The sequence below is a fragment of the Melospiza georgiana genome, chromosome Z, assembly GCF_028018845.1.
Source record: "Melospiza georgiana isolate bMelGeo1 chromosome Z, bMelGeo1.pri, whole genome shotgun sequence".
Taxonomy (NCBI): Eukaryota; Metazoa; Chordata; class Aves; order Passeriformes; family Passerellidae; genus Melospiza; species Melospiza georgiana.
Window position 1 is genome coordinate 46,953,667 of NC_080465.1, and position 265,652 is coordinate 47,219,318.

Here is a 265,652-nt window from a genome sequence, read left to right on the forward strand (position 1 = left end):
TTTGTACTCAGTGTCCCTATTTGCAGTCTAACACTGCACTCATTAGTTTCAGTGTGTGTAATTAAAAATTGCAGAGAATATGCCAGAATATTCCTAGCTTTCTTTTATGAGTTCTGAACACTGATCAGTTAAAGGTTCATAGAACTGGCTTTCCCTGTGTTTTGTTTTACCTCATGTAAGATTTTGTCTGAAAACCTTTTTTAGTTCAACACACACATTGGTGTTCGTAACAGCTATACTGGCATGGCGAAGATATATAAGTGGTGTTTCAGAGTCCTGTGTCTCTACCTGAGAGCTCAGTGTTGCTTCAGGATTCATTTTCTTGTGTCCAGCAAAAACAGGAGAGCTCAGAGGGGGTGTGTGAATGAGAGAGTTGAGTGTTCAGAGCTGGGGCTGAAAGTGGGTGGTGTGGAGGTGAACAGACAAAGAGACAGGCATTGCCAGTAGAGGCTTTCCAGCACACATTGACCAATTACCAGCTATTAAACTCGTGCTGGGGTATGCCACATTTGTCTCTTGGTTTGAATGACTTCTGTTACTCCTGGACAAACAGCTTTGTAACTGTCCTGACTGTGAGATGTCCCAGGTGGATGGGATGACAGGTGTGATTTAGGTTGACCTGCAGTAGCCAGCTGGTCCTGGAACAAGGTGCAAGAGCAGGTGCATGGACCACATTTACTTCTCCTCTCCTTGGAAACTCAACCATCCTGCTCCTAGGAAGGGGCCCTGCTGTAGTAGATTGCATCTGGGATCCCCATGTCCTAAGGTTTAACCGGGTGACTGCAGAAGTGGTGAAAGAAGCCTCCACCTGCCTGACTCATGAAGGGGTGCATATGGTGTCCTGATGATGAACTGGCTGAGCACCTCTGATGAAGAGCAAACAAAGAAACCAAAGGTGACGGGACACTGGGAGAAAGAAGCTTGGTGTGCATGTTCAATCAATTATCTCCCTATGCTGTTCCACTGGCAGTAAGCTGTGCGAGAGAAATCCTGTCAGGGTCCTCAGACTGACTGCCGAGGCAAAGGGTTCGCGTGTGAAAAGCTTCAGCAGCTGAGACAAAATCTCCATACTCACAGGCAGACTGCTCAGAGGACAGGAAGTTTGTCTGATCCTGACACAAAGCACACACTGCCTCATTTGGGGGTCTGCATGTGGCTGTAGGCCCAGGATATGCACACACCCACATGCATAAACACATCAAACGCAGTTAATGGAAGATAACAGCAAAGCTCAATGAGCTTTCCACATCTTCTCTTGAAAGCACCTGCATTTTAAAAAAGAAATTCCCATTTCTTGTGTCAAGCTCTAGGTTTCCATGTAAGATCAAGGTAATGATATTTGCCAGCTGTGTAGTTGCAGTATCTACAGAGGAACATTGAAGATCTATGTTAGTTTGGGACTCACAAAAAGTAATTCATTATGCATAATGGTGATGTTGGCAGTGCATGCCAAATGGTTAAATCTAATGTAGCATACAGTTCCATTAAGGCACAACAAAATTAATCTATCACTTCCCACCAGGAGGTTTAAACAAAAGCAATGGGGAAGGAGATGCATGGAAAAAACAGCAATTCATTAATGAAATGAGGACATGTAAAACGATTAGGCTTATAACAATAGATTAGAGGACTAAATTAACCCTTTTATTTTCTGTCCAATATGCAGAAGTCAGAACCCTAGCACTGGGTGTTACGTAAATGAAACTTTAATTGTCTTCCAATTTTCTTCCAGGGAGGAGATGAACAAGAAGATCAAAATGAAGCCACTAGTTCCTTTGAATAACTTGATTCTGGTTTGCAGAAACTGCCCATGGTGACTACTTGCATTCAAAGTCACACTTTGAATCTCCAGTGGCAAATTGCAAATGAATTAATTAACTCAAAGAATAAAAGAGAAACAGTTGCCACTAAACTGGTGTACAATAATTTGTGTAATTAATAATATTAAAACTAAAGGATCAACCTAAATTAATGGAGGTATAGAGCTTTGTCTTGCTTTGTAGGATATGCTAGTTAGAAGGCACCGTTTTCTTTCCTATATACGTCCTGTTCCCCCAGTAACACAGGTGTATATTTTAAACTACTCTGTGCCTTAACAGATGCTGCTTACTTTAAGGTGTAAAGAAAAGACAAATGTTTCAAAATACATTACATTCATTCAGGATAAGAAATAACCCAGATCTTTGCACAGATCTTTGAATAAATCAAGTAATGAAGATATTTCCCAGCCCTCTGTACTTTAATTTTTTTAAATTTAGCTGAAAACAACAAGGAACTTCCCCTGTATTTTCTGCTTACAGCTCTCAGCTCTGTTCTGTAGGAAAGAAACTCTAAGCACCCAGCAGAACTTAAGGGATGAGGTGAATTCAGGGCACAGGGGAGTTTTTTGAGAAGCTCTGCAATGACTGCAACTCTGAGGAGCACAGGACTCCCTCCCCTAGGGATCACTCCAATTCCACTTATATGGACCAGGAGTGTAGTCTGCCTATAGCATTGCCTGGATGTGAGCAATGAGTCAGGCATGTCACATCCTAGCGTTTCATCCCACTGTGTACCCAAAGCTGGAGCACTGGAATGTTTTGAAACTCATGTGAAAATCTAAGGGACTATCAGGTGTATAACACAACATCAGAAGCCTCAATTGATATGCTAAGAACCTGACACTTCCCCTTCCAAAATGACTCTGCCAGCACCTAGAATGGGAGACAAGGTTGGCAGACAGCAGGAATATCACAAGAGGTAGTCTTGCAGGCAACGCGCATTTAGGACCCTGATTGAAACATATCACAGCAAACTTGGCAGCAAGTCCATATTCCAAAGTGGAATTAGGATTCATAAAGCCTCAGGCAAGCAGCTGCAACAGCAGGACAGGTGACTGCACCCAGCATCCCACCACAGCAGAACCAATGCAGTAGTGCATGGCATACCTGAATTCAGGTAGACAGGGCTGGTAAGTATCTAAAATGAAGCACTGCCAATGTCTTTTTTTTAAGTATTACTGTTAGTGGTAGCTGAAGAAGGAAGGTATGGGGAGCTATTAAGGCAGCTTTGGTCCAAGCTAGCTGAAGCTCATTATTTTGTTCAGGAGACCTTCATGCTGTGTTCTGGTCGTGCCTATTTCCAATGCTCAATCTGTTGCTCCAAGGAATTTATGCACAGGGAAATGGTACAAAGATGGGGAAAAGCAATGATCTTGGTCCAGACTGGGGTAAACTGAAATCTTCTCTTTGAGTTGTTTGTTCCACTTCAGGATTTCCCTTCTATTTTCTACAACCACAAACATTTTAGGGCTCTGCTTCTCCTCAATCCAGTGTCCATGTACCTTCACTGACTTCAAAGGAAACATTTACCTTAAAGTGCCTATATTCTGATGTCTGAGGTAGAAGGCAAGGACACACTGATTTTGTTAGGGTAATGTTACCTTGGAAGGCAGTGACACACCTCCCCTGAGTGCAGTACAACAGGTATTGTCATTGTTTAGTGCATCTCTTTTGGTAAAAGTGGTACAATCTCACTCTCTGTCCTGTTCATCCTTTTATCAAGCTGCCTAAATGAGGAATATCCATACAGTTGATGAATTGGCTTTGGTGATACTGCTTCAGAGTCAGCTGACAAGAGTTAAAATGAATGGACTCCAATGTAATTCCTTAGGCACTATGTTAGGGCCATGTGTTTCATGGGGTTGGTGGTCAGAGACAGGGATGACACACACATCTCAAAGCTTCATGTGACAAACAGCCCGTTTAATTGTCCAAACCTAGAACATATAGAGAATTTGAAACACCCCAGTCTCAACTGCTGATTGGTCTGATCCCCACACAGCCCAGCTTCTGAACTGTGAGATGTCTGCAGCTTAGGATGGAACGTGATAGGTGAAGTCCCTGTGTGGATTTAAATCCAACCTATCCTTGCCCACCCAGGGACTTTAATGGTACATGTAGGTACACAATTTTTCATTGATTAAGCAGATATTTAAAGACAGATGTGAAAACTATATTTTTATTTTATATTTATTGATGGTGGGTGTCACTAAAGTGGATCTGTGCCCTCTGCATAACTAATTAATCTACTGGGCACTCCAATGCTGGTGACTGGAAAATTCAAGAATCTAGAGGTAAATATTGCTAGGTCATAAGCAGCAGCCAGAAGTCCTCTTCATTTAGAAAACTACTTGACTGGTTTTTGTTTTTAAGGTATAACTCATCTTAACCTCTTAATTTCAAAGATTTGCCAAGATGTGCATGATATATCATAGATAATAGAAAATAATAGTCTTACAGAGATGACTCATGGGCTCCTGAGGTAATAGAAGCGTAGAGATGAACGGTGGTGAGAAATCTCAGAAAGATTAAAGAGCATTCCTCTAAAAAGACTGCATAGATGACAGCTCAGCTGAAGTGCCTCTACACCAGTGGGTGCAGTTGTGGGTAATAAACAGGAGGAGCTGGAAGTCACTATGCTGCTAAAAGGGTATGAAACAGTTGCCATCTGTGAAAGATGATGGGATGAATCCCATGACAAGTGTGGCCACTGATGGCTACAGGCTGTTCAGAAGGGACGGGCAGGGATCTCTGTGTGTTGCCTTCTACGTAAGAAATGAATGCAATGTGAAGGGCTGCCTCTGAAAAACAGCTTGAGAATTTCTGAGTGGGAATCAGAAAATGAGGTAGCAGAGGGAACCTTTTGGATTGTGCCTATTGCAGGCCTTCTCATCACTTAGAGCCTATTGACTACAAAATCTTCTTGCTCCAGCTACGGGAGCCATCATGCTCACAGGACCTTGTTCTGCTGGGGAACTTCAACCCCCAATGCCTCTGGTGAGCTGTAGGCAATCCAGGGGAATGCTGGAATGCGCAGAGGATAACTTCTTCAGACAGGTAATTGACAGCCCTGACAGAGGTAACCTGATGGTCACCAGTGCAAGTGAGCTCATGGGCGACACTGAGGTAGGAGGAAACCAGAGCTGCAGGGAAAATGCAGTGAACTAGTGCAGTGTCTGCATGAGTGGACAAGTGAAGAGCTATGGATGATGTTTATCTGGATTTCTGTAATGTCTTTGACATGGTCCCACCCAACATTCTGAACTCCAGACTGGATGGATACAGATTTCATGAGTGGACTTTTTGGTGTATGAGGAATTGGATCTATGGACAGTCAGAGGGTTTTGAAAAATATGCATTCAAATGAAGATTAGTAACAAGTAGTATCCCTCAGGAATCTATACTGGGACCAGCATTGTTTAATATTTTCACCAGTGATACTGTGGGGGTGAGTGCACCCTCAGCAGATTTGCAGATGACCTCAAGCTGAGTGGTGCTGTTGGCACACCTGAAGGATGGGATGTCATCCAGAGGGACCTGGACAAGCTCAGAAAGTAGCCCATGGGATACTCAGAAGTTTTAACCAGTCCAAGAGCAGGGTCCTGCTCCTGGGTAGGAGCAACCCCAGTATCAATACAGCTGGAGGTTGATGGGATTGAGAGCAGCCCTGATACAAAGGACTTGGGGGTGCTGTTGGATGAAAAGCAGAACGTGACTCACAACATTCACTGACAGCCCAGAAACCCAACTATATCCTGGGCTGAATCCAAAGACTGAGTGGGTTGAGAGAGAGCATTCTGCCCCTCTCCTCTGCTCTGGCAAGATCCCACCAGGAGTGTTGCATCCAGCTCTGTGGTCCTCAGCACAGAAGGACATCAGCTTGCTGGAGCAAGTCTAAAGGAGGCCACAAAAATGATCAAAGGGCTGGAGCACCTCTCCTATGTAGAAGGACTGAGACAGTTGAGGCTGTTTACCCTGAAGAGAAAATGTTCCAGGGAGATCTTAATTCCCCAGTACTTAAAGAGGCCTTATAAGAAAGATGGGAACAGAATTTTAGCAGGGTCAGTTGCAACAGGAAAAGAAGTAATGGCTTTAAACCAAAAGAGGGTGGATTCAGACTAGATATAAGGAATACATTTTTTTACAGAGTGGCTGCTGAAACTCTGGAACAGGCTGACCAGAGAGGTGGTAGATGCCCCATTCCTGAGGCTTGTTCAAAGTCCTATTGGAAAGGATTCTGAACCACCTCAACTACTGAAGATATCCCATAACAGAAGATGTCATTTTGGGGAGGGACTGGACTAGACACATTTTAAAGCTCCCTTCCAAGCTAAAGTATTCTATGATTCCGTGATTTTAAGGTGTCACACAACTTAGTGTGTTCACTTCCTCCTCCACAGTCATGACCCTGTCATTTCCTGCTGCTTTTGCTGCTTCATGTCTCATATCCTGGCACTGGTGCCTGTTAATCTCAGCTCCCCATCACAGCTGTTCCATTCTCCTCTCAGTGCTGATCCTAGCATAGCAGTAGTTTGGTTATTGAGTTCATCAGGAGTAGGACTGCAAGCATTACCAGCCACAGCTCTGTCCTTCCTTGTTCATGCATCAACAAAGTCCTGGTCCCTGTGCTGGTGACTTCCAGAGTACAGCCAACTTCTCAGTAAACTCCAGTGTTTGGCCATGTCTCTAAATAAAGAAGAAAAGTGAAATATGGAAAGTAGCATTTCTGTGGAAACTTCTGAATTTCCACTTTCACAATCATTAGAAGGGAAAAGAGAAAACAACACAGACTGGCTGTCAAATTCACTTGAGTTTTCAAAGTCAGGACTTAGGGAAGACAGTTTTATTTGTATATTGAGGAAATCATATCTAAGACCCAGTGGGACAAGACAAATTTGGCAGCCAGCAATGCTGTTCTCAGAGTGCCACTTTGGAAGAAATCCTTGTGAGATAGGGTCCCCAGCCAAATCAAGGTGTTGCTCTGGCAGCTGAGTAGACACCAACAAGCTGAAAAGAGCTTGTTGACCTCCTTCCCCATGACTGGCCTTTATTGGAGCCAAAACAGTGTGATGTAATTTGCAACACATTATGGATTGTCCTGAAAGATAGTTTGTCATGCTGACCCAGAGCTGGAGTATCCACTGGGGAAATCTGGTGTGCATTTTTCATTGCAAGGCTAGGAAACAAGTGGGAAACTGGTGGAGAACATCTGATCTGACATGTCTGAGAGTCTTTGGAGGCCACTGTAGACTGTCTGCTTGCTCTGTAAAGCAAAGAAGCCAGAGGCTGAGACTGTGTTCCTAAATCAACTTAAAATTATAAATCATCATCTAGCAGATGATTACAGTGTACAGTCTTTCTTCCATCAAACTAATGGAACTTTTGAAATTAATTAATAGGACTCTGAAAAATTCCCAGACTTGTTTTATTTTTAAATTAACAAAATTAACACAATTTTCAATGAGATGGTAGATCTAGACTTAAATGCTGCCATGAGTTATGTGCACATATCCCTACTGCACACAGATTACTGCCCTGCTAAATGGTGCCCGAGTATGACATGCAAGGATCTGCATGTTTCCTCTTTGTAAAATGGAAAAAAATCTGCAAAAATGGACATTTTTAATCTCTTCATATAAAAGATTTGTGTGAGTCATTTGATTCCGCTTCAAACTGTTTTATATTTCTTGTTTTATATAGTTATTTTAGGCATTTGCATCCTCAACAGTTACTTAAAAGCTGCACTTGCCAAAACCTGTCAATTATTGCTTCAGTCACAACTTGCACAGTCACTGAGATAGCAGCAGAGAAAGAAATTTTAAACTCATTTGGATGTCAGAATTTCACAGTAGAAACCTGTCTCTGTGGATATCAGTGTCACCTTTTCAAGGAATACTCTGTGAGGTGGTTCGAAAAAGCTGCTCCTGGGTGAGCAGCTCATTGGGCAAGAGAGGGTAGTGGTAGGTGTCAGGGGACCCTGGCTGGTGGCAGGAAGAGGGTATTGCAGAAAAATAGGGCTGGCACTAAGGAAAATGAGATAGGAAAATATATCTCAAGTGAGTGTCTTGGCATGTGGGTGGCTAGGTCAGTAAACTCAAAAAGGAACCTCATGTTACTTTGCTTGCAGCCTGTGGTATAAAGATACATGTGTTGTTGGCCAACATCCAGAAAACCACACAAGTAGTGGAGTTCCTGGTCTTTGAACACTTTGAGAAGTGGTGGATGAGGGGAAGCCATTGTTGCAGACAGCAGCACACAGCCAGACTGAGGGGTGAAGCTGATCTGTGCACAAAAGGTGCATGGGGCCCTCTCTGCTCCAGCTGCAGAGCACTGGGCCGGGGGCAGGCCTTGCCATCTGCTGCTCAGCGCACGAGTGGAAGGGTAAACCCTCCTGGAAATGGTACAAATCCCACAAAGCTGACACCAGTGATGGGATGCCAGTGGGGTAAATGAGGCCATAAAGGGATCTATGGGTGATGACTCCTTTCTACACAGATATTTTTAAATTGTTTAAGTAACCTTTAGTCCCAAAATTATAGGAAATTTCTTTTACACCATTGTGATTAGTTTCTCTCTACACTCCTCTGTCATTACAACTTCATGCTCTTTTTGGACTGCAGTATCAATTCAGGTAATAAACACTAATTTAAAAAGGGGGTGGGGGGGAAGTCTGGTTGTATCCATGTTTCTTAAAACTATTAATTCTTCAAAGTAAAGCACAGGGATAGTCTGCCTCAGGTTAGATCTAGAGCTAATGGAAATTAAGAGCTGGTTTGGCACAGTAAGTCCCACAACTCTAGTCCCACAGCTCCAGTCCCACAACTCTGCTTGAGGCAGAGCATCTCTCCAGCAGGCTGCAAAATCTCCCAGTCAGTAGCAGCCCTGCTTGGGTTGCCTCTTGGACACACTTCCCCTCTTTACTGCCATCCTGAAAACACCACGCAGACCAAAACTCTCAACCCTGTCTATCTGGCTTTGTTTTCTAGCTGGAGAGTGCATCTGAAAGTTATCACTAATTGTCTTTCTTTTGGCATAGGTAAGGGACCATTCTGGGCCAGAAGAACAATTAAGTGAAAGGAATGTATGACCAGCCTAAGGAGAAAACCATATAGATATGTCTCTATGCTTACTAATATGCTTACACATTTGAAAGGGTAAACAATACTCAAAGTTTTAAAACAGCTATTTTAGGAGGAAGAAAAGCCTTTCTAGAAAGACCTCCAACTAGCAACCAGGACCCAAACCATGTACATGAAGAAACTGGGAGCCAGGCACTATTTGCGTAACAGCCAGGTAAAATGATTCTTTGTCCTGAAGGATACGGTGGATGTGAAGGTGGGTCAGGGAAGTGCTGTATCTCCCACTAAAAATAAATAAAATTCACAAACCTAACAGTTGTAAAGATATGCTTCCTTTTTCTTTATATTTTAGCACATCTTTTATTGCTCTTCCATTTTTACTGGCTGAAATTCTTCCACAGAGAGAAGAAAATGTTGGTCAGAGCAAGAAAAATAGGGTTCACATTTTTCTCCAGTGTAATATAAAGAATATGTCCATCTCCTCAACACAATTTCTTATGTGGTCAATGTCTGCTTATTTTTTCAAGTTAGAAAAGAAGCAAGAAGCAGGCACACAGTACAAATCAACATCTGGCTCTATGGCTGGTGATGTAAGGAAGGTTTTGGCTTTTATGACAATGGATTGTGCTTTAATGATTGTAGTCTGATAGAGAAGGATGGGATCATTCTGTCTGAAAAGGGCAAGAGAATCTTTGGCAGCATGTTGGTCAATTTGGTGAGACAGGCTTTAAAATGAAGGACTCAGATGATGAGGTCCAAAGTGGCAATGCTTGTGCCATTGCTTCCTCCTGGGCAGTAGGTCATTTCAACCAGTGCGGTGACATATGTTCCTTGTTGCTTTTCAAGATGAGAATCACAGGGCTAACCACATCAAGGGTGTGTATGATTATGATGAATCCTCTAAAACCCTTTTCTGGGGAAGCTGGATGCTTGAATACCTTTCTGAGGTGCCTGTACATAAAAATGCACAGAGAATGGGGAATAAACAGCAAGACCTAGAAATGTCCGTGTGCTGTAGCAGGGCCACGATCGCATTGCAATTACAGGACATGGTGGGATAGCTCATATGATTACCATGCTGTCATGGGTGGCTATGTACTTTTAGAAAGGACAGGTCAGTGAGGTGTGGTTCTGGAGTTGCTCTTGATGTGAGAGAGCAACTGGAATGTATCAAGCATAGACAAGCATAGACGGATGAGTTGAGAGCTTATGGGACAGGCTAATACAGGTGACACTATTGGGAGTGTTCAATGCAGGCCACCTGATCAGGATGAAGCTGATGGAGCTTTCTGTGAACAGCTAGAAGTAACCTCACAATCACAGGTCCTGGTTCTCTTGGGGAACTTCAACCACCCTGGTATTTTGTTGGAGAGACAATACAACTCAGCACACACAATCCAAGAAGTTTCTGCAGATCACTGAAGCTAACTTTTTAATGTAAGTGCTGGAGGAACCAACGAGGAAAGGTGTTTTGCTGGACCTTGTACCAACAAACCAGGAGGGACGGGTTGAAGATGTGAATGTTGGGAGCTGACCTGGCTGCAGAGACCATGAGACAGTGGAACTTGGGACCCTGCATGGAGGAAGCAAAGTAGTAAGCAGGACTAGAACTCCAAAATCCCAGACAACTTCAACCTCTTCAAAGACCTGTTTAAAGGAATTCCAGCATTTAGGACCCTAGAAGATAAGGTAGTCCAAGAGAGCAGGTCAATATTCAAGTGTCATTTCCTCCAAGCTCAAGACCAGTGTATTCCTATGAACCAGAAATGGTTCCTGAGCAAGAGACCTGAATGGATGAGCAGGGATTTTCTAGTAAATCTGGGATGGAAGAAAGAAATTTATGGGATATGAAAAAAGGAGCAGGTCGCATGGGAGGGCTGTGGGAACATCATTGGTATGAAGGGATACAAAAAGGAAGGACAAGGCCTGCTTGGAATTGAGTCTGGCAAGGGATATCAAGGACTAGAAGGGCTTCTAAAGGTACATCAGCAGCAAAGCTGCTGCATTTATGGAAAATGTGGTGCCACTGTTGTATCAGATGGATGTCATGGTGAGGGAAGACACAGAGAAGGCAGAATTGCTGAATGCCTTCTTTGCCTCAGTTTTTGTTGCTCTCTCCTTGAGAAACCTAGGTCCAAGAGGTAAGAGAGGGAGGCTGGAGAAGGGAAGATTTCCCCTTGGTTGTGGAGGGCTGGGTGAAATATCAGCTGAGGAGACTGAAAATCAATAAATCCATGGGCCCCGATAGGATACACCCACAGGTACCGTAGAAGCTGGCAGATGTTGTTGTTAAGCTGCTGTCCATCACCTTTGAAAAATCATGGGGAACTGGACAGGTGCCCAATGACTGGAGAAAAACTGCCATTCAGCAGGACCTTGATAGGCTGAAAAGCTGAGCAGAGAAAATCCTAATGAGGCTCAACAAGGGCAAGTGTAGGGTCCTGCAGCTGGGGAGGAATAACCCCAAGGACCAGTACAGAGAGACAAGGAGCTCCTGGAGAGGGTCCATTGAAGGGGCACAAAGATGATGAGGGGTCTGGAGCATTTCTCTTAATGAGGAGAGACTGAGAGAGCTGGGCCTGTTTAGTCTAGAGAAGAGAAGACTGACAGGGGATCTCATCAATGCATACAAATATCTGAAAGGTGGTTGCCAAGAGCATGGTGCCAGACTTTTCAGGAGTGCCCAGTGATGTGACAAGGAGAAATGGTCATAAGCAAAACCACAAGAACTTTCACCTCAAACCTCAACTTGAGGAAGACCTTTATGTTAAGGGTGGCAGAGCACTAGAACAGGCAGCCCGAAGAGTCTCCCTCTCTGGAGACACTCAAAACCCAGCTGGACTTGTTCCTGTGCCACCTGCTCTGGGTGATTCTTCCTTGGTAGTGCAGTTGGACAAGATGATCTCCAGAGGTCCTTTCCAACCCTAATGATTCTCTGATTCTGGGATTCAAGGATTCAGGATTAAGGCTCATGTTTTATGACCAGCACTCGGATAGTACAAGTGCTCAATTGGATGTGAGGCATCTTGTGGCAGAGGTCAGCATTGCAGATTTTTCAGGGAAAAAATGAGGACACCTGCATATGAAAAGACAATGTTGAAACAGTTTTCCTCTCTCATTACTTTTGACAGATTGGCAAGCAGCAAGTAGTAAATGGGCAGTAGGCAAGCCTTACCTCCCTTCAAGGAATTTAGAACCATCAAAATGATACTGTGGTTTTATTTTACAAATGAGGCAGTTCAGAAATTAACTTCATTTAAAACTCCTGTTTGGAGTTTGGCTGCTGCATAACTATAATGTAAGGTTATGGTTACTGCTGCTGCAAGGTATGTAAATAAATGCAGATTTGCTCAAAAACTTCGTTGCTAGCAGAAATGGGCAGGAGTGACCTCCCACTCCTGCACAACCATTGCTGTACAGGGACTGATCTTGTAAGAAGTAAGAAACTACCCAGGTCTTTTGACACCTCTGACATACCCCACAGTTAGCAAGAGAAGATAGACTGACACGGTTATCTTGTTAAAAGAGCTTTCCTTTGATTTAGTGGCAGATAATTCCCCATGGTTTCAGTGGATATAATTCTTTGCTAGAACTCATTGGAGAAAAGAGTGGTTTTTTAAAATGGTTTCAAAGACTGCTGTTTCATTTAGCTAGCCCACTTCAATAACTCTTACAGCTACTGTTCAAATTACTGCAATTTCCTGATAAATTCAATAAGAAGTCCTGAGACTAAGAGCTGCAAATGACAAAGGAGTGCTCCTGGGGTCATCCTGACTTGTAGCCAAACACAGAACTTCACTTGTGAACCTATCTCCTGGTGCAGGAGATAGGTTCACTCAACAGGGCTTTTTGCCCCACTCTTCCTCCTGGAACTTGCTGACTATTCGTGGTGGGAGACCTTCAGGACACCAAACAGAATGAGCTGGTAGGCATAGGATTTTTCTTATTACAGACTCAAGCATGTTGACCACAAAATTCAGGATAAGCAAAAGCAGCTACAAAAAGTAACATCAGCCATAACTCCCTTTCTTTATCAAATCTTTCCTCTGAAAGAAGGAAGCCTAGGGGAGGACAGAGAGGGTGTAGACCCATAAGCACCCTGAGCTGAGGCTCATCCCATGATGGTATGGCTCTCTTAGGCTTCCCAACAGCTGCACAGAGAGCAGAACCATGGTGCAGAGCAAAGCTAGGGTTGCTCTTGCAATACAACTGCAAGTGTATATAGACATGCTCTGTGTACTGGGGCTCTCTTCATCACAACTTTCTCGCCAATTACTGAGGAGCATGATAAAATCAAATCATCTGTGTCATTAAAAATGATCATGTTGTTGGATGGATACAGTTCCAAAGATAGTATCCAACACCAATAAAAACATTATGCTGCCACCCCATATTCTGGACTATCTTTTCTTTTCTGAAGGGCAGTGCTGCAGGCAGAGATTTACTCTGGGTACCTTAGTGTTTTCACTGCTAAAACATTTCTAAGCCCATGAGAATTCCTGCTTGTCACTAGTAGACATTGCAACAACAGTCAAGCAGTAGACAGACTGAAAAAGGACTGAGTTGGTCACAAATGATTCAAAATCTGTGCATTTTTTCCATATAACAATCACCATTGCCAACTAAGAATAAAGATAAGAGTAGGATCACCTGGGAGTTGAATCATAGCAATTTACTAGAGACTGTGCTGTAAGGAGCATGAAGGACAAAGGCATCAGAGAAATGAGTTTATCTAATGTTAATACAAAGTGGCAGCTCCCCACAGACTTTAAAATTAAGCTGAAAAGGGTTCATTTCTTTTTTCCCTTTGTTCTATCATCACCTTTTATTTTTGACTTTTTATTTTATTTGGACATCCTTTCTCCAGCCTCTACAAGGAGATCCAGAAGTGATCTCCACTGCTTTCCTTGCAGTGCATCCTAATCAGATCTGTAACCTGGCACTGCAGACCTGAGGTCATCCCTACAAGATGTTAATGTCATTCTCAGGATCACATTTTGTAAGATCTCCTTTTCAGTAAGAAGGGCACCCTGGAACTGCACCCACTGCATTCCCATGTCCTCTCTAACAAGCAGTGTGGTGCCCACAGAGCAGCATTTCTACCACCACCCTCCTGCTCTCCTGAGCTCATTTTGGTACACACGGCACACACCAAGCCAAGTCGTTCTCAAATTCACTGATGGCCTGCAGTCTTTCCAAGTGAGAGGGGAAACTCTGCAATCCTCTGTGAAAATCAGGGAGATTCTCAGCTGTGTGTGGCGTGTACGAAATCTGCTGCCCTTACCATTTTGGTTCAGCTTATAGCTTTTCCATTTTATAAATCTGCAATGTGAAATGAAGCTATGAGAACATACCACACAGACCCAATGAAGATGCAGTTAGTACAAAACTTGGCTGCACTAGAAAAATACATGTTTCTTGCTAAAAGTGTGGCATCGAAAAGGGCTTTACAGAGGACAGATCTGAATCTTTGCCTCCCAAAAGTACTGAGGTGTGAGATCCAAAGGCTTGTTTCTTTATAAGAAATAAACCCACATACAAATTAGGTGTTTAGCCTTAGATTACCTCAGTTCTGGTGGGCTGCTGATTTAGCAGGCTTTTTCACTCCTAATATACATCATCATGAACTGTCCTCTGTTTCTACCTAGTTGTTTACTGTATTATATTTATGCTCTAAGAGCAAAATTACTAGCAGGATTGCCTTGTATACATACATGGAAATATGTAGTACAAAACACATCTGAGAAGCAGAAAGGAGATGAGGAGAATCATTCATCCAAACAAAAGCTTGTTACAGTGACCAGCTAAATTTCTAGAAATCTGAACATAATACATAAAAAATGACATTAGAAAGCTGAATAAGCAGGTAACTTATTTTGGCATGTATAGAGCCAAATGCAAAAGCTGATGTTTGACAATGCATTTACAGATGTCCTCCACAAGATGTGTATCTATGGAGCTGTGAGGGCAGCTTTTAATCAGGATTTTTAAAAATCTGAAGTGTGTGTACAGTCATCGGTGCAAGCTCAGCTCTGACCTCTACAGCAGCAGGACACTTCAGCTATGCTAGAAAAGAAGCAAAGAAAATCAAATTCCATTGCAAATGCTTTGGGAACAAAACATTGCTTCACCACTGGCAAATAGCCATACCCCGTTCCTAAATTTGTGTTTGACATTTTGGCTTGATAAAGAAGAAAGACACAATTTAGAAATCTTCCTTCATCTAATTTTATTGTGTTTTAAATTATATTCTAAAGTTCCTCTGTCTTGCTTGAAGAAGAGAACAATATATTTTTTTAATTGCCATTATACAGAACACTGAGTTAATTTCTATGGAGAATATATCTTAAAATCATTCAATCACTAATAACTTTTATGAATGCAGTATTTTTCTTCCATGTTTGCAAGCAGAATATCTGAAAGCTAGAAACACCTGTTTAAATTATGTCTGTTTTTCACTGTCGAATAGTAGATGTGCTCTGTCACCATCATGCACAAGCAGTTAATCGACAACCAAAATGGTGGGAAATTAATATCTGCTGTAAGGATGCATGTCTCTGGGCTTTGACCTTAGTTGTCTAACGCCCAGAAAATTAGGTGATGCCTGCCTGGTTTCTGAGAAAGTCTCTCTCATGGAAATATGGAATATTCATTTAAAGAAGAGCCTGTTACAAGCTTTATCTAGCTCCCACTGAAATTGTTCAACACGTTCACTTCAGTTGGAGCTCTGGGGAAGTATTTCCAAATGACACAGCCTGTACTTTCAGAAGTAGCTGTATTCCTCTTGTTTTTACAAGTGTTTGCTGTAATGTCTAGCTAATCTCTTGTGAAGATTCTGAATATTTATGAGTTGCCATTGTTGGTTTGTCTGTGCTGACCAAAGGCCACAGCCTCTAGAGCTCACTTGTCTTAACATTTTTGCAGTGTGCATTTCTGAAACCCTGTTTGTAAAGAATACTATAGCATTCCAGAAACTCTGAAATAGCACCAGGAGACATTGCTCTTCCCTAACCTCAGAGAATCACGTACTCTAATTCTGCTAAAGGAAAAGTAATCATTTTCAGCATATGAGAGAAAGAGCTGTATGCAGTTGGAAATGACATGATCATTTGCATTGGAGATAAAAATGATGGGCCATTAATTTTATAGCATTAAATGAAGAGAAGTATTAGACCCGTATAATTAACTTCAATGAATACATTTCAAAGACATTTTCACAAATGTATGTAGGAAGTGCATATCTGAAAATACTGTTGAGAGAAAATAATTATATTCAATGTAATCTTACAGACTGTATCTGCAAATATAATACATACCTTGACAGATTTTTTGTTCTTTAAAATGTGTTTATTTGCTCTGCCCCACTAATGGATGTAATTTCCAAATGGCAATATTAAGATTTCATTGCTATTATTGATCTCTAGTCATCTGGGGTCCCCTGAATATAAGTTGTGATTTAAAACTGATGTGAATTTTACAGTACTGGTTATGTTGTCCAGCTCTATATCACCTTATCAGCTACTTTAAATGTACTTAACAATTTTATGTTTAACATAATAGGTTTGGTTTTAAGTTTCAGAGTTTTAGGGGGATATTATTATTTTGTATTTCTTTTATACGGGGAAAATTTTACTTTAATTGGGAATAGGCACCACCAGCAACTAGTTGGTGGAGAGATGCTCTAGAGAAACCAAGTGAGGTAAAAAAATTTAAAGAATGATATAGTCTCCACATTAAAAAAAATTAAAGGAGTGCGATGCTTTACCAGCTCTCACAAAAATCCTTGGGGTGGACGTCAGATATGCCACTGAGGTTTCTTCTAACGTGTGTTGGACACTGAAGGTAGTACCTTGCACTTTGTGTGCATCCACCTCCTGACCTTTCTCCACCATAGCAAACCTTCCTCTGCTCATCTCCTCTACAAAGACAGTGATCTTGGACCTGTCTCTGCTGACCTGCCTGCTGCAGTCATCCCTCTTTATTTTAAAACAAACATCCAGTTATTCATTGCCATTCTGTCCTGGGTGTTGGTGGAAGAAACTCCCCTCAAATATCCATTTTTCTGCTCGGAGTCTTGCCTCCCTCCTCTCCTTTGCCCTGATTTGTACTTGCTGAAGGTCACACTAAGAATGTCTGACCTGTCAGCTGTCCTTGAGAAGGTGCAGGGGAGGGCCTGGAGCTGAAACTTTCCTTGTGTTGCTGACCTTGGCTCCCTGCATGCCCAGATCCTGTGAGATGGCTTGGGCTATGGTGTCCCCTGCTCTTTCTAGTCTGGATCTGGGCTTCCTCTGCCCTCTTTAGGGGTTCCTTCCTATTTCCTTACCTGCCTGTTGTGCACTATCACTGTCTGATTTTATGTTAGCCTACTGGAGCCACAAATGCTCCTCAGTGCCCTGGCACATGGCGGCCTCATGTGAGGGAAAGGATGGACCTCCCACTATTCTTATTCTTTTATTTTGAGGAAAATAATATCCAGAAATATCTCAATCTGTAACGAAAAGACCTAAAACACTAAACAAAAATAATACAGATCAAATGTTTACTACCAAATGCATCTACCTGACAAAACATGAAATGTGATAGCACAGGATTAGGAATGTACAATATTATAGTTTTTATAAAAACTATTTATATGCCAGAACTGTATTAAAACAAAAGGGGAAAAAAAGGAGAAGACTATAAAAAAAATAGTGAGCTTAGCAATGTGAAAGGACAGATTTGGGCACAGTTAACTAGTTTAAATTTAGTCATGGTTATTTCCATATCTGGATGTAAAACAAGGGGCTCCAAAGAGCCTGACGTCATAGGAACAGGGTGCAGAAAAAGGACAGAGAAAGAATTCTTTTGACATGGTCTTAACATAACATAGTCCCACCTGATCTGAATAAAGCCCCATCCTGTAGCTCTGACTCCCTCTGACTCTGCTGTGCCTCGCTGCTTCCATGGGGGTCAATTAGTAGAGGCTTTACTTTGCTCCAGTGTGTTTCTCCTGAGCACCGAAAAAAAAGGAATAGCAGTTTTTTCTGCTTTTCCATTATACTGCAGATCTCAAAGATTTCTCAGTTCTACACAGGTCATTTTATTGTGCACTTAGAAATAAGTAAGTATATATTTTTTTTCACTTCACAAAGTTTCACATAGACTGTTGGTTAGAGGGAGGTGTGTGGAGAGTCTGGTTATAGCATGGCTTAAAGAAAGAGGCCATGACGGTATACAGCTGAGGGAGAAGTAAAAGGTACTTGTAAAGCATTTCCCAGGCTTGATTCTATAAATAATTAGTCTCTCTCAAGCACCACTTTATAAACAATAAGATTCTCAGACAGTCTTCCCATAACAGGCAAACATTCTGTCCTTGGGCTCTCTGAGAACACTGGTCCTGTTTTCAATAAACAAACCACAGGTATTGTAAAACAAAAGGAGGGGTTAGAGTTTTCTCTGTAACCTATCGTGAGCTCGAATTTTGCAATATGCATGAAGTTAATTAACACTGTTATATAAAGTGGCTGATTTAATCAATAAATCGAAGTCAATGCTGATCAACGTCAAGGTGGGTTGGCTTCCTTCGCTTTCAACAGAGGTGAAGATTTTGAGAGAGTAGTAGAGCTCTAGTAATATAGAGTTTTCAAGGTCCAGAGATTATTTGCTTTATTGGAGACATTTTTATCAGAAATACCTTATTGGTTGGGTGACATTTAAGGATTTTTTCCCACAGCAGAGGTGTCAGCTATGTGGAAATGTTGTATATCACTTGACTTTTTTTTAAAATATGCTAGATTTGTGTTAGATCATAATGACTTGTTCCATCTTAAACCAAAACACATGGCAAGGGACTTCTCCAGTGCTGACAGCAATGTAGCAGGTTGTTGTCATATGCAGTACGTACCATACTAAAGCCCAATCAACACACTCCATCAATATAAATGAAACTGACTTTCCAAATATGACAGTCAGTCAACTTCCTAACTTCTTTAAGCATTAACTCAGATGATTTTGAATCAAAATGAAGAAATCGTCCAGCATGACTTTTTATTTTATCTTTCCCCTGTTACATCTCAGAGATGCTGAAAAGCATGTATTCCATGTCAGGATTCCTAGGAAGGAATGTCTCTCAGGTCCTCACATGCCAGTGCACTGAGACTGCATGAGGTGCTGCTGTTTGCTGTCAAAGGGCTGGTGCATCCCGTTGCATTTTTAGGTTCTGCTCTAAACAAGTAACAGTGAAGAGAGGTAGATGAGGAGGCAGAAGCAGGCAGAACAAAGAGTGCTTTGGTTTGACCTGTAAGTCTGATTCACCACGAAAGCTGGGCAAGGTAGCAATGCTCAGGGGGACTGGTGGAGCAAGCAAGTGGTATGTCTTCTGGAGCAAGCGTTCACTTCAGCCTAGTGTGTTTAGGAGCTCCTTCTGTGCAAGACTCAAGTCCTGGCTGGCCTAGGATAAAATGGACTGTCAGGGTGCCAGCTCTTAGCTGCTTGCTCCTTACACCCAGAAAGCCAAAGCTCCAGCTGTGAAATTAGACCAGGACCTTAAAGGTGTGGACAGAAGGTTTGTTAAAACACTTTCAGCATCTGCGAGTGGGACGATCTGTCAGTGTATGAGCAGCCAGTTATTTATGTCTCATCCAGGGAAAGGCCTGCTACAGAATGCATTGGTGCCTGGCAGCGATATCAGTTCATGTCTGTTCAAATTCCTCCCTGGGCTTTCAGCCGCACCAGGATCATTGGAAGCAGCGTCCCCCAGGCATGGTACCATCCCCTGATGGGACCAGTGATGCACCCCTACTCCTCATGCTCTTCCAGCCCTCTGATGGGGCCCCATTTCTCTGACTGTTGAGTGTCTGGAGTATCTTTGGACAGTTGATTAATGTTTGAAAAATGTTTGCAAATATTTGAAACTAATTATCAAGTTGTTGAGATGAATGAGTTTTTCACAGGTGGACATTTGGTGAGTATTTTTGTGTGTGTTCTTGGTGTGTTCTTGGCTGGAGACTCCTTTATGTCAATTGTGCTGATGCAGCATTGGATGCAGAGTTTTCAAGCATGCGTCAAGTTTTCTCACTATGTTCCCTGTATGAGAGAATATTTTTCAAGTGAGGGGTTCATCTGCCCACAAAAACCTGTGTGCAAAATCTGGATTGGATTCCAGACATAGTATATTTTCTAGTGTTTTTCAAGAATTTTCTGTCAATGGCTTCCTATTTCTTTGGTAAACTGCTCATTCCATGCATATGGAAAAATGTATGTCTAAAAGAGCTATGATCTGAAGGTTTTGGTTTATCAATTTATTTACCCAGATTTGGACTTATTTACCCAGAATTGGAATAATAAAAACTGGAATACACTGATACATATGTTCATTGTTACGACACCCCAGACACATATATATTACTGAGGTAGAAAGACAAAAGGAACACCACCCCTGCAATCTCACCTAAAGAAACCTGCCTCCTTATAGTCATCCTCTTCCATCAAGCCTTTTCCCACCATTTCTTGGAATGCATAACATTGCCACATTGGTACATATTTTACAGCATTTAGTAGTAATTATAAATTCTACTCTAGCTCATGCATGTTTTCCTTAGATTGTGAAATTCTAATCTTTTCCCCCTCCAAAAGCAAGCCAACATGCTGCTTTTAGCTGATGTAAGCTTTTAAAAAATGGTATTATTCTATGACACACTTATTTAGTCAAGTAATTTTTATTTGTTTGTTTTTCCAATTAAATTATATTTAAGTTTCACCTTCCCAGGGTTGCACTCCTGTTTCTGAGTGTGAAGAAACAGGTAGTTATGAAAACCTAATATCTTTGATCAGTTGTGATACCAGAAGTTGTGTATGCTTTTGAACAGAGATGTGGACTTGTTATTACCAGGACCCTCTGAGTACCCTGGCTGAGAGTGGTCCTTGGTGCTGATTTTAACGTCCAGACAGATATTAGACATTAATACCCTTGTTAGAAGTTCAGATCTGACAGGAAACTCAGCTTTTATCTCTGCAGTATTTGGATATTCACTAAATGCTCAGCATCAAGAGCCTGGCCTAGCCCATCCACTGTCAATCAAAGCTCTAGCAACACAATTATTGTACAACACAATTGTATAACACAATTATTTCTGTCCCCTGTCTCAACCAGGTGCTAATGGAGCCTTCCAAGATTCAGGTCTCCCTATTTATGCCTTCCAAGGAAAGATGTAATTGATAAAATCTTACAATTATTCTGACAGTGTTTCGAATTCTTATAACCCATGTATTAACTAAAATAACTAACTTCTGCATAGCAATAGCTCTCTGCTCATGTCCAAACCCTTCTGTTTTCAGCTGCTTCCAGCAAGAATTATTGAAGCTTGTGTGACACCTTTCCTTGACAAAACACTTTATTCATACCTCTATCACTATGTGACTTCCAAGACAGCGAGAACAGCTCAGCTACTGTTGGTACTTAGTGCCCATTTTAGGAGACAGCCTCACACAATAGGAACTCATTCTTTGTATTCTGTTTTTCAGGGGTTGTTTTGGGGTGTTTTTCCAGATTTTTGTTTACTAGAATGGCAACGTGGTACAACTTTTCCTTTTTGCATGATGTTCTATAATAGAAGCTGTGAATAGTCATGATAAGCAAAAGTAAGTTTACTCTTTTGGTGACATTTTCCCCCAAACCACATGAAAGATAACCAGACTATCTTGTCTAAACAAGGCTTCCATGCTTGAAATTCTTGATGCAGCCTTTTTCAGACAGCAAAATCTCAAAATTTCTACATCTGGTAATAATAGCTGTGGTATGCATGATCACATTTTTGGTTGTATTGCCTTTTGTGTTGGAAACAATCACCTGTGACATGACCACATTCTTGGCTTTATCCAAGAGTATAAACTTCTGGACAGTGATTTGGGATGTCACACCATGAGCCTGGTGTCCCTTCATAGAATCATAGCTTGGTTTGAGTTGGAAGGGACCTCAAAAGTCATCCAGTTCCAGCCCACCTGCTATAGTCAGGGACATCTTCCACTAGACCAGGTTGCTCAGGGTCCCATCCAACCAGGCCTTGAACACTGCCAGCGACGGGTCATCCACAACTTTTCTGGGCAATCTGTTCCAGTGCCTCACCACCAACACAGTAAAGAATTCCTTCTTAACATCTAATCGAGATGTGTTCTCTCTAAATTTAATTTCTTTTTTATTTCCAGTTATGTCAATGGCAATCAGAATCCATTTTTCATTTGAGATATTTTTTGAGCCCATTGATAAATACATTAAATTTTCTCCTGGATTTCATTTTACTGCTATTGTCAAGTGCTCTAACAAGTGCTTTTGCAATAGCCAGATCTTTACCACCCTTACATTCAAGAGGCAAATCATAAACCTTAACAGAAAATGAATTCCCTTTAGTCTTGAATAACATCTATTTTGGCCATCATGATGAATGTTATATAATCACTCTGCACTGACACTGACCTCTCAGAAATAAAGTTCTGAAAGCTTTTACAGGCAAGGGCTAAGCATCTTGGCCTATGTAAAAGTACCAATTTCCAGTTTTTACTGATACTTATGGGATATACATTGAAACTCTCCAAGTTAGACCTGTCAGATGTCTGAGCACAGCACCAGTATGATTTTTGGAGGCACCTGTGAGTAAGACAGACTTTTGCTCAGAGCATGACCACAATAGTTATCTCAATATTTAAGGTTTGCCTTTGTGTGTCTTTGATATCCTTGATCAAAAATCCTATTTTAGAAACAGATTATTCTGTAAGTTTTCAGTTTTATTAGTCACCTCTTCTGCCTCTCTCCTTGCCATGCTCACATCAGTGTTTCTAGCACTGTGGGCACATATTCCCACCCTATTGTTACTGAATGGCCGCTGGGGTGGGTTGTTGGGGTGGGCAGTATAGCCCTGAGGTGAGCTACTGAGCAGTTGTGAATCCCCATATAGCCCTGAGGTGAGCTACTGAGCAGTTGTGAATCCCCAGCCTTGCAGGGCTTCCAGACTGGAATGGAAAAAGCCAGGTCAGCCTGATGTGGTGCTGGTCACAGTGCTGCTTTGAGCAGGAGGATAGACTAGCTGCCACCTCCCAACCAGCATTCCTCTATGTCCAGCATAAGTTCATTGTCCATCCACCCTGAGCTACAATTCTGATGAATTCTTTGCAAAGGATTTCCTGTGAGCTAATAGTGGTGTTGTCATCCTCTCTAAGTTGAGCACTATGCAAATCCTTGGAAGTTTTTTGTAACTCTGTTATCCTTTGGAATTAATCCTTTTTTAATACCGAGCCCTGTCTGGACTTGTATATTTTGCCAAAGTGTATTTATATCAGTACTAGTTTTTATCAATTCCAACTTTGATCCTTGTGACCCTTCTTGGCACTTGACAATTTTAGTGCTGTTTCAGATCCCCCAGTGCACACACTGTGCAGTACTCTGCTTCCCCTCAGCTTCAGGCAGAAGCAGCCAATTACCTTTGCCTGGCAAATCCTGACTGTCTTGTCATAACTTATTTCTGGGTCCTCTGTTTCCTCCCCAGATTGTCTGGCACAAGGGCCTCATGCCCAGTCAGGGGCACAGTTTGCCACTCCAGCCTGGCAGCAAGATTGATCCCTTGGGGCTCAGTCATTCAGAGGACTTCTGTTTTCTCCCTTTCTTCATCTCGTCTTGATCTAAAAACATATAAACCATATGCTGAAAAGTCTTATGAAAGCAAATACACTTATGCAGGGTTCAGGATTTCTCAAATTTATTTAATGACATCTTCATAGTTTGCCCCCTCTGTGTGAGTTCAGTGAAGCCTGCTAAGAACATCAGCTATCTGAGAACCAGTCCGTGCCAGAAATACAGCTTCTTTCTGTTAATTTACCGCTTTGTTGGTGGTAACAGCTTGCAGAGACAAGGGAAAGTCCTGCTTGAACCTCCTCCACTTGTTCTTGCCACTGTCAGCAATTTCTTGATGCAGTTTTTAACTGATCTCTTTTGACACTGTGCAATTTTCTGAATTTTGCATTGTAGGTAGTGGCAGGTATTGTTCAGCAGCTGGCCAGAATCAAGGTTTCTACAAGCTTCTGCTTCCTTTGGCCCTGTAAATGATGCAGGAGATGGTCCCACTGGTGCATTTCAGAGCCCCCAGAGGAACTGCTTCCCACTGAAAATACCCCTGCCAGTCAGATGGTAGCTGACCTTGCCCTTTTGCCAACACTGGCACGGCTGTTTGTAAATTAAGGAGTTATTAATAAGCTGGCAACTGGAAAGGCCCCCTGACAGTCAAGTTTCTGCAGCACAAAGGAAATCTCCAGGATGGAGACTCGTGCACTCATCCTCTATGCTTCAGAATGTTCCCTTATGAAACTTGGTTCCAAGTACCTTTGCCTTGCTCTTATGCTTAGATACCCACCTGAATACTGAGCATCTCCCTTACTATGGCTGTAGAAATACTGTGTAAGGTCACATTTTATGTTTGGGGTAATTTAAACCTTTTTCCTTTTTTTCTTGCAGGTATTGGTATTTTTTCCTTTTTTTTCCTTTCATTTAGATGTTGAATTATGCTATGAAATTTGGGCTGAAAATAATCTCATGACCTTGTTTTGCTTCTCTGGTAGAACAATTTCTTCATAATAAAATTTTACTTACTTTATGAATCCTTAGTTCAATAAAGTTTGTTGATTTTTTTAAAATCCTTCTGGCTCAGGAATTACTTTTCAGGTCTGATCTGGATGCATTTCAATTCCTAGATTTTTCCTTACTCAGCATCACTAGATTTTTCCTGGCCAAAGAGCTGCAAGATATTTCTTCTGATTGGTTAGTCCTCAGCTGAATGCCAGGAGTGTCCCTAAAACTGGCATAGAGTGCATGTTAATAAGACAGGGTACACTAATGGCAGCATTGGTGTATGCTGAACTGACGCCTCTGATGATAGCTGGACTATATAAAAACTGCATTATTGCTCAGTGAAATGTGGCACCAAGAAAAGGAAATGGGCTCACAAGCAGTGAGATTGCAAAGGCCATTTTTTTTGGCATAAGACAAGGATTAATTTTGCCTAGTGGTGCCTGGTAGATCCAGGCCAGCCTGCTGCATTGTTGAGCAAGCACTTTTATTATTTAGTCATCCATTTTCCTTTCAAAGACATTTTTTAAAGAATTGAAAAAATAAAGTATCAAACTGCTGAGATTCTATCAAACTATAAAACACATGGACACGATTCATTAGTAGTGTCACGTAAATTGTCCATGGAATTACATCAGAGATCATCTCAGTGCCTTTTTTCATTACGGTGATTACATACTAGTTTTACCAGAACCAAAATAAAGTTGGAAGCTAAATTACGATTTTATAAAACATAACTGATTTGCATGTTTTTATTACATGTATCTTCATAGCTTGCAGCATACTACAGAGTAGAGGTAAACAAGATCTTCCACCTAGACCTGGGTATGTGCTATGTTAACATTCTTTAACAAGATTTAGTTTGTTATTTTCCTTAATGATGATCAACATGCTTGCCACTGTACCTAATGTTCTTCATTATAACAGGAAAAGGTGCTGTATAAATCAGTGAATGAAATAACTATTTCAGGATTTCTTTTATTTTATTTTTTAAGGCATACTTTAACTAGCAAGGTGCTAACAAACACAAATGGAAAAGCATATTAGGACAGTACTTTACCCTGACTATTTTAAGGAGTACCAGGAGTGCTGGAAGAGCCCAAATGGCCTATGTGTACTATTATACATACATCACAGTGTCTTTTTATGTGTATGTAACTAAAATTATTGATTTAAAGAAATTGCAGAAATCACTTTCTTATAGCAACGGTAATTTTGCTTGATGGTGATTTAAAACTGAATAATGCCCCTAAGTAATTCAATTTTAAAAATAAAACTGCCAATAATTGAAAAAAAATCTCCCAGATAATTTTCTTTTTTAGTTTTTAAGGATCAAACAACAAAGTCTGTATTCCTTATTGCTGATTTCTACCATTAAACCAGCTACATGCAAGCAGTGCTGATTGCAATATAAAGAATTATACTCCCGGGTCCTACTTGTATTCATTCTCACTCTACACTTTAAAAACCCATTCATCAATTACTCTGCACTGGCACCAGAGCCCAGCCTGTGTGTGCTGTTTTTGGCACGCACTGAGTGCATCCTTCTGGGGCGAGGGGAGGCACTGCGAGCGCGCTGCAAAGCGTCTGCGGCTCCTGCCCCGCGTTCTCCGACCTGTGCAGACACTCACAGTGCACCCCGCGCAATTCCAGAGAAACCCTTCACAGGCGGTGGATTTAATGGCCTTCATTCCCTGCTCCCCAGAATCCCTCGTGATGTTTGGAGCCTTAAACCAAACCCATCTTGTAAGCAGCCACGTGAGTGTCAGCGCCAGGAGATTTTTGATGTGCAGCATAAGCGAAATGCTGCATAATATAAAATGACGGCGCTGTTAATCCTATAGCTCTGGTGATTCCCAGCCCCCTCTGCTGTTGATGCCAACGTCATTGTCTCTGGCTTTAAACTTCATCAGTATGCAAACGGAGTGTCACTGTGATGGGTGGTAACTTGGTTGGATGCACTTCCTACATTTCTGGCAAATGAGTATAATTATTTTCAGAGCTGCGGGCAACTCATGCATGTTTTATCCTCCATCTGGACCTGTGTGGTACACAACAGTGATAAAAGATGATTTCTCCCCTTGGATGTTCATAGGCCATCATCAACACCGTCCTGATGAAATGGTCATGTATCCCCTAGCACTTCTATATCTGCCACAGCTTGACAACAAAATTATTTCCCTATAGTACTAAAACACTTCAAATATTCAAGCCCTCTGTGCATATATTTGTGTTTTGAAGCATTCAGTGTTAACATAATGTGGTAATTTATAAACTGCCAAATTAACTATGCAGAAATCCGAGCAGCGCCTTATGAGGTCTGCAAAGGAATAGAAAAGAAAGCAAAAGTTTTTTGCTCTCAATAATAATAATAATAATAATAATAATAATAATAATAATAATAATAATAGTAGTAGTAGTAGTAGTAGTAGTAGTAGTAGTAGTAGTAGTAGTAGTAGTAATAATAATAATATTATCAAGTACCAGAGGCAGGTTTTACTCTCCCATTGTCAGTGCTTTTCAGTCCTGGACTTAGTTACTGCACACTGAGGCTGAAGCTGGGATGCTTTGAATTGAGCTATTGTCATAATTGTAGGTCACGACAAACTATACTGTTGTTGTTCAAGCAAAAAGGGGAAATATGATCTTCCATCACTGACCATTCAAAAGAGAAAAAAATGAAGGCTAAAAGGCTAGAATAGAATTTATTAAAAATAAATATTCATCTCCATGACAGAAAATAAATGAAGCCCACCCGAGCAAGAAGAATCAATATCTGCAAAGCTAGGATTGCTCACAAGAGAAGGAGGAGAAAAGAGAGATCAGCTTCCTTTGTTTCTTTGTTATAAAATCATTTTAATGATTCAAATCCATCACTATGACTGCCCTCTTTAGCAAGTGTAGGCTGTCCTTACAGGCTCACCACTGATTCTCCAAGAGCCAGACACCAGCATTCACATCACCTGTACCAAACAAAGGACACCCCTCTCACCTTTACCACAGGAGCCTGATTCCCTCCAAAATAAAGTAAGGGTGAATTTTGACACACCCTCGAAGGGGACTTGGTGTCTTCTGATTCTCCATCCACAATGCCCAATACGGGGTGCAGGCAAGGGGGATGCACAGGCACTGCACCCCTCATGGTGCGACCGTGCCAGACTGTGCCACCACCCTGTGCAGGCCCGATGGCACCAGCACTCTTCTTCGTGGCTTTGCCAGGGTCACCATGGCAACAGTGTAATAGATTTGCCCTTATTCAATCCCAGAGGCCACATTGAGGTGGGATGCAAAATTTGCTGGAGTCCGAATTCCCTTCAAGTCATGGCTCATGTGTCAGGAAACAAGTCAATGTGCAGGCAGCGGTAAACACAGGGAGAGGAAGAAGCCTTTACTCTCCCATGCCACGTGCTCCTGATTACATTCAAGACTCTTCCATTCCCTATTTCTATCTCATTTTCTCGTTATTAATTCACTTTTTGGATGGAGACAGCTGTGAGGCCAGGCAGCAGTGGTGGGCAGAGAACAGCTTGGCAACCCTGAGGTGACCATACTCCACTACTGTGAAACCAGTGTGCTCCTGAGGGAAGCAACACCATCCTGCGGCATGGAGCATATCAGGAGGGGCCAGGACTGCCTCTGAGCACTGGGAAAAGCAGCTTGTAAGTGAAATCATTCTCATGTCTCAGCTGTTAGCTAAAGTAAAACTGGTTTGCTGACAGATCGCTTGACTGTGGTTACAAGAATGAAACAACTCACAATCCTGACGTCTGCAAGCCCTGGCCAGGCAGGGGACTTCTCTAAATCATTGGTATACAGCTGTCTCCCTGACACAACAAATATATTTCTTTTATTTCAAAATCTCATGTTAATATACTTTGTCTTGGTTTAAGAAAATTAACTCTATTCCAGATGAAAGATGTAGATGCTTCTATAGCTTTGCTCATTACATTTTTTACCCCCACAGTTGCTCCAGAGTTGGGGAAGCCATGTATATGTTGGAGGAAGTCAGCCAACACTGCCTTGGAGCTGCAGAGAGAAAGAGGCATCCTGGGAAAAGCGTGGATAATTTTACATCTTAAACCCAAATACATAAGCAAGGATCTCTCCAGTCCTCATCCAACGGGCACCTTTCTTTCCATACAGAACCCCGCGGAACCCTCTGCACCCACCCCTCACTCATGAGATGCACCCCAACAGAAACCTGCCCAGGAGGAAGGCTGCAAGTAGCAGAGCATGCCATGCTGGAACATCATGCTGTGACCTCTGTAAACCAAAGGTACCCCAAACACAGACTCACAGCCCTTCTTAGCTGATTTCCATGGAGACTGGACCGCTTGAAGTACGTAAACTTCAACCCAGGCTCTCTGCACTCACATGGCAGATTCACAGAATCACAGAATAACACAAGGTTGGAAGAGACCAAGATCATTGAATCCAACCCATGCCCTAACACCTCAATTAAACCATGGCACCGAGTGCCACATCCAATCTTTTCTTAAACACATCCAGGGATGGTGACTGCACCACCTCCCTGGGCAGACCATTCCAGTACTTTATGGCAGAACTGAGCAGGGAAAACCAGCACCTTCCCTGTACTTCTTTCCTGACTAGTGGCCGTTTTTCTCATTTTGCTGAGCTCCTGGTATGCATGCCTGTTCTGGGAATACCACTACTTGCAGGGTGAAATCCTCTGGAGGAGGATGGCAGTGTCAGGCTGTGGGCTGTGGCTGTTGTGCTGGCTGCCATGCTTTTGCTGCACACCCCTCTGAAGGGCACGCTGGTGATGCCACCACAGCCCACCCTGACCTCCCCACTCCTCTGTGCCAGTCACCAGTGTCCCTCGTGCAGCAGACTGCTCCTCACTGATAGCGTCCCAGCAGGGCTTGCATGGAGCACGGAGAGACAGCATGAGCTGCAGCAATGTCATCCATTTTAAATATGATTTGGTTTCTTTGGCTGGTAGGGTGGTTCCTTCTTTGTTTTAATTGTCATTTGTCTTCCCTAGCTTGTATGCTGAAATTGGCATTTTATTTTTACTTCAATCCCAGCATAATAGTAATGCAAATGGTGATCTAAGACTAGGAAAAAATTAAATGCTTATGCTCCATGAATCCACTGGTCATAGGTTAAATTTTTTTCCTTATGTGTCACGGAAATAGTTCTTGCAAGTCTGAAGACACACATAATATTATCTAAAGCACACTATTCAGACATGCAAACTAAGTTGCCTCTGCTGTACTCTGAGCAAACAGGATTGGGCTAATGGTGTTTGTGTAAATGAGGCACATGTTAGATATACTGCATTCAGGTTCTGTTTATCTAGTTACAATTTTTCTTTCCAAGACCTTTCAGTCTCCAGTTTCCTGGTAAAGATGTCCCTTGCAGTGGGTATCTAGGGGACGGGGGAAGGTCTAAAGAAGTTCAAGATTTTATAGATGAATACTGAGGAAAATAGATGCCAAGGTCAGTCCAAGAGAAAAGAAATTGATTCCAAGGGCAGCGGCACAATTGTAGAGGCCTAGTCTCCAGCAGAATATTTTCTTTATCATTGTTCTGCTAAATCACTTGTAATAGAAGGTAACAATGGAGGGAAAAAGTCATGGGAACTGAACATAGCAAATTTTACTGGTGATTTATTATATATGTATTTTGATTGCTCCTATCTTACTGTTCAGCTTCTCTGCACTAAACTGCATTGTGGCAGATCCTGGTAATGGATTCCTTCCAGCACACCCCTGCCAGTTCAGGTCATTGATCCAGACATATATGCTGGCTCAGAAGCAAGAGGCTGCACCTACATCCTGCCATGATTATTTTCAGGAGTAAGCTATTTCACACTTTAGTGTTCTCACCATTTTGAATATGTGTATAATGCAGTACAGTACTGTACATCAAAAAAACACCTACATAATACTGCAGATGTGACCCATTCTAGCAGGGAGGAATGGGAGGCTAGCAGCGCTGAGTTAACAGGTTTTTTGTTGTGGCTTCACACTAACGATTACAATATTTTCAAGACACTATCACAGAATGCTACATGGAATGTATTTTTATTAAGATGTATTTCCTATTGCATTAAAAATAATCAGCTTCACTTAAATCACACAAATAGCTACCATATGCTAAAAAAAGTTCTGCATGTAGCCATGTAGAAGAAATCACTTTTTTTCTGTTCAAAGAAAGAGGCTATGAAATTCTTCTAATCCATAAGAAAAAACTGAAATATTGAAGCAGTGGTTTTAGACATCTATAGGCTAGAAAAGTGCCTAAATTTGCACAAGGCATGCAGAGTAACTTGCAAAATAATTGATTTCACCTAAACAAACATGGGGACATTTTCAGTTAGATAAAAAGATACTCATGTGTCAGAAGGCAGTTTTTTTGGAAAGAGATAGAGCTGTCCAGACCTTAGGTCAGATATAAATCTAAAAACAATGTCACCAAATGGGACAAGGAGTGTCCGGGGTATTTGTGGGTCTTATTTTGCCAAATCTCTTGTACACATGAATTAGTCCGTTCAGTTGCACAAAACCATCGTGGTTTTGGTGGTCATTTCAAGTCACACAAAAGTTTTTCTTGAAAAACAGAGAGAATGTGCTAACAGGGGTGGAAAAGCTCATTCCAAAAAGCCAGAGAATGAGGTTTCGGGGATGCAGACCTGAGCCAGCAGGAGTGAGAAGCCTTGCCTCCTGCCAGGCATGGGCTGGACTAGGGCATGGCCTGTTCTCCTCCCCAGAGTCACCCAGAGATGCACACCTCCACACCAATGCTGCTCAGACACTGTTCCCTCCCTCTTCTGCAGGGAAAACATCCTTGGCAAAACCCCAAGGCCTCCGGAGCCCTTCCTGACGTGATGTGAGATCTGCACTCATGAGGAGGGGCTCACCTACAGGAGCTGTGGATGGGATAAAGCCCTCCCCATGGAGTCTTTAAATCAGCTAAGCTGGTTTCAGACAGTATCTATCGATCTTTATTCTTACCCACTCAGAAAACAACGGGTTCAAATGAAAAAAAACCCCGGACTTTATTATACAATGGGCAGAGCCCTTTGGAAGATATCTTTTTGTCAATGGCACTCACTAAATTGGTTTAACAGTTATACATTTGTATAAACTAGATGTTTGTCACCATCTCCAGAATTACACAAAGTCCAAAGACTTTCAGTGCTACATAAAAAGAAATTTAAATTCTGTCTTAAGACTCCTAATTAACTCAATTTTTAACTCCGTCACAAAAAGGCTATACCTGAATGCAAGACCATTTATGATTAAAGAGCACTACTTAAAAGGATTTACCACTGAATTTTCCTTCACTCTACCTCAGCTCCTAATTTTGTTCTAAGTTCTGCTGAGCCTGCCTGAAGCCATGTACATTCTTTGCGCAGGCTCACACTTACACACGCCTGAACACCAGCGCTCACTCAGGGAACAGAGCTTAGCAGCTCTTCGACCTTTAGGTGCTCCTTACAGAGCAAAACCCAAACAAGAGTGCTGCTGGTCTTTTCCACACTTCACAGCATGAGAGCCTTTCTTGTGTTTGAAGGTGTCTCGGAGTTTTTAACCTTTCTGTCTCACCTGTGGGATGGAGAGGTGAGAGCTGAACACAGCCCTCCAGGTGAGAACAGGCTCTTATTTGTGTGATTGAACTGTGGTCTCTTGGAGTTGTTTGCGGTGCATCCTTACACCCTGGTAGGGTTGCTGACACTCACTGCTGCTGAGCTAAGGTCTGCTTGTCCACACTGGTGGAACACCTCTGCTTGTCTACACTGGTGACTCCCAGAGACTTCCACACACTTGGGAAAATTATACTCTGGGCCTGTTGTCTCAACATCTGCACATAATTACAGATATCTCCGCACACCACTATTTGTAAGCACAAGGAATGAGCTGTCTTAGGCAGAGTAAATCAGAAAATTCATGTTAGATGTGCCTGTAGACATGCCATTGGCATCTGAGGAATAATGCATGTGCAGAGCAGACTGCTCCCTCTTACAGCTCAGGCAGCAGCACTGAACATTACCTGCCAAAACTGTGCCCCGTGCTCGTCCTGCTTGTCTCAGCCTGGGAGTTTTTCCTAAATCTTTTCACAGTTTGATTAGCATTAATGTGAGACTTCCTGTTAGAAACCTAAATCAACTCCTTCCTTGATTTAAACAAGGAAGGAATGCTAGTTCCTTAAACATTAAGGAATGCTAGTTCTAGAGATACCTAAGGAATGCTAGTCCCAGATGGACTAGGTCAATCTTTTTTATTATTAAATGGAAAAAAGCAATATCCTAAATAAAATGTTAATGTTTGAAAGCTTGGGGGGTTGTTTGTTTTTTGTTTGTTTTTATTTCTTGTCCAGGAGGAAAGTTTCAATTTCATGCACAGGAAAAAGCTATGGGAATAAAAGGTTTTAGGACTATTAGGCTACTTTTCATCTGTAGTTATGATGAGTTTGCCAAAACATTCTTGCTTTAGAAGTTTTACTTTTATTGTAAATTGAAAATATAATAGAATAGCAACATTAAATGTTCATGCCATGAAATTAAATTGTAGTTATAAAGAAATGTTGCACCATATTTAAAACTGCAATGTGCAGATTACTCAATTTGACCCTTTCAGAGCAAATTTCATTGAAATTGACAAGTTCATGTGGGGCAATGTGATTTAAATAGTTTTACTTTATTGTTTCTAAAGGAGAAACCTGTTCTATTGAAAACACTTTTAACAGTTTCTGCTTTGCTATGTCAGCAGTTTACCTCCTATTCTTCCTTATTTTTCCTTAGTCAGTGTCCCTTCTAAATCTGAAGAGTTTTTCCTATGTGTATTTGGCCTCTTTGTTTCTTTTGCCTCTTTCTTCTTTCTTTGTTTCTCTTGGTGGGCTTTACCAAGTTGTCTAAAGTCCACACAATTTTTACCTCATAGGAATTTATTTGTACATTCCAGAATATTAGAGAGCCACCACTTCCTTTTGGAAAACCTGCTAATTTGACTCAATTTTTTTCTTCAGTGTTTTTTTTTTTTTTTGTTTGTTCGTTTTAATTATAATTCAAAAAATTAAAAAACTATTATGCCAGATTTTCCAGGTCATTCACATTTAGAGGTAAACGTACTATATTTCTTGAATAAACATTCAGCCAAATTTTCCAGTTTCAGTTAACTTATGAGTGCTTCAGCTCAACCTATTCTCTTTAAGCCTCCCTCTTAAAGGTGCTGATGGTTGGCTTGCACTGAACCACATGGCTCACTACCTTGAAGTTTATCACTTAGCTTCAGTATGAAGTTCTCTGGGATACTCCTACCTCAAAAAGCACATAATTCTAACTTCTTAACATGTTTTCTGAGCAGAAAAGCCATGTGGATTTTAAAATTTTTTTTTGTGGAAGACGAAATTGAGAAAATTTTGCCTACCCAAATTTCAGATGCCACCAGCTTTCATACATTCAAAGCCTGAGGTCTGCTGTCACATCCAGTACTGTTTTTTACCAGGGTAGGAACTCTTAGAGCAAATCAGCAGCCTGAGCAGTGTTGGGCTCCTATAAGCACTATGGAAAAGTGGAAGTAAGAAATACACAGGCATAGAATAATTTATATTGGAAAGATTCTTTAAGATCACCCAGAGATGGGATAATAATGATAGTGTCTGCTCAAAGTTTAAAGGCAGCTTTCTCAAAGTGTCATGGGACAACTGGCAGAAAAAAGAAAAATTTACTAGCAAATCAGATGAATAGCACAGAATTATAAATATTTAAGATGGGAAATCCCTTAGACCAGTCACTTCCAAAAAAAAAATGCAAAACTAGCATGACTTGCTTTGCACTTGTGCAAGTGCCCAGGCAATTGCACAGGGTTCACGTGGAAGATGGCAGAAACAATTGCATGTCATCCTTTATTAATCTCCTTATTCTGTAACTCTAAAAATTATGCACATTCCTACCTATTTATTAATATTTAGTTGAGAACAGAACTGAGCTTCATGGGGAAAAGTGCCTTTGAGGGGAAGCAGAATCCCACCAGTTAACTCAGAGTGGGAGCTGCCATTAGATAGAAATGCCTGAAGTGGTGACATCACCTCTCTAACCATCAGTTCCCAGGAATAAATTCAGCACAGGACAGTGAACATAAAGACATCATGTATCACTTGTATCTGTCGTGATACGACATGGGGTTGGAACAGGCTCCACCTAAGTTTGCATTTTAGGCCTGAGGCAGCAGTATCTTAGAGAGGTGAGTAACACCTACATGCTCAGCTCAAAGTAAAGCCTCTGAAACACCTTTTGTGCTGGTTTTAGGCACCACTACTTAGACCTATTGATCTTCTTTATGTTTGTTATCCAGACACAATCAAAGGTGACTTCAGTCAACTTCATTTAAAGAGTTGGTCCAGTTTTGCAATCCTACTCCCTGCACTATGGAAAACAGAAAGTTTCTCATGAAATTTAGGGCTCCCTGCACACACAGACTCCTGAATCACCAGAGTCTCTAAAATAAGGCTCCAAGTCTCAGATTTTGCAGAGATGTGTGAACCAACCACCTCCCCTGTCAGCAGCAGCTGAGTTAAAAAGAATTTGCATTAATTGAACATTTGCCTTGAAACATGGCACACAAAGCTGTGACTCCAAGGGAGGGAAAGACTTGAAATCTGAGAGCAGGTATATCAGAGAAGACTGTAGGTAAACAGGAAAAGGTGTCACTGATATGTCTAATATTCCTATTGCTACCACCCCATAAGGGCTTCAGGGATAAGATGAAACCCCAGGAAAGAGCTCAGAGCAGGCAGAAACCAATTACACAATTTTTACAATAAATAAGACAGTACATAAAACATGCACACCTATGTTTCCTGCCACCCCATCCATGTGGATACAGGGAACATTGGGATTGAGTTTTGGCAATATCCTACCAATGAAATTTGCCACTGACTGATGTGGAGTCAAAGTTTGAAGAGCAGTCCTGTCTTCTGTGAGAGTAGAAAAATGCCGTCTCCTGTCACTCTGACTTATCTCTCCTTTCCCACCTTCCAGAAAAGCCTTTTTACCCTTGTTCTGTTCTCCATCCATGTTGCTTGTTGGCAGTCACAAATACTGAAAGTATCTGAGAGATATTCCTGGGTCTGACTCATTTTTGTGATAGGTCTTTCAGTCTTTTTGTGGGGTAGGTTTTTCTAGACACTTGCTAGGTCACAGGATAATTGCTTTGGTGAAAGAATAGATGTGTATCACGGAGCCTGGCAGGGATTGTGATGTGCATGCTCTCCCCTTGAGGATTTGTTTTGTCCACCTGCCAGATCCATGGATTGAGAGGACAGTGAGAAGAGAAGAGTGATTGTAGAGTTCATCCCTTGTATGATCACAATTACTTCATAAATATGCAGACTTAACAGGCTTAGCAGGAAAGGCTGTACATGGCAACACCTGAGAATATTGAAGAAATGTGTACATATTATATGTATCTGAGGTTACACCTGCCTGTCATCCAGACTAAGTCCCCGGTAGAATCATCACCAACCTTGGCAGGGCATTTGATGGGCACCCAATGAGGCAGCTGACCATAAGACAAGCTGTTTGACCAGACCAAGCCCTTTGTACTCCACATATCACAAGAAAGGAACCAGCAGAAAACAAAGAAATTAAAAGCCAATTCTCTGACAAAATGCTCATTCGTGGCATCAAGTCTACTTCTTTTGTTGTGATAGGAAATTATTAAATTTTATTTCAGTGTAACAAGAATTACTGGAATAATTTACTATTCCATTATTCTCTTGAAAATAATAACAATTGAATAATTTGCTAATAGCAACAACTATTCATTATATATAATTAATAAAGATTATTATAGATATTATTTTATAGTATGTGATTGACATTATTAGCAATATATAATATACAAAAATAAAATATTAATATTTACTGAAATAATAAAATATGATGTAATGAGAGTTGATTATTCCATCATTCTATTATAATTATCTTATAATAAGTTGACCAACTTGAAATTATTCTGGTTTTTGATTACTGTTAGAGAAAACATAAAACGTAAACAATTAAGAGATATACATTTAATCAAAACATGGGTAGTTTTCACCTATGTACTTTTAATTAATTTGAGACATCACAAGAACAGTTTCCAGTCTTTTTTGTTTTGTTAATGGTAAGCAATCCCTTCAGACATAACTAAACAGCTGCCCAGTCACGTATATTTATATGCTTATACACATGTATTATCAGTTAATATCTACAATTTCCCCAGTGTTCTAAACCATATACATGAAAAACAAAATTTAGAATGCTCTTTTACCATCAAGTTTTGATGTTAGGATGATCTTTTTCTTCTAAATTTATTTTCTTCACATTCTTACATGGTGTTGTCAGTCCTAATTTACAGTATAGGGTAAAAGAAAAATATCTCAAGATCAGAAATTTGAGAGTAAGAAGAGAAAAAGTAGGGAGGAAGAGAAACTTTTTTCACTTTCAGCAATGCATTTGAATAATAAGCCCCAAGACAATTAGGATCTGATGTTCTGGGGTGTTTTTGTATGGCCTACTGAAGCTGCCAGAAAGAATTCTATTCCCTCAGCTCCCTCACTGCTGCTTGTCGGAATGAGGAGGCACCAGCCAGAGAAGCTGCCCTCAGCTTCTGTTCCCACATTTCCCGTACTTTGCCAGTCTATGCAGGCAGCTGGGAGGAAACTTGTTCTCTTTTATTACCCTGGGGAAACACAGAAAACTATTGGCCCTCTTTACTTTAGGATGAATATGGGCACAAGCACCTTTTCACAGTGCAGCAAGAGAAATCTCCTCCTTCTCTCTCCCTTTTGCCCCACACCACCTTTCTGTCCTCCTGAGAGTGCAGCAGACAAAAGAGTCTCCCTCTTTGTTCCTTCCTTAACCCCTTGCTACTGCAAGTGTCTAATAAACTGATTAGTGTGGTGTTCTTAAGAAGATGCGCTGCACTGCTCTGCCACAAAAGAGTGATTTTATTATATGGAGGGAGATATTAATTTTCATGGTTTGTGTGTTTAATGGTGACAAGGATTATGATCTTATATTTTCATGGTGTTTCTCTACCCAAAGGACCTCAGCTTTCTGTATAAACCAGCAGTGCAACTCTGTGCAGGGCTGGGTTTCTTTCCTGTTTAAGCGTGGTCTCTTTGCATTGAGTCCAGCAATAATGGAAAGCATTACAAAATATTCCTCTAGGACAGAAAGCATAGCCTGCCTAATTCAACTGAAAACAGTAGCTGGGGGGCAGGAGATGGGGAAGGTGGCCATGAAAAAGAGCATTTTTAGCTGCCAAAAGGAACAAGGTTCACTTTTACATGAAAGAGTACATCTCTGCAAATAAATTTGGTGTGAGTCATCTCTGGAAAGGGACAGGGCATTTGCCTCCACAGCTTAACAACTTGCTTCTGGGCCTCCCACCATGGGGCACTGGGTGTGTTGAAGGTACATCACTAGTAACAGCTGGATTCACTTTGAGCTTCAGTAGGGGAGGAAGCAACAATTATCAAATAAACTGTTCCCCTCTGAAGAACTGATCACCTCGGATTTGGAAAGAAGAAAGTGGTTTAGTGTGAATGGTTACGCAAAACTGAAGAAGTTTCACCTTAAAATTAAGGGACGTGAGTTCTTCCAGATGGAAAATGGAAGATTTCGAGATGCCTGATGGAGCTAAAACCAGGCCAGCTGTCACTGCCTTGCCTGAACATCAGCTGAGGGAACACAAGGAGATAAGACTGTGAGAAACAACTGCTCACTTTGAAAATTTAAAAAGGTTTTTTAAACCTTGACAAAATACAACAAAGGACTACATAAGGAAAAAGTTGCAGCGCTGGGAACTCGTGGAAACTCGTGGATACCACGTGGCCGGTTTATCTTCAAGATGGATGCTCAGCCTTCTATGCCCCTGGGGGTTGCATCAGCCAGCCCTGGCCCTTCCCAAAGTCTGTCAGTCAGCTCTTCTTTGCCATTAATCGGTGGAGACTGCTTTCTTGTGACTTGATTAGGGGTCAGGTGTTGCCATGCTGCACCCCCTGGGCAACCCCCTGAGCTTTTCCATTCCCAACTGCCCCATCCAAGGGACACCTGAGCAGCCTTCTTTCTACCTGGCCTAGACAGCTGTGCTGGTTTGACCAGGAAGAAGTGGGAATTCTGGGATGCTGTGGTCAAACCAATGAGTGTTTGGATTTTGATATTGGCACCTGATGTGGCCAGTGGGGTTTGGACACACCTCTGAGAACACACAGGGGTTAAAAGTAGAGCTTCGTGCCTGGGAGTTTCTCTTGGGACTTTGAGGCAAAGAGGTCGGATCTCCCTCCCCCGTCCAGCCACTGCTGCTGGGCCGGGGAGGGGCAGCCATGTGGTAGGCCTGGGGCTGGACAGAGGTGGGGGATGAGGAGGCCCTTGAGGATGGAAGGGTGGAGGAGCACCAAGAGACATCGGGCAGCCACCCCCCACCAGGGGACAGAGAGAGGGAGAGCCAGCGTCTGAATTTGATAGCGGCCGGCCCAGGAGGAGAAGGGGGGATGCAGCGAGAAGGTGCCCAGCAGGGCAGCGTGGGAGCTCCGGAGCTCTGGGACAGGCAGCGACTGAATTTTTAACCCTTTTCTTACATGATTGAGACCTTGCAAAATGCTGATCCTCCTGGAGCTGAATAAGAAAAGAGATAAGAGATGAGATAACAAGGACTAGGCCCGAGGGAAGTAGAGAAGACTGGCTGAGTGGGGGGAGAGATGGAGTGGCCTTTTGACTGGACGTTTCTTTTGTGGCCATAGACTGAACCATTTTTATTCCTGTGACACAGAGACTGCATTTAGGGGGAGGCAGTGCCTCAGAACTGGGAGGGTTCAGTGTGGGTACCCCTCGGCCCCAGAGGGTGGAAAAAATGAGGGGGACAGATGTCCCAAAGTGAAGACTGTGCCTTTTTTGGAGTGAGACAAGGCATCTTAAAAGACAGCCCTAGAAGCAGCTCTGGTCCATGCACAGTGGTGAGAGCACTGGGCATGGAAGGAAGATGTCACAAATGGCAAAAGGACTTTCTGGGTGGTGCTGAGTGACATGGAAGCACACGAGGTTTCTACATGTTTCCAAGGGAAGCCTCTGGTGCAAGAAGGACTCCTCTCCTCTTCATGAACTGAAGTTTGAGTATTCTAAAGGGTGGTGCCAGACTGAGAGTTGGTGATTTGGGGGAAATGTATTGCATTGGGAAATTTGGGGGGGGAGGAGGAAGGTGCTTTTGTAAGGTTTTCATTTTTCTTTTCCCTTATAGTTTTTTCCCCTCTTCTTTTCTTGTAGTTTAGTTAGTAAAGTTTTTTTTATTTATAAGCTGGAGCCTGCTTTGCTTATTCCTGGTCACATCTCACAGCAGACACCAGGAAGAGGGTATTCTCATGGGGGCACTCGCTCTGTGCCAGGCCTAAACCATGACAACAGCCCCGGCTGTCTGATGGTCACAATAAAGGTGGGAAAAAGGGAACTATGGGAAGAACAGAGGACATCTAAACTACAATAACACAACTATACATCACTAAAACTTTTCTTAATATTCACACAATTCCCTTAATTGCAAGAGCCAATTATCTCATTATCCATCTATAACAAGACTGATAACTGAATTTGGCAGAACCCTCAGGGGACCTTTTGGGGAGGGGTTTGTAGTCTCAGGGATATTCAATAAATATGCAAACCACTGGACCCTGGGGAGAAAGGGCTAGAAGGAAATGACCATAGTAGTAAACTTATTTTAAACATTAATTGTCTTTGGTTGTGCCGTTAGATTCTTTTAGAAGGAAGTATGTGTGTGCTGTAGTTACACCAGGTGCTGAGCCTGTCGTGTCAGTCAGGCACATCCAAACTGGCTGCTGGGAAAGTTGGGATGGGACAACATGAAGTTAATTGGCATTCTGCAATTCTGTGCAGCTGGGCTGGTGAGGATTGGTGCGGCCACACAAAGTGACAAAAAAGGGTAAATGCACAATGTCTTGCAGCATCCTGGAGGCTGTACACCACACATTTCCCATGTCCTGCACCGTATTTAACACCAGTGTCCTTCTGCACTCACAGGATGGAACCAGTAAGACCTTGCATCCCCTGTGAAGCAGCCCAGCTGCACTGCATAAGGAGCAAGATCAAAAACAGTGAAATCATTCGAGCCCCACACGCAGCTACCGAGCTGGCTGCTGGTGTGTGGCCACGTCCTCTCCCACACACAGGGTGTGCAGAGTGTGGCTGTGCAGCACCGAGTCCTGGGTCCCTGGAGTCTCTGTCACCACCCTCCCTCTGCTCCCCAGGGACCAGAAGAGGATCCCAGCTCGGGAGCAGCAGGGAGAGATGCCCCGACCACTGCAATTAAAACACAGCTGCTGTGGAAAAGCAAATACTGATCCGGTTCTGTAGTGGTGGAAATTAGGTAAACACTCCCTCTCTCTTGGAGGAAAGAATGAGGTGATCCCACAGAGAAGGGGAAACATCTCTTTTGGCATGTTGGATGTGGTCCTCTGAAGAGGCCATGCAGGTGTCTGTTGTACCAGTCTGGAATCTAGGGGTCAAAATTATTGAAAAGGCCTGCCTAGAAAAAGACAACATCTTTAAATATTGCCCTTCACCTGCTTAAAACGGAGCACAATAAGGCGTCCTCATGTCTTCAGCTACAAGAGGCTGAAAACTGGTACCTTGGCTAGGAAGTGTTAAGCCACCTCAGCTGCGCTGATGGTTCAGCTCTCAGGGTGATATTAGACTGAGGCACAGGCTCTGCTGTAAACATTTCCTGGTTCACTTTTTTTCTCAGCTAGCTCTGAAATCTGGCTGTTGTTTGGAAGATCCAGAAATGGAAGGCAAGGAAACAAGTTGCTTCATTGATAGGTTTATTCTTGGAGTTTCAGCTTTTTCTGTCAGATTAAGCAAGTTGTGTATATGACAGCAGGTCCTGTCATGCAGCAAAGAAATCTAAACTCCATGACAAAAAAAAGCACATAGTCCCGCCCCCCAATGTTATTTTTCCCCCTTCAAAGTCCTATATTGATTTTATCAAGATCTCCCAAGACAGAAAATTATGACAAGGACAGAGGTGCACTCAGATACACATGTATTTTACAGGAACATCTACACCTGGCTTTTTTCTAGTTTTATGGGTTTTTTTCCCACACCCTCTCTCCCCCCTGTGTTGTCTGACATTTAACAGGTTTCAGTGCTGCTGTTTTGCTTGGCACTGGTGTGTAGCAACTGGGGGTATGCTTGATAAGTCACTCTAAAACTGACACAGGTAACAGGAACTGTGTAACTGGGCAGGCAGGGAAAGAGATCTTACCTAATGCAAAGAGACTAGGCATTCATATTTTAAAATTAGTTAAACAGTGATATTAGGAAGAAATTTTTTATTACATGAGATTTCCACAGGTTTCTGCAAATGATTAGGAAACTTGACAACTGGCTATCTTGTATCTTATACATTTAAAATTAAAAATCCAGTGTGAAAATCCAGCCCAATATTAATGACCTCTCTATGCTCAGCAGTTTATCATTTATAATGCAATAAAAGAGGATGATATACACAGGAATAAACTCTGCCACAACTGATAATGTAAAACATCTCTTCTATCGTTTACCTTTCCTTTTAGCAGTATACAAAAGACACGGAAATGAACAATACATGCCCAAACAAAGAGGATCTTGAAAGCAGTGCATGTCAGATGTTTATTCTAGGTCCTTATTCGGGGGCTGAGTGGATTTGCTGATAAACACAAGTTACATGGTGGGTAGGGAAATGAGAGAGGGAAGATGATTTCAGGGATCAGACATCTGTTTTAAAGGCACAATGTTGCTTTTTCTGGCAGGCACAGTATGTTTCAGATAATGCTTTTTTTATGGACTATGAAATGCTCTCTCCGAAGCAGTGCTGTAGAAACAATGCTTTCTCTCTCCACTTAGTGCAAATAGCCTTTTTTCATTACACAACAAATCTGAGCTTGTTTGGGATCAAACTGATATCAGAAGAGCACCTATAGAGTTTGGATATGCAAATCTCTGATGTCCTGAAGAACACGAAGGAAGATCTACTTGAGAAAGGTCTGCTGGAGACAACTGGGAGGTGTTCCTTGGGTAGCTTTCACCTGAATCTAAGTTTGAAGCATGGAATCTTTCAGTAAGTTATGTTGTGTCATTTTAACCATTCTGATCCACTGCTGAGTTTACACCCAGTCCAACCAGAGCCAGCAGTAGAAAAAGCACCTAATCAAACAGAAAGAGCCTTGGGGATTCAGTAATGGGTACAGAACGTGCAGGCTGTAGACATTCTTTTGATTTGTGCTCAGATATGTTTTCTATTTGCCTGTCAGAGAATGCATGCTTTCTCTTTGGATTGCAAATAATCTGAATCTGGATAAAATCATTATAAAATGCCCTTTAAAACACTGAGCCTGCCTTTGAAATGAACCTGGAATGGAAAAGCAACGAGGATTAAAAACTTAAGCTAATGCAGAGGAGCCAAAGCATAGAAGACATCCTGCTGTGGATCTTTACTCCCTTTCCTGACTCCTCAGCCCTTCCTTTTCAGTTAATCACCACCACCTAGGAGAGTGAAGATGCAGCTCCTATGTAACCAAACAAAGCCAACACATCCAACATAAGCCCTCCAGAGAGAAAACCTACTTCCTGGAAGTGCCTGCAGTCTGCTCCCAAGGAGCACGCTGTCCTCCCTACACTGCAGCTCTTCACAGGTATTCCCAAGAGGTTTTTCTATTCTCCCTGTGGCTCCCGCCACTTTTTGCATGAATGCTAAGTGAGGCATGTCATGCAGCCACGTTGCTGTAAGTACACAAGCAGACTGAAGCTAGCTGATTAACATGGTTGCTCTGCAGACATTCTTGACACCTTGACAGGTATTCTCAGTTAGTGATCTTAGAGTGAATCAACCAGTCCAGTTAAAGGCACAGAATATTTAAAACAGGAACAGCACAGGTGGGTCCAACACCCCTGAGTGCTGCATGTAGGCTGCAGGTTGCATGGGCAAACCTTTAACAGCAGCTCCTGAGTAGGACTTGGAAGTGTCACGTTACTAGCACTAAACAACAAACCACTCTTTTGCTTCTCAAATAGATGCCTTATGTCTACAAACCAGCTTGACAACACTGCTTACTCTGATCACACCTGAGGGAAGCGCAGGACCGAGCATCACGCTCGGAAAGTCACCTCAGCACTAAGGTGCTGCAGGACACCCCTCCTCTTCTCAGCCTGCCAGTGCAAACAGCAGTGCCCAAGCCATGCTAGCATCAAGGGGGCCCAGTGCACAGGCTGCTCTAGTAGAGTGGCACAGTCAGTTCCTGGGCATGGAGTGATTGCCTTCATCCTGAGAGCACCCCAGCCTCTAAAGCTGGCTGCAAAGGATCATCTCAAGCATCCTCTTTGCAGCTGCTGTTGACACCAAGTCCCAGGCTGAGGAAAGCTGGAAGCGTTACTGAGCACATGGGAGGAAAGAGAAAAGTCAGTGGCACAGCCCAACTGAGAAATAAAATGAATATGCAACACATTGCACACGGGGTTTAGTTTGTAGAGCATCCTACAGCCATGGAAAAATTATGCATTTTGAGTCTGTGTCAAGCTCTGAGGTTTTTGTCTCAAAGACTCCTAAGGAACCCAAATAATATGATTTAAAGGGTCAGGAAATATCTTGTCATGGCAAAAACAATCACATGTTTAAAAAGTATGATTTATTTGCAGGCCTGTTTCTATTGGTTTTGTGATTTAGGTAGTTATTTAGTTGGGAATATCAACTTTCTTCCTGCGTTCATTCTCCAGTAAAGTCACTGTCCTGTAGCTACAATACTCAATCAACTAAACATTACAGTCATGTCCCAAATTCAGCTTTGCTCTATTACAACTGTTTGTAAACAACAGAGGATAGTGTTACATAAACCTCCAAATGTTTTCTGCCAAACCCTCTCATACTTTTTGATTTCCATGCCTGTTGATAACCTCTCCAGCCTTCTCTAGCCTAGGACTTCTTGACTCCTCTCCTTGACTCCTGCATAAGGCTGAACAGTTTCTCTATTCATCCCTTGCTGTCCCTCAAGAGCTCACCCTTCAAATATTTATTCCTAGGCTTGTAGTCTTTCCTATCTTACCAAGAGATGTGCTTGTCTTTGGATCAAATTATACCTATATCACTCAAACAACTTGGACAAAGACCTAACTGCATCAGCTGGATGCTCTATTTCCTCCTGGCCCATTCTTACTCACAGTGAGAAGGTATTACTTACCATTGTCTATCCCATGGAAATCTCATTTGCGCCTTCCAAATATCATCTTCACCTTCCTCAAAATAAATCTATCACTGCAGCAGAAATACACATAAAATAGTCTTGGTTTGGCTCAGCCACAGGTCCCTGAAGCGAGCAGGCAGAGGTCGGTGGAGGAAAGCACAGGACATGGTTCTGGCAGAGCTGTGCCACAGTGGGGACTCATGGTGTGCCAGATAAAATCTTCAGGGTCTGGTGTTTCATCCAGTTCTCATTAACATGCACTGGGAGTCCTGTGACTAGCTCGGAGAGAAACTGGGCCAAGTCTTACACCCTTTCAAAGTTATTTAAAATCTTGTTACCATCAGCATCCATTTGCCATGCTTCTAAATGTCAGGATTTAAAATTGTTTTCCTCAGATGTTAGTCACTAGCTTTCCATTGATATATTCCATTTTATACCAATTCTAATTGTGCTATTCTATAAGGATGTATGTTCTACAGGATCCATTGTCATATCCCCTTCTGATGGAATTGAGCACAAAATTCAACAAGATTTTAAAATTCTCTCTGCTAAAAATATGAATTAAATTCCTCCCACATACTCCCACTCTAATGTTTCTCTAAAATCTATTTATCTTAGTCACGACCTTACAAGCATGAACAGAATGTGGCAAATATTTCACAGTGTAAGAATGTGTCTAAACTTTGGAAAAAAGTTGATATATCTGAAAAGGTATAATTTCCACACAGCGTTCAGCTTTTATACAGTGATAAAATAATAGAGATGCCAGAGAAGGTATTACTTTGTATTTTGCACTTTACTTGAAATTATTTCTCTCTGCTAATTTTGATTGAGTACTGCAAGTTACTAAGTGTTCTCAGCCCCTCAATGGAAGATGAATATCATCAGTCCTTGCTTGTCAACATTCAATAATTTTCAGGACTAAGCCCTTTAAAAAGTAAATTATTTCCAACTAACAAAACCTTCCACTTAGGGTAATTTTCTGCCCATATTCAATTCAAGTTTTTCAGTATCTCAAAGAATAACAGGACAGGGCATTCAGGATATGGTAATGAACTGGGAACACAGAAAAGGAGAGTTCTTAACTGTGTTTTGCCATTTTGTGAAAAATCTGAATAACAATAAATAGAAAAGACAAAGAAGTATCCAAAACAAATATGTTGGTTTAACATTGCCTAACGTACTAGAATTGATTGGAGTTTTCTAAAACATTCCTTACTTTTTCTTCAGGGATGAACAGTAAACAATCGTAGATGATGATATTACTAAGTTTGCATTCACAACAAAAGTTGAATTGCCCAAGGAAAAGACTGTCAACATTGGACCATCCCTGTGTATGTTTTGGGATAGATCCAAGAACAATACATTCTGGAAAAAAAGATGATGTGGCAGAGAAATTCAGTCCTGGTCAGGCATTCCCTAAACTCTAGAAATGTGTAATCTGAGATACCAAAAATATGTCACAGGCATCTTCAGTATTTATTGATGCCATTTAGGAAGCATGAGGTCAGAGGCAATAAACTTGCTACATAATGTTTTTCCATGTTACTGCATATGGCAAAAAAGAACTGACTTTTTTCTACATTAAATGGCAGTGTTTATTACACCATATACAAGTGCTGAACCAAGTAATGATGTCTATTTTGTCTACATTTCTGGTAAACGGCAAATTCTGGTATTAGTCTAGAAGGTGATCCAAGTTACCATGCTTCAAAATAAAAAAACCTTATTTTTAGATTAATTTCTTTTTTATTTATAATTGTCTTTGAAGGGCTTTCTCTACAGGGGGCCATATAGAAAGTAACATAATTCACACTCCATTCAGGGGAGCAATATACCACCAGCACATTAGCATCATTTCGTTGACATGAGTCAGAGAAAAATGCGAGCCGCATGCCTCTCACTCGCCCAAAGTCTGTACCAGCATGATTCTGCTGAGTTCACTCCAAAACATCTGTCTTGATAAAGGTGTTTGTTTTACATGGGCTGTCAAAGAGCATCTTGAGAGAGTTTAGAAAGACTCCTTCCAGAACCCCTTCTCTCTAAACTGAAAAACTTCAACTCTGAAATTTGTTTCTGCAAGAGCATTCTTTCCTGAACAGCATCTCATATCATCCTCATATTAATAGTTTTCTCAGAAAACAACAACAACAAAAAAACCAACAAACAAACAAACAGCCCAAACAAACAAACAAAAAAAACCAAAAACAAACAATTCCACCAACATACAAACAAAAAATAAAACAGCTTGTATAATCAAATAAATTTTCGTCCCAGATATTGAGTCACAGCTCAAGAAGCACAGAATGACAGAATGGTTCATCCAATAAAAGTTTTAACTCTTTTCTAGGTATGGCTTTCAATCTAATCCAATTTTTAAAAGAAAGTTCAGTTCAGGATATTGTGTCGGACTTTTTATAGATTATGTCGATAGGTTAGACCTGCCTTAGAAAAAACTGCCAAGGCTGATATCAGTAAGGCTAGGGTAGGAAGGAATATAATTAGGCTTCAAATGGAAATTCTGTGGTTTTTTGTGTTTTTTTTAATGAAGTAGCTGCTGGCATTATTTCACTTCTTCCTTCTCTCTTACACAACTCCACAAGCCAGCAGCCCATGGGGTGTGTGCAGGAGGCACATGCATACATCCTGTTCTGGGACAACCTTCCTTATGCTCAGTCTTTCTGAGTCTCTCTTTTAATGAAGATGTTGAAGAGCACAGAGCCTGAGGTGGAGCCCCGTGGAAACCCCCCTGGTGACCGGCCACCTGATGTCACCCCATTCCCTGCAACCCCTTGTGCCTGACCCACGAACCAGCTGCTCTCCCATCCCATGATGTGTCTGCCCTGCTGTGTGCTGGACATTCTGTCCGGAAGGAGTTGATGAAGCTTTCCAAAGAATAGTACCTTGCATTTCACATTGACATTCCACTTTTTCAAAGCACCGTCCCCAGTTGTCAGGATAACACTCAATTTTATCTTTATTTTCCAAGTTAACTGTTCTAACGAGGTGCTTTCAGAAAATCAATTAAACATATTTCATTTTCCCCCTGTAGTTTGTTATTGAAAATATTGAGGAGAACTGGACCAAGGACTGACTCCTGTGGAACCTCATCACCTAAAATTTGTTTTAGTAGTACCTCCAGGCTCTTTCTTCTCACCCAGATAATATTGCCCCCATTTTAAGGGCTGCCTCACCCATGTCATTCTTACTTAGTCATGCTAGAAAAAAGTCATACAAACTGGTGTGATAATCTCCCTAATATAAAAATATTGAATTATTCCCGTTTCTCTGCCTGAAAACTCTTCATCAAGTGGTGTAAGACTAACAGACATTGCTTACTCTTGACAAATCTATGCTTCTTTCTATGTGCCAATGCTTTAAAACCTGTGTTAATTTTTTCAACAGTTTCCAAGAACTAAGAACAGCCTGGGACGTCCATAGTTCTGAACTCTTTATTTTACCCCTGGTAAATAATGTAAATAATATTTCATAGCGACAGAGATACCTTGCTCTTGCCTGCCCTCTGACTTTGCTTTTTCCTGCTCCCTCACATTTTCCAGAGCAGGCTATTAACAATACTACCAATAGGACTTCAGCCAATAACTCTTTTATCTCTCTCTGAGTGTGGGTCACCGAGCTCAGGAAGTGTGAAAACATCTAATTTGCCTGAAAAAACTCAACTTCAAACTCATTGTTCGTGAGCATTGCCTCGTGTCAGTTCTTCGTAGGGCGAAACCTGTTGGAATTATATTGGCTGAGGAAAATGTCCTGTGGCAGTCAGTATCAGCTTGCTTTGCTGATTGACGAATTGAGTTACACAGGAGCTCTCCAATACTAACACTATCTGTTGTTTGATTATAATCAATAGATATCGTGATATGCCTGTGGAAAGTGATGTTTGATTACTTTTGCATGAAGGCAGTATAAAAATATCTCTCATTTCAAAGTATCAAAATATGAGCTGAGAAGCTGGCAGATAAATTATTAGAATAGAGTCTTTGTACTGATAAACTTTTGAACTTTCATTGAACTTGTATACTAAGAATAGGCAGTTTTTCCAAGAAGAAAATTCGCTAGACAACCTACAATTTTTCTTTCATATATTTAAGAAAGATGTTCAATCTGGTAAGAAAATAATAGTAATTTATGCCTTTGATAAGGATTGTAGTTCTATAGTCAGAGAGAAGCAGCCATCACCATCAGCTGCTCTCTGAGTCACAGTCCCATTAAAGAGGTAGATACCACCTTAACTGCATGAAGCCTCAATATTTTGGCTTAGGTGACCAAGAAGCTTCCACCTCCTGTGAAAAAAAAAAAAAAATATCACTATCAGCCCTTTGGTGAATTACTCCTGCCTGAAGACCTGGCACAGAACTATCAAATCTTCCATCCCCCTCCTCTTCCTCCTCATATTCCTTAAGATGAGACAGTCATACTCCCTCATGCATGAGTAAACAGGCTCTAGGCACAGCTGTCCTAATAGCTGCAAACTCACTTTCTTCAGGCTGGGAGAATTTGAGATCCAGCATCCTGCTCTAAATAAACTGATATAAACAAAAATTTGTATATAATTAGTGATACAGATGATTTTTTTACTACTAACTCTGCTGTGAAGGAAGACTGAAACCATTAAAAAGTATAATTTTTTCAGTGCACAGGACACAAAACTGTAAAATTTCCTGATGATCTTTGTTTCATCCTACTTAAAACACAACACAAGGAAATGAGTCAAGGAGGAGGACATATGTGAAGGAATGATTTGCAGAAAAGTTATATCATCTGGACATTTGGGATATGAAGCCATGTCTTTTTTACTCACATTGGAGCGAGTCCACCCTTAAAATCCTCTAAGCCATCACATTTATAGTTGGGCAGCAATGTTCAGGGGAAGGGGTCACATGTAGAGGGTGTGAGCATGGACTACTGGTTCATCCTGTGAAAACCAGCAGATTCTGGAACAACAAGCTACCAGGAGTTCTGTTTTCCCCACTTCCTCTTAGTCCAGCTCACTTACAGAATTCAATGAGGTTAGAGGGAATTTGGGGAATATGAAAAGCACTGACTGCTAATCACAGCTCTTTGTTGGTCTCATTGGCCCTTTTAGGGAAAAGAAGTGATGGATGGTCCCAGGCTGGGTACAGCAAGACTTTCCTATCTCACCGAAGTACCACAACTGAGCTCTGTTTCTGCAGCTCCTCCACTCCGTTCCCTCTGATCCCTCATGCTTTGAACATGAGAATCTTATTCTGAATGCTCTGGTGCTCTGAAACAGACTTCAATGCATCTCTCCCTTCAGGAATATACCCTTTTCCATCCTCATCTTTCTGGTACAGTTATTCAGTAACTTCCACCTATGACCTCTAAGTGAACTTTTTCAAAATAAAAATCTCCCACTAGCTTAAACAGCCCTTGTGTCAGCTCTATGTTAACCATTTTAAGGCTGAGGTTGCCTCACTTAAGGAAGTCTTCTGCAACTTAAAGAAGTCCTCTGCAACAAGCATTGCACAGACTGCTTTCTTCTGGAATTGGAAATGAAATCTCATAATGATTTTCATTCCTCCTTTTTTTTTTTTAAGCTTTTAGAAAGAAGTGTTGCATAAATTCCTGTGAGGTCAGAGGTATGAGGTGATATCAATCTGGCAAAACAGCGTTCCATGCAGTGGATCAGCCATTCTAAGGACACTTACCACAAAAAGAGAAAGCAACACTGCCAACTTGTGAGCACATGTATCCTGAAACACATGTGTGGTAGATGAACTTAAAACTTTTGATATAAACCACGCCACTAACAAAGGTGTTCCCAGGGTGATGGTCTTCCAAAGACCCTTATCCTCTTCCCCCAAAATGATTTCTCTTTGTCCTGATCTGTCTCTTATTTGTCTTATGTGTGCATTGCAGAAAGGGTTCTGTGAGTTTCTTGAAAGGGCTCCTGTCAGGGATCAGCCCTGGCAAGGAGGCCACGGGGCTCACCACAGCCACACCTGAGCAAACACTGATGCACCAAAGGTGGGTGAACGCCTGCAACCCACCTGCAGGCAATGGTCCCTGAACGGTGCTGGGCCCCCAGTGAGAGCTCTGCTGTGCACAGGATCCCTTCTCAGCGCCTGGAAACACTCCAGGCACAGCTGGTTTCACCCTGCAGAGATGTTTTTCCTCTTTCTCAAAGCTTCATGCTCAGTTACTGACAACTGCTCCACTCTGGATCTCCCCAAAAGTGACATCTTTAATACTTTACTGTTAAATCTGATCCCTGCTGGTCAGAAAGCAAGTTGCAAGCTGTACTGAATATTACCCAAAAAACAATTTCCCAAGTGTTAGTTCCAGTACCTTTTACGTTGCTTTTCTTGCCAGCTGTGCTGCTCCAACAGTCTCGTGACAAGGTTAAAGGCTAAAAACAGTCATGCAAACTGAAATATTCCTGCTACGGTTAGAAACTGGCACAGAGAGCATCTTCCTTCTTCATTCAACAATGAGTTTAAATTTTACTGTTTAAACACCATTTGTCAAAAATGTTCCTGTAGGACAGTTTTTCACTGGAAAATAAGAAGCAGTTGGAATCTTAGCCTTCAGCAAGGCTGTGAGTGGGTGTGCCATGTGAAAGACAATACAAGGGGAAACTCAAACCCAGAGGGAAATCTCTCCCCTCTCAAAAAATTAAATAATTCCTGTCTTATCTAAGTAAAATTATATAGAATGAAGTTGAGATAAAATGTTCTTTCAATTTTTTCTTAAATTTTATCTTTGAAGACAAGTCAAACAAAAATATTAGACATGCCATCTTTTTTCCTGGTTGCAGTTCTGTTACAGAGTTCCTGCGACTTGGATAGTCGAGAATGAAAGTTTTACTACTCCTTGCATGGCAGCTGATGTGCAGAGATACTCAGAAACAGCAGTCTGAAAATATCCTGGGTACAAGTCTGAAGAATTTTTTCTTTTTTTATCTGCAAAGAGTTTGAAATGAGGCAAGCCTATTAGGCTTGATTTTGCAATAGAAAACATGTTAGTATAAAAGAGTTATTCACATATGACAACAGCCTCACAGAACATCCCTTCCGTGATGGACTTTGGCCAGGATGGACAGACTTTGGCCATCCTCTCCTATTCCACTCATTTTATTAGAAAATCCCTTTCTCCATGCTCCTTCTTCTAACAGTTTTCCCCAAGGAAATCAGGATTAAGACATTTCTTTCTGCGTCCTTCAAAGTATCCGCAAACTCCAGACCCAAAAGTCTTTTCCCTTTAACAATATTGAGTACTCTAATTGCAATATGTACTACACATGCAAATTTTAGTGATTAGATTGAAATTAGTTTCTCATTGAAGGTAAGCAGCAGTATCCCTTGAAGCAAAAACTAATTTCTTTGTAGCAGATCAATGGCACCTGGGAAAGCATTGTTAAATTGAGTACTCACCTTATTGTGTATGCTGGCAAACTTAAGTACAGAAGCTTCTAGAGGTATAAGGTGTACTGGAGAGAGTGATAATAATGTGGTAAAACCCTCATCTGAGACTGTGACAGCGACTTGTTTTAATCAGATTGTGTGGAAAATCAATTGCAATCTAAAAATATAGCATTCAAACCATTCCATTCTCACTCAAACTGTGTAATCATTAGCAGGTTTAGGTCATAGCAGAGACTATCTGTAGCTTTTAGAAGTCAGCAAAAGAGATGAGAGAGTAAAGAAGATACCGAAAGAAAAAAAAAAAAAGTCCTTTTTTTCCTCAGAACATAGTTCTATTTCACTTTGGCAAATCCATATGCTGAGGCCAAAACCACAGGAATTTCTGTGCTACCCTAAATGAGATCAGTGCAGCCTGGAGCCACAGAATGCTAACTAAGGCACCAACCGCTCACTTGGCTTCCTTACATAACGCCAGACCAAAGTGGATGAATCAGACACCAAGTCAGGAGGCTCTTTTCTATTCTCAGCTCTTTTCATAACTGTTCCCGTGGCTTTTGGCAGATTCTTCATCTGAACTGAAGGGTGACTTGGACCAATGTTTTTAAACAGGGGCCCTAACAGTTATACATTTAATTTTGAGTGGTATTACATCTGTGGCGCTGAAGAAACAGCATAGCTCTGAACATTAGTTGTTTATTTTGAAGTTTAAGTGTGGATTTATATAGCAAGCTTACACTCCCAAGTGTGGAAGTGTGTACCTCTTATCTGCAAATCAGGGGAATGTATGAAATAACCACAGCCATGTAGCACACACTGCTGGAGCAAATACCACAGCTAATCCTTCTGCAGGGGTAGAAACAAGCTCTACAATATGGAATAACTGGAATTGCTGACCTGGTAGCCTTTTCCAGATTGGCATTCTTTATCCATTCTGGACAGTCCAATGATGCTCACCAGAAAAATCACTCCTTCATCCTCTGGTTTGGACAAGTCCTCATCCTCACATGGTGCAATTAATCAAGATGGGCACACATATGGAACTCAGAAGAATGTGTCCCATTTCACATGTTCCCCTGCAGCATATGGAGGACACGGTACTACAGCCCACAAGATGTAATTCTCCAAAATCTAGGGAAAAAAAAATATCTTGAGGCTGATTCACCCTGCAGTTGAGAAACTCAGTTGCAGCAAGAATTTCTGAAAAATCTCCCTTACTTGCCATATGATTTGCTATTACAGACATATGCAGACACATATTGATTTAGCTGAACTTTTCTAGGATTATCCTGTCCAATGCCCTTCCACCATTCTGTGTTAATTGTGCAAAGAGCAGTGATTTTTCCCTCTTTCAGACAGAATGACAGTGAAAGATGTATGGTATTTTTTTCAGAAACTAGGGAAGACATGATGACCTGCTGATTTGCACAATCTCTCGCTGTTTTCCAAGTTCAAAGTCCTGCTCTGGTAAACTTTTTCTTATTTATTGGAGTGAAATAGGTCCAGCATGAGAAACTAAGAGAAGAGCATTTGTGATACAGCTTCAGAGATTTGGGAAAGCTTTACAAAAATAAAAGTTGTGAGCAGGTACATAGTACAAATGACATCAGCATGAAAAAGGAGAAAAATATCTGCCTTGGATAAGCTTAGAAACTATGAGGAAAGTTAAATATCTTCACATGTCCTGATGAAGTCCAGCTTAAGATGCTCAGGGGACAGGCTGAGTTATTATCACTATTCCTGCAGATTCCCCATTTATGGTAAGGAATCAGAAGTTTCAAAAGGACTTTTGAAGAAGAAGAAAGGGGATGGAGAGACAGGTCGGCTTGGTTTCAGCACCTGTGCAAAACACTGTGATGAAACATTTTTAAAGGAGGTGTGAGTGTGATATGAGCTGGGTTTACCTTGCATTGTAAAAGGTTTTTAATATTCCCACAAAGAACCAGAACAGACCACTACCTGGGCCCCCACCTTGTTCATCAAGGAAAGACTTTTGTAATTCTGCTATGACTTGGTCATGGCTACTGGGCTTGTTTCCATCCCCTCTGTGTTTTTCATTGAGTACATGCAGGAAAGGTGCTAAACTCCCAGGGACAAGCTGGAGGGAGATGCTCCAGGAAGCACCTGAGCCCACTGCCATCAGCATTCCTGCTGCAGACCTCAGTGCTGCATGTGGGGTCATGCACGGGCACGACAGAGCTGCGCCACACGGCACATGTGTTCAATCAAAACAACTCGTGTTTTGAGTACAAATAGCTAACACACAAGAACTAGTTGTACCCCATTAATTATTCACAGTAGTTTGGTGTTTTTAAAAGGGAATATTTGACAAACTGGGTCTTGTTATGCACAATTTGTATTTAGAAAGAGATTAATATCATCAGTATATTAATTTTAAATTATTACTTCACTTCTAACATCAGGTTGTCTGAGCTGTTTCCTCAGAACTCCTTAGTTAAAAACTCAGATCTCAGAACTGCTCCCCAGAGATCTCCCCAGCGCTGTCCTGCGCCCCCGAGGAAGCCCAGGCCCATCTCTCGTGTGAGGCTGGTGAGTCACAGAGCCACGGGGCCATTCCCCACTGCAAGGGCAGCGCTGTGGCACTGACTGCCCCCTCTGCAGGCCTGGTGTGTCCAGGGGGATGGAGTCTGGGAGCAGGGGAAGCAAGGCCCAGCAGCATGGCGCAGCTCGGGAAGGAGGGAACAGGAGAGCAGCTCCCTTTCCCAGCCAACCCCAGCTCCTCCACCCACAGAAAGCAGCCCCAGCCCCCTTACAGGCTGCAGGCTCCCCTGCTAGTGGGTGTTTGACCAGTGGTGATACACGATGGGCTGGGGAGCCTCAGCCCTGCTCCTGGCAGGCAAGAGGGGAATCAGGTCAGCAGAGCAGTGACCGGGTCTGTTTCTCCGTTCCTTCCCCTGCTTGGTTATTATCTATGATTTGTACACGCAGAACCTGCTGGTTTGGTTTTTCGAAATAACTTTTGGTTGGAAATACACCTTTTTTTTTTTCTTCATCCATTTTCAGTGGCAAAATGAAAAAGGACAGAACTGCAAAGGAAGAGAGATATTGGAAGAAATTAAATCTGACATTCAAGTTCCTCCTCCTACCTCTAGCCCAATTTATGCAAGGATAGACTTTCACCAAATACTGGAATTGCTAAAAACAAACAAACAAACTGCAAAAACACAACCCAAAAAAAGGCCTTTCAGAATATCAGTGGAAATCAATGCAGTAGTTTTCTGCAAAAATATCTGAGATCACTTTGATCAACATTTTTTCTCTGCCAAAGGAGGGCTCAAAATTATTTTTACTGTACATAGAAGAAAACCCAAAAATTCATGTGATAATGCCAGTCATAGTATCATCACCTTTCCACTCCTTTCATGTGGGAAATTATATTTATTCATCTCTGTCTTTGACAGTTTCCAAACTATGACAGAACATTGTCTTTTCCTGGCAATGATTTGGACTCCCTAACTCACTCTTGCAGTGGGTGGTAGCAAGCTTTTCTGGAAACCCAAAATATTTTATTTACTAGCCATTTATCTGACCTCATCCCTTACAAATTTGTTCTGTTGAGACTAAAGGTATCATTTTTTGTTGCATAGAGCTGAAATACGTTGACATAGCTGGTATATACACCATTAATCTTTCATGAACATGAGGGCATTGAATCAGTAGAAAACTTACTCACCCTCATGCATCTTGCTGAATTTATAGGTACAAGTTAAATGCATGTAACACATTTGAGGACTTTCTTAACAAAATAAACATACAGAAGTGTTGTCAGTTCCATAAAAAGCATATTCTGTATGGTGCTGCATACAAACCTTCAGGGATGGTAGTAGTGTTTCTCTTTACAAAAGCTGTAAGGACTACTGTTCTTGGAGATGGATATAGTAATTATAAAAGATTTTAAAATTCCAACTTCCCAGACCATAGCTGTTCTTAGTGTTTTGTATCTTAAAGTATTTTATGAATATTCCTTTCTAATCTCATTAAAGCAAGCAGAGGCTGAGAAGAGTGGCTGGGAAGGTGACACCCATCAGACCTAGAAAATTTGGTTTCTAGCAAAATCTCTCGGGAAATTTGGAAAAGGATCCAAGCCCTTTGTCTTTTATATGAACCATTGTAGGGACACTCAGCTCTGTAACATTTTCCTTCTACCAGCTGGTCTGAACATCCCAGTGCCACACCTGCTGTGTGATGAGTAGTGGTTTGCATAAACTTCATTAGTTAAGGGTCCCAAACACCTAATCTAAAACTTAAATTAGATCCAATTTAAGGTCTTTAAATTGAATGCGTTCAGTTCTGGGGTTACTGAGGCACAATACCCATAAAAGGCTGTACTTTTCCATGTACACACCTTTGTTTTGTGCATCTGTGGAAGAAACATCTTGAGGAGGTGACACCAAATAAGGATGGGAGCCAGGTCACCAGCACGGCTATGAAGAGAGTAAGCAGAGGTTCTATTGCAGGCTGTCTAGTAAGCTATCCTCCCTCATCTGCTGCGCCCCACCAAGGAAAATGCAGCAGTGGTTCAGGGTCTCTGACCTGCAGGCACAGAGGAGCAGCCAATCAACCACTCACAGGTTGCCTCCCACCTCCAGGCTGACCACAGTTTGACCACCAGATTATCTCTGCCCTTGTTGCTTACATTTCCCTTTATGAAAAAAAAAGGATGCAGATGCCTAACCTACAGTTATGCACCAACATCACAAATAAAATCATTTGTTCCTGGATCAAGCTGCAGCCACAAGTTATTATTTCATCCTCCATACGTGGAGGCATGCAGGGTGGGAGAACAGCCCTCTTGCCTCCTCTCAGGCTGTTTCCAGCTTTCCCAGATTCACCTTTTGGAGGCTTTCTGGAACTCCACATACCCAGCACATCCTCAGTCCCAATGAGGCTCTTGGAGATTCTCTGAACCATGGATTTGTTTCAAAGCAACAGGCCTTACATATAAAGATGCTCTTAGCAACAATCTAGAATAGTTAGGCAGGATATGTAATACCTGTGACTTTATGATAAGCTGGTAGCTGCCAGAAAATTAATTAAAATAGCCTAATAAATGCACCCATGTTGAGAAGTTTAAGAGCACTTCAGCTCCTAAGACGAATAGGAAAGAAAGGTACCCATTCAGAAATAATGACTCAGTAGCTGTTCCCCTTCTGAATCAATATTCCCTGTCAGAAGCTATGCAGAGGCTGCTCCACAGTTCTTTGGTGACAAATGTGCCAAGAGAATGTGGTTGATGATGAACAGTATTTATCCCTAATAAAGGATAGATAGAGAAAGGGAGGTGAGACAGAATGTGTTCAGGGGAGGGTGACTGTGAAATTTTAGGACTGAATACTAGAATATTATTTATATGGGAAAAAAAGGCAGTGATCTTAGATTTGGCAGGTATGTGGGCATTTCTTTTGATAATAATATTTTCCAGAACAACAGCAGGACATATTTAAGACTTGTCTCTGTCTTTCACAGGCCTCTGTGTTTTCTATTTCTATCACTTAGATTGTACAGACCAAAGAATATCTTTGTCTGCTCAGCCCTCTGTCATCATTAATCAAACTGTATGAGTACAGTACCAATAATACTTGGAAAGAACTTCCATCTTAATGGGATAAGACATGAAATTAAACTATTCACGACAAAATACCATCTGTCTTTGAAATAAAAAATTTGTCAAGCAAGTTTGCATATTGCATATATTTCCAGACTTCCACACTAGAAATCCTTGCCTAGCACCTGTGAGTGTTGGGGTTCTTGTGCAGGCACTCAGCTAACAGCTGCAGCATCTAACAATGTTACAAGTTCATCAGGTCATTATCATTCTTTTGCCACTTTCACAACAATATTTTTTAATGTGGCATGCTATAATGGTAACTACTTATCTTATATAACCTGCTTTGTAGCCCAGAAAAGCAGTCTATTGAGGGGTAGATTAGAGCCAGCATTTTGCATGAGCATCTTAGACAGAATTATTATAATTTGCCTAATGTTGTCTAATTATAACCACTTTTGACATCTCTTTTTGTATTAGTATTGTGTTTGTGTGACATTTAAGCAAGGAAAGAGACTGTGTAAGAGTAAGCTATGTGGGTCGTACTTTACTGAGCACCCAGTGACATCTATGATGTGGTAGATATCAGGAGCAATCATTGTGCTATTTGTTTATTTGTTTATTTATACATCATTTCCCTGGAGAGCCTACTGGATGTTCAGGTAACTCATCTTTTCATCTCTCAGGTATCTGATATTTGGCTGGACATCCATGCCTCCTTTAAGAGGCTTAGAATGAAGAAAAGTCAAGAAAAAAACAATCTCATCTTTGGGTCCTGACATACAAGTATTAGAAAATCAGGTTTAAAAAAAGAAAAGGTGGAAATCAGCTAAAATTCCTCAATGTGTGGATAGTCTGGAGAAAGGAAGTACACAAGTAAGGGGGTGAACATTGGTCAGAGAGGTTTTATTGTCTGGCACAGGACGGAATTTTTCTGAACTGTTGGATAAGGACATTGGGAACTGAGCAGTTTGTGGGAATTTGATTTGTATTGAAGAAGAAAATTCCACACTTCTGGAGTAGTACTTTTGTCAGCTATCAGGTGGGATGTTATAAATGGATTAATATCTACAAATTTTCTAGACAGATAAACTCTACAGGGGATGTATCACTTTTGAGTCATTGACTTCCCAAATGTGGATTGAGAAGTAAGTTAAATAACTAATGGCGCATCTTAGTTATTCTAGAATATGATGGATGACAAACATCTTGCCAAATAAACACCAGACCTACTAGAGATAACACTGTGTCAGATGTGGGTTTGATAGGTACTCAGGAAATTATAGTACAGTTGGTCATATAAGATTAACTTGGAGTGACTGAAAAGGAGAAGATGTAGTTTAAGGAAAATTGGAGCCTTATATAAAAATAGGTCTAGAACATTGTCAATTTCTCAAAGGAAATCTGCAAAATAAAAAACAAGTTCTTGATAAAGTATGAAATAGTGAAGAAATTACACATGTGAAATCCAGAAATATTCTTGAATTAAAGATAAAAAAGTTATTGAAAATGAGAAAAGAGATAATATTCTGAAAAGAATTCTAATGACGTTAGAAATGGCCGGATAAGCTGTCATTTTCAAAAGCTATTAGAAGTCAGCAAAGAGGAAGAAAAAGGAAGAAAAGTACTAATAGGCACATTTTAAGGATCAAAATTCAGGTTTAGCTATACTTTACAGAGAGAATAAGGAGTAAACTACAAAAAGTGTAGTAATCATAGAAGTTGGAAGGAAAAAAGAGTGGAGTAGTTTGCTTTGCAGCTACATAAAAGAGAGACCAGAGCAATTAGGCTTCAAATTTAGATAGTTTGTTCTAGTTTTAATAGAAAGAAGAGATTGAGCAGTGAGGTAGGAACAGGATGGAATGGAAATGAAGATTTGGGAACAAAGCTCACCACAGCTGGGATTAAACTAAAATTTATATCACATAGTGGATGCAAGACAAGGAGAACAGCTGTCTCTTGACAAGAAGGGCATGGTCAATCATCACCATTGCAGTAAAAGACGTGTCACATGAAATTGCAGGTCCAGAAACAAGGAATTTTTATAAATGTTTCCAGTAAAAGTAATGTTGGATGGCTGCAGAACAGCATCCATAGACACTCACACCGAGGACCAAGGGAAAGGGACTTGAACAACAGGTTCAATCTTAGACCAATTTCAGTACTAAGAAAGGCTTTAGACAGAAGACTTTGACAAGGTGAATCTTGATGGAACAATTTATTATCCTGTTTTACTGAAATAGTAGATTAAAAAAAAAAAAAACTTGATCAAATATTTAGTAAAACAATAAAATGTGAAAATGTTATTTAATAATTACATATTATTTAATAATGCACCACATAGGAAGCTATTAGAATGGTGAAAATAGGAGTGAGTCAAATATCAATATATATGCTTTGAACTAGACAGAGGGAAGATAAAACAATGGTTCTCTACAGAAAAAAACTAGAGGCACTTAGATTTGCCAGTGAGGCCTCTTATCATACATTTAAGTACAGATCTTAATTCATTCTCTTACCATGGCACAGAAAACAGGGCTGTGGAATGAATGCCAATTAGAATATCACAGAGGAAAAATTCTGAAAATAAGTGAGACTGATACTACAAAACAGGGTTAAAATTAACTCTTTCAATGCAAGATCAAGAACCTGGAAAATATGCAAATTTCTACTGAAAACAGGGAGCTTATCACCTGGAAATAGTGTAAGAGGAGAAAAATTTAGATGCCCTGATCTTTCTGATGATGACAATGTGCTGCTACTGCTGCTGTGTGGTCTGTGGAAGACAAACAGCAAATGCAAACCAAGGTCGTGTAAGGAGTGGTGACACCACTAGACAAGGCCCTGGGGGGTTGAAGCAACTATGTTCTTAGTGGAGAGCATTTTATGATTATAATAATGGGAGCATTTTATGATTTCTACCTTCTCACAGTTCCTGATCATCCTTTGTGCCTCTGTTTACACATCCATGCATGCAAACACAGGAAACTTATGATTTTCCTCACTGGAAAAATGAAACTGATTCAACTAAATTCCAATTTGGTGTGAGTGCAAACTCTAAAGCAATGGATAATTGTTTCTCAATGGTTTCCATTCTAAAGCCCAGGACATGCTGACCTGGCCCTCACCTCTGATGTATCTCCTTTCCCAGCATGACTCTCCTGTGATTGCACTGCAGCTCTGCTGGGAAGCTCTGGCATGAGCTCGTGTGCTTCTTCCAGCCCAAGATGGGCAAGGTGACAGCTCATTAAATGGGTGATGTCTCTTTCACAGCTGAAGCAGGGCTGGAGCTCGGGGTAATGCCTGCACGTGGTAATGACAAACACAACACTCTGTGTGCACTGATGAACAGCACTGAAACACAACAGTCCGTGTGCACTGATGAACAGCACTGAAACACAACAGTCCGTGTGCACTGATGAACAGCACTGAAACACAACAGTCTGTGTGCACTGATGAACAGCATTAAGCTGTCTCACTTGGGTGATACATTAGCTGAGCTGGAGGGTTAAGTGCATGTGAAGATTGAACAATCAGCCTCCAGGAGTGTCCCAGTGCAGCTGGAGCCGCACTTGCAGAGGTCACCTTGCACGTACCCCGATGCAAACAGAGGAATCTACATCTATTTATTCAGCATCTTCCCTCGATTCCCTTAAATAATTAAACACTGTTTTAGTGCACACAGCCTTGCATCAAGAACAATTCCACCACCCCCTTTCGCACAAAACTCGCATTCCTCTCTTGACAGGGAAGTAAGTCTCTCGTCATTGAATTTGATGTAGTCAAATTGACATATATTGTTAAATCTTAACTAGCAGCTGGCATTAAGTCAGAATGTACTAAGGAGAAAATGGCTAGCAATGTTACTTCCACAATTTGCACAATGACTTATTTTAAAACAGAATAAATACTAACTGGTTCTGAAAACCTGCAACTTTCAATTGCCAGAGCATTTCTGTACTTTAATTCTCCTCAGAAAAATTGTCATTTGCATAATGCTCCTGAGAAGGGAAAAAATACAGTTTCACTTTTCATATATTGTAGCATTGTAGAGAATGATCTCATTTCTTGTAATGTTGTATCCTGTCCCCAAACCAATAAATATTTTAAGCATTTAATGCGTTTATCAACTCTCCTGAAAAAAAATACAGAAGAACCTATGCAATGGTGTCAAAGATATCTCATGCATTGAGGGAGTCTGAGCAATCTCTTGGGAGATTCTTCACCTTGAAATGTAACTTTACATCTTATCCAACAGCAGGGCAAGAAGTGAATCAATTTCGTGTTCTCCCAAGAAACAATATGCTGGTTTTTCTTGTAGAAATTCAATTATTCTAGCAGATAGACGTTGTACATTTTTACACCATGTGAAATTTCACAGGTTACTCTTATCAAGAAAATATGAGAAAATTATTAAGGATGCAATATGTGATTTAATGACAAAAACACACCTTTAGTTAAATTGATCCAGGCAGGTTTATTTCTTCCCTTACAAGTAATGGCTTGCATATAGTAAATAGTAAATAGTAAATATAAAAGAAACTGTTCCACTCCTTTTCTTTACGTTTAAGATATTTAAGGCAGAGTAATGAGGTCAGATACCTTAGTATGAAAATTAATAGGACTAAACTGCTTTATTTATATACCCCACTGAAAAATGCCATCCACTCTGGATTCTTACACTGGAAATTCTTGTATTAAAAAAAAAAAAGGCTTTTCTTTTCTTTTTTTTTTCTTTCCCTATGTATACAGACAAATGGGCATTTGCACTTACAGGCATGCACATGCATGAACACACATGATACAAATCTCTAGTATTGCATTAATCAAATCCAGCAATACAAGCTGGATTTCAGCAATCATCAATAGAGATAAGGATCACAAGACCATTTTAAAAGAACCTTATGGTGTTTGGGATAACTGCAATACAATTAGCATTAAATGTATGGTTAGAATGGAGGTCATCTGCTGAGACATCAATGGCAGGAACTTTGGCGAGAACACACATTACATTGACTGGGAACAACACACCAGCACAAAAAGGATTTTTTGTTATCAGAAAAGCAGGGGTTGAATCTGAACCACCAGCAAGGTAGACACCTCTGTGAAATATGGCAGAAAGGAGTTCAGTGCCTTTAGCAGAGAAAATGAAGACTAAAGGAGATTTTTTTATGAGCAGGGAGATAGAGAAATGCTATTTAAGGTAAGGGACCATCCGGGGCAAGAACCAATGCCTGTTACATCGACAGGCATGAATATGAGATAGTAATAAGGTGGAATCTTCCCCAGGGGAGCCAGGTAGCTAAACAACCCTCTCATACGAATACTGAAGACAAGAAATGAAATATTTCTACATGAAAATATCAACTGCCCTAAAATTCAGCAAAATTATGCATCCTCGATAACTGATATTCAAGAGAGTATAAGAAAGTTATTGTACATGAGAAAAGAAGCTGTAAAATCAGTGACTAAAATAATAAGACTGATTGTTGTTTTAACCTGAGAGAGTTTACTCAGAGATTTACTCTTGAGTTTTAATTTGAAAAAGATTGCTGGAACTTTTTTGTAAGTATACCCTCTTTTGTCATGCATCGTGTGTAAAGTCTACTGGTGTCTTTTAGGGGCTGATTTATTAATAACAATTAATTATTTTACTTTTCTACCTTCCAGTTAGGTTTCTGTACAGATTCAACAGGACCTCTGTAAACTGGAAATCAGAATCTGATTTTTATTATTTATAGTTATTATTTTTAAGATCAAGTATTAAGGAGGTTTTGTATTTGCTATATATCAGATTTTTAAATCTGATGCTTAACAGAGATATCATTAAATTTAGTCCTTCATTTTTCCTAGTAGCATATCTAATGGCATTTCCATGTTAGGAACTAATTCAATGGGTCCTTATGACCTAATTGATGCAGATCTCTTTTGTAATTGTTCTTCTGTTCCTTTTTTCTTTTGAATCTAGCATGGGTTCATTGTCACTTGCAGCAATCAATCCTCTGCATCAGGCTATCTAATTCAAAAAGGTGTTCAAAATCCTTGAACTCTTCCGTATCCATGTTTTTGGCACGGAAGTTCAAGGTTTTGAAAGGTTCTTCCAGCTACCCTTGCTGTCATAGCAACCCACAAACTTCACAGGGGGACCAAGTGAGATGTGAAAGGTCTCTGCAGAGCTGCCATGAGCTGGGAGGAGAGAAGGGAAATCTCCCTCTCAGGTATGCAGGAGGTGAAGCTGAGGGGTCTGTCTGATTTGCATAGCCACTGAGGTGCCCTCTCTGTAGTTGGGGAGTTTGGCAAGCATTCATTACAGTCGAGCAATCCTATAAAGAGCTCCTGTTTTTCTGTGCTTTTTCTTTTCTGAAGAATGAGGTGCTTTTATTTATTTAACAGCAGAAATCAAGACATACTTATTTAACCTAGGTTTAAGCCAGGCTCTACACTCATTACTAAGCTTTTAATTGAAGCCACGAATGGCCTGTGGGTGCTGTGTCCTGCCAAGTTTGACTCTGCCTGCACAGCAATCTGCCATCACCCACCTTCAGTTTTCACAAAATAAAAACTCAGTAGGAGACAATAAGAAGAGGCAAGAGAAAAATAAGGAAAAGGCTCTAAATGAACTTGTGGCAAAGGTGACTTACTTCAGAGGAAATGCAATAGTAGTACAGGCTGTTGGATAGTTTATAAAGAGATGCTGTCATCTGCTTTTAATTCAAATCTGCCACATACTTTTATTTTTTATGTCCTAAAGCCTCCGAATCTGCAAAGTATTGCGTATTGCCGCAAGTATTTATCAGATGCTGGTGCAATGACCACCATAATAATTGGTGATCCAGCTTTACTGGATCATATTGCACAATAAAACACAGGTCACAGGGGACAAAAAGCCCTGGAAGGTAACCTTTTTTTTACCTAAATAGGGACTAATCTAGGTGGTAAAATTAGTGATTATTATCTGTTTAAGTGTGCAACTGCTCTTTGGATACAGTCGTTGGGGACTTGCTATAACATACTTCAGTTTATCAGGCCATAGAGGGACATTTTCCCCTGAAGTATCACTTGATTTATTTCTCAGACACCACAATGAATCCTGAGCATCTTCTCTACACACCCCCTGTGCTCAGAAGCATATCTTGCCTTTTGTGCACAACAGCTTTAGGCAAAGTCAGCATAATCCACAGGCAAACTCTGATTTCCTCTTTGTCAGATTTAGCTGGAAAACAAAACAAATAATAATCGGAAAAACAAAACACAAGACCTAAACATTATCCATGTCCTTAATTATCCTGTTGTGGTGAGTATTTTATTCCCTGTCTGGTCAGAACATTAATTATCTTCCAAAATACAGCAAAAGTTAAATCCTAAGCACCCACGACTACAGAAACAGTACAGTGATCAAGCTTAAATGAACATATAAATTTTATTAATGGAAGCTTTATACAACTCCATATAATATAAATCAAACAAAAAAAACTATTTCCATCTTTTAAGGCTGCAATAAAAAGGCTTTAACATTACTGAGGGTAATTTTATTAAGTTTAGAACTACTTTTTGGCAGTAATGAGACTGTTATGGGAATATTATCTGGTTTCTCATGAAGCACCTCAGCTTGTTAAATAAGTTAATAAATGACTATGCATTAATCAAAGTGACAAAGCTATGAAGAGCTGAGAATGTGAGACAATTCTGGTGATAATATTAATTAGTATTTAATTAGAAACTTAGGGGCCATAAATAAAAAATCATAGGAGAGACATTTATGCAAATTGCTTTGAGTTGTATTTGCTTTAGGAAAACACCCTTCCTTTCTTTCACCATTCTCTCCTTTCTCTTTTTAATTTTTTTCCACACTGTACATAGCAGAGTTGCAGTGACATCACGTGGATATAAATAAGCCCATACTGGGTTTAATTTTTCCCACTTAGGGAGGTCTACATTTGAATTGTGTTTTTCCCTCCTTTGCTTGAATAAAAGATAATGTTTTTCAGATTTCTAACTTCTAGACAAGTAGAAAGAACAAAAAACCCCTGAGAACTGCAAAGGGATAGGATTTCTATTTCTTCTATTTTATTCAAGATACATGTCACCTTTCTTGCAGAGCAAATTTTATTATTTGTTACACTTATGCAAGAACATTGTCTTCAGTAAACCTATTTTTTCTATTCACCAGTCTGTTTCTGTCATGGCTTATTTATGTGTGAACATGACTGACTGAAGCCAATGTTATCCCCAACTAACAAGTGTCAGACCCGCAGTTCAATCAGCCCCCTCTTGGAGATAATGTCAAGGGTTTGGAGTAATGGGACAAAAAAAGTGGAGAGAGAGAAAATGAGGATCAAATTGATCCAATTCTTTGCATATAAAAGGGATTCTGCCTAATAACACCAAGCTCTCCACACACAATACAAGCTTAAACAGGTCTAAACCTGGCCTTCAAGGAAATGTGTGACTGACATGAAAGTACTGAAGTTTAAGTGAGATGTTTAGAATGAAGCACTCAGCAATGACAGAAAATTCATTCTTCTTTTAATTTTATTTTATATTTGTTTAACAAATAATTTGCATCTGTTAATAAAATTAAACCTGATAAATGAATGATTATTCATTGGGAAATACAGCAAACTGGAAAAAATGACTGGAAGTGACACTTAGCGCTGTGGTCTAATCAACAGCTTGGTGATCAGTCAAAGTTTGAGCCTGATGATCTTGGAGATCTCTTCCAACATCAACGATTCTGTAATTCTGTGACTTGTTCTGTATGGTATCTTCATGGTGTTCTCAGTAGAGAGACACCATCAATCAGGACCCCTTCATAAGCAGCCTGCACTGAGGGGGTTTACATATCTGAGCACTAGAACCTCAGACTCTCTTGTCTTATGAAGAACAGTGATTGCCTAGGCAACATTTGATTGAGTCATCAGTAGGTCTTCTGAAACTGGCTGCAAGGAACAGACACTGAACAAACCTAACCCTACTTCATTTTCTGGTGAGGCCACGTCTGTCTATGTCTTTCCAACAGAACAGGGAGAAGAAGAGAAGTGCAATCAGAGAAATAACCTATATTTAATGTAGTACTCAGGTACAATTGCCTTCAAACACAGAGAACTGAATGGGATTGCACAGCAAGTACTTCCCAATCCTATGTGCCTGTGTTAGCAGGACACCTTAGAAAATTCTATATAGACAAATAAATTACACCTTTCCTGAGTTTATGTCTCCACACTGATGGCTAGTCAGAAATTTGTAATTACCTTTCACCTTCCAGAAAATATTTCAGTAAACACTGGAATTTGGCAAGTTTCCATGATTTAAAATCTTATTGGTGAGAAAACACCTAATGTACAACACATACATATGTGTATGAAAGTGCACACCTTTTCATTTTTTAGTGCCTGGGTTTTTTGTGTTTGAGTTTTGTGGGCATCAGAGAATGAAAGCAAAATCTGGAATGCTTAAGTACAGGAAATAAACAAGATAGTCCCTCAAGTTCTTCGCTTCTATTCAAGCAAATGGTGGAAGTGATGTGGATACAACACCAAGCAAAATCTGCTTTCCTGCAGCTGCTCCAAGTGTAAGGGAACCAGGGCTCATTAACCTCTCCAGGCAGAAGATTTGACACAGTGATCACAGCCTGGCTGGGACATGGTCTGTTTGCATCAGGAACTGCAGGAGCATTTCAACACAGACATCCTTCTGCATTGTGATGCTGGGGAAGTTGAAATACTGAAAATGGACCGTTTCAGTTCCTCTATGTAGTGTTTTTGCATTTTCCAGGTTTAACCAGTGAACTCTCATAGAACTTCCCAGAAACAGGCAGAAGCAGAGTTCACACACATGGCTTCATGGAGGGGGGAGATGTAGACAGGACTTTTCCCACATCTGAAGGCTCTGTGTGCCCAGTTGCATGCCTTCGTACTCCATTGCTCATCCACAAATGTGTATATAAGTCACAGTTTGGAAAAGCCAGTCTTTATCTCACTCCTGCCAATTCCAATTATATAGTCATGGGCTAAAGTGGTATCCCCACTAGTCTCCACACTGGGATGTTTTGTGAGTTTACAGATTTTGCCTGCTCCGATTTTGACTTTTACTGTGAGCACAGTGAACAGTATTCAAAGGTTGGGCAAGAGCACAGACAGAAGTAGTACAACCACAGAGTCACAGACCTCAGCTCGCTTTGATAGTTTGTTGATATTTAATATCTTCCCACTTAATATCTTAGGAGGTGTCCTGAGCCTTTTTCCACATACACTTTTCCTTGCATTTTTTTCCTTTCATTTTTTATTTTTACCTAATCCTTTTCTATACACACTTTTGAATTTGTGTCCCAGTCCCTGAGTATGAACAGAGACAGCAGGGAGAGTTTGTATGAACACACAAAGATGAATTTCAGGCTCCTGATCCTTTCCCAATCACTGCATTCTACAAGATGCAGCCTGATGGAAGGTTAGATAAGACAAAATATAAACAGAAAATGCTGAAAGTGTGAGAAGAAAATTCTGACAGGTGAGAATTCCTGCTTTGGAATAGAAAAACTTACTGGGGGAAAAAAATACAGTGGAAATTGGGCTGGGGATGCATGTGCCAGAAATTACTGCAACTGGCCTTTTTTGGAGGCAGGGGAGCTCCTCAAGAAGTCATTAGCAATCTGGATAAGAGCAGGGGTGTTCCAAGGGCTGGGGACAGTGGGCATGGTGAGCCTGGCTCCAGCGGCTGGCTGGCGGCGCAGGGAGGTGCGGGCGGGCAGCGGCGCTCTGTGCCCAGGTGCCCAGTGCCCACCCAGCTGTGCAGGGGAGGTGAAGGGGCTCTGGCACGTGGCAGGCAGCACCTCATGCCAAGGGTGAGCTGAGGGTGCTGCTTGGCTCCAGTCCTGCCCACGGCCTTTGATACTGCATGCATTTAAAATCACTGCAATGGTGTGCAGTCAAACACTGGTTTAGGGTCTGTCTGTGGTGGAGTCACCATCAAATATTTTTTTATTTCCGAAGAAAGCATTCATGAGAAAGTAAAGAGGAAGTTTTTAGCCCTTTAAAGACAAATAAAGCTTTTCTAAACTACATCAAATAGACATGGGCTTGACTAACCCTATTTGCACTTCTAAATTTTGTCTGAACTTCCAAGGTATCTTGCTCTAGGCTTCTCTATCCTAACTGGTGGTCTGAGACCCAGAAATTCCTTCATTTCAAAAAATAATTTCTTAAAGAGGACCTAAGAGTGTTTTCATTTTCTAAATATTATTCTGAATTCCATTTCTAAAGTTTCTTCACCTATAAAATGGGAGTATAATTTTCTTCACAACCTACCAGGGTTCATCATTGGGTGACCATGCACGTACATAGTTATACCGTGCAAGGCCATATTCTATTAAACTTAATCCTGACTGGTTTTTATCTGTGAAAAGTGTCGACCCTTTTTTTTTTCACCAGAGTTGCCCAAAGGTGAACAAAACAGGTGAGTAAAGGTGAGCTTGTCCTCACAGTAAGTTGAGACCTTTGTGCTAAGTTCAGCAGGGTTATGGCAGACCTCAGCTGTGTCACCTTTGAAAGGTCTAATACCTGCCCTTGTTTGGAAAAGCTGTAAGTAATGGGGCTGAGCTCTGTAGGAATGTAAAGAAATAATTCAAAACCACAGTAGCTTTCATAAGGAATAATCTTCTTTCTCTATAGTTTAAGAGACCTATGAAACCCCAGAAAAGCCTTGGAGTTCTTTCCTCAATAAGTTGAACTCTTCTAGAGCAATTGTGAAGCTTTTGAGTTTTGGCTCAACTCTGACCCTTATTTGCCAGCACTGCAGGACACTGAGCTTGCCCCAGTGATTAAAATGAGAAAGATTTCTTTTTCTTGTGTGATGGGAGCCATGGCGCCATAGCTACTACCTTTCTCCTCCAGAAGAATGACTCCAATAAGGCAAAGCTCATAATCATTTGCAGCAGCCTAAGGGCAAAGCATTTCTAAATTTTCAGGAGAAATCTTTGCGTCTTGCAGGACTGCTGGCTGTTATTTTGTTTAAATACCGGAGATGGAAATTGAGAAGGTGGCCTTGAAAGTACTACAGTAAAACATTCTTTTTCAAAATATTTTAAAATGCTTCTTGCTGGTGAGAGGAGCCCCTTAATCATTTAAGATACTGATCCACTGATTTAAGATACTGATGCATTTAAGATATTGATCCCTTTTCCACAACCATCACCAAGGTTTTGAATGCATGGGCAGAATTTTATTGAGCCAGTCAAAATAAGGTTGAAATATAAGCCTATTTCTCTCACAAGCATTCCAAGGGCTGATATTGCCATCCTAAGGGTGGGAGTCAGACTCAGAGCCTGGAAAGAGAAAATACACAAAGTGAAAACTCCTGCAGTTTGGGAAGTATTCCCTGGAGGACTGTCTCAGCTACTGAGTCTGGCTGAGTTGCACTTGGGCTTTTCATAGAGGATTCCCAAATGATTCCTCTGCATTCTGACTCACGGCTGTGTTCATGAACACGTGAGCCAAACAGAAAATGCAGCACTCTCTCCTCCCCAGGCCCCGACCTGACCCTTCGCCATCCGCACACGAATCCTCTCTCCGTGGCTTGAAGGAGTGATTCACCATGACAAAGGCTGTCACATCCAACCAGCAGCTGCCACCTCTCTGGGTGTGGCTTGGATGGAGTCTGTCACCATGCTGTTACAGGGGGTACCCAGCCAGCTGCAGCACTCTGGCAGTGCCAGGCAGAAGATGCATGCCCACAGACATGCATCTTCTGCAACAGAGCTGCACAACACTGTGAGATTTGAAGGCTTTCTAGCTGCAAATGTTGATAAATATGTACATGTTCTACTTTGATAAAATAGTTATTGACAGAGACTCTTAGCAAATATGATTGATTATTGTCAGTCTGGCATGTATTCATCATGAAATGAATACATATTCCACTGTTTGTAGAAACAGTTCTTAAGGTTCTGGCGTACACATATAAGAAGCTGACTCCATTGCAGATCTGCTCTCAGCATTACTGAAACTGAAGCCTCCAATGAACACAGCTTTCATGGAAGACAAAACTTGAAGGGACATAGACATCAGACCCTGCTGCTGCAGGCAAATGCATCAAAATTTATTGTTTCATAACCAGGTTAAGCAAAATGTAAAAACAGATTTATGTCCCCAAGAGAATGAATAGATGTTAAAATAATTCACTACAATAGCAACAAAAAATATGCTGCTAATTCCTTGCTCAATTTTTTCCCAGGCATTTTTATTAGGCCTTCATTTTGAAGTCAGGATTTTCTCTTAGCTGTGACTGTTGACACAACTAGGCTGGGGTTGCATGGTTTTTTTCCACAGGCCTGTTGTATTTATAGCTATTTTTTGCTGAGGAAAGGGTCTTAGGACTTTATTTGTCATAGCCAACAACCTTACAGCAGAAACATTTGTTCCATGTGAGTGAGATGCAACAGCAAATTGCACACCACATCAGTTGCTTCCAACCACAATTTTATCTGGTCCTTCCTCTGAGATCATACTACCCCTTTCAGTGCCAGAAATGCTTCCTACTCCTCCAGCAGCCCCCACCTGCCCACTGTAATTGCTCATTCCTAATTTGGACAAAGAATGTCTTCACAAAAATAGCAAGAGGAAGCCTAGCTTACTGACTGCATTTTTACACTCCTTTCATTCTCACTTGCAACCTTTTCACCACACACACCTCCCCTACCTCCTCCTTCACTGCATTAACATGTATTCCATTCCTCCCCACATCTCCCAGCCAAGCAGACTTCTGTCACCAAACTGCTGGGCATTACCACGACTTGGAATTTGTACTTTTATTGTATAATCAAAGTTCATAAGCAATCTCACAGAAACCATTCATCATATGCCAGATCTAGGGAAATGTCTTTCTCTTATACAACAGAAATTAAAAAAAACCCAAACAAAACTATACACAGCCCCTCTGCCGCCTCAGATTTATATTTCATATATATATATATTAAACACCAAACCAAAACAAAATCACCACACAAAACCCCTCATAGTAACAGAAAAATGTCTGCCACTGAAGATATTTAGCCCCACTCAGCTGGAAATTTAAGTTTCTGAACATTTATGAGCCCCCTAGAATGGACTAGCCCCTGGAAAGGGTGAGGTCAGGCTCTCACTTACCAGGGGTGGCTTTTCTCATCCATCCACTGTCAGTGGACAGTCCTGCTGGCTCAGAGCAGAGCAGACAGAGAGACGGATGGAGCTCTCACAAGGACAAAGAAAAGGTAATGGCAAGGAAAATTGACTTCTGCAAACTTTTACGGATGCTATAAAAATGAGTCCAGAATCAGTCTGCCTAGGGCCACCTTCTGCACACCATGGTTTTCCTGGTAGCATCCTTGTATCCTCCAAACTGCAGTCTGTGAGAGATGAAGCAGAGCCCTGCAGCAGTGGGATGGTGGGCACTGTGAGCAAGGGAGATCCCCACCTGCACCACCTTGTCCCAGCCCTACATGCAGCACTGGGCCTCTTCCCACCTGCCAGCCAACCCCAGCCCTGTTTCTTGCTCCATGGGCCCTCGGGTGGGAGCTGCATCAGGGTTTGCCATCACCTCTGGTGGTGTCTGTACCCATGGCAAGGTACCTGAGCTGCGGGCATCCACCCTGGTGCTCCCAGGAAGGGTCTCATGTCCGTGTGACACTGCAACACCTGCCACAGGGGCTTTGGACAACAGGAACGAAACCACTGCAGGGGCTGGTATTGGTCTATAACACTTCTGCAGACATGGCCTGACTGCTGTCCAGCCTGAGAGCCCCAGAGGCACAGACATTCCCTGATGCCTGTTGGGACCCATGCCTACTCTTTTAGCGACAGCTCTTCCCCTGAAAGCCAGGCTGGAAAGGGCTGTGTCTGGTGGCACCTGTATGCACTCAGAGTCACACACACACAAGTTGTATCTTGGCCTGGAGGGTCAGGGCTTCCCTGCAGGATCAGCATCTCCCTTCCAGATAATGGTGGTGGGTGTTTGCTCTCTGCCCCTTTTCTGAACAAGCCAGCAGAGCGGGCTCCACACAAGAAGCCCATCTCCCTGGGGATTCACCTGCTGCATGCACATCAGGGGTGGCTGACACCCAGGTCTGGGGCTCATGTGACAAGCTTGGTGCATTAAATATAGGTGCACGAATGTCTGTAGCAGCAGGCCTCCTGCCTTGTTGCCTGAGGTGGCAAGTGGGGCCTTCATTAGTTCACAAGGGGCTGCTGTAGCAAAACATGTCAGCATGAGCAGTGTTCCCAGCACAGCTTCATTGCTTCTTCCTTCCTTTGCTGTGGTGAGAAACGTAACATGAAAAAATAAGAGAGCAAATTGTCACACACTCTGAAAGCCGGAAGGCTTCCGGGCTGTCCAGTCTCCTCTGAATATCAGAGACTGCTACGTTTCCTCTAGACCTTGTTTCAAGTCTGGGATCTGGACATATGAGGCACTGGATGAGCCCCTCTGAGCCCCACAGCAGCACCAGCATTTCCCAAGCCGTGCATCTGTCATCCTGGAGCAAGTCTTTGTGTAAGTGGCAAATGGTCATGATGTTGTAACTTCCTCTCTGGGCCTTTGTAGTTATTGTTGTGCATGTCCTGTTTTTCATAATTATGTGATAGCTGGGTCAGTGTGAACTCCAGCAATGAAGAGCAGAGAGTAACACGACAGATCTGGCACAAAAGGAATCCTGTAATGAGATTTACCCATTCAAGGTTTACTTGTTTAGCAGTTGTTTTCTCTGCTCATACCATCTTTTCCTGTTATACAGTGGTTAGCTTCATAGCATAGAGTGGATTTTAGTCAGACAAAAATGACTTAACCTGTAATTAACCATTGAAATGTATATTATCATCCTACCTGCCTGTACACAGGAAACAATACCAGCATGAAGTGCCCTGTGCTTTCCATTCCTTATGCCATTGAAAATACTACAGGAAAAAGTATTCCTCTGGCACAGTATATAGAATGAAAGATAATGGCATAGAAATGAAAAATAAACAAAAACAACCTGCTGAAATAAACTAAAATACAAAATGTAAGGGGATAATACTGCTCAAAAGAAAATTCTGAAAGGTAAAATTGATGGAAAAATTTAGACAAAAACTTTACTTCACTGATTGTTTTTCAGTACAAAAAACTGAAAAAAACCCACACCACAAGAAAAAGGTTGCTCTGCCACAAGGCTGACTAGAGCCCCTGCTGCTATCATACTTGCAGAACAGTTGTGTACATACTAAAAAAGGACATCCCTGTATCCCATATAACTCAGTATTGAAAATATCTGCCTGAAAAAATATTTGTAATTATATAAACTATGTTTAAACAAATGCAGAAGAGATTTTTTGTTTCCCTCTGGATATTTTCTTTATTGTAAGTGGCTTATTTGAATGATGGTACACTGTGGTTTGTAGCTGAGGATTTTGTGTCTGGAATAATGAATTTTCTCCTAACATGCTCACTTTAAGCATCCATTGAGAAAAAAGTGTATCACACTGCAGTGATGTACTGTAACAGCAGAGAATTTACAATTAATCATATCATTGATGCCAAAGGTCCTCCTGGCATTGTCTGAGATGCTGCTGTAGAGCCACTAATTTCGCATTGTTAGTGTCGATAACTTTATCTGAATACAAATGTAAGTACTATAAACAAATTCCAAACAAAAATATGACAGGAAATCCTCTCTCCTCCTGAAAAAGAAAGCTTATATTTAATTTTTAGACAAGCTGTTTTCTTCTTAATATCTTTGCACACACAGCTCACAAACAGCTTATCACAAGCTAAGCTGAGATGAGAACAAACAGGATGCTGTCAGCTGCTCAGAGTAGCCACCCATGGGGATGCTCTTACTCCAGGGCAGACATACACATGAGTCTGTCTCCCTGCTCAGGGAAGGAGCTGCTCCATGTAGTCCATAGGCAAGAGCATGCTCTCAGCTTGTAATCAAGAAACAGCTGACGTGATCTATCTGCATGCCAAAAATTGCTCCAGAAGAGCTTTGTACTGGACTGTATTCCAGGCAGAGATTTACCCTGGCGCCAGGGGGGATTTAATTCTCTTTTTGTTCCCTGTCTGTTGCCCCTTCCCCCTGCACAGTATGAGTCTGTATCCAGTTCCCCAGTTTCAAACATCCATGAAGGTGAGCGCAGCACCAGTGACACAGGAGGCCCAGTGCAGCCACAGGGAGAAGGAATGGAAAGGGAAGAGGCTGATGCCTCTTGTGTGCCACCAGAGAAGGAATGGAAAGGGAAGAGGCTGATGCCCCTTTCTGGCTGAGGATGTGTGCCCCCAGCCTTTCCCCACCACGTGAGCCACCATGCAGGGGTACAGACTAGCACCGAGAGCAAGGCGTGCTTGCACCAGCCCACACACCCTCACAATGAAATATGCATTTTTTTGAAGTTTACTCTTGTCTTCCCTTCTTCCCAAAATATCATAACTATTTTGAACTAGGAGATAGAAGAGTTACAAAAGGGAGAGATTTTCTTCACAGCTTTTGCCTTTTAGAAAACATACAGAGTTATGCTAACACCAGTGGGTTCTGAGGTATCTCATGAACACCATACAGACTTTGAAAAGCAGAGATTAAGCTAAATCACTTAGAGCAGTTGCACCCTTCTACGACTATGCAGGGCTGTTCCTTACCATTTGGAGCTGAAAACCACCAAATTATGGGCTTCATGCACATTCTTGGCATATTATTCTTCTTTCACAGGCAGGAAATATTTTTCTAATCTTCATCTAAATTTGCTCAATATGCTGTTCCCACACTGCTGATAACAAACCTTTGGAAACTAGTACTCTGCAATAAGAGCTTAGCAGCGTTCCCTCTTCAAACTGCAAGCCTGGATTGTGGCGAGGGAAAGATCTTGCCTTAGGAGAGTGCCAGCACTGTGGGGACATTACTGTGGCAATCAGTGCTGAGAGCAGCTGCTCCTGCAGCCACGTGTGGGCACAGCAGTCTGACTCGGGTGCAGCCAGCAGCGTGCCACAGCAACATGAAACCCAACATGAAAGCCCTGGGTGAGCAGTGAGGTTCACAGCTAGCCTGGTTAGAGCTCTGGGGTCTTTCAACCACTCTGCTTGCTTTTTCCAGTCTTATTGAAATTAGTCAAAGTCATCACAGGTGCCATCAAAGCCAGGAATGCATTGAAGGAATGAATACCTCTAGGAAGGAGGCTAGCCCGTTCCAAATTTGGCAGTGGTAACTTCCTGGTGAGGAAAAGGATGTTACTAAGAAAAAATAGAGAAAAAAGGTGTTGATTGCTTCAGCTTAAAAACCCCACAATGAAATATTGCATTTTTTTGAAGTTTACTCTTGTCTTCCCTTCTTCCCAAAATATCATAACTATTTTGAACTAGGAGATAGAAGAGTTACAAAAGGGAGAGATTTTCTTCACAGCTTTTGCCTTTTAGAAAACAGACATTTCTGTGTTCTTTTTACACCTTGTTTTGATGTCTGTTTGATTTAAAAACATGCTTTTGAAAATGAAAGGAGGGTTGATATTAAGAATTCCATACCTAGTTTCATATTTCCATTCTTGTTAACCCTGTTAACCCTAACAGAATGACTTTCATAGTTTCAATAATGGCTGTCCTTCAACAAGATAAAATGCAGGTAAAATTCTGCTAAGCCTTGAACTCTGCCAGTCTCTCCACGTTGAAAGTACAAAGAAAGGATAGACCATGCCTTTGTAATTTCCCAAAAATTAACTGGAATAACTTTAAATTTTGTTTTTCTTCTCAACTTAAGATTATTCATCACCCCCATAGAAAGAGTTTGCAAAGGAACTATTTTGGTTAGGAAACAAACTTTAGGGGTAGGAGTATGGGATATTTCTTTGCACTTCTCTAGAAGACTCATAGGTCCTTTCTTTATTTCTGTGGCATCCTCAGAGTTTTATTTCTGTTCAGTCCCAGGCTGAATTTCTCCAAGGAAGGACAACTGCCAGAGCTGCTCAGGATACCACATTTTCTAGGAGATATCCATGCTGCCCACAATTTTAGTGACAGAGCAGCTGAGAATGTTCCCGAACTGGCCATGGAAGCTCTGGCCCAGACTTCTGGGACAACAATAGTCTTAAAGTCCTACAGTTGAAGGCAATAGCATAGGTTTTTCCAAAAACCCAAGCTCTTCACCTCAGACATCTTTCTCCCTTCGTAAAAATGCAAACTCCCTTCCTTCAGCTATAGTTTCTCAAATAAGGCATTACTGGCCAGAACAAGTTCAGTATCAAAACTTAAGCGAAGGTCACAACTACTCTATAATGCAAATCAAAATACAAAAGAAGACATGGCTTCTTCATCAAACCACTTGGCGCACAATTCTTCATTTTGACATGCCTTTTGCAGGCATGGGTGTAAAAGATCCCATGGTGACTGCATGGCACTGCAGCCTGTGACAATACACATTCAGATAACAAACATGCTTACTCACAGCAGGAAAAAGCTGGAGGCTGCAGGGAGGGGAAGAAAAATCATCCAGCTTTTCCCATCCAACACTTTGGTTCTAGTAAAAACACAACCTGATCCAGATTTCTGAAGTGTTTTGAGTCAAGCCTAACAGCTGTGCACCCACAGTGTTTTGGAGTTCTCTAACAACCAAAGTAAAATAAAGTGTGTTATATGCTACAACATCCCAAAAGTTCAAGGGCATTCATAAAAACAACCTGGAAACTCTGAAACACCTATGATTTCAGATCACCAAAGCCCTGAGGAAAAGAAAACTGCATCAACCTGCCGCTTGCATTTTTCCAGTAAAAATAAAAGCCTGTATCAATTCTGAATTCCAGCAGATTGTGCAGGCTAAATATCTGAAAGGAAAACCTTTATTATAGACTTGCAGTTCAGAGCTTTTTGGAAGCAGTAACTCAGCAGGATAATCAAAAAGATTTGTAAATCCATTTACTGCATGTTTTAGATCAATTTCCCTCCAAGTTCTTGTACAACATTTCAAACTTGCTGAACCTCATGAGACGCTCTTTTCCTGTGGTGCCTTTAAAATAAATCTCTGAATCATCAGAAAACATTGTGTTTTCCTTCAAAGCCATGACTTGTGACTGGTATTTTAAGCACCATTAAAACTAAGGAGCTGAATGTTGAAAATAAAGCAGTAAGTAGGTCTTTCGCAAGTTCCTTCCTTTCTCGCCATACCATTGCTTTTGTCTTATTTTCAAGCAAGTGACTGATTCAATTTCTTGCTATTGTTCTTTTATCCACTGCCAGATCTTAATTGCAGCCTGAAATACACTGCCTGCGTGGACAAAATTAACAATACGTCAAAAATCAATAAAAATACGTGCAGCTTTTTACTTCAATTCACTTACCTGTGTTTAGCTTTATGACAAGTTATGGCTTGGCAAACATCTTACCAGGGTCTGATTTTTCTTGTTTACATCTAAATCTGCTGCTACTACCCACTGCCCTTCAGTAACTTTCCTGAAGTTTTGCCTTGCATCCGTAGGAACATTTTGAAAGCAACGGGGAAATTTGCTACAACAGCTGTGAGCTTTAGCCCCTCTCCTCTAGATCATAATACAGCAAATGAAATTCCAAGAAGGTGTTGGTCGTGAGTTATTTTTGCCTCAATGGTTCAAGGGTTTTTATTCATATGATTACTTTGACGGGTGCCTTAAGGGACGAAAGAGTTATTGCAGTGCAGTATTTGAATGCTATGGCCCTGCGGTATTTGAATAAGGGCGCAGCTCAGAGTGAAACCACCAAACGCACATGCAAAGCTCGAACATGCCCAGAGTGACACACGCAAGCACCTACAAGTGTCTGTAGGGATGGATTTAGATCAGAGCTGAGTGCTGCTGTTGGCTGCGGGCTGGGCTGCCCGCGAGGCCCAGGCTGGAGGCAGAGTGCCCGCAGCCGCCGCCGGGTCACCGCGCGCCGCGCACACCGGCGGGTGCCGTGCCAACAGGGTGCCAGGGAGCCGGCTGGCAAATGGAAATCACTCAGAGCGTGACTCTACACGGAAGGCAGCCTGTGGGTGAAGCTGGTGTATTCTGGAAGCTGCTACCATACACTAGTGATTGCTGGGCTTGGGTTACTGCTGCTAGCACACAATAAATTCATGTTACGTAGACCCACAGGTCTCTGAACAGCTGGTGCTGGTCTCCACTGGAGCTAGGTCAGCTTTTTCTATTAAATAACACATTTAATTTTGTCCCCCATATTACATCCGCACACAGATTTCAGTGTTTTCATTATTTAGAATTATTCACTGAATAATGCCTGGGAACATCTTGCAGACTGTGTACTTACTTGTGAATGCTGTGCCACAACTACTGCTCAATAGCTGGACTGTGTGATTCGTCACCAAAGTAAAATAGAATTTCATGTCCACAGACTGGGAAGTATTTTCAAGTTGCATGTTTTAAAAATGAGAAAAATCAGTCACATGCACTTTTTACCAATACCTATAACATTTCAAATTCCTTTGTACATTCTTAAGAGAATAAATTTTATGTGTTTACATGTGCCATTAATAAAATGTGAAACAAAACTGCAACTGTAGTTAAATAAATAAAGTCACCTCTTAGCCTTGTGGCAAAAGGCTTATGTAGGAAATGGGAAATCTGTAATCAGCTTCCTTTTCAGCCTGAAGGCAATGCAGTTACATCCCTGAAGCTCCTGCAGGTCCATTCCTCCCCAGCTGAGTCTTCCAGGTAGGGATATCCTTTACACTACACTTTGAAAGTTTTCCTCTTATGAGTCAAAATTATGAGTTCCCTGAAGCTGGGGGCTGGCGACAAAAAAAACCCCACCAAAACCAAACTAAAACAAACAAACAAAAGAAAAACCAAACCCCCCCCAAAAAACCCACCAAAACCCCAAAAAAAACAACCCACAAAACAAAAACAAAACAAAAACAAACAAACTAACAAAAAACCCAAAAAACCCCAACAACCAAAACCCAACCCAAACAGCAAAAAACACGAAAACACACCAAAGAGGGGAAAAACCCTAACCAAAAAAAAAGAAACCAGCCAACAAAACGAACCCAAATCCAATAAATCAGGCAACCAACAAAAAAAAAAAAAATCAAACTACCAAAACTACTAAAAACAAAGAAAACCTGATTTTGTAACCTGTTTTGTGGGAGACTTAGACGCAAGCCCAAGGCCCTTTTCTGGAGAAACCCTCTGAGCTGCAGTAAGGAGACAGTGGCAGAGGGTAGCTCCTGTTTTCACAGGCATGGTGGAAAACACCTTCTAAGCAGCAAGACCTGCTCACCCCCGACAAAGGAGGTCACAGCTCTCTGTGGCCTGAGGGGATGTAGAACAGCCAGAGTACAGCTCTGATTCAGGCACTGGGAGGAGCAGGTTGAGAGGGGAATATCTGCCTCAATATCTCCTCCAACTGACTCCTGATTGGGCTTAGCCAGTGTAGGAAATTTGGAGGTGTGTTACCCTTCCCATTAATTGACCAAGCAGGTCCTGTTTTGACTCCTATTTTCAATTACTTCCCTCTTCTGGATATAATTCTCTGTGACTCTCCCTGGCAGCTGGAGGGAAGTGCAGGCCATTGTGGGGCCTCAGAAGATCTGACAGGAACCTTGCCTCCCTCCAGCTCTGCATGCACTGAAGGTGACAGGGGAGAACTCCAAGGACAGAGACAAATAAAGGTATGAGGTCATCCTTCACATTTCCAATGAAAAACGAAGATTAACTTTGCAACAAATATCTTTCTGAGAGGAGGGGGAAGGTCTTCAAGAGCTGCTATAGAAACAGAAAAGCCAAAGGTGAGGAAATGCCAGGGAGAAGATGTGAAGGTAAGTTTTATAGAAAGGAAGAAGTATAAGCAATATTTGATAGGTACACTTTTATTATAAAAAAGCAACAAAACAGTGGAACATGACAAAACCCAAAACCTGTGCAAGATCCCATGTTTCTTATAAAAGTTATTGATTTTGTACGTACCAGGGGTTTAGCCTCAAAAAATTATGGTGGTTTCTGCACTATATCCTGCTCTTTCTTACCCACAACACCCAACTATAACAGACAGTGACAGAGAGAAAGAGATCTTGAAAAACGTGTCTGCATTTTTTCGCCAAGTGTGCTTGACCCATTTGAACTACAAGGTACAATATGGAGTGAGTCTTTCTGTCTTGAATAACTGAACCCATATTTTATATTGTCTACCTTTACCTGTGGTATCCACTGAACGAGAAGTACTGAACATGAGGACAACACTGTGCAGCAGAAGGAGCTGTCAGAGGAACAGAGCTACTCAGTGATTTGCCCTTGCAGCAAATCCAGATCCACAGAGATTTCCTGGTATCGCTCCCTCTGTCGTTGGGGGGGTTTCTTTTCACAGTCATACCTTTGCTTTATGGCAGTCAGTCCTTCTTTCTGCCTCTACGTTTTCCTCCATCTTGGCTTACATCTTCCCTTCTGCACCTTGGATTTCTCTTTGCTTATTGTCCTTCAGAAGAATGTTAAATCTCCTGGAGGGAGAGGTTCAACTTGATTCATTTCTTCCTCAAAGGGAATGGAATGAGTCATTCTCTGGCCATGTTGCCCTCCCTTATCTCCCAAGAACCAGGAGAATAAGTGGATAACCTCAGTTAAACATGTGCTTGACAAAATTATTCACATTTTACAAGACTTAGCAGCTTTTTGTACAGACCCTAAGATCTCAGTGTAATGTAAGCATGGTAGTAGCTGATTCCTTCTCCAGGGCTACCACTGAGCAAGAGCCAGGAGATACAGTGGCCCCCCAGAACTGCTTTTGTGGCCAAGGAACCCTTTCAGATGGGTGTCCCAGGAAAAATGGGGAGTGAAGGGCAAAGGAAGTATCCCAAACCACTCTTCGTTCTGCCTTGGAGATGCTGGAAGAAATCCCTTTTCCAGAGGCTGGGAACAATAGGACAATCACAACTTACATAATTTCTGCTAATGAAGCTACAGTGACAAGTCATGTTAAATTTGTTGACAGCACAGAGCCCAGATCTCTCTTCAGCTGGAGGAGTCCCACCCAGCCACTTGCCACCCTCCTAGGATGCTCAAATGCATCACCTCAAGCACATTCCTCCTGATTTTTGCTGGCGTTGAGATGTACTGTGTGTCAACATTAAAATGCCAATACGCATCCGGGCCTGGATGCTCTCCCACTTAGCTGGGGACACGAGCACTAAGGTGCTGCTCCAGCAGTGCAGGTTCCAGCCACTCTAGCCACTTTGGTTCTCTTCACTGAGAAAATCCTGGGACACAACCCTGCGCACAGAGACACAGATGCTTTTAAATTGCCACCTGCACTTGGTTTCAAAACACAAATGCAAAGGAATGCTCCCAAGTCCGGGCCCCTCAAGGCTTTCATTTGAAGACAGCTCCTTGTATGCCTCTATTTCCCATCTGTAGGGCAAAACTCACCAGCTGCTGAGAAGCACAACTGACAACAACATGCTCTGAAATTAATAAAATTTGGAAGTGAAGCAGCAGGCTCCAGCCTGGTGAGTGAACACAGGGCTCAGTCAAATGGCAGGCCTGGTTCAGATGAGCTGCCTTGGGTTGCAGAATTGGTGGGGTGGGAGCTGAGGTAGAGATCATCACTGCTGGGAAAGAGCACCACACCCACAGCTCACCTGCTCCTGGGCACAGAAATTAGAGGCTGCTGCAGCAGAGCTTAAGATCCGGATGTGTGCCAGGCACAGCTGTGCCCCCAGCATGGCTGGCTGGGCATTTGGCAACGTCACCGAGCTGTAGCTGACTACATAGTCCTGTCTCTCCAAGCATCACCAAAGTCAAATGCAGCATCAAGTCAATTATCCACTCCTGGACTTAAAACAGGCCTTTCCCTTGAGCTGTATGAGTTATGGATTCAGTCAGTTCGTTGGTGACACTGAGAAGATGTTTTTTGTTACAAGTCAACCTAAAACAGTTGAACTGGTTTTTTGTAAGGGAGCATTCACAGTGGATTTAAATGTTTAATTCACCCTCAAAACAAGATTTCTTGGGAGGGAGTGGGGGAAGGAGAATTGTGTCTTTTTCTCAAAATTAAGCAAAAAAAAAGATAGATGGGGAGTTGAAAAAGCTTGCATTGTCTGCCTTAACATGAAACAAATAAAGTTGCTTTACAAGTCATTTCCTTCCCAATTTTAATGCAGTTCCCTATTCAGCATGAGAACAAAATGACTCTTTCTGTGATTCATTCTCATATGAAATTCAAAGGGTTTAAAAATGTGCCTGATTTTGGAAAGTTTCTACATAATTTTATAGCTCAGGCTAGCGTTCAGTTAGAAAGCTGAGTTCCAGCAAGGACTGCTGACTATGGGCAAGGAGAGAAATCCCAGGGCCCAGCAGCAGTGGCCTTACAGCAGGACCAGTGTGCAGCAACCTCAGAATATCTTCTGCAATGCTGGATGGGGCTGAGGAAGTGGAAAAAGAAAGAAAGGGAATCGGGAAGTTTAAAGAAACACAGGATGTGCAAGAGGCACCAGCAGAGTGATTCAGTGTGATTTTCCGGTAACGATGAAGTTGCAGGAAAGGTCAAGAGGCAACACCTACCCACACACTTCCATCTCCTGAAACATTCAGAGAGGAGAGGGGTGGTGGGACTGGGGTCAAAGATTTGAAGTTAAAGTTCTTATCTCTAAGTAGCATGGCCATTTGAAGAGCCCATGAACTATTTTCGTGCCTTGATGTCTCAAGAATCTGTATTTCTGCTCTTTGTGGAGAGATGTTCAAGCACGTGTGCTTCTACACCTATGAGAAAATCGGATTAGACTACAAAAACCCAAGTAAACCTGTTACATTACATTACTTGTTACAACAAATTATTAACTATAATAAACATACTACATCACTGTATGCCTTTTAATGGCATACACAAATGATGCATGCCATTGGACATTCAGGACGTATCCCTGGTTTCCTCAGTGCTGAACATGATCGAAGATCAGGAGCAGAGTTCTCAGTCTTAGCCAAAAGAGCCAACAGGCCTGAGATGGGCCAGAGGCTCGATGGTCACTGAAGAATGTGCAGCGCAGCTGCCTAGTCTATGAATGACCCTGTAGACACAAGAATTACATATTTGAGTCAGTGGTAGAAATATGAGCTCTTGGAGAAAATTTCAGCAGGAAAGGATATTGCTGAGTAGAAGCAGAGGATGAAGTTTGAGCTGGGGCTGCAAAAGCATAGTAGCCCAGTAATGCCAAACAGTGTTGCTAGTCAGGCTGAGCAGCTGTGTCTCAGGCTAGGGGAAACTCTTTCTCCCCAGGAGTACAGCATGAAAACATGCTTACTCCTATCCCTGGGCCTGCAGCAATGTAAGCTGTTCCTCCAAAACTATATTCCTAAATTCTGTCCTACCTTCTTGACTAAAGTCAAAACTTGGTTTGCCAAAATCTGATTCGCATCACCCTTACTAAGGGATTCTGTGCAAGTCATTGTGATACAGGTCTATAGGGTAAGTGAAGAACAGATGCAGAATATTTAATGTTGCAGCAGAAGTACAAATTTTAGGCAGTAAGAAATATTTCTTTATCCTATATGTGGATAGTATTTCAGTAGAGTAAATAAGAAAATATCCTGGAAAGTAAAGACTAGAATAAAACATGCCAAAAGTGGGGTCTCAAAAGATCATCAGTAAATTCTCTGCTTCAAGCAGTAATGGGGAAACTACATCATCCCTCTACCATTCCATACAAAGAGTCTTGGTATGGGATCAATGAATAGGCAAGTGCAGCCAACCTTCTTGCAATTGCCTGCAGGTTAAGAATTTGGAAGTTGGTGGAAAATTTGATATTGAGTCTGAACATTCACTCACATCTGGACTTTAATGTAACAGCCTAAAGGAAGCATTGCTCTAAATTTTAAATCACAGTGAACTTGATGAAGGGCTTGATATGATCTATAGGAAAAGGTCAGAAAAGCTGTAAATGTTTATTTCCATGAGCTTAAACAAGTGCTTTCAATCCAGCTTTTACACTTTCATCTATGTTTTCACTCACAGTCTCTGCAGAACCCTTCTAGGGCTTTTCTGTCTTAGAAAATCTTTACCATGCATGCACTGAAAGGCAATGTATGTGGCATATAGCCCATAAGGGACCAGGGTAGTGAAATCTGCCAGCAACTGCATTGCAATTGCTAACTCCAGCACAACAGCAGAAAAACCAGCTGGGCGAGAAAGGGGAAGATTGGACCCATTCAGAAACATTAATTCTTTTGGCAGGAAGGCTAGGGGCTACCCTGCTTTCAGCAGCAAATAATGAAAGATGCCTCAACTGTTGAGAAACCATGAAGAACATAATGGACAGCAAACCTCATGTGAATCATGCTAAAGACTGTGCACAGGTTGTATGCACCTGGGAAGTCATCACACCGCATTGCAAGCACCTATTATTTGGGAAGGGAAAAAAAGCAGAGAAAAAAATGAGAATAGAAAAGCCAGGCCATTATACTCTTCCCCCAGAAAAGATATGTTAGTAGGTTCTGAGTCACTTGTGAAGGGTGGCAGAGACTTCATTGGCAATGGGAAAAAGGGATCATTTTATTTGTCATTTGGGCTAGTTGGCTGCACACATTGCAAAACACAGATGTGCCTGCCCGGCAGCATGCGTAGGAATGACTCACTAGGCATGCCTGAGCTTCAGCTGTGCTCACTCTAGGCTATAAGCAGTATTGCCAAGCTGTGTTTGAACTCTGCTTAAATGGTTGGTGATTTGTATGGCCTAACTCTGGTTCCCAGAGTGGGAACCCGGCACCATGAACTGTGCAGAAATTTGGAACTTTGTTGTGTCTAAAGCCAGCTGAAGTGTACACCCTCATTCTTGAAGCTAACTAGCTGCTAAAATAATCTGGTATAGGGAGAAAAATAATTATGGGTACCATGGCAAGGTCTAATATGAATAATGACATGTGCTTGTCAAGAAAGAAACATTTAAAAGACAAAAGAACTTTTTGTTAAAACTGCAAGAGAATTAAAAAACCCCACGAAACCTCACAAAAACCTGAATTTAATTCTGGTCACACTGACATGTGGTTCCTCACAGCACTATTCCATATTACTTACTGTGTGCACTTTCTTGACTAAACTGAATTTTGGAGTAGTTACATAACACACAGCCCCAAACTACCTGTCCAGCGACGCCTACTTTTGTCTGAGCCCAGCTATTCTCAGTGGCGCAAGTGCTATTTAGAAAGCCATAGCAAGCATACTTGCAGAGCATGTGCTTCCTGGAGTTCAGACCCATGAGAGGTGAATTCTTGGTTTCGTTTTCTTTAAGCCCTCATCCTCTTTTTTCCATCCATGCTCTAATGCATGGAATTCCTGGTCTACAAAGCAAAGCAAGTAACCTGAAATGCAGCAAGAGGAAGCAAACAGTGAGTGTTCATGCCAGAATGTCAGATTGAACAGGATCAAGTCCAGGCATGAATGGCTGCATACTTAAAATTTGTTGAAGTGATGCTGCCTCTCAGGGGTATTTGCCATTCCCAGTTCAGGAAGGTACATGTTTGCTTATTTAGGCTTGCATGCAGAAATTAAGTTAATAGGTAATATTTGGAAAACAATCACTCAAATAGGCTCTCTACATTTCTACAATGACTGCTGAGTATAGGTAACAACTACTTCTTTAAGCTATTGAGTACTTTGTTCCATCTGGCCAGTTTCTATGGAATACTTGTCTTTGTAGTGGCTACTGAAAATGAATGATGATAGTATTCTCCCAGGTCAAAAGCAAACCTCACAATGCCTACTGCAAATTCAAGGGCCTCTCAGGCTGCAACAACATATCCACAAAGCTGAGGTGCTGTGGCTAACACTACTTTATCATCTAGGGCATCTCCAGCAAAAAGAGGATGGGTACAGGGTGAAAGAGAATTGGAATGATTTCAAAATAAAGGTAGAAGTTCTTAGTATTATGGTGCTGTACAAGATTAACGTCTCTTGACTTCCAAGAATGAAGAGTTTCACATTTCAAGCATTTAATGCCAAATATTTGCCAGGATTTTTATCTTAGTACAACTGTTTATAGTGGCTCTAATGCCATGTAAAAGACTGTAGCAACACATCCCCATGGGTTTATATTCCTATTTGGCTTCATAGTTCTTTCACTTCTTCATATAAATTATGAACTTCTTCAGATGTGTCAGAGGCATTCCATTTCCTCAACTGCAAATGACAAATGAATAATAATACACATTGTTTACTTTTTTCCCCACTCCAAATCCTTATGCAGCTCTCCAGTGACTCCAGTTGCTGCATTTGGTCTGGTTTTCTGCATGTGTCCTGCACAATGACCATGAATCTCTCAGATTTCATGTATGAATACCAGTCTGTTTCAGTGCCACACATAATGTATTCTGCTCGTTTATTCTAACTGTGAATGTAGTGGTTTTCCTTTCCCATTTGAAGGTACAAAAATATTTGAAAATAAGGGAAACATTATATGGAAATAATTATTCATTTTTCTGTTGAACTTAGGCACCAAAGTAATCATGTGCGTAAATATGGAGCAAGACCACTTTGTTGGTAGTTTGTGCTGAAGACTGTGATTTCAGCCTTGTTTCCCAAGATAAATAAAGCTAGTGCAAATATTCAAACATTCAAAAAGTTGCAAGCTATATTTGTGGCAATTATAAATTAAATATTTTTACTTACGCTGTATATTAAAAGAACATCAGTGGAAGGACCTCCTTGCATTTTGGGTAGGACTGGCTGGAATAACTGGACACATACATCAGTATAATCAAAGAGAGAAGCTATTCATTCTCTTGCACTCAATGGAGGTTATCATGCAAAAATGAGTTGGTTAAGCCACTAAGACTGCCCCAGTCCTAATACAAGTTTCAGCAGCCTTTGTTGACTTTGGTCTTTCTGAGCACAGTTCACATCACTCCTGAATCAGTGTAACAAAGCAAAACTACACACTGTCCCAGTACACAGCATAGGGGTCTCTAGACATGGCTCTTTAGCAGACTTTCTGCTGTGAGAGGAATCTCTTGGGTGCAATCAGCCTCCTTTCCCTGTAAAATCTTGGCTGTTGGGTCATGTATGGGTGAGCATAACACTCCCAAAGTGACAGAGACACCCCTTTGTCTCATCCTGGGAACCCTTATGAGCTGAAGGTCACACCGATGGTTCTCTATCTTAAAAAAAGGTACTGCTGAAGGATCACCTAGGGACTGATTATGCTTCAGCAAAAAGAGTATTAAATAACCTAAAGCATCCTCCAATCTGCCACCACCTGGCTCAGAAGTCATCACTAAGGGCAGCCTCTGCTTCCTCGGGAGTGAGTTGTAGTGCTCTTTGGGAAAAATAGAGGCTCCTGTGTGGATAAATGTTGGGAACAGTATCTTTTGCACATGACTTCAACCAGAAAACTTTTGAATTGGGAATGACAACACATGTTTCAGGTCAACAGACTTTAAGACATTTTGAGTGAACAGACAAGATTCCTCAGTTGCCCCAGATTTCTGGTTTACAATGCCATATTTAGTACTGAATATAATATGTAAGAAATTTGCTTTGCCTGTAAGAAATTTGCCAAAAGAGTGCAGAATGAAGGAAAATTTCCATTCCAGCTAATCTCTTTAGAAGGCATATCAAGGTGCTTCTCTCACGCCTCAATCTTGCTATCAACTGAAAGGTTCCTGTCAGCACTCAAGCCAGGAAAATTCCCAAAGCTTAAACCTTAAGACTGCCCTGACTGGCTGCCCTCTGCTGTGTCCTGTAGCTTACAGAGGGCTATCCTGGGAGAACAAAACAAAACACCTGTTTAAATTATGCTAATTTAAAAGTCTCTACAAAGCAAACCATGGGGTTTTTTGGTCTTTTCAGAAAATGCTGCTCAATAGCAGTTATTTTCCACAGTCAGTTCTGCTATGAGCTGAAAGCAGCATACAAATTTTCATAGTTTAGGAAAGAACGTAAACTTGTTTTTTTCTGGAAAGGCACACAGGAGGAAAACAGTAGTCAAAATCATCTGAAGAAATTACCTCAGCTAGGCCATATTTGAGACAATGTAACGTCATCCTAGTGGAAAAGGGCTTAGAAGACCAGTTAGTCACTCAGCACAGCTAAATCAGAAGCATCACTTAGTTTTACTGAGCCCAGACTATGTTTAAACTGAATTCCCAATTGCATTTTAACAATAGACCTCAGAGGGCCATAGTTGGGGAATGTGGTCAAGGCAGAGGTCGTTCCTATCAATATTACCTGAGTCATGTTGCCAACACAATAGGATACCAATGGTTTGTAACTATATCCATCATTAGAGCAGTTTCTATAGTACAGATAAGATCAAAACAAAAGCTCCCTGACCCTCTTGCATTTCAAGATTCCCTTATCTTTATTACAGAAATCCCTGAATGCAGCTTACTTCCCATTACACATTTAAGTCTGTGTTGTCTCTGACACTCTTTAATTTTCTCAAGATCTGAAAGCACTTTTTCTCAGTATTTATTAATTTTACATGGTACTTTGAGACAAGTTGATAATAGGATCGAACTCATCCATTGTCCCACTGTCGAGGAACCAAAATGGTTAGCAAAATGGATAGCAAACCTAGTACTAACAGCAATGTTATTCATATAAAGTTGATTTTCTCCAGTTTTGTCAGAAAGTTAAACAACCTGCTGCTCCTGATGCCTCCAATTTTGCTCTGAAGAAGACAGTAATCAAACTCACAAGTATTATAGACATATAATCTAATCTTCCTTGCAAAAGCTACATAAATTGTTATTGCAATTTACATCTGAGGTTCATATGCTACCACATTGATACTATCTGTGCCATGGAAACACAGACTGATTAGCCAGAATATAGTGCTCAGCAGAAGCCATTCTCCTTCCTTGGAAAGGTAACCGGCTCAGGAGGGAAAGGAGCCACCAGGGAAGTGCCATATAGTTTTAAATAGGAGAAATCTTTGTATTTCTGTGCCAATTCCAATACCTACTCTGAAGGCATAGGTGATTCAAGGAGACATGGGCCATACTGTGGTCTTCAGAAGACACCAGTGTAATAAAAAGATTTACCTGACAACTTCAATTCAGGTATTATTAATTATCAAAGTAAGCCACAAAGCAGCTTCCAATGAGTGATTTATTCGGGTAACACACCACTGCTGTATTTGTGATTAGTCTAAAACAAAATCTCATCATTATTTTCAGTTCTGAGGTTTAGTGAAGTAAATGTCCACCTTTCACAAAAGTACAGCCATATGTAAAGACTGGACACATTGCACAGTTTGCTTTTTGTTTCCACCTGAGTTACACATTGTGAGTCCCCTCTAGGATAGCATTAGAGTGAAGAACAGGGCCCTAACCTGAATAGGGCCCTAACAAAGCCATCTCTCACTGGGACTGATGCAGAAGGAAGGCAGGTTAGAGGGAAACCTAAAAAATCCTCGAATCCTTAGAAGTAAAACCTAATAAATAAGATCATGGAGCTTCAGGATTTTGAGTTAAATCTTCTGGTGCCCTTTTGGAGAAGAAAGAGTATGAGATCTCCAAGCATGAACTGCAGACTTTCAGGAAGATGATGGCATTGCAGAGACTGTCTAGGTTATGCTCCAGACTACTGCTGTCACCTAACGTTTGCACCAAGGCATTCCTCATGCACATAGATCCGAAATCATAACCAGAAGTACTGCAGCTGAGCCCCTGTCTGGCCTATTGAAAGGACAGAGCTGCACGGTCATGAACTGAGGGCACCCAAGTTCATCTCACCCTGGGTTGTGCTGTCCCAGCTTGCAGCTCGTGTCCTTGGCCTGAGGTTCTGAAGATGGCTTTGTTTTCCAATCTCCCCATCAACTGACTTGGTACCCACCTCCCCTGAGCCTTCTGGGGGCTGCTGAAAATTAGGAAGTTTCTGGGAGGTTGGCAGGAGAGATCTGCTAAAGATATGAAAGGAATTGTGTGATACTGCACCTCCATCAGAGGGGAAAGCAGTCCATCTTATATCAGATGGTTTTCTACTGCCCCAGCTGTAAAAAACTACTGATCACACTACAGCTCAGAAGATACAGACAAGTCCCTCTATTTTCTCTATCACTGAGATTTCCTTTTTTAATTTTTTTAATGGTTTGTTTTGAAAGGGGACCTTGAAGATCATAGAGTTTCAACACCTCTGCTGTGGGCAAGGCCACCTTTAAATAAACCAGATTGCTCTGGTCCTGAACAATTCCAGGGATAGGGCATTCACAACTTCCTTGAGCAGCCTGTTCCAGTGCATCACCACCCTCACAATTTTTTCCTAAAATCTAATCTAAACCTACTTTTTTTATTTTTGAAAACATTTCTTCAGTATATTCCTGCCCATCAAGTAGCTGGTTGAGCATCTCACCCCAAAGCAATACGGTCCCCTTTTTATTTACTTGTGGCCCCAGAGGCTGACCATGAACACTCCCTGCATTGTCTTTGAGCCTCTTCAGGGATAGTTTTCACCCTACAGTCAACATAGTTTCAGCCCACATAGTTCACTTGGAGCACCAGGATGCAGTGGGCTGCTGGACAGACCAGGAGACCCTCTGACAGAGAACATCGTGTTCCATGGGGAACAACAAGGAAAAGCACTGAAAAGCATATGTTTTTCCTACATATCATGCAAAAGAATGGAAAGACTGTGGTAGTGACACCAGGCTCAACCATGTCCAACAGAATAGCAGCATTCCTGTGTTTAACGCTGCTGTTTGCTGCTTGTGCTGCTTCGCAGAGTGAGTATGTTATCCCCTGGGATCACAGCTCAAGTCTGAACTGCATCACTTCATCCAGGCTACAGATCTGCTTTGCCATCTCAAGTGTGACAGAGAAGCTCCATGCCCCCTGAGCAGCTGTGAAATGCTGCACAGCTTCCCTGCTCCACTCCCAGGCGGGCTGCAGCTTGCTAGCAAAAGAGAAGGATCCACTCCAAAAGTGCTCACAACAGCATAGGTGAAAGTTTTAGCTACAGCCACTGTTAAATGCCTATTGTTGCCTATAAGGCAGTCAGAAGCCCACTAACATCTGTAAGAAAATGAGTAAGACACATGAATGTCTAAAAGCTAAGTTTATCGTGGGAGGAATTTTAACGAAAGCAGGTGTAGTGGTTGCACTTGGAACACAAAGAACTAGAACAGTTGCTACACATTTGGATTTATTTCAGGACATAAGAAGTAGGGAAGAAGCTAGAAAAATATGCACTGTATCTCACACAGAGGAAAAATTACATGTTCTGAAAATGGCTGTCATTTCTATATTGCAATTGTAAAAGCTTTTGGACATCAAACACATTATTTTGCTACATACTGGCACCAACAGAAGTGTCAGACAACATCCAGGGTTTCTTAGATGCCATTGAAGATTGAATTGGTTTGAAGAAAGAAATTACAAGCTTCACTTCAGGCAGAAGCCAGTATATCCTCTTCCAGAAAAAAGACAGATGTTTGTTTTAAACCCTTTTATGGTGGTGCCTGTTAGTATCAACATGCTTAAGGATGTGTTACTATTTTCATTATAAACCCCTGCTTTGAAGTGTTTTATAACTCAGCTATAAACATATGGCACTTGCAGGGACAGACACAACTCTTCTGTTTCTATATCAAGATTTTAAAGACGTGTGCATGCACAAACACATACCTAAAACAATGTTGGCATCCAAATTTTTAATGCAGCTCTGTAGCCCAAAATTAACTAAATGAAAAGAATGAATTTTCTTCAGCCTCTGACATTATTTCTTTCTTTCTCTTTACTTTTTACTTTCATTGCTCTCATGCTGTAGTCAGTTACAATTTAAGAAATTTAAAAGCAGCTGCTGCTAGACAACAACCACTTCTTCTGAGGGTTCTAATATTACTGCTGCAGGAGCTTCACCTAAAGAGCGAATCTCCCTTTTCCTCTCCATGCACATTTCTGCAGCAGTCCTGTAGCGAACCATTGGGTAAGCAAGCCAACAAGCAGTAGTCTGAAAACCTACTTTAGCAGGCACTTGAAACAGCTACCTTTAAACAAGAGAGTTTTTTCAGCGCTTGGCTGAAAAGAGCTTTGATATATTTGAAGAACATCAGTGAGTCAAACAGAGCTGTGGAGAAGCAATTTGTCTAGGTTTTATTTTTCACTCCTATTCTGCTTTTTATTTTAAGCTGTTATAACGAAAACAAAGGAAATTAAATGAAAAGTTTCTCCATTTAAGAAAGCCTGGAGGTTCCCTCTCCAGCTTCCCTGGCACGCTCCCTGCAGCCCATTTCCAAGATGCACCGTGTCTCACAGGGGCATGGGTCCCTCCAGGCAGAGCAGGACAGGCTCCTCCAGGTTCCATCAGTGGAGCTTTGCAGAAAGGGGCGGAAGTGGGGATCACCCTGGCAGCTCTGGGCACATGTTCCCTAGGGTGATACACTTTGCACGGGCTCCCACCAGCTGCTGAAGAACAGGCTGAGCACTCCACTGGGCAGCTAAACCCTCTTGATAGTGAAGTATCTTATGGAAGTTAACCATCAACCTCACTGACTACTCTCACACTGAAGCTCAGCTGTAAGATTCCATATCTTACTAAAACAGAGCTAAATCCAAAGACAATTCCAGACTTACATCTGGTCTTCATGTTAGGGATCCCTGCCATAGGACTTTTAACCCCTAGTATAAAGAGTAAGAATTTGTGGGAAAAAGCTCCCAAAAACTAAATCTATTTAGTCTTCTTGAATTACAGCTTCCAGAGATCTGTATCTTGTATTTGCTTCTGTAACATGAAAAGGACTCTGCAGTTATGCTGCTGAACATTAAATAAATGTAGCAAGCTGAAAGCCACTGTTTGGAAAAGTCAGACTTCAAGGATGCATTCAACTAGGCAAGGGTTATTCTTTACAGCAGAATTCCAAAATTCTATACTTTCTGAATTTAACCATAAATCCACAGTGTTGCAATTCAGTATTTTAATTACTCCCAATGCTTACCTACAGAAACTTGCCAGAACTGCAGGGAAGTTGCAACATCTGCAGAAACCCAAGAGCTGCACAGAAGAGCATTGGCTCCAAACAAAGGCAGCAGTCAGTCAGGCTCATGGATGGGATGGGAGGGCCCAAAACAGGGAGGCTGTAAAGAAGGTCTGTGATCTCTCAGTCACACGCCATGCAGAGGGATCAACCTGCTGCCTGAAATCTTTGCCACCATCTCTACAGCAGAGAAGCAATTAGTACTAGTGAAAAGAAGGAAGAAGCATTTTCTCCAGGGCTTCCTAAGCCCATGGCTTACCAAGACATGGACTTCAGGACAGAAACAAACATGCTGACTCATTGTTTTGTTCCCCTTGCTGCCCTCTGGCCTGGCCATAGCATGCCCTTGCAGGCTGTTCATGGATATGGGTATCAGCTAGCCAACTCAGACGGTCCACACATTGTTCCACAAATGCTTCACCCAAGTGCAATACCTGAAGAAAAGCTTTGGTCCATGGATAATATCCGTGTTTGGGCTTGGACACCCACATACACACACACACATTGTCCCCACACCACAAGGTGAGTCTACATTTGTCTCCACTGAACACACTCACCTCTAAGTCCACACTTGAGTAGCAGCAAAAACAAAACCACTGTGAAATTAGTAGCAAATTCAGGTCCTGAACTCAGCAGATACTAAAGCTCAAGCTTCTGCTCAGAGCTCTCAAGGCAGCTGCACTTCTCAAGCACCTGTCCAAATGCTAGAAATGTCTTTTCATTTTATTTCCTATCACCAGAAAACAGAGATTTGGGATTGCTGCTGGTAATGGATAACCTAGATGTATTGTAAGTAATGCGGAGTGAGCAATGAGATAGGCCAGTGTGATTGCCAGTGTGGCAAGTGTGCCAGAAACATGTTGCTCTCCAATTCAGCAGCACAAACAACTGCATAAACTAGTGTTTTATACTGAGCTCAACAGAGTCAGTGTTAGGTCATCCAATTAGGTCTCCCACACACACTCACAAACTGCATATAGACCATTTGCGTGTTAAAAAACTTGCAACTAAAATACAAAATTATCCTGTCTAGGTAACCGGAACTTTTCTAGGAGTGGAGAATTTGTGCCTTGGCAGTGCATATGCTTAACGACGGATGCACTTCCAACTCTTGCCAGTAATTACTGTTTTCTTGACTTTATTCTTTCTGATGAAAGACCAAATATTGTGAATTACTGCCTTAAAAAAAAATTGCTTTTTAGCTTCTGGCTTTTATTGCCCGCATTTGCTGTGCAACAAAGTCCAAATGCTCACAAAATGAATGACATCAAACTCTGGTTAGTGCCACATTGCTTCCTCATGTGCCATGGCCCCTTCTTCCACAAATGAGGATAGCACATACAGCCCCTAATTACCTGTGAGGTGCAGTAACTTACCAGTGCTTGGCTCAAGGTTTCCATGCAAAGTCAAAGAGAACCCATCAGTCTGGACAAACTCTACTCTACAAACAATACACTAAGGTAATGCAGTCCAGCAGTTACTAGAGGAACATGACATAACATTGTATGAATCATGTGACTGATGAGATTAAAAAAACAAATTGCTGAGATACAGGAAAAGTCCTGGGTCATTTTGGATGGAGAATACAGTGATACTTGGGAAAATGCAGGCTGTGAAACCAAAGCCACTATGAAATAGTTAAGTCTTCTTCACATGGACTTTCCTTAACATAAAATACTGAGAGTTTCAGAGCAGATGAAAACTCTTGAGTACAGTCTTCCTCTACAATCACCACTCCATAAAGCAATACTTAAGTTTCTTTTTCAGTATTTGGTATCATCTCATTAAAATTTCCAAACATGTCTATTAGGCTTCTCAGTTTCGCATTAAACAATTTAGACAAAGACTATGAAAGACCTGCTAAATTGCTAAGTAGCAGCTAAGCCAAAGGCCTTGTAGCACATAGTGGTTTTAAATTGGACTCCAGATTTGCAAGAATGGTTGGAGAGGCCCATTTTTCAAAACTAAAAGTCCCCAGAACTGGCAGCATGACAGAAGTGGAGACAACCTCCGGTAATATGTAGAAACTGCAGGCTGCTGGAGAAAATATTATGCACTAGGTCAGGCATTTGTATTGACACACAGGAGCAAACACATCCTGAGTTATGAGAGTCTTCCCATGCTGCATCTATGCCATAAATGGAATCAGTCATCAGGTGGCTGGAGAGAAAAAGGTTTTAAACTAAAACTAAGGAAAGAAAACACCACCCAAAAATATCTCTTTACCTCTCTCCCACCAAAACCAGCTGGAGAGGGGTGATGGTTGTCACAACGGTGTTAGTGAGAGCTGCCTTTCACATCTCCATGTTCACAGTGCAACAGGCAGAGTATGAGTGTGATGAAATTCCCCTCTTAAGTACATTTGCTCATTTCAGGAACAAGTTAACATGTCTTCCATTTTGGTGTTTATTTGGGATATTTTAAAAATAATCTACTGATCTACTAAACATGTTTGATGGATCAATCAGAGGCACAAAAGAAGTCATGTTTTCTTCAGAACCCACAATTTTCATTCATTTAAGTGACCAACTGCTGTTCAGAGTTTAACAAATGGGATCTTTCTGGGAAAGCATTTTATGTAATTTTCTCTGTTGTAATCTTGGCCTCCTGAATTGGTTTGGTTGTGCTGCTCAGGGTTCCCCCTGAATTCGTTTGGTCGTGCTGCTCAGGGTTCCTCAAAATATTGGCAAGATGGCTCAAGCAAGGCCAGCCTTTGACCCACAGCCTGCCTTCTCAGAGGCCACAGAAGGCCTCAGGGACATCACTTCATAAGAGATGAGTTGTCATCTGCCTGACTCTTGCCTGGGAATTGGAAAAGCCAGGCACTTTCTTGTTACAAGCAGACATGCTGCTTAATGCAATATAGATTGTCTGAAAATAAAGGCCACAAACCTCAAATGGTTTTTCTTTCCCACTGACCAGGCAGAATTTGGCACTATTTCTCTTGTTACTTTTTTTCTTATAACAGGCTTCTCAAAAGTATCTGCCAACACTAGCCTTGATGTAATTCCAGCAGCTTCACCAGAGGAATATTTAGCTCTGTCCTTAATCACCCTCATCCATTTTTTGACTTTGCAGAATCCTTCTGTGAACAGTGATGTGCCTTTGATGCCTGAGACACCAAGCCAAGACTTACCTGTGGTCAGACATACAATTCCAAGGTCAGAGTGGTGGAAAGGCAGACAGTGCTGGTTTTGCACGTCAGCTGTGGCTGCTCCCTAAGGCCTCACTGAAGTCACCAGCCCCTGCATCAGCTTGCCCTTCCCATTCACTGCTCTACAGATTCTTCCAACACCACGGACCATGGTTGAGCTCTGTGGCTCATTTTATATCATCAAACCACAAATACATCACCTTTCATGTAAACACTTTTCCAAATACACAGCTCTTTAAATGACATATGCAAAAGGACAAAGGCTAAAGAGGAAGAAAAAATATCCCAACAATTAAATGCATTTGTTACAAAACTCAGCAAAAGATGACTCATTGGGTGGCCTCATGATTGTGGTACTTCCTAGTCATTATCGTTCTCTACTTAAAAAGCTATGGAAATTAGTCAAGGTTGGCTTTAGAAATAACTTGTGCTTTGTAGTCAATATATGTTAATAGAAATCTTAGGTCCTATGACCTTGAAGTTGTCGGCAAATACAGCAGCGGACACGATTTTCTTTTTAAGACAGATTCTTTTTCTCAGAGCACACAATTCTCTATTTTTAGTAGAAGCAGGGACACAGAAAACACCATAAAGATGGACTGCAAACATTTCAGCTGACAAGTAGGTGCTACTTGACACTGATTGCCCAGGGTATTAGCAGAGGCAAGAGTTACCTTCCCATGTGCAATATGGAGAGCACACTTCTCCACAGGAGGCAGATCCCAGCAACCTCCTCTACAAGGAAAGCTCTGACACTTTGTTGTCTCTCCAATTAAGATTCTTACAAAGCCTTTCATTTCATATTCATACAGTGAACAGTATAGTCTTGCCTGTTGCAATGCAAGAGCTAGCAAAACACTTTGTGGTTTATGTTCCTTGTTTTTCCACTTATCCTTGCACTAAGTACACACTTTACACGGGGCAAGAATTAAAAATAGTGGAAAAATATTTGTCTCTGAATACTTTAGTCAAAACTGCAGAGCAAGAGAAGACCTGAGGGTATGAAGCTTCTTACTTCAGGTAAAGGTATCAGCTATACTGCTACTTTTCCAAATAATATTCTCCATTAAAGTGAGATGAACTCTCATAACTTTTGTTTTTAAAGCAGAAATGGAAGGTTGTATAATTTTTCAGTAAAAACCCCCAATTTTTACAAAATCACTGAGATGAAGGCATCTCAGTGAATACAAATCACTGCAAATTCACTCTAACTACACCTCAGAAGACAAAATTTCCATGTAAGCAGCACCTCAGTTTTGCTGCACTTGTTACTTACACTCACCTACATGGAAATCTGAACTGCTAAAAACCAAACCAAACCAAAACTGAAAGGAAAAGCTTGAACTAATTTGACAGAACACTAAAGAAATATTAAAGGGTGACTTTCAGACTTTTGAAATCCTCTAGCAAGAGCCCTCCAGCCTTTCTTTATTTGGTGGTTCCTCCTACCTTCACAAACCAAGGACAGGACATACTGAGACATGTTTACTAGAGAGACTGGCCAAGTCTGTTAGTCCTTGAGGGCTTGTAACGTGGTATGAACTGCACTGTACAGTACCAGTGCAGGCACAGAAGAGATTTTACTCAGTCATGAAAATAAGCCAAATAGGATTCCATCAGTTCTGCAAGAAGCAGCCATGTGCTTGTCCAAACCAAGTGATAACTACCATGACTGCATTTAATTCTAACGCCTGGTCTTCAAAAAAGGCTTCAATTTTGCAATCTAAATAATCCAGAATTATCCCTACTGTGGCATTATTTGTAAAATTAGAAAAAAACCAAAACAACTAAAACATCCACAAAAAAAAGCAACCATGTAAACCCTATTACAAAATGAAGTGATACTTCCTCTTTTCCTTCCTGTGCTACTGCCCATGACAGGTAATTAATCTGAGACAAAGTACTGAACCAAAAATGTAATGAAAATTCAATACTTGGAAGGAATTGAAGTCACAGAATGTCACTGAGTGTTAGCACAATTAGGTCAGGACATCTCAGCTGTTAGCAAGACTTGGTAAAAGACTCATATTTTACATGACAAGTTATACAAAGATTCAGACCTTTTCCTTCTTAATCTTCAGTGACGCAAGCCTCACTGTCAGAATTCATGGTTAGACTGGTACCTCTGTTAGTTGATGCTGCATACTAATTCTCTTTTCAGCTGAAGACACTAAAAAAAAAAAGAAAAGAATTGAAAATTATCAGATCAAATATGACATCAAATAACATTCCTAAGATGATTAAATAGATTAAATAGTGGTAAAGCAGAAAACTCCTCTTCATTTTGCAACAATGACATATTCCATTATTCTCCAAGGGTTCAAAAATTCACACAGTTCCTATGGAGTAAGGGCTCCAAAAAATAGAAATATCACCTATCAGCTGATGAGCAAGAACTTCACACTGTGTGGAATGAGCTGCATGACTCAAAATACACAAAACACTTTAGAAAAGCCAGTCGATGAACAGGAATAATTGTTCTTGAATACAGCCACAGCACATCTCAACTCTCATGGCCACCCAAATAATCCAGAGTGGAAACACACCCACACACACCTCCAGAATCCTACCAGGATGGTACATCAAGGCTTACTGTTTGATGTACAGAACACACCTCTCCAGATACAGGCAGCATTTGGCCCTTTCTCTCCTTAGCAGGTCATCTTCCACCAGCAGCTACGATTCCTCAGCAGAACCTCTGAGGAACACAACATTTATTTCCTGGGCTTGGTGGCTGTATTGCATACCACCACACTGCAGTGAAATTGTTAGCTGGGCATTCATGATCTATGAACACAATTCAATTCCAGTAACAGACACCATTAAAGGAGGCAGAATCAACTTTCAAAAAACTAATTTTAATCAAAACAAAAAAATTGTTGATCATTAACAAGTTTATAAAACAGTGATTTAGTTACATAAATAAATTGATATCAGTGTATCAAATCTTAATTACTTTCAACTTCATGAGCATGTTTACATGGGTGATGAAGTACAACCTTTTTACCTATTATAATAAATAAAATGGAGAGCATGAAATAGTTTTTCTAAACAAAAATACCTACAAACATACCTCTAGCATGTTCTCTAATGAAGGGAACAAGAGACACTGGACAACTTTTGCACCAAAACATAAAAACTGCTTTAAAAAGCACAAGGATACAGAACCATCAGCTAAAGTAAAGACACTATACTGTAACCAAGGTTGGTATTTAATAATATAATGAACAGTTTGGTAGTTAGATCTCCAGTTTGGTTATTTTAAAGCATTAAGACAAGGCAAGATAGAAGGCTGCTTCTGTTTGAGTAATTCTAGAGAAAATAAAATATATTAAAAAAACAAACTGAAAAGTAGAACAGTCATACCTACACAACTTTCTGTCCTGCACAAAGTCAAAATACCTATGCAGAATATATATATATAATATATATATGTTATTTGTGCACAAAGGTTAGCTTATTATTAGCTCACTGCAAAGGCGTTACGTATCATGTCAATAATTTTGGAAAACATTTTGCGTTTTGTGTCAAAAAGGATATTCTTTAAGTCTTCTAGGCTATGAGGCACAAACCCCAATTCTGGCATACTGTATTCTTAATGCTAAGGCTTGCTGCTCTGGCTGTGTATTTTTGTTGTCCCTCTTTACTATAGTGCCTGTTACAAGCATGTGTGTATGTGTGTATACATATATATGTATACACAGGTTGTATAAATATATATATATATAAAATTTTCCCCAATAGGTATCAGTCCAACCATGCAATCCAAAAGGTGGCTCTGCATAGATGCCCAGCATATAGTTCACCACCTGAGCCAACCCTGAAGCAAGGTGTACTGTAGTCCTTCTGATAGGTTTTTTTCTGTTTAAAACCAAGCTACTGCAGCTTCAAGTATTTTGCATTACATAGATTTTTTTATAAATTAGTTAATGTTATATTTTTCAATATTCAGACATATACTATAATATATATACAGTACAATAAATGCTCTCATTCTTTTTTTAATTTTTTTGTTAAATCCCTGAGAATGTATGTTGACAGTCGCTAAGTTTCCACATGCACAAGCATTGTGTGCCATGCTTCTGGATGAACAGCACTGCAAAGCCACGTGGTCAGCCTTTTAACTATTAGTATCTCATTTGTTGGTTTGTTTAAATATGCTGAAATGTAAGGATGAGTTACAAAGAAGTAAAGCTGAATCCATTCGAGGTACTTATCACAGGATGGAGGTGTTTTGTTTGGTTTTTAAAGCCATTGCAATATATGTTTGTTTTTGAGGCTGTGAACATATACAGAAAGAACAGGGAGAGCAATGTGGGCTTTTGCCACTTGACAACATATACTTACTACCTTAAACTTTATTCTGAATTCGTTATACAACAGAAAAGTGTAAACCAAACCTTTTTAACCTCTCTCTCTTACAAAACAGAAAAAAGAAAAAAAAATTAAACACACAAACTTTCACAACATGACAGTTCAGTTTGCAAACTCAATATAACTATACACATATAATACCGGTGTGGCTCTGTTTCTTTAAGTTAAAAAGGATACAAAGGCAGGCTCAAGTAAAAACAAACCACCCCTCCCCCCCAGTCCCCCATTCACGCATTTTCATCAACCAAACCGTTCACGAACCAGCATCATCAGTTTCTTTTTGCCTTTGTAGATTTGTTTTAGGTTGTCAATGAACTGTGTAAACTGGATGTGACCATCATGAGCCATTAGGAAGGTCTCTCGTGCCTTGCTGAGGAACTCTATAAACTCACTATAGTGTCGTGGGCTGATGTGAGTGAGACGTGAATGAGTTGTATTAATGTAGGCTCCGATCGTGGCATCCAAGAGTTGCCGTAAAGGGGCTTTGTCCAGTGACATGAGCTTACCAGAGTTCCTTCTTCCATGAAGTCCCACCATGCCAGGAGTGGTCAAAGTACACCTACGCAAAATGTCTGACAGTACTGTTGCACACTTGACACTTTTGACTACCAGAGGTATTATAGCTGCTAGCTCATTTTTCCCAAGGGAGTGGCTGAGCGCACATGCCCACAGAACGTCATTAATGGCAGGGTGTGTGTCCTGATTGTAACTCAGGTTGAGATGTGTCATGGCCAAGGTGGCCAGCTTGTAGGCCCGCATGGGGTAACCACGGTGCTCCATGTATCGTGCTATGGTAAAAAGCTGCGAGTAGCTCATGCCAGCTGTAGCAGCATCTAGAACGATTTGGTAAGCGGTCTCAAAAGCTATGTGATCCTTTTCACATAGGGTCAGTGCAGAAAGGGCACAGTTTTGAGGATCCTTCATGGCACACTGTAGAGCAAGCGTCCTAGCACTGCCAGCCAGCTTCTCCTGCTGATGGCAGTCCAGATGCAGACGGACAATGGTGCTGTTGGACATCACTGTCGTAGCAACAATACTAGTGGCTTCTGTTGGAGTGAAAAGTGTAAACCAATTTTGCATGATACTATCCAGTGCGTAAACACCTGGGGGAGAGAAAGAAAGGATTAGTCACAACTGATAAAACCCAGCAGATAGAGATGTTCAGCAGATTATACTTCCCACAAAGTCTAAGAGGTTACCAGTACAACCCAGCAAGAAAGGCTCACAGACAGCATGGCTAGAAAAGAACATTAAATCTAAGACTACTGTACAAACTCTGTAGCAATCACATAAACCCAGAAAACAACAAAAATAGCCTGCAAGATAAGTTTTAATCTCCTGTTGTGACAGCTGAGCTGTTTTACTTAAGACAATTTGGGTAAAACATTCGGGCTCATTTAGTCTCATCATCTCACTCAAAAGCAGCCCTCACCTTGCACACCACGGCAATTGCAACCTCTTTTCTCACTGTAAATCTCAAGGCACAGCACATGTGAAAAGTAGGCGGAAAGGCTTTCTTAAGGGAACACCAAGGCATACCTTAGCATAACTTATTAAGCACACCTTAAAGCAATCAAATTTGCAAATACATGATCATCAAGATCCTTATTAGAGGAATACAATGAGCAATATGAACTACTGCATATTATATTTCTCAGTGCCACTGTATTCCCAGTGTGTTTCGCAGGCGGAGGAAACACTGACTGATGGGTTCCATAAGTTAAACCTAGAATTAACTGGAGTGCCTTATTGCTAGAGGCAGTTTACACACACTTGTGAGCCCACCTAAACCACAAACAAAGGTCTTTATTTTCTCTGCAGGACTCTAATGCTTTCCATGCACCCCACCACTCATTTGCAGCAAACCAGCATAGCCAGAGAATACAGTATCTTCAATTAAATAAACAGATTCCTAGCATTACCATATTGATTCTTTACTGTGTTGATTAAGTCTAAAGAGTACTTTGGACAACATTTTAGGTTCTTTACAGGACACTTCTATTAGAATACGTAAACCAATTTGAAGAAATTTTAAATCCAGTATTTAATTTGCTGAGATGCAGCTGCACAAAATAACACTCAGGCACTAATATCTGTAAGATAACCTCAGCAAAAATTACCTTAGCAAAGATAGAAAAGCAATAAAACAAGAGCATTGCATGAAAATCTGCAGACACAAACCACTTTCTGGCGGACAGCATACATAGGTAAGCTCTATTTCCCCATGCTATTGACAACAATATATGGCCAGCTAAGCATAAAACAAAGAATGAATTAATCTAGAGAACAAGCAGCAGCAATCTTCCTAAGTTCTGAAACTCAAGAAGCATCTGTGCAATACAATCCAACTCAGATATATGAAGAAGGAAAAAATACAACAAAAAACATGCTCTCCAGAAATACCTTTACTGACAATTAAAATGGCTCCATTATCATAAGTACTTAAATTGTTCCCATTGGCATTGCTGCTGATTTTTGATTGTTCTTTTAACAGCTATACTGGTTTTAATGCAGTCATGGTAAACCTTAACACAGAAGATTTATGAGATGCCTCATGAAGACAGGCAGGAAATCTACAGCAAAGCCCAAAATGATCCAAACAGGCTACTTGAGAGAGCACTGATTTCCCACTTCTGTATTGAGTATTTTGGGTATGCTTCCCATAGGTTATGCACACCTCCAGCTTATGGGGGAAAGCAGTCATACTGCATTACTCAACTATTGTCTCACTTGCTTTGTGCCTAAAAACACCCACTAATCACTGCCATAATGTGCTCTCACCAAAGGAATTTTAGAGATGAAAATGAAGTGGGAGGCATTTGCAGAAACTGGGTGTTGACAAGGAAGATCAAGCCCTGTAAGAGCAGCTGACAAGAGAAACATTTCAGAACATACCTACTTCTGTTGCACATGTTACCAACCACCTCACCATTTCCCGCCGTCGCCAATTCAACGTTGACAGCGTCATCCGCATCACCTGTTAAAAGAACACAAACAAAATAAAATTTAAGTTGCAAACCAAGGCCATAGACAAACAGATAGGGATTTTAAAGTATTCAAACACACTGGAGTTAAAAATGGCAGCCTCTTGCTCTCTCCATTTCCTCTTTTTCAACTGATATGTCAGACAATGTGAAAAACACTGATTGGGTATTTTTGAACAGCATACAGAGAGTAATTCCAACTGCAGACCCTTCAAGGATAGAGGACGGAGACTGTTTTATCTGGAGGCAAGAAAAAACCCTATTCCATAAAAAAGCCTTCTCCCAAGCAACAAAAACCAACAATCAACTACCAATTATTGAAATTAAATTATGTAACATCTCCTCCCTCTATGCACAAGTATATCGGTAATCATCGTGTGATATTCCAGGGCATAAAATTGTGGTAAGTAGTCAGGTACTGGATACTGAACAAAGACAACCTAATTACAATTAAGTTGAGGAAGAAAGAAGGGGGAATCATCTATAGGCCACTAGAAACAATGCTGACACTGTTTCTTGCAGGAAAAGCCTTACTGTAAGAAACTACACAGCTGGAAATCGCTGGAAATTACACTGCTATGCATCTTCCTTCTGGAAAACAAATCTTTAAGATTCTTAAAACACCTTTGCTTAAGCTTGGAACAGAACAGTGGGCAAATTCTACAACAGTTCCAGTTTGTTGGGTTTGTGACATTACTTTCACTAGATCACGCTGAAGATACTCTGATGACACTGTCAACCACAAAAAGAGTATCCATGAATACCCAAAGTGTTCTGTTGCCATTGAAGATACTTGGTGAAAACTTGAGGTGACGCACAGGTCAATTGTAAGGATTTTTCTCTCTCTCACATAAACATTTAAGGCAAATGAAACAAACAGATTTCCACAGTGACCATGGAAATATGAAAGCCTAACAAAGCATACAGAACTCTCAGCTTTTTAATTAAAGATTTTAGTACCTTTCTTCAGCATAAGAAGCAACTGGGAAAATATACTTTCCCCAGAAGTCTTTGGAGCTTTATTTACTGAACCAAAGTAATAAATGGTTTTCTGATCTTCACATGAATTTACAAGAATTCTCTTAGGAGGGATGGAGATATTTGTTTTTGTTGAAATGAACTGCGTAAACTCTAACATTCAAAAGTGTCAGGTAATATTCACTACTTGTCTGGCTCCTTTTCGCTTGCAAAGTCTCTCCTCAGAGCCTGAAAACTGATCTGCAGTACTTGTACACCTCAAGCACACTCAGAGGCTTCTGACTATACCACAGCTTGTGGAGTACAGGATGTTGATGGAAGTGAGAAGGCTGGTGCCAACATGTTCTGCCTTAGCAACCAGTCATTATGGTTGACCTTGGCTTTCAACAAGCATGTATCAATTCTCATTTTTTAGGGGAAAGGAAGAAAAAGAAAATGGAAAAAACCCTGAAAACCATGCAGAAAATACAGTGCATTTCCAGCAAGCAGAGTAATTTTACTTTCTACCCAGTCCTACATAAAATCCTGAATCCACCACACCGGTCCTCCCTCAGCCCTGAACAGAAGAGTGCAGCCAACAAATATCAGCTCTACCTTCCACTTGAATGGCACAAAGGGACTGTGCAGATTCTTGGTCTGTGTTTACTAGTACACTAGGCCTCGTAGTAAAAAATAAAACTTAAAACCAAGTCCAGACAGAGCCCAAAGACAATATCCTTTCCTGTGCTTAAAAGCTACATGCACCAACACTGCATCAAATTTCTTTCTTCTATTATAATAACAACAAATGAGGGAAATACCTGAAGACCCAACTCCAGAGAAACTTTCAGAAGAGTTATGTCTGGCAAGCTGTCCATGAGTGTGGCTATTTTAAATGCATCCTGGGCAAGCTTGAAGATGTGTGATGAGGAGTGGATATTTTTCTGGATGGATTCTAACACTGTTTCCAGTCTCCGAACATCACCTGCAAGGTGTAAACAGAATCATCAAAATGGAACAAGCTCTCAAAACACCCAGAGGTCCATTATATCTGAGCCTGACATGCTATGCAATAGTATGATGTGTCAACTACACACACTCTGTTTTTAGAAACCTTCTATAATTAAATTGCATATGAATGAAAGATATAAGAGACCACAAACTGCTCTATCTGAAGGTGTTAGTGCAGCATGGGGCCAAAAGTCACTCTGATTTGTGAATTTTGGAACTGACTTGTCCACTTCTGTGTCTCACAGTCAAAGTCATGTATCAGGAGAATAAAAAGCTGTCTCATCGGCCTCATACCAAGTTTATCTAGCTACCCAATAACTAAATTAACTACTATGCTAGAAAGTTACATCACAGATTTAAGCCAGTTCAGTTTGTTGTGCCCATTTCAAACTGTTGCCAGACTATGATCTGGACTTCTAAGCATGAGTATTATGATCTGTTTACCCATGCAATATTAAAAGCACACATTTAGTTGAGCACATAACTGACAGCAATGTACCTTTGGCTGCTGTTAGCATGGTTGATGCCAGCTCACACTGCTGGGATTCGATATGACTTAGGGTGAACCAGCGGGGATACCGGTTTGGAACAACAGATGCGATGTGGTGAGGGCGGGACAGGTCTCCTGAAGGAGCTGTGGATTCCAGTACCAGCAACCTGAAATAAGAAAGAAATCTTCTTTCATTAAACCACTATTACATTTGGTTGCTCATGAGCTAAACTAAAGCTGCAAGAATACTTGGTATTGTCTATGAAATATGTTTTTACAGTTTCAGAAAAAAAAAATTGGAAAACCACTTCTCTTCTTGCGGAATCTCAAAAGTTCATTTGCCAAACTTTCCTATATCAATAGGCATTTTTAACCTACCAGTATTTTATAATGTACCCTAATCAGATGTTAGGGTCCCAAACAGCAATGACAGAGAGTCAGTTTCCTTTAATATGACTTTCAGACTCCATTTTCTCATTAAGTATTCATCAATCAACAACAGTCTTACCCAACAAGGAGCATTCATACTTAAAAATTTCAAATTAACGTGTTGTTGACTACTACAACCCAAATGACAGCCCACCGCAAAAATATAACCTTACTGCCCTTGCAATACACTAAATACTGACGGTACATCAGCAACTCTATAAATCAGTACAAAAATAGGCTTTTTTTTTAAATACAGTTAAGCATAGTTTCAGCATATGAATGGTTAAATAAATAGCAATAAGGCCATGTCCAGAAGAAAAGCTTTTCCAGTGCTTAGCTTCTTGATGTCTCTTAGTATCTGAGGTCTGTTTCTACCAGCTTTCATATGCATGGGATTATTTAGAAGGAAGTGATCTGTGACGATCAAGGAAGTTGCATCTCTTTGTCCACAAAACTGCAACTACCGAACACTGAAAATCCAATGCATTGTGTTTTTTTCAGTGATAGACTATTTCTTATAGAATAAGCCCATTTAAATGTAAGTTACAATTTCTTATAATTAAACAAATACCTAAGTTCTGTAAGTAGCTGTGGAGTATGTTGGGGTTTTTTTTGCATTAAGATGGATTTGACTTCCATCAGGTTTTTTTTTTTTATATTCCTGAAGCATATGATATATTAGTAAAATAATAATACAGCATAATAATATACTTAAAACATTCACTGAGAAGGGTAATTTTGAATATATGGAAAGGCATCTAGCAGGCACTTAAAAATACAACACACCACCCAAATAACTATCACACACATGTAAGTAAAATAGGAAAAAAACTCTTGTATCAAATCAAATCTATTCTCCAGCGTCACAAAGACACCTCTTCATAAATATATTCTAAAGCTGATTTTTTCCAAGCATAGACTGAGGTTGCAGAGATGCATTATGAGATAGCTTCAGTGAACAGAAAAGATCCTAACTATTAAATTAAGAAAGGGATTAGTAGGTTATGAGTAAGAGTAAACAGCCAAAAAGCATGAAAGAAAGGCTGTTTTGGAGAAATCTTTTGTCACTTTGCATTTAACTGCCAGCTTATGTGCTCTTCTGCTGTGAAAAGATGTGCTGCTGTGAATTGGTGGCATTCACACAATTTTGGCAAGGTTAGGGAACACCAGAAAACCACATGTAGATTTAGCATTCTTAACCTTTTTTTTTTTTCCTTTGAAATATCAATTATTTAGTTAGGTTTTAGCAAAGCTACCTTGTGAATAAACATCACCATTGAAGTCTGGGTCCCAAAGCCTGGCTGAAATTCAGGCTTAACAAAGGATCAAACCAAACTAAGCCAAACATTCAAGTGAGCAGTCAACTGCAGATCCATGTTTTCCAAGGCTATGCTCCATATGTTTCAGTCCTGAAGCAGAAAACTAAATAGAAATGACCATCAAGGACTGCACAACTCTGTCCTTGCAGACCTGAGGTGCATACATGAAAGGCTTTCTGGTCTCAGTTTCCTTTTATTTCATATTAAGAGTTCCATACACTAAAATAGGACTCAAAAAACTAAACAGCAACAAGTATTTCTGAATACAGGAAGGTTAAATACTCCTGAGCTGCCATGGGTAATTGACCCATGCAGACTGACACTGAACACTTCTATCTGAAGAGCAACTACCTGGGGTCTTGGGAAATTAATTTCTTTAATAAATGTGAGGAAATGCTTCACTTCTAAAAGCATGAGCAGCTGTACAGATTTCCATGCAATGCCTTTACTAACTTCCACATGGGATTTCTGTCCTTGCCACAGCCACTTCCTTCCTCCCATGGAAGACAAGATGTTCAAGTTTTTATCTTCTGACCCATTCAACTTCTCAGCCATGAGATACACATTCAATCTTCATGTTTGCTTTATTCTTGTCTCCTCAAAGCAGTATTATATTACTTTTTCATTTGGTTTGTATTGGGAGTCCTTATTCACTGAACTAACATTCTGGCGTGAATGGAAAGAATAATCATCCTTCTTCAGGAGAATTTAAGAAGTGCAGAAGAATGCAGAGAGACATGGAATAGAAAGCGTCTAAATCTGCCACCACCACCATTCAAGACAGCAGCCCACATTTCTGAAGAGTGCCAAATATCAAACTGCAAAAAGAAAGATTACTGTCTAGGGCTGAACCTTTATCTGTCTTATAAAGTGATGAAAAAATGGCTATGGATGGAAAATAGCCCTGATTGCACTGATGTCTCCTGTGATTTTACCAGATGGAAACAAAACAACAATTCCTTCTTATACTGGTCTATTTAAGAAGTCATTTCTTTGGTTGAGATGACAGCTTTATAGCAAATGAGGGCTGGAGCTACCCAAGACTAACTGGAGATTTCATCATTTGGATCTTTCAGTGTCTTGTTAGTTTTTCCAGTTGAGAAAGGAAACTTCACAAAAAAGATTTTTTCAGTTATGACTGGTTTCTGGGCAAATCCTTGTTCAAATGAAACTGGATATTGACTCCATGTTCACTGAGGCAGTCAGGAAGCTGCTGATGGATGAATACTTCAGCCTTGGAGGATCACTTCAATAGTTTAGTTTAAGGAGTAAAAATCCATACAAACTCTACCTCTTGAGACATACTGTAAGGTAGTAACTCAAAGTAAATACACAACAAGTATGTTTTACAAAATAATTAACTTTTTTCCTTAAAAAAAAACCAAAACCACACTAAACACAACCAAACCAACCAAAGGAACAACAAACAATGAAACAAAACAAAACCAACCAAAGACCGGCATGATATTTTGTAATATCTTCCTGTTCTGATATAATCAGTAATTCATGTACTTACCTTGAGATAAAAGAAGACTAGTAAACCCTAAGTGGCCCAGTGTAGCTTTCTGATCACACATTTTAATGTTCTCAATAGTTCATCAGTAATGTACTTTTGTCTTCTCAATCTATTTCCTAAAATGCTAACTGTAACCAGCAAGTATGCATGGTCACTCTTCACATTTTTTAGACTCTTCCCATAACATCCATTACTAGACATTCTTGGAGGCAGAAAAACACCCAACAGGCTAAGCAGACCCTTGGCTTAAACTGACAGCTATATTTTGCTCTTACGCAGGGCCTCCCATTTAGTCCTTTGAACACAATAATTATTTTCTCCCTGTTTAGCTTTTTAGAGAGAGTAGCTCCAGAATAAACACCTCCAAGCCATACAGACATAATCTGTTTGATGAAGCTGAACACTCTTCACGTGGATAGGACGTCCCTCAATCACTGTGCAATCATGCTTGGTGATAATGACCAGGAAAACTCAACATTTTTTCTTTTTTATAATCTAAGACTTGACCACTTTTAGTGCTCAGTTGTGGCTATTCTTTGCCAACTATCAACCACTACGTTCTTGACAGTGAGCAGACATTCAGATGGGACCACTTTCTTCCCTGAACTCTAGGTGGACAACAGTTTTATCTATGATCATTTAGGTCCCTGAAAACCCATTCAGAAGTTTTTTCTTAGATATCATTACCAATCTGACCAGTCCTGAGACAGCACACACCGAACACTGCCTGAGAAACATCTTTTTCCTGATTGCTGTAGACAAATGGGATGCACACCAGACATTTTGCTGTCATTGGATTTACTCTGTTTAGATCCCAGCATTCACTCAGAAGAGGTTAAGATGTTATGAAGCACTAAACAACACAAAGGCTCTCACTACACCACTCAAATCTATTGGTGAGAGTCAATTTATAAAGAAGGTGAGTGAAACAAATTGTCCTGCTGAGCAGACTAAGCAGCAAACAATCCTGAGGCTTATGGTAAAATACCTCTTTCCTTATTTCATTACCAATATCATCATGCACACACAACCACATGGGTGAGAGAATTGATATGCTAAAGTGGCTTTATAACACAAAACCTTGTGCCCAGGGTGTGGGATTCTAGAAGTATCTGAAACAGAAAATCCAGTTTTACAAGTATAAATAAACACTAATTGGACATTTACAAATTATTACAATATAGTTACTACAAGTACCATTTACTTTATGGATGACAGAACCAAAACAGTACCTCCTTGACTCCTTGAATGGAAGAATGCATATTTTAGGAAAAGAGACTAGGTCTTGTTTACCAAACCTTTTCCCCCTTTTCACATCTACTACTTGTGCTCTTTTTAGATAACTCATGAATACGTACCGCATGGCTCTCAGTGCAGTTTTGTATGCCAATTCAGCATCATGAGGTAGGAGAGAGGTGAAGAGATACTTGGCAAATGTGTGCATTGGAACACTCTCTCGATGGATGACTTCACCTAAGCCACTGTATGGTCCACCTGCAGGAAAGAGAAACAGAATGTCAGTCTTTACAAACTGCTAGACCCCAATTTCTGAACCTTTAAAAGCATTCAGTATATCTTCAGCTAGTAGTGCTATTAAAGACATAGCCTCACCTTCACAAAAGGTGAAATTACATTGGTATTTTCAGTGAAACAGATAACACATCATATATACACAATGTGTTACAGTTATATAAAATACCACGTATTATTTAGGAAAACAAGACACACTTCAAATTGTATAATACTAAGCACACTGCCAGTGCTTATACAAATGACAGAATTATTACAGTACTTCATGGGACTCACTCAGTAAGCCTGGTATGCAAAAGTAGAAAGTCATAATCCTAGCTCTGCCTCCACACAGTTATATTATGCACATCAATACCCATGCATCCTGTCAATGTGCTACTGCTTCATCACAAATTCACCAGGAAAAAAGAATGATAACCATAGAAAAATGTGTATCTTTAATTGAAATTACATGACTAAACACCACAGCAGCACCTGATCCCTCAAACATCTGACCTGACACTGGCATTTAGATAACCCTTTGGTCTGAATGCAGTCATGACTCAAGTCCCAGGTCCCACCCTTGGGTCACAATAACCCCAGGCAGTTCCACAGGCTGGGAACAGAGTAACTGGAAAGCTGCTTAGGGTGCTAGTGACATGAACCAAGGTGGCCAAGAAGGCCAATGGCATCCTGGCCTGGATCAGCAATGCTGTGGCCAGCAGGGCCAGGGCAGGGATTGTCCCCCTGTGCTGGGCCCTGCTGAGGCCACAGCTCCAGTGCTGTGTCCAGGGCTGGGCCCTCACTGCAGGAAAGGCCCTGAGGGGCTGGAGAGAGCCCAGAGAAGGGCAATGGAGCTGGGGCAGGCTCTGGGGCACAAGTGCTGTGAGGAGCAGCTGAGGGGGCTGGGGGTGTTTGTCCTGGAGAAAAGGAGGCTCAGGGGGGACCTTATGATTCTCTAGCCCTGCCTGAAAAGCCCCAGACAAGCAGAGACACAATAAAAGGAAATGGCTTCAGATTGTGCCAGGCAAGGTTTATACTGGATATCAGGAAAAACTTCTTAACTGAAAGGATGGTCAGGCACTGGAATAGGCTGCCCAGGGCAGTGGTGGAACCACCATTACTAAAAATGTTCAAATTAAGTGTGAATTTATCACTTAGGAACAGGGTTTAGTAGTGAACATAGTGGTAGCTGGCTTAATGGCTGGACTCAACAATACTATTAGACTTTTCCAACCTGAACAATTCTACGATGATGAACACAAGGTCAGATTATGCACCAAAGCTGGCTGTTAGTCCAGTATACCCACATGATTTAAAAAAATTTTATTTTATTTATGTGAAAATTACCCCTATTATTGGGGCAATGGATTTTTCTCTCTCAGTAAGGTGTAGATTTCAATTTGATAACAGCAGCATCATGATAGACAACAACAAAATTAAAAGATTAAAAGCAACTATTTACTTGCTGAGTTTCAAATGTTCACAGTGTATTTGAATCCTATTTCTACATTTTTTCTGCACACTTAAGACTGTTATTCCTGTTAAGAGGAAAACTATGTTTTTCTTTCTATTCTGACTTCAGTGACAAGAGGTTCAGGCTTTAAATGCAGCGAGATACAGAATAAGAATCTTGTATTAAACATTACAGGACAATTATTGCACAGATAGCACTCAGCAGTTCCAGAACCTACTACTACTTCTACTAAGACTCCAACTCATCACACTTGAAAGGATGGATGGATGGATGGATGGATGGATGGATGGATGGATGGATGGATGGATGGATGGATGGATGGATGGATGGATGGAGCTGTGTGGGTGCACTTTTGTTTCAGCAATGTTTTTGACTGCTGCCTTAGCACAACATACAAGGATAGAAATCACTAGGCATGAAAAAATTCTGAGCTCTATAGATGGGCATTTCTAAAGAACAAGGCTGATTGCAAAGGAGATGTCAAAGAAGATTTAGTAAGTGACAGTGGGTCTCATAACCATTTGAAATGAAGTTGAAAGCTATTCAAATCTAGCTGGCATTGTTTGAATGAAAGAAGCAATTTCATGTATGTTTGCCAGTTGGTGGTCCAGTCAAAAACTCAGTCAGGACACAAAGAACACATGACAAGGCATTTATATGAAAATATGTTTTGCCATTAACTTAGCAGTCAAGCAAAAAAATCAGAACAGTTCTTGCAAAATGGTCTTATGTTCTGCTTTCCCACACACTCAAATGGTAGCTACACACAGCACGCATTAATCTGCATTAACCGCATAGAAATCAGCTTAATATTGGATTAAGTTTTCTTTATTGTATCTACCAAATTTCAACTAAAAATTCACAATTGGTATGATCAGCACCTTAAATCACTGCACAGCTTTTCCTCCATGTAAACTGGCAGTTCCTGCCTAATGTGGAACACACTGAAACTACTGCAGAAAAGCCAGATTTCTCATCACACACTGATGCAAGACAACTGCTGCACATTGCTCACAATGGCAATTTTTTAGGCAGTTTTATTCTTTACTACTCTACTATTCTTTACTACTCTAAGAAAACATTAAAAGAATTTCAGTGATCAAAGCAGTAAACTGAATTGTTGGAGAGTATGTCTTTTCCTGCCTTCTCCTCATAAAGCACCCTTACCAGTAAACAGACGCAGCAAACTGATTTTATAATGCAGAGGAATCCTGCATGCTAATAGCTAGATCAAGACAGTAGCTTTTCTTGTCCAAAGGCCACAAAGCAGCAGTACAGACACAACATGATGGAAACCTTCACTGTGCTGCAGCTTCAAATCTAGGCAAAAACAGTCACTTAAAGCTGGGAACCCTAAGCAACATACTGTACCTCTTCCATAAAAGACAACATTTAAAAAGACTAATGTGTCACAAAAACAGAGTAAAACCTGACTGTTGTGCAGCCATCTCTCAACTCACCTAGGGCAGTACCACATTCCCCTTCATGCCATGTGCATGCACTCAAAATCTGGGTGTCTCACCGAGACTTCATAAACCTGGATTATGCCTTTGGCTAATGTTTTCCCCAGAAGTTTTTTCTTCCATTCACAGAGAACAAAAACCAGAAAGACAATCTTGGAACCCATGACATCACTCTCTGAACACGATGCTTAAGTGCTACATGTTAAGCCTTTTTCAAAGTTAAGACAAAAGTACGCACTTCCATGAACAGATGTTATTTCAACACTGCCTAATTACAAAACACAAATGGCATTTCATGGTCATAACTTAGGCACAAGACCAGAGCTGAAGCCACAACATTAGCTGAAGCCAAATACTTTAATTTCCACCTATGACATAAACTTCAAAGGCAAGTAATCTTCTTTATTTTCACAAATAAAACGTTGCATTTCTGCCTCATGAATTTTCTGAGCTCTTCACTTTGGCACAGTAGTCAAAACTTTAATATATTACAAAGCTGCCAGTATAGTTCCTTTTGCAGAATACAAGGAATACTAAGAATTTTGGTATCTGGGAACTGTTGATAACTGATGACTGTGTTATATAATAGTTAGCCTGGAGTATATAATCAGGTTATTGAGATTATGACATGCAACAAATGTAAAGAACAAAGTGCATTCAAAATTAAAAGAAAAAGTTTATAGGTCAGTATACGCCTTATCTCTGCAGTCACATGATATCTAAAGTACGACAATTCTCGTAAGAGACTTGATAAAAACTTTCATGGAGTTCTAAGCAAAAAAACCATCTGAAGCATGTAAGGCACTTTCTGAAGGAACACTAGTTCTGTGTATTTATGTAAGTGCAGACAGTTTAGAGAAGCAGTTAGCATCTATATTCAGCTACCTTCTAATAGGAAGACTGCTTGTTTTCGAAAAATCTTCACCAGAGTATCATCCAATTCAATTTCTTGTAGCTTAGAAATAAGCTGCTCCTCATTTCGACAAACCTTCTCTTGTGCATACAAGCCATCTGGCATTATTCGCTGCTGTCCCAGCCCTATCAATGCTACTTCCACAGCCAGTGTTAAGTAAGATTCCCCTTCTTCTAGGAACTTGTGTGCAGGCAGGTGCTGGTACTCCAGAGATTTGCATTGCCCCAGGTTCTCTGTAAGAGGTGACACAAAAAGAAAAATACATCAGTAAACCATTTTAACCCATAAAATAAAATTTAAACCCATAAAATGTGCCTACAATGCCACATTCACAAAGGCTTTCACTGCTAGTATTACTATTTCAGAATTATTTAAATTATTAGCTAATCTCAAAATACAGCACTCCAATCTAAAATAGGTCATCTAATTCCACATAGCAGAAATACACAAAAATAATTTGGTTTTAAATAATCCACTCAAGTGAAAATAAAGGTTTTCAATTTAAAAAAAGGCAGCTCCTCCTGCTTTGTGTTAATGAGGCCAAAACTGCAAGATCCATTCCAATTTCTTTCCCTACCAATTTCTGTATTTCCTTGAAGCCCTGATGCGCAAGAGGAAGGGAGTAGTGCTTTTACACCTATGTAGATATCAGTTGAAGGTATTAGAACTGTGCAAACACAATAGGCCCAGGACCTCCTCACCTTCAATATATGCTCTGTTTGCTAGCACTCTTTTCAGGCTTTTAATTTGTTACACTTGTGCTTATGATAAAAATGCATATTGTTAACATTAGAAGTCCGACTTTTAGTAACGATTACAAGCAAATCCCACACAGGCCAAGCCATAAACTGTTTTAAAGAGTGCTATCAATTCATCTGGCACTTCACAGACACAATATATGACAAAATGCTATTTCAGCTTGTAGCATTTTACAGTCTAATTTGGGAAGAAAAATGTTGTAGTTGTCAGATGTAAGGAGATGGGCAATTGCAACAAATAGAAAGGCTGAATGCACTTGGAAGATTGCACGTGTGTGTACAAAAGGAAGTTACTTTTCAGCACACAATATTTTTATTTCATGGGGTTGTTTTGGTTTTTTAGTAACAGCAGAGAATCTGATTTCCAAATTTTTAACTGAAAGTTTTTCCAGAACTAGTGGGTAAGAGAGTAGAAATTTACTGAAGAAAATCTAATTGAATAAAAGGAGTTCTGAGGCAAAGCCCCAAGAAGATTGTGGATGTGTACATAAAAGAGCTTCAGGTAAAGTAATGAATCCAGTTTCTGTCCACACTAGTGTTAAGCTACCCCAAAGGTGGAAAGAGACTGAAAATAAGGAATTAATCAGTTAAAATCCAGGGGAGCAATTACTGAAATTGAAACAGTTGTATATATCCTATGCCTATCCTGAATAATGTATTGATATAGCAACACTACTGTCCAACTCCTACCATTTATAGACTATATATGTTACCAATTTCAAGTGTTTTGTCATTGTTTTGGAATATTATGTACACTGTAGCTAAGAAATAACCAGGGCTATATTTAGGACTGTTGCCAGCAGGTTGAGGTAGGTGATCTTGCCCATTTGCTCAGCACTAGTGAGCCCACATCTGGAGTGCTGTGTCCAGCTGTGGGCTCTCCAGCCCATGGGAATGCTGCAGGAGATCCAGTGTGGGAACACAAAGATGATTAATGGACTGCAGCATCTCTCATATAATGAGAGTGAGAGAGCTGGGATTATTTAGCCTGGAAAAAAGAAGGCTCAGGAGGATCTTACCAAAATGTATAAATATCTGATGGGAGAATGTAAAGAAGACAGTGCCAGACTCTTCTCAGTGGTATCCTGTGACAGGACAAGAGGCAATGGGCACAAACTGAAATACAGGAAATTCCATCTGAGCATAAGAAAACACGTTTTAACTATGAGGGTGGTTGAACACTGCAGGAAGTTGCCCTGAAAGGTTGTATAGTCTTCATACTTGAAGTTATTCAAAACCCAATGGATACAGACCTGAGCAATGTGCTGCTCTAGGTGACCCTGCTACAAGCAGACCAAGTGGACTAGATGATCCCCAGAGGTGCCTTCCAAACTTAACATCTCTGTGATCCTGTGATTCCCTGCAATTTCTCAGAACAAGAACCGTGCAATGTATGTGGAGAAGACTGCTGCTATGAAGTCTTACAGGGTTTTATTTCAAACATGAAATATGTAATTTTCTTCAAGAATGAGTAACTGGTAACTTTTAAGTGCTTTTTAGTTTAAACATTTTCTCCCCCTTGCATTTTCCTAAGGTATGCAAATGTGAGTTCCTATCCTATAGAAACAGTGATTTTGAAACTGATTCAAAAAGGCAAGACAGAAAAATACCTCCAGTAGACGAAGAAATGTACCAGACTGCTGCATTTGCTTGGTCTTACCCGTGAAATCGGAGAATCCATGGAAGCTGTCATCATCCACCCTGCAGGCTTCCATCAGGCTACCAAAAAGGGTGCCAATGGGGTCCAAAGGGTGTCCCACCCAGCCTTCAAGATTTGTTATTGAGGTTACTCCCCTGTGGAGAAGATCTGTGGCAAAAACACACAGAGATGAGGGAGGCAGGGAAAAAAGAGCTCATGTAAGCCCATCAAAACAATTACACAAGTGAAACTGCTTAAAATGCTCTCAGTACAGAATTTAAAGCATTTCCAGTAGCTTCTGCATAGAATGAGAAAATAGTATCTTTCAGGGTGAATTCACTGCCCTTAGTGAATATGTAAATGAGGAATAAGAAAAGAGAAAGAATGGAAGCCAAACTTTTTGAGCACTAGCAAAGTGTATTATAGGTCAAAAATTTCGATGGCAATGTCTTTTGAAATCTCTTCCTTGATACTACAAGAACTCTTCTGAAAATGTCTGCTTGAAGAATTACAAGGACTTTTTTGGTAAAATATTAACAATTTGCTCACTCAAAAAGACACAGTACCCTTTTTACATTTTTAAGTTAATCTGATGAAACTAAAACAAATGAAAATAAATTATGAGCTAATACAGCACCTCTCTCTCTCTCTGCACTAAACTCAGGATGACAGTTACTCAAAAAAAACCCCCAAAAATGTTTAAATGAGATATACAAGAAATAATTGTCTTTTCATAGAATCAAGTGCATTTTTGGTCATTTTAAGATTTTAGTCCACAAATATCTTCATCCGTATTTTTCTGTAGCCCATTCCCAAGTTCTTACTTGGTGAGAGCACAGAAAAAACATAAAGTGCAATGAATTGGAGGAAGTGTGATTGTGGTAACAGGTATTAGCTATTCCCCAAATTCATGTCATATGGCAACAAATCCCTTTGACACTCCCAGCTTTCTTCCTCCCAGACATACAGACACAAGTAAACGATGAGAGATCAGATGCATTATTGACTACTCTCTAAAAACTGTATACAAGCCATTATGGCTGCTCTGCTCCTCTGCCTGTCACACATTAACTTGTACCTCCCTTCACTCTCTATTGTTCACAAAGCATCATATATCTGAGTAACCATACCCATTAAATTTTTAAGTCCTGCTTTCTGCTATTTAAATGTGTGGGGGCTACAAAATGAAACATAGACAGAGTGTCAGGATGGTAAAGGTTTTTTTAAAGAATCCATTGGTATGTAATATGAAAAACTCATGTAAATCATTCCATTACCTCACAAATAATAAAGACAATAGGCAGAAGTAAGGAATATTACCGAGAAGGATTCATCAGTGTGACTTCTTACTGATTCACTTTGTTCTGTTTATTCTGCTGTGCCTACTTATGAGCTTCTCTCGTGTCATGCCAACCAAAGGCTTCAATCGTCTTGTCAGAGACATTTAACTTAAAATCACACAAGGGGTTCCATGGACATCAGATCAGCCACATAAAAGCCAAGCAGAACCATGGAGTGTTTGCTGAACAAAAGGCCTAAAGCTGGGCTGTAGCTGCAGTTTGCTTCTGGTTATAGAGACCAGCACACTTTATGGTATTAAAAGCGTCTTTAAAAATTCCCCATGAAATTAAAAAATAAAAAAAGCAGCAAGTGATAACACAGAAACCGCAAACTACTTTGTTTCAAGGCAGGATGGATCACATGTCATGCACTTTGTTAAAATGATAATAGAATATTAGGTGATAGCTACAGAAACAGGAAAGGAATTTAACAGGGGTACTGAATGTCTACATGCTGCAACTGGGAATGAAAAGGAGCACTATTACAACCAGCACACTTGCAACAGATTTCTCACACCTGCCAGTGGTATGAACACACACACACTGAAACAGACACCTCCCTTCTTAACAAAAAAAAAAAAAAATTTAAAAAAACCACTTACTCCTTTTTTCTGTGTGAAAAAAATACAGAGGCACATAGGAACTGCAGCTAAATATTTTATCAGCTAGGTGCATATATATTATCTTCTAAATGCTCATTTCTGGGAAAAAATCTGAACACATACTTAAAAAATTTACACATATAATTTCACACTGGTATTTCTAACTACAATGCGTGAGGATACACACAGTTTAGAATAACAGAGAACACCTAAAATAAAATTTGAATGAAATGATTAGTGTAGCAGCTGAGAAAGTAATTCCAGTTTTTCTACATACACTCTTCTACCACAAAGCTACCCTCTTCATCCACTGCCTCTTCCAACTACAAAGGTTCAGAGCAGAATTATTTTGGGTTGCAAGGATCACGTGCCACAGAAACTATATGTGAAGGAGAACACCCTTTCAAAAAAACCAATGGTAGTGCTCAGTGAAATACCACAAAACATTTTATAAAAAACGGCATTAGAAAAAAAAAAAGACCAGACAAACAAACAAAAAAAAAAACCCCAGCCAATCAAACAGCCAATAAAAAAGGCCCACACAAAACCTCAATCCCCTCTCTACAGAGAAAATAAAATTTTAAGCATTATAAGCGATTCTCTTGGAACACACTGCCAGATTTGATGAATTTTTGTAGTTCAGACTTTGTCTCATTGTATCCTCTAGACTTACACTTCATGTAGACTTACACTTCAATGCTCAGCAAAATTATAGATCAGAGAAAAAAAAATTAAACAGCTGACATGCCAAATGCAAAGTGACCCTGTAAACTCGGTGACTATTTTAATTGTGTAACCAAAACCTCTGACTGGAATAAAGGCCCTGTCATGGCATATATATATTGGAAAAGGCTGATAAGAGCCCTGCACAGCTCATAATAAAGTTTACAGAAAACCTCTGACATCCAGAATGTGACATTTACCACTATCCAGACTGAAGAGTTAAAAGCCATCTCTTTCACTGTAGTTTCAAAACCAGTTTCCTCATGTGAACTTCCTGGTGTTACTGTCAACTTGCACACCCTTTGCCCTCCTCTTCCCCACATTTACCTTTCTTCTGAGCCCGGAACATTTCCAGCTGTTTCTGCTGCTGCCTCCTTAGTGTATTAACAATAGCTATTGCTAGCCTCAGTGCTTCTCGTGGGTATCCATGAGATCGTAATGCATCAACCCTCGCGCAGGCTGTAGGAACATGTTCTAAAACAGAAAAAGTAACTGAAGATTAGCAATGCCTCCATAAATGCAATGGCCTGTTTTGCTAGGTTACTCAAAAAGGCTTTTTTTGTCTCAATTTTTTTCTGTTTTGTTTTGTCTTTGAAACTATGCAAGAGAGACTTAAAGGACTACTTCTGAGCCAACATTTCAACGGAGCCTCTGCTCTTTTTGCCAGGCTTTTCATCCATCTCCCCACCACCTCCCCCCTCAAAATAATGCCATAGAAAATTAACAAAGCACCAAGTCATGGAAACATCTTTCCGGTTTAGCCACTTACCATGCCAGAGGGGCCACCCCTGAGAGTCAAAGAGCAAGTTTTCAGTGTCGTCATGGTAACAGTAGTTGGTGTACAGGTCACTGCTGATAATGTGCTGTAAGTGGCTGTCCTGCCAGTGCAGATCACACGCCTCAATGGCTCGAGTAAACACTGTCCGATGTGGCCTGTTCGATGAATCTGTCATTTTCACAGGTTTAGAAAGCTGCATCAGCTTTTACTCATTCATACATGAATCAGTCATTCAGTATTCCTGTCTTCTGCCCATTCACCAACCCCCAGCCGATGGCAGTCTGCCTTGCCCTCTCTCCACCAAGTAGCCCGCAGATGACATTTCACATCCTATTATTACCCAAGAGCTCAGACAACGTGTGTGCCATTCATCTTGCATTCAGAGAGAGATACAGAAACCAGCACAGCTGATGGCAGACAGGACTCTACACAGAGAACTGCTAGAGGTGAAGGACATTCAACAGCAAGTACAAACTAGAATGTATATGGCACTCGAGCATCCCCAGTGTCTCTCCTTAGATCCACAATCGCCAAAAGGAGGGATAAATTCATCAAAGATTTGTAGTTTTTCTTTCTGTGAAGTGACACTAACTTTGAGCACTTGTATAACTTTGTTGGTCATGAACATAAACAAACATTATTAATGAATGAGGTCCTGAAGCCATGGAGCTGACATAATCCTCACTGGACATTTTATTATGGCAAAATTTTTCTAGCGACACAGCACTGCATCCATCAATGCTCAGACGCCATGTCAGAGTTATCAGCAGCGTGTCCAACGATAAGCAAGCAAAATACCTAAAAGGTCTTTTGCTGAAAGAACTTATCTTCCTGGCTAGCTCTGAAATTTAATAATGAACCAAGTTTTTTCCTTCACAGGTGATCTTCCAAGAAAAAGGAAAAACAATAAACCCGACGAAGTGCAGATCTGACACCTACTAAGGAATTTAATCGTAACTTTATTGCCATTGTATGCAGAATGTTTGAGGACTATGAGCAGTCTTCCCTGCAAAAACACCCTGCACTTTGCCTAGTTATTAGTAGTCATCTTTGTCTGAAGATGACCGTACAAAGCTTCTGTCAGAGTGATAATCACACTTGAGATCAGAAGGCATGATACGGAGTACAAAGACACCTCCCCCAGATGGCAGCACTGCAGCTGCACCCTCCACACACACCTAGTAATGCAGACGGCACATACAGAGCACATCCTACAGACAGATGCTTCAGTTTCTCCCGTACAAGTTTCATGTAGTTTAAAAAAGATCCCTCTTTAAACAGCTATCAAGGCTTTGTAAATGCAAACAAAATAAAAACCCCAATAGCAGAAGGAATACTAGAGTACAGTCAAGCAAAAAACACCAGGCTTTTACACAGCACACTTGAACAACATCCAATTTTCATGCAAAAATATTTAGAAGCATCAAATGAAGAGTTAGAAGACCTAACAAAACACAAATACCTGCTCTGAAAGTGTTACAGCCCCAGCATAACAAAAAACGACATATTTGTTCTTCTGCAAACACAGCATTAGTACAACTGATTTTCACTGGTCAGTCCTCAACAAGAAAGTTACTTGTACCAGGAAAAAGGGCTGAATTCTGCAAGGCTAGAGTGTACAAGATAGAAGTTACATGTTGCAGTCAGTGCATACATTTAGGCTCACCTTGGTTAGCATTTGCACCCTGAGGCAAAGCATTGGTTAAATTGGGCAGCTCGTTTCCATGGTTTCCATCTTCCCAGGGACAAACATCCACACTGTTCCATTTTTTCAGCTGTTTTAGCCAACTGGACTTCTGCTCCAACTTGCAGTGGGGATTTAAGACTATACACATCCACAGAGCACCTGATTTTAAAAAAAGTGCTAAATTATGTTTTCTATTAAAACATGCAGCAGTCAATGACTAATTGCAAACTTCTACAGCATAGACTTTTCCTCCACTCAAAGGTTACTCTGCTTGCTTCCCAGCTATGCTTAACACCGCACAGACTGAACTCCTGACAGAGGATCTTGGGCTGGCGCGGCCAATCTGAAGCAGCTGAAAGATGGTTCCAAGCCAGCCTTCTCAATTAAAAGGCATTAATTAGTAGGTCTTTTATATTAGAAATCCAGAGTTCCCAGTGTATGGCTCATCAGACAGGAAGGAACATCAGTCAAAGGCAAAAAGATGTTACAGAAGTTACATTAACCAAGTTTTTCTTCTAATTCTTGTATCAGAAGTGAGAATGTTGTTTCATATTAATGAGAACTATCAGTATCCTTCAGCTTCACATTACACCAAAGACACAAATTAGTAAGACAAGCATGTTGCAAACATATATTTTCACACTCAGAACCCATCAGAAGTACTCATGTAATTCATTCCCAAATGCATCTGGGTCTGAGATAACCAGTACAACACACTAGTTTTGTGCAGTGTGGTAGGAATAGACGTTTTTATACCAATTACTTCAGTAATTTGGTTACTCTAGAAAATTTGTTTTACATTTTCTGTTTAGGGAGTTCTAAGGGAAGGCTAATTTGTGCTGACATATCACATACCACCATTTCATAAACTGCTCCCTAAAACTGTATCTAGCACAGCAGGCATAAATGCATCTGGATGTCTAGAAGCAAACCTTCCAAATGGAAAGGTTTTTCTCTAAATCAGCTGTCCCTTCACCAGCTTGAACTTTGACAGAACCATGAAGACATCTGAAAGTACTGTTTAGCAACACTTCATTTGCTCATCAAGGACGTGCCTTATACACTAAAAGAGATCACAAGAAAATGCTTAGACTATACAATGTTCATGATAGGCTGGAAAAAAAGCCAAAGAATAAAAATGCAGCTGATCCTTCTAGGATAATAAATATCCCCCATTCTGGGATCCTTTTGCTAACTAAAAATGCAAAATCGATACCCAGGGCACAGGGCAGTGCATCACATTCATTCCTAAAGTAACTCAGGTAGGCCCCAGCATAGAAATCAATGGAAACAAAGCATGATTCTCTTAAGGTTAAGCCTCCTGCAATTCAACACTAACATATTAGGGGAAGCAATATAAAAAAAAATATGAAAACCAAAACAAAATAGAATATGTTACTATTCAAAACACCAGAGAGATACTAAACTACTGCATTTTATTACTGCGCAGTGGATTAGAGTAGAGCAAGTGTTCTGGGTTCAGGAAGTGCCTGAAACTTGCCATGGGTGTGAATAAGGCCAATACCACTTTTAAAAACTTACTTTTTTATTTTAACATATTATTTTCTTTAAACACACTTGCCAGCACACTTCACTCTCCAAAAGGAGTCAAATTACAACTGGTTCTTATTATTAAGCATCAATGATTCAGTACTGCCCAAGACAAAATGTATGCATTTCTTGCTATCTGTAAAACAAAACACAAGATGCAGCACAATGGAAAGCCTTGGAGAGAACAGTTGTGGGCTTGCTTATTTATTTTCAGAATCAAGTATGACTTGAAGGCATAACACTGTACCTCTCAGCATCTAACAAAAACAAAAAAAAACCCCCAAAAAACCGAAAAACAAACAAAACAAAACAACAACAACAAAAAAAAATAAAACAAAAACAAAACAAGCCAACACAACCCCCCCCCAAAAAAAAAAAAACCAAAAAAACCCCAAAAACACCAAAGAACAACAAAACAAAAAACCAAAACAAACAAAAACCAACAAAGAATCCAAAACCCACCAATGTAATACTTTGTAACCACAATCCCAGTGTAGTCAGACTGAAGCAAAAGCAATGTGGAATATCTTAAATCCACTCAGTAAGTATTTCAATCATCCATCAAGGCAGAACACACACTACTGTACTGCATCATACCCCTACAGAATAAGTAGTTTTTTTTCTCTACATCTGAGGAACACCCCTAGAGGCAAGACAACTGACCAGCCTCCTAGGGAAGCTGCACAACACATGTGGTACATCTGTAAGGAGAGGGCAAGATAACCCAAAGTATTAACATGCTTTAAAAGTATCTGTAGTTTCATGTGGGAAACTATGTCAACTACGAATGTAGTTAGGCTTGTTAGTAGTCATCGTCTCTGAAACTCAGGCAATTTTCATGTAAAGAACGAGTGTACTTCCAATAAACTCCTCACAACCCACTTAAAATTTCAACAGAACCCACAACTGCACCCTGTTCCCTATGACTTCAGAGAAAGCTGCATGCAACATGTGAGATCTCAAACAGCTTAGATGGCTGTTGATTCCCTGCAGGAAGCGGACGATGAGACAAAACTCACAAGAAAAAAAGGGAACAGAAAGAGCTCCTGTAGCGCTACAAAGTGTACCACCTGGAAGAAGGATGCATAATGCCACTGACCCCAGACTCTTCAATCTATTTGGATTTCTAGGTCTTTTTGGTTAGTTTGGGTTTTAGTGAGGTTTGTTTTGGTGTATTTTTTTTCCTTCTCTCCTCTCTCCATCCCTGCCCCAGGTGTATGCATTTACCTCTATTCATATCTCTTCCTACTTCTGCTCCCTAAACACCTTCCCCCTCCCCTGACATGTGCTCCATTCTGGCTGTTTCAATTCACTGATTCCCGCCCTGCTCCCCACGCTGAAGAATCTGGGGAAAATGTCCACTGGTGCCCAGACTTTATCATATGTCAAATGGCAGGAGCCTGGAGGAGGATATTCTTATTTGACTCTGATGCTGCTCAGTGGAAGCCCCCATGAACTAGCCGTGAAATGTCAACACCAACCTGAAGGCATACCCTAGTCTCAAACAAGAGAGCTTCTATTTCTGCCTTATGGTTCACATTTGTGGAAACTGCTGATCATGTTCACCCTTTACTACAGAAACGGCTGATGGACAAAATGAAGGCCAGGTACACATAATCTGCAAGAAAGGTATCGAAATCAATTTCTAGTGACTTCAGCCTAAAACCTGCTGTTGGCAACAGTTCATGCTCCAAAGAAATTGGAATGCATTCCAAAATACATTCTTAAGTTTACATGTTTGATTACATTTAATGATGTCACCAATGCAAACTACAATATGAACAAAAGTCTCATTAAATAATAACACTTTTAAAAAAGAGACACCAAAACCCCAGAGAAAATATTTGTGTTTACAGACTGCCTCTCTCTCACATAGCTCTCTCTCATTCCTATCTCCTTTTCCCCAGATTTTTTTCCTTACTGGTTCTCAGAATGCTGACACATCTTCCCCCCACCCCAAACTTCACGCTACTAGAACACAATTGAAGTTCTTGTTTAAATTGCTGGACTCTATCCTATGTCTTTTCAGTACAAAACTCTCCACAGCACAATGCCAAAACAAACACAATTCAATATACAAGAAGTTCTCCCCAGAAAATATTTGGAAAATATGCCATGTTGCAACTGCAATTTGATGCTTATTTCACAAGAGAAAGGGTATTAGAGCTGTCACATTGCAGTGAGGAATTGCCTATTTTGATTCAACACTAATCTTTCGACCTGAAAAAAGGCAGCTTTGCCAAAACAGACCTTTGGTTCAGACAGACCTCCTTTTGAAAATGCATAATTATCATTCATCTTTAGTGTTCGTCACACGACCAAAAAAAAAAAAAAGGGAAAAATTTACATGCAGGCCTTCCTTGCACATACAAGGTAATATCAGTACTTTTATGTTTCTCTGGAGACATCCATATCTTTGAATTTAGGGGTCAGCATGCATTTACATTGATCAGGATTTAAATACGCAAATTGAAAAAATGCTAAGAGCTTTAAGTCACTGTAAAAGTAGATGTAGTATAGAACAGTAGGATAACTACACATCCTGTGTACACACGTATTCATGAAGCTATACTGAGGACCCAGCATACTATTCTGTTCATCTGTTTGATTACACTCTGCTTTTCCAAAAAACATCACGCTATCTTTGTCAGGGTTGCTGTACAGCTGAGCTTGGGTCAGCATTTCCTCATTCACAACACCTGTGTAATCAATTGCTAGGACTTGGCCTTTGCTTTGGAATTATACATTTCATATACTTCAGATCAAGTATACAGTGCATTTCCAAAATTAAAATATTCAAGAAACAGGTGCTGTAACATTTCTTTGCCCCTTCCATTAATGCACAACTTCATCTTAAAAAAGAAGCTACAGGAGTAGTATTTGACCATTTCAAAGAAAATGTAGCCAGGTAATCAAGATCATTCCCTCTGCCCAAGAGACAAGACAGCTTCAACACCTGCTGCACACTTGCCACTGTGCCCCACTTGAGACTAATCAATTCTATTACAAAAGCATAATCTCCCAGCATTGAAAGTGCCAGAAGAAAAACAATACTAGCAGACAGAACCTATGAATGCTTTGAAGTATAAGTGTCAGCAAAGGACTTTAAAGTGGTTTCCATCTGTATTTTAAACACATACCCACTTTCACTGGGACAGCCACTTGGAAACCTCAAAGAAGGCACTATGTGGTGTTTATTGCTTCTGAATGACAAGGACAAGTGCCTTCAGAATAACGGGCAAAGCCATTGCCCTTCTCCAGGGACGGAGAGATCGCCACCAGAACAAAGCATAATCACAAGTCCCACTGGAGACTGTTCCAATTAAACAGTTGCCTTTACAGAATGGCAAAGACAGGCAAAGTGCTTCAGGACTATTCCCTCTTCAATCAGAACACCAAGGAAAACTACTCTCAGCACTCAGCTGCACCCAAGTTGCAATTTTATTCACAAACATGCCTTAGTGCATTCTGGTTTCAATATTTAGCCTTCAGAGAAAAAGGTTTTGTTTGGTGTTGTGTTTTTTGGAGAACAGTGCTGCTTCATTTTGCACTAATTCATTCTATTAGTGAATTAAACTTTGATGTATTGGTCATGACAAGTGCTTCATGCTGACTGTATTGTGTGTGATAGCATAATCACTCCCCTTGTATTTCACACGAGCTGCCTGATTAACACCATAGATTACCTGCAGCTGATGGCATGAGGGAATCACCGCCCTTCTGCAGGCTAACCTCCAAGCATACATTTCAGAGAGGGGAAGTGTAAAACAGAGACAAAATAAAATACCTAATTCCTTAAGCTTCTCTTTTCTTGCTGCCCGCTGCTGCTATAAGGGTTAAAGGCACATGTGCATTTGGCTGAAACAGGTATTTACATCTTGAGATCCTATTCTAAGCTATCAGCAACCACGTGATCTGATTTCTGTTTCAAGTAACTACAAACTTATGCTTTCTCTTTCTGTGTTTTCAACTTTTAACACAACGGAATAAGGAAATAACCACATGCTTCAGACATTTTGCATGAGCAGGTTGGTCTGGGTTATGACCTTTCATGAATGTTTTAAAAATTTCCCCATCTTTGCAGACACTCTGCCATTTGACCAAAGGGTTCCAAAGGTTTTCAAAGAACAGGAATTTGCTTGAAAGGTGCAGTTTACAGTGTGTCAATGGACTATGACCTCCCCAAGAGAATATTAAGGATCAGTCACATGTTCATTAGATACCCCTGTTGCATCTCTAGTGCTCTACAACCTAACCACTGCAGCAAGACAGGGGCTATTAGTCTACAAAGCTGAAGAAAAGTATAAAGAACCTGCAAATGAACCTTACTGATTAACTTTCCTCATATTTAGAAAACTATCTAATGATTTGTTTACAATCAATCAAGTGAAGGCAAAAGCATGGTTAATACTAACATATATATAGTACAAAAATGGTCCTTTATCTTAATATAACTCTTCACAATTTTAACTAGCTGCCAATATTTACAGCTAGGCGGCAAACACAAAGTATGCTCCTGACTAAAATATGTATCAGATATTTTACCAATTACTTTATCTAGCAATATACTCTCAGTAGGAACAGTCTATCTTCAGAGACTTCAAGAATTTTCAGAAAGTTGATGTGACTGTAAATATAAATGCATTAAGCTACTTCCATAATAATTTATCCTTGAGATGAATGAATTCCTCTCACAGGTAACTTTCAAAGAAGAGGCAGAACAGGAGATGTTTGTCCCACATAACAAGCTATTAATAAAGCAGAGACACAAAAATACATCTCCTTTACAAAAAATCACAACAAACAAACAAACAAACTACCAAAAACACGGAGCAAGTGCAAACACTCCCAGTCACACTGGGAATTACAATTGCCACAACTGTTCTCACAGAACATAAATAATGCACTGTAACTGACCAAAGGAATACATTCTGATTGTCTAGTTTGAATTCCTTCCTACACTTTTGTTTCACAAGTCACTTTTACCTTCCAGTCCAAACATGATTGCTGAGTTTTTAAAAAAACAGCAGACTTCAATTACAACTTCTAATACAAGAATCTAGCAGGCACCTGGCTAGACAGCTTACTGACTACTTACCACAATGCAAAATTCTAAGGTTATTTTTAGTTTTCAGTTAAATTTCTCCAGCTCCGATTGTAATTTTCAGCTACGTTTTGTGGGTTTTGAAGAACTACCTTCCCTATAAAATTTTTTGTCTATATAACAGATAGTTATAAAGGATTTCCTTTGTCTTGACTTGACACATCCAAGTGGCTTGATATTCTTGCATCTCTCACTTCCAATTTTTTTTTCCAGTATTCATGGAATACTGGAAAAAGACAAAAGATTGGAAAATAGCACAAGGTTACATGGCTGAAAGAGATGTAAGGCTCAGAAGTCAGTGAAGACTCAGTAATTTCTCCCCAAGAATCTATCACTTCTCTCTAGGTCTAGTATTTACTAGAAGTGACATTGGAAAATTGAATGGTAGGCCAATGTTACTGAAGTATGAAAAATAACACTAGGGGAAAATAACACTATCAGCTTGGCTTAGAGTAAAACTCTGTCCTTAATCTTTGCAGACATGATTCCACAGTTAGGGCTGCAATGAATTGTGTACCAGCTTCAATACACATCATTTTTTAGGACATTTTCAAGTAAATCAGTTCAACATCACAGGAATTAAAAAAAACAACTGCTTTAATGTGGGTACTTACAAAAAAACCTGAAGTACTTTCCAACCAACTAAACAGAACAGAAATGCAACTTTCTGTATGGCATTAAAAACAAACCCCTCAAGCTATGCTTACACACTAAAGGTAATTACTGTGACCATTATTTCTGAAATCTGATAAATGCCACAGGATTAGCTCAGCTGGTTAGAGCATGGTTCTAATAACATAAGGTTGTGGCTTTGATCCCCATATGGGCCATTCACTTATGAGCTGGATTCAATGATCCTCCTGGGTCCCTTCCAACTCACAGAATATTCTGTGAAATTACCTAAAAAACCCCATTTTTACTATCATACTCTGGCCTCACATACACCCTCATTTCAAATACTATAATGGCAATGTCAGTAATGGAGGAAGAAGGAAATGATCCCCAGAGAAGGTGGACAAAATCCATCTTTGCAAAACAGCAGCCTGGCTTCATTCACTGAGGAAATGAAGGTGACAGCATCAACCAAGACACTGTAGGGCCATGACAGCAATTTAAGTCATCATCCATAACTCAGGTCTTAGAACAGCAAAACTGCCTTGTGATGCTAATTCTGACCTACTGTTAATTTAGCACCTCCAACAACAGAAATCATTCAAAGCCACTGATATAAATCAACGGCTTGTTCTGTGAAAAAGCAGATGTCACCTTAAGTGCATAACCTGAGGGTAGATGTGTTTCATAAGACAGCTGAGACTAAACAGTATTAATGTAACTATTACTTAAGCAAAGACAGCCTATTGGATATGATACAGTTTAAGACACAAATATGTGTAAGATACCACTCTACCTAGAAAAGGCCCACAATGAAAGACCAAGGGAAATGGTGCATCCAATCTCCCTTCAAAAACAGGACTTCCTACAGCTTTCATTTCAAGGCCACAAATGCCCTCTGTACAACTGACTAATCTATACTTAGAAATCTGAAGTTAACTTTATTTTCTACAAGAGCAGGGCATGGATACTTTCTTCAGCTTTAAGGCAATACATGATGCAATTATAAGTGGGTGTATTCAACAATATTAAGACAATAAGCATATAACTTGGCAGTTGAATTTCAAACTCAGTCTTGCTGTACTGTTTTATAAAAAACATAAAATACAGGGAAATTATCTCTACTAATGGCTGACCCAAAAAAGAGAGACTGCAAGAAGTATGCAGGTCCAGAAAAATGGTACTAGAGCACCAAAACTGTAAGGAATGCTTAACTTCATCCATTCTTTTTCATGCCAGCCCTGGAGTAATAATTAAGTCTGGCACCAGGAAGGAATTCCTCTAGAGGCATAGTGGCAACAACCATAGCTGCTTTTGTCCTTTTTCCCCCTCCATTTAAGCACTAAGCGCAGATAATCTGTTCAGAACAGCTGGCATGTCCCATTCATACAAGTTTGTCTCTAACTGCAAAGGGAAGGAATGCCTGAGACAGAAACATGGATAGAAAATAGCTTCATTCAGTTAAGGTTAAAAGAATCTAACGCTGTTTTCTAGAGATGACTATAAATTTTCAGCAGGAAAAAATTCAGAGTGGTTTCCAAGTTCAAAAAAAAAAACAACAAACCAACATTATTTAACACTTGATCATTAGTTTGCTTATGGCAAAATGGTAATTAAATCTCTCTTAATTAGTCTACAATGATTCCTTTGCAAAGCCATGTTATCCACCATACTCCTTTGTAGAAATGGTCCATTTAATATGCTAGTATACATTTAGTATACAACAGAAAGGACTCCAAGAATGTCACTGGGAAGAGCTTTATCATTTGAATGAGGCTCATTTCAGTACCACAACAGGTTCCTGCACTTAAACACTTTAGATTCCAATATGTGGTTGAGATACAGAGATTACACAATAAATGTGGAAGGTACCCAGCTGAACACAGAGAGTACCATTTAAGTTCTCATCAACATCATAAAATAAGATGACCAAGAGAGACCTGGATCAGCATGAAGCAAAACCACAACACATTCACCAACTCTGTTCACTGCCCTGCCTTGCCAAGGACCTCTTTGGACACTTCTCCCCCATGACAATGCCATCATATTTCTACTTCACAAGAAACTAATCCTTGATTTAAAAAAAAACCCAACTCTCCTCCCGCTTTAGGAGTTCTTAAATATCAAAATGGAGGAAATCTAGTAGAAATGCTTGTTTTGGAACAAACCCATGCAAATTATATAAAGTTGCTTCACCTTGAAGATAAGCAATAGGATATAAAGATACTAAAAATGGTAGCTCACAGGAAAAAACCTGATCCTATAATCTACACGTTGACAAGGTGTTGGGCTCCATCACTCCATCAAGCAGTAGATACTTGTCTTAGATTCTTCTACTTGACTGCTTTCATCAGATTAAGCATCTGGGATTTAATTTAAGAGTTGCAGCTTTATTAAGCTGTCACAAGAGCAGCCCTACTCTGATAACAGTAGCTGGTCTAATTATGGCCTGGTTTAGGGTTGACAAGTACAATGATTCATTCATGGCACATGAGAAGCAATAAAAAGTTGTTTTGCATTACAGCTTTAAAAATGTAGACAGTTTTTTCATTTAATTTGTCACTTAGCTTTTGCTAAGAGGACTGCTAAATTGCAGTAAGAGGCAAATGGGGCTTTTAGTTTAAATGCAATCCCCATATTTAAATGATCCGTAATGGCACAGCGCTCAAGTGGGAACACTCTTGTTTCACAGTGGGCCCTGATGGTGACATGTGACTTCTGTATTCAGGTCCTGTAACATCCATGTGGCTAAAGGGCTTCCAATTTCATTTCACAGCCAGAAGCCTGCAGAAAACACAATTAACTTGCAGATCCCATGTGCCGACAAAACAGTCTCTTCCCAGTGTTGGCAGTGCTCAACACTTAATTCCAAAACAGAGCCTCACAGCCATCATGATCCCTGGGCTGGAGTACAAAGTCAATTTCCCTCCTTTTTTAGGGAAATCTTTTTATTTTTGATGAGAACAAGCAACTTTTATTTTGTTTTTCATGGATGAGTATTATCGACTTGCCCATCTACTAAGATTACAGAGTCCATTTTGTTTCTCTCTAGATTACAAAGAAAGCTTTCCTTCAAATCAGAGATCTCAGCTCAACAGGCATCACCAGGCATTTACTTTGCGTTTCCATTTCCACACTCCATTTTACCAGTGCAATTTAATTAAAAGGAAAACCAAGGGGCTTCAGATAATTAATCATTATGACATCCTAAACTCTTCAACCATGGTCACCATGAGTCAAACACCTAAAAAACAGCATGTGAAATGTATATACGGGGATACCATTTAAACAGCGATGTGAAGAATTCCAATTCTGCTTTAAACTCTGCAAAGTGGAATTCATGTATCATGGCGAGTTGGAAGTAATCACCAGTGCATCACTGAAATTGCATCTAAATTCTCCTAGCTTGAGAAGTATCTGAGCAAGCCTTAGAGCTCTGACCTGTAACCTTTCCAACAGGATACCTCTGACATTCCATAAGTAGCATTATCCCATTCCTTGATGTAGAACAGGAAAATCTGCTAGACAATTATTATATTTTACTCCCTATCTAGAGGTTTTAAAAAGCAACTGCCTAGTTATGTGGGCAGATCTAGACCTTTTTTTATTAACATGATGCTTTTGCTCAAGAAATTAGGATTTTATACTAAAAAATTGCCAGATTCATAGTTGGACCTAAAGTATTTCATCTGGGGGTCTTGAATGGATGTTTCAGGGATTTTTAGCAGTTTTTTTCATTTTTATTTTAGGTGTGCAGGGTTTCACTGTTGTTGTTTTTAAATCAGCACCTTCATTCAAACCCAAAATGACTTCTACTGAAATCAGCAATTTACCACAAACTTGAACAGGAACTATGATCAAAGCTCAGTGTGTCCTTCCAATACCCTTGCCAACACCCAATGCCAGGCAGGAAGCATCACTTAAATTCTAATGAAAGGTTCAAATGATCCAGTGAAGGAGCAAAGCTGAAGTCATTTAAGTATGCTTAAAAGTCTATGCCAAGATGGAACTGACAAAGTGGCCATATGCCTAGCAGTTGGCAGACAGAATACCAAGGCAAGCAAGAGAGCCTTTATTAAGCAGAGTCTATATTTACTTACTTTGTACGCCCTAAAATTCTCCCTAACGACAACAAATGGCTACCTACCTGTGACATACATGAGAGTACAGCTAAAAGATTTTTTTTGAAAGACATTATATATATATATATATGCCTCCAGATTACTCTGAACAGGTAATAAAAACGTTAAATATGCAGAGGCCTGTGTCTCACATCTTCCACCAATATTTTGGTTCTCTGACACTCTAGAAGATAACAATGTTTCTTTGTAACACCATGACAGCATGACTCTTTTAAACTCAGTGTCTGAGTTACCTCTTCTACTAGAACAGGTCATGTGTTGCTGGGGCCACCCTGATTTTCCCTCTGCAGTCTGCTATTGTAACTCTGGTCTCCCTTAAAATCTACTTGAACTTTTTGTACATTCATTTTTTTTTTGAGATGCAAGTTTCACATGGAAAAAGCAATGTTTTATGTGAAAAGAGGGAAACTCAAGTAAAGTAAGATCCTAGCAAAAACACTGCAGAAGCTTGTAGCCTTCACATCAGGTAGGAGTTAATCTGGAGCAATTCACACAACTAACAGCGTCTTGGAGGTAACTTGCTATGCACCAGTGGAAGGAACCAGGATATCCTATCAGTGGGGAGAAGAAATAGACTGTTTAGAATCATAGAATCATGGAGATGGAAGAATCAAGTTAAGTTCTACCCTTTGCCTACTGCCCGCCTGGTGTGACTGAAGAGTATTTGCAAGTAAACCATGGTACAAGATCAACATATTTTGATTCTCTTAAGAGGTGTCAGAGCAGTCCAGAACTGAAACAATACGGTCAGCCTCAGTCTGCAAATACAGCAGGTCAGGCAGTGGTAAGGCTGCTTTTTGGAAGTGACATCTAGGATTCTGATTAAATAGAGGTAAACCATATTCAATTAATCCAAAAGTATTTATTATTTGATCCTGCAAAAAGATAGATTCTACCTCCTCTACCTTCAGACACGTGTTGTCAAGAAAATGATGTTAAAGAAGATTGATGAAACAAGAGGAGCCGTTACAAAAATTTAAAAAAACTTTTTTGTTTATTGACAGCATGTGGCAAGACTGCTACAGGCAACAGATGGAGAACACATTTCTGCCTCTCCCACGACCTACCAACTCAACTCACATAAGCAATGAAGCATGAGACCCTCCAGGTTTCACTATCCTGGGATACAATTTTGTTCCATGTATGTCCAGCTAGGCATGTGCCTTGCTTGGCAAAAACTGCTATTTTTGGCAAAAAAAAAGACAAGGCATCATAAAAATGGTGGTTAAACTTGCAGTTGTTTCTAGACTCCAACAGAGCTTTGCATGCTATGATATTAAGGATTCTGGTCATAGAAGTATAGGTAATTAGCAATTTATTAGCCAAGTGCTTCAACTAGAGTGAACATAATTTTTGCTATACAGGTTATATCCAATCTTATCCCACCAGTTGGTATCTGATTCAATCATGATAATTTTTGACCTCTAAGAGTGCAAAAGTTAAGTTTTGCATTTGAGACTTCTTTTCTAAATGAAGCATATTACTCTTACTTAGATTTGATTTCATTTAGCTTGATTTTGGACCTTTAAATTACATTAAGAGCATTATGATATTTGCTCTCTTCTTTAAACTACTTACATAATGTCTCACAGGACATCATCTGTAAAGTTTTGCTTGTTTATTATTAAATGTTTTTATGTTTTCTGCCACATAATTCAGAACGTAGCCATATTGACCAGAGCACATCAAAACAGACTTCTTTAAGTCTAGACTTGAAAAGCCTTTCCAGAATGAGAACACAGGTTTCTAATCCAAATTCCATGAATCACAATGCAGTCCCATTTAGGCCATGCGTGTCGCCAGTTTGCTTTAGGAAAGCCTCCAAGACACCTGTAGTAAGGTTTGGAATGCTAAGACAGACATGTTAATATGTTCACTCATACACTCAGTGAATTACCTCTCAGAGGAATAAATTAGATTTACCACTGTATTTTAAATCAGGTTGTCTTTAACCTCCCACACACTTGTGTATCTACTAGGTAGTAGTTTGTTACAGCACTTGATATCTAGGAAAGCAATGCTTGTGGTTACTTTCTATCTTTCCTCTCATGTGCCATCCTGAAAAACTTTTAAGTTGTATTGATTTTCCCTTCAGATAACACCCTGTATCAACAGAGGCTGAGAGGGATTTAGAGCAGCCCTGCAGTGAAGCACTTGGTGTTACTAGTGGATAAGAGGCTGGACATGGCCCAGCCATGGCACTGCCAGCCCAGAGAGCCACACGTGTCCTGGGCTGCATCCAGAGCAGGGTGGGCAGCAGGGCAGGGAGGGGATTCTGCCCCTCTGCTCTGCTCTGCTGAGACCCCACCTGCAGGGCTGCATCAGCTCTGGGGGCACAGCACAGGAAGGATATAGACCCATTGGAGGAGACTGAGAGAAGGGGCACAGAGATGACCAGAGGGACAGAGCATGGGCCATAAAAAGAAAGGCTGAGAGAGTTCAGGTTTACTCAGCCTAGAGAAAGCTCTGGGGAGAGCTTAAAGCACCTTCCAGTACCTAAAGGGGACCTACAAGAAGGCTGAAGAGGGACTTTTTAAAGGCATGTAGTGATCAGACAAAGGGGAATGGCTTTATGGTGAAAGCTAGAAAGTTTAGATTTGGTATTAGGAAAAACATTCTTTACTGTGAGGGTGGTGAGGCACTGGAACCATTTGCTCAGAGCAGCTGTAGATGCCCCATCCCTTGAAGTGTTTCAAAGCCAGGTTGGATGAAACTCTGAGCAAACTGGTCTAGTGAAAATTGCACCTGCCCATGGCAGGGCAGTTGGAACTAGGTGATCTCTAATGTCTTTTCCAACACAAACCAGTTCATGGTCCTGAGATGAGATTCTTACAGATTTTGAAAATTTCTGTAGTAGTTCAAAACCGTATTAGTGAGGTCCTCACACCATTCGAATATACCTTTCGCATTTCAGCCCATTTCAGCAATGTTAATTGTTAGTCTTCTGTATTTTGTCTCCTTTCTTGCTCAGTAATTGACTTCTGTAACTGTGAATTGGTTTCTTCCTCAACCTTTCCAGTTCAGCACTAGAGGCTTATGTATTTCACCTCAGCAGTGTAGCTACATTTCCACTTTTTGCTTTATTCTTTCTAGCACCTCTAGTACTTAAGTTTTGGAATTGTACTTCTTTTATACCATGCTCCCTCTCTCTTCCAAATGCAACTGTCTCATGCTGTAGGTCAGAAATTTCATTTTACCCAAACTTAACTGAATAAAAGAAAACTGCAGGAAATTCTAATCTGCTCAGCCTAGAACCACAATAGAAGTTTTTCTCAACTCCAAATACACAACTGTTTCTTTATTAAACATATGAACACCTAAATGAGTCTGTGAATTTACCCAGTTCATCCCAGAGCTGCCTATACTTGTCAGTCATTGTAGTTCCTTGTTGTCTCCAAAGCGACAGACGGGGGTCAGCCATGAACTGTTCTGTTATCAACGTCAACATGCGAGCTCCATTTGAATCTCTCATTTTTAGCATCTCTCGCACCTAGGAAACGAGTCTTTTAATACAAACTTGAAAAAAGCAAAGAAATCGCAGTACAGACAATATGCTGCAGTGTTAAATATTCCCCTTTTGCTAAGTTAGAAATGCAATTCATATGTGTGATGGCAAATTTTTAGGTAGAAAAAACAGTCTGCCTTCCCAATTTTTGACAAAATTTTGGGCTCAGTATTCAATTGCAACTCTTCAGAGAATTTTTCCACAAGCAATCCACAGGTGTATTATACAAACTGCTGTAAGGTTTTCCAACATTTTGGGGGTGGAAAGGAAGAAGAGAACAGCAAAGCTGTAGAAGCTTGAAATGTTACTTCATATTCTTACACTGATCAAGACACACCAGATTGTAGTCCACTTCTGTACAACTCACTGTCAAGTTGCCATTGTATTCCCAAGGCTTTGTGTTATTTTAGAATAGCAGAATCTAGAACTTTGAGTAAGATGCAAGCAAGTACAGACTGGCTTGGAGAACAGAGGAAAGAAAAAAGGTTCAGAGTACTCAACACACCTTCGCAAAAAGCAAATTGAGCTGCTTCCCTGATCCATGGTATCCACCCTGGGAAAGGAAGAGTTTAACCTGTTCTTGGACTTGTTCCTCATCCAAATGCCAGCAATTTTCATCATCTATGCTAGCACCTGCTGTTGGGTCAGGAGCACCTGCAAACAGCAAGAAAAGAAATCATTATGTTCTATATGAAGAAGAGAGGTTCTTGAGTCCAGGGGAGAGGACTACTGCAGAGGGGGTTTTTGTGTCTTCTCCTGTTTTGGATGCCTTGATTTTAATCTAAACAGTCTTTAAAACAGACTTAAATTTCTTCTCAGTAGTCTTTAGCACTTAGAAATTATACCTATACCTAAAAGGCATTTAAATACATAATACGGTCTTCTCTGACAAAGCATTAGAATCAAGTTAAGGGTTTTTCTTCCCATCTCAGCAGCTACACTATAATGATTTTACAAGGAAAATTAAGATTTTTGAATTATATTTCTACCATTGTGATGTTAAAACCACTCTCCCCAAAACACCTGTGTAATTCCTGTACCTTCAGCAATCTTGCTCAGGTTTAAGTGACTGCTAGTGAGCGCTGCTATTGATGAACATGAGGAGAATCATCACCTTGGTGCCTCTGAGCTGTGATGGCTCTGCAAAGCTAAACAAAGAGTAAAAAAATCCCCAAACAAATCCAAAGTCTTAAAGCACTAAAGGCATTTCCATCATAAGTAAGAGCTATAGACACTTTAGATTATGTTGCTTCCAAGGAAGCATTTTAACATAGGCAATGTCATCTGCACAGAGTCAATTTAGAGCAACTTGAATTAGGCCAGTGTCTACTGAAATTACTAGATTCACATCCAGCAGTGCTTTGGCCACAGATTGCCATAATGCAGCTTTTGAAGATCAGACCAGTGATGTTCCCTCTCTTGAACTTAACAAGTTCTTGCACCATCTAGTAAACTCTATTTTTCTGAAGAACCCTGCAACTCCACTGGACATCTTCTAAACGGTCTTCAAACTGAACAGGCTGAAAAGTACTTATCTACAGCGTTGGACTCAGCTCAAGGTTGGGAATCACCATACCACATATCAGTTATTTTAAGCATGGCTGAGACTTAAGTTGACTTTACATTTTAATTTTGAATTTATCACAGCTGCATAATCTCTATTATGTTTTGAGAAGATGTTATAGAAATGAATCACGTTCAACAATCTCTCTCATTGAAATCTGTGTCCATGTTACTCTGTAGAAAAAAGAAAATATTGCCAGGGAAAGAAAATGACATAAATTTCTAAAAAGCCAGGAGTTTTTTATAGAATCCTAAAAACTTAAAAAACCAAAATAGCTACAACTCTATGATGTACAGGGAAAAACCCCACTGATTCTATTGATTCAAGTCTTTGTTTCACAATTGCAGCTTTGCTATGAAGGTGAAGCTTTTAAGTGCTCACAGGAAATGCTCAACTCTTTATTCAATGAAACTACAAACAGAAGATTTAGAGGGTCAGAGGGATGTCTTATCTACAAATTGCTGAGACAGTAAACAAAAATATGTTTCAGCTCAGCAACTTCCTAAACTGCCTCATTTTCACAGCCTAAAGCAGGGAACAATGCACTGCTGTATATACACACACATATGTGTTTAATTAATAAGAAATTGTGTCTTTGGAGATGTGAATAAACTCTCCTGCTTTCCACAGGAACACAAAAATGTCTCAGAAGACAGGAATCAAGCTCAAGACAGCACAAAAACCAAGGAATCAAAAACTTGTTCTTCTGCAAATGTTTCTATCTTCAATTTATTTGTTTTAAAAGGCTTTCAATTCTGTCAGCTATATGAAACACATACTGATAAGTCTTTGGTTGCACAGAACAAGATAAAAAGGAAAATCAAGCCACACAAGAATAAGCAGTGCAGCTGTTGCACAGACCAGGTTCACAGTATCACCTTGCAAATAGTTTAAATATTTCATTGCTCTAAAACACAAAGAGGGTGAAGAGGAAGTATATAAAAGCAACAGTATATAAGAGATACACTTAAATTTGTTCCTTATTTCAGTAGAGATTTATATTTAAATAATCTTGGTATGGTTACTTTCAAAGTGAATTAAAAATAGCCCAGTATTCCCCAGCTAAGCTTCCCTATTTAGGGAATGAAAAAAAAATCCTTCCGCAACTGTTTACACTTTATCAAAAGCTCACCTGTCATTTTGTGTTACAAGGTTAGAAAAGCAATGCAGCTACCACGGATTCTTTAACAACAGGTTTCCTTTACAAAAGTAAGTGTGCCTGCTACCCAGGGCCACCAGCACTGCCTCCACCAAGGCTACTCCTGCCAGTATGATCCCAAATATATCTTAACCAGGAGCACAGTATCACTATACTCACACCACTGTTACTTGCAAGCTGTTAGGCCACTGCTAGCTGTTAGACGACTGTAGAAGATAAAGATGCCAAGAGTCTGTGCCTTACAGTTCTTTTCAGCACAGTACACAGATACTCTGACTCAGAATTATTTTCTTTCTTACAAGATCTTACATAGGCAACATTCAGTATGATCAAAATTTTTAATTCTTAAGAAATTTCAGTGCACATATAAGCAGCACCAGCTACAGTTGCAATTCACTCATCTTTCAACCCTGTTGGTAGTCTTCAGCAATAGCTGTGGCAAGAGGACACTGTGTCTGATCAGGCACAAGTCCAGACACCTTTCCACCAAGGCAGCAGCCAGGCAGCCTACTGATGCTCCTGGAGAAGCCTCAGCTTCTGCTGCTTATCATTCTTGTTTTGGGGTCAAGACATGACCATCTTCTATGTCCCTCAACTATCTAGGCACTCTTCAAGTTCACTAGGTTCACCTACACCCAGGTGATTCATCTAGCCTGTTTCCTCTCCCACTCAAACAGATCCTGGATGGGATTTCTACACTGGCATTTCTTCTGAAAACACAAGAGTGGGTGAACAGGTAAGAAACTATCTGAATGAGCAGGAGGAGGAAGCTGCCTTAGGGGCTGTAAGAAGCCCTAGCAGTAGCTGTCAGCAAGGCTCAGGCGCAGCATTGAATAGGCAGAGCTGGCTCAACCCAAAGGCAGCAGCTTCGCTTAGGGTGCGGCACGGCCCTGAACTGGCACTGGCAAGGCTTTGGCAGGAGGACAATTTGGCTGCAGAGAGGAAAGAGGAACATGAGCAGCCCTGAATTTAAACTCTGCAGGGCAGTTTGGTACCAGGGTTAAATTAAACCCTGTCTCCCATTTGTAACCTGGGGATAAGTGTTACTCATGTGCTTTAGAGAGATGTCATGAGGATACATGAGTTCACATTTGAACTATGAAAGTGAGAAGTACTGTATAATTATGCTAATACTAAAACCCATAATTAAAGTGTGTCAGTTTATAGACACTAAACTAACATAATATCTCCCTCTCCCCAGCCTCTGGCTTTTTAAACTTTTGCCATGACTGGTGTTTGAAATACACTGTACATCATGTATATACATTTTAACATAATAAACAAAGCCTTCATAACCAGTATATAGACAGAGACATATATACTTACTCATGCTCTTTTACTATAATTACTAAATTGCAATCTCAGCAGTCAAAGCAGGAATATTGTGCACAATTGTTTGTGACACTGAACACTTAATAGTGTTTGAAAACAGGGTAGCGGCCTCTTACATTTAGGGTCATAGCATGTTAAATATAACCAACTCCCAAGTTCTAAGAAGCAGGAGCATTTGAAAAATAAACACTTTGTTCATTTACATAGCATTTAATAGCAACTGCTTTCAAGATGAGCAACCATGTTTAAGCACTGATGCTGTACATGGAGAACTTAAGCTCACAAAATAGAAGCAAGTAGGGAGCAATGACTAAAAATGGACTAAGAAGTTCTTATACTGCCAACTACTCAGGGGCAGATCAACAGGGAGATTTGGATAAAACAAGGCAAACTGCTTCCGTGATCCTTATTTCTGCAGTATCAAAAGAGTTGACTTCACATAAAACCATGCTGAATTATTCACTTGTAGCAATCTACACAGATATTTTCTTGAACTTTCTAATAAAAATGTCATTAATTTGAGTATACAAATGAACAGTACATCAGTTACATTTTATTAAAAGTCATCCCATGGCAGCATTAAGGAGAAGATATGGAAAAATTATTACAAATAAAAAGCATGACTTAATGAGTATTATGTGAAGACAGAATGAAAGAAACCCAGCTAGAAACCAATGTTTCCAGATGCTAATTCACAACAGAATAGTGATTGATTTTAAAAACACAGTATACTCAAATTATTCTAAACAATTATTAGATAAAACCAAAGATCATTGAAACAATGATTCAAAAATATTATTATGTCTTTGATTCTCCAAATGATTCCAAGTTTAGACACAAGTCACATAACTTCAGGACTTTTGGGTGCACTATTTAACACCTGCTTAGCAGCTCACAGCACCAAAGGAAAACAGCACATGCTATGAAGCTGTCAGTGATAATGACACAAAACATGAAGACTATGCTAAGTTGCAGAGGAAAGTTAATTAAATACCAACAAGTTTTTTAACTTCAAAAAATTCTGCATTCCCTCTGTACATATTCTACTAACAATATCTAATCTCTCCTGCTAAAATACGCATCTCACAAAAATCGACATCATCATACAGCAATACATTTCAAAACTTATTTGTGCATGGCAGATAGAAGAACTTTATCAGTATAGATAAGCATACTTTATTTTAATTATTTATCTTCCATGTCTTTTAGCAAAATCTCACTATTTTCTATGCAACAAGTTTTATATTTACGTTTATTGTATCTGAAAAAACCTTTCCTAAAACTATTACTTTCATAAATTATTTTTATGTTACTTTGCAGCTACCAGTTTTTTCTTTTTAATTTTACATTCTACTACTTATTTACATTTAGTTAGGTTTCTTGAATTTCTCTAGTTTTGGCTACTCTCACTTCCTCCCCAGATCTGGCTCACCAAACAATTCTCATATTAAGCACTTTCATTCTTCTTTAAAGGAAATTCACCTGCCACTTCCTGCATTCATCTTTTGCAACTAGACTCTCAATCAATTTTGCACTTTAGGCAGGGCCATGTGAAAGATTCCATAACTTTATGTAATGTTAAAGAAAATAATTTATTTTTATTCTTTTTACTAGCAGATCACCAATATATTTTATTCAGCCCTACTCTACCCCACAATATTCTATTAAAACACCCATCATTCTGGTTAATACATTAAGTACATCTAAACACGTATTAACTTGTACCTCCAGATTGCCTCTTTGAACTTAATAGTTACAGGAACAATATCAGTATTATGAAATTTTCTTTGAAAGCTTTTTTTTTTTTTGTAGATGTTTTCTTCTTGAATGCCTCCCCCAGCACTGCTAATATACATCACAAATTAACATTTGCTGAGGATGTGCCCACATTTGCCTGGACAAATGCAGAAAAAAGTAGAGAAAACAAGGTGCCTGTCCTTCTGAAGATGAATATACTTCAGTTGCTTCCTCCCATACCCTCCCTCTTAAACTTGAGTTCACCTGTATGTGGATCTGTCCTAGCAAGTGACTTTTACTCTGAGTTGAAGAATCAGAGAAAGGCAGAAATTCTGGAGAAATCCATATATTTCCTCCAAGAGCAGAGATTGCAACAGCAGCAGTAAACACTCAGGAAAAGAAAGAGTACAGCTCAAAAGTTAAAAATTAAGTAGGTTTGCCAGGCTGCCCTTATACTAAAACCATCAGAGCGTTTTTCACTATGCACATAATAAAAAAACAATGCTAATACAAGACTAATATAAAAAAAAAGACCTTCCCCTCTCCCTCCACCCATCCCACAGTTACTTTGCTATTTCCACTCAAATTCTCATGAGCACAGTATGGCCTTTCAATCAATTTCCTGAAGCGAGAGTTTCATACCTATGAAAAGGCAGATCAAAGATGACAAATCCAGCTGACAATCTATTGTCATCCTGACTGCTCTCTTCCTAGAATACACATTCTCTCCTACCAAAGGTATAAAAATTAAAAGGGAGGGAAAAAAGCCTCAGCTAAGCAAGACCCAAAGCTATATCCAGCTTCCTGTGAGAGCATACCCAAACCAAAATCCAATGTGAAGCCAGCAGTTCTGTAGTACAAACACCAGAGAGGGTATCAGTTTTAATGCATGCAGTTGTCTTCAGTTTGGATTACACACACAAAACTCCAGTTGAGATCACCAGGAACATGAACAGCTGCAACAGTGTCACATGAAAAAATCAAAACACTTCTCAAAATCAAGAGGTGCTTTTGTGTTCTAAAAATATGAAGAGTGCTCTTACAATCACCACCAAGAGAAAATAGCATGGCAAATACAGAAAAATATTCCCACTAAATCACTTGTCTGTCCTGAAGAAGTTAGCAACTAGCCAACATATTCTTCTAATTTTAACAGCATCCTCTTATTTCTCCCTGCAGCGAGGCTCAGTCATGAAGCAAGAAAGCATATTGCATCACTTGTGTCCACCAAGAAACTCAAAGGGGTTGGTTATTATAAACCTGTGTCAATGTAAGTTACTTCGCTAATTCCCCCAGTTATCTCCTGAAAAGTGGCCAAAGACAGTCACTGAATGCTGCATAACACAGCATTCAGGTGAAACATTATCCAATTAGCTTTTTGTTTAAAGCAGAGAACTGATGTTGTTTCATCTAATCATCTCTCTTATGAGCCAGCTCATAAGGAAGACAACTGTGGTCAAAGCTCTTCCAAGTCCCAGACCATTCAAACATACAATTATGAATACTATTCAAGAACTGGCTTTTCTAGCACATCACTGAAAATATATGTAAATTAGAGGTTCTACAGTGTTCACAGAGGGGAAAAAATAAAAGAATGGAAGTCTTGTACAGAACAACATTGAAATTAAACTGCCTCTAGGCAACATTGAAAATAATTTCCCCATATAACTCCAGATTCAGAATTTCTCTTAATCAAAGCTGTTTCAGGTTTTTCTGTGCCAGGTCTCCTCTACTTTCAATAAACAAGTTTTTCCAAGTATTTCTTCTCACTTATCTATGCCTTCAAGTAGAATTTAATATAACTTCTCTTCAAACACCAGTTCAGTGACGTCAGACTGTTCAAAGCAAGACAGGTCTTCAAGACAGTTTTGTGCTACAAACTCAACATCTGCAGCAGAGGAGGTATGAGGTAGAGTAAATGGCGATCTTACATCCATCATGCTATGATATTAGAATGAGAAACATTTTATTGGTTATTTTTCATTGAGGTTTTTTGTCAGGTGTCTTATTTTTAATCTAAGGAATTTGATTAAAGATCAGAAGAACAGAATTATTGTATGAATCCCAGAAGAACACTTCTCTACAGAAAAACTCACTTTTTCCTTATAAGAACTATGTAATTTTTTAGTATTGTGAACACAAAATAATTCAGACCACGGTTTTATGTGTGTCTGAGAGAAAAGCAGGAAACTATATAAAGTCTTTTATAACCCAGTCTCCTTTGATAATAGCAGTTCATTTTCTTATGCTTCCTGGATTTTCTACTTTGGCTCTTGGCATTTTAGTAGAAAATTGTCAATAAAGACATGCTGCAATCTCACCTACTAGGAAGACAGCAACAAACAGAAGAAACATTTCAGTTTTTTGGATAATTTTAAACTAATTTGCTCAAATTCTTTTTGAAATATCATAACTGAATATCAGCTTAGAATAGGAAATAAAAAAACTAATTGCTATTGTCAATGATAGAAATCTCAAATCTTTCTCCAAAACTACTTAATATAATAATGAGCAATGAGACAGTCTGACAGTAAATAGTTGGCAAAGACTAACATGCCTATGATTAGTCTAATTTACAGACTTCACATTTATCAAGCCTGTAACAGCTTGTCATTTCTCTTACATTAGCCTTAGTACAGCTAATACAGACATTTATAACGCCTGTCCTTTGTACCCCATCCCTGCCTTCCCCTTTTCTAATCACCCTTGACTGAATCTTCTGTACCACTCCCGTACCCTAATTCTTCCTTACCCATTAACTCACAAATGTTCAGGTTGCTAACATCTCCCATATGATATACATGCTTTCAGCTCACAACATCTGAGCATGTTCCTCTACTGCTTAATGTCCTGCCTCTCCTTTAGTGCCACTTCCTTTCCACTGTCACCATTACACCCAACAACTACAGCAACTGCCTTGCCACTGGCCACATCTCCATCGCCCCCAGTGCCAAAAAAGACCACTGCTCCTGAAATCCACTTTCTCACAGCACCACCTGTCTGTGCCCGTTAGGGTCACAGAAGCACAAGCAGAAAGTTTAAGCTGCAGATAAATCCTCTTATTAAAACGACTGGGTTTTTTCTGCCTACACTATAACATACACATGGTTTTCTTTATCCTAATATTAAACATCTTGATTCTGTTTGTATTGCAATTTCTTTGAGTAATGGTCACACCTCAAATATTTAACACAAGAGCTGTTCCTGTCAATGAAACAAAAAAGAAAAGAAGATATTTTTAGGTATTAGGTAACTTACTCTTTTCCCCTAAGTTGCCCTTATACTTACAGCCCTGGCCACCCGAGAGGATGTTTCTATCAGGTGACCTTACAGGAACACAGGACTCCAATAAAACTAGCTGGGTCACCTCAAACCCACAACTACCTACTCTCAGTTCAGCAGGGTCCACAAAAACGCCATGTCAGAAGCCTCAAGTCCAACTCAGAACACTTTAACAAAAACAAGTTGTCCACAGCAAAGAATAGCCATTAAAATCATGTGTAGCAGAGAGAGCAGGAAAGATCAAGATCTTAGCTATGCTGTAACTGCTGCAGCACCAACAGGAAAAAGCACTGAAATGCAGTTTTTATGTTTCTTCTGACACCATATATAAACCAAATCCCAAAACTTATTAGAACTATATTTAATGAATGAAATAACTGTAACATCTACTTGCTTTTATGTTTTGTTGTTAGAACAAAATTCCACAATCAAAGTGTCAGAAAACTAGTACAAAGAACAAAATAACAAGACACCACTGGTAAGCTGATAAAGAGTTCCGTTAAGCAATATGGCTATACAAAGAACACCACTACTCAGTTTTCACTAGCTGGAAAACAAGCATGAAGCAGGTTATTCACTTATTAACTGAACTGCAGAAAACGTCAAGCTCATTGCTTGTGAGTTCTTTTCTCTATTCCAAAGAGCACCATTTTCTAAATATCTCAAAATGAAGGTTCAGTAGAAGAATGCTCTTTAGTAGACACCAGAATAATTCAGCACGGAAGACCACTAGGCAGGTCACGCTCCTGAATGTACAAAAAAAAGCTCAAAACCTATGAGGAAATGAAACAAAAGGAAGGACAAGTATCAAACTCACCATGGACTTGATTGATTTCTGAATTCTGAGAAAGGATTTCATCTGCTAATTTTTGAGCAGTTGGCAAAACTTCTGTGTGGTGTACTGTGATCAAATACTGCACAAATTTTTGTAGTTGGTCTCTGTTCATTTGAAAGAGTGTCTCTGAAATGGGAAGATGCAGTTTGACCTGATCTGGCTTGCGGATCCGGTATAAAGAGAGCGCCACAACATGGGCACAGTAAAATATGTCCTTGTTTCCACAGCTACAGGTCACTGAGGTAATCTTGCAACGATCAAAGCTGATAGCTACATTGCAAACAGTTTCTGGCTCCGATTGCATTGCAGGTTCTGTTACTGTGCCACTCAAGTGGAAACCTGTACGGGAGGGGAAAAAGAAAACTTAATGATACTGTAAAATACTATATCTCATTATCAAGGAAGTTTTCTTAATGAAAAATTATACATCTCAAAGAACTTTCTTCAATTACAAATATGATTAATCCTTTTTTCCATACATACCTCTTTCATCTCAAATAAATCAAAAGGGGAATAAGAAGTTAGTTTATATGCCCTCTGCCATACCCACAACATTCACAGAAGCTTGACACCAAGAGAACTATTTATTTGGTAAATGACAGCTGCAGAAGCAGACCAACATCCCATCAAAACCAACATGAAGCTACTCAGTAAATTGGCAGCAAATTTCCAACTCCCCCCCCCCCCCCCCAGGGAGCCTGCAGCACGTACCAGCAAATTTAAGCTTTCTCTCAATAAGTGAGAAGGAAGTAGTGCACTCTAGTGGCATGAACTCAGGTTCTAGCTCAACTCCAGCTGACTCACTGACAAGTCACATATCTTCCTTGCTTTCGCTTCTCCCTCCACTGAGCTCATGTTAATGCTCACCATCACCCAAGTGATCTAGCAGAATGGCTATGTTTGTGCAGCATTTCGAACACGGAAACTGCTGCAGTTACCAATACACAGCAAGCCAGACTTGTAATCCTCAATGAGACACATAAGCACTGTTCCAGATGCATATGCAGTGTGCATTCTGGTCCTGTTTTTCCATCAGCATACTAAAGCACAAGGCATAAGACCTAGGTCTGTGTGTATTTTAAGAAGACACAGTATATCCTAAGCAAGATGCTTCCTTCAGCAAATACACCACATGTCAGCACAGCACAAGGTCTCAAATGCTGAAGATTCAACCTAAACCCACCTGTCTGTCCAACATCAAGGCCCAGGCTTGGCTCTCAACGCTTTATCACTGAATACCAGAATAAGGGGGTTTCTTTTTGATTTTACGTAAGCGCAATATTGATTTCAGCTCAAGCATTAATTCAGAGACACAGACACAGGGCAATGAAGCTGAATTTCATATGCTGCACCAGCACTAGATTTGGGAAATCCATACACAATCTGAGATAGATACATTTAAGGTGTTATATAACAAATACTTACAAAGGAAACAATATGAACCCACACTCCCCCAATGTTAAAAAATTTATCTAATATTCCTGAAATACCAAAGAAGTGTACTGCAGGAAGCATTATCACATGAAAATTAGACATGGGGGGAGAGGGGGAAGCAATATATACATAGCTCTAATCCAAAATGCGCCGTCCCAAACCAGTTTTAAAAAACTCTATATCTTACAGGCAACAAAAGGAAAACCCTTTATTTTTTCCATTTGTTTATACTGTATGTTTCAGAGCAGGTTATGCAGTTAGCAGCACTGCAGTACTCTCATACTCTACCCTGAAGACAGTCATATGCACACACTAGCATTGACTTTGCAATGGGATGTTTCCCAGGTAGTTAGGAGTCGAGGCTGAAGTGCAGAGAGAAGAAAGGCATTGGATGAACAAGACCAGGATCAAGCAGTATTCTTGCTCCCACTCACCCCTTGTTAAGAGAAAGGGAGTGGAAGTGCCCCTCACATCAGGGCACTTCCTTTTGTTTTTTTAAGTAGTCACAGTGTTTCTTTAAGTGCCTACTCTCAAAAGAAAGCCTTTGTAAAAGTTTAACCAGCTCTATCTATTTCTGGTTCATTCTCAGTAAGTGGAAGTTGGATTGATGGTCCCAAAGAAACTGCATGCGAGATAATTTTAATTCCACTTTCTTGTGCAGCATACATAAAAAAACCATCTATAATCCATGAACTGAGGAAACGTCTAACACTTGAACACAGAAAGAGCCTGACCCTACTCCTTCCTACTCTTTGTATTTTAAATATCTGGACTTCTATTAAATACAGTAGAAAAATGCCCAATGAAAGCTTTTCTGTTAAACTGATGCAAAATAATAAAAAAACAGCTACTCTAACAACATTACCAATTTCAATTCATCAGTATATTGTTCAAGCATTCAAAAAAGCTAAAACCCTCTTGGAAACATGGTCTCCAGAAATATTCAGAGTTAAGAGCAGGCCTGCTCTTAAATACCTGCACTGCTTAGATACAAACACAGGTCATGGGTCCCTCTCCACTGGGGCTTTTGATTAAGAATTCATATCACAAGCATCAAATTTTAGAAACACAGATACTGGTCTAAACAATGACAGTGCTAATACAGTCACCTTACTTAACCTAACCTTCTTAACTTACTGGGAGTTTAAACAAATTAAACACCTGCTGCTCTTGCAGGCTAAAGACGTAGAAGCTCTGTATTAACTATCGCACTAAGATAAGTATCCTAATTATGAAACACTGTTCTATTCCTCTTTATCTGTTTGTATTTTTAAAGAAATTGTTGTTAATACATATGACCTTTAAAAAGTTTTAACCACGTCAGAAAAACCAATTCATGAAATTTCAGCTCAGAAGCAGTGGTAAGGCTGTTGTAATTTAACCTACCAGAAATCAAACGACACTTTTACCACTGATCCTCAACATTGCAGAGTACTGAACACATAGCTTTAATTCTTTTTAGCCTAATCATCTAATATTCTCCTACTAAAGTATGGAAGGCTGGAACAAGTAAAAAGTTGATGCACTGTGCTTTGCTAGGAAGTGTACACCAGCAGTAACTTACAGCCTGTCAAGAAGCAAGATGTTTCATGCTCCTCGAAAAAAACAAACGGATTTACCTACGTGGGGACTTGGAGAAAATGATATTTCACTAACAGGTCCAAAGGAGCAGAAAAGGTCTCCAGCAAAAAACTGCAAGCCCTCACTCTAAACAAGTACTTTCCTTCAAAGGAAAATTTCTTTTACCCAAAGTTACAGAACCTTTGTTAGAAATATTTATTCATTCCAAACAACTCCAGGAACAATTATATTTCACTTTTTAGTTAGAGAGCTCATTCATTATTAAAGACAACAAAAGTGTTGCCGGCAGAAAAGTGTATTCACTACAGAAGCTATTTACAGAACAGTCACATTTCACCTTTTCCTTTAGCGGTGGTAGTTTGAAACATTTTTCAAAATATGTTCTCAAAACAGCTTGTGATCAGTAACTCAAGCTCAGCTAACATGTCCAATGCACAGAGACTTTGCACTCTGCGAAAATGTGTTTAGAAAAGCAGCTGAAGCACTACATATAAACTAAAATTGCTTCTGTTGGACACTCACTTCAAAAACACCTCAGTGTTATTTAATAGCTAATAAAATAGCATTCTCAGCTGTCATACTTTTGGAAGGGAACGGTGCCAAAGTACCATTACGAAGAAAGCATTTAAAAGTCTGTGATTTTTATAAAGCAACTTTTGCCAAATCTGCTAGACAGCATTCTGTTGACCAAAAATATTCTGGGACTTTAAAGCCACCTGAAAATTGGAAATTCACACTATTACAATGTAGTACTTGCCAGCACAAGGATATATGCCTGTCATAACAAAAACATCCACCACTTGAGAGTAAAACAAAAGCAAGTTCAAACTATAACACACTAAGGAGTATGAAAAAACTGTCATGTGTCATGTGAAGAAGCAGCAGCAGGTAGGCTTTTGGTTACTCAAGCCAGAAGCAAAGTTTGAAATACTGAGTCTCACTACCTCATAGGATAAGTAACAAAATTACTGCACCAAATAAACATCATTAATGACATCTCATGAGCTTAATTCATCTCTAATGACAGTGTTAAAAAGCATCATGCTTAATAGGCCCAAGTCCAAAGAGACATTTTGAAAACATATAGACTGAAATGAACAAGAACTATCAGAAGTAGCCATGTAAAATGCTGGGGGTGGTGTGGTCTATGTCTCTGTGCATGCTCAGTCAATAATTCCAGTGGCTAAAAAAACAAACAAACAAACAAAAAAAAAACCAACCAAAAAAAACAAAACAAAAAAAAAACCCAAAAAGTAAGTTTGTACTTGCAAATCAGGGATTTAATTGAAACACATGCATAGATCACTACTGGGTGTTTATCTTTAACAGAAAATATAAAAATACCAGAAAGGGGTTAGAGTAATACCCCAAAGCTTAAAAATGGTTCTCTTGATTAGCTTTCTGTCATGTAGCTTTTGACAACATTGTCCATGCCTCATCCACTATGTACACATTCTCCTAAAATCAGGAAGTATACTACCAGCTATATCTGGAAATTAATGTTGTCCTTAACATTGATTCACTGACTCTTTTCCCAAGTATACATACTGCCTGCAGGTCAGGAACACACAAGAGCTGTTCTACTTTCACAGAAGAGGCCACCAGATTAAGTTACTGAGAAAAAAACAGAAGAACTACGTTTTCTGTTGTGGGATCTGGGTAATTCAGTGCACAAGACCTATACAGGCACCTCCTCTGCACAAAACTTTACATTGGTTATCAGAATTGTACTCTCTGTCTTTAACAATCTTTAAAATAATTTGCAGACCTACCAGCTCACATTTATCCAGACTGCTATATTACTTGGCAAACACATAATCACTGTGTAAAATGTAAACACCTCTGTTTCATCTTGCCTACCCAATGGCAATAGACAGAAAAGCTTCTAGAAAGTAGCTTCCAACCCTGCCCATCAGTTACCTTTTCATCCTTATATCAGTGGTTACATTTTTTCCCCAAGACAAGAATAACTCTAAACAATATTCAGCTTATTCAAATTTTGTCTTTTTAGAAGTGTTTTTCCCTTTGCAATGGTAAAGTAGCATCCTTCATTCAATTCTGCCTCAACATTGGAACCTACATTCTGACTCTAAGAACAGATCAACAATGCACTTTGAAATTATTACAAAATCAAAACTTTGCATGCCACCTTAGCCTGAAGCTAATTTTAACAACCTTTTCATAAAACAGAGAAAATATGATTTTAAATGAAAAATATTCACCATCATACCTTGAAACATGCCAATACAAAGATATTAAGGAGTTAGAAAAGAAATTAAGAACAATACACAAGATGTTTACTATTTCTGATCAACGCATAGGGTATGGACAAACTTACCTTTTGACATCACCCATAATAAAACTGGCATTACCTCTGCACCCAAACACTAACAGAGGATCTGTCTCAACTAACCACTTGGATTCCACAACTCTCTTTCATAAAGATAATAATCAGGGCTTGGCATTTCACTACTTTTGCAAGCAAGACAATGGGAATAGCGTTAAGTCCATGCCCACAGGACACCGACAACCTGAAGGTTCACTAGCACTGGCACACTTCCAAAAACATGCACAGTGCAACAGAAGCAGCCATAGTAACTTGAACAAGATTTATTGGTCCCAGCACTGAGTTCAACAGTTTTATTTTAAAACACCAATCTTCTATGTCTCCCAGCCCAAACCTCAAAGTCTGACAAATGGTCAACTAATTATGTCTGTTAGACAAAGGCCTCTACTAACCCTCCAAGCCAACTTTGGTCCTATCTCTGCTACTCAAAAGCAGACACATATCACTGCAGCCCAAGTAGGAGTCATGGATGACTGTGTATAAATCCATCCAAATTACTCTTCCTTAAAAGAAGGAAAGGCTGTGCAAACAGCAAGTAACACAGGAAAATGCCTTCCACTACCCAACACCTATATCAGATCTGGATTGGTTTAAGACAGATGGAGACTGCCACAGCTCACGCTGTCTGGAACAAAACATGTACCAAACGAACATGGCCTGAAGGGCCTCTCAAGGTCTCACTGCTATCCCTGTGGTTAAACAACTTGCAACCCACCCCACAGGAACACCACACAAACCAAGGAATGGCATTCTCATCAGCACTGCTCACACAGCCTCATATCACATCTCTGCAAAACCTGAAAGTTGTCTGCACTTCAACTCATTTTATACAGATATAGTCAAGCCTATTTGAGGTGTTTGTAAGCATTAAGCTTTGTAGACAAAGGGAAATAGCAAAGCCTTGGTAAAAGAAAGAGATGTATTTAGAATGGTGCTTTCTAGACAGCAGCAACAGAGCTTTCCTCTAGCACAGTGATGCTCGACTGTGATCTAGGATGCTGTGGCAAATGACATTATGGCTCACAAAGCAGAAGCAGAGATGAAGCAGACGAGTCTCCTCTGATAAAGGCCAAACACAGTGCCAAGAATCACTGAACTGTCAGTGCTGATAGTCTTGTCAAGTCACAAGGCTAGCAATCCACGGCTGCAGGTCACCCTCTCTCAGGTATACAAATCGAGCCGTTTCATTGGTTTGTTGTTTGTTTTTCATTTTGGTTTTGTTTTCCGGTTTTGCCATGTTGTTTTGTTTTCCAAGGCCATCGGTTTGAAAGCAACTATGCTACGAGTTTAACAGCTCCTCCCTTAGTACCACATATCCTGAGAGCACAAAAAAATCTCAGTGTGAGGCTGGAAACCCCAAAGCTGATGGACAGCTAAGTACAGTTTACTGTAAGAAACCAGCAGATAGGAGATTTATTTATACACATGACATTTTTTCAAATAATATAACACACAAAGATCATGTGACAGCAATTTACAACAACAATGTGAAGAAATCATACTCTTTGTAGAAGGTGGGCAAATCAACATTTTAAATTTAGAACACATGGAATACTGTAATCCTCAAACTTTTGAGGGAGACTTAATAGCCTAGCTGAGGTGAGAGGAACTGAATGGATCTGTCATACAGCAGCTTTTTACAGCAAAACAGAAATCACAGTCATCAAAACTACTCTGATTCTGAATAAAAACTGGAAATAAATTTAAATTAAGGCAAGAGTAACAAAAGGGTAATAGACACTCAAGAAAGCTGCAAGAAGTGCGAGCTTTTAACGTGCCATGATGTCCAGATCACCTACCCAACGTACCCTTACCTGTAACGTAAGGTTACATTACCTAATGTAACCTTAACTGTTTATAGGTAAATTTTAATAGAATATGAATGTACACCAACATCACACTCAAGTTTACATTTATCCATAACGAGGGCTAGAAACAAGAGGTTAGGAGGGACCACTAATCTACATTTGAATTTTGATAAACAAACCTTCCCTCTGCTCTCAAACTTCACAGGCCTGTGTTTATGGCAAAGGGAAACGCTTGAGACAGGAGAACGCGCTGACAGTCTACAGGGAGCTGCACGCTGAGAATACACTGAGAGTGCCTAAGAACAAGGACTGACTACAACCACTCCTCACAGGATCAGTGCACAGGTACTTGTTACTAGCTTCCGAGGAGGAATTCACTCCTGCTGTGATGGGGAGAAGCTGACATCTTTCCTTCAATCACCAGGCAGCAGAGTTTCCTCTCATAGCCCAAGGTATCCATTGCACAAGATGACACCATTTCAGCTATTATTACAACTTTGGATTTTAATCATGCGTGCAGAGAAAAACTATTATTACTTGCTAGGGCACAAGTAAAATATCACATATAAGAAAGTGACTGCAAATGACTAAGAGCAACAAAACTGAGCAGACTAAACCTCTCATTAAAATATCCTTAAAGCCTAACAAGAAGTAGGCTGCTCCTGCATTCAAAAAGGTAAATATTCAGAGACTTTCAGTTATTTTGAACAACTCCCTTGCCTGTCAAATAGACAGAATGTGATTGGTTTTTAAAGTTACTATTTACTACTTTACTGCTAACAGCAGAAGTTTTTGGTATTGTATGTCAACAGTTAAGGTTTATCTTCAACTACAAATCGCCTGTCCCCACCAAAAGAAAATAAAGAGAAATTAAATTACCTGAGACCGAAGAAAGCCTTCAGCAAGACCTACTCATTTAAAAGGAGGAGAAAGAGGACAAAGTATAACAACTTTTTCTTTTTTTTTTTTAATTCCCCTCTGCCCTATCCACATTCTTTATGGCTGCTATCACGTGTTCTTTGCTTATGTTACACAGATTATCTCAGCTTCACTTTATTGTCCAAAGTTAGTGTCCATCCTAATTAGCAAAGCATTAGCAATAGCTGTCTACATGTTTTTCAAGGACAAACTGAATTTGACTAACATAGGCCACAACATCAAAAACCTCAACAGAAGATTTAGGAAAGCAATTTGGAAAAACTAAAACTTACATCCTGTTTGACTCATTGCTTAATCATCAGGAAAAACTGGGGTTTTTCTTACCTGGTAATGACTTACATTACATTACATGGTAATGACTTAATAAAATTTGTATTTGTTAATTGGAAGTAGATAAAATCCTAAAAAGGAAGATGACAGAAATCACTGATATAAACTTTGAAAGAAATTTTTGAAATACTAGAAAATTACTCCTTCATGGAAAGAGTGTGTCTGGATTTCCACAGCCATATTTATAGTTCGAAAAACCCAGCCCAGGATATCTGAAACACAGACATCCTGCAGTAAAAGGTACTTAGGTCGTTTCAACAACAGAAAACATTTAACTGATTGAGTAATTTAAGACTGCACTCAGTTCAAATCTAGGCTATGAAAAAGCACAAGCCAATGTAGTTTTGAATCTAAACTGACCTTCCATCAGGAAATGTTGTAATTTGCCTAAAAGAGGAAACTACCACTCCCTACTAACTGTGGAATAAATAATTTTCTTTTGTTTAAAAAGGGGGGGGGGGGGGAAGAGCTCAGTGATGCACTTCTGCCAAATGAAAAATGGCACTAAAAGTCACAGAATGTAAGAGAAACCCTTTCTTTATGGCCATTATCCTGTTTTTGTAATTGTATACAAAATATTCACAATGACAAACATTCACAATGTTTTATTCTTTATTTTTCCTAAGAAATGCTGATGATCACTGCAGGAGTCAGGTTGTTCACTGAACTGCTATTTTATCAATAATCAAAGCAGAGGAGAAAACAAAAAAATAGGCTTTTAAGTGTGAAAACAACAGTCACTAAGTAGGGCTTTTAGAAGGGCTCAATTTATTTTGGACTATAAATTTTACAAGAGAAAGGTATTCAGTAACTTTATCTGGTCACCAGAGCCATTACAAAGGATTCCAGCAAAAATGAAGTACAAGAGAGTACTTCCTGAAAAAGCAAGAGAGAAAAAGCCATGAAAACCATAGTGTTGAAAGAGTTCCAGAACTGAAGTCTAGAAATCCACCAATATCACAAGTGAGTCACCCTTCCATGGCTGAAGCCAATACTGGTGAAAGCTTTTTTTTTTTTAGCTCTTGAGGGCCAACTGCAGTAGAGTCACAAATGAGGACTGGAATCCAAAAAATACTACTGTGATAACAATAAAAGTGTTTTAAGGAAAAGGTCAGAAAAGGTCACTTGTATTACAAACCAGAACATCCTTGATAACACTGGCTTACAGCCTAAGCCCACACAAGTTGACATCCTGTATGAAATCAGGTTCTTGTCGTTCACACTTTTTCCATACTGTTGCTAAGTCAGATCCTAATCCATTTCCCTCAACTGAATCCATTTCAATCATTGTTCAATAAAATCAAATCAATATACAGTAGCCATAGCAAGTGCACCCCATTGCCAAAGCTGACTGGCAGGTCTTGCCATGGCAGTATTCCTCCATACTGACACACACCTCCTCTCTCAGACATAGGATGAAGAATGATAGGTTTCATGTACGAAAAACTGATTTCCAAAGGCAGCAAAAATTTTGAGTGTATGTTGCTGACATATCTGGTCATATTGATAAAATGGAAATGTGTGCTACCTCAAAGGAAGCAAAAAAAATATATTTCCAAGCCAGAATTGCTTAGCATTTTTGATTTCTGGGAGCTGTGTGCACAGCAAGGACTTGGAACAAGCAAGGGTAGGTGTGTGCAGACTGGAAAGCCCTACGAACATTTTAAGCAAACGTGAGCACATTCAGAGCACATGGCTGCTCCTCAAACAACACAAGACTAGTATGCAATTTTCTTTAAGATGAAGATGAGAAAACTACCCCATCCTCTAAAGCCACACACTACTTCTCCTTGAATTAGCAAGGCATACTTTTCTTCTTTTCAAAAGCCAAGAAGTTTTTTGGCAATAGTTAACTCTAACCTGCAGCCCTTGGAAGTTAAAAAAGTTGCACTTATTTTGACTGTTAATCAAAGGTTCTAGATAGTAAATCAGCATCTAACATGCATGCTATTCAAGCCTCCAGTAACATGCACAGTGTTAAACAATAAAAGACAACATAAGACCTTTATTTTCCTAATTCCTGCCCCACAGTCACAAAATCATAAAACTTTCTAGACATCAACAATGTGATAGTGAAAAGTCTGGAAAAGAAGGGGGATGAAGAACAAAAATCAGAACTGAACAAGATAGCAAAGCTTCCATGATAAAGTAAAGAAAGCAACCTAAGAAAGGAGAACAAATTTATACAGCAAAATACAATTTAATTTGTCATTTATTAAGCAAGTTACTGGAATTCTTCACATTTTATTTGAGCCTAAAGAGCAGGTTTTAGTAGTACATAAAATATCAGATTGACAAAAAAGCATGTCTGGTAACATAAAATATTTCTAACTTTCACTGACAAGCCAAGAAACATCTTAGGACGACCTTTCAACAGAGAAAAATGAAAAAATTACACCACCACTATAACTTATTTCACTTTTATAGTGCCATTCAGGAAGACATAAAAATAAACTGACAGAAAGGATGGGAAGTGTCTCTACCAGTAAGCCAAGTAACAAGCTGCTTTCATGAGACTTCTACAGTTTCTTGGTGTTTAACCTATCTAGGCTACAAGTATTTGTGATAAGCTGCCAGGTGGTGTACTTGTAGAGATGTGGTTAATGCCTTATTTTGTTAGCTTTGGTTGCCTACTAAAGTAGTGAAGAGCTAGACTTCCTGATGAACATGATACCCAAACCACAAGACTAAGAATACTGCTGAATGATTTGGTGACTCAATGTTGTGTGTGGATTCTACTTATCTCAAACCAGACAGTGCTCTTGTAGGGATACTAAATATCCTTTTACATGCAAGTCTCACGCCTACAGGGCCACCTTTTGCAATGATGAAAGGCTCTCTGTCTATGCTCTTAACTTTTAACATAACCTACCTAAATATAATTGGGAGGGGGGAAAAAAAGGGAAGATCACTCCAAGTTCTTGAAGAAGATCATGTCTATTTGGACTGTGAAACAGATCCAAGTAATGACAGAGACTGTCAGAAAAGCTGAACAGGAATCAGGCCTCTAGCATCAGTTGTTGATATTATTACTAAATTCCAGCTTAAACTAAAGTAAGACTAAATTCAGTGAGGCGCTGGATTATTAAACAACACCACTGTCACCTAAAGTTGTATTGTCACAGTCCATTTAAATAGATTACTTACGAATTAGTTTTCAGTGTTGCTCAATATACTTGGATTGAGAGACTTACTATTATTTGCAGTAGTTCTGCATCACAATAAGAGACAAAAACAGAGTAGTTAAATTCAATATCTGGCCTCTCTTACAGTGACAAAAAACCATAACATGAAAACTCAGTTTAAGAGTATCAGTATCTCAGTTTTAGCAAAACAAACTCAAATACTTCAAAAGTCAGGGCCCTTAAATAAAAGCAGATAGATTTATTTTCTTCATACTTGAAATCGTTCAAGAGAAATTTGAAGTATCTAGAAAGAATGTTCTCATCCTATCCCCTGCAACAACATTCCCATCCCTTTCTGCAAATGTCCCCTGCTTTCTCTGAGCAGAGTAATTTGAAGGAACACAACTGGATACTGTGTCAGACTGTCTGGATTTTAAAATTACAATGATGCCCAAAACAAGTTCATCCATACCCTCTTCAGACAAACAGGAAAGATAAGAAGTGTTTAACTAGCACTATGCTTCCAGAAAGTCAGTTATGATTTAGCTTATTTCATTTGCTGAGAAATGGTTAAAATAAATCATTCTCTATACCATGACAGACTATGTAGCAGGGATTACTGTTTCCTACATCTGGCTTTTCCAGTTTACTTAGTCAAACTGGAGGCTTCCCTCTCTGATAAGGAGTGAGACCGGTATCAGGAGCTACAAGCATTATCAGCAACTTCCTTAGAAATCTGTCTTTTCTCTCCGTCATCTGAATCTCTAGGTAAGAATGTGCCATATGCCCTATATGGTATCTCCTCCCTTTTTAAATTCCCCAAGCAAGTCTTCAAAGCTAAATTTACGATTCACAGACCTAGCTCGGTCCTAACAAGCAATGTGGATATTCTGAGGTTAAATGGGGTCAGTTTCCTACCTAAATATTTAAACATTACACTGACTGTTTTTAAAATACTTGGAGAAGTTGTAACAATGTCATCAATGAACCTGGAATACCCAGTTTGTTTGCCTCTGCTTACTCAGCAAGAAAATCCTGTTTCTCAGAAAGAAAACTCCTAGTTCTCACTTCCCACAAGACAAAGCCCATGAGCTGCACAAGTGCTAGCAGAATCTTTCAATCTGTGACCAACATTAATCAGATCAAAAAGCACACTCATATGCTTTGAAAGAGGGATGAGGGAATTCATTGCTCACCTCTCCAGTGTCAATTCTCCTGTACATGTTTGCTTAATTTTAATTGAGCTGCTGGTTGCACACATGGAAAAGAAGCAAAAGAAAAGCAGACATCTTCCATCCCTGATGAGGCACCTAAACCAATCACCATCTCACCCCTGCAATAGGTACTTCACATGCCCACTTGTTCCTCTGCCACAACAATTCCTCAATCTGAAGACAAACCGCTGAGCATCTGTGCTGGTTTTGGCTCAGTTAATTTTCCTAAGAGAACTGGGCTAGCATGGGCTATTATTTCAGATTTGCACTGGAAACAGTGTCGGTAACACAGGGATGTTTTAGCTGTTGCTGAGCAGTGCTCACACAGGGTCAAGGCCTTTTCTGCTCCTCACCGCACTCCACCAGCAAGGAAGCTGAGGGGCACAAGGAGCTGTGAAAGGACACAGCCAGGACAGCTGACCCCCACTGAGTACAGGGATAACCCATCCCATATGACATGATGCTCAGTATATAAAGAGATAGGAAGAAGAAAGGAAGAGCCATTTGGAATGATGGTGTTTGTCTGCCCAAGACACAGTTATATGTGATTTAGTCCTGCTTTCCTGGAGGTAGGTGAACATGTGCCTGCCTATGGGAAGGGGTGAATGAACTCTTTCTTTTGCTTTGCTTGTGTGTTTGGTTTTTACTTTACCTAAACTGTCCGCACCTCGATTCTCTCCCCTATCCCACAGGGAGCAATTGAGCTGGTGGCAGTGCCTCTGTGGGGCTTAGTTGCCAGCTAAGGCTAAATCATGACAGCATCCCTCTTTATGCATTTACCCCCAAGAGCTCAGAAATGTTACACCATTAAAAGCACATCTCAGCACATCCTGCTGGTTAGGGCTGCTGGAACACTCTACCCCTCCCCAATCCCCTCTGGTCTCTCATGCACTATCGAGCTGAAATTAGCTATTCATTACATGTGAAGGAGTCTCACATAGAGCGGCACCCTGCTGCTAAAGACTGCTATTTTACACGGCAATTCTGCACTACAGCATCTGCTACCTTACCAATATGTATATTTAATGCCACTGCACAATGTGCAGAATTATATGCTGTTCACTGCCTGTTTGTTCAGATATTACATGCTCGTAAGAAGCACTACTCCATTTGAAAAACACAGTATTTTTTTTTATTAGGTTTTCTCCCTGGTGTTCCTTGTAACAGAGCCGCAAACAAGAAGCTTGTGCACTACTCTAGACCAAAAACTCCCATGACTTGGTTGAGACAATCTTCTGGCCTGTACTAATAATATAATTTAGTTTATTTCCTGGGTCTCACTCCAGGCTATAGTTTTACATTGTTCCAATATGAAGGAAACTGGAAAGGGAATCATATCTTGACAACTGGTCAGATATGTATTCACACTGCTCCACTGGGAATATGAATACTCAGAGCAGTGGCCTTTGCAACAGATTTTGTTCTTTCTACTGAAAGACACTCAAAGAAGAAACATTAAGTTCCATCACACGCAGTTACTAATAATTTTGTTTACAGAGCAAAAGGAAAAATAATTTTGTTTACTACCTCAGAGGAAAAAAAAATAAAAATCAAAGTTTTAAACTAGAGGGTTTAGGAGTCAACTGTGGGACCAACATGTAAGGTGTATCATGTCCCACAGGAAAAAACTTCAGTATGCTCCTAGGTTGCAGTATGCTCATCTTAAGCAAATCTCATCAATCCTCCCCTACAACTAATTCAGGGAAAAGTGATTACGAATACAGCTATTCCAGGTGGCAAAATGATTGTCCATCTAGTATAGAAGGCAGTAGCATTACCATGTATGGTTGCCAGCTCAGATTTCAACTTGAATTACATACCTCCAAAGCAATCAAAGTATAGGAAATGAATGTACTCTGCATAACTGAAGTGATGCCCTCTGGGAAATACTACTTTAAATCTGATTTTGAGGAAGCGATAACCTGCTCTCTGTTGGAAAGCAAACATTAATTCAAAGCAAAGGAGATTACATTATTCTGAACTCAAGCTCAACTAGGCATTTAGAGTTATGCAGGTAGACATTTGCTCCAGAATTTGTCAGACCATTTTGAAGTTGGAAGGATTTGGGAGCTGTAACAACACTTAAGTGTACCCAGAGGATACTTATAAGAATAAAATTCTAACCAGTCCATTCTCCTTGTTATAAGCTACAAATAAATCTATAGATGAGGAAGGAGTAGCAGAGACAGTCCTTACTGGCCAAGCACAGCCTCAGTCTAGTCATTTCCTTTCTGCTAGGAGCATTCAATTGTCAATTAGCCTATTATTCTGACATGAAAGGTGTCCCAAGGCTTTCCCAACTGTCCTTTCTTTACAAAGTAGATGAGCTTCATTCCTATAAGGACAAAAAGGACTCCGATGGACTGGGCCTTTCTACTCACCCAATACATGCAAAAGCTACTCTGATGTGCAACTCAAACTCTGCCCAGAGAATTCTTGAGAGCTTGAGAGCATAAAGGTATCAGGAGGCTAACACAGGTTGGTTCCTGCAATGCACTGCTGATGGGAATAAGGATGGCAGAAAAGACTGCACCTGGAAGGAACTCCAGAAGTAAAGAACCAACATCTGCTCCTTACACACATATGCACACACGCAGCATTTGTATGCAAACAGAACAAGGGGAAAATTCTCAGTTAATCTTCTACATTTTGGGCTTACTTCAGACATTACACAAAGTAATAAAAGTATTTTCATTCTGTGTGCTGCTACTGGAATATACAAAGTTTCTCCTTCTAAAGCAGTAAGCTATTCAAAGAAACCAACAATACCTCACAAGATGAGGCAATGGTTCTCCTATTGATGAGGAAGGACCACCATCACACCTTGACATTTAGAAAGCACATGAAGGTGAGCAGAGTCAGTTTCTCAAGTTATGCCAGATTCAGAAAAAAACAAAAAATCTATTTCTTCTACCACATGTATATTTAACAAAGACATCCCCAGTGCAGCACCCACAGAGAGAAACAATTTGAATACCAAAATAATGAAGCAGAACCAAGACACTCCTAAAACAGACTAATATGTATATTTTTTTGATTAATCTACACAAAATTCATACAGCAGAAAATGAATTTGATTTTTTTTGCATGGGAAATTTACTATGATTTTCAAATACCCCTGCCAGGCATAAAACTGGCTAGAAAAAGAATTTTCTTTTTAAGAGTAAGCATGTCACCATCTGAACATTTTGTTTTGAAAGGTCAATGCAAATTATAAACCTTCTAGACCATGAAAAACAAGACAGCTAAAGAAGCCACCTTTTAAATTTCTGGAAATACGCTGAACAAAAAAAAGTAACTTGTCCATAGGAAGTAACTTTCATTCATAGGATCTATGACTGTAATGAAATGGTGGTTAATTAAGTAAAGGAATTAATACTTTTTAAATGCTCTACAATCTGACCAGGCTGAAAGAAATACTACTGTACTATATACCACTTGTAGTTATTCTTTCAGAGATCATATTGAAGCAGTACATTGACCTGAAAACAAACTACTTAAACAATTTCTTTCCCTAGTGTGATTACTTTAAGCACGTAAAAAAGCCTAATAAAGAGAGAACATTATCTTGAATTCACAGAGCTCCTAACTAAAGCTGTCCAGTAAGAAAACATCTTTCTTGAAACATCTTTCCTTCTTACTGTATTTTAAGGGTAAAGAAGAAAATTAGTACAATATCACTAAGTACCTGTGCCTTCAATGACATTATGAAGTTTGTTTTGCTCTATTCCTCAGAACTCAAAAGGCTTTGCTGGAAGGAAGGCTCTCATCCCAACGTTTTTGGATGCTGCACACCACTAGTCAGTACCACTTCAAAGGGCAGAGAAAAACCTTCTAACACACCAGAGGCAGTTAGCTAATGTTTGCAGCAACAGATTATTATTTCTACTCATAATCCACAAAAATCATCTGCAGAGGGTGGGGTGGCCAGAGTGATATATTTCTTCCTCTAACATGGATTGCACAGCATCCCATTGAGAAATGATGGTGAGAAGGCTCGACAGCAGAGTGGGCTAAGCCACAGCCAGGCTGACAGCTATACTGAAGAAATGCCTGTGCCCCTAGGCCCACATGCATCGGGCTGCAGCTGCCAAAACACTACTTCCTACTGGCTGCATTCTGACAAACAGAAGTCTGTATGGAAACAGTTTGCAGGGCAGACTGGCCCAGCTCAGATGAAGGACGTCTAGCACAGCAGAAGATGAACTAGCTTACAAAGAGAGGGAAAGAACCCACGCTGCCACTCGTGGAGGAGAGAGCAGCACAACCTGTGAGTAATGTCAGCCCCAAGAAGAGCAGTGCTCGAGGAACAGGCAGTCTAGACAGGATGGGGGCGGGGGGGGTAGGCAGCTTGCTTGCTCCAACTGTTCCACAATGCCGACTTTTCCCTTATCAAAAGCAGGGGAAGGGAGGGGAAAGAGACAGGCGGCCTTGCAGGAAGACCTATTCCACTTTTAAAAAAGGCAGAAAGAAGTCTGCCACCATTTATTTGTGCTACTTATTTCATGTCTTAGAAAAGGTGATCTGCTACTTAATAACTCAATAACTGCATTTTTCCATACACGGGTCACCAAGAACTGAATCCAATTCATTATCTCCCAGTAAGTCCGACTGTGTCTAAATTGATGCCAAGAACCTTCCAGTCTATAACTTACTTTCAGAAAGCAGACAGAACCACTAAGCTGACTGCTTTAATGCATGATAGAAAACAGTTACCCAACAGATTAAAAATGCAAAAAGACCAGCAAGCTACGTTAAGGATCTATGATCTGCCTATCATCTTCTCTCAAGAGCAGGTCTTCAGTCATACAGCAGCTAGACAAACGTACCAACTCTCAACCTTTCAATCAGGAAAATGCAACAGAGTAAGGGCAAGGAATAGATATATTGAATAATTTAAGTTTTCACAAATCCAGAAATTATTTGAACCACAGTATTTAACAGTTGCTTAAAATATGCATAACTAGGTTTGAAATAGTTATACTGATTTAGAGCACAAGCACATTTGTTTAAGTATAAGTAAACACAGTCTGACAGCAGTTTGGATCACCTATCAGAATGAATCAAGTACAAGTTTAATAAGCATTATTTGTATTCTACATAATAGTCTATGTGCTCTTTCAAGACACTACAATGATAACACATTTAAAAGTCTTTCACGGTGTGCTAAATCTATGGCACCTAGGAAAGCACAGCATATTCCAGTTAGATGCTTCCCAAACCACATCACTCGACTTTTTAAATATTACTGCCATCTGGCCACTAGGCTTTGTTTACCAAAACAGTAGCAGTGCACACATTTCTACAGCAGCTGTAATAAAAAAAGAAAAATAAGTAATGCCATTGGGTACTTCACATTAAAAAACTGAAAAGTCTAAAATTATTTTATCAAGCCAGTTACCATTGTACTCATAAAAATTAAATATAGGTAGCTTTGTGTTTAGCTGTATTTTCCATTTCAGTGCTTTAATGTTCTTCACCAACTCATTTGCCACTGGCACTCTCACAGTCCAAAAGTAACAGTGACTGAAGAACATGTGAAGAGCAAGTAAGAAAAATATATCTTGAATTTTCTGCAGTTCCAGTCTGGATAAGTACCAGTGCTACAGAAATGCAATGTGAAAATATATTTTCACATAGTAGTACCTCTGGTCATTCTTAGGGTACACAGCAAATCACAGACCCTTCTCAAAGAGAACCCAAAACCACACTGAAGGCACAGATTTATTCCAGGGGCTCTTCCCAGTGTCCAGGCTATAGTAAACAAAACAAATATTTAAATTATGACTAATCTGAAGCAATGCTCAATGAAAGCTGGGGAAGTCTGGGAACAGCGGGAATATTTAAATTGGAAAAGAGCCTGTGGGGTTTTTTTAACTATAGTACATTATATTAATCAGGTCTGGAAGCCACAAACCCAAGGTTCTTTGTGACTGAGTTGTCAAGGTTGCACAATAAACACTCAAGGTGAAGAAGCATTTTCAGCACTTTACTTTGAGGATATCTTATAGGTGTATGGCAGATCTTTAAAAAAAGGCTGTGGCCTCAGAGAGTAGATAAACTTTGGCTGGATAAAAGCCAATGATAGTATAATTACAGTAAGGTGTTTTTCCAAGTTCTGTTGTGCTGAAAACATCATCTAACACTCCATCGACATACTTATTCACTTCAGTACCTAAAAAACTAAATATAATAGAATCTAGCAGTTGCTTTAAGCAGTTGCTTTAAGTATGTATAACTCAAAGTTAAACAGTTGCACTAATTTAAAGCAAAAACACGTGGGTTTGTGTGCAAGAAAATACTGTCTGACAGCAACCTGGATCAGCAGCAAACTTTATAAGCTATAGGATAATTAAGAAGAATTGTTCATATTTATATCAATAAGCTCAGTTATGTGGTTTTGTCCTAAATGTTCCACTATGCACTCTGTATGGTTTCATACATGCATACACATTCCCTGTGGCAGTAACAGCTTGTTCCTACATCTGAACGAACACAGCAGATTATCAAGTGCTTTACAGCCCAGAACAGCTCTGCAGGCTGATCTTGCTGAGACTTTAGTAGAAGAGTCTTCGTTTTCCTCCAGAGAGCAGTATTTCTTGACTGACAAACTGTTTACATGTTGATGTCTTGAAAAAAAACAGTCTTTTTGGAAGCAATAGCTAGGCTTTTTTTCTCCTCTCTCTCAAATCACAGGCACTGAGGTTACCTGAGAAGTGACACGGTCCAATCTGACTCAAACAAGTACAGCACCTGGACAACTTTTAGCCTGATCTGACTTCAGTACTTTATAAAAGATTTCAGGCCGTAAGTACAGACTCTTCTTGCTAGGGATCAAACCAAAAGGATCTATGAACCACAAGCAACCAAAAAAAACTCAGTATCACATGGTAAGATCACACAATATGCATGGAAAACAGTGAATCCATCAAAGTTAAATAACTCTGCGAATGGATCCCCAAGTGTCAGGAAAGTTATCATTAGGGATTGTACATGAACCATCTAGTAACCCAAAGAGTGAAAGCAAGAAGGTAAATATTCTCATCTTATACACAACAGCTTTCAGAAGGTCATAAAAAATGAAGGAACCACATTAACTTTCCTCAAATACTTTCACAACAAGCTTTTCATCCCTAAGATAAAATAACACAAAAGATTCAAGCAACCAAATATTAATGAATAGTACCAATGTGATCCTGAGATGTTATGATACTGCTCACATGGTTGAATATTTGAAAATGACAGGTGCTGCATTCTCACATCTGTCTGTGACTCTTACAGCAGGCTTGTGCTGTACATAAACAAGGCCAATACAGGTAATACAGCAGAACATGCCAAGTAAACCTCTGAACAGATAAGTAATGGGAAAAAACAGTGAATTAAAGGACATATTTCAATTTCTGAAGTCAGAACAAATTCAATATTAGATATAGCTTTTTTTGTTGCTGATCACAGCTAGAACAGGCAAAACATATGGATAAACAAAAAGAGACAAGGTAAAAGAATTCCAACACCAGACTATTATTCTAACTCTACTTATGTCCTACAGAAAAAGCTTGTAATGTGATGCTTGCTTCAGAAACATGTCACTCTTCCAAGAGATTACTTTCAATTGTTACAAACACAGCTGGCAGAGAAAACTGCTATTAAAGTACCAACTTCCATTTATTTTCTTTTTGGATAGAGGTAGAAAAGAAAACATCATCTTGTACAAAGACATCTATTCTTCTAATATTGCCTTAGATCTTCCATCTTGACCTTTTCTGTCTTTATCTGGTAAAACTGATAATGACAGATTGTCATTGATGCACCAAGTGTTTTTCCTGTTCGTACAGTCTACACTTAATCACAGTTCCAGTCTCAATGAAATCCCTAGAAGTTAAGAAACTTTTATATTTAGTTTTTAAATCTGACCTCCAAGGTGTATATAGCAATCCAAACAGTTAAATGAAAGGTTTCTAGAAATGGCTGTTGTTTTATTTCTCTTCTCCTCCCCCTTTCTTCCTCACTCCTTAGTTCTGAAACATGAAGAAATCCCGTTTCAATTCTTTCCTCAGCTTCTGACACACATCTAACTGCTTTTGCAGTGCTAAGTAATACCAGCTGGGGTAGCTGTGGATGAAAGCGTTATTCACTTGCCCTGGGTTTCAGGAGGTGAAACCCATAGGCAAATTTGCACATGCTGTCTAGATTCCCTTACTATCTCTCCAACAACACATACACATCTAAATTCAAATTTAGCAAACAACAAAGTTTAATTTAATGTAATTGAGAAGAGAGAGGCAGAATTGTTTATAAATTCTCCCTAAGAAGCAGCGGGTTGTATTAGAACAAAGCAGCTTATGTCTATAATTTCTTTGTTTGGGCAGGTTAAAAAGGTCATTTATGCCTCAAAGCATCAAATTAACATTTGAGGACATGAATTTTAAAAATGGCTATTCTCTTCTCCTCTCTAAATTGATAATGACTTTTTCTTTAACATGGGGAGAAGTAAAGGGAAAATGGGAAATACACGGGCAAAGGAGAAAGAGCCTTCTCCTCAGGCAAATTAGGCATTGACTTTTACACCCACATCAGTACATGACTATGCCTTAGTTACACCTAAGAAATTAAGCAGAGAGTGTCTAATAAAACTAATTTTTAATTACTAAATAATTCTTGGCATATGATATACAACTTTCTCCTTCCTGTCCACAGAGACAAGTTCCGATACTAACAATGTGAAATCCCCACCAACAAAAACAGCTTTCAAGCATGCTTTGCATTGACACAGTACTGCTCATCTTGCTACTCCTGATTTTAATAAACTACATCATAACTCATAACACAAACACAAGTATTTATATAAAAAGTGCTAGGGGTTTAAAAAGAAATAAACAAATCCTATGAGCTTTTAAACTGGGGAACTGGAAGTATTTGGGACCAGGTTCTCAAAAACTAGGCTTTCCACCTCTGAAAGGACCTGTGGTTTCCACCAACTCTTCAGAATCTGCATTGACTAAACTATGAACTGCATTTCTATGAAAATCTTACAAGTTAAAAAGCCATTCACACAAAGTCACAAATATTCCTCACAAAAATGTCATGCTTAACTCAAATTATGCTCATCAGATACAGTTTGAGCAAAAGCTCATACCTCATCATTTGCTTTCTCCAGCTGTCCAAAACCTATCGGGTTGTCTTGCATTCATGTCTCCTTCCCAGCAGGCAGAACAACAACCTGCAGAAAATGTTCCCTGCCACATGAAGGTCTTGCTGGCTAGAGACTCTAATTTCAGACAGTAATTCCCAAACAAGTGGTAGCACCCGTTCAATTCCAGCAGCTTGAACAACAGTAGTGGCCGATGAAGTCAGTGCCAATGTAGCTGCACCAAAGAGGGGGGGAAACAGAAGAAGCACATGGTAGCACACACACAGTGTTTATGTTGGCAATCTCACTGGGATACTTCCCTGACTGCCAAAAAATATCACCTAGAATTCACTGGGAATCGCGTTTTAATGCTTCCTTCAACGAGTAACTTTTATTTCAGGAAACAAGCCAACATTCACCATTCGGAACTTTCCAAACCTTACTGCTAAAAAAGAACCACCTGTTGAACTTTTTCAGACACAGGAACAGCTCAAATATCACTAACCAAATGTAACAATTCACTTACAGCTAGCGTAAGAGAAACCCAGATACTCCATGGTATCTTTAACAATGCTGCTTCACATAACAACCAGATAGTAAACACTCGGTGACAGAGTAACTGGTAGGAGTAAAAGCCCCTAGGCACTAGTTCACGTTAAAAAATGCAAATTAATAATACAAAACAGAGCTGTTGTTTTGAAGGCAACAAAAAATTTTAGACAACAGATCCTTACACAGGCAGGTGAAGGCAAAATTTTCCTCATGTTCCCACCTGTGTGGGAGTGTGAAGAGTATCTGCCACTGCTTTTTGCCAAAACAGGAAAAAGCAGCAAGCAAAGAAGAAAACTCAGCCTGCATAAAGCTGCTTATAAATGCCTTGTCACTTTTCTTTTGTGATGGTTTTTTGTGTTAGTTGCTGAAACATCAGTGCATGGAAGAGAGTATTATCACATAGTTACCCACAGAAGTTGCTTCTGAACAGAGAGGAATTACTCTTTTTGTGTCATTATCAGCATAAAAAATAGATACTGTACTTCTACATTACTCAATTTGCAGCAAATAGGTTTTAACAGATTCTTATTAAAAACACGGTGTAATTCCAGACAGGCAGGAGCAACTATATCAAAACCTGTGAATATTTTTTATTATTTATTTCAGTTAGCTTTACAACAACATATCAATTATAAGGATCTGTGCAGCAACTGTCATTTTGAAGAACATAGCCTCAAGAGAGAGTTTTCAAAATGTCATGAAGCCAGTTGAAACCCCGTCCGTACTATTCCAGTCTGTTCCTAGAGATACAACAAACCTCAAAGCATTAAAGAAATGCACACACTGCTGTATCTCTATGTACTATTACAGTATCTTTGTCACACACGTACCACACTGTGCTACAAGAATTCGCCAGCTACCACCAAACAACTCTCTGATTTGCTTCAAGGCTAGAACAAGGTTCTATTTCCTAGTTTAATCAAATTCTTTCTAACTGAACAGGATCCAGCTTTTTCTGCCTCAGGCCTCCTACTAGCACAGGCCAGTCACATCCAAACCACACCAACTGGTGTCTTGCTTTGGTAGGCACACAAAAGATACACCCAGCACAATGACCTGTGCCATTTACATATTAAAGGTAATAAAATGCAGTTTATATTATACAGAATAAGGTATAAGAGTGGAACATAGTCAAATCAAAATTCAAACTAAAAAGATACAAGATTCACAACAAGGATGGAATCAAAAAGATAAAAGACTTCAAAGTTACCAAATTTTCTATGGGCACTGATTTCAACAAACACTGAAGAAAATGCTCCTTCTACACATTTAGCCACACGCCCCTGGGGACAGTTATTTTACTGTTACTCAAATAATTAAAGAAAAATGTACATAATTTATGACAGTCAAACCAGTTACTTGCATCAAGTCTACGCTGAGCAACAGAGGCCTCTGAGCCACAAGCTGCACTTTGTATAGGGTTTCAGAGACATTAAGATTCAGTTTCTCCTTGCTGCTGCTCAGTTGAGACTCCTTCAAATCCCCCTGAATGTCCTGGCAAAGGGCACCAATAATTCTGTCCCACACAATGTCTCACATTCTGGTATAAGGACAACATGGGATACTGGGCAGACAGATCTGAAGAGAAAGCTGCCAAACATCTGGGAAAAGGAAACTATATACAGCAAACAGGATGAGAAAGAGAAGTTGTTTATTTGTCACCGCTACCATATCCAAATCCCATCAAGGCAATCATCAAGAGAAATTTTCATTCTCCTGATTCACCAAACCAGAAAGGAGAGAGAAGGGAAAAAACAAACACCACCAATCAACCAAAACATTCTGATATTTTAAAGGCAAACAAGCATTTTCATCCCTACTCCATGCAAACTGAAAAACAGCTGCAGAACAAGAGCCAGTTTTGTAGTACAGGACAGGAAAAAAAGGAGGAGGGACAATGGGTAGGAGACAATTGGAAAACTTTTACATTCATCTTCAGCAAAGGATTCCTTTCAGAATGATTAGAAATGCCTTTGCTGTACCTAACAACAATCACTTTTAGCCACTCATACTACTCAGGAAACAGTTTCTGTTGAGTGTTATTTTCTTAACTAACCAAAGAGCTACCTAATGTATTATTCCTAATTTATCTGCTAGTTGTGAGAGTATTCTACTGTTAGCTCTCTGGATTCAGGAGTTCACCAGATGGGATGCCCCCAAAAATTGATATAGTGGGGGAGAAGCCAGGGGAACAAGATGTGGCATCTTAATCATAGCCCTTGCAAAAGTAGTTTCTGTAGAAGCTGTATGTGAAGTTACGCTCTGGTTAATGCCTCTAGAAAAGAGGTGAGACAAGAACATGCTGAGTTTCAAGTTTCTTTAGGTATTAAAACTTAAGAGTGCAAATTCACCCTAAGCACCCCTTTGCCAAAATAACTGGCACAGAAAAAAATCCAACGTGGCACTTCATATACACTCTCAGGGAAATAAGGATCCTGAGAAATCAGTTAGTACACACAAGGCACTTACTGAACATGTGATCTCTTCTGATAAATACTGTCTGCCCATTACCAGAATGATGCAATGCCTGTAATTGCAAAGGGGTGGCTACCATATGATTTTAGATTTTTTTAAGTCTTTTGCTGTTTTCTTCCTGCACACTTACCCTGATATTTTACTGAACTGGTAATATTGTTCCAGTATGGACAGATAAAACCGATACAGAACAGGACCATCAGCCAGCAGAGCAGAAAAGGAAAAGTGTGCCACTCAGGCACTTCTGCTTCAGCACCACTCTATAGTTCTGGAGTTCAGCTGGTTGGTTTTATTTGTTTATTTGTGGGTTTGCGGGGTTTTTGGTTTGGTGTTTGTTTGGGCGGGGGGGGGGGGGTATTTGTTTTGGGTTTTTTTTTTTTTTTTTTTTTCAAAATTTTAGTAAATGCACAGGATTTCTCAGTGAATCCAGCACTGGGTTCAGTTCCCTTCTTAACAGGAAAAGGGGCTCTTTCTCAGAACTGCGTGCTTCTAAGTTTCTTTCATTATGAGTCATGATGACAAGATACTTCAGGGAACATGGGTACTGCACATAAAAACAGGCTCTGAAGAGAAGTCAGACATCAAATATGAGGAACTTATATACCATAGCACCAAAAAAAAAGTCCAACTACACAACAATATTGCCTCTGCCAGGTTAATTCATAGATTCAATAAAAAAAATAGCCATTCTAGCAAAATCCATCTCCACATATCAAATTAAATCTCTGACAGTGAATTTCAGAAGTAATATGTTAAGCTTTATCCGGTGCCCCTTTTTTTTTTCCAGAAATGCAGAACCACAATGAGTCTCTCAGGGCTTGACCACAGTGTAGGCAATTCCTATAAAATAGCTCGCAATATTTAGAAAGACTGAAAGATGCAAACTCCTGTTTTATATGATTTATGCTGCATTTAACTAGACTTAGTCATTTTACAGCTCAAGAGGAAATCCCATATCATGCTCATGAGAGGAATGAGAGGTACAAGCTAGTCTGATTCACAGAGGCAACCCAGAGGATTCCTCATCATCACATTGTGTCACTACTGCCCTGATGCTCCAGACAGAACTTGAGGCACCACTTTGGTATGCACTGTCCAGCAGCAGACATAAAATTTAATAATAATCTGCAACAGACAAGACAGTGGAGAAAGCAGCACACACAAAGCAGAGTGACTCACACAGAGTCATGCAGCACCACAATAATACAGATGAAATTTACTACTTCTGACCCCTAAAACACCAATCACTAGATGATGTATCAAATTTTAAAAGATGATTTCCATACTAGTACTTCTGATGGTTTTTTGTCTCTGGTTAAGACTTGGCCCCAATACCATTCAACAGTGAATTTCATGAACTAGACCTGCCTTGCAAGAACAAGTTTCTTTATCAGGAACAGGTATATACCAATGTCACCAATATCTGCTACATCATTAACAAGACAGGAAAAATGGGAGAGGAAAGAGAAAAGGGCTTCTCTTGAAGTTTTTCTTCCACGTCACCTCTCCTTCACAGAACTGTTAGTTAAAAAATTCCATCATGTATTTCTACTTAAATTCTGAACAGAGTCCTGCAACCTATAACTCTAATTTATATAAAAGCATTACACCACTATGACAAGTGCACACTGACCAGGGACATGCGATGAGAAGCATTGCCCCAGAAGTTCTGACGATTTAACAGCGAAGATTACAAGCAGCAAGACTGGTTATAGGAGAGAAAGGTAGACCCCAAAAAACAAAATTTAAAAAAAAAAAAAGAAAGCAGCTTCAAAAAAGCTGCCTGGACCTGCTAAGCAAGTATCCAGACAGCCCAGAAGTTTCTGCAACCAAAGTCTCCCAAAATCCCTTCAGTAAGAGGAAACATTTAAGTAATGTTCCACTTAACTGTACTGCCAGTAAGGATGACAGTGAAAAATGCTTTCTGTCACTCTGACACAAGCCTGGATGTTGTCCAGGTTGTTTGTTTTTTTTTTTTTTTTGCATTTGTTTCATAATAATAATCCAAAAGCATAGATCCACCCTGAAATCTGATTACAGAGCTGAAGAGTATCACCCAGAAGATGCATCACCCAATCAAACACAAAACCTGGATAACTTTATTTATTTTTAACTAAGAAGTTTACGACCTTGCCACCCTCAAAACACCTTCCTGCATAAGCTCTCCCCTGATTTACGAAATCAGGGGCCGTGATGTCACACAGAAGCACTGGCAGTGTGCTTTGCTGCTATAGTACTTCTCCCACCCGGCGGACAGCAGAGGGAGGGCAGCAGCGCCAGGAGTGCCTCCCAAAACCCCTAACCCTGGGACGCCGAGAGCTCAGAGCTCTCAGGGCTCACCGCAGCCCTGAGCACGAGATACAAGCGGGGCGGGGCGGGTGCGCCCGCGCGCCCCTTGTTCATTCCCGTTAGGCCGCGCCTCGATTGCCGTCCCTCCCGCCGGAGGCGGGCTGTGGCGGCCGGGCCCGCCCGCCTGTCCCCCGGCTGAACCGCCGGCCCGCGCTGACGTCAGCCGGCGGCGGCATTCCTCAAGAGCGCGGCGGGCCCGCGCCGCCAGCGAGCCCTCAGCTGTGCCGCGGCAGGCGAGGGCTTGGCCGGGAGCCAGGCTACTGAGCTCAGCATTTTGCAATGCACTTCCTTTTTACTTCACGGCTTTGCATAACGCCGCGGCCCCGCCGCCCTTAACCCCTGCGGCACTGGGGTCGCGGCACCACTCCGCGGGCACACCAGGACAAGAACGGGCAGGCGGCCCCGACCAGGGAATCGCCGACCCGGTCGCCGGTGACTGCGGGTTGGAAAGTGAGGAGCCAGCCCCAGCACCGCCCAGCAGATGCAAACCGGGCTGGACCACTTACAGCCTACCTCCCCCTTCGGTTCTACCCAAGCCCGCATGCTGATAGCCAGGTACGACACTGTACTTATAGCAGTCTGGTTTTAATCACGTTCTCATCTATGATATATACGAAGCCCGAAGGTGCCGCCGGTCGCGAAGGTTGATTCATCCGAGCATAGAATGGGCGAGCACCACTGCCTCTGTCTGCACTGGAGCTGGGCACAGGGAGAATGCGGAAGGATGCATCCAGGTCACATGGAGGAGGCCTGAGAGAAGGCTCCACTTCGTCTAAAACCCGAGGTGGAAACGGAGGCTAAGAATAGATGTGGTTATTACAGCCTGCTCTATCTAATGTGCAAATGTTTTCCAAATACCTCTACAATTCGGAAGAAAATGAAGGAAGCTTTCTGAAGGTCACAACACTGTCGTTTTCACTTTCCATTCACACAGCCATGCTACTCTACTTAAGAGGGCTCCTATTCTAGAGCTGTGAAGGAGGTATAGTAAATTCCTTCCACTACTCCACCCACACTGTTTTGGGACTCTCTGAAGATAACAACCCATTTTTAGACTTCTGGTCCCAGACTGTAGCTCCATTACATCTACTATTGCTGCCCAAACTCGCCCCCTACAAACACACACCGGTTGTGTTGCAAGTAGGACCAAGAATAACAAGCATAAAAGACAGCTTCACTATCCCTGAACCTCTTTTGAAAAAGATGTTTTAAGACTATGTTAAACACAAGGGCTCAAGGTAGTTTAACACTGAGAAATACAAGCATCACCAAGATCATGAAACCACTCCCAAATAAAGAACTCACAATATACTATCCTGTCATGTTCTCCTATTCAGATTCATATTCCACCTGATTAAGTTAAGCTGTGGTTTTTAGAGAGCATGCCTTGAAAAAGTACTTTTCTAGAACATATAGAGGTTTTGCCATTTTAGGTGAACATCTGTCCAGTACACACTACCTTAGCCAGTAAGAGACACTTCTTTTAAAGTAGTGGCCACCCTAAGAAATATCATACAGAAGCCTTTCCTCTGACTGTCAGCATGACCTCCGTACCACAGCATTACAGATACTGCCCACCTAAACTAATCTGATAATAAAACTATCAGTTTTTTTAAGTCCATCAGCAAATAAATTGCTAACAATGTACATAAAAAATGTTTATAAAAACACTAAATCTTTTCACAGATATTTTCAACAGCTGTTTCCAGCTCTCCAGAGTAATTTACGACCTAAGTAATCATATCCCTGTAATCATGTCAGATGTCCCTAGGAAAAAGGGCAAGTACAGCACTGGCAAGGACTCTTAAGCTTACAGTCAAATTTTTTTAAATTATAAACTAGATTTCCTAAAATGGATGTTCATGTTCTTAACCAGAAAAAAGTTCTGACTTCTAAAGTTCCCCACTTTAAGAAAACAGAAGAGGGAGATAGCCATCTCATCTAGCATTCCTCAGATCAAGATTGCTCAGGGACAGTTTAAAGCAAAACAAAAAAGCTTTGACTTCTGTGCCATAGTACTTTAATGCTACATTTTAATTTGAAAGATTATAGTGAGGTTCTAAATTGAATGAGCAGGTAGGATGGGAGAAAAGATCTCTCTTTCTCACACTCCCGCCATGCCATGTATCAGTCTAAAGCATGATTTTAAGAAGAGTCCCTTTCAGTGTTCTGTAACCACCACTTTTAGGAAGTGTAGAAACTCCAGCTATCAAAAGAGCATAATTAAACTACAACATATGGCATACACAATTTTAACAGGTGGCATCAAGAATTTCAAATATTAACAAATACATATCTCTTCTGCAATTCCTTTTATTTTAAGTTTTAAAAATCTTGCCCAGATTGCATGTGGTGGCAAGCCGGACAAACTGAGGAGCTAACTACAAGAAGTATTTTAGCTGAATGCATAACCGACACTGTAAGAATCCGTGTCTGGGCGGGCTGTTGGGGCCAGCCGGCTACAGACCCCAGCCCACACGATCTTACATGAACAAAGGCAAAAGACCAGAAGCGCTCTTCTCCGCGTGGGGACGAATGTCCTACGTTTATTTCCAGGTAGAAAAGAGGCCATCCCCTCCTCTCGGGGGCGGGGGGAATGGGGGCGGAGGAAGAGGACCACAGCCGATGGGATACAAGTGAGGAGGGGCAACCCAGGGAGAGACCGCCACACTGACACTTGGGGAGGGGGGTAAAGGGAAGACCATGCGGTCACAGGATACAAATCATGTGAACAGTGCAAATTACCAAACACCCAGTGCAAGCAACTAAATAACTATTTAGTGCAATGCAACATGACACCAGTGTCTAAATGTATTGAACAAATCAGTTCAGTGCCTTCAAAGCACCAGGGCACTTATTTGAATGGAAAGTTCCCCATAGCTACTGTAACTGCCAAAACGTATATCTTTGAAGGAAAGACTTTTATCAGCATATACAACACAAAACTCCGGCACAGTAGGGGATGACAATATTACTGTTGGGGCCATGACTTTTAGCTTCTTTGATGATTACAAATTTGGTCTCTGCTTTACACATGGGCTCTGTACTTCCTTTACATTTAATAGATAACTGAGTTGGACATGATCTGTTGCTGTATCTGATCTGTTCTATCACTGCAGTGATAGAATATGCAATTCACAGATTTACTGAGACATTAATCTTCCTAAAATTGTCCTAACAATGCCACTCCAAAAACTGACAAAAATATTCCACTGGGTAACTGACAGCAGCACTGAAAAGATTTCCATCACTGAGCTTCCATCTTCCTAGTTTAAAGTTTTCATTTGTGAAACTCGTATGAAGTATTAAAAAATACCTCCTCATGAACCTCCCCTGTTTCTTCTGTTACAATAATGCCCCTAAATCATCTTTGCCAATAAAACACAGCCTGAGACACAACAGTGTTACAAAACTTAAGTAACAATTACTTTTGGATGTAGTAATTACTTTTGGACAGACACCATCCATTTAGGCTCAGCTTTTCACCATGTTTATAATATTTCCTCCTCATGGTGATTCCAGGTAGTGCTGTCATTGAAAACTATGTCCTTTGGGTGGTTTTTACTGTATCACCAATTTAATTATCTCAGTAGCCCTCAAAAAAGGTCATCAGCAGAGAAGCCAAGCACATCATGCGCTGTTTCTGGCTCCTGTTGGGGATTGAAAGCAGGAAAATGATTGATTCTAGCACATTTCATATCACCAGGTTTGTGTTTCACTACCAGCTCTCCATTCAAAAAAGCTGAACATCTTGATAATAACATGGTGGTTGCTACTATCTTCAGAAGTCTTCTTAAAATAATCATATTCCTAAATTATATCATGGTATTCAACTTGCCATTTCTCTCATTTAAAACAATGAATTTTACTTCTGTCTGCTTTTTACCCCTTGGATTGTTTTAAGCTTCTATTTTTAGCTGTAGAGGACAGTCTGAAAACTTCAAACAAGTTTAAAAAAAACTAAAGCATTACAAGAAGCAAGTAATTTCAAAAGTATCTTCTAAAGCTTTCTCCCATTCTCTTTTAAGCCTTTTGATTTCCAAAGATGTTAATCATGATTTTTGAAGACTTTAGTTGCCAATTACACAATACTGTTATTAGACTCTGAAAGAAACCACATGTTCACATCTTTGTTCTCATTCACTTTTTTTGTTTTGCTCCGCCTTTTGCATCATAATTTAAGAATAAACTTTTCAGAGGTAGGTCTCATTGAGTTTATACAGAATCTTGCACAAAGCAGACAAAATAATAAATACTGTAGACCACAGTACAGGTGGGTAATGGCAGGGATGAATGGGAAATACTAGAGCGACAGCGTACTCAAGCACTGAAAAAGCCCTTTAGTCATCTACTGACATCTCCTCTACTACCAGCTAAATACAATGACTAAAGTGTAAACAAATTATTCTTCTAAGACAGACAAGAATGATTATAAAAAAACTTCTAATGGAAAAGGAAATCCAGAGAGGAAAAAACCCAACATGTAAACAAAGCACTGAGGGGAAGCAAAAGGACAATTTAGCTTAAAGTTGATATAGTTAAAATCTTCAAAACCATTGATTTAGGAGCTTCATTCTCACCTCCAAAGAGAAACACTAAAGCAGCTCTTATAATCAAAAAATAGCTTCTGTTTTTATTGCCATTAAGTATAAATCACTAGCCTAGCTAATATTTTTGAAGACAAACTCCAGCGCTAAACTGCACCCTTTTTAAAGCTGGCAACTCAGAGCTGTACTTAATAACAAAGTGAAATCTTGCATTTCACTTTTGCAGACTAAGACGTCTTTTTCTCCTGTGAGTGCTGCACTTTCAGAAGATGTTCTTGATCATATCTACAAAACCAATTTCCATTCGTAAGTGGTCTAAAAAGGGAGTTTGAAAAAACCTTAACCTGTCCCTTCCTTACCTTTACAGGTACCCTGCAATGAATAGCCAAGTACAAAAACAGAGTGATTTCAAGCAAGTGTTACCAGCCTGCATTGTGGCACAAAGCTTTAAGCATCAGGCTATTTCATAAACCCTATTAAGGAGTGACAGATACTACAGAAAGAACATTTTCCAGCCAACCTGAATATATTTGAAGAAGCAAAGCAGCATACATTCTTTTATTTCCTTTCTACTAGCAAAAGACAGGAATAGGAAGAAGTTTGTCCAGTAAGGCTTTTACATGGTCTGTTTACATGCAGAACTACATCAGCTAAACCAAATCCCTGAAGGAGACACTTGAAGGGAAGGGAAACTTGGCTGTCAGGTATTTCTATTATTCCTCTTAGTTTTGAGTGGCAGGACATGGTTAGTTTTCCCTCCTCCCATCTTGTCTTTCAGAAAAGTATCATCAGCCTGGCCTAATGTAGTTTAAGAGCTGGCTAGGAGAAACTGGGTAAGCCAGACACAAAGGGGACACCCCACTTCTCCTTGGACATAGATTTAGCATAAGCACAGGTTAGAAGAAATAAGGTAATAAAATGTTTTATTAATAGTTTAGGATTATGATTAGGAAATCCACAGAGCCTCAGGCTAACATACCGGTAGGTGTGACCTCGTGCATTACTATCAGCATTAGGGAAAAGGCAGCAGATGGTACCAGCCACTGACACTTATTTTTGTTTCTATTCTGTCTCATCAAATTTTATCAAAACTCCTCTCTGTGGTTTTACATGGTCATTCATCTGATCAGTGAATGGACCGAGCTAGGAGGGAGGGAAAAAAACCCACCCAAATTAAAAAAAAAAGATAAAACCCTCACCGTGTTTCACTAGTTACATTCCCTGATCCACGCCACCATGCCAGGAAACACGCTGGAAAAACCCAAACCAAACCACTTCTGCATAAGTAAAGGAATAGTACAAAGACAGAAGAAACTTATACAGACACGGAGAAAAACATAAGTAAAACCACAGTATGATAAAAGATATACAGAGTCCCACAGCCCATGGTAAAGTGTACTTGCAAACACTTATATTTTGGCCATTTTAAAAGGTTTTCACTAGTTTAAAATGTAGACTTCAAAGTAAAACTGGCTAAACTAAAAATTCTACAGCTTCCATACAAAGACAGTAGGTGAAAACACACACCTCACTAACATTCATTCTCTCCCTACTGCATTTCAAAGTAAAAAGCCCAGAACTTACATGTTAGTTAAATAACTCACTTGACAAGAAAACAACTGTCCCTGAACAATTTTTACTCTCACGACTACCTTCATCTAACAAGACACTACCATGTACTGATAGGAACACTTCCACTGACTACAGACATTCTGAATACACAACTCAACTCCTTGCAATTTCAAGTGAAAAACACCAAGTTTCAACCTCTGCATTTCATTATGACATGGTTTAGGATATTTATTGCTAGTTACTCTCTTTCAGAACAGTTTTCTAAATATCTAACAAGAGTTAAACCTGTCTTCTTGAAATGTCAAGCATCCACAAGAGATACAAACTCCACATACGCAGCCTGCTGGAGTTTACTGGGTTATCTTCTATCCCTTACAAAAAGCTGTCCTAGTTCAAACTACAAACTTTCTTGCATTTTCTGCCTATAATGATAAAGAGCAATATTCTGTAAGGAAGCATCATCAGCTACTCAGGACTATAACACTTGCAACTGACGGAGCATCATCATCACAGGGTTAAAAAAAAAGCAAAAATACAGTGACAGTATATTATGCTCCAGCAGTAGAGTCCTAAAATTGTGTACTGAACCACAGAAATCATTACACAAAAAACGAATTTCAGATACTTAAAATAAACACAGTTCATAAGCTGCTAGACAGCTACCTGTTTAAAAGAGACTGTTCTGAGCAATTGCCCCTTCTTAATGACATTTTAATGGTTCACAAAAAATTTGAAACATTCCTGCCTTGCACCAACATAGAAAAGCCAGTGTTACAAACAATGGTCATGCTGTGACAAAACATAAAATAAAATTAAACAACCAGTGTTTCAAGTGCATTGAAACACTCAAGGGTAACTTTCATATGGCAAAATTAGGCAGCATTAGTGACTCAAAGTCCACCCAACAAATGTCAAAAATATGAACAACAAATTAACAATCCAAGAAAAGCTACAATTACAGAAAAAAAAAAAAAAAGACACTAGAAAAATCCAAAAGTTGCAGAATGTCATCACAGCAATACCAGCACCTATAGTGGTAATGTTCAGTTAATAAGCAAGCACTGAAATCCTCTTCCATTTACAGAATGCTGGAGCAGGGTGTGGGGAAGAAGGGTCATTAGTATCATGGCACAGTAAAGGATTTTGTCCCAAGTTAAGAATAGGATGTTAAAAACAGAAAGGACCATCAAATGACAACAGTATGGAGGTCTCAGGGAGCTTGATCCAGACTGCCTTTGTTGAGGGGTAGTCCCACTGAGAAAAAGAAGTTCAAAGCACACCAGCAGCCACCTGTCCTCTTAGTCACCCCAAAATAGCAACTCTTGGGAAGCCTATTGAACCTTCTGAACAGACAAAATGTCAGAAACTGGGCATCCAAGATTGAGACCTAGAAACCAGTCCACCCTTATATAAGTCAGCTTCTCCAAAGACCTTTAGGGAAACTTCCTTGGAGAAAATTATCCTACATTTTGATACAAAGGATTCAGCAATAATGAAATACAAACAACATTTACACAGAATTTGCTTCTTGCTGTTCCTAAACTACCATATTTCTCAAGGATAACATCATAATAAAAATTCTCTACTTCAAAGCTTCACAGCTCTTACTTCAGAGAATGCAACTTTTTAGAAGGATTTTTCAAAGAGCAGTCTTTCAAGTCTTAGTATGAGGTGGAAGTGACCTCAAATTTTATCTAGTATAATACTTAAGTCAGTATGTAAGGACATAAATTATAACAACTTACCCAAAGCTATGCCAAAAGTCCTACTGATAATCCCCTCTACGTCTCATGCTCCAAGCCTTTTGATCGAAGAGACAAGCTAAGTATGGTAGAAGGTGAAGAAATTAATGGCTTACAGGTGAACCCAAAATATCTACTGTGACAAATTCGGTTGCAGTGACAATGACAGACTTGGCAGCAGTAATATCTGCTTCTAAGGTGGAAAATACTTCTCTAAGTTATTTTATCTTCTCTCTCCAAGAGCATGTTGTCTAGAACAAGAGTGTGACTTCACAGTCAAAAGAAATTGTCTGGGTAGAATCTACTGATGTACACAAACCACTTTCTCCTGCTGTTTCACTGCCTGGTGCAGAATGAGGGAACTGGGAAAGAAATATGTTTTCATCCTAGCTGCTTCACGAGACTTGGTCTAATCTATGTACAAAATAACAAGTTATTAACCTAAAGACACTGAAGTAAAGATAGGGACTCAGCCCTGGCTGAACAGAAACAAAACTGCTCAACAAAGCCTGAACCTCATCAAGCTATATGTTTTCTTACAAAAATTTTTGGAAAAAGCAAGAAGTTATCCCATCCTGTCACTTCTACTTAGAGAAAATGATGATCTGAAGCATGATAATCCTTCTGTCACCTTGACAAAACAGATCTTTACACACAAAACCATAAATAAAATTTACCCAACTTCTAAAGACGACCAGAAACACCCCAATATTGCCTCAATTATACTGTTCTCTAGTAACAAAGGTAGTGTCCTGTAGAGGCACAGGACTAGAACAGAAGCAGCCAAGAATAATTTTATTAGTTGAAAATTTCCTCATAAGTGGGGGGGGGATAGAAGAACAAAAACAAAACAAAAACTCTACAGACATACTTGTACAAATAGCCCTGTCAAACCAAGTTTCTTAGACCTAAATAATTTTGCCTTTTGGACTGAGAATATACATTTGCCTTATTTTGTTGGATATAAATTTCAAATCCATTAACATGCTCTCCAATCCATAAATTCCAGTACTATCCAATTTCAGTGTAGACTTGTAAAACTCCAAACTCTCCCTAATCAATTCTTACTTCAAAGAATCTAATTTGCTCTACCTGCCTTGTACTCTGATATTTTCTTAACTATTTTGATGATTGGATTAAAATAATTTTAAGGAAGAGGCAAGGCAAAATTTTGTATTGATGGGATTGGTGCAAATACTTTGTTGAAACCTGTTCACAACATGAAGGGAACATGAAGGAACAAAGCTCACTTGTCACTAATGTAATACTTACGAGTCCTCCGCTGTACTCGAGATACTTTCCTGTGCTTGGCATCATATTATGCATTTTACATTTTTACCTAGTCTCACATCTTCACTGATTCACTACAGAATATATGAACTTATCTTTAAATATCATGCGTTCTTTGTATTACATTCAAGATCAATACAGCATCTATTTCTATTAATATTTCTGCAGTGTATTCTAAACAAAGCACTTAAAAAGCACTCTCAAAGCACTGCTATCTCTAGCATTTTCCTTCAAGTTTATCTCCACTTCTCAATGTCTTCTAGAGTATGTAGGAAGACCACAGCTTTACAGATTCCAAGTCCATTCAGGTCCACCTAAATGAATACACCCAAAAAGCAGCAAGTATTTGACAATTAGATTGTGTCTAGGATTTCATCCTTACACATCCAGAGGTAATGGCATAACATGCCTGAGGCTTTCCACTAACATTCAAAGACATTGGAAAATATTCATTGTTGGGGCAGGGAGTAGAAAATAAGGCCTAAATTCTGCTAAAGGAAGACCACTTTAAAACATGAGGATTTGCATAAATGAGAATTCTGAGACAGGGGCAACCACATAATCTGAAGTTATGAATCCACAACTTACTTACTTCCAAAAGAAGGTTTTTGTTTTATTTAGGAGGAATTACCTGCAAACATCTGTGATGCTCTATCATTACAGCACTGCAAATTTTCTTCTGAGAGCATGGACTAAAACTTTGACTACAAGGTGGTGTCTGTATCTGTTTCATCCCTACTTTCTGGACTTCTAACTACACACTTCTGAAACGCAAGCCTGAATTTCTTAAGCGTAATCAAAAACCAGAAAGAACAAATCTGTTTATTATAAGAACAACAGAAACAATAGCACACTGTAAACCTGAGCTTTACAGAAACAAATACATTTTAATTTTTTTTCTAAACTCTACAGCAGTATTTTTCTTCTGCAAACATAAGTGACTTCTCAAACACCAAGAAGGAAGAGTAGAAGGGAGCACAGACTGGCTGCCTGCCGCTCCATTTCAAAACAAGTTTCTGGGTTGAACTGCAAACAGAAAACCCAATTTTTCATTATAAAAGGGAAAAAAAATAATCAATCAGTACACAGTTGGTATTTAGTTATCCTTCACCTGCACTGTTTATGCTGCAAGTCTTGCTGTACATGGAAGTCATATAGACTGTAAACTGTCAGCCTCTGGGCCACTTTCAAGAAAAGATTTGCTGTTAAGAAAGGAAACTTTAAATAATTTCACTTTTCAAATGTAATTTTGCAGCTTGTCACTTTCCCTAACTGTGACAAACTGCGCCTGTAAAAATAATACTTATTAAGGGCAAATAATCATTGACTTGAAAACTACTTTACTTACACACAGCATTCTCAGCTCCACTGAAACATTTTTCAGCATTTGGCCAGAAAGTAGCCCCTCATGTATTTTACAGCTATAATTTTTGAGTTTAGGTGATATGCAGTTGTAGGAGATTCCTCGTAACGTTTATGTACATTCTGGAACAGTCAGATCTATCTTGACATTTGCTGGTGAAAGAAGGAGGAAAGAAAGGGCAAGGAACAGATTCTGACAGATAACTTTCTCCACCTACACCACTGTTTCCATTTCAGCTGAGGCCAATAATGAAGCCAGAAGGTAAACCCCTATAGAGCTCTCTTCTTGTTCTATTAAAAATACATAATAAGAAGCAAAGCAGGTTTTTTATTGCCATAGAGAAGATACAAAATAGTCAAAAATTCTCCAAGAGATAGCCTCAATTCCTCTTTACCCACACTTTGTTCTATTCAAGATAATCTGAGGGAACCAGAGCAGTGGGGAAAAGAGGCAATCCAAATAAAACTTACATGAGTACCCTCATACCTCAAGATTCTTATCTGTGTGAACTAAAGCAACCAAGTTTTAGTAAGCAGACAATAGAAACAGCAAGAAAATATTATGCTAACAGACTATGCAATTCATTAATTATTCTGTAGTTCATCACAAATAAAGCAGCACCAATTCTGATCTCCATCCACTAAGAGAATGCTGGTGTTAAAAATTCAAGCTTGAAAAGTAACTCCTTTTCAAGAAGGGAATTGTCCCAGTTATATACTGGTAGGGTAAATGCAGAGTTGTGATTGCTTAAGTGTTTTTGTTCCGCTTTTGTTTGGGTTTAAGGGTAGTCTGAGGCCAGAACTAGTTAAAATGCTCTCTTTTGATTGTTACTTGAAGCCAAGGCAGTTAGTGGCATCCTGGGCTGCAAGAGAAGGAGTGCTGCCAGCTGATCAAGGAATGTGATCCCTCCCCTCTGCTCAGCACCACAGAGGCTGCTCCTGAAGTGCTGTGTCCAGGGTTGGGCTCCACATTACAAGACCGACATAGACCTACTCAAGGGAGTCCAGCACGGGGCCACAAAGGTGATGTGGGAGCTGAAGTACCTCACACAGGAAAAAAAAAGCTGTGACTGCTCAGTCTGGTCAGCCTGCAGAAGAGAAGGCTCAGGGAGGTCTCATCAATTTGTACAAATACCTAAAGGGAGCGCATAAAGCAAACTGAGCCACACTCTTGTCCGTGACTCCCAGTGACAAGATAAAGTAAAACACAGAAAGTTCCTCCTGAGCAAAAGGAAACACTTTTTACTGTCGTAGTGGCTTCCTTACCAGTCTGCCATGCCACGTCTTTAAACTAAACAGCAGTCTTGGGAAGGAGTCAGATAAAATTACTGACTTCTTAAGACCTTGCATTTATTGCCCAAACAGTTTCATAAGCAGGCTAGTAACACTCTTCAGCCTTGACTGAGAGTTCAAAATCCCAGAAACAGAACTATCTTTCTTCCTGGATTAACTCTGCTAAAAAAAAAAATTAAAAATAGACAAAAGAGCTTCAGTTTCCACCTAGTCATATAAAAAGAGAGAAAAAAGACAAAAAACAAAACCACACAAACACCAAAAAGCAAAAATAAAACACCCGAAAAATAAAAAAAAAAGAAAAAACCAAGAAAACAAAAAAAAAAAACAAAAAAATCCCACAAAAAAAAAAAAGCCAAACAAAACTCCCACAACCCACACAAAAACATCTGCCCCTCAACACAGTCCAAGGAGACAAGAGGATTAAGCTCTATTGATAATTGCCCAAAAATTCTAAAGCTTAAATTCAACTGCCAGCAAACACAGTGACAAGTGGTTAATGACAAAAGATTGAAAAGCTCAAAAGAAAAGGGGTAGTGCTTTTGTTTCAGAATCTTATTCTTCATGGAGCAGTAATTTCTTGAAAGAAATCAGTGAGGACCTTATTTTGTTGTGTTTTTTAAAAAACATCTTAGTGCCAATGAATACAAGCATGTCCAAAGTTATCAGCTGCATAACTGCTGTGCTATACCCTTCTGTACAAACTTAGGTACAAAATACTCTACAAATTTGACTTCACTCATTTTGAAAATTATATTTAAGTTTTGCAAGCACCTAATCATCTTTCAGGATGTTCCATATTAATAGCAGATGCCTTACAGCACATGGAATTCCTGCAAATTCAATTTAAGACTTGTCAACACTGTAAGGTTTCATGTTCTTCAACTGTAGATGCAGCCAAAGCTATGTCAGTGGCAGCAATGTCCAGTGACATACTACACAGACACAGCATAGGTCAACCAAGCCCCAACCTTTCTACAGAGACACTCAAACTGCAAAAGCAAACTATAGCTTTTAGTAAGCCTTTCTGCATAAAGATCTTCACTGAATGAACCACATTTGAAGACTAGTGGATTCCCCCATTTATACAAAGTTTCAAAACCAATCCATAATGAATGCAATAAGAAAAAGAACTAATCTAAGCATCAAACTAAGAAGGAACCAAATGAAGCTTTCAAATTACATGAGACATGAAAAACTGTAACAGTGACAGTAACAGACAAGACACTTCATCCCACTATTTATTTGCAGCAGAGGAACACAGTAAAAACCAATGATCAGAAGAAAGGGCCAGAAAAGCAGAAAAGGGAACATTACGATACCAATATCTAGCCAAAGAGATTCCAAAAAGAACCTTGAGTTCCAGAAATGCTACCCTACACAATCCAAGAAGTGCCTTAAGTAGCTGACATATTTTGCCACAAGCAAGATTAAATAAAAAGAAAACAAAAGAGTGTTAAGTCTACAATTAGAGGTAGGTCATTTGGACGCAGTGGGGTGATCAGTGATTGCCATCCATTATCTACTTACGTCAAAAGTCAGCTTGGTTTTCTCAATAACAGAACATTTTGAATAGTACAAATCACTGTATAATTTTGTGTTGAGCCTGCTGTGCTTTGATAACCCTGTATATGTCAGTAAACTGGTCTAAACAGTTTTCAAAAATGCATTACTATGCCCTTTAAGAATCCTAAATTCTTACTAGCTTTTGCTCTTTACAGACAATGTAGTTGAATAATTGCAAAGCAAAGGGATTTAGAAACAGTGTAAGAGGCTTATAAAATGGTGGCTGTAACAGTTTTAAATTGATTTCTATTTTCAGTGAACACACTTGTCCTCTGTAAAAAAGCAACATAAACACTCAAGTTTGCTGTAATTAAGCTCAGTGTCTTCTACTTGCAAGACAGAACTGAGAACCATAACATTTTTAAGACTTCATGACTGGGACAGAATGGAACAAGATTAAAAGTGTAGTTTAATTAATATAGTATAACAACATATTCTCATTAGTGAATGAGTAATTTTTGTTTTAATATTAAGTATCAGTTATTTTGTCTGAGATCACAACTCAGCTAACTTTAAACCTCTTTTCTCAAGGAAGACTCCCAAAACATTCAATAGCACATATGTTAAAAGTGGTAACATGGCATGTTAGAAACGCTCTTCAAATTAAAGAAGAAACTAGCTCTGATTATTTTTCAGACAGGTAGATTCATAATAGTTTATAAACCAAAGTACAAAAACAACTGTTTGCCAGTTACAAAGGTGTGATAAAAGCTTTGTTTTGTTTTTCAAAAATTTTTGAAGGTTGTAATAAAAACTTTTTTATTTTGCTAAGTAAAAGCAATTTACTCTCAGGAAATGAACAAGCTGAACGCACATGAGTACCTTAGTCCTTCTGTGGAAGACACCACTTTCTATATGCAATTTACCCTGTATAGGGCAATTGGGCACCCTTCTTGTTTTCATGCTGTTGCATTCAAATTCCTTTTCTTTGTGCATGGAGTACCAGATTTGATTCAGTGGCGCTTACCCTTCAAAGCAGAAGGAGCATTTCTCCCTCACGAAGTTCTCTCTAAACACTGTTGCCAAGCCAGAGGGTGAAAAGGCAGAATAAACAAAACACTGGAGCTAAAGTAGTCACACAGCTAGATCAAGACTGTGGTAATGGTTTAGGCTCACAGAAAAATAAAGGAGGGAGCAAGTAGCATTCCTTTAAGGTTATCCAAGTAATAACACGTATGCAAAATAAGCGGTATCATGTCTATGGAAGGAGATGACAAAAGCAAGCACATGAGATACCGGTTTACAAACATCAGGGCTTGCTTATTCTGAATGACAATTTCCATAACACTCCCACATAATGCTGAATTCAGGGAAACCCAAGGCCTCCAGGACCTACAGGGTTTATTTATTTAATCTAGTTCAACCCCAAATGACTCCCCCATTCCTCACCACAAGACAAATCACACCACGAGTGCAGGCATGTCCATTTCTCCTTTTTAGCAATTATTCTCAGTACATTAAAGGTTTTTATACAATCCAAAAACCAGCATACAAAAGCATACAGTTTTATTTGCTAAATATTAAAATCCTTAAAGACAGTAAAACAAAAATAAATCTTCGCACTTCAGTAACACCACAATTGGAGGAATTCAATTTCCAGATATGTTTCTAATCTGCACTCATGCTGCCAGCTGCCTTTACATTTGTGTTTGGGGTGTGGGGGGGAATCTCTTTCGTACTATGACAAAGGTCTTTGTTCTACCCAGAAGCCAGTTCACCTTACCTCTGAGAGCGTGCATTTTTGTCAGCTGTTCGTACAATAAACAGCTGCGAATATATGAAAAACTTACTACTACAGACAAAAAACAAAAGTGGCAAGTAGCTTCTATATTTAAAATGCACAAAATTCTTGAAAACACATAACCATTTCAATAAATATTCTGGAAGATCTTTTCCCCCTCCTCTCACACTTAATCTTATAAGCCTTCAAAATTAGCCTGTGCAGACAGCACAGTAAATGTAATTAGCTTCAGAATGCCAAATTATAGCAAGTCTCCCTACTAACTGCTAATACAAAATGAGAAGAGCAGCACAGTCATCATCAGCACATAGGGTTAATGAAGGTTTTCCTAGAGGTCTTGCTCCTGCTTTAAGTGGACTGGGTGAACTAATATAAATCTAACAGGGTAGATGTTTATCAACTCTGAACACTGTCAACAGAAGAAGTAAGTTGTTCCACTTTTCAGATGTGCTCAAGAACTTAGCAACTTTGAGCAAACTTGTTAGAAGCCACAGATTCCATTCACTTGCTATGTTTTTTCTCTCTCTTGAATAACCTCTCAATTACAGTACAGTTCCCAGTGTGATATATCATTTCAGGTATAACTTCAACTGAAGACAAAGACAGAGCACACATACTTTAACCACTCTTCTGAGGAAATACATTTTTTGCTAAGTGACCAGGCTGAATGGAGCTACTCCAGCCTTCAGCAGAGGTTCTTCCTTTGCATTCAGTTCACTCTCTCTGTATGAATCAAATTAAAATAGGTTTAATAAAGAGGCGTCAAATTGTATTCATAACCACCAGAATGCAAAGAGATAAAGCTTGCAATAATCAGGAATACATTTCAAGATTTTAGCTATGAAGAATTTAAGGATTTCAAAATATTCACAACCACTACACCTCTGCAGACCAGTGTCACTTACAAATAGGAAGCTTAAATTGCAGCTGTCTTTTCATAATACACTGTGCTTTGGGTCTGGGTTTATCTTTGTCTTCCCATCTCCTCATTACTACATGAAAGGGGAAAAGATTTCAGTTCAGAAATGAACTGAAACTATCGTGAAGCTCAGTAAGAAACAGTGTGAACCTGTATATTCACCATAATTCATCATTCAAGATATATTTTTCCTTCATTGAGGGATGCCAGTATTTCTAAAACTGACACTTTGCTTTTAATGTCTCAATGTACTAAGTGTTCACAATGATCTAAGTCAAGAACAGATACCTCCCTAAAAGCAAGTTTCATACATTTTATTTGAATGACCTTTATGTCTGAAGCCTCCCAACAGCAAAGGTTTCAATGACTATGCACGAAACATCTTCTGTTTTCTTTATTAACTGGCGCTGTGCTGTTCTTGCAAAGATAATACTAAAGAACAGCTCCCAGAGACACAGACTAATTAATTTTGTGCCTGTTGTTTCTGTTTAAGTACTGTGAGCTAGAACAGATCCAGTACTTGCATTCTGACTCTGTGTCAGATTCATCTCGACAGAAGCTTACCAAATCAACATACACACTAAATTTTTCTAGGATGCATTTCACAGGAATTGCATGTCCTTGGTGGAAACTGGTCGGGTGTCTTTCAGGAAGGTGAAAGAAAAAGGTCTGAAGCAAGAAAATTACAGTGAGCAGCTGAAACGCAGCAGCTCCTGGCCATACACCCAGAGGCAGCATTCTCACCTACAGCTGGTGGGAGGGTATTTACATAATGATTCTGGAGGGCTTTGGCAAGGATGGCAAGTGCTAGTCAAGATTCCTGAACCAGTTCCACAAAATTCTAAACTTGTGAGCAAATCTGCATGCAAAGACCTAAGTGCATGGAATTTAGTGGCAGACTTTTTCATTCAACCCAAGGGCTGTGACGAGAACATCCACTTGGACCTGTTCCATCAAGAAACATCAATCCAACTAACTTTTACACTTAGCAAAATTACAGAGACTCACGCAACTGCAGCACATAAAAATTGCAGGGTTTTAACCCTATTTTGAAAACAAATGCAAAAATAAATTTCCCCAGATTAAAGATAAAACATACTCAATTATGAGTAAAATTTAAAAAATGCTTCTTCTAGAAATAAATTAATTACAATCTTGGATTTGTGCAAATATAGAAATGAATGTGCAGGAAATAACTTCAGAATTTCATGTAGGTGAAGGATGTCTACAAGATCTGCTCCTCTTCTACTCCCTCACCTTGCTCCCATCCTTCCTGGGATTGTGCTGAATATAACCTAGCCAATTCAAGTGCTCAAATTTGAACACTTTTGTTGTATTTGAGTGTGTTTAAAGAACCTCCTGCACTACCCATGGGGACTGTTCTTTTTCCTATTTGTTAGTTTCATGTGAGCAATACCACTGTGTATAGCTCAAAGCCCTGTTCTGAAGAGCCAATTTGCCCCGATTGTACTTATTTTCAAAATAGCAAAGCAGAAGTAGGAATAGAGGTGGAGGGGTCAAAAACAAGACGACCATGAAACCACATTAATTGGTATAAACACTAAGAGACTGATACACCTGAGTGCTTTTCATTTTCCTAAGCAGACAAGAGTTCAAACTGGTACTTCTTTAACAAACCTGGCTTGCATAAGTCACAGTCTGCTTCTAAAGTATCACATTAAACATCTCTGATGAGCCTAAAATAAGATATGACAGAAAGTAGATATCTAATTTTATAACCATCTAATGCTATACCATTAGCAGTGGAGCTATAGAGCAGGAAACATACCAGACTATGTAACTTCACTTTCCTCAAATGAGAAATGTTTAGGTTAGGAGCCTAGACAAACATGTCAAGTAAACATCACCTGCAGAGATCTGGAAGGATCTAGACACTTCAGTTAGGGTTGGAGGTCATGCAGGCTCCCTTCCATCAGGAGAAAACCCAGAGAGGTAAAAAACCCTGCTTAATCTTTGCACAACTTAAGGACCCCGTGTCTCACTCATGAGTGCCTTCAACAGTCTCACAGCCACAACTATCTAGTCAGAACTAGTCAGAAGCCTCTAGGAAGTAAGCAACCCAGATGAATCCTTCCTCACTGAAGCAGGCTACTGTTAAAAGTAAGCCAGTAATAAGCTTCAATCTCCCATCATGCAAGCAGTTGAAAAACCAAAGCATCCTCTCCCAGACAGACAGGTTCCACAAAAAATCTCTTCATGATAAAGAAATCTATTTCTGCCCTAAAAAATGGCCTCATCTGCACTGTGAAGTGTGCAACAAGGCTGATGCACACTTCTGATGCACTTCTTCCCTCCACCAGCTACAGACAAACAAAGCTCTGCATTAGTTAGTTCCATCTGGAATAGACCACACACTGACTTGGAGTCCTGAAAACAGATCATTTCAGTAAACACACCTCACTTATCAAAGCAGCTGTCTGTCATTTAATTTCCACGCTACGGAAGTTATACAAAAGCACCATTATGCTCAATTAATGTTCTACTTGGGGAAGCAGTAATGATACTGGAACACCACAAAGCTATTTCAGACACTCAGTAAACCTGCACCAAAAGTACTTATTTTACAAGCAGTAAGGCTTTCTCTCACCTACAAGCCAGCGCTACAAACTCTGCTTGAAATCTCCACACTGGGCTCCATCAGTTCTTTCTCAAGCAGTACTACCAGTAAAAAAAAGACCATGCCGGACACCCAAAGTCTCTGCTACACTTCCACAACCTGCAACTTCAAGTAGCAACAGATGAAAGTTCAAGAAGCAAAGAAACTTCTCATTCTTAGTTATGTTGGCTCAGCAGGTCTAGTCACACAAAAAGCTGTGAACATTTTAGCAACAGCTACGATGAAAATAAACAGGTCAACAGCTATGATGAAAATAAACACAAACCACACAATTTGGACACCAAACAACTGCACAATAAGGAGAAAAATTACTTCAAAAGTCTACGTTATAAGTATGCTGAAGTTCAACACTGCCACAAAAGAAGAAGAAATGTATGAACTTTGAAAGCAAAAAGTACCTTTTGCAACAGCTATGCAAATATAGACAGATATGAATTTGCACAATTGGACTAAATTGTTAGGTATTTCCTTCCCCTTTCCTGTACTCCTAAAGTAAACATTTATCTGGCTTTTTTTTAAACCACTGATGGAGTATGGGAGGGATACTCATCACTTAGCCAAGGTTTTATGCCACCAAAAAAAAAAAAAAACAAAAAAAAAAACAAACCAAAAAAAAAAAAAAAAAAAGATGGCTCACTTATATATGTCAAACACAGCACCTGAGCTCAGGAAAGGCCTCTCGGTAGCTCTGAAACAAACAGGCTGCCTTTTGCCACAGCTGAACTCCCAAACACAGCACCTACCTCCTTCTCCCCAGGCAGCAATTACAGCTTCATGTCCGCTTTAGACCAATCTAAGTGTAACTGACACAGAAAGGAGCCCTGACTTTCTCAGTGCCCCCTTGTGCAATCTTCTCTCCCTGGCATCAAGAGTAGCATTTTGTTGGCCTACAAATCAGGTAAAACTCACCAAGCAAGAGCTGCATTTGTAAGCAGGCCAGTCGTCTGGCTCACCATACAGCTCCACAAGCCCTAGCACAAGCTGAAAGTTTAAGAACTGCAGTGTTCCTTTAACAGCAGCCTGCATTTAAGCCAGCCTAAAGCAATGACATAACTGCAGGGTGAATAACACAGTGGTCATCACAGTGGGTGAAGTTCACAAATGGCAATCACACAAAAGCTTTCCAAAATACAAGTTTATAAGCACAGTAATGTGCCTTTTCTGTTCTAAGAGTTACACAATGAGGCACAGAGAAGTAAATGAGTCATGGCTCAGCAAACGAGTCAGTTCTTTCATTTACAATATTCATGACAAGTATTTCACCATGGAAAACAATTATTTTGATAGGCCTGTTTTGTAGTCTGTCCTTGGAGGAGTTCACTGAGTGACAAGAGATTGCAAGCCTGCTGGAACAGGCTCTTGGAGAATTCCCATGCTCACAGCCACACTGTGCTTCTGTATCAGCAGCATTCTTTAGGGCAGCAGGCTTGGTCAACCAGGAATATGCTCCCTCCCTAAGAAAAGGAATAACTGGAAATATAGTTAGAACTTCTGTCAGTCTAAGGCCTTCGTCACTTATAACCTTTGTCAGGCAACCTAAGGTTACCAGCCTTAAGAAAAAGATAGACATCAGGCTGGCCGTTGCACTAGAAATCCATATTTAAGAAGACCAGAAACTATCTACCATAGCCCTTGTTCAGCATGCAACATCTACACAGGTTTTGCAGGATGGTACAAGACCCTACAAATAGCTGACATGCATTGCTCAAGTCAGTGGAGGCCCTATGCTGCTGCACCACATCAGGGCATGCAAGTTGTCACCACCACACTGGACACCACTGTTAGGCACCTACAGTACACACTGCCCACAAACATCACAAGAGCGCCTTGCTTGCAAATATACCCACTCCTGACAGAAAGCAGCTGGCCAAAGTTGGTCAATGCAGAGAGTATGGTGTGAGGGCAGCGTGCTCTACAGAAAACAAGACTGCGTTGAACATGCTGCTGCTGACTCGCACATTATTTGTACCCAACTACTCATGGAAGATTAAATTGCAGGCTCCTTCTGCAGCAGTCCCACCTCCAGCCCACTGTACAAATATCACATCCCCACTATGCTTCTGAAAACTCAAACCAGCATCAACTACAATACAAATGGATCTGCTCTCAACTTGGTCATCTACAAACACCACACAGCCCAATCCCCAGGTTCAGGACACTTACTGTCTCACCAAGGCTGCACGACATGCTTATACCTCCTGGGCTCCTGGAACAAAACATAGCTGTACAAAACCCCTCATGCCTACCAATCAAGCTACATGTACGCCAGGCTAATATACAGACACTTCTTACACTTCAGTGCTGCTGATTCTCCCACCTCACTCATCCTTTAACTTTTGCCTGAGGTGCTTTCATTATATCACACCATATTGTCCCACATCACCCTCTTGGCTCCCACAAGAAGTCACTGAGTACACCAAGGCCCTTGCCTGGAATGTGGTTCCGCCATTGGGGCCACGCTGGTTCCAATGCAGTGCATCACACTGGGATGGCTCTCACCACAGTCCCCAGTGGTAATGTCTTCTGGATTCAGGGTTCCTGAACCTTTCAGCACTTCCACAAAATGTTGATTGCCCTCCCAGAAATTTCAACTTTTATAGATTTTTGTGCTTCTCCTTTTACTTCCTTTCACAGCTTAGTGTCTCATTGCTCAGTCATCTGCCTCTGCTTCCGCCTTTCAGATGTTTCTCAACATCTGATCTCTACTTCTTAACTTCCTTTTGTTATTCAATGAGGGAGGGGAAGATGGACCTCATAACAGACAGGATTCACTGAAGCACATACCCATGATTCACATCTTTCCACTCATCCATTCTAACATTTCACTAGCTATCATTTCACACCTTGAGTATCAGGAAGGAGCAGCTTTGATCTTACTGACATCTTGCTCCCTTAAGCATATTCTACATACTAGGAATATTCAGCTTTCTGACAACAGCAGGACCCTTCTTTGTCCTGCTGAGCAGACACAAGTCCTTTCTTTTAAGTACAAGACTTTGGATCCCTTTGGTACTGAGATTACAATACTCAGATCCATCCTATGTTTTTAGTCTTTGCCACTTCTCTTATACCCCTACCAATTTTAAGTTTGCATTCCATATGGCCTCTTATCAGCAGGAAAAACTTCTCTAGTCTTTCTCATCACCACTGCAGCAACTCTGACAGCTGTCTTCCTCTTTCCCTTTCCTACTTTTGTCTGAAGAACTGTCTAATGAACTGCGTATCACTCTTCATCAGAGTCTGCACTCCCTTTCCCAGGTCAGGACAACATATAGGTTCTGGGGTAAAAAAAAATAAAATCTGGTTTTCACAATCTGGGTACCATAAATACTCATTACAGGGGGCAGGGGACCAAAATAAGAAAACTAGTCTCTTTTTGCAATATACAGTGTTTTAAAACTAAGCCATTTAATGTCTATTACAGAGAATTAAGCTACAATTTGGAAACAGCTTATAGTGAATGAAATAATCAATGCTATGAAAAAAATCTCTTTGAAACAGTTCTACAAGACAGAGTCAATGGGTTTGTTATACAGCTGGCCAAGCTTCCATCATTACTGAACAGAAACAGCTTCTGCTGAGGTAAAATCTGACAAACACCCTTCAAAAACAAAGTCACCATTATCTGAAAAATCAGAGCATTACCTTTGTGCACCCAATACATCTTGTTTATAAAACTGAAACTGGAACAAAATGTTGAAAAGAGTGAGAGGACACCCACTTCATAACTTAAAACTGTTTTACAATTTCAAAAGCTACAAAACAGCTAAGTTACTGTCTGCTAACCCATTTTCCATCTTGAAAGCTGCGTTTCATTTTGTAGGAAAAAGTCTATCAGATTCCATGCATTTGCTAACACTCATTAAAAGTAGATCATACAGAGGGAAGAGTTATTTAGACTAGATCCTCCCTAAATATACCTCATCAGATATCTAGTGAGGTCTTTGACCTCTGCATTATCTCATTAAGTACCACTTCCCCACTTCTCTTCTTGGCCTCTCATCTATGAAGCATTTTACTCAGCATTTTATCACCCTTCTCCTCCTCAAGCATGTATTATTTAATAAAGCAAACTCTTGTTTACTCCTAAACACATCTTTGCTCCCTGCTACCAAACAGTCATTTACATTTATCACGTACAAAATTACCTAGAAATCAAATCTGTAAACTACGGCCAGGATACATGACAGTTTAAAAACTGATCACCCAAACTCTCAGTAAAACCAAGTGGTATGCTGCTTCTAAAATTTATACACAGGACTAACAATTTTTTTCTCAGCTTCCTGATCCCATCAGACTTTCACAGCATGTGTTACATCATGTCCCAGTCCTAGTCATTGCCTACCATTCGTGCATTAGCACATTGAGCTGAAGTCACCTCTATTAATTCATGCATATTCGTATTTGACAAGGAAAGCTGCATGATGGTGCACTCACATATCACGGCTTGCAATAACAAAAAGATAAAAAACAGCCATGCATTTTATGTCATCCTCAACCCCCTGCTGTGGAGGAAGTAAAATTGAAGTTTTGGGCTTCTGTATAACATAGCTATACTAAACCCAGAAACAGAACATAATGTACTTGATATTTTATCCCCAAGACACTAACTGTAGACAGTTTGCAAGGTCTCAGTTTACAATCTAAATCAATGGAAGAACTGAGACTCCTTTTGCATGTACCACAGCAGCAGCACAGCCAGTTGTCACTGCTAATAACAGTATTTCAGAATGTGTTCCGTTTTTTTTTTCTTTTTCTTGAGCTAATATATTCAAAAATTCATTTAGACTACTGACTTTTCTCTGTTCTTGAACTTTTAGAATCAGTAGACTCTGCAGAATTGTCCTAAAGAAGATCAAGTCATGTTTAATCCAGTAAGCATGATCACTAAATCCAGCTTTGTACATATGCAAATGAGTGTTTTATAAGACTACCTTCCACCATCCCAAAACACTGCATTGTATTCCACCAATAGCTGAAGCAAAATCTGATGCAGCTGCTTTGGAAGCAACCAACAACTTACAATACAGTTCTCCATTAAACTGATTTCCTCACATTTTCCAGAAGATCCCAAGATTATCTGTAAGTGTATGTGTTAATGAATTCTTAACACAGATTTTATCTGCTATCCTTTCACAGCCACAGTTGCACATAAGTCAAAGAAAGGACCAACCATCAAGCATATGAAACTCTGAAGATCACACTACCTGTATATATTTATACTACTGACAAACATATCAATCCCATCATTAATCACTGAATATGGAACTGTGCTCCATGCACTTCAGCCTAGTCAAAATATAAAAGTTGAATGCAGAAATTAAGAACTAATAATAAAGCTCAGGAGCCACTTTTGACAAGGGCAAGCTAGAAGCTGAAGTGTGTGAGTTTAAAAAGTTTGCGCTGCCTTGCACACATAGTTGAACATTGTTATGCAGAAAGAAGGCAGGCCACTAGCACAAAAGAAGAGTCAAACTCTAAACATACAGAAACAAATCTGAGAGCCACTGCTGCAGCCTTTAACCCAAAGACAAGCTTTTAACACAAGCTTACAAACACTTAAATACTTAGAATACATGCAAACTTCATCGTCTACTCTGTTACAGGCTGTACATTTGTAACATTCTGTAAGGGTTTATCCAATTTTAAGTGCCTTGATGGTTTAATGTTTTTCATTTCATTAGTCAGTGTAAATTAAATATTGTAGTCAGCTGCACAATTCCTGCATAGTTCCTGCACTGTCAGTGCATTACTGTCAGCTGTCAGTAACCAGTTAGCAGCTAAATTTGTCACACATACAAAGTGTCTCATTTCTTAGAAGTCCTACAGCTATGCAACAGCTGATTTTTCAGGCCTTTAAAATAATCAACTATTGAATGCAATTAACTTTTGTGAAAAAATAAAGTAAAAAAGACACAAAAATATCTATTAACATGTACATCTGTGAAATATCTTACCTCTTATGCCATTTCCCCCATTACTGTTCCAATGATGCCAAAATGTATTAAAGCTCTGACACCAATTACCTATGAAAGATGACTTATGTAAAGAGGTGGATTGTTAAATAAACTACAATAAAAGGTGAATCACTTGAATTTTTAGAACATTAATTCAGTACATAAGCTTCCTATTATCTGATCAGTTAGATCTACTAGTGCAGATTTAAACTTATTGACAGGTTTTACTGCATCCTTCCAATTAGCATCAGACTTTCTCAGCCATTGCCCTTGCATTTCCAAAGCAAAACTTCCACATATTTAGACTGTCAAATACACTCACTTGCAAAGAGGAATGGACACTTACAGTAAAAAATAAATAAAACCTTGAAAGCCACAAATAAAAAATCACACTCTTTTTGTTAAAGCATGTAATGATGTGCATCACAACTTTAAAATATATTTTAAACACTGCTGAAAGTCTGCCCTCTTTGAATATTTGGTTTTCACTTTTCAGAGGTGGTGTTGGTATAAATTCCACATTAGGGGACTCTTTTAGTCTATACTGAATTGTGTCACATCAGAAAAAGTCTTTTGTATGCCCACTCAGCTCTTACAGCAGGCCTTTTATCAGTTCTGTCTTAACCATAAAGGAATTCTCTACACTGTAGTTACTATTAGAAGGCTCCTCCAGTCTGTTTGCACATTTGCAGAATTCAGTCAGAAAACATCTATTTTAAGATGGTGATTTATATCTCAGCTTTTCCAGACTTCCTGGCCCTCCACAGCACGGCCAAGGCAACAAAGACTGGATGCATGTTGCTGCTTCAGAGGACAGGAGGGTAATGTGCCGCAAGGCCATCACATAAATCATGGTAATTGGCACGTAGCTGGAAGGAGAATGCAAACCAGGGTACAGCACCAGACAACACTGCCAATGATCCAGGTCACAGAAGGTTATGAAACCACGTCAAGGGCTGCACATATACCCAGCTGAGAATTCTTACGTACATCGTCTTGCACAGTAAACCAACAGCAAAAACTGGAAGTTCAAGAAGACAGATCTCTCAGAACAAGTGCAGTTGTTGGACAGCACTCAAGTGTTCACGTGCAGTCAGGCTGACTGCATTCCATGCAACCAGAATTCACATTAAATCTGTATCCTTGCCGCACATGAAAGCTTCTTAGGATTTCAAATTAGTTCACGTCACAGACAGCATATTCATAAATTAGGATACCTTTTGTCAGTTAAAATAGCGTGGTCTTCTTTGACTTGGCTTTTGGGTTTTTTAAAGATGCAGTAAATTCTCCTCCCTTACCCCTCAAGAAAATAAGCTAAAGAGAAAGCAAGTTAAGGAATGTCAGCAGCTTTCCTAAACTTTGCACACATATTTACACTACTAAAAAACTTGACACATTATCTTGACATCACTAGATTACTCAGACAGCAGGTGACACTTAAATTGAACTCATGCAGACATATCTAAGAGCATGCCATCTACTACAGTTCATCCTTCAACAGTAAAAACTGCACCTGACAGCTTACTAAATTTTTTTCACTTGAATTTTTTTAATTAGAACTTGACCAGAGTCTTAAGTAATGATTTGATTTTAACAGGTTCATTCATAAAAGGAAATGATACAGCAAAACGCAGCAACCAGGAAATTATTTTTAAGGAAATCAGTTTGTCTGATGCTGACTTTTAAACAGCCCTCTGTCACACACAGATTTTGCATTTAATTAATAGTTCACTTCTGAAAGTTAGCACACAGGGCCAGAGAGTAAATGCAGGCATCAACTGCTGGCATGACAAGTGGCTCAAATTCAAACATTGCTACATACCAAAGGATCGGATCATACACAAAGATGGAATCACCTTCTAAAAGGAATGCCAGCTTTGAAAATGAAAATTGGTTTTTTTTGGAAGTGAAGAAAGCCTTGAAATTAAGGGGAAAAGAGAATATTAGAAACATGAACACTGACTTAAAACACACAATGAAAAATTTTGTTACATGAACCAAATACAACACTCCTGTATAAAAGAAGATTTCTCCATTTAAAACTTGTGATGGCAAGTGATGAGCAATTACTTTCCTTAAAAAATAAATGAATTCTATAGTACTACTGACATTGCCCAATTACATGTATCCTACTATTCACAATTACACAGGAAGATAATACATACAAGATTTATTTTTGTATCTTGAAATCACCTTAAAATACTTACACTCTCTTGAAATCAAGGAAAGATATTTTTAGAAAGCCTGAATTAAATGCAGGAGCTGATTTACAAAGCTTTTCCACCTTTAGCCATCTGGTCTTTAAAGACAGCTTTTTTTTTTTTTTTTTTTGCTTCTTTAGCTCTATCTTTTTTTTCAGGGTATTCAAAGAAATTATTCAAGGTCAAGGATACTGTATTAGAGCACAGACACAGAAAATAGCTTACATATTCACCAATTAATGCATTGCATTCCAAATCCTACAAGGATACTAGAATTCATGAGATGTCTCCCTTTCAGGAAGAAACATTTGAAAAATAGCTTACTAGTTTCTGTTCTGGAACTTAGAAATAGAAGTAGTTATTTCTTAGAGCAAACTGAAACTGGAATTGATGAAGGCATTTTCACAAGACTCTCTAGGCTTGGAACTAAGTCAAAAAAAAGCAAAAAGTCAGACACCATTTGTTTACGCCCGTACCACAATATTGTATTAACAAATTCTGGATTACTTGTTTTACTCATACATTCCTAACCAAACCCCCCAAGTTGAACACGATTGCTCCTTCAGCATGTCAGCACACAAAACCCTCCTCTTCAAATAGACAGAATTTAACACAACCTTTTCCCCTTGGAAAAAGTTCACTACACATACCAGAACAATTTGGTATCACGGGGCAAAAAGTTAATACTAAACACAGTGCCTTCACTGCTGCTAATGACAATTCATAGGTTTGTCACATAACTCAGTATTACTCTCGTTAAGTAAATCCTTTTACTAAATACATCTGTCCTACACAACAACTACATATATATTGCACACACCGGTGAGGGTCACCGTATCTGCTAAAAGTCGCAGTTCAACCCACAGCACAGTACAACATTTGTGTCACCTTTGCAAACAAAATATTTGGTATGGTTCTACCACACGAAAAAAAAACAACAGTGTTTCATGTTATACCACTGCACTCAAACAGCTGAGTCCCAAAAGAAGACAAAAGAAGAGACATTACTTTTGTTTTACTGGCTCTGCCATTTCAGAAAGTTTTGAGGTTGGGGTTTTTTTTCAGTAAAGATGGCTAGGAAGAACCAAAATTTATCTCAAGTCATTGTCCACCAAAAGGATCTGAAATCTGCTGACTACAATACAGATTCCACCAGAATTACATGCAGCCACCAATTTGGTCTTCTAAAACCTTCTCTTGCTCCTGGTTTTGAAGCAAACCAATCTCCAGTCTTTAACTTAAGAACAAATTAAAGAAACATCAGTGACCTTCAACCACAATTTAAGAAAGGAGAAATTTTACTTTGCTTTTCTCCAAGAAGTATTTTGGTTACATCCCCTGTGGAGAGTTTAGTTCAAGCATGGCTTAAAGAAAAAGGCCATGAAGCCATGCAATTGAGAGAAAAGTAAAAGGTAGTTGCAAAGCAGTTCCAAAAGCAGTTCCCAGCCTGATTTCTATAAACAATTAGACTCAGGCATCACTTTATAAACAATAAGGTTCTCAGACAGTCTTCCCATAACAAGCGAAACACCCTCTCTGGGAAAAGATGGCACCCTGGGAACAGATATGGAAGTTCTGGGAACCTTTCATATCACAGTGGGAACACTGGTTTTGTTTTTAATAAACAATTATAGGTATTGTAAAACAAAAGGAGTGGTTAGAGGTTTCTCCGTTAGCCTATCATGAACCTGGATTTTGGAATATGCATGAAGTTCGTTAACACTATTATTTAAACTGGCTGATCGATCAATAAACTCGAGTTTGATGCATTATAGGATGGTCCTTCTTCCCTCACTTCAACAATCCCCCAACCAGGTATCCCTGAGGAGCTTCCAAAACATGATCCTGCAGCTCCAAGCTAATGATGCTCTTCAGCTGAACCTCCTTCCACAGACAAGGCAGCCTTCTATCTTATAATATTAACATCATATTCTAGAGCTGTGGCAACTGCCAGTCAATGAATTCTTTGTATTTTCCTTCCCTAGGAGTCCCCTCCCTCCATCTCACTCCCTTGCCACTCATACCTAAAAGCATGACTTACCACAGTCACAGAGCCTTATGCTACCATGGAAAGGGCTCTAACTCTTTAAGAAAGGCCTGTGTGAGCAAGCAGGGTCTACGCAACAAAGACAAACCTACCTCAAATTACCAACAGACAGAGTACTTGTATGAGAAATCAAAAAATTTTCAAGTACTTCTAACGTGGCTGCAGCAGTGAAGCTGAGTTTTACAGCACTACAGCCAAGGCAACTTTCCCCAAGCAAGAGTCATACCAGCTGAGGCACAGGGGTTTATTTCTTCTCCTAGAATAGCTGCATTAAGGGCTCTCGCCAGGTCAGCTGTGCTATTGAGGGATTGCACCTCTTCTAACCTTGACAGCCACAGCTCTGACGACAATACAGTACTGTGTACTAATTCAGGACTAACCTCAGAAACCAAATATACACTTCACCACCTAAAACTTTCTGCTTGCTCCTGGTATTTTCAAAATTTGGCCAAATGAAACAGTCAATTTCTAATTTTCCTTCCAGATTGTTGTATTTACTCACAAAGTGCTTTCTTATTTAGACTTTAATTTTTACTAAAAATACTTGGTTTTAAGTGAGTTAAACATAGGCAGGGTAAAAGAGTTGTTTTATGTAGTTGGGAAGGCTTGCTTTAGGAACTTGCACTTTCTGGCTCTTTTGAAATATACTAAGGAAGAAAAACTTTCATGTCCAGTTGAAATATATCAAAAAGATGTAAATACATCAATAAGTTAGATGCAAATTGAATTCTGAAGCCATCCTCTTTGGAGAAAAGCCTTTCAAAATTAAGTGATGCTAATTATTATGCTAGGACAGTACCAATAAACTACAAAATAGGCTAGCAAACAACCTTACTGCCTTATTAGCAAGAAGGTTATTTGTGTGTATCACTAATATCACCTACATTTGCAGATGTGTGTACATTTGTGTATCACTAGACCATCTTCATTTTATTTAGGATTTTCTTTACAACAAGATACACAAGAGACTAAGTTGGTGGGCATGAAGGAGGATCACATGAAGATTTTTAGCAAACTTTTGATATAAGGTTTGGGAAATCTTCCTGCTTAAGATTATTTACGATGATAAAATAGTAAGAATGTTTATTCATGGCTATACTGAAAAACTTAAAACGTAAAATTCAGAAGCAAATGGTGCCATTTAACTACCACTGAACCAAAATTTATGCGTCTCTCAAATCAAGTCCCCTATTTCCTGTTTACAGTAATACTTCAGGTTACAAGTAAGGCTGTTAGAACTGATTTGTAATAAAATGTATTTTGTCCAATAATTGCACTTTTCCATAGTTCAACAATAAACATTTACAGAGTTTCCATTACTCACACTGCAAAGAACATAAGTTCACATTTATATGGTCACTAAACATAGACTTACATAAACTTAATTCTAAGTTTTCATCAATGCTACATATTCTGCTGGATTATATGGAACCAATTCCATTCTCTGCCCAACATAACTCACTCTAGAGCGGAATTGCTTTTAACAGCTGCACCTTTCTGCTTCACTGGGAATATCTTGTCGGCAAGACCCCGGTCTTAATGACACAGCTACCTACCCAAACTACACAAGAACTCTCCTACAGCAGGACCTACCCAAGTCCTCCACAACTCCCTCACCAAAGGCCTCTGTCAAAACAACTGACATCTTTCATTTCACCAGTTTCCACTACTACTTTTGCAAGAATTTCAAAGGAGGCTCACATAAGGTTGGGAGTGGGGGGAATACAATAAAGCAAATGTATTTTCAGCAACAGGTACAGTATTTATTTGAAATGCATTTAAAGGTTCCAGAAAAGGTAGTCAACACTTAAATCGCATTCATGCATATGTTCTTTCTACATACTGACCCTTGCCAACATTACTCAATGCCTTCCCCTTTGAAGACATACAAAAAGTTACTTTTTTCTTTCACAACTACTCACTGAGGCCTATTCCACTGCTGAAAGCAAGCAAATCAGTCCTCGCTGGGTGTCTGCCTCCTAGAGAAGATTACATTTTTTATTTATTGCCCCTTGGCTTTATTTTCACAGTGAATTCCTGGCTTAAACGCAATCAGCCAAGAAACCCTCCCTACGTGCACTCCTGTCATTCCTAATCGCTTGCAAACAGAATCAAGTGCAAGCAAAAGGGGAAAAAAATCTCAGCACTGCCAACCAAACTAAAAAAGCCCTACTTCTGGTTCTGCCAGTTCTGAGAAACCACAAATGCACCTCAGACCCCTTAGAAAGAGAAAGTCAAAAGATTAAATTTAAAATCAACTTGATTAAAAAAAAAATTAAAAAACAAAAGAAAGTCTCCCTAGGCAAAAGAGAGGGGCAGTGAGCCTAAGAGCAGGGTCACATCTTCCCTTCGAAAAAAAAAAAAAACTGATAGCACATTTGCAAGGTGCCCGCCAAGTCAAACCCGCAGCAGGCAGCACCAAGGTTTTGGGGAAGTGCGAAGGAGGGAATCCCGGCGCCCCACACACACACAAACCGAGCCGCCGCCGTCAACAAAAGGCGAGCAGCAGCCTCTTTTGTCTGTCTTCCCCTTTTAAGGGGAGGAGAAGGGGAAACGACAGAAAACTGAGAGAGGGGAAGCAAAAAGAAAAAAAAAAAAAAAGAAAAAAAAAGAAAAAAAACCCCGCAAATAAACATGAAAATGAGAACAAAGTGGCCGGGTCGCACAAAGAGCATCACCACCGGCGGAGGGGACTATCTGCCGGGGGCGGCTCCTCTTTCATTCAAGGAATGGAAGGGGAGCCGCCCCCGGCAGACAGCCCCCACAAAAGTGGGGGAATACCCACCTCTGCAGCCCTTTAAACACTGGCAGGGAGGAGTTAACCAAGGGAGCCCGCAGCGGGTGAAGAACAGCGGTAGGCGGCTGGGCCGGGGGTGACGAAGAGGAGGGGGGTATTGTTTCAGTAGGAGGAAGAGCTTCGCTTTCCCCCCCCTTGTCACGAAGCCGTTCATCCTAAAGCAACCCCCCAGGCACACCACCCCCGGCGGGGCGAATCGCGCCCCCTCCCTCCGGCTCGTCGCCGCTGCCCTAGAAATGCCTTTGTTCGCGGATCCCCCCCGCACTCCCGCTGCCGGGGTCTCGCACCGCTTTTATGTCTTTATTCTGGACGGCGGCGCATCCCGCCCCCCCCTTCCCCCGCCGGCCGCCCTTCTGCTGATTCATTTCCACCGGCGGTCCCCTCGGGATGGAGGGGGGCGGCATCTCCTCGCTATTGTGGCTCGAGGAAAAGCGATGACCCGGATTACCGGGGGTGGACGCTGGTAGGAGGGCAGAGCCAAACGGGATTACACTGGCTGGATTACCGGGAGCGGACACGGCGCGGTGCGGGGCTGCGAGTTAAAGGGACAGGCGGGAGCCGTGTCCGTGTCACGGAGGCAGGGAGCCACTGCGCGTCCCGGGCACGAGGGGGAGGAGACCGGCGGAGGAAGTTGCCCGGCCCACGGTACAGCCGGGGAGTGAAGGGCTCGCACGGGCCGGGCCGCAGGCGGTGAGCTGGAGCGGAGAGAGAGGGACGGCAAGCGGGTGACACGCAGGGGAGACCCGCGGCCCCGAGCGGCGGAGGCCTGGCCCGGGAGCGGAACCGGCCGGTGACTCACCGACTTGCAGGACGTTATCGACGCAGCCGCCGTCGAGCAGAGCGATGCCCCTGCGGAAGGGCAGCCGGTTCTCATCGGCGGCAGCGGCGGCGGCGGCGTCCATGGCCCCGCCAGGCGCAGCGGCGCCTCCGGGACCGGCGGCGGGATCCTCGGCGCCGGTGTTGAACGAGGAGTACATACAGATCTCCCTCTCGCTGCGGGGGAAGGACCAGTAGACGATCCTGCGCTGCACCGGCTCCGGGATCCGTTCGAACCGCTCCTCCACCCGCTGAAAGGGCCACTTCTCCGCCACCTTGCGAGCTGCAATGTCCAGCAGGGACTCGGGGCTCTGGGTCTTGCCGAGCGGCAGCAGCCCCAGGGCGGCGGCGGCAGCTGCGGAGGAGGGTCCGGCGCAGAGAGCGCCGCCGCCGGGCCCGGAGCCGCCCGCCCGCTGCCCCGGCCTGCAGCCCGAGCCATAGCCGGGTCTGCAGCAGAGGCGCTTGGCGGGGTGGGGGAGCTGACCGCGCTCCGCCATGATCGCGCCGCTTCTAAGCCAACAGCGGAAGTGGCTGTACCCTATAAACGGCTCCAGGAAGGCAGCGAGGGCCCGCGAGCCCCCGGGGACACGCCCCCTCCGCCCTTATGTGGCGAAGAGGGCGGGGCCGCCTGGTCTCGCCGGCTGTGGGGGGCGGGGTCTTATGCAAATCCGCGTCACAACGTAAATAGAACGGCGGGGGAGAGGGAAGAGCGAAGGGGTGGCGCGCGCTCTCCCACCTCCGCCTTCCCAGCCTCTTCTCCCGTTGATGTCACGCGCGCAAGCCCGGGCGCGCCCTCGCGCGCGTGGTGGGAAAGGAGGGCGTGGCCGGCGGCGCCCCCAGCTCTGCCGCCATATAGGGAATGGAATGCGGGGGCGGGGCCGCCGCCGCGGCCTGAACCCGGTCACCTCTGCCGGGAAAGCCGGAGGGGTGGGACGAGCCGCGCCTCGCGGACGGGAAGCGCGGTACGCGCCGCGGTGGGAGACCTGCGCTCCCGCTTCAGAGGCGGGGCCGCAGCCGGCGGAGGCCTTTCCGTCCGCCCCTGGATCAGGAGCCTAGGTGCGTGCCTGTAAAAAGCTCTTGAGCTACACGAGTGAGGCGCGCTCCAGGATGTGTTGGTATTGAGTTTTGTGGGGAGTTTCATTTTCCTTCTACTAGCGGTAGTACGGTAAAGGTCGTCATCCCGGTGCCAGCACCCGGTTGGCTCTGCAGATGTCAGGGCTTGGAATTGCTCCGGGAGAGCCAAGACACAGGCCAGGGCGGCAAGGACCCGCAGTGAGTCACTTGGAGGCCATGAAGGCACCGTGTTTACCCAGGTGGGTCGTGACACAGCGGAGGGTCAGGTCTTTTCGGTGATCTTTAAAAACCGCGCCGTTCGGGCCCGTGCCGGCGCCTCAGAGATGGATGGATTGATAGATAGATGGATGGATAGATGGAGGCATCCATATGCTGAGGGTCCCGAGGTGCTGCGTGTCGCCGTGGCTGCCCGCGGCGCGGGGCGCTGCTCCCGCCGCTGCTCCCGGAACGCCGGCCGCGTGGAAGTGCCGCCCGGCCGGGACCGAGCGAGCGCAGCGCACAGCGCCCTTCTGCGCTGAGAGGCTGTGGGCTGCGTGTCATCGCAGAGCAGCCTCGGCTGACTTCTGTTACACTAATTAAATTTTAATATAAATATTATGTTGGTATTTAGGGGCTTTATCTCGGAAATGGGATTACGCTTTGATGCTTCATGGTAGAGCCGTCGCCATTTTTTATTAACCGAATTTAAAACCATTTTTTGTAATTAATTAAATATTTCGGAACTATGGCTTGTAAGAGGCATTTTTGGGCGGCTCGTAGTTGAAAACACTCACTGGCCCGGCGAGCAGCCCTTTGCTCGCATGCCGTGCTCCGCAGAAGCCGTAATTGGAGCGGCTTCCCTCCGGTTTTCCCAGACAGACTACATTTTCCATGATGCAGCGCAAGCCGCCCCCAGCGGGGAGGCGGTTCCGTCAGGGAATGCGGCGGAGGAATGTCAAGCGTGCCCGGCATAAAATCTAAGAGGTGCAAACAACATCGCGTTGGCTCGAAACTGTCGTCTCCTTTTAGTTTGTGCCAATCCCTCCGCCCCCCGCCTCCACCTCCGACTGGAACAGGAGCTTATTTTGTATTCAAGCGATTGGAAAGCTTTGCAGAAACTGCATTTTCCATTAAAAGTGGACGGGAAATTGAATTAAATTTATCTGACTCGCTAACTGATTTTTAAAGAACGATTGGCAGAAACCTGTGATAGTTTAGAATTTGCACATATTGGAGAAGGGGGGGCAGTGTATGCTTTTAAACTTCTGAACAGTAGCAGTACTTGGAAATTTCACACGTCAAGAATTTTTTTACATTTAGGTATAGACCTGTGCTTTAGGTGGGGGAGAGGGTTAGGGTTGGTTTTTTGCTTTTGTGTGTGTTTGTTTTTTTGGGGTTTTTTTATTTTTTGTTTTTCTGCTGCCAGTTGCTGATACTAAGAAAATGACGGACGCTTTTTAACCAAATAGCTTAAACTGCAGAATTGTTTTCTGCATGGTTAGGTTGGTGGGTTTTTTTGGTTTGGTTTTTTTGGGTTTTTTTTTTTTTTTTTTTTTTTTTTTGTATGTACTATAAGCTTGGGGTTTTTTTCTTTGGGATAATGAAACCTACCTTCTATGGAGGAAATTAGTTTAAACTGATGCTTGTGTTTCTGGCTATGGACTTCACAAAATAGTTACTCTTGAGATGCCAGTTTCATGAATTCATAGATAGCTTGCTGGAATATTAACGGTCTTGTTTTTAGATTTAGGCATGTTTTATAAATGTTCTGCTGGATTTATAAACTTAACTTCCAACAGAATTTTGGAAGTGTTAGGGAGCCTGAATACTTCAGACCAGTATGAGATGAGCATGGAGTACTTTCTTTTACTATCAATATGGTAGACAGTAGGAAAAAGAAAAAAAAAAAAAAGAACTTTATGATTGCATGTGTGTGAGAGGAGAGGAAAATTACTTTTAACTCCATCACTTATTCATGAGTAATGATTGTTCAAATGTCAAAGCAATTTTTCTTCTCTGTTCTACCACTATTTCTGCTTTAAATAAGCATCTAGCAAGTCAGTAAAGATACTCTTCCAAATTGGGCATGGCTGTTCTTTACCAGGTCTTAGCCACCTGCTGCAATAAATATAACACTCATGCCACAGGAAGAATTCTTCCCGTCATAGTTGAGAAACTTTACAATAAAAACCAAAAAGAGTGAGAAGCGTGACAATGAACAACAAATCATCCATAATACGTTAACCTGTGTGTCAGTTACCTCAACTTAGTCTTTTTTCTGTCTTTACAGATCTGGGCAGAAATTTTTAAATTCACTAAAGAAATCCCAGAAAACAAACAGGTGGAAGAGCTCCTGGATCCACCTCTTTCATCCGTCTCCCCTCATCAAGAGTATCTACTTCCTGTTGAGTCTGTGTGTATTAACAGATACACAGAATGCTGGTGAATCTTTTTAGGTTCTGGGCTAGGGAGAAGACAAGGAAGCAAGAGGCATCTTTGCTCTTGTCATGCCACCAGAGGCACCAAATATGCTCCACTTTAGGCTCCAGCTGCACCAGCGTAGCACTTGAACAACTTGCAAATTTTCATCTGAGGCTGAACTTCTGTCCTGCCAGATTTGCCCTAAGTTCCCTCCGCTTTCTGAAACCAAGTGGGAAGATGTGTTAACTCCAGAGAAGAAATTAGGAAGTGTTAAAGCCATATCTAAGCTATTTTAATCACTAGTTGGTTTTTCTTTCAGTGGATGTTCTCGAGGGAAGACCTTACTGAGCTGAGCATTTCTTGCCTCTGTTTCCATCTCACCGTTTTGGGAAGTTTCTATTCCTGAGCTACACAGAGAGGGAGGAATGGCTGCAAAACAGCAAGCTTAACTTGGCTAACTTCCTGCATGTAATAAAAGGCTATTCTTTAAGCTGCTTGGAAAAGCACCCTTGGCCACCAGGCAGTAAAATTCCTTCCTAATAATCTTTTCAGAGCATTAGGCCAGTTGCAGTTAGTTTTGCTCATTATAGTAAAGTATAAAAGGCTTGAGCATTCCACCAGTTGCGCTAATCTAAAAGGAAGGTCACATACAGCTGCACAGTTGTCTTTGTGTGAAACACACCAAGGTCTAAATGTAGAAAAATGATGGCAGGCGACATAATGCTAGCCAACATAAGTCACCCCAGTGGTTAAATCTTATCAGGAAAGATGAGACTTGGCATTCCTGCATTGAAGCTGAACAAGGGTCTGGATTCATGTGCTGCATAAAATATTTCTAAACTCTCAGAGGGTAGGGGGTCAAAGACAGAGAAGGAGACTTGGGAATGGAGGCTGGAGAGTTCTTGGAGCTATAGCTATAAGGGAAAAAAAGCAAGAAAAATTGAGGACTAAAATAATCCAAACAAGAAAGAATGATAGGTCTACTGAAACAACTGGATTTACAATGCTCAACCAAATGTTTTTAAACCTGTGTCTGTGTGCCTTTTTAGATAACAAGGGGTTTCATTTCTTGGAAGAAGGCTACAGGTTTTAGAGATAACAAATGTATTCTAATATCGTATGAAAGCTTGAAAAACAATGTTGTATGTAAAAGTGGTGAATATCACTGAACTTAGCAGTGTAGTGAAACTGGGAATTCAAATGCAGGAAAAGCAGACAGAAGTGATGGGTGTTGATGAAATTATCATCTTAAGGTTGGTTAGTGAAGAAAATAGTGTAGTTGGTCACTGTCTTCAGTTTTACAATGTTTTCATAAAACAGTTTCTTTCATTATGTTCAGAGGCTATTTTTAATTCAAAGCCTAAAAAAAGAACTATTGCGTTTTTCTAGCCTTTTAAATCAAATACTCTAGGATAAATATTGCCAGCTCTTTAGAGTTTCTCTCTTGAAGTGGAAATAAACTGGCAGTACCAAATGAGCCCTTTCAAAGTGCAGCTTTTTATTTTGATTAAATTCCTTGTTGATTCTAAAACTGTACTCAGACTAGAATCTAAAAAGCATTTAGGAAAATTTAGTTAAAATACTAAGCATACTTTGCCCGTTTTCTAGAACAGTTAAAAGAAACAAACATCTACAACTGTGCTAAATCCTCTTGACATTAATTTCTGTGTCCTCTGCCTTTCTGTGGCTCAATACTTAATGTATGAAGTCATTCTCAGATGGACTGAAGGGGAAGGCATTGTTTGTACCATAGTCCCAGAGCTGTGTGAATTAATGCTGCTCTGTATTTCCTTAAGGACTGAGCACATTCAGTTTACATTTATTGAGAATAGATCCTGGGAATGAATTATTTCTTCCTTATAAGGAGCCTTGTGTTGAGATATCTGTTGGGGCAGTTTAGCTCACTACTAAGTCACTAGGGACAAAAGCATCACTGTTACAAGTAAAATGATAATATGCAAGAAACTTCTTAAAATTAAATGTGTTGCAGTCATTTAGATGATTCAGAATATTGAGGTCTTGGAAGACTAGAGGAATAAGAGTGTTTCACCTTTCTTCAGATTTAGCATTTGCATAAAGTCAAAAGGAGAAAGTGTTTGTCTCGGAGGGAACTCTAGATTTAGTGTCTGGCTGGGTTTGTTGTGACCTTATTTAGATCTGAGTTGCAAAATTTATGAATACTCAAAGTAAAAGCAGTATATTATCCTCACAAGTCTTTGTAAATATTATTTTAAAAGTATTATCTTTTCCTAATACCAAAATAAAAGAATTTTATTAAAATATTGGATATTAAACATCTTTCTTCATTTATCCTCTCTTTTTAGTGCAAATAATTGTGACTAAGTGATTTTTTAAAAAAGTTCCTCAAAACTTCATGTTCTTTTGGTCAGACATTATTCACCAAAAACACCATAGGCTGGTCTAGAGTTATCAGGTGAAAAATGCCATTGTTTGGTCTACCAGCATGTGGAGGAATACAAATATACAGAAAGTGAAATGGCCTGGTAGTTTAAAAGGGAACATTAAGGCACTACCTTCTTGTGGATAAGCATCCTACATGAACAACTCCCCTTTTTATCTTCTTGGGCTTTCTCCCTTTTAACTGAACTTCCAACTTCCTTGCATTGGACCAAGGAACTACTTTGCAGTGTCAGGCCCAGTAATTCTTGGTAAGAAACTCTGTGTGCAGGACATAAAAACCTCAATCTGTGATATTGTCTTGAAGTAAAAGACATTGCTTACCTAAATTTTAATATACAGCAAAGAAAGAGAAATTGCATTAACTAAAATTTTCAATAGAGCTTTTCCACATGCTAAGTGCTGGTAGAATGATTTTTTAAATGGCTTTAAATTCAAAAAAGAAAAACCCCAAACAAGTCAAAACCCTTCCTTCCCCCATTTCAAGGATCACAGAATCATTTAGTTTGGAAAAGATTTCCAAGGTCATCAGGTCCACCCTTATGAATGATCACCACCTTGTCAACTAGACCATAGCACGAAGTGCCAGATGCAGTAATTTCTTGAACATTTCCATGGATGTTGACTCCACCACTTTCCTGACCAGTCCATCCCAATGTTTGAGAGCCCTTTAGAGGTGAAATTTTTTCTGATGTCCAACCTAAACCTCCCCTGGTGCAACTTGAGACTCTGTGCTCTTGTCCTGTCACTGGTTGACTCCACCTGGCTACAATCTCCTTTCAGGCAGCTGTAAGGAGTGATAAGGCCACCCCTGAGCCTCCTTTTCTCCAGGATAAACACCCCCAGCTCCCTCAGCCACTCAGGACTTGTGCTCCAGATTCTTCCTCATCTCTGTTGCTCTTCTCTGGACATGCTCCAGCACCTCAATGTGCTTCCTGATTTGTGAGGTCCAGAACAGCATTTGAGATGCTGCTCCACCAGTGCTGAGTGCCAGAGCTGACAATCCCTGCCCTGGCCCTGCTGGCCACAGCATTGCTGATCCAGGCCAGGATGCCATTGGCCTTCTTGGCCCCTGGGCACAGCCTGGCTCATGTCCAGCTGCTGTCACCAGCACCCCCAGCTCCTTTCCAGCCACTCTGCCCCAGCCTGTGGAGCTGCCTGGGGCTGTTGTGACCCAAGGGCAGGACCCAGCACTGGGCCTTGTTGAACCTCACACCATTGGCCTCAGCCATGATCCAGCCTGCCCAGATCCCTCTGCAGGGAGTTCCTGCCTTCCAGCAGGTCAGCACTTACACACAATTTGTTATCCATTAATTTACTGAGAATGCACTCAACTCCCTCATCCAGATCATCAAAAAAAGACATTATAAAGAATTGGCCCCATTACTGGCAGCATTCCCCACCACTCTCTGGGCCTGGCCAATCCATCAAAGGATGTACCTGTCCACTGCATCGGCTGCTAGCATTTCCAGGAGAATGCTGTGGGAGACAGAATCAAAGGCTTTACTGAAGTCCCAATAGGCTACATCCCCAGCCTTTCCCACATCCACTAGGCAGGTCACCTGGAGATCAGTTTGGTCAGGTGTGACCTGCCTTCCCTAAAGCTATTCTGAGTGGGCCTGACCCTTTGGTTGTTCTGTGTGTGCCATCTGATTGTAGCTAAGATGATCTGTTCCGTAGTCTTGCTGGGTGCTGAAGTCAGGCTGACAGGCTGTAGTTGCCTGGATCTGAGTTCCAGCCCTTCTTGTGGACGGACATCACACTGGCCAACCTTCAGTCATCTCTGACATCTCCAGACTTCCCTGATTAGCCAGGACTGACTAAGAGGTCCAGAGTCCAGATTAATGTGGGATGGCAAGAGATCTGAACATACAAGGGGACAGCTTAAATATATCAAAACCTGGAGCTCCTGCCTGTGTGCTATAGAGATGGGGTCCCTTTCAGTAGGATCAATGCTGTGCTGGTGTATCCTTGTCTCCAGCAGCATAGCCAAGGCAGTCCTCGGAAGAGGAAAGTAAAGCTAACTCTACAGCAATTTCTCTAGGTGCCAATTTTCTGCAAACTTCTCAGCCTTCATGAATTATAACTGAGGACCTGCAGAAAGTATGAAGGCAAAGAAAAGGCTGAGATGGCTAAGCAAGACTGTAATGGTTCCTGTTGTAATAACTGTCATTTTTTTTTAAAAGCTCAGGTACAATACTTGCTTCGTCTTACTTGTTTCCCTAGTGATTGCATTTAGCAATCTGGGAAAAATGAGCTGGACTATAATTTTTTTTTCTTAATGATCTCTGTGTAAAATTTGGTTCCAACTGGTACTTAAATTCTTAGTTTACAGGTATTTAAACAGTATTGCAAACCTGTCTCTAGCTTTGCTGGGACTGAAACACCCAATCAAGATTTACAGACAACTCTTTTCTTGGGTTGTATCAGAGACAAACTTACAAGGTAGTGCTCTAAGTACAAGGGCTTCTGTATAGCTAAGAAACCCTTTGAAATTAAGAGACCAAGGTTTTTCTCTCTGACAAAAGAATTACACTGTGCTGTCTTGTCATTTATTTCATCAAAAATGACCGTATGCTGAGGAATAGTTAATAAAGACCAAATCAAGGGTACAACATTTTGAGGGATTGTTTTCCCAATTTCTTTTTTCCAACCCAGATTATATCTTATATTTGTAAAACCTGGGCTTTTGTCCCAAAACTTTAGAAAGTATTTGAAATTTTGTAGCCCAAGTGCTAATGTTTGCTTCTGTTCAGAGCAGTCAACTTTTAGGGTTAAACACAGCTTAGTAACATATATCTTGGGTGACATTGATATACTTTCACTTGTATTTTGTATCCCAGCTGAAAGTATTTTCATTATCTGGTTGCCTGTTTCTATCTCTTCTTTTTCTTTCTCATCTTTCTTTGACTGTACTTTGCTGTTGCCAGTCCACTGTACAGTCTGTCCCTATTAAAGAGACAAAATGACTAAATTTTCAAACCACTTGCCTTCCTTCTTCCTATTCTTCCTGTCCTGCAGTCTTGGAAATTGTATTGGAGTTAACATGTCTAGCTAAGCCTTGTAATCAAAATCAGAAGATAGAGATAAGCTATCATTAGAGCGTGCAGTAAAATTTTGTCAGAGAAACCAGTACTTCCTTTTACTTCACTACCTTCAAAGGCTTCACTGGAATCCCTTTTTTAGAGCAGGGATTTAGGGGTTTTTTCTACTGGTCTGTGACTAGACAACATTTAACTTTTGAAGTTGCTCTGAATAAAAACATGTAGTTTTTGAAGTTGCTTTGAATAGAAAGGGAGAAGGTTTTTTTCTTTTTTTTTTTCTTTTTTTTCTGCTGCAGGGATTAAGATGAGCTGAAAGATACACCTCTGCTGCACTTCACGTGGAATAATAGTGGCACAATGTGGTCTTACACTTCTGAAAATTAGTGTTACTTCCAGGGGAGTATTAGGAGTTCCAAGAATTTGGCAGGTTTACCACTGAAAAGGAAATGACCCCTTGGTAATTACTATGTCCCCATGCTTCTTTGCTTTCATAAATTATGCAGGACTCATGGGACAGCTGTCCTATTGCTAGGCACTGTCCTCTGCTGGGCTGTATTGGGGTCCTTCAGGGGGAATAGATGCAGGCACTGGGTGTGGTGTGGTGTGGTGTGGTGTGGTGTGGTGTGGTGTGGTGTGGTGTGGTGTGGTGTGGTGTGGTGTGGTGTGGTGTGGTGTGGTGTGGTGTGGTGTGGTGTGGTGTGGTGTGGTGTGGTGTGGTGTGGTGTGGTGTGGTGTGGTTCATACACTGCAGGAGATACTGAATCAGTGTCTGCAAGCTTAGGCAGATGTCCCAATCAGTGATCCTGCAAATGTTGTGATCCATGAGCAGGAGCGCTAGAAATTTCTTCTGGTGTTTCATGTAAAATATATTTTCTAGTGGTTCCAAAAATGGAGCTTCTGGGCAAAGACCTGGGCAAAGCCTCTGAATTCCTCCAGTCATAGTAAAGGTCCAGTGTCACATTACTGTTCCAGCCTAAGACAACAGAAGTCTGTCTCTAGGAAGAATATTTTCCTAACTCAGAATTGCTTCCCTGTCAGTAATTTTAATATGTGATTCTGGGAGCTTTGTTACAGACAGCATCAAAAAAAATTTGTTCTTGTGCTTTCAGTGGTTCTGAGAAGCAACAGCAGCACAGCCTGAGCATGGTTTTCACCACGTTCAGGACAACAGTCCAGGCACCAAAGCCAACCATGTGCACATTTGGATGACCAGGTTTGCACCCTGCTCTGATTTTCAATTTATCTCTGCGAGCATAAGGTCTTTGACTCTTTTAAAACAAAATTTTGCTTGCTGCAGATGAATGGCTGCTTTTGAAGCTCACTAGAAAAGCTGGAGGTCTTTTCTTTCAAAAAAAAAAAACAAGAAATCATTAGGATATAAGGAGTGGAATAACTGAGGAAGAGAATGAGATTTGAGGGGATAAATGTAAAAACACCCTTCCTTACCAGCTCCACCCTCTAAATGGTATTTACCACTAGGGAAATTGGATCCACCCTGGACTGATTGTAGTATCAGGAAAACCCTCCACAGATAGCTCTGAGCTATTGAAAAAGCTGCAGTTTTCTCTTCCAATAATTGATACTGTGGTGACAACTTCCACCTGCTACTCATGAGTTGCAGTCACCACATCTGCTGAGGGGGAGAAGGCAACTTCTCCCTTTGCTCAGAATGTATTGTCTTGTCTGCAGTGGTGGTCCTAGGAGTGAAAAATTGCTACTAAGTTTGAGCACTTCTTAGAAAGTGCGGTGTCCCCTACACTATTTGGAAATGAAACTTGCAATCTCTGCTTACTCAGAGTTTAAGAAGCATAAATGAAGAGGAACCACTTTAACAGTACCTGGGGATTGGGCTAAATTGCATTATTGCCTGGGAATGAGGGTTTATTCCATACTGTTTACTAAATGAGGAGTATTACCATGGCAACGTTCAGGACATGGTCTGTAAGGATCTGCCAATGCAATTCTGAAATTAGCATTCAGAAGGCAACTGTTTAAAAGTAGCTTGAGAACTGAAAAAGAATGTTTCAGACTACAGTCCATACGGGAATACACTTCGGTATCTGCAGCATGAAAACTATGTAAAATTTAGCAGTTCAGTTTATGCTGATCTCAGCAGGAGACCATTTATATAGGTCTTTGATGAGTGAAAGCATAATGTTATAAATGCTAATATCCAGTGGTGATTCACACCACATTACAGCTATAATTTTGTGTGAAGTATACCTAAAAAATACAAATACTACTAGCTTTTTATGATCAACAATAGTGTAAAGATAGTTGAAATCTTTTTTCCAAGTTCACTTGGGGAAAAAAGTAAAGAATTACAATTCTTAGACAAGATGAAAGTTCTACTTCCTGTATATAAAGAAGAAATTTGTGGGGTGAATGAGAAATAAGGAGAATAATATAAAAGGAAATTCTAGATCTGAGTTGGTCCCCTGCTAGCCCAGTTAAACTTTGTCTAATAAATACTTTTTGTTTTTGTGTATTGTGATGTTCTTGCAGAAATCCTTTACACAGGAAGTTGTGGTCTGGCAGAATTAAAGTTGATTGAATTATAGCTTCCTTCTTCATGTCTCTCCACAGGTCACTACTTTCTGGAAAAAGCAGAGTCAATAGAACTACACCTCTGTCATTGAGTCATGCCAGCTCTTGCAAGTAATGCTGAAAAAAAATAGTTCTTTGGTTATTCTGCCTGCACTTTTATTCATGGTTAACATCACCGTTTTTGTTTAAGTCTATGTCCTATTTTGTGTGCATCTGTCACTTAGCAGGACAAGTGTGTTTATATAATTAAGTTCCACAATTCGTGTAGGAAATGTGTAGGAAAGTGCAGAACTAGAGACTTCTGAAAGTTGGCTAGATTTTAAGCTGACCCTGCCCTCTAAACAGATGCTCAGAACAGTGATGGCTCTTTATTGCTACAACACACCATCTTGGGATAACACATCAGGTAGTCTGGAAATATGAAATACTTTATGTAGAGTTGCTACTTCATGTAAGACAGTGCTGAGGACAGTTACATCTGCAAAGAACACAGCATCATTCCTGTTCCTTGCTACCCTCATAGGTAAATGTGGTACATTTAGGAAGCCTTAAGTTAGTCTTCAGAATCATGGATCTATAGAAATTATGGAAATGATGCTAGAAAAAAAGCTGGCCTGATCCCTAGCTGCTCAGACAATCTCTTCATATTTTTCCCAGGGCTGTCCTTTATTTCACCCTCAACAGGCTTCCTTTTGTGTTTGGGTTTGTCCAGGAGCAAGTTGTTCATCCATGCAGGTTGCCCTGTACTTTTGTCTGATTTCCTTTTTGTTGGGACACATTGCTCCTGACTTGGAGGACCTTGACCCTTGAAGATTAACCAGCTTTCTTGGACCCCTCTTCCCTACAGGATTCTCTTCCCTATTACTCTACCAAGCAGACCCCTGAAGAGGCCAAAGTCTCCTCTCCTGGAGTCCAGCCTAGTGAGCTTCGTGTGTGTCCCCCTCACTCAAACTCCGCCGTTTCATGGCCACTACTTCCCAGGCTGTGCTTGAGCTTTGCATTCCCCTCTTGTCAGCAAGAACGTGGTCCAGCATAGCACCTCTGTCATTGGTTCCTCTATCATTTGGAGAAGGAGGTTACCCTCAGTGCATCACAGGAACCTCCTAGCTGTTCCTTCAACCAGTATTGGGGTGGTTGAAGTCCCCCATAAAGACTGGGGCTTGTGAATGCCCTGGTGTGTTTGAAGCACCTGGGCAAATACCAAAATTTTATCACTTCACAAAATGAGAAAACACATCCTATTCCAGCAATAACTCAGGAGTGTATTAGCCATCAAAACTTATTTTAAAATAACACATTCAGATAACTTCAATTCAGTGTTTATACTAAAACTGAACAAGCAGCTATCTGCATTGCTGTCTGTTTTCAAAAATTTGAAACTGGGAAAGACAATACAGAAGATTCGTTAAAAGTATTAGCAGTAAAAAGGGTAAAGAGGATAATCCAGATGATTATTGGGCAGCATCCATGTGGGCAGAAAATTACAACTAATATATAAAGCTTTTAAATCAGTAGAGGTAATGTTTGTCTATATGAGTATAGGAGAAACAGCTCTGACTACAATTTTACTAAGACACAAACCAAATAGTGTTTACATGACAATACTGTTATATGTAATCTTTTGATTTCTTGAAAACATTCTGACTTACTGCTGCATGACACTTTTTATGTATCATATATATAAAATATGATATATCATATCATAAAAAATATTATATACCTGCTGATTAGTAGAAACATTGAGTAACTGGCAGCCAAAAACAGAGCACTAAATGCAGGATCCTAACTTAGCAATTATATTCATATTTGGGTTATTTTAAGAATTATTTTTTGGTTTATTATATTTAATGCTTGTTTTAAATTACGTCAACATTGTACAAAATTATTAATGATGCTCACAGATGACCCTAAAGATCGGAGATATAATAAACAAGAATGATAAGTCATTAATACAGACCAGATGGCTTTAATAAGTTGGGGGCAAACAGACAAGTGTTTTGTGGATAATTATTAAAGTAAAACAGAGAACAGAGAAAGCAGCATGTCCTTTTTACTCTTATTTTATGACCTTTACATTTAGTCTACCCATCAAATTCTAGCTCTTCAGAACAGACAAGACACCCAAATATGGAGCTACTGAAGACCAGTGGAACAAGTTACCTCTGATTACTTGTTCTGGGTTTCCTTGTATATTTTGGTTCTGATCATCTCCAGAGTGTTCTGTTATAATACGTGCTTACGCAATTTTATTGTGGTATCTCTGAGTAATGCTAAAACATCCCCGTGCTATAAATTGACTCCACTTTTGAAATTTGAGCCAGTATTTTTAAATATGCCTTATACCTTAGATTCATCATCACTTCTGTTACCCTTTCTCTGTCTAGTATAACCTTTTCACATGTACAACTATAACAAAAAAGGGAATAAAACCATGTCTGGAGACAATTCCCTTAGTCTAATCATCAGTCATGTTATTGCAAAGCTAATGCTGCTGTTGCCTTTCTCATCTCCAGAAACTTGTGTTTTGCTGGACCTAAGAAGAACTGAAATGCTGGTTTTCTTCCTTTTTTTTTTTTCTGTTCACAAGTTATTATTTGGGGATTTGGAGGAGGAATGAAGAGATGCAGAGAGATTTGTCAAGAGAGGTAACAATGGACTACTAAATAAGGTGCTTTGGTCAAAATGCCTTGTGTAAATCTTGGCTATGCTAAAAGAAACCCCTGGGGATTGCATGAACAGTACTAGTTATATGTCTGCACTGAAAATTTCTTTTTAATTTACTTTTGGTAGTTTAGGATTCAAGAATACCCAGTATAAAGGAAAGGTTGAGAGAGGAAAGTCATTGATTCATGTGGCATGATACAAGGAAGTTTTTCCTCTTTATCAAACAAACCCATGTATAGACTGCAGTCCAAAAGTATCTACAATGAAATAGAAACTTGATACCTGGCTTCTCCATCTAGTTGACAGATATAAAAGGATCTGATTGCTGAATGTTGGAAGCTGAACAAAATCAGACTGGTACAATTTTGCCTAAATATAGATCAGTTAACTATTGAAATGGTTTAAAGTAAATTATGATGGGCTTTCCATATGTAGTTTTAACCTCAAGAGATATCTGTCTTAAAATGGGTATTGTAGCTCAACTCAGCAATAGTTCAGGACAGCACAGAGACTTCTGTGACAAAACAGATCAGCGCAGTGGATGGTCAAAGTGGATGTTCTAGCCTTATATTTGATGGGGAGCAAAGTTGTTTTGGTTCTTCTTTCAGCTCTCCTATGGATTTACTTCATTATCCATTTTTTTTTGCCTGTGGAGGCTATCATTTTTACTGGAACTTCAGGGCTGCTACAGCTGTTTAAGAAAGGACATAATCAGTTGTAAATGGTGTAGTGTGATAAGGGATCCAGACTGCCTAAGAATCTACTCAAAAGATGTAAGAGTCCATGGAAGAGACCCAGCCACACATGGAATTTTAGCACTCCTTTGTCCTGCTTATTCCAGCTTCTCAGCAGTAGTCTTCTGCATTAATAGTTTATCTGGTGATTCTGCATCACTATATGTCTGTTGTCATATACATCATTCTGGATTATCAGTTCAAGATCCTTTGGTAAGTCTTATGTGCCTGTGTGATTTTAAATACAACAAGGGTATGTCCATATTGACACTTTTTTTAGCTTATCCAATACTTTCAACTTGTGTTTTGTCTTTTGTTTGTAAAGTGGTATTTCTTCCTTTGAATAAAAAGTACAGAAGTAATTAGCAAGATTACCTTATCATTATTTACAGCAAGTCGGTTCCCTCTTTGTGCACAGAAAACTAAAATTGTATCCTTCCTTGGCTGAAAACTTCCTTTCTGCAAGCAATAAAAGATGCAAATATCCCTTACAGTGGCTAGTTAAGCTTTCTTGCAGCTTGGGGCAAAACCACATTGGCAGAAGGACAATGTCTTGTCTCTGATGTCTGTGAAGCTTCTCTGAACAGACCTAAATATGAACTTATACAAAAAGGACCTCTGTGTAGCGACAAGAATTTGAAAACAGGCTATGGTTACATAAGAAATTTAAAATAAGTTAAGAACCATGTTTCAATGAGATCAGCATTCCAAGTAGTCCCTAACAAGAATTGAATATTTGTTTTTCTGTTGTCACTCATTTTTCTTTATGACTGATTATCTGAATTTCTGTATTAAAATTTCTCCAGCCTAAAACCTTCTACCTGCTAACAATTCCTATAAACAGGCCTTTGGTACAAGGTTGGCCTTGGTGTCCTATACAAGTCTCTAGACTTCTTTAACTCTTTTGATACTGGTAAAAAAGGGACATGTTTAATTTTACTTTATTTTAATTTACAAAAAGACATCACAAAGAATGTTTTCTTGACCCACATTGAAGAAGCTAATAAATTGCATAATCTCAAGAAGTCAAGAGAAGAAAGAACCACAGTAGTGTCACTAGTATCACTGCCACATAGGTAACTCTGGTCACCTCCTCACTGCAGCATTGTCCAGCAGGGAGCTGGGCTAGTTGCTGCCCTTGACTTCAGTACCTCCAGAGCTTAGCCTCTATTCAGATGAAGCCAATTTCTCACTAAGCTCCTAAACATTATTTTACTTTTGAAGATAGTCTTTTTTGGGTTTTAGCAATAGTTTTTTTTAATCAGATTGCCTAAGAATCTAGAATTGTAGTTTCACTGGTAGACAATCATTGAAGGGTACCTGTGAAGTCAAAATCCTTCCTCATCATCTTTACATCAGAGTAGCTGTTTGACTGTACCTAAATTACTCTGAGAATCCATAGTAAGTGTTGTGGTTTAACACCAGCCAGCCACCAAGCTCCAGGCAGCTGCTTACTCACTGCTTCACCAGCAGGATGAGGGAGAGAACCAGAAGGATAAAAGAGAGAAGTCGTGGGCTGAGGTGCACGACTGAGTATAATAGGGAAAGCAAAAGCTGCACATGCAAGCAAAGCAAAATAAGGAATGAATTCACTGCTTGCCATGGGCAGGCAGAAGTTCATCCATCTCCAGGATAGCAAGGCCTAATCGCACATAATGGTGACTTGGGAAAACAAACTCCTCACTCCAAATGCCCCCCCTTCCTCCTTCTTCCCCCACTTTATGTAGTGAGCATGATGTCACACGGTCTGGAATGTCCCTTTGCTCAGCTGGGTCACCTGTCCTGGCTGTGTCTCCTCCCAGGCACCCAGGCACCCCCAGCTTCCCTGCACAGGGAAACGGGAGGGCAACATAGCAGTGTGGAAAGCAGAAAAGGCCTTGGCTCTGTGCAAGCTCTGCTCAGCAATAACAAAAACATCTCTGTGTTGTGAAGTCTGTGTTCAGCACAGTTCCAAAACACAGCCCCGTATCAGCCAGTGTGAAAAAAATTAGCTCTCTCCCAGACAAAACCAGCAGAATAAGCAAATCATCAGACTGTTAACTATTCCTGATGTCTTATGTCTGAAACTCTGGGGTGGGTGGTCCTGTGTTTCCATGCCTTGAGAACTCCATTGCTGTATTGAAATGCTTTTGAGATGCTTCTAAGAATCACCTTTAACTTTGAATCTCTGTGTGTCTCCTCCCTGGCAAAAACTCTGCTAGACAATTCTCACTGACACAGAAGGTTTCAAAGTACATTATGAGATGATAACTTAGTATCTCACACCTCCATGCTGAATTTTGCCTTCTCCTACTAGAGTCTTGAATCTCAGATGCTATTCTTTGTGTTGCAATAAGGTCACAAGGAGAAACGTTGCAATGCAGCACAGCATTTGCTGGTCTATTCACAATTGCATTTGACCATCATATCTTCCTTTTTCATGGGTATCAAAAGAAAAAATGTTTTATCTATGATTTGGGGGAAAGGAGGCAAAGCCTCTTCTATCCTCCTTTCTCCAGTTCTACTTTCTGCCTTTAGACTGAAGGAGATTTGTTTTTTGAAGGAGCCCTAGTTTCTTTGACTTGAGATGAGATTTTCCCGGGATACACACCAGACCTATATCAAAATGCTGTGATAACAGGTGTTTGTAATAGAAGCCTAACTGTTCTACCAGGCTGAAAGTATTCCTGGCTGAGGTATACTCTTGAAGTCTGTTTCTACTCCATAGATAAAATCTTGTTCCTGCTTCAAAATGGTGAGTCTAATCTGCACTTTAAATTACAATTAAATCCACAAGTTGTCAGGCATTCCCCAGACTATCACACCTTTCTTTTAACATATGGACTGACTGACAAAATCGGATCAAATGCTTTTCCAGACTTTTTTGCTATATCCACTAGGCAGCATTTCTTATTTAATATCCCTGTAGTGAGTCTGTATCTCCAGTGATAATTTAGATTCTCATCTGATGTAAATTATGATAGTTCCAGTAGACTTAGTAGACTTCAGTGGGTTTGATGATTTATGCCATCAGAGGATCTGCATCTGAAAACTCTGTAACAAATAGCAGCTGCTACTGCTGCTTTTTAACTGATTTGAAAAATTATAAGCCATCTCCAGGAGAGCACGGCCCTATTATACACAGCAGTGACTTGGGAAGGCAAATTCCATGACTCCAAATGTCCCGCCTTCCTCCTTCTTGCCCCCATTTTATATACTGAGCATGATGCCACATGGTCTGGAATATCTGCTTTGTCAACTGACCAGGGTTCACCTGTCCTGGCTGTGTCTCCTCCCAGCCTCCCAGGCACCCCCAGCCTCCTCACCAGTGTGGCAGCAGGAGAAGCAGAAAAGGCCTTGGCTCTGTGTGAGCCCTGCTCAGCAATAACAAAAACATCTCTATATTATGAACTCTGTGTTCAGCACAGTTCCAAAACACAGCCTCATACCAGCCAGTGTGAAGAAAATTAACCCTACCCCAGATAAAACTGCACAGATTTGTATTAAATGTTACAAAGAGAATCTTCACAGTAAGGGTGGTGAGGCATTGGAAGAAGTTGCCTCACCACCTCTTGTAAATGCCTCATTACTGGACATGCTCAGGGCTGGGTTGGATGGGACTTAGAGCAACGTGATCTAGTGGGCCACATCCCTGCCCACAGCAAGGGGGTTGGAACTATATGATCTTTAATGTCCCTTATAACGCAATCCACTCTATCATTCTGTGATTCTATTCCATAATGAGACACTGTAAAAAAAGTTTGAAGAAAAGGTGCCCTTTTATTTACCATTTTTTAACTGTCCACACATAACAAATCACCATTTTTAAATGCCTAGAGCATGTTATGCAGTGTTGCCTGTAAAGAACTCTTTGTGCCATAAAGTATCAAATTTCCCCCCTTACTTTTAAATTTATATGCAATTAAAGTTTTTTTCTTTTAGTAGCAATAAACACCATCTCTACTGTAAATCACATTTGATTCTGGCTCAGGCATACTCCCTGTCTGATACCCCATAGGGTACTTTTACTGAGCAACAGAAGTTTCTGTCCCTGCTCTAAACTCATCCTTAACAGATCAGCAAGAAAAGATGAGAAAATTAATTCCAGCTTATTCCTCAGAAATCACTTCTCTGGTTCTCTTCTTGTTTCTTTTTGTTCTCTTTTTGTTTTTACATTCATCTGGACTTTTAAAGTATCTTTTCTTGTTAAGCATGAGGTAGAAGCATTGATAAATGACAAAATGCTGTAAATTAAGATTTTTTTTCTTGCTACCAAAAGGTCATCTTTTATGTCTATAGAGCTGGTTGTTTTGTGCTTGCTCTGCATCATCCCCTTTATTCAATACACTACCACATACTTTATTCTAGCCAGTACTAAAACCCAAACCCTGTAAGAATGGTGGTGATGCTGAGTGGAGGTCAGAAGAAGCACTTTTTCTTTTTCCTCTCTTCTCAAATTTTCCTAGAAATGTGTAAACAAGAATGAGTAGGAAGAGTGAAGGAAATCAAAGGTGTTTGAAAATCACAGACTGGGACAGATATTAGGGAAATATGTGTCAAGTTCTACCACAGTCATGGGACTTGTTAGAGAGATCCTGGGGTGGTTGTTTTGGAGAAGAGCTGCAGCTGCAGCACCCAGCAGAACCAAATATATGTGAAAGGAACACATTCTCCCTTCAGAACGTTTTTGGAAGTACAAACAGAAACATGATGAAAATTACCCAGCTGAGCCAAGGTGAAAAAAACACCATGAAGTTCATCCAAAGTGTCTCTATTTTGATGGCAAAACTTAAGTCAGGTGGTTACCAAACTTCTCCTGTCCTTTCCTTTCTTGCCCTCCCCATATCCTTACTGTCACTGCTATTGTCACCCAAACTGTCCACGTTTGGGTCACTCTGTCTTACTACAGAGGGATGAGATCCTCTGCCCTTCCTGAATTGCAGCTGTTTTCCAGCTCTGCCATCTTGTTCCCATGTGGTGACCAAGTGTGTAAAGTAATCACCGAGGGTGAGAGAAAGCACAACAAAGAAAAATAAATGTGTTGAGATCATCTTTTCAGCGCCCCTGCAGGAAGCCTGAGGTGTGGTTGAACTAGTCTGGTACTGTTCTGCCCTTTGGCATTGTTTTATGTGTACTCAGGGGAAATAATCAGCAGTATAGTACTTTTTTACATTTAGAGCATACAGATAAGTTGTGAACATAATAAATACTTTGTTTATGCAGCACATGTTTGAATACAGTTTTACCTGCTTATGAGAAATTACTATTTCGCACATTCTTCAAAATATTCTAGTTTTTACAATGCTGCTATGGATAGATAAATAATGGATGTTGTGTGTTGAACACAAATATGGCAACACTTTGTGTTGTTTTACATGATGACAAATTGTTTTGAATTTTGAATTTGCAGCTAACCAAAGCCTTATATAAAGTATGGATTTTCAGTTTGGCATTTGCTAGAAAAAATAGACCACATCTAATGTCAGAGGTGAGTTTGGATGATAAAATATAGAATGAGGTGCAGTACCTGAAACTACTCCTCAAGGGACAAAGGATACCCCAGCCATGGAGTAATCATTTGGCTCCAGAACCCACACAGTAAGGATAAACACTGTAGTGGCTGAGGAGAAAGTACCTGGGCTCCAGGGGAATCTTCAGAGATGGGGATGGGAGTCAGCCTCTCCCAGAAAGCCAGTTTTGCAGACTGTTCTCCTGCTTTTTATGTAATTAATTACTTCTTGTTTTGCTAGTCTCATCAATAGTCTTTTGAAAACTTTACCCAACACATTTCCCTAAGCTGAACTGATAGAGCTTCCCTTTCAGCTGTGAGAGAGACTGTTCTCTTTCAAGGCCTCATTCAGGCCAGTAATGGAAACGCAAAAACTCGGAAGGGGTTCCAGGCCAAAGACCAGGCTGCCAGGGAGGGTCTATGGTTAACTGCAGCCTACATGGAAAGGACAGATCCCATGTCCATTTTACTACCTTTCTTCTGCTTTTCAGATTAGTTTCATGTCATGTGTTTCTTCATGTCATCTGACTTACTAGATCTTGTTATTCTACTTAGAAAAATAATTTTCTGCATGAAAACAATTTGCCTCTAGGAAAATTGTTATGCTTGTATAGCAGTAACACAGGGTGTACTGCATTCAGGGTGCATGGTGCATCTACCCCTGTCTAGAATAAAACCTAGCACAGACAAGTGCTGACCATCTCCTCTAAGTGAAATGCATTCATCAGATGTACCAGCTTTGGTACAGAGTGGAACTTTGGAAATTTATACACAATGAGCTTCCTTTACATATGGGTGTGAACACATTCATCATTCCTAAAGTTTAACCTTTGTAGAAATCCTGCTAATGCAACACAGCTTTTTGCTCACATTCATCTTGTGGAAGTGAACTCCAACTGTGAACACCCTGCTTTTATGTGGAAGCCATTTCCCTTGATGAGTTTTCTCGTATCTCTTTGATATTTTCTTGATTTCACAATGAGTCTTCTCCTTCTTGTATTCTGAAATAATAAATAAAATCCATCAGTTTCTTCTTTATGTTTTTTGCACTGTACACAAATTTATATCATCTCTCAGGTCTGTCTCCCTCCAAATGTTGAATTGTTGTGTCTTCATACCCAGGCTTTTTTGGGTTTTTTTGGGGGGGTAGCTATTGGGTTTTTACATTTTTTTCTTTCTTAATCTTAAATTAGGACATTCCTTGACAGAAAAAAAAGCATGAAAACCCTCCACATGATATCTGATCAGTATGTACTGGTAGCCCTTATTTAATAGCTTTTTTCTAAAGATCCATCTCTAACTTCAAGCAGGCAGAATTAAATGCTACAGAAATCAATCTGAATTTACCTGTACACCTTTTAAAAAGCAATTTTAAAGCAGTTGTAGTCTTCCTTGCTAACATATAGAAATGCTTACACATCCATCTGAATCGGTATAATAACTGATTTTGAAATAGTAATAATAACAACAACACATTTAAAAACATTTCATAAACATTTAAAAGAGGTAACAGTGTTTCATTTGAATTTAAATGTCTTGTTTTAAATAAGCAGTTATGGAGTGAAATCAGTTGGCTTAACAACAAAGGGCAGTATGCTGATGAATTATGTATGTTATCTTCATTTTCTGCATGCTGATAATTGACAGGTATCACGGCACCTTCTACTTACTTCCTGTAATTATATGCCACATATCAAACACTGACTTGTGTGTAATGGTCCTCCCCACACACACATACACACAAAATGGTTTTATGTTTTATTTAAAGCTTACAGCATTTTTAAATTTTCTGTTTCACTCACTCTGTTTTGCAAGCTGCTTTGTCACTCAGCCCATGTCAACAAATTTAAATTAATAAGATTTCTTCAGTTTGGCACAGGCACTCATTCAAGCGATGGCTCCATCCTTTTGTTTGTTGTGTTTTTTATATAAATTGGCTAGGCTACGCCAGTACTGAAGAAAATTTACCTGCTGTTTGGACATGTGTAGTAAAACAGGTTTTTCAGCCTTTCACATAAAGTTTGTGCCTTTACTAACAGATATATTTTCATCCTTATGTAGCAAGTTTAGGTAGTATTAGGTTAAAAAAACTAGTGTCTTAACAGAGCTGATTAAATGGCTAGTTCCTTTGTGGTAGTTTGCATTTAATTTAGACTAACTCCACTATAACAAGAGTACATTAATTGAGTAGCTCTACAACTGGGCTCATTAGATGCATTGTTTACTGATTAAATTTAACCACTACTGGGTATCTTAGCACATGATTCAGAATTGCTTTTCATTCAGTGTTTTGTTTCTTGGAAGGAAATTAATTTTGCTGATAATTATTTTAATAAAAATGTGATAATAAAGTAAATCTTCAATTAAAATGAAGTATTAGTTACCATGAAGGTCTTTTTACTTATATTGCCCTAAATGTCCAAATTAATATTTTAATCTAAAAACCTACATGAAGTAATTGTATACCTGGTATTTGTAAAAAAGCACCACTAGTATTTATTGAGGAAGAGTTCCTTGCTATCCTTGCATTCTCAACAATATTCACTACAAGAGAATGCAGGCCTCAAACAAAGACCCAGAAACTACAGAAAGTAATTGTGCAGAAAGAAAATTAGATTATATCATTTGTTCCTATTAATTCCAACTTGATTTGTCAGCTTCTTTAGAAACCTAAGTTTATATCCTTTCCCTCTGTCATTGATTAAGTTGGTTCAAGGCTCATACCTTAGTGAAATAAGTGATCAGATATACTGTTTCTCACTGAATTAGAATAAACTGTTAAATATCTTTATAAAGCTCCTTTCATCAGCTGCCAGTGATGGCAAAGGAATGGAATGTACTAACACGAGCAAGAAACAACCCCTGTGTAGTGAACTGAAATAGAAAATTTCAAAAAAGAAAAAATGCTCAACCATGTTTTTGGCAGAAGTATCTGTATGTAACACCTCTCTGGCTTGAGAATGCTAAACATCTGACTGCGAATAAACCAGGTAAAAAGACTGCAGGGCTTTTACCAGTCATCGTAAAATGCTTATATTAACAACTGTTACTGAGTATACATAAATCCAGTTTTCAAAGACTGAGCATTCAACCGAAGTAACTACAAAATTCATGGGAGATGCAGAAGGCACTCTGCTGTTGGGCTGAGTACTAACTTCTCTATTTCTATCTCTCTGTTGAGCACCTATAGCTTATTGTATAGCAAAAAAATATGCTTGAACTTTTTGAACATCGCTTCTGACAGAAAGTTATGAGTAGCTGCAACCATGATTTAAATAGAAATCATTGTGCTCCCTCTTTTACTTTTATCTTGTATTACCACCAGTGCACCTAAACTTCTGAAGAAGGGTTTGTTTTCTAGCTGCTGCTTATCCAGTTTAGGCTGAAGGAGCACAGATGTCACCAAAAGGCTGTCAGGTTCTGTGCAGAGGCTTTCCAGATGATCTCAGTTATATCTGCACCACAGAAGCGTGTTGGGAAAGCAAGCAGACTGTGGGGTTGTGCTCCAGAAGCAGTGTTCCAGGGAGGTACAGTAGCCACTCTTCAGAAGGAAAATGGCAAATCAAAGACATTTTCATAAACTGGCTTATTCTGCCTGCTGAAATGAAAGTTAGCACAGGGTTGGATTACTTTGAACAAAAATAAATGTGAATATCTTTCATTCTGTACCCCTGTAAAAATAGTCAAACAAATTTTCAAAACCAACTCTGTGACCTCTTTTCATCTTTTAAGGGTCTCCTCACCTACCAATCTCCTCAGCATATTCTAATTTGTTTAGGGCTAAATAATATACCACATTCTTCACAAGAGTGGTATGTATTTAGCTAGTAAACTTGTAAAGTTAACAGGACTACTGCTTCAGTTAAGGTTGGGACCTTGGCATAGACCTTTTTTACTCTGTGAACATTCCCATTATAAGTGCTTACATAAGATCTTACTATGGTAGAGCAGCAGTTATGATGTTATCTAATCTTTAGTGGTAATGAGCAGCATTACTTCCTGTTGGGGCACTCACAGACTCTTGCTCCACAGCTTTCATAGATCCATTAGTGTTGGAAAAGACTTCCAAGATAATTGAGCCCAACCTTTGACCAAACACCACCCTTACAAGTAAACCATAGGACTAAGTGGCATGTCGAGTCATTTCGTGAACACTGTTGGGTGTGGTGACCACCACTTTTCTAGGCAGCTCATGCCAGTGCTTGACAGCCCCTTCCATGAAGAAATCTTTCCATGATGCAGCTTGAGACTCTGTGTTCTTGTCCTGTCAGTGGTTACCTCAGAGAAGAGCCCAACCCCATCTGGCCACAGCCTCCTTTCAGGCAGCTGTAGAGAGTGATGAGGTCCCCCCTGAGCCTCCTTTTCTCCAGGACAAACACCCCCAGCTCCCTCAGCTGCTCCTCACAGCACTTGTGCCCCAGAGCCTGCCCCAGCTCCATTGCCCTTCTCTGGGCTCTCTCCAGCCCCTCAGGGCCTTTCCTGCAGTGAGGGCCCAGCCCTGGACACAGCACTGGAGCTGTGGCCTCAGCAGGGCCCAGCACAGGGGGACAATCCCTGCCCTGGCCCTGCTGGCCACAGCATTGCTGATCCAGGCCAGGATGCCATTGGCCTTCTTGGCCACCTGGGCACAGCCTGGCTCATGGGCAGCTTTCCAGCCACACTGTCCCAGCATCATATCGTGTTCAGAAGTGAAAGCATTACACACCCTCTTCCCACAGGTTATCATGGGTATGGCAAGGTGAATTCCCAAGCACCTAGTGGAGGAAGATGCTGTGCCTAAAGTAAGCTTTCCCACACAGATGAGCTACAGGTGAAGAGAATGACTGCCTGCTCCACAGACCCATGCATGGAGAGCTCCCATGCTGACCTCTCAGCTGCAAGGAGCTTCTGACAAAGCTTACACCTATATGATTTTGTGAGAAGGCCTTCAAAGGGTGAATTGAAAACACACTGCTCTGCACTTTCCCCTAGAGAATAAGCACATAATTTCTGCTTACTTTGGCACTTAGATCTACCAACCAAAAAGTCCTACTATGGCAAAATAGGCTGTCATTCTCATAGCAGACTGACTTGATTAATATAGTTGCAAAACTTGTTTTGCAATTCAAACCTTGTCAAACCAAATCCAAAATTATTTTCCTGGATAAATCCAATTAAATAGAAATACTGAATCAGAACACAATTTCTGTAATTATGAAGCAATTCTGTGAAAAGACTATTAAAGCAGGCTAAATTGCCTCTCTTACCCTGCCAGCCCTTCCTGCTTTCCCAGGGGCACCTCTCTGAAGCAGTGCTGTGTTTGGCAGGGAGGCAGGGGATCAGCCTGCATCTGCAGAGCTCCCCATTTTGGGCTGATTTGCAGGCAGCTGTGCTCCACTCAGCCCTAGAACTGCTCCAAACGGAGAGAAGATTCCTGACAAGACAGTGTCTAATAGAAATGGACACCTCTCCTATCCTCTTTTTTCATTTGAAGTCCTCTCCTAGTTGAATATGCTTCTGTCAGATCAGTCAAGGCATCAGCAAACTTCGCTCTGTATTTGCACCAAGACAGCAATATTTTAAATTATGATAGTCATTTGTCATATGCTTCTATTTAAATTTTAAAAAATTCTATAAAAATTTCCATGGGCAAGTGTCAGAAGTTTTCCTGTAAAGCTGGCACACATGTCATCAGCACTACTAATTCTGAGAAATCTGAAGAAAAAATGCCATTTTAAAAAAAAATGGTTTTTTTTTTCATTAGCTGGCCACCTTGATGTCTGTAGTAGCTTAGTGTTTGTAGGATCTGATTTCTGAATGGCAGCTTAAATGTCTCAAAGAATTCATAGCAGTCCCCCTCAGTTTTGTGCTACTATTTTCCCCAATTAAAATCATGGGGCTTCAGGCCAGGGTGAAGGTTTCACAAAAAACCAACTGCTATGAAAAATCCTTCTGAAGCAACACGTTCCTGTGCTGTAGTGAGTACATGCTCAGTACAGCAGGTAGAAGCATTTTTGAGGAAAGGTCTTTTCCATCGAAATGGCAGTTGGTTAAACCGAATATTTTCCAGGAATGGCATGGTTTTGACAACAGCAACAAGAACACAGACGTGAAGAACCTGGGTCAGGGCAATTTTGTGGGATGAGAGGAAGGGTATATACCCACACCAGTCAGATTCCTTGGGAACAAAAGGGGTTTTCCCACTACCCTAGACAGTGACTGTGGAGCCATTCTCTGTCCTCGCTTTTCTGCTGGAGATACTCCCCTTTGGAGAAATAGTGGCAAGGTGTCTGTGCTGGGCTGCGGGAGAGAGGCTGTGGCTGCCTGGCTGTGCTGGGCTGGGCTTGCAGGCAGGTGCTGGGGCCAATGCCCCGTGGGGCAGCTGATCCAGTTTCCCCATGCCTGGAAACACCTAGTGTTTCTGAAGTGTACACCTAATTATTGAGGGATCATCTCTGTGCTCTTTCCTGCTTTTATTGAAAAGTGCAATTTTGTGCTTAAATGTGAAATAAACTATCTGGTGAATATAGAAATAAAAGACATTGTGAATGTTTTCATAGACAAAATTCTTGTTTTCTAGCCAGACTCCAACACCACAAAAAACTGACAGGCTGTTGTCATGACTGAAGGCCTTCTGGAATTCTCAAAGTTGAAATTGGATCCCCACAGCATTTTTAGTGATATATGTCACTTTAACCAAACAAAGAGAAAAAGAAAGAAGTTCCTATCTCCAAAATGTTTCTACCCATGCCAATAAGCATCTTTGTACTGATGATGCTTAAACTAGGAATTTATATATATTTCAAAGATGTACTTAAATGATTTACATGTTACAAGTTCCAGAGCAATATGGACTGTACTTGTCCAGAGCTGTTTCTACAGTACATTTTTTCAATACACAATTACTCCATACTTGCCTCAAGATAATTTGTGGAAAATTTTATAAGAACTGCATTTTTACAAGGTGGTATTAGACTCAAACCAAAAATTTATTATATAAATATACACTGTCTCTATGCCAGTTTTGTATCCTACTGCTTCTATGCCATGCACATTTTTGCTTCTTCAGTTGTCCCTCTTATTCATATAACAGTAACCTTAAGACCCAGGAAATACATAAAAGTGTGAAAAGTAATGCTAAAAAGCCTGTGACTTTCACATGAAAAACAGAGAAATAATTTTTTAAAACTATGAGAAGAAGATCATTAAAAGCATCAAATCAATTACTGTATTTTCTTACTTCTGGACTACACAGTATCCCAGTTCTCTGGGGATACAGTGGAGGAACCTACTGTTCTTGATGGACACATTTCAGGTTTGTTGTTATTTTTAATGGTGGGAGGGTGAAAGGATGATGAGGTGAATCTAACAGTTATAATGACGAAAAAATACTGCTGTTCTGGCAAGAATAATAATGATGTACTTATCAGTGAGAACGTGCAAGTGAAACCGGTCTGCTCTTGCTATTCCTGTCAGACAGAGAAAGATGGGACAGAGCCGTGCATTTAGGAACAGCAGCACAGCAAGTTCAACAACATTTTGGTATCGCTTTTAGAATACAGAAAACACAAAGCATAGTGTTAGTATTTCGAGTCTGCTCTAAATACTTAGCTGGAAGAAAGCCCAGCACTAATCAAGGGCCCAAATATAAATAGGCTAAGCACAGTTTAGAGGGAAAAGTGTCAACTGCAACATAACCTGTCCCTGTTGCTGCAGTAGGGTGGACACTGAGGAGAAACAAGCATGCAGGGGAGAAAAGCATGAACAAGAATGCCCAGGGCAGGTGTCACTTTGCACAAGCTATCCAGTGAAGGCAAAGATGGTCTGGATCCCACAGCCCAGCTGCCTGAGATGGAAACAATAGATCATATCATAAATGTAGAACATCTGCAGGACAGGATAGGAGATGGCACTTTACTTTTTAATTCGTGCAGCCAGTGACATTCAATTCTGATTCTGACCCACAGGTTCTGTTTAGTACAAAGCACCGTAGTGACATGATGGACAGGAGTTTGGCTTGTCTGGGGGCTGCAGGATGTAGCTGGTGTTCAAGCCTGACATTCTTATTTTTGCTATGGTCTGTAGTTATGAAAATATCTGCAAAGTGGTTCAAAATAATCATCTTTATGCAAGGTAAGTATATTTCTTGTCCTTTTGGTTAGAGTTTTTAGAACAACATTTCTCACAGAAAAAGATGGAATAATATATAGTGTAAAACTAGTGCTGTAAAGAAAAAAAGTGTTTCTCTAGTAGTTAAAAATGAAAACAACCACAACAATAATCCCAGAATTTAAATTCTTCACAATTTCAGTACCCCCTGCTTTTACTAAGCAGGAGCATTTATTTAGGATCAGGTATGTTTGGTTTACATGTCATAAGGACGATCTTTTACAATATTGCAATTTAATTAGAGAAGCTAATATACTGTGTTTCAAGTATATAAGAATTGTTTACTTATATCTGCATCACTGACATATAAGACCCAGTCTAAATACTCCTTTAATAAATGTTTAAACATGGGTGTTCTGGTCTGATCACTTTAATATAGACAGACTCAGTTTTAGTGCATGATCTTACCAACATTTCAGCAGCAAGTTTTGGCCTAAATCACCAAATAATTTCCATTGTGAATCATCGATCAGTTTCATAATACTTAATGCGTGAAAAATCTTCTTAAAGCTACAGATATAGATATAGATATAGATATAGATATTTTTAGAGAGAGAGAGAGAAAATTCTTGATTTGGAATGTATATGGTAAGTCCTGAGAAAAGATCCAACAGACAATAGAATTATTCTACTAAGGTTTGGGTCTTTCCACCTCCTTTTTCTCCTGACAGGAACAAAGAAGAGAAATCAGAATTATTCCCCTTTTCTTCTTTGCTCAGCTCAATTTGTTGGTAAGGAAACTGGAATTTCATAAATAAAATAAAGTGAAATAAATAAAGAAGATCATTGAGATGATTGTGCATAAAAACCTAGTTGAACTGATGCACAAGGTGGTAATGTTGGAAAAACTTTCAGTATCCTTGCTACCACCTATTATCATTAAATAGGTTTCTTATTTAATAGGCAGATGGTAGCTGGTTTGTGCTAGAATCCAAGCCCATTTTATTCATTGGAATATTCTCACAATATTCTTTGGACTGTTGAAATTATGTGGATATCAAGCCAAGTAGATTGCTCAATACCACACAGTGTTAGAATGTCAGTGTCTTTTGTCTTTCTTGCCTAGATAAATGCATTTTAAAAGCAGTTACTTGCTTCTTCTTTCAAATTTGAAGATCACTGGCATCCACAAACCTATGCAATCACTAAATTAAAAAACAAGATTGATCTGTTTGGTGTAGATAAGAAACAAGTGCATAATCTATTGGCCAAATGGAAGTATTTTAACACCACATCCCTCACTGCATCACTTGGTGCTACCCTTCCGTAGTCCTGCTTTGCCAAATCTATTTTGGGGATTCCACAGCCTATCAATTTCTCCTAAAGACCAATAAGGCAAGCAGTTAATTGTGGAGAGACAGAAAACACCTCTCTGTGGTGGCAAACCATGGGACCGAGTTCACCAGCTTGGCTGGTCCGCCAGGGTGTGAAGGGTGCCTGGCCACATCCCAGCAAACACTGTAATCAGTAGGGGACAACTAGACAGGGCATCCTTCTGTATTTTGCAGGGAATTCAAACGCTATCGTTGTACTTTTTAGGCTACTGCAATCTGCATAATATGCAATTAGACCAAGCAGTTATCTTTTTTTCTTAATGACATGTTTGTCCGCATAAATAAATATCAGGTGCCATACATGTTTCATCACTGATTTATATTTGTACAGTAATTGCCTAAGCTGATTACAGTGCCTGAGTAAGCAGAAGGGGAATGGAAAGAAGGATTCCTCACCAGGATTTTTGAGTTACAGTTTTCTTTTTGAGGATTAATGATTTCTATTACCTGCATAATGCATTTTTATCCCTGTGTTTGCCTTAGAATGGATCTTGCTGACCCAAGAGCTCAACACTACACCATTGGGTGCAATCCATCTGCTGAGGTACCCCCATCACTGGCTACATGGAAGCCACATCACTGGCTATGTGGAAGTCAAGAAGTAGTTGACTGCCCCCATGACTGGAAGCACCAGCTCCTTCTGTTTTCATGCTCTGCATTCATCTCAATCTGTGCAAGGTGAATTCACAGCTTTCACCTCCCAGCACTTCATACAGGGAGCACGGCAGTAAAGAAACCACTGTGATTGCAATTTTCCAAGCAGGATTTAGAAGGTGTCCTACATCAAAATCAGATATTCTTCTGATCACCTGTTATAGGGCAAAGAACAGAAGACTAGGGAAGAGAGATTAGAGCAAGGCAGAATTCTTCGATTATTTCACTGCCACTTGGTCATTGCTGAGTTTGTAGCGGTAACAACAGGTTACAGGTGAATGTGTGTAACAATCCCAGAGGAAAACTACAGTCAGTGTGACATCTCTAAAAATACTTCCCACGAATTTTAACCCCAAAATTCATGCCACTCTAAGCCATCTTGTCCAACTCAAACTTAGTGCCGCCAATAATGGCAGCAATGCTTGTATCACATAAAAGAGGCCTTAAATGATGATTTAATATTTCCTCTTACAATGTTATCAAAATTATTTACAGCTACATTTTATCTATTTGAGTGCACTGTTTTACATATCTTTAGAGCTGCATCAATGAAGACATAAAGTTCTACACGTCCAAATGCCTCTGAGATACTAAAAAGAAATCACAAATAGTGGACTTATTATGTTCTCTTGTCACTAGTTCACTCTCATTCCAGCCAGAATTAATTTCTGTTACTCTTGACACTGTTCTGTTAGGAGGCTTAAAGTGTGCCTGCTACTACACTGTGCAAGGAGAGATGAAAAGGAGACTATGGGGAGGAAAAACAGCTCTGTAATGAAAATAAACCCAGCCTTTGATGCAGACAGAGTTAGGATTAGCAGATTTACACACTCACAGTCACACTGCAGAAAGCAGCTTATGCATCTGGACTCACAATGAGACTTTTTGCACAAACAGCATCAAAGAATTCACAACTCTGCCTGAAGTTTTTCTCAGTTTTCACTTTTTTTGTTGCATTCAGCAATGAAACTTAAATGCGGACATTTGTGGTCCACAGGAGCCATGAGGTTGTCACAAGAACTGGGAAGTAACTAGAGCAGGTAGACAGGTGAGGGAAGCTGGAGAGATGTGGGAGGTAGTGGATCATTTCCAGAAGGAGCAATGAGAAAAACTCCATCAGGGAAACCATAGCCAAGGAGATGGGTGGGAAGTAATTACATGGAGAAGGAGGAGTAACATCAGGAAGGCAGATATAGAAACCATTTGGTCTCAAATGTGCTCTGACACCTTCGCTAAGAATGTTCAGGGGGCTGACAATGCCCAGGAACACCCAAGGTTTTCTCACCATATGGTACATACAGTCCTAATAAAAGCTTAGGGCAGTTTGTTATTAGCTTGCCTGTGCAAAACATATGAGACACACACCAAAAAATTAATACTGAACCCTGAATTTGTAGAATTTTATGACTTTTCATATTTGGTCTCTTCATTCCAATATTACTTTTCAATATCACTATTCATGTACTATATGTTCAAACACAAGAAAGGAAAGTTAAGCAAAACCACTACAACTTACTGAAAACTCATAATCTCAGGTTGTTATCAGAGTGTCATACTAATTTTTTTACTTGTTCATAAAACTAGAAATGTGTTTACAATGCATTCAAACTTGATTAGATATGGTATATCTTTTAAAGAACAAAGCCCAGATTGATGCGCTCAAATGAAAGTACAAAATATTATCTTTTTTTAATTTTTTTTGGTCATATAATCTCGAATTTGTTTCAACTGGCATAGCTAGCAATCATCAATAGGCAGTGTGCTCTGTGGTAGCTTATTTTCCTTAAGCAAAACCAAAACCTAGGAGGGTTTTCTACAAAAGCCATTCTGGGGAATGAGTCTGCTCTTCCATTCCATGATCTCCTGCACTCCCCCTGCTTTCCTGCTGGGAATATTTTTCCAAATAGTCAGTCCCTCTCATTCAGTGTATCATTTGTTATCCCAGGTTTCTCCATGAATAATGGGCAATGGAGTGTTATGTTCCTAGGGTGAAAAGTGACTCCTCTTCCTTTATTAGTTGCAGATGCAAGCAAGGAAACACAGAGTCTTCCATATCAAACCCTATACTTTCATTAGAGCCATTTCCACAAAACCTCCTCCCAGTCTCAGGCAAGAAGGTCAACTGTGAACCAGAAAACATCAAAACAAAGTCTACACATAAGAGAAATTCAGTTTCCCAATCCAGCCAGCTCAGCACAACTGTCTTTAGGAGGCATATCCACAAGCTCTGACCACCTTCCTTAGCAATCCTGAACAGATCCCATTCTTGGAAGCCACTTTCTGCATATCTCCTCAGGTAAGAGGGTAAATGTATCTCCTTCCATGAGTTTAGCAGAAAAACTCTCTGATTGACCACTAAAGCAAGACCACGTAGCCAGGAACAGTCTTCTTCAGTTATCTTCTGTAACTGGCTAGTTACAGATACAACTCTGTGCAGAGTGAACACCTCATGCATGGTGATAAACCTTCTACCCAGCCACCATCCTGATGGATCCCTCCAGTTGCTGCACCATGCAACCTAAAGCTGTAGTTAACACCAACAACCAAAGAAGGGAAAACCAGTACCTGACAGCTCATTAAATTATGTGGAGAAAAAAAAATTACAGGCAAATAAACTTTAATCAGATGCATAATTGCCTCTGGTACCTAAACTACAGGTCCAAAAAAAGTAAGCTATTAAGGTTAATGAAACAAGAAAGAAGAAACACAGAGGTTGTACTGCTTCAGCTTTAGGAACCTGTGACACCTTCAGCCATAGTCTCTTACCTTCAGGAAGTCTTGTCACAGTCCCCACTGAGCTCCTCTCCGTGAGCAGTCACAGGACTGATGCACTGGATCCGCCTTTTGGAGTATATTTGCTTTCAAGTCAGCTCAGTTGATTGCTCCAGCAGAGTGCCTAAGCCTTCACTGTCTTCATGGACCTCACTAGGGAGCAGGTACACTCTCTGGGAATTATGCAGTCAATAACATGGCTGTTCCAGCTCCCGGCTTGATTGTCTGGGAACTACATGATGGGTAGAGCATATACAGCCCTCCCAAAAGGGAGGGCTATATCAAGCAGTCAGCAAGAAAAAACCACAAACAAACCACAAACAAAGAAAACAACAACAACAACAAACCCTAAGAGAGCTCAGACCTGAACAAAAAATCGGGGCATTTTGTGATCCGCAGTGCCTCTGAGCAGTCCTGCTTCCTCTGTATCTGCGCTCACTCTTCCAGGAAGTGATGGAGAACTTCTTCCCCTTTACTGGATGTTGCCATTCTCCTTCCACTTTTAAAATTGCCCACCTATACTTGTTAGTAGCTTTCAGAAGCTGTCAGGCAAGACATCTTCACTGGTCATTACTCTCATGGGAATATCTTCATTTCTCGGTCTGTTTTACTGACATTAAGTGGACAATTCAGGTTGCACCAAAAATGATGGGGAGTTTGTAGAGTGGAATGAATGCACACTGCAGGGCTCCCTGACTCCCCACAGCCCTGGATCTCTTTGCAGCCCTGTGTGTTGCCTTGCCCAATACGTAACAAAGAAAAACTGCTTGGAGAACAATTATTTGGCAGCCAGTGGGTATCCTCTGTATCAATCACTTTTGAGAAACATGAAGCTATGTCCACATAATTAGGGAAACATGGCACATACAGTCTTATTCTGGTCCTACATCTCATGTTTGCCTATTTTATCTCTTAAATGCAATTATAACTACACTGGCATATTTGTTTTGTTTTCTCAAACCTGTTTTTCTTGTTATAATAGCGTGTAATATATCAGCTTTTCATTGCAATTAAGAAAAAAAAAAAAAACCCAAACAGTAATACTGCAAGTAAGTAAGACTGTGCACACATTCCAAGGCTGTGATAACATCTCAAGTCATGAGAGCTTTGCTTTTTGAGAGTATCTTCTTGCCAGAATGGCTGGGTGTGGACACCTTTGGGTTAACAATTAGTTTTGTAGGGTTTTTCGGGCACAACTTTTGATTCCCTTGACTGTGTCTTTTAAGATTGGAAGGATGCTTCCTAATGCTAAAGGCTGCATTTAAATGTAACTAATTACATCAGGGACAACCAGTGCTAGTGTTGATAGGAGGAACATTTATGAGAATGATCATTTCCAGGATCACCCCAGCATGTGCCTTTTGGCAGGCTGATGGTGTTTAAAATTACTTATTTTAGAAACTTTCTTTCCAAGGTTCCTCAGTAGGTGACTTGAAGTGATTGTGCTTCCTTTGATTTAAGATCTACTGTTTGATTTCCAGAACAATTCAGGGCAAGGAAATTTGACCCACTCATGATGACCTCCAAGCTGCAACTCTCATGACTTGTAGTACTGATGGATCTCCTAAATAACTGTATGCTCCTATCTCATTCATACCTGATAGATCATGAGATATATTTCAGTGGTTTTATCTCTGCTGAAGGCCCATCAGGATAGCACCTCCATCATAATTTCGAAGTCTAGCACTTTTTTGTTTAAACTGATGAGGCCTCATTTCAAGCACCACTTCAGTGTTTTTGTCTCCCTTCCTTCTTGGCTTTTCCATGCCAGGTGTTTATGTCTTCTTTTCCGGCTGGCTGTTGCATGCCAGCTAACTTACTGCTGTGGCACAGAATGTACCCCATGTGTCAGAAGCATTTTTTACAGAGTCTAAGCTGAATGTTGAATGAAGCCATGCTTTATGTGGAGGAGTTTTAATTATTCTTCGGTCTGTGGAAGTGGAAAGTAAGGCCAGGATGAGGAGGACTTGGTTGTCAGGAAGATAGCTGCAGGGAATCAGAATATATCATTACCTAAGGGAGTGGTATCCTCAGTCTTCATCTACTTTAATTCTCTCACTAGACACATCAAATGACAGTGCTGTAGGGCTTAAAAAAATTGGGGCAAAGCTGGGGCAGTGAATGGCTTATAATGACAGCCTGTCTAAATGTCTGAGTGGCAGACAAGTGGAGAGAAAAAGTTTGCAGTACAGGCTAGCTAAGGTGGAGTGATAACATGTTTGGATTTAATATGCTTTCCTTCTCTAGCTAGGTTTGACAACTGCTAAGCTGGCTATCTCTACGTGAGCTTCACAATGCTGTCTGTGAAATTATTTGCTAAGAAAATTGAAATTTGGCAATTGTCATGGTTGTCCAGAGCTAATTGTTACTTCATTGAACACAAGAACTAAGGACTTGAATGACTCTTGTTTACTGGCAGATGTGAGAGGCAGTCACAGCCTCATTTCTTTCCACACCTCCTAAAAGGGACCCAAGTTAGGAGTCCAGTGCAGGTGGAATTAGTGTAAAGAAGGAGCTCTCCAGGAGGGAATGTAGCTGCAGTTATGCCAGCTCTCTCTTTCCCATGAAAAAAACATGCTTTTCCATTTCTGTATCGCTGTTCACACAAGAAAATCTATTTCCTGCTCTCTAGGCAAATCTGGCTTGTGCTTCCCTAGCTCATTTAGCTCTTGTGGTACTGGTGGTTACCTATACTTGGCACTTGGCACAACAGCCAGGGTCACCTGGGAATCCCTGCTGGTCCCACCAGCACATGCTGGGCTCACCCAGCTCAGCTAGGAGCCCTGGCACGTCCCATGAATTCTCATGGGAGATGAGGTGTCTCACCAGCCCAGAACTTCTCTTGCCTCCCCAAACTTGATGGTTACAATAACCTGACAAGTGAGGGACAGTATAATACTACCGCACCACTTCAGAACAGGAGACCTAACAAGCTTTTCCATTCTTGTGAAAGAGAAAAGATGGAAAAATGAGGAGTGCCCACATGGAAAGGTGGGGTTGCTTTTACTCAGCTGTGTGTGTTTAAAAGTTGGGCTTTTAGCTGGGGTAGTCACAAGCCTCCACTAACAGACACAGGAGAGTAATAGGCACTTCCTGAGACACATTCATGCCATCTGAGACAGAGATCCTGAAGATGCCGGCCCTGGCAGGTGATTCATCCCATCTAGCAATTTCTCCATAAACTAGTCAGGGAGACTAAACCTTCAGGTAGCAAAAATTAAGTCAGATGAGCTCAATATAGATTAAAATAAACATGGTAATACCATTCCCCAAGTGCTCTTTTAATGTTGATTATTTTTTCTGGTTTATGTTTACTGTTATCTGGAGCCAAACATTTATTTAGCAGTGAAATGGGTCAAACCAGCTATTACAGATTTCTCTCTCGATTAGCAGCAGTTCTTGTTACCACATAAGACAACTAATGCACCATTTCCATCCTGTGCCATGATAGCCTTTTAATCAAAGTCTATTCCAGATATCATAGCCCATGACATCCCAGGGGAAGACATAATGATTTTTCTCTTCCACTCTCTGCTATTTAAGCAGACAACAAAGAATTGCTCAGACATTAATGTGGCTAGCCACATATAAATATAGAGTATGTAGTATTGTAAATATGCAGTATGTAGTATATAGACTCTTTGAACTTACATACCACTCCAGATTTCCAAATTACTTACCTGTGATGGTGGTCAGCAAGTGTTGCCTTGCCAAGACACTGTTTGTAGAGAGCTCACTAACAACAGTCTTAATTTCTGCTCTCCTGATTACACATCAGCTGACACTGCATCTATTTCCTGAACAGATGCAAGAACACACACATAGCAAGATCTGCATTTCTTTCCTGGTCTAGGACCACAGTGAAATAATGTCATGCAAGACAAAAAAGGAAAACCAAGAACAAAATTAAATATTCTCCTCTAAATGACCTACAATCCTAACATGAAAAACAAAAACAAAACAAAGACAAAAAAAGATACAATAAGAGGAGTATGGGAATAATGTCAGTAACAGATAAGTTATCAGTCAGTACATGTTGGGCTTCAGCAGCCTGGCTAATTCAGGCCTCTGAAACATCATGGAAGAAAATAACTTGATGGAGACAAGCTGACATTCTACAGAGACTTGTAGTGGGCTCCAGAGAACCAAGACAACATGGCAACCCAAGCCTGAGGTTCTCTGCTCCTTCACAGAATAGATAACGCTCAGTAGAGTGATTAGAAAATGGCATCTTTTGCCCAGAGTAAACGTGTCAATTCTCAGCAAAGGATGCAATTTAAAACATATCCTTATCCCCATGGCAGCAGTATTGCTCAGCTTGGCAGCTCCTCACTCAGCTGCCTTCCACAAATCCCACTCCAAGATGCCAAATTTCCAGCATACCCATGGATCAGATTTGGATGTCAGAAATACCACTAGGTGTCTACAACTGAGGAACTATGACTTTCAGCAGTATAATGTCCAAGTGTCTTTGGCCACAGACCAAAGATTCTGAAAGGCCTCACAGAAAGAGAAACAGAGAAGCTGTTCACGCATGTTTTAGCTAGCAATACCATATCTCTTCCTAGGCTGTCAGTTTCTAATATGCAGTGCACTTGTTGTTCAGTTCAGCTCTTCCTAAAGAAATAAAAGAGACTCCAGTTTTAGAACAATATCCATAGGCCACGTGCTACATTAAGATTAAGGGCCAAAGGCACACAGAATTCAAACAAGCCAATCTGCTGGATGCAAGGGATCCTGGAGGGTTCCCTGATCAGGTGTTCACTGCCAAACAGGAAGGCTTAGCTTTGTAGGGGAAAGGCACAGGAACTCTCCTGGCTGTTTTTCATGGTCCCATACTTGCATGCTCAGAAGAAACTTTAGCTCATTACCCCTCCTCATTAGCCTCACCTGTTCAGCTCCTGTGCTCCGTGGCCTCCTCCATGCTGGATCAGACTGGAGGAGTAGGAGAAAGATGCCAGCGGCTCATGAAAGACTCATTTTCTTTTTTTACAGACTTTTACAGACTGCAGGGGCTTATTTGCTTCTTATCTTGCTTAGTATTAAATCTTTGCAGTAAACAGAGAGCATGGGAATATTTGTTAGAAGCAAACAAAAAGGCCATAAACATCTCTTTCATATTTAAACAAATATTTGTACATCTACTCATTCCCTTTGCTCTGTCTTTAGGTGTGTATTTCCTAGCAGAAACATTAATCTGCACTGGATTGATTTATTTATTTACATGCTAAGATTTACATTTCACAGGGCCCATGTCACTCAGGTCAAGGCAAAAGCCAGGAAAAGATGAGGTTGTGCTGAAAATACAACTTGTAAATCATCCAAATAGTTTGGTATAAGCTTTGGTGACCTGTGGGTGGCTGCTGGCACTGACTTTGTCTGGTGGGGGTTTCATCCTTCTGTCTCAACCCACCACCCCATAAAGGGGGTGCTTCATCTGCCTTGGCCTCCACAACAGCATGACCCAGGGCCACCATTCAAGGGCAGAATCTGAGGCTTCTTAACTTCAGCTTCTGAGAGAAATCTACATTGCTAGTCCCTTCTGCCTTTTGTCTTTGCAGTGAAATGAAACACATACTCTAATAAATTTAAGAATACATTCTTAGAGCATTCATATTTTTCATTCCACATTGCAGTGCCAAAATGTTCAGAACCAGCCCAGATGTTAAAAAATTATGTTAAAGACTTAGAAAAGCAAAATTACCTGAAGCCATTGACCCAAGGGCTGGTAGACCAAAGTCCGCAAGATGAAAACATCCTCTGGGCACATGTACTAACTTATTAAGGAATCAACAAATTCTGCTCTTTGCTGTTGTTCTTTGGTGTGCACAGAATAAACCTCCCAGACTGATACACATCATACACAGAGGCTCATTTCTGGCTTAGGGATCTAGGGACTGAATTGCCTTTTGTTTGGTCCTAGACCTGAAAACAAAAGATTCCAATTAGAAATATTACTCATTTTCTGAGCAATAGTAAAACTGATCTGCACTCTAAATATGGCATTCAGCTGTGTCCTACTTCTTCTGAAGTGCAGCCACTCAGTCTTGTGCTGCTGTGTGCTCCTTTCTCATTTGTGCTGCACCAGAGTTTCCTGGGCTGCACTGCCAGCCAGGGCACAGGACTGACATGGCTTAAATCCCTCTTGCTGCCAGTCCTGTCAGAGCACACAGATTGAGGGATAAGCTTCCTCACTTTCTGAAGGGTTTCAATGAAAGGACAATTCCTTCACTGGCTGGCAGCCCTCAGCCCTGGGTTTGGTCATCCATTTGGGCCAGATTCTTCCTTTGGGCATGGTCGAACATCCTCCCACAATGTGTTCAGCAGCAGTCCTGGCCACTGAGCTACGAGCACAATGTAGATGTTAAAGATGACACAAATCCTGATGCAAAGTCTTTCCTTTGTTCTTTGTTATCTCCAAAAGAATTTCAGTATCCCTTGCAGCTGTTATTTTTCTCCAGTAAAAACAACACTTTTGTGTCTTTACAAAGAATTAAAAACTGTCAAAAGCCTCTGCTAAAAATAGCCCTGTGGAGCATTTAAAGTGCCATTTCTCTTGCATTACTACTTTTAGGCATTATGCTCAACTCCATAGGATGCCTTTTTATGTGTTGTCTTAAGGAGTTGCACTTCCTGCTGCAGGGATGAAAGTAGCAAACACATTTTCATAAAATACTCTCAAACTTCCAGTGGAAAAAAATATTTCTATTAAATCAGTGAAAGCATCTGCAGAGCAAGGCACCATTTGAGAATAGTGAAGATCCTGATTTTTAACCCTTCATTATAGCAGTGGAACTGCTGCCATGTACCAAACCAAATTCATTGCCTATGATTGTGACTACAAAAAAAACCCTAAACAAATTAGCAAACAAACAGTAAACCCTCCCTCGTGGGTTACCTGCATACTCTTACAACTAACTACATAAGAATTCTTGGATTAGTATTTTCCAGGTATAGCATCTCTTATGTCTTTATTCTATAGAAATATTTAATTAATACTTAATTTAAAATATTATGCATAAATGAAAGTCTGTTGATATGCTCTGCTCTTCCAAGGTGCTTAAAATACTGTCGTATTTAGGGGAAAATGGGTTAAGAAGTCAGGGAAATGTTAAGTTTAAGCTGAGGTACTACCAGTTTCTGAAGATTTCACACACACACACACACACACACACACACACACACACACACACTCTTAGACTCACAATAATGCAGTTTGTCTTGTTCTAGGGTATCACTGTGTACACGCAAACACACACACACAAAACCATTTAGACTCATGATAATGTAGAATATCTCGTTCCAGGGCATCACTTTGTATGTACACACATATTTAGACTCATGATAATGCAGCACATCTTGTTCTAGGCCATCACCAATATGTATTATCTGTGTCGTGTTGAAATAACAGTTCTGTTGCTGATGATCTGTGCTGGCAATGGAGGGAGCTGGGAGATCAGTAATCTCATGTAATCCTAGAAACTCTCTGCAGGCTGTGCAGGACTCTCAGCTCCTTGCGAGTCACTCCTTGAGGGCCTCACTGCAGCTGATTCTGCACAGGAGCACACAGTGTGGGCCAGGACAGCTAAGTAACAGGAGCAGAGGGAAAAAAAGTAATGCAGAAAGAAAGGAAGGCAAATGGACATTCTCACAGCATCTGCAGTTGGCTTGTATATCCATGAGCAGCATGGGAAAAACCAGTCCAGTCACTGAATATATGCCTGAAATTGATAGGGAGTATCAGAAGACTTTTTCTTTTCATTCATAATTGTATGCCTCAGATTTTGAAGAAGTAGAGATTTTATATTCCACTCTATCTTTTCTGCATATAAAGTAATTCTGTAGAAAACAGATGATTAGTTCTTAAATTTCAAAAGGGCTCCGGCACTATTAAAAAGCTCTTCCTCAAGTGCAAGTCAGGTTTCTTGTCCATCTTAATTGAAGGCACCAGAACTGCTAAGTGCATCCTGTATTTCAGGCAGTGGGGTCTTACTCAGCATAAGTAGAAAGTGTGTCGTACAATGGGGATCATGGCAGTCCTTTGTTTTAGTAGTCAACCATTTGCCCTGTCTTGAAGGTGTCCATTTCATTCAAAGATGTTTCAGGGAAAGGAAAGATACTGAGTTAATTTTTGATGTTCAGGATGGCTACGTGGGGTTTTTTTCTGTCTTGGAACTAGATTAACCTTGTTGTACATAAATAGAGGACATGACGTATTTCACTACAAAAGGACAGACAAAAACAGAAACATTTTTGCAAAAGTACTTCATAGACATAATAGAAAAATAAAGCTGTAATTGTCATAGGGAGTGGAAAGACAGAGATCAAATATCTTGACTTTTTTTTAAAAAAGCACTTTATGTACACTTTTTGATTTCTAGATTTTAAATCTGCCCCGCCTCCTCTTTTTCTGCCACCTAGACTGTAACCAATTCAGGACAAGAAAAACATGCATTATGACTCAGGATGAACCCCATTCCTACAAATCAACAATTAATCAAAAAGGAACCATTGAAGGAAGAGCATTCCTTAGCAAGGTTTGCCTCTAGTAGGAACAGTACATTTCTTTTCAGGAGACCTTTTTTACAGAGAAAGAGAAAGCTTGAGAACAAAGTTGGCATCTGGCACTAAATCTTCAGTGCAGAAGACAGGAGGATCTGCTGCACAGAGCTCCATGGTGTGCAGCCTGGCTGAGCAGCACTTGCTGTGCAGATCAGGAAAGGATGGCAACAGCAGAGGCTGTATACTAATAACCCAAGTTTCAGCTGAGACTCTGCTATAATACAGGCAGAAATCCCTTCATCTCCCCTGGTTCAATAAAAACTAGGCATCCCATCCAAGTTAGTCATCTTGATTCTTTCCCTCTTGTCAACAGTGAGAAACAGACTCAGAGAGTTACTCTGAAAAGTAATTTATCCTTCCTCTTATAGGTACATGCCTTAGAATAACATCACTCATTCTGAAAGAAATCTTGAACTGAGACAGGTTACAGTGTTAACACCTTGCCTCTTTCAGAGATTTTAGCAGCTTCCAATTAAAATGGCAGCACTGTCACAATGGTGGAAGAATCTGTGAAAATGCTGAAGGAAAACAACTTTTTTTTGCTGCTGAACCTACTTCAGGATGCTGCAGGTCATGGAATATAATAGACTCATAGACAATGTAATAATAATAGAATCACATACTCACAGAACAAGGAGAGTTGGAAGAGATACATAAGGATCTTCGAGTCCAGCTCCTGGCCTTGCACAGAACCAACCCAAAAATTATATTATATGCCCAAGAGTATTGTCCAAACACTTCTTTAACTCTGGTCAGCTTGGTGCTGTGACTGTTTCCAACCCAAATCTTCCCTGACACAGCTTCAGACCTTTTCCTCGGGTCCTGTCACTGGTCACAAGCGTGAACACATCAGTCTGTCCCTCTGCTTTACCTCATGAGGAAGTTGTAGCTGCAGTGAGGTCTCCCCTCAGACTCCTCTTCTCCAGCCTGAACAAACTGAGGTATCTCAGCCACTCCTCTCACGGCTTCCCCTCCAGATCCTTTGCCATCTCCATGGCCCTCCTTTGGATGCTCTCTAATAGCTTCATATCCTTACAATACTGTGGGACCCAAAACTGCACACAATATTCAAGGAGAGGCTGCCCCAGTGCAGAGCAGAGCAGGACAATCCCTCCCTTGCCTGGCTGCTGATGCTGTCCCTGATGCCCCCAGGACACAACTGGCCATCCTGACTGCCAGGGCTGCCTCATGATAGTGCAAATGCCAGAATTTTTCAAAGCCTGATCTATATCCACATTCCCTCTGTGAGTAGCTCAAGGGGAGCAGCGCTAGCAAGTAGGAACAAGAAGCCATTTCTGCCATGCAGCATGAAAGGGTGGGATGACACTTCTCCAGCTAGTTCCATAAATTAACATTGTCCATTAACAGAGTGGATGACAACACAAAAGACACGGCAGATTTCCCAATGAATTCATTATAGTGGATTACTGTGGTGTGGACTGCACTGCCACATTGATCCTTTTGTTAGGTTTAAGCTGCACACCCCTAGAAGATAGGTGTGGTCAAATGTTTAATTGTTTTAAATATTCAGCTAAGAATGAAATTGCATACAGATATAAATATTCCCTCCTTTTCCAAAAAATCATCTAACTCTTAACAAAAGGGACTTATTGCCTCCTCTGATCTGAGTTGGTAGAAGTTGCATTGTAAGGGAATTTTGAGTGAGGTCTTTCTTGCATGCACCAGACACATTTTCTTCTTAGATGTGTCTATTAACCTAGGTTTGCTCCACTCTTGAATGATTTCAAGTCAGTGAAACCATTCCAGCTTTTTACTGATGCAGAGCAGTCCAATATGTGCTGGCTGCAACATTAGCCTTCAGATTGCCTGTTCAAGCAAGTCTCACACCATTAAGCAGGTTTTTTTGTACAGAACAAACTGCACCACAGCGAGAGTGGTGGTGGCTATGCAGTTAAAGATCTAGCACCAGATTAAGGTCTCTCCATACTGTTGTTTAGGAGAATTAAGGGATAAACAGCTATACAAAGCCTGTGGCTTGCATGACTTGGACTGGGAGACTCAGGAGCCCAAGAGTGGGCTTTATTGTCCCTTTTCTTACGAGTGTGTGGGCAAGGAGGGAGCAATTCCCTGTGAGAACAGAGATCCCTCTGCAATGCAACTGCTCACAAAACTCAGAGCTGCCCTGACTGAAGTGCACAGCTAGTGTCCAGACTACAAAACCCTCTCCAGAGAGTGGAATTCTGTTCTGCTGTGTAACCTACACTGCAATATAGATGCAAAGCAAGCAGTTGAGTGCAATTGTGTCTTTACATAAGTATATATATATATATGGGTATGGTTCAGTTTTAACTTACCGTTGATATAATCACAGTAAGAAGGAAAAGTTGGCATCTGGTGACCCCATAATTTCAGCAATCCTATAATCAGAACAAGAGAGGTTGTTTGGAGAGCTTCAAAGAAACTTTCCCATTCCAGAATCAGACCTCTTGCTGATATCTTAATTCCTCACCCAAATAATAATGCTGAAGCTTTATTAGTTAATCAATAAGACATGATACAGGGTATGGTTATCATCAGATAATCATACCCTGGAGCATTTTGAGGCATGAGCCTTATGCCTCCAATCAGATTGGGTGAGATTATCTTTTGATAACCACACCCTTGGGGAATGGCTCATTTCTGTTATGAGAAAATTTTATGGTTGGGGAAAATGTGCATTCCTGATGTAGAGAAATGAAAATGGTACCTTAGAATTAGCAGCTATTTCTCTCAAGCTGAAAATAAACAGATTTACTTTTGGAATGCTTCAGGGGAATTCCTCACTATCCATGCTATTTTGAGGCAAAAGTAACTTTGAAGTAGGTGACATGTTTGGGTGTCACTTTTAGCCTACCATTTATATATTACATATATATATACACTTCAAAGAAGCACGTGGGAAAATATAGTTAATGACTAGTTAATAGGTTTGCTGTACAGTTGCAAAACAAAGGAAGGCATCACCTTGTTTTCTTCAACAACAGCAATAAAAACAAACCAAACACCAGGAAAAAACCCCAAGAAAAAATAAAAAACAACCTAGGTGACTAGGTATTGTTTCTGATGTCATATATGCTACACATCCAATTGCTGTTTGTTTACATTAGCAGCTTATCTATAGTTATTTTTCGTCTAATGTTTACTAATGCGAAATTGTAATGTTGGAAAAAGTTTCATTTAAAGTAAAGAGCACATTGCACTAAAACAGAATATAGCCTTTTTCAAATACAATGGTTAAAACTAGCAATTGCCCTTGGGTGTGTACATTGAAGATGTACTCATACACTCTGTTTTTATAAACAAACTCAGTGTAGACACTGACATATTTTGGAACTGTTTTCTATGAGCGTTCATTAGAAACATTAATTAAAAAGGTCTCAAATTTGCTTTTAAAAATGCAATTTTTAGGTATTTATGAACATATAACTATATATGAAATGTCAGCACACTCAGTCAATTCATGGTCAGTATTTATGACAGAATTCAATGATTTTGCTGAGTAAGAGTAAAAATTAAATAATAAAACCTTAAATAATAATAAATTCAGGACTTCAGACTTAAGCTAGTATTTTTTAATGTTTGAGCTAGTTTTTGTGTTTCCTTCCACCCTGCTTCAACAGAGTGGGAAAGGAAGCCACAAAGACATGAAATGTTTAGCCCCAGCTTGTCCAAGATGCCCATTACAGAATCAAAATCAGACTTACTGCCTAAATTCAGAGCAAATCTCTACAGTATGACCTGATATAGGCCTGAGGGGGCTCAGTCATTAACCTGAGCCCATGTCAGGGGGTGCAGTGATGGGGCTGTATCTGGCTGGCCACCAGCCACCAGCGGTGCTCCTCAGGGTGCAGCTCAGCTCTGTTCCACGTGTTTATCAGTGACCGGGATGAAGGTTGGAATGCACCGTGAGCACGCTGGCTGATGACTCCAAACTGGACGATGGTTGGCACTCTGGAGGGACCAGAGGCCTTGCAGAGGGATGGAGCTAGCTTAGAACATTGGGCAGTCCTCAGTGGCATGACATCTAATACCAGCAAGCCAGCGGGAGAGGAGTGGCTGCTGGGCAGCCCTGCAGGAAGGGCTCTGAGGGCCCTGGCTGACAGCGGCTCAGGGCGAGCCCACAGCGTGCCCTGGCAGCCCGGAGGGCACACGGCATCCCGGAGCCTGGAGCGTGGCACTGCCAGCCACAGGAGAGGGGACAGAGCCCACAGCGTGCCCTGGCAGCCCGGAGGGCACACGGCATCCCGGAGCCTGGAGCGTGGCACTGCCAGCCACAGGAGAGGGGATTGTCCCTGTGTTCAGGGCTGTGCAGCCTCACCTGCAGGGCTCAGTGCAGTTCTGTGCCCCACGGTTTAAGAAGGTTCTGAAGGCCCTTGAGTGCATCCAGAGGAGGGCAACAAAGCTGGTGAGAGGCTGGAAGGCATGTCCTGTGAGGAACTGCTGGGGACTCTGGGCTTCTCTACTTTGTAGAGAAGGAGCTGAGGGGTACCCTGACTCCTCTGCAGTTTCTTCAGGAGGGGAATTGAAGAGGAAAATCTTCAATGGGACCAAACCCTGGGATGCAGCGATAGGACACATGGGATTGGTCCCATGGAGACACTCTTTCCATTGCATCCAAGAAGAGTAGTATCTGACAAATTATGTATTACACTATCAATTAATAATAAACTGTCCATTGCATGTGAGGACAGAACGGCAATGCCTGGCAAGTTAGTTATGGCACAGAGGAGGTACAACAGGGGCTCCTCTCATCCTGAACCGAGGCCAATATGCACATTGTCACACCATGTGAGTCCAGACAGGGATATGGGTGACTCTGCTAAGATTCTTCCCACAGCTTTGTAGCTTATACGAGGGATCAGCAAGAGGTCATGGTGCACAACTGCCCACAGACAGCTCACGGCCCAGTCTCCTGAGACTGCTTTCACTTCTCCACCTCAACATCCACTGCTTCCTGAAGCAGAAAATGGTTTAGACTTAGCCCACAGTGGCTCTGTCTTGGCAATATTCCAGAATTGCTGATATCCTGGCCACTGGTGTTGTAAAGAGAAAAAAGCTGTAATGTAGCCAGCATCTGAGCCATGTATTGTCCAATTAGCTAAATAAATTTGAATTTTAAAAAGCAAGTGTAGCAAGAAGATCTTTGACAAGAATGCTAATGTTGCACTTGTCATTTGTTAGTCCTGGGTCTATTCTTCTTTTTATATTCTTACGAAGTGAAACTATTATTTCTTTTTAATTCCTTGTTGACAATAATACCAGAAAAATTGAAATTAACTTGTGTTTGTCTGTGACATGGACTATTCACACATGGGATTTTTCATTGAAATAATGGAATGTACCTTAAAATTATTAAATATATTACATATATTACACATTGATTAAATGTCAACATGAGTGTTAAAGGCCAACATTTCTATCTAGACTCCACAAATATCTAAACCCAAGAGGGATATGGGAAGAATTAAGAAAAAATACAATCTTATAATTTTGTCCTTAAGTCTCTCTCTGAATTACATGCTATCAGCTTGTATAGGATGCTTCATACTTCTTACATGAAAACTTCAGTAATACATACCTGACCGTCTTAAGTATAAATTAATTTTTTTTCATGCACAGCCACTTGCAAAGTGAAAGCAGATCCATGTCCCATGCTCAGTTAGGGTCAGCTGCAGCAGCTTGCCCAGAACCATGTCCAGCTGGGTTTTGAGTATCTCCACAGATGGAAACTTCACAACATTTCTGGGAAACCTATTTCAGTGTTTGATATAAAAAAAAAGTTTTCTTGTGTTCAGATAGATTTTCATGTGATTCAGTTTGTGTCCACTGTCTCTTGTGCCCTCACTGAGCACCCAGGAATTATCTCCTTCTTAATTCCCTCCCATCAGGTATTTAGGCACATTGTTGAGATACACCCTGATCCCCTCTGTTCACAGGGACATACTGAGCTATGAAGAACATCCAGAATCAACCTCAGTAGAAAAGTAGTGCATGATCTATAACTGCTGCCTGCAAAACCATTTGATTAGAAAAGTCAATTTCTCCCTAGCAATTCCCTGAAATTAAAGAAATACAGCTTTCTTTAGGACTGCGCTCTTCTACCAGCACTGTCCCAGATTTTTTGATTTAGAGGTGAAAGACGAGACAATTTCACTTTGAGTATATAGTTTTCAAAATGTGTTTCTCAATTTTAAAAGTATTTTCAAAGTGCAGGGGTCTGCCATAAACTGCATGTGAAGATGAGAAGATTGGCTTGTCTCCAATCCAGTCACTCTCAGCAGCCATTCTGTACAGCTGGTCAAGACATGGCATGGGCTTCTGACACAGAAATACGAGTGTGTGAGCAACTGGAACAGGCAAGCACTCTTTAATTTCATGGGCAAAGCTGGGTAGAGGGGAGAATTTGTCAGCTTGTTTTCTATTGACAGAGAAAACTGGTATTAAAGAGAAGATTCTGATCCAAGTGGATTTAAATGTCCAAAGGGATTTAAAAATATAAAATCACTAAGACTGAAATGAGAATAGAGAATAATTGTGACAGCTAAAAACTAAGGAAGTAAAAGCAAAATAGTCAGTACTGCTGTTTGACATCTGCGTCCCACACACTCCACAGCACACTGATTGGACACATCTTGGCTACTGAAAACATAAAGCATCTTAGAATTTTCTAAGATTTTTCTTAAAGAGGCATTCTTTTGTGGTCGTTTTTTGTGTGTTGTTTGGGATTTTGATTTGTTTGTTTGTGTGATTGTTTCATTTTGTTTTGGATTTTTTGTTAAATACTTGCCATGCAGGAGGGAAATCTGGTAAGAGTTGAATTCTCCAAAATAAGTAACTGGACTGGAATGCAGGGTGGTGGACAGTCTTGTCTCCCAGAGAGGAGATCATAAGCAATAATATTTTCTTACCTTCCTACATTTTTAATGAAGATTTTTTGTTACATTTAAATATCTCCCTTTTTCAGTGTTCACAAGATCTGTAAACAGTTATCACTAAGTAAATACTCAGCCTTTTGGGTTCAGCTCTTGAATGAGAGAGAACCAGGCTGAAAACTTTGCTCACAATTCTTTCCAGTAGCCCTCCCCAGTGCATGAACCCAACCTGCTGCAGCAAGTGGCAAAGCTACACTGATTTGAATTGTCTGGATTTTGCTCAGTCACTTAAACACTGCATGGCAGACATCCAATATCTTACTGTAAACTCTACAAGCACACTCTTTACAACTTGTTAACAACTTAACGTCTTTGCTCTCAGAGGAGCATATCATTAATCATTTTCCCAAGACCAATAAAGTCCCACATTATAATAATTCATTTTAAACCTGTAAAATACAGAACGCCTTTGTCCTAGTGAAATGGACACTCAGCTAGCAACCCAAGAAATGCAACGGAAAGAACGTCGTGGTTCTCCCTCTCTTGGCCCTCCTGGGGCCACAGGAAAGGCAAACACTTCCTTCTAAAATCTTCTTTCCTCTCCCTTTGGATTTGTGAACTGTTGAAATGCTAGGGATAAATTGTGTTCTGCTTGGGTGATACCCAGTTTCTCCTCATTCTACCAGATCAATGCACAGTCTGATGTCACATCAGTAGGTTTCAGTGGACCTACTGATGTTTTTATTTTTCTTTGATCTCCTTGGGAATCATAATCAGAAACAGTAAATATCTTGAAAGAAAGAATTAATTTGAGACTCATATAATGCATTAAATCCCTATCTTAACCAAAGAGGCTGTTGAAGTAAGTGGGAAAATTTAAGCACTGAGACCTACATACACAAGATTTGATGTAGCAGAGGTTTGAGCAGAACAGTTTGATCCAGAGAACACCCTTGATTCTGCTCTCATCTTTTCTGCCCACTGTCTCTTGCAGCCTCAGTTAGATGAATGTGAGAAAACAGAATGACATACAGGCATGACTGAGGTGTTTTAAGTCCCTTTCTGTGATGACACCCTTCATCCACACAGTGTTAATTTTATAAGTTAGTCTCACAGCCTCTGAGCGGTAGAATCCCATAAGCACTACCTAAATCCCATCAGATCAGCCTACCGTGTCACCATGAGACCTAGAAACTCATGGAATGACATGTAAGCCCTGCTCAGTAAATGTTCTCCAAGCACACCTAACTAGAGATGACAGAATGAGATCCTTCACTGAATGCAATTGCATTTTTATCCTTTTCAGACTGCTCTGTTAATCCTTTTCTGGTGCGGCTCCTAGTGGCACAGGTAACACATGTACCCAGTCCCAGGCCTGGAGCATTTATCTGAAATGAGAAAACCAAGTTCAGATGGTTATTAGCCACAGTGAGTCCACAAACCTTCCTTCACAGAAGGCAGTATAAATGCCTGGGACACAGCTTAGGAAGCAAAAAAGCAAGTTATACTGGACAGCAGAGTAGCAAGAAAAGGGCATGATTTTGCAGTTGGTCACAGGTCTTCTCCCAGGAAAAATGTCAGAATTCACCTTGTGCTTCAGCTCCCACCACAAACTCCAAACACTTTCGGAGAGGAAGAAGTGAAACAATCATACACACCATGTCAATTTGAAGGCCTACAGTACTCAAAATGTTCTCACTATGCTTCTTCATAAATATTATGCCTTTATCACCAAAGCATCCTAAATGCCTTCTGTATCAGAGAATTTCTAGCTAGCTGGCTAGCTTACTTCTCCTTTCAGTTTCTGGGATATGTGTCACATTCACAAACACAGGTATGCCTAATGTCATGCCAGAAGATATACAAAAGGGATATACACAGGGAATCTATAACGTTGTAAAAGGGGGTAAGAGTTAAAGGAGAGACGTGGCAGCAGTAAAAATGAGAGCTGCAGATGCTTTTGTTTTTATAGGAAAGTATATAGATGTTGTGCCAGGTCTAAAGATATTTGTCCTGATTTAGCAACACAGAACAGAAATTAAAAAACAGAGAGAGAGCATCTTTGGTGAGGAGCAAAGATGAGAGCTTCATGGAAATTGTAATAAAGAATACATTGGATATACCAAGGAGGAAACACAGGTAAGAAAGATGGAAGTTACATTTTCCCCATATGTGTTCATTTGTGTGTAGCTGCTGCTAGCCAGAGGGCAAACTGTCCTGGAAGACTGCAGGTACTGTGATGCCTTCAGTTTTAGCTTTCATGTTTTCCAGATTCTCTACTGCTTTAGTGCTGAACTTCATATAAAGTATTAGCCAGTTCTCTTCACAGTTTAATTAGACAAAACAATCCTTTCAGCTGAGAACCAATGACACCATTGCAGCTTCAGGCCCAAAAAGTACAAACAGCAAATTGAGGAGGGCAATCTGGGACGATGGAACTTCATAACCTGAAGCTGTAATTGGACAATTAAGCCCAATATGTAAATGGACCAAAACTTATAAAAGTGTGAAAACTCGTGACCATTGTCCATCTTGGGTCCATCTGGGGTCCAGCTTGGGCAGAGCCCTGGCCAGGCTCTTGTGCTGCCCAAAGTGTACCTTAAAAGGCCTTTCAATAAATACCTACTCTATTCCTTTAACTCTGGCTAGCCTCTGTCCCAGACAGCCTCTCTAGGCATCAACTGGGGAACATACAAAGGATAAAAGCTTGGAGACTTACAATAAGAAAATTACTGTGGTTTAATTAAACTCTTCTGAAGGCCATATTTTTAACCATTACACAGTTAATAAAACAGCAGGTGCAAATAGTTTTAGGGACAAAATGAGTCACAAAGTATGTAGGAGATGGCAGGGTCTGGCATGAGCATTACGGCACAGGGAACATGGCTGAAAGGCAGGAGGCAGCAGATCTATTTCAGACTGTGCCATTGGCTTGTTTCTGAGTGAATCACAAAGATTCAAATACTCAAGAGCAGCTTCTAATTCCAGATGCTTTGCTTTAGACACTGAGTCTCTTTTCAAAAGCTCTGGACACCTGCAGCTCTCCCTATAATCAGATGGGATATTCTCTGGATGAAGTCATAAATATCTCAAGCCAAGTTCTGAACAGCTAAGAATGAGGTTTCATGTTATGGCAAAAATGACTGGCCAGTAGACTGCCGGATAAGAGCCGGCCTGCTCCCACCTGATTCTCCCATGAGCTGCTTTTGCTTTTCTTGGGGTAGGTCTGACAGCAGAGAGCCAGGGGCTAAACTGGCAGAAATACTCACTTGTGGAGGTTTATTGAAGTGAAGGGGAGACGACCATCCTTTAATGCATCAAACTCCAATTTATTGATCGATCAGTCACTTTAAATAACAGTGCTAATTAACTTCATGCATATTCCAAAATCCAGGTTCACGATAGGCTAACAGAGAAAACTCTAACCACTCCTTTTGTTTTACAATACCTATAATTGTTTATTAAAAACAAAACCAGTGTTCCCACTGTGATATGAAAGGTTCCCAAAACTTCCATATCTGTTCCCAGGGTGCCATCTTTTCCCAGAGAGGGTGTTTCGCTTGTTATGGGAAGACTGTCTGAGAACCTTATTGTTTATAAAGTGATGCCTGAGTCTAATTGTTTATAGAAATCAGGCTGGGAACTGCTTTTGGAACTGCTTTGCAACTACCTTTTACTGTTCTCTCAACTGTATGCCTTCATGGCCTTTTTCTTTAAGCCATGCTTGAACTAAACTCTCCACAGAGGTTTACATATCTTCTGTATCAGCTCCTTGAGTCACCCTCCTATGTGGCCTCACAAGCATTAGAGGGGTGCAGGGAAGCACAGAGGCAGGAAGGAGAAGTAAGGATTCCCTCTGAGAAAGTCATGTTTCAAGGCTAATTTGAACACATATGTCTTATCCTCACCATTCATTTATTTCAATCTCACCTTTTGTAAAATTGAGATGAATACAGTTTATTTTAAGACCACACTAATGGGAGTAAGAATGAGGAAGTACAAAGACTAAGAGCAACTCCATATGAATACAAATCCTAGGTACATTGTTCTTATTGTCATGTTTCTTCACAACTGTATCTGCTGAATTCCTTTCAGAGAATCATTTAAGTTCAAAAGGACTCCAAGATCACCATGTCATTCTCACCTCTCTCCTTTTTAATGCTCTTAAACATATATATTTGTTTAGAATCAAATCTAGTTGAAATATGCTGGCTGTATACTAGTTTCAATCAGCCTGTATGCTGAAACTGATCCTATCTTTTTTAGTCTAACTTCATCTGTGCTGCTGTTTCTTGTACCCTGAAACTCTTCAATCAGTGCCTCTGATCAGAGCTGACAGGAGGTGCTGGTTCCAATTCTGGGAGGAGTGGGCTTGCAGCAGGATCACCACTGGTGTGCCAATGCCTCTCCACGAGTCTGTCTTTGAGAGGCATTACTACTTCAAATACCCAATTAGTGAAATCTTGGCTCTGCTGACAAAGGCAGTGGGATCTTTGCCACTTGCATGTAGTGAAGCCAAGATTTCATCTACTCTATATGCAGTTGCAGTACACTGAGGCTCAGGACTTTAGGCTCACCCATAAAAGGTTATTCTCCACTTCTAAGACAACTCAGGAGTTTTTTGCAGTTATGGACCACCAATTATTTCATCATGACAGCCCCCACAGAAACAGATATGTCAGCATAGCAATGAGAAAAGGAAGGTAGATGACGACCATGAAATCACACTTAGAGATAACAGGGGTTGAAAGGTATGAAGAGGGGTTTTCCCACAAATTTCAGGCTAAAAGAGTACCTGAAGAAAAGCACAGGAAGCACCAAGCCACATTTGTCAGCAACTAATAAAAAAATCCACATGAACTTAGGTTTTACTTTCCACAGGAGCAGGTAGTTCCATTATGCAGCTCAGTGATAACAGCAGTAGCAGTAACCAGTCCAGTCATATTCATTTTGATTCCTGTTGCAGCTATTTTATAAATTGATTTATTGACTGAAACACAAAATATGACCAATAATTAAAAGTCAGTGATATGTGATTAAATTCTCGTAACATCCCAGTAACTTTTTAGTATGGAAAAAATACAGTGCCTACTCCAAAACATAGATCATTATCCACAAAATTATGCTTTATGATAATAGTACAATCACATTAGGGTTTCCTTAGGACCGTCTAGCTGAAATCACAGCAATATTTGTGTACTGAGTATAGTACATTCAGTAAGACCTTCATCACTTGCAAATGGTCTGCAAGTGGCCTGCATCAGTAACACACATCTAGAATTAGTCCTTATCAAACAAAAACCAAAAAAACAAAACAAAAAAAAAAAAAGCTGAGAAATTAAATTGATAAGGTACTAGAACTGTGGGAACAAAAGAAGCAGTTTCCTATAGGCACTGAAAAAGGGTAGGTTGAGCTGTGAAATATTATTCTACAAACAGAAATCTATGCAGTACTCTAGAAAGTAAACAAGGGGAGAAGAAAAAAACTCCAAAAGCCTGTTTTCTTTTGTGCTTGAATTGTTGAATTCACAATTATTTTTTGTGCATGGAAAACACAGTTTAAAAAGTATAACAGTCTCAGCGGGATTTTTTTATACTTCTTGTTCAGTATGACTTAAAAATAAAAGCCATAGAAAAAGGGTACAATACAGCATTTCTCTTAAAAACAGGGGAACAAAATCTGCAACATTTCTGTTTGTAGCTGGTTTGTTACACTTCAGTGATGAAATAAAAACTACTTTCGACCTGTAAGACACACACAGTCTGTAGAAACTGGCATCATCCCTTTGGCTAAATTTCAAACAACTAATTTTGTAATTCCTTAGCCACTTACTCAACACTTGGAAATGTCATTCTGTGGACAAAGCAGATAATGCCCCATGTTAACTGCACTAAGCAAACAGCCATTCAAAGCAAATATTGACAGAACCTCACTTAACGCAGGAGGGAATATCCATTTCCATTGCTTTATTTTCTTTAAAATTATGAAGTATAACACTTGTGAACACAGGAAGACATCTATATCCATGAATATACTCAAGCTTAAACCAGATTAGGTCCCAAAAAGGAGGTCCATATTGCCAATTCATCCAGGCAGAAATTAACAGAAGTCCTTCCACTCACTTCTATGTGCACTGAATCATGCAGTTAGTCACCACTGCATGAATTTAAATCAACCTATAGATGGGTAGTTTCTGATAAATATATATGGCCATATTTTCGTCACTATTGTGAAGTTCTTTTACAAATTTTTCCTTCTGCTCAACAGAAAACAGGGATTCATCTTTCTAAAGGAAACATTTTGCATGTCCAAAAATATCTGAATTAGAAAAGTTTCTGAATGCATAAAGAAAGAGGTTACTTTTAAAGGCTTGTCATGTACTTATTTCCTAGATTTCTACTTCCATGTTAGGAAAGAGGACTGCAGTCAAGTTTCATGGATACAACACTGGATTTATTCTGGTAGAGAAGAATAGAAGGAAAGTCAATTTCTTTTTTATTTTCTTACTAATAGTAAAGTACATTGGACAACAGAACAAAAATTGACGATGGTTTACTAACAAAGGTAAGACCTGTCCATGAAATCCAAGGGTATCCTTTCCCAGGCAACATCCACTGCATTTTAAGTATTTATCATACAAATACAAAATAAAATGAATCAGAAAATAATTCCTTCTAAAGCAAAAAAAAAAAAAAAAAAAAAGTGCTTTTGTTATGCAAGCATTTTATACACCAGGAACAAGAATAACTTACAGCAACGTCTCCCTGGGCTACCTCAAGGATATTCTGAGGCAAGCTGCTGACTTCCAATAAGAAGAGGGCTTAGGCACCTACAGAAATACTTAAAAAGTATAACATTATTTAGAGAAGTACTTTTTTCATGTGTTCTACAGCATCTCCCATGGCCAGGTTCTGGACCTATGTGTTTCCTTGGTATAGGACAAGAGGCTGAGTGAGAAGGTACAGGCTACAAGATTCCAGGGATATTCTCAAAACCATTGTCAGTTTACACACAAAGGTACTTTTGGATGGTACAGTGCTTACAGCCTGCATGAAGTTTCACAAAAACCACACACACTTTCTGCGTAATAAACACGCGGAAAGTGAGAGCAAGCCTGGGCGAGGTGACCCCACGCACCCCAGTTTGCAGCACAGGGTCAGGCAGAGCTCTTGAGCTCTTCCCTGGCTCACGACAGCACCCACACCCTGCCCTGAGGAGGGAGGCTGTGAGAGGCCTGAGTAACTGCTGTGGGACTTGCAAAGGCATCACACTGACAGGGAAAGGATAATAAGGCAAGGAAATGGACAGGCGTCCTGATATTCCTTTAGCTGGTGAAGTTCTTTCCAAGTGCATTTCTTTGTGGGTATGTATGCAAAAAAATCCCACCTCCACATCGTATGATTCCAAGGAGATTCTGTTGCCAGGGTGCTGCAGCATTTTTTCCCTATTTTTATTGTTATTTGGGATGGTAGTCGCTTGAGAGACCAGACTACTCTCCTTTATGTGATGTGCAATAACTCATATTTATAGAGAGATTTATATGCACAATGTTTACATTAATAAAACTGGTTTTATTATAAGTGAAGTTTTATTTTTTATATATGATAGACTTTTCCTTCCTTATTGGTATTTTTCCCTATTGACAAACAGGTTAACCAAGTATGCATGATAAAAATTGATTCCCTAATTTCTGCCATATGATTTCAATACAAACACTTTCAATTTCCAGATTCAATGAAAAGAGATTCACGTGTATTTATAAAGGCTCTCCTGCATGTTTCTGTCTGGTTTACAAATATCTTTTAAAGCACTGTGGTCAATACCAAGTTGTTTATGATAAAATGAACAGAGATAAGCAGAGTATCACACTGGAAAGGCAGGTAATGTAGTTCGACATTACTGTGAAACAAATTTAACATCCAGCTGCTACCAACACCAGCAATTCCTCCTCCCCTCTACTTACGGTTCACGCCCTGGCACATGGAAAAGTGTGTTGGAAAAACCTCGCTTGTGATGGTGTGCCTTTTTCTATTATGGATTTAAAGTGCTTTGTTCTTTCCCCTTGTAAGTGAAAGTAGCTTGTTCTGGTCGTCCCCCATGCATGTTGGCTCACCCCAGAGATGTACCCTCCCATTCCCCAGTCCACCCGCCTAAAGATCGACCTCTTATTCCAGATCCTTCCCTGCCACTCAGGGAAACCCTGCCTTCCTCCCTGTCCATCACAGAAACCCCACCTTTATGTCTAGAACCTTCTGTGTCCATGCTGTGTCCCTTGAATGTCCATTGGTGCGCTTACTCTACTCTCCTCCCGCATTGTCCCCCATTGGCTGTGACAATGTGCGCTCCCCGTGCTCCTCCCCAGCTTTCCTGCCGCTGGCCACAGCTTGTATCCTCCCCTTGCTCCCTCCCTCACACTTCAACTGCTCTAAGTCTGCCTTGGCCATCACTGGCCCCTGCACCCGCTCAGGCGTTGGCGAGTCTCGGGAGCCCACTCAAGTGATCCCTCTCTCTTTCTGGATTTCTGGACTCGGGATTCCAACAGCAGTACCATAAAAATACTTTGATTTTCGGTTAGTAGTTATATAGGGTCTTTCATAATGAAGAATACACAGCTAATAAAAACATTAAAAAAATGAAATTCTATATACTTTGAAATTAATTTAAATAAAAACTGTCCCAAAATATACTTATCTCAATTCTTGCTTTAGGCAAAGTGTAATTGCCCTGAACTAATTTAATTGTTTGTTTCAGAAAAAGTCTCTGAAAAAAATGGAAATTCCAGGTTCTGATTATAACTCTTAGGAATGGCTGCAAGGTGTAAGAAATTTGACATTTCATTCAAGTCCACAAAGAAGACTGTGTCTGCCACAGTCTCTGGACACATCTTCAGTACTGGAACAAAGTACGGGTCAAACACTTGGCCCTTTCCAGTGCATCATGTGTTCTAGGAAGAATAAATCTCAGTCAAATAATAGCAAAAATCATGGTCTCTGACAGATGGACACTTCATATTCTCATTTCTATTTCATTCAGAATTCTTCTCTTTCAAATGTCTAAACAATAAAATATGTATTTAATAAGCAGAAAGCATTTTATTATATATACATTCTCTGAGAAGATGTAGTTCTGTTTGAGAAGTTTTCTGGCCTTCAGAATTAGAAATGCTAAGCAATACTGAGAAAAAGGAATTACATATCCCTGATTTCCTTCTTTATATTCTTGTATGTTATCACTAGCTATGTGTTAAATAGATGTGGCCCAAAAGCCAAGCCCCAAGTCTGACAGTTCCCAAACTACTTGGGAGTTCAGGAATAAGAGAGTATAAGAGAGTACTCCTCAAGTGAGGCCCTAAGCTCTGGGATCTGATTTCCCCTAGATTTAGAAACATTTCAGGCATGCTACACAATTCCTCTTGTCTTGATGTCCAAAGAGGATGAGGCCTGAGAGATGGAAGGGCTGGAAATAATGAAGAACAGTGCAGGTGGGGTTTCATAACACAGGTCTCGAGAGTGCTTTTGTTTTTTGTGGGAGAATGTGTAAATAGTAGCACCAAGAACAGTAAATTCTGATGAACTGAATTCTGAATTATGCACTGAAGCCTTGAAAGCTTTCACCAAGATAGATG

At 40.3% G+C, this 265,652-nt stretch overlaps 1 protein-coding gene and 1 long non-coding RNA gene across 3 annotated transcripts; one reads left to right on the plus strand and one right to left on the minus strand.

Annotated features, from left to right (window-relative positions):
- Positions 1-101,143: 101,143 nt before the first annotated feature.
- ZSWIM6 (zinc finger SWIM-type containing 6) lies at positions 101,144-207,812 on the minus strand. Of its 2 annotated transcripts, XM_058044347.1 has the most exons (14): positions 207,299-207,812; positions 147,526-147,882; positions 138,140-138,288; positions 137,469-137,619; positions 122,700-122,879; positions 121,025-121,201; positions 120,583-120,729; positions 117,612-117,758; positions 115,166-115,426; positions 111,190-111,325; positions 106,577-106,734; positions 105,888-106,051; positions 104,021-104,102; positions 101,144-102,228 (listed from the first exon to the last, which is right to left on the minus strand). In XM_058044347.1, exons 1-14 carry the CDS (start codon positions 207,810-207,812, stop codon positions 101,366-101,368), a joined length of 3,486 nt encoding a protein of 1,161 aa, XP_057900330.1. In that variant the 3' UTR covers positions 101,144-101,365. The 2 variants fall into 2 exon arrangements, with proteins under 2 accessions (XP_057900330.1, XP_057900331.1); XM_058044348.1 differs by lacking the exons at positions 137,469-137,619; positions 138,140-138,288.
- Positions 207,813-207,917: 105 nt separating this feature from the next.
- LOC131095799 (uncharacterized) lies at positions 207,918-213,083 on the plus strand. Its single transcript, XR_009115911.1, has 2 exons — positions 207,918-208,628; positions 210,659-213,083. It is a non-coding gene; the product is annotated as an uncharacterized LOC131095799 (long non-coding RNA).
- Positions 213,084-265,652: the final 52,569 nt, after the last annotated feature.

Coding starts and splice junctions, on each gene's coding strand:
- ZSWIM6 (XM_058044347.1), bottom strand. CDS start 207,812: ATGGCGGAGCGCGGTCAGCTCCCCCACCCCGCCAAGCGCCTCTGCTGC. Junction 115,427..117,611: donor TGGATTCTCCGATTTCACGG/GTAAGACCAAGC, acceptor CACCTCTTACAG/AGAACCTGGGGCAATGCAAA. Junction 104,103..105,887: donor CTCTGGAGTTGGGTCTTCAG/GTATTTCCCTCA, acceptor TTCTTTTAACAG/GTGATGCGGATGACGCTGTC.